Source organism: Triticum aestivum, chromosome 7A, assembly GCF_018294505.1.
Source record: "Triticum aestivum cultivar Chinese Spring chromosome 7A, IWGSC CS RefSeq v2.1, whole genome shotgun sequence".
Taxonomy (NCBI): Eukaryota; Viridiplantae; Streptophyta; class Magnoliopsida; order Poales; family Poaceae; genus Triticum; species Triticum aestivum.
Genome location: NC_057812.1, coordinates 623521534 through 623809891, shown reverse-complemented (window position 1 = coordinate 623809891; position 288358 = coordinate 623521534). Strand labels below are relative to the sequence as shown.

Here is a 288358-nt window from a genome sequence, read left to right as displayed (position 1 = left end):
CAGCGTGGCAAGCTGATGTGGCACAAGATTCAGCCTGGTCCAATTCGGTTTTCTACATGGGCCTAGCCCAACAATTCGGCATTTTTAATGTATTTTTTCTATCAATTTTTGATCGGCTTCATGGGCCAAGCCCAACATTGCAGCCTTTTTATTTTCTAGGCCTTCGGCCTTTTTGCTTCCATTTCTTGTTTGGGCCTTTTTACAATCCATTTTGGACCAGGTGTGTTTTCTTTTTCTCATCCAATTAGGTCCCACTTGTCAGTTTTCTTTTGTTTCTTTCCACTAGTAAAATGGGACCAGATGTGTTGTTTAGGTGCCACGCGTCAGTTCTCTATTTGTGCAACAACCAATAACTTGATTCAAACAGAGCCAATAACACATAAATTTTCAAACAACAACCAAATCATGGCAGGTAGTTTACAATCATGGCAGTACAATCAGGTATTGAAATATAGAATACAGCTAAATATTAACATGTCCAGATCCAGAGAGCTAAAACACATTGTTGGGTGCGAGTTTTCTTTAGGATTCTACTCCTGTAGTTCCTTGTACATCAACTTTTGACGAATTAAGGCCAAAATCTGCGAGTTATAAATCAAAAAAGTTAGGAATATAATCAAGTGAAGCCATGCATATAACATTCTCCTAACAATGAAAAATAGTTGCAGAATTTGAGATCTAATAACAAACCATGCATATAGCATTCTCGTAACAGCAAGACTGAGATATATTTGGGAAGGGAAAATGACAAGTATCAACCCAGTGCAAGATAACACAGCAACTATGTCAAAGTTATTCAGATTTCCTGATGTGTGTGTCACATTATACATGCATCAAGCATCAGGTGACCAAGCAAACTATTCTGGAATAGATACAAAACAAGCATGTATTGACCATCCTACTGGTAGCAAGTACATAAAGGTAATCACTTAACAAGCAGCGCAAACATGAACGAGTCACATAACTAAGTATAATCCAATATCCCAGCTGAGAGCGAACATGTATTTGACATTTCAGGATTTCAATACATGCACGACAGAGAGTGGCGCTCTGTTCTTACCATGGCACAAGCGAGAGATGTCCCCGACGATGCCCTGCTTCTCCAGTTCGCACTAAGGCTCAAGCAGCTCCGCGGTGTGGATGATGCCCCCTCCTTCCTCCATCCAGAAGGCAGGCCACGGACTAGGAAGCCCTGCATATTACAGTTTGCACAAGTTGGGAGAAATACAAGGAACTGGTATCAAGCAGAGCACACGTTGAGAGAAAGTTACGGTCCAGGAGCCGACCTTCCAAGGGAGTAGCATGATGTGTCGTCACGGTGCCTTCATCTGGAGTTGCAGGCCGGAGCTGTGAGCTACTGCTTTGCTTCCCCACATAGCACGCCTAGGTTCTCCTAACATACCAACCCAAAAGACAAAAACATGATTAGGGAGCTGGTACATCAGAAAAGAAATCGATGCACGAATGACATACACAACTAAAAAAATAAAATCAGTATTTCACATATTATTAGAATTGCATATTAGATGTCTGCAAGATAAGTGTTGCTTCATATAAGATGTTTAGTGATTTAACAATCAATATGCTGCAGGAAATTTTGTTTGCCATGTCACCCAATGTATACTATCAAAAATAGAAATTATTCACTGTTAATGCATTTGAGCTATAAGATAACCGACTAATGTTCTGTCCCATTGAGATGATTTTAGCCCTTCACATGATGGTTCATTGTTATCCATGTTAGCACATCAGGCTTGGAGCTTACGTATATAACAAGAAAAGTAGATTAAGCAATGCACCCAGATAACACAAGGAGGCAAGCACTAGTAAATCTTGACTCTCGTGCCACTACATGTACATAACAAGTATTTGACACATTCCTGGAAGCATGCAAATACAGGCAATATTATTTGTCTAATGAAATACATGACATATTCTCCTCGCGTATTCTCCAATTAAACACTTGACGGTGGCCAGAGCGAAACAAACAAAGGGAGAGACAAGTCTTCACCTTGCAACAAGGGGACTCATACCCAGCCAAATCGGAACAAATTGAACCCGCAGCAGCAACTTCTATATAAAACATTTGCTCAAAACGATGCTCAAGAGGAAGACACACTTTCTCAACATCGCATTCCAATCATATAGACCAAATTGCAAAAATAAGATCAGTGGATAAAATCGTAGACTAGATCACGCCGCAAAAAACATCAAAATCATAGAACATATAGGTTCCATCATGATTTTAAGAAACATTGTGCTAGAGAAGTAGGCTTGCAATGCAAACTTTCTGCAAATGGTTGCAAAACAAACCACCAACAATCAGAAGAATGAGCATGTTAGTTAGACTGTATGTGCCTACACACACAAAATTCAAAACTATAACTAAGGCGAGAGGGGAAAGATATGGGGGCAGTAAGTGTCGACGAAGGACTCGACCATCTCCCTCCGCTCCTCCTTAGTCTTCCTCACCCGTGGCTTATTCTCCTGCGCGTGCACGCAACACTGCCCCATTCCTTCAGACAACCAGACAAGATGTGCACAATTGCCGTATTGCTATTCAACGTACAAAAGATGCCTGCCAGGAAGACGAAATCAAATGAATAAGAACCCCACATAAACAAAGAGGCTGAACAATGATTCTACAAAGTATTACCTCCGGTCATAAATAAGTGAACTAAAACCAAATCACTTATTTATTAACAGAGGGAGTGATATTCAGCTTCTGCAGTCAAAGGAGACCCGTAAAGTCATTGCACACAGTTGCAAAAGCACATTATGCAATAGCAATACATCGTCAGTGTGGGTGTGTGTGTGCTGCGGTTACCTACAGATCCTACTAAGAGAAGCCGGCAGTCAGGTTGTTGGTTTGGTACTTGTCGAACTAACAATCTATGGATTTTGTAGTCTAAATGAGATGTTATTGTTGCTGAAGTGCGTGAAACAAGCAGAAAGCCTGACGAGGTAATACATCGGCTTCAATGGTTCATACTAGCTGCTTCAGAACAAGTGATGCCTCTTTACTTGTTTCTGTGTAGTTAGATGACTTGCAATAGCTTTGCCAGATTGTTGTTTCTACCTAGAGATCCGTACACAGGTTTGGATCCCATATAGTAAAACATGCATGTACTAACTTGACATCTAATAGAAAACCTGCATTTTTTAATTTCTTCTGATAGTTTTAGTTTCAAAAGCGTTGCTTCAAGCATGTTTTGCTGTACAGATGTACGCCATGCTAGAGCGGATAAGCCCAAGGACAAGGAAGCTCGAACTGTTTGCTAGAATGCATAAACGCATACAGTCAGACCAAGAAGGAAAACAAGCATATGAGATGGGAGGGGGTGGTTACCATCCTAGCGCGCTCGCCCTTCTCCTAGATGGCGTCATCCTTGAGCACCCTCTCCATCTGCTCAACCACAGAGACGGCAAGAACATATCAGGAAGACGTCGCGCTGATCCAGCTATGGAGAAGAGAACTGACTGGGGGCGGTCGGGCGGGGTACCTCGGGGACGGACGACGGGGCTGACGCAGGGGAGAGGGAGAGGGCGGGTGGATCTCGTCGGGGTCCACCGCGCACTCTGCGAGGATCCGGCAATGCAGCAGCACGTCGTCGGCCTTGTTCACGTCGAGGTCGGGGAGGTACACGTCGACGAGGACCACTGCCCTGGCCTCCTCCGGCCCCCTCGCGACGCCATCGCTCGCCCGCCACTTGGCCAAGCCCCGCGGGTAGAGGCCCGCGCGCCCGCCCACGTCGTCGGGGAGCAGCGCAAGGGGCGCGGCCCCGTAGGCGGAGAGGGAGCAGGGGCACGAGTGGGCAGAGGGATCCGGAGGCGGGTGGCGCATGGCCATGACGTCGTGGCTGCGGCGGGGGAGGGAACTCTGGCAACGGAGGACGGGGCGGCGGCGGAGGACGGGACGCTTGGATTAGATCTGGATCGGGGAGAAGTGCGGAGTGGATTTTGAGAGCGCCGATGGGTGGGTGAGAGCGCCAGCGGAGCCCGGGAGCGAGGTTTGCCGGTGGGTGAGAGAGACGTCGTCGTTGATCTGGATCGGGGAGAAGGGGAAAGAGAGGCGGCGGCGGGTGTGTTCTCAGGGAGAGGGGAAGAGAGAGGCGGCCGCGGGCTGCTAGGGTTTGGATTGGGCTGTTGAGAGGTGGACAGTTTAGATCGGCTACATTGGACGGTTCAGATCAGCTACAGTAGGGGTGATCCATGGGAAGAGTCCTGATTGGCTGAGAAAATCTATGATTTAAAATAGTTTCCTAGTAATAAAAATAGAGGGGTTTTGGAAAGCAGCTATCAAAATATTTTGCAAAAGGGAACTCGCAAATTTTCGCTCAAGTTAGACTAGATTTTATGGGTGATCACCAATTTGTATGCATTTCTGATATTTCTAGCTATTTTTAATCATTTTCCAGTGCCCGAAATGAGGTTTTTGTGAAGAACCTACGAAAGAATTGTTGCAAAATTGAACCAAATCATTTTTCTAATATACTAGGCCATATTTAATGCACAATTGATCAAATGGTTGGGTGTCAAAAGTTTTGAGCCACCTCTGGTTAAAAAGACCAATTTTCACCGATTTAGTAGAAAACGGGTCAAATTTGAACTGCAGCTACCTCATAGTTTGCTCTTTATTTTTTCCAAAAATCATTTATAGGTAAAAAAGTATCTATTTAATCAGATAAACACCAAAAAAACTCCAATATTCAACAACTAGCTAGGAACGGTCATGCCCGTCGTTTTGACCGCATTTTGGAACGGGCATAAAAAATTCAAAAAAATCAAAAAATTGGGAAACCTTCGCATTGTGTCACTATATATGACCAAGTTTCCAGGAAAAATAATAAATTTGTAATATGGCAATTATTTTAAAAAAGTGTTCTCAGAAATGAGCTATCACGCGTGAAGATTCAGGGCTTTCAAGCCAAATGATCAATCTTATGGCCACATTCATGGCATAGTTTGTTCAAAGGATCTCATATGGTGCACAAGGGTGCATGTTGGAATGGCAAACAATGTTACCTAAGGAAGTTTTCATTTTCTTTGGACGAAAAAACCATTTTCCATTTTTCGAGTGCCCAAAAGGAGGTTTTTTTGTGAAGGACCTCCCAAATAATTGTTGCAAAATTGTACCAAATCATTTTTATAAAATACTAGGCCATATTTAATGCACAATTGACCAAATGGTTGGGTGTAAAAAGTTTTGATCCACCTCTCGTGAAAAAGACAAATTTTCGTCGATTCAGTTGGAAGTGGGTCAAATTTGAACTGTAGCTGCCTTGTAGTTTGCTCTTTATTTAAAAAAATCATTTCTAGGTAAATAAGTATCTATTTAATCAGAGAAACACCAAAAAAAATTCCAAGATTCAATCACTAGCTAGGAACGGTCATTCCCGCCCGTTTTGACCCCATTTTGAAACAGGCATAAAAAATTCAAAAAAATTCAAAAAATTGGAAAACCTTCGCATTGTGTCATTATATATGACCAAGTTACCAGGAAAAATAATAAACTTGTAATGCGGTAATTTTTTTAAAAAAATGTTTTCAGATATGAGCTATCATGCGTGAAGATTCATGGCTTTCAAGCCAAATGATCAATCCTATGGCCACATTAATGGCATAGTTTGTTCAAATGATCTCATATTGTGCACAAAGGTGCATTTTGGAATGGCAAACAATATTTCCTAAGGAAGTTTTCATTTTCTTTGGACAAAAAAACATTTTCCATTTTTCGAGTGCCCAAAAGGAGGTTTTTTGTGAAGGACCTCCCAAATAATTGTTGCAAAATTGGACCAAATCAATTTTCTAAAATACTAGGACATATTTAATGCACAATTGACAAAATGGTTGGGTGTAAAAAGTTTTGATCCACCTCTCGTGAAAAAGACAAATTTCCGCCGATTCAGTTGGAAGCGGGTCAAATTTGAACTGCAGCTGCCTCATAGTTTGCTCTTTTTTTCCAAAAATCATTTCTAGTTACATAAGTACCTATTTAATCATAAATACATGGTTTGGTGGCGATACGTCGAGGTTTGGGCGGTGGCCGAGGGCCCCAACTCTAGAGCGCGTAAACTTGCATGCCCACCGCGTGGTCACCGCGTGACCGTGGCGTTGCCATGTGTTCTGGGTGTCCTAGGCATGTCTAGTGGGTTGGGCACTCCCCAGGTAGGTGCTAGGAAGAAAATTACAACATAAGATTCTCACGAGGAGACAGATTGATGCTCAAACATGAATTAGCAGCCAAGTGTTTGATTAGCGGTACGTGAAATGTACATGGCTAATGGGCGTGCGTTTTGGGTGAGGATGATCAGTTACTAAGAAGACCGTCTTCACAAATTTTCAGCTCAAAAGGAGGAGCCTAGGTGGTACTTGCTTTGCAAAGTACCACACTGGACATAAATACGAATGTTGAAGCTGGGCTCAAAATAATGAATGGATTGAGCTGGCATTTGGTGTAGGATGGTTATTTGGGCATAGGAAAGCATTGTAGAAAATGGATACTATTTAGACATGCCAAAGTGGTACTTCCTTCACAAAGTGCTGCTGTGAACAGAATAGGAAAATGAATATTGTTGAATTATTTTTGAACTAGGCAAGGACGGTTTTTGACATATTTGATGAAGATATGATCCAAACAATTTATGAGAATTTTTTGGGAATTTTTGGAATAACAAAAATATAGGCAAACCTATTGCAAGAGCAGATGCAGACGTTATGAATGATTGGCAAGCTCAATATGAGGACTACTTAATAGTTTAGTGTGCCATGCTTTATGGATTAGAACCAGGACTTAAAAAATGTTTTGAACGCCATAGAGCATATGAGATGTTCCAAGAGCTGAAATTGGTATTTCAGACTCATGCATGTGTCGAGAGGTATGAGACCTCTGACAAGTACTTTGCCTACAAGATGGAGGAGAATATCTCAACCAGTGAGCATGTGCTCAGAATGTCTGGTTACTACAATTGCTTGAATCAAGTGGATGTTAATCTTCCAAATAAGATAGTGATTGACAAACTTCTCTAGTCATTATCACCAAGCTACTAGAACTTCGTGATGAACTATAATATGAAAGGGATGACGAAAATGATTCCCGAGCTCTTCGTGATGTTGAAATCGGCGATGGTAGAAATCAAGAAAGAGATCAAGTGTTAATGATTAACAAGACCACTAGTTTCAAGAAAAAGGGCAAGGGAAAGAGAGGGAACTTCAAGAGGAATGGCAAGCAAGTTGCCACTCCCATGAAGAAGCCCAAAGCTGGACCCAAGCCTGAAACTGAGTGCCTCTACTGCAAAGGAAATGGTCACTGGAAACGGAACTGCCACAAATACTTGGCGGATAAGAAGGATGACAAAGTGAACAAAGGTATATTTGATATACATGTTATTGATGTGTACCTTACTAGTATTAATAGTAGCCCCAGGGTATTTGATACCGGTTCAGTTGCTAAGATTAGTAACTCGAAACAGGAGTTGCAGAATAAACATAGACTAGCTAAGGGCGAGGTGACGATGTTTATTGGAAGTGATTCCAAGGTTGATACGATCACCATCGCACACTCCCTCTACCTTCAGGATTAGTGTTGAACCTAAATAAATGTTATTTGTTTGCGTTGAGCATGAATGTTATTTGATCATGTTTATTGCAATAAGGTTACTTATTTAAGTCGAAGAATAATTATTATTCCATGTACATGAATAAAACTGATGTGGCTTGAACTACGTCGGTATTTCCCCAAAGTGGAAGGGATGATGCAGCACAACTACGGTAGGTATTTCCCTCGGTGATGAGACCAAACTTATCGAACCAGTAGGAGAACCACGCAACACTACGTGAATGGTACCTGAACACAAAGAACAAATACTTGCAACCCGACGTAAAAGAGGGGTTGTCAATCCCTCCCGGGTAAAAGATAGGTAAAAAATGTAGTAGATTGGATAAATAGATCTCGCGGGAACGCGAGACAAAATAAATGAATTAGAATTACAACAAGGTATTTTGGGGTTTTTGGATTAATAGATCTTAAAATAAAAGCAAATAAAAATAGATCTTGAAGGCAAATATAATAAAGAAGAGACCTGGGGGCCGTAGATTGCACTAGTGGCTTCTCTCGAGAAAAATAGCGTACGGTGGGTAAACAAATTATTATTGGGTAATTGATAGAAATTCAAATAATCATGACGATATCCAGGAAATGATCATTATATAGGCATCACATTCAAGATTAGTAGACTGACTCCTGCCTGCATCTACTAATATTACTCCACACATCGACCACTATCCAGCATGCATCTAGTGTATTAAGTTCATGGAGAAACGGAGTAATGCAATAAGAACGATGACATGATGTAGACAAGATCTATTCATATAGAAATAGACCCTATCTTGTTATCCTTAATAGCAACGATACATACATGTCGTTTCCCCTTCTATCACTGGGATCGAGCGCTGTAAGATCGAACCCATCACAAAGCACCTTTTCCCAAGGCAAAAAAATCGATCTAGTCGACCTAACTAAACCAAATATTCGAAGAAGAAATACGACGCTATAAGTAATCATGCATATAAGAGATCAAAAGACTCAACTAACTTTCATGGATAAAAACATAGATCTGATCATAAACTCAAAGTTCATCGGATCCCAACAAACACACCGCAAAAAGAGTTGCATCAAATAGATGTCCAAGAGACCATTGTACTGAGTATCAAGAGAGAGAGAGAGAGAGAGAGAGAGAGAGAGAGAGAGAGAGAGAGAGAGAGAGAGAGAGAGAGAGAGAGGAAGCCATCTAGCTACTAACTACGGACCCGCAGGTCTACAATGAACTACTCACGCATCATCGAAGAGGCACCAATGAGGATGATGAACCCCTCTGTGATGGTGTCTAGATTGGATCTGTGGTTTCTGGAACTTGTGGAGGCTCCAATTGATTTTCGTCGACTCATCTAAGGTTTCTAGAATATTGGGGTATTTATAGAACAAAGAGGCGGTGCAGGAGGCCACCGAGGTGGGCACAACCCACCAGGACGCGTGGGCCCCCATGTGGGTTGTGCCCCCCTCGGGGTACACCTCTAGTACTTCTTTGGCCCAACCTGTGTCTTCTGGCCTAGAAAAATTCTCCAAAAAGTTTCACTACGTTTGGACACCGTTTGGTTTTCTACAAATAAAAAAGAAGCCAAAAACAACAACTAACACTTGGCACTATGTCAATAGGTTAGTCCCAAAAATAATATAAAGTTTGTGACGCCCCCGATTTGACCGTACACTAATCATACAGGCAAATGTGTACGATCAAGATCAAGGAATCACGGGAAGATATCACAACATAACTCTAGAAACAAATTAAAATAATACAAGCTTTATATTACAAGCCAGGGGCCTCGAGGGCTCGAATACAAGAGCTCGATCATAGACGAGTCACCGGAAGCAACAATATCTGAGTACAGACATAAGTTAAACAAGTTTTCCTTAAGAAGGCTAGCACAAAAGTAGCAACGATCGAAAAGGCAAGGCCTCCTGCCTGGGACCTACTAACTACTCCTCGAAGTCGAACTCCATGTAGAATCATCCACGGGATCCTCTGGCTCCTGGACTCCATCATATGATCACAATAACCGGGAAAGGGGGGAAAAGAAGTAGCAAAGCAACCGTGAGTACTCATCCAAAGTACTCACAAGCAAGGATCTACACTACATATGCATTGGTATCAATGAAAAGGGTAGTATCTGTGGACTGAACTGCAGAATGCCAAAAAGAGGGGGATAGCTAGTCCTATCGAAGACTACGCTTCTGGCAGCCTCCATCTTGAAGCAGTAGAAGAGAGTAGATGGTAAGTTAACCAAGTATCATCGCATAGCATAATCGTACCCGGCGATCCTCTCCTCGTCGCCCCATGAGAGAGCGATCACCGGGTTGTATCTGGCACTTGGAAGGGTGTATTTTATTAAGTATCCGGTTCTAGTTGTCATAAGGTCAAGGTACAACTCCGGGTCATCCTTTTACTGAGGGAAATGGCTATTCGAATAGATAAACTTCCCTGTAGGCGTGCACCACATTTCCCAACATGCTCGACCCCCTTTGGCCAGACACACTTTCCTGGGTCATGCCCGACCTCAAAAGATCAACACGTCGCAGCCCTACCTAGGCACAACAGAGAGGTCAGCATGTCGGTCTAAATCCTATGCGCGCAGGGGTCTGGGCCCATCGCCCATTGCACACCTATACGTTGCGTACGCGACCGATGAGCAGACCTAGCAACCTCCATTACAAAGGAGTTGCATTACGCGGTCCAACCCGGTGCGCGCCGCTCAGTCACTGACGTCAAGAAGGCTTCGGCTGATACCACGACGCCGAGTGCCCATAACTGTTCCCGCATAGTTGGTTAGTGCGTATAGGCCAGTGCTACCTCTTGAGCACTGCGTTGGTTTTCCCTTGAAGAGGAAAGGGTGATGTAGCAAAGTAGCATAAGTATTTCCCTCAGTTTTTTAGAACCAATGTATCAATCCAGTAGGAGACTACACGCAAGTCACCTCGCACCTACACAAACAAATAAGAACCTCGCAACCAACGCGATAAAGGGGTTGTCAATCCCTTCACGGTCACTTACGAGAGTGAGATCTGATAGAGATAATAAGATAACTATTTTCGGTATTTTTATGATATAGATTGAAAGTAAAGATTGCAAAATAAAATAGATGGGAAACTTATATGATAGAAGACAGACCCAGGGGCCATAGGTTTCACTAGTGGCTTCTCTCAAGAAAGCATAAGTATTACGGTGGGTAAACAAATTACTATTGAGCAATTGATAGAAAAGTGCATAATTATGAGAATATCTAGGCATGATCATGTATATAGGCATCACATCCGCGACAAGTAGACCGAAACAATTCTGCATCTACTACTGTTACTCCACACATCGACCGCTATCCAGCATGCATATAGAGTATTAAGTTCATAAGAACAGAGTAACGCATTAGGCAAGATGACATGATGTAGAGGGATAAACTCAAGCAATATGATATAAACCCCATCTTTTTATCCTCGATGGCAACAATACGATACGTGCCTTGTTGCCCCTGCTGCCACTGGGAAAGGACATCGCAAGATTGAACCCAAAGCTAAGCACTTCTCCCATTGCAAGAAAGATCAATCTAGTAGGCCAAACCAAACTGATAATTCAAAGAGACTTGCAAAGATAACAAATCATACATAAAAGATTTCAGAGAAGAATCAAATATTGTTCATAGATAAACTTGATCATAAACCCACAATTCATCAGATCTCGACAAACACACCGCAAAAAGAATTACATCGAATAGATCTCCAAGAAGATCGAGGGGAACTTTGTATTGCGATCCAAAGAGAGAGACGAAGCCATCTAGCTAATAACTATGGACCTGAAGGTCTGTGGTAAACTACTCACACATCATCGGAGAGGCTATGGTGTTGATGTAGAAGCCCTTCGTGATCGATTCCCCCTCTGGCGGAGCTCTAGAAAAGGCCCCAAGATGGGATCTCTTGGGTATAGAAGGTTGCAGTGGTGGAAATAGGGTTTCGTGGTGCTCCTGGATGTTTTTGGGGTATATATATATATATATATAGGAGGAAGAAGTACGTCGGTGGAGCTGTGAGGGGCCCACGAGGGTGGGGGCACGCCCAGGGGGGCAGGCGCGCCTCCCTGCCTTGTGGCCTCCTTGCTCCTTTCTTGACGTCTACTCCAAGTCCCCTAGATCACATTTGTTCCAAAAATAACTATCCCGAAGGTTTCATTACATTTGGATTCCGTTTGATATTCCTTTTCCGCGAAACACTAAAATAGGCAAAAAACATCAATTTGCACTGGGCCTTGGGTTAGTAGGTTAGTCCCAAAAATAATATAAAAGTGTATTATAAAGCCCATTAAACAGCCAAAACAGATAATTTAATAGCATGGAACAATCAAAAATTATAGATATGTTGGAAACGTATCAAGCATCCCCAAGCTTAATTCCTGCTCGTCCTCGAGTAGGTAAATGATAAAAATAATTTTTTTGATGTGGAATGCTACCTAGCATAATTCTAAATGTAATTTTCTTTATTGTGGCATGTATATTCAGATTTGAGAGATTCAAGACAAAACTTTAATAGTGACATAAAAATAATAATACTTCAAGCATACTAACTAAGCAATCATGTCTTCTCAAAATAACATGGCCAAAGAAAGTTCATCCCTACAAAATCATAAAGTTTGGTCATGCTCCATTTTCGTCACACAAGAATGCTCTCATCATGCACAACCCCGATGACAAGCCAAGCAATTGTTTCATACTTTAGTAATCTCAAACTTTTTCAATTTTCACGCAATACATGAGCGTGAGCCATGGATATAGCAATATGGGTGGAATAGAATATGATGATGGGGATTATGTGGAGAATATAAAAAAGGAGAAAGTCTCACATCGACGCGGCTAATCAATGGCCTAGGGAGATGCCCATCAATTGATGTCAATGCAAGGAGTAGGGATTGCCATGCAACGGATGCACTAGAGCTATAAATGTATGAAGGCTCAACAAAAGAAACTAAGTGGGTGTGCATCCAACTTGCTTGTTCACGAAGACCTAGGGAATTTGAGGAAGCCCATTGTTGGAATATACAAGCCAAGTTCTATAATGAAAAATTCCCACTAGTATATGAAAATGACAAAACAAGAGACTCTCTATCATAAAGATCATGGTGCTACTTTTAAACACAAGTGTGAAAAAAGGATATTAGCATTTTCCCTTTTTATTTCTATTTTGGCCTTTTTTTATTTGGCATTTCCCCTTTTTTTTATTTGGGACAATGCTCTATTAATGATGATCATCACACTTCTATTTATTTACAACTCAATGATTACAACTCGATACTAGAACAAAATATGACTCTATATGAATGCCTCCGACGGTGTACCGGGAAGGGCAATGAATCAAGAGTGACATGTATGATAAATTATGCATGGTGTCTTTGCCACAAATACGATGTCAACTACATGATCATGCAAGGCAATATGACAATCATGAAGCGTGTCATAAATGAAACAGTGGAAAGTTGCATGGCAATATATCTCGGAATGGCTATGGAAATGCCATAATAGGTAGGTATGGTGGTTGTTTTGAGGAAGATATAAGGAGGTTTATATGTGATAGAGCATATTATATCACGGGGTTTGGATGCACCGACGAAGTTTGCACCAACTCTCATGGTGAGCAAGGGCAATGCACGGTACCGAAGAGGCTACAATGATGGAAAGGTGAGAGTGCGTATAATCCATGGACTCAACATTAGTCATAAAGAACTCACATACTTATTGAAAAAATCTACAAGTCATCAAAAACCAAGCATTACGCGCATGCTCCTAGGGGGATAGATTGGTAGGAAAAGACCAGCGCTCGTCCCTGACTGCCACTCATAAGGAAGACAATCAAAGAACACCTCATGTTTCAAATTTGTTACACAACAGTTACCATACGTGCATGCTATGGGACTTGCAATCTTCAACACAAGTATTTCTCAAATTCACAACTACTCAACTAGCACAACTCTAATATCACCATCCTTATATCTCAAAACAATTATCAAGTATCAAACTTCTCATAGTATTCAATGCACCTTTTTATGAAAGTTTTTATTATACCAATCTTGGATGCCTATCATATTAGGACCAATTTTATAGCCAAAGCAAATTACCATGTTGTTCTTAAAGGACTCCAAAAATAATATAAGTGAAGCATGAGAGATCAATAATTTCTATAAAATAAAACCACCACCGTGCTCTAAAAGATATAAGTGAAGTACTAGAGCAAAATTATCTAGCTCTAAAGATATAAGTGAAGCACATAGAGTGTTCTAATAAATTCCGACTCATGCGTGTCTCTCCCAAAAGGTGTGTACAGCAAGGATTATTGTGGTAAAATAAAAATCAAAGACTCAAATCATACAAGACGCTCCAAGCAAAACACATATCATGTGGTGAATAAAAATATAGCCTCAAGTAAAGTTACCGATGGACGAAGACGAAAGAGGGGATGCCTTCCGGGGCATCCCCAATCTTAGGCTTTTGGTTTCCCTTGAATTTTACCTTGGGGTGACTTGGGAATCCCCAAGCTTAGGCTCTTTCCACTCCTTATTCCATAATCCATCAAATCTTTACCCAAAACTTGAAAACTTCACAACACAAAACTCAACAGAAAATCTCATGAGCTCCGTTAGTATAAGAAAACAAACCACCACTTAAGGTACCGTAATGAAATCACTATTTATTTATATTGGTGTTAAACCTACTGTATTCCAACTTCTCTGGTTCATACCCTCCGATACTAGCCATAGATTCATCAAAATAAGCAAACAACACACAAAAACAGAATCTGTCAAAAACATAACAGTCTGTAATAATCTGTAGGTTTCGAATACTTTGGTAACCCAAAAAAATCTGAAATAAATTGGTGGACATGAATAATTTTTCTATTAACCATCTTCAAAAATAATCAACCTAATCGCACTCTCCAGTAAAAAATGCCAGCAAATCTCGTGAGCGCTAAAGTTTCTGTTTTTTACAGCAAGATCGCAAAAACTTCCCCCAAGTCTTCCCAAAGATTCTACTTGGAACAAACACTAATTAAAAGCATAAAACCACATCTAAACAGAGTCTAGATGAATTATTTATTACTAAACAGAACCAAAAATCAAGAAAAAAAATAAAATTGGGTTTCCTCCCAACAAGCGCTATCGTTCAACGCCCCTAGCTAGGCATAAAAGCAAGAATAGATCTAGGTATTATCATCTTTGGTAGGCAATTCTTCAATAGAACACTTATAACCCTTGGGAGTTTCCTTATTTCTATTAATGATCAAACTCCTAGGCAATAAATCAATAAATTCATTTGTAGCAAAATGTTCCTTAATGATATTGAAGAAGTTGGGGTGAACACCTATTGATTTGAGATCCGCATTTTCCTTACTAGAAGATTCACCCTTATTTTTAGGAACATACATTAATTTGGCAATCTTGGTAGTAGGAGGATTTGGAGTATTTTTAATAGATGAAAAGGCAGACCCTAAATTAGTAATAATATCCTCAAGTTTACCAATTCTTGTGGAATCTTGATCTATTCTTTCGTTAACTATAGGTTCCTTTTCTTTTAAAAAATTCAGAGTAACCCCTACCTTAGATCCATATTGGGTGATTTGGTTGTGGATCTTTTTATCCAGATTATCAATCAACTCCATAGAGGCAACTTTATTTTCAATAATTTCAAGCCTTTGCATCACATGTTCCAAAGTTAAAATAGTTCCATTAACCAAAAGAGGTGGTGGGCCAAACAAGTCTATCATAGAATTATAAGAATCAAAAGTATGGCTACCCAAGAAATTCCCTCCGGTAATGGTATCAAGAATATATCTGTTCCAAGGAGTGATGCCTACATAAAAATTGCGAAGAAGAACGGAAGTGGATTGCTTCCTAGTAGATCTATTCTGAGCATTGCAAATTCTATGCCAAGCATCTTTTAGGTTTTCTCCCTCCCTTTGTTTAAAATTAAGATCATGATCGGGAGTACTAACAATGATAGAAGAATTAGCCATGATGACACACGGCGACACAAGAAGCAGGCGAAAAACAGGCGAACGGAAAAAGAGGGCGAATAAAACGGCAAGGGTGGAGTGGGGGAGAGGAAAACGAGAGGCAAATGGCAAATAATGTAATGCGAGGGATAAGAGTTTGTGATAAGTACTTGGTATGTCTTGACTTGTGTGTAGATATCCCCGGCAACGGTGCCAGAAATCCTTCTTGCTACCTCTTGAGCACTACATTGGTTTTCCCTTGAAGAGGAAAGGGTGATGCAGCAAAGTAGCGTAAGTATTTCCCCCAGTTTTTGAGAACCAAGGTATCAATCCATTAGGAGACTACACGCAAGTCACCTCGCACCTACACAAACAAATAAGAACCTCGCAACCAACGCGATAAAGGGGTTGTCAATCCCTTCACAGTCACTTATGAGAGTGAGATCTGATAGAGATAATAAGATCAATATTTTTGGTATTTTTATGATATAGATTGAAAGTAAAGATTGCAAAATAAAATAGATGGGAAACTTATATGATAGAAGATAGACTCGGTGGCCATAGGTTTCACTAGTGGCTTCTCTCAAGATAGCATAAGTATTACGGTGGATAAACAAATTACTATCGAGCAATTGATAGAAAAGTGCATAATTATGAGAATATCTAGGCATGATCATGTATATAGGCATCACGTCCGCGACAAGTAGACCGAAACAATTCTGCATCTACTACTATTACTCCACACATCGACCACTATCCAACATGCATCTAGAGTATTAAGTTCATAAGAACAGAGTAACACATTAGGCAAGATGACATGATGTAGAGGGATAAACTCAAGCAATATGATATAAACCCCATCTTTTTATCCTCGATAGCAACAATACAATACGTGCCTTGCTGCCCCTGCTGTCACTGGGAAAGGACACCACAAGATTGAACCCAAAGCTAAGCACTTCTCCCATTGCAAGAAAGATCAATCTAGTAGGCCAAACCAAACTGATAATTCGAAGAGACTTGCAAAGATAACAAATCATACATAAAAGATTTCAGAGAAGAATCAAATATTGTTCATAGATAAACTTGATCATAAACCCACAATTCATCGGATCTCAACAAACACACCGCAAAAAGAATTACATCAAATAGATCTCCAAGAAGATCGAGGAGAACTTTGTATTGAGATCCAAAGAGAGAGAAGAGGCCATCTAGCTAATAACTATGGACCCAAAGGTCTGTGGTAAACTACTCACACATTATCGGAGAGGCTATGGTGTTGATGTAGAAGTCCTCCCTGAGTGATTCCCCCTCCGGCGGAGCTCCGGAAAAGGCCCCAAGATGGGATCTCTTGGGTAAAGAAGGTTGCTGCGGTGGAAATAGGGTTTCGTGGTGCTCCTGGATGTTTTTGGGGTATATGGATATATATAGGAGGAAGAAGTAGGTCGGTGGTGTTGGGGAACGTAGTAATTTCAAAAAATTTCCTATGCACACGCAAGATCATGGTGATGCATAGCAACGAGAGGGGAGAGTGTTGTCTATGTACCTTCGTAGACCGACAACTAAAGCGTTGACACAACATAGAGGAAGTAGTCGTACGTCTTCCCGATACGACCGATCCAAGTACCAAACATACGACACCTCCGAGTTCTGCACACGTTTAACTCGGTGACGTCCCTCGAACTCCGATCCAGCCGAGTGTTGAGGGAGAGTTTCATCAGCAGGACGGCATGATGACGGTGATGATGTTCTACCGACGCAGGGCTTCGCCTAAGCACCGCTACGATATGACCGAGGTGGAATATGGTGGAAGGGGGCACCGCACACGGCTAAGGAATGATCACGAAGATCAACTTGTGTGTCATGGGGTGCCCCCCTGCCCCCGTATATAAAGGAGGGAGGGGGGAGGTGCGGCCGGCCCCTAGGGGTGCGCTTGGAGGAGTCCTACTCCCGCCGGGAGTAGGACTCCCCCCTCTTGCCTTGTTGGAGAAGGAAAGGGGAAGGGGAAAAGAGGAAAGGGGGGCGCCGCCCCCCTTCCTTGTCCTGTTCGAACTAGGGGGGAGGGGGCGCGTGGCCTGCCCTGTCCGGCCCTTCTCTTCTCCCTTAGGGCCCATGTAGGCCCATTTACCCCCCCCCCCCCCCCCCCGAGGGGGGGGGGTTCCGGTAACCCCCCGATACTCCGGTAAAATCCTGAATTCACCTGGAACGATCCCGATATCCAAATATAGGCTTCCAATATATCAATCTTTATGTCTCAATCATTTGGAGACTCCTCGTCATGTCCGTGATCACATCCGGGACTCCAAACAACCTTCGCTACATCAAAACACAAAAACCCTAATTACGATCGTCACCGAACTTTAAGCGTGCGGACCCTACGGGTTCGAGAACTATGTAGACATGATTGAGACACGTCTCCGATCAATAACCAATAGCGGAACCTGGATGCTCATATTGGTTCCTACATATTCTACGAAGATCTTTATTGGTCAAACCGCCTAACAACATACGTTGTTCCCTTTGTCATCGGTATGTTACTTGCCCGAGATTCGATCATCGGTATTCCAATACCTAGTTCAATCTTGTTACTGGCAAGTCTCTTTACTCGTTCCGTAATACATCATTTTGCAACTAACTCATTAGTTGCAATGCTTGCAAGGCTTAAGTGATGTGCATTACCGAGTGGGCCCAGAGATACCTCTGCGACAATCGGAGTGACAAATCCTAATCTCTAAATACGCCAACCCAACAAGTACCTTCGGAGACACCTGTAGAGCACCTTTATAATCACCCAGTTACGTTGTGACGTTTGGTAGCACACAAACTTTTCCTCCGGTAAACGGGAGTTGCATAATCTCATAGTCATAGGAACATGTATAAGTTATGAAGAAAGCAATAGCAACAAACTAAACGATCAAGTGCTAAGCTAACGGAATGGGTCAAGTCAATCACATCATTCTCCTGATGTGATCCCGTTAATCAAATGACAACTCATGTCTATGGTTAGGAAACATAACCATCTTCGATGAATGAGCTAGTCAAGTAGAGGCATACTAGTGACACTCTGTTTGTCTATGTATTCACACATGTATTATGTTTCTGGTTAATACAATTCTAGCATGAATAATAAACATTTATCATGATATAAGGAAATAAATAATAACTTTATTATTGCCTCTAGGGCATATTTCCTTCAGTCTCCCACTTGCACTAGAGTCAATAATCTAGTTCACATCGCCATGTGATTTAATACCAATATTTCACATCACCATGTGATTAACACCCATAGTTCACGTCGACATGAGTCAATAATCTAGTTCACATTGCTATGTGATTAACACCCAAAGAGTCCTAAGGTGTGATCATGTTTTGCTTGTGAGAGAAGTTTAGTCAACGGGTCTGCCACATTCAGATCCGTAAGTATTTTGCAAATTTCTATGTGAACAATGCTCTGCACGGAGCTACTCTAGCTAATTGCTCCCACTTTCAATATGTATCCAGATTGAGATTTAAAGTCATCTGGATCAGTGTCAAAATTTGCATCGACGTAACCCTTTACGACGAACCTTTTTGTCACCTCCATAATCGAGAAACATATCCTTATTCCACTAAGGATAATTTTGACCGTTGTCCAGTGATCTACTCCTAGATCACTATTGTACCCCTTGCCAAAATCAGTGTAGGGTATACAATAGATCTGGTACACAGCATGGCATATTTTATAGAACATATGGCCAAGGCATAGGGAATGACTTTCAATCTCTTTCTACCTTCTGCCGTGGTCGGGCTTTGAGCCTTACTCAGTTTCACACCTTGTAACATAGGCAAGAACTCTTTCTTTGATTGTTCCATTTTGAACTACTTCAAAATCTTGTCAAGGTATGTACTCATTGAAAAACTTATCAAGCATCTTGATCTATCTCTATAGATCTTGATGCTCAATATGTAAGCAGCTTCACCGAGGTCTTTCTTTGAAAAACTCCTTTCAAACACTCCTTTATGCTATGCAGAATAATTCTACATTATGTCCGATCAACAATATGTCATTCACATATACTTATCAGAAATGATGTAGTGCTCCCACTCACTTTCTTGTAAATACAGGCTTCACCGCAAGTCTGTATAAAACTATATGCTTTGATCAACTTATCAAAGCGTATATTCCAACTCCGAGATGCTTGCACCAGTCCATAGATGGATCGCTGGAGCTTGCATATTTTGTTAGCACCTTTAGGATTGACAAAACCTTTTGGTTGCATCATATACAACTCTTCTTTAATAAATCCATTAAGGAATGCAGTTTTGTTTATCCATTTGCCAGATTTCATAAAATGTGGCAATTGCTACCATGATTTGGACAGACTTAAGCATAGATACGAGTGAGAAACTCTCATCGTAGTCAACACCTTGAACTTGTCGAAAACCTTTTGCGACAATTCTAGCTTTGTAGATAGTAACACTTCTATTTACGTCCATCTTCCTCTTGAAGATCCAGTTAATCTCAATGGCTCGCCGATCTTTGGGCAAGTCAATCAAAGTCCATACTTTGTTCTTATACATGGATCTCATCTCAGATTTCATGGCCTCAAGCCATTTCATGGAATCTGGGCTCATCATCGCTTCCTCATAGTTCATAGGTTCGTCATGGTCAAGTAACATGAGCTCCAGAACATGATTACCGTACCACTCTGGTGCGGATCTTACTCTGGTTTACCTACGAGGTTCGGTAGTAACTTGATCTGAAGTTACATGATCATTATCATTAGCTTCCTTACTAATTGGTGTAGGAGTCACAGAAACATATTTCTGTGATGAACTACTTTCCAATAGGGAGCAGGTACAGTTACCTCATCAAGTTCTACTTTCCTCCCACTCACTTCTTTTGAGAGAAACTCCTTCTCTAGAAAGGATCCATTCTCAGCAATGAATAACTTGCCTTTGGATCTGTGATAGAAGGTGTACCCAACATTTTCTTTTGGGTATCCTATTGATACGTCTCCAACGTATCTATAATTTTTGATTGCTCCATGCTATATTATCTACTGTTTTAGGCAATATTGGTCTTTATTTTCCACATTTATATTATTTTTGGGACTAACCTATTAACCGGAGGCCCAGCTCAGATTTGCTGTTTTATGCCTATTTCAGTGTTTCGAAGAAAAGGAATATCAAACAGAGTCGAAACGGAACGAAATCAAGTGGAGAAGTTATTTTTGGAACGAAAGCCACCAGATAGACTTGGACTCCACGTCAGGAGATACGGGAGGTGCTCACGAGGGTGGGGGCGCGCCCCCTGCCTCGTGGGGCCCCCGTGGCTCCTCCGACGTACCTCCTGCACCCATATATATCGTCGTACCTTAAAACTTCGAGAACACACAATAGATCGGGAATTCCGCCGCCAGTAGCCTCCGTAGCCACCAAAAACCAATTTAGACCCGTTCCGGCACCCTGCCGGAGGGGGAAATCCTTCTCCGGTGGCCATCTTCATCATCCCGGTGCTCTCCATGACGAGGAGGGAGTAGTTCTCCCTCGGGGCTGAGGGTATGTACCAGTAGCTATGTGTTTGATCTCTCTCTCTCTCTCGTGTTCTTGAGATGATACAATCTTGATGTATCGCGAGCTTTGCTATTATAGTTGGATCTTATGTTTCTCCTCCCCCTCTTCTCTCTTGTAATGAATTGAGTTTCCCCTTTGAAGTTATCTTATCGGATTGAGTCTTTAAAGATTTGAGAACACTTGATGTATGTCTTGCCGTGGATATCTGTGGTGACAATGGGATATCACGTGATTCACTTGATGTATGTTTTGGTGATCAACTTGCGGGTTCCGCCCATGAACCTATGCATAGGGGTTGGCACACGTTTTCGTTGTGATTCTCCGGCAGAACTTTGGGGCACTCTTTGAGGTCCTTTGTGTTGGTTGAATAGATGAATCTGAGATTGTGTGACGCACATCGTATAATCATACCCACGGATACTTGAGGTGACATTGGAGTATCTAGGTGACATTAGGGTTTTTGGTTGATTTGTGTCTTAAGGTGTTATTCTAGTACAAACTCTAGGGCTGTTTGTGACACTTATAGGAATAGCCCAACAGATTGATTGGAAAGAATAACTTTGAGGTGGTTTTGTACCCTACCATAATCTGTTCGTTCGTTCACCGCTATTAATGACTTTGGAGTGACTCTTTGTTGCATGTTGAGGGATAGTTATGTGATCCAATTATGTTAGTATTGTTGAGAGGACTTGCACTAGTGAAAGTATGAACCCTAGGCCTTGTTTACTAGCATTGCATACTGTTTACGCTCACTTTTATCATTCGTTACTTTGCTGTTTTTATTATTTCAGATTACAAATACCTTTATCTACTATCCATATACCACTTGTATCACCATCTCTTCGCCGAACTAGTGCACCTATACAATTTACCATTGTATTGGGTGTGTTGGGGACACAAGAGACTCTTTGTTATTTGGTTGCAGGGTTGCTTGAGAAAGACCATCTTCATCCTACGCCTCCCACGGATTGATAAACCTTAGGTCATCCACTTGAGGGAAATTTGCTACTGTCCTACAAACCCGTGCACTTGCAGGCCCAACAACGTCTACAAGGAGAAGGTTGCGTAGTAGACATCAAGCTCTTTTCTGGCGCCATTGCCAGGGAGGTGAGTGCTTGAAGGTATATCTTTAGATCTTGCAATCGAGTCTTTTAGTTTCTTGTTTTATCACTAGTTTAGTTTATAAAAGAAAACTATAAAAAATGGAATTGAGTTTGTCTCATACGCTTCACTTTTTTAATATCTTTCGTGAGTATGATGGAAAGGATAATTGTGCTCAAGTGCTAGAAGAAGAAATCTATAAAATATTTGGCACTAAATATTTGAATGATGAGCATGATTGCAATGTTGTTAGTATGAATTCCTTGAATATCCATGATGCTAATGATATGCAAAGCCACAAGCTTGGGGAGTCTATGTTTGATGAAGATGATATTTTTTGTCCCCCAAGCTTTGATGAGAAAATTTATTATGATGAAAGCATGCCTCCCATCTATGATGATTATTGTGATGACATGTATGCTTTAAAGAATAATAATAACAATGAACTTTGTCATCTTGATCTTAATTTTCAATCACATGATAGTTATTTTGTTGAGTTTGCTCCCACTACTATTGATGAGAATAGATTTGCTTATGTGGAGAGTAGTAAATTATCTATGCTTGTAGATCATGAAAAGAATGCTTTAGGTGCTGGTTATATTGTTTAATTCATTCATGATACTCCTGAAAATTATTATGAGGGAGGAACATATGCTTGTAGGAATTGCAATAATATCAAATTTCCTCTCTATGTGCTTAAAATTTTGAAGTTATGCTTGTTTTACCTTCCTATGCAAGTTGATTCTTGTTCCCATAAGTTGTTTGCTCACAAAATACCTACGCATAGGAAGTGGGTTAGACTTAAATGTGCTAGTCATATTCTTCATGATGCTCTCTTTATGTTTCAATTCTTATCTTTTATGTGAGCATCATTGAAATCATCATGCCTAGCTAGGGGCGTTAAACGATAGCGCTTGTTGGGAGGCAACCCAATTTTATTTTTGTTCCTTGATTTTTGTTCCTGTTTAGTATTAAATAATTAATCTAGCCTCTGTTTATATGTGTTTTTATGCTTTTAATTAGTGTTTGTGCCAAGTAGAACCTTTGGGAAGACTTTGGGAAAGTCTTTGCGATCATGCTGTAAAAAACAGAAACTTTAGCGCTCACGAGAATTGATGCAATTTTTATTTGGAGAGTGCTATTTAGTTAATTATTTTTGAATATGATTAATAGATAAATTCCTCAGGTCCATAAATTTATTTGAGAATTTTATGAGTTCCATAAGTATACGTTTGATCCAGATTACTACAGACTATTCTGTTTTTGACAGATTCTGTTTTTCATGTGTTGTTTACTTATTTTGATGAATCTATGGCTAGTAAAATAGTTTATAAACCATAGAGAAGTTGTAATACAGTAGGTTTAACACCAATATAAATAAATAATGAGTTCATTACAGTACCTTGAAGTGGTCTTTTGTTTTCTTATACTAACGGAGCTTACGAGTTTTCTGTTAAGTTTTGTGTTGTGAAGTTTTCAAGTTTTGGGTAAGGATTCGATGGACTATGGAATAAGGAGTGGAAAGATCCTAAGCTTGGGGATGCCCAAAGCACCCCAAGGAAATATTCAAGGACAACCAAGAGCCTAAGCTTGGGGATGCCCCGGAAGGCATCCCCTCTTTCGTCTTCATTCATCGGGAATTTTACTTGGAGCTATATTTTTATTCGCCACATGATATGTGTTTTGCTTGGAGCATCAATTTATTTTGTTAGGATTTGCTTGCTGTTATTTAGAACAATGTTTTGCATCTTTTATTTCAATAAAAGTGGCATTGATAGCCTCCACTATGCCTATGTTACAAGTATACATGTTGCTGTTTGAAAACAGAAAGTTTACCGCTGTTGCAATAATTCCCTAGAAAAGTCAGAATGTGATAAAATGTTGAAACCTTTTGCATATGGAGATCTGATAAATTTACTACAGTGGGAATTTTCTTTCATAATTTTTGGAGTTAGGGAAGTATGGATGTTGCAGCATTCTTTATAGACTATACTGTTTAGGCAGATTGCTGTTATGTTTGCATTGCTTGCATATGTTTGCTTCTTTAATGATTCTATTTGAGGATAGGACTATTAAATATGCATAGGCATTTAGTATGCAATGTTGAATAATAATTTTAGTGGTTTGCTACAGTAGAGTATGATAAGGTTTTGGCAATGGTTTATACTAACTTATCTCACGAGTCTTTGTTGAGTTTTGTGTGGATGAAGCTTTTGAGATTTAGGGAGACCGTGATATGAGAGGAATTAAGGTGACACAAAAGCTCAAGCTTGGGGATGCCCAAGGCACCCCAAGATAATATTTCAAGAAGTCTCAAGCTTCTAAGCTTGGGGATGCCCCGGTTGGCATCCCACCTTTCTTCTTCAACAATTATCGGTTAGTATCGGTTGATCCTAAGTTTTTGCTTCTTCACATGATGTTTGATATTCTTAGATGTCATTTTCTTTTGCTTTTCTTGCTGTTTGAATAAAATACCAAGATCTGAAATTATTAAATGTTAGAGAGTCTTCACACAGTTGCATAATTATTAAACTACTCACTGATCTTCACTTATATCTTTCGGAGTAGTTTGTTGTTGCTCTAGTGCTTCACTTATATCTTTTAGAGCATGGTGGTAGTTTTATTTTGAAGAAATAGATGAATTCTCATGCTTCACTTAGATTATTTTGAGAGTCTTAAATAGCATGGTAATTTGCTTAAAATCCTAATATGCTAGGTATACAAGATTAATAATAAAATTCTCTTATGAGTGTGTTGAATACTATGATAAGTTTGATACTTGATAATTGTTTTGAGATATGAAGATGGTGATATTAGAGTCATGCTAGTTGAGTAGTTGTGAATTTGAGAAATACTTGTGTTGAAGTTTGTGATCCCCTTAGCATGCATGTATGGTGAACCGTTATGTGATGAAGTCGGAGCATGATTTATTTATTGATTGCCTTCCTTATGAGTGGCAGTCGGGGACGAGCGATGGTCTTTTCCTACCAATCTATCCCCCTAGGAGCATGCCCGTAGTACTTTGTTTTGATAACTAATAGATTTTTGCAATAAGTATTTTTGTTCTTTATGACTAATGTTGAGTACATGGATTATACACACTCTCACCCTTCCACCATTGCTAGCCTCTCCAGTACCGCGCAACTTTCGCCGGTACCATAAACCCACCATACACCGTCCTCAAAACAGCCACCATACCTACCTATTATGGCATTTCCATAGCCATTCCGAGATATATTGCCATGCAACTTTCCACCGTTCCGTTTCTTATGACACGCTTCATCATTGTCATATTGCTTAGCATGATCATGTACTTGACATAGTATTTGTGGCAAAGCCACCGTTCATAATTCTTTCATACATGTCACTCATGCATCATTGCACATCCCGGTACACCGCCGGAGGCATTCATATAGAGTCATATCTTGTTCTAAGTATCGAGTTGTAATTCTTGAGTTGTAAGTAAATAAAAGTGTGATGATCATCATTCAATAGAGCATTGTCCCAAAAAAAGAGAAAGGCCAAAAAAAGAAAGGCCAAATAATAATAAAAAAATGAAAATAAAATAAAAGGGACAATGCTACTATCCTTTTACCACACTTGTGCTTCAAAGTAGCACCATGATCTTCATGATAGAGAGTCTCCTATGCTGTCACTTTCATATACTAGTGGGAATCTTTCATTATAGAACTTGGCATGTATATTCCAATGATGGGCTTCCTCAAAATGCCCTAGGTCTTCGTGAGCAAGCGAGTTGGATGCACACCCACTAGTTTCTTTTGTTGAGCTTTCATACACTTATAGCTCTAGTGCATCCGTTGCATGGAAATCCCTACTCACTCACATTGATATCTATTGATGGGCATCTCCATAGCCCATTGATACGCCTATTTGATGTGAGACTATCTTCTCCCTTTTTGTCTTCTCCACAACCACCACTCTATTCCACCTATAGTGCTATATCCATGGCTCACGCTCATGTATTGCGTGAAGATTGAAAAAGTTTGAGAACATCAAAAGTATGAAACAATTGCTTGGCTTGTCATCGGGGTTGTGCATGATTTAAATATTTTGTGTGGTGAAGATAGAGCATAGCCAGACTATATGATTTTGTAGGGATAGCTTTCTTTGGCCATGATATTTTGAGAAGACATAATTGCTTTATTAGTATGCTTGAAGTATTATTGTCAATATTAAACTTTTGTCTTGAATCTTTCGGATCTGAATATTCATATCACAAGTAAGAAGAATTACATTGAAATTATGCCAACTAGCATTCCACATCAAAAATTATCTTTTTATCATTTACCTACTCGAGGACGAGCAGGAATTAAGCTTGGGGATGCTTGATATGTCTCCAACGTATCTATAATTTTGATTGCTCCATGCTATATTATCTACTGTTTTAGGAAATATTGGGCTTTATTTTCCACTTTTATATTATTTTTGGGACTAACCTATTAACCGGAGGCCCAGCCCAGATTTGCTGTTTTATGCCTATTTCAGTGTTTCGAAGAAAAGGAATATCAAACGGAGTCGAAACGGAACGAAATAAACTGGAGAAGTTATTTTTGGACTCCACGTCAGGAGATACGGGAGGTGCTCACGAGGGTGGGGGGCGCGCCCCCCTGCCTCGTGGGGCCCCCGTGGCTCCTCCGACGTACCTCCTGCACCCATATATATCGTCGTACCCTAAAACTTCGAGAACACACAATAGATCGGGAGTTCCGCCGCCAGTAGCCTCCGTAGCCACCGAAAACCAATTTAGACCCGTTTTGGCACCCTGCCGGAGGGGGAAATCCTTCTCCGGTGGCCATCTTCATCATCCCGGTGCTCTCCATGACGAGGAGGGAGTAGTTCTCCCTCGGGGCTGAGGGTATGTACCAGTAGCTATGTGTTTGATCTCTCTCTCTCTCGTGTTCTTGAGATGATACGATCTTGATGTATCGCGAGCTTTGCTATTATAGTTGGATCTTATGTTTCTCCTCCCCCTCTTCTCTCTTGTAATGAATTGAGTTTCCCCTTTGAAGTTATCTTATCGGATTGAGTCTTTAAAGATTTGAGAACACTTGATGTATGTCTTGCCATGGATATCTGTGGTGACAATGGGATATCACGTGATTCACTTGATGTATGTTTTGGTGATCAACTTGCGGGTTCTGCCCATGAACCTATGCATAGGGGTTGGCACACATTTTCGTCGTGATTCTCCAGTAGAACTTTAGGGCACTCTTTGAGGTCCTTTGTGTTGGTTGAATAGATGAATCTGAGTTTGTGTGACGCATATCGTATAATCATACACACGGATACTTGAGGTGACATTGGAGTATCTAGGTGACATTAGGGTTTTTGGTTGATTTGTGTCTTAAGGTGTTATTCTAGTACGAACTCTAGGGCTGTTTGTGACACTTATAGGAATAGCCCAACGGATTGATTGGAAAGAACAACTTTGAGGTGGTTTCGTACCCTACCATAATCTCTTCGTTCGTTCTCTGCTATTAGTGACTTTGGAGTGACTCTTTGTTGCATGTTGAGGGATAGTTATGTGATCCAATTATGTTAGTATTGTTGAGAGGACTTGCATTAGTGAAAGTATGAACCCTAGGCCTTGTTTCCTAGCATTGCAATACCGTTTATGCTCACTTTTATCATTCGTTACCTTGCTGTTTTTATTATTTCAGATTACAAATACCTTTATCTACCATCCATATACCACTTGTATCACCATCTCTTCGCCGAACTAGTGCACCTATACAATTTACCATTGTATTGGGTGTGTTGGGGACACAAGAGACTCTTTGTTATTTGGTTGCAGGGTTGCTTGAGAGAGACCATCTTCATCCTACGCCTCCCACGGATTGATAAACCTTAGGTCATCCAGTTGAGGGAAATTTGCTATTGTCCTACAAACCTGTGCACTTGCAGGCCCAACAACGTCTACAAGGAGAAGGTTGCGTAGTAGACATCACCTATGAAGACGCACTTCTCCGATTTGGGTTTGAGCTTATCAGGTTGAAACTTTTCCGCATAAGCATTGCAACCTCAAACATTAAGAAACGACAACTTTGGTTTCTTGCCAAACCATAGTTCATACGGTGTCGCCTCAACGGATTTAGATGGTGCCCTTTTTAACGTGAATGCAGCTGTCTCTAATGCATAACCCCAAAACTATAGTGATTAATCGGTAAGAAACATCATAGATTGCACTATATCCAATAATAGTACGGTTATGATGTTCGGACGCATCATTATGCTGTGGTGTTCCAGGTGGCATGATTTTGTGAAACTATTCCACATTGTTTTAATTGAAGACCAAACTTGTAACTCAAATATTTTTCTCTGCGATCAGATCGTAGAAACTTTATTTTCTTGTCACGATGATTTTCCACTTCACTCTGAAGTTCTTTGAACTTTTCAAATGTTTCAGACTTATGTTTCATCAAGTAGATATACCCATATCTGCACAAATCATCCGTGGAGGTTAGAAAATAACGATACCCGCCGCGAGCCTCAACACTCATCGGACTGCATACATCAGTATGCATTATTTCCAATATGTCAGTTGCTCGCTCCATTGTTCCAGAGAACGGAGTCTTAGTCATCTTGCCCGTGAGACATGGTTCACAAGCATCAAAATGATTCATAATCAATTGATTCCAAAAACCCATCAACATGGAGTTTCTTCATGCGCTTTACACCAATATGACCTAAATGGCAGTGCCACAAATAAGTTGCACTATCATTATTAACTTTGCATCTTTTGGCTTCAATATTATGACTATGTGTATCACTACAATCAAGATCCAACGAACCATTTTCATTGGGTGTATGACCATAGAAGGTTTTATTCATGTAAACAGAACAACAATTATTCTCTAACTTAAATGAATAACCGTTTTGCAATAAACATGATCAAATCATATTCATGCTCAACGCAAACACCAAATAACATTTATTTAGGTTTAACACTAATCCCGAAAGTATAGGGAGTGTGCAATGATGATCATATCAATCTTGGAACCACTTCCATCACACATCATCACTTCACCCTTAACTAGTCTCTGTTCATTCTGCAACTCCCGTTTCGAGTTACTACTCTTAGCAACTGAACCAGTATCAAATACCGAGGGGTTGCTATAAACACTAGTAAAGTACACATCAATTACATGTATATCAAATATAGCATTGTTCGCTTTGCCATCCTTCTTATCCGCTAAATACTTGGGGCAGTTCCGCTTTTAGTGACCAGTCCCTTTGCAGTAGAAGCACTTAGTCTCAGGCTTAGGTCCAGACTTGGGCTTCTTCACTTGAGCAGCAACTTGCTTGCCGTTTTTCTTGAAGTTCCCCTTCTTTCCCTTTGCCCTTTTTTGAAACTAGTGGTCTTGTTAATCATCAACACTTGATGCTCTTTCTTGATTTATACCTTCATCGATTTCATCATCATGAAAAGCTCGGGAATCGTTTTCGTCATCCCTTGCATACTATAGTTCATCACGAGTTCTACTAACTTGGTGATGGTGACTAGAGAATTCTGTCAATCACTATTTTATCTGGAAGATTAACTCCCACTTGATTCAAGCGATTGTAGTACCCAGAAAATCTGAACACATGCTCACTGCTTGAGCTATTCTCCTCCATCTTTTAGCTATAGAACTTGTTGGAGAGTTCATATCTCTCAACTCGGGTATTTGCTTGATATATTAACTTCAACTCCTGGAACATCCATATGATCCATGACGTTCAAAACATCTTTGAAGTCCCAATTCTAAGCTGTTAAGAATGGTGCACTAAACTATCAAGTAGTCATCATATTGAGCTAGCCAAACGTTCATGACGTCTGCATCTGCTCCTGCAATAGGTCTGTCACCTAGCGGTGCATCAAGGACATAATTCTTCTGTGCATCAATGAGGATAAACCTCAGATCACGGATCCAATCCGCATCATTGCTACTAACATCTTTCAACTTAGTTTTCTCTAGGAACATATAAAAAATAAAACAGGGGAGCTAAACGCGAGCTATTGATCTACAACATAGATATGCTAATACTACCAGGACCAAGTTCATGATAAATTTAAATTCAATTAATCATATTACTTAAGAACTCCCACTTAGAAAGACATCCCTCTAATCCTCTAAGTGATCACGTGATCCAAATCAACTAAACCATAACCGATCATCACGTGAAATGGAGTAGCTTTGAATGGTGAACATCATTATGTTGATCATATCTACTATATGATTCACGCTCGACCTTTCGGTCTCAGTGTTCCGAGGCCATATCTGCATATGGTAGGCTCGTCAAGTTTAACCTGAGTATTCTGCGTGTGCAAAACTGGCTTGCACCCGTTGTAGATGGACGTAGAGCTTATCACACCCGATCATCACGTGGTGTCTGGGCACGACGAACTTTGGCAATGTTGCATACTCAGGGAGAACACTTTTATCTTGAAATTTAGTGAGAGATCATTGTCGGTGTCAAAATCGGCGGATCTCGGGTAGGGGGTCCCGAACTGTGCGTCTAGGCCGGATGGTAAGAGGAGGCAGGGACACAATGTTTTACCCAGGTTCGGGCCCTCTTGATGGAGGTAAAACCCTACGTCCTGCTTGATTAATATTGATGATATGGGTAGTACAAGAGTAGATCTACCATGAGATCAAAGAGGCTAAACCCTAGAAGCTAGCCTATGGTATGATTGTATATTCGTCCTATGGACTAAAACCCTCTGGTTTATATAGACACCAGAGAGGGCTAGGGTTACACAGAGTCGGTTATAATGGGAGGAGATCTACATATCCGTATTGCCGAGCTTGCCTTCCACGCCAAGGAAAGTCCCCCCCGGACACGGGACGAAGTCTTCAATCTTGTATCTTCATAGTCCAAGAGTCCGGCCAAAGGTTATAGTCCAGCTATCCGGACACCCCCTAATCCAGGACTCCCTTAGTAGCCCCTGAACCAGGCTTCAATGACGACGAGTCCGGCGCGCAGATTGTCTTCGGCATTGCAAGGCGGGTTCCTCCTCCGAATACTCATAGAAGATTTTGAACACAAGGATAGTGTCCGACTCTGCAATATAAGTTCCACATACTGCCATAGAGAGAATAATATTTACACAAGTCTAATCTGCTGACGTATTCCATAACGTGTCAGCATGCCACAGCCAAGCCTTTATTTGAACCGTTTTTACTGTCCCACCTCAGCGCATTTTGCGAGGCGGTTTCCTTGGCACGTCTTATCGAAGCAGAGATCATGTCCCCTTTATTTACGGGATTCTCATCAATACGGACGTGGGTAACCAAATCGTGCTCGTTGGTGTGTCTCCTCGATCAAAGGCGAGTCCCAAACGGTCATGGGGAGCGCTCTTGGTATTCAACCTCTTATAAAGAGACCAAGGTCTTACTCCTTTCTTTTGATCTCAATCGAATTCACCCTTCGCCTCGAGTTCCAACACCCAAGGCCCCAGATTTCAGGTGCTTCGGACCTTCGGCAATGTCCGGCTCCGACCTTCGAGGCCGATGGACGCATTCCTCCGTCATGGAGGAAGACATGCTAAAGCTGAGAGAGGCCAGGTTTTTGACTGGTGAAATCTCGCATAGGCTGCCTGCTCACGGCAGGTTATTCCTACTCCCAAGACTGGTGAGAGCATGGTGTTCGTGTCTCACTTCCTCCGAGGGCTAGGCTTCGCGATGGATCCCTTCGTGAGGGGGCTCATGTTTTATTATGGGCTGGAATTTCACGACTTAGCCCCGGAGTCCATCCTTCACATCTCATCGTTCATTACCGTGTGCGAAGCCTTCCTCCGTATTACTCCTTAGTTCGGACTGTCGCTTAAGACCTTTAAAGTAGAGCCGAAGATGATTGAGGGACAGCACGCGGAGTGCGGAGGCGCTGTTATAAGCAAGAGTGCTGACGCTCAATGGCCCGAGGGCTCTTTTCAAGAGGAGTTCATCTTATGGCAACAAGAGTGGTTTTATATCACAGCTCCCAGGAGCACCAAGTGGGTGGTGCTACCTGCTTTCTGCTCGGGTCCCCCGCCACGACTGGCGTCATGGGTCAATAAGGGGCTGGACTGGGGGTCGGCAAAGGACGTGCCCCTATTACAGGGCCGCATCCGAGATCTCCTAGAAAGAGACATCAGTCTGGTCGTGGTGATGCAGGTTATGTTAATTCGACGAGTTCTGCCCTGCAAATGTTGCCCCCTCTGCCTGTGGGAGTTCAACCCGGAGGGACCACGAGTTCTCAAACATTTTCTTGGCATGACGCTCGTGGAAATGTACAAATTGTTCTTTGGACCACAAGTAGTGTGTCCGGATTCTACGGAGGACGCAGGTCTGAGCTGCAATCATCTGGATACTCAAGTAAGTAGCCCTGTGCCCGGACACACCATCCGTTCATTTATCACAACATCACCCTTAAAAGAGTTTTCTTTGACACAGGAGTGGGTAGCGAAGGCGAAGTTAATCAGGTGTCCGGCCCCCCTTCCCGAGACCTCGCCGGATCCCGTGTTAACCAGTATTCTGGAGATCGTGCCTTCGGAAGAAAGCGAAGGGGGGGGGGGGGACAAAGAAGCTGCTGCATCCCCAAAGGAGGCTGTCTGGAAAGGAGGAATCGAAAATTCCTCTACTCAGGGGAGGAAGAGGACTGCCTCTGAAGACCCGGAGTCCATGGTCTCAACACGGGGGAAGAAATCTTCGCTAGAGGGTCCTATGCCGGGGGATGCTTCGGTTGTACTATGCCCTCAAGGGGATCAACCCTCCACCGAGCCGTAAGTAGAGAGGGGAGGTTTAAAATGAGAGAAATCCTTGTTTTATTTCTGAGGAAAATAACCGAAATTTTACCTTGTAGTTTGGATCTCAGCCCTTCTCAGCAGAGCTCATCTTCGGGGGATCTTCTTTCGGAGATGATGGAGAGCAGAACGCCTCCCCCTGCCGTACCGCCTTACGAGGCGGGCGATCCTGAGGTATCGTCGCAGAGGGTTTCTCTGAATCCGGCAGGGCCAGAAGGCAGTCATATGGCCCCCAAGGCCATCCATGTCCAGTCTTTGAAAAAGGCCATCAAACGAGTCCGGCACGGCCTGGTGCTCGGTCGGATGAACTGAAGGATCTGTTAGGGCGAGCGTCTATCTCAGAGGAACACCGTACGTTGATGGGTACGGTAATTGAAAGGATTTTGTCTGCTGAAAGCGGGTTGCACGAGGCCATCAGGAGTTTGCTGACAGGTTTTGAGGTACGCGAGGTGATGTACCTTTTGACAGTTCCGCATATAAGATGCGCCCTATGTAGATAGTAGCCCCTGAGACTCTGTGTGTTGTCGAAGACGACAGCACGCAGAGGATCATAGTCCCAGGTGTAATTTTGCCGCCTTCCTATGTAGGTGGCGAAGTGTCCGGAGGCTAGCCGGACTGATGAATTTGCCGAGCTAACGCGGCAACTTGACGCGGCAGATGCCGACATCGCGCTTGTCAACAAGTGGCTTGACGAGGCACAAGGTATGTAATTTCTCCGGAGACACCTGGTAAGAGGAGCTTGATCCCAGTATCTTACAGCGTGTGCGCTTGGTGCAGATGGGGCCGCTGCCATGGAGAACCTTCGGGCGGAACTTGCACGAGCCAAGGATCAAGCCAGGAGAAGTGATGCGGCTGCCGTAAAGGCAATTGAAGAGCTGAAAGCCGAACAGGCTGCTCACTGTCGAAGCAAGAAGGAAATGGTCGAAATGGCTGTGAAGTTAAAGAACGTTGCTGACCGTTGCAAGCTTCTTGAAAAATAAGATCGGGCGGAGCGGACAGACCTGGACAAGGCCACTACAACGGCCAAGGATGCTCCTTCTGCAATGAGAGCGATGAAGGAGGAGCTGCGTCAGGCCGGAGATATCGCGGCTGGAAAGCCCTTTATGCTGCAGATGAAGTTCGGAGATCCTAAATACGCTCCGTTGGATCAGATGTGGAGTTCGGCGGACGCATATCTGGATTTAGCTGCGAGTGCCGCTGATGCAGCCGAACATTTTCGAGATCAGAAAGATAGCGAAGTGGAAAAGCTCTTCTGGTCACAGTTCAACAATCCGGAGCGTCCGCTTCTGTTGACCGATCGTTTGGCCGAATGGGTCGAACTGAATAGGTTGTTCGGACTCGCCATGAAGGATGTCGTGGATCATCTGTGGCCGGAAAGGCCAAAGCCGAACAGTTATTTTAGCTTGGTGCAGTAGTTCCTTGGTGCAGTGCCGCATATCAATGCGATGAATAGGTCAGCATGCATAGAGGGTGCGCGGATGGCCCTTGCCCGTGTCAAGACATACTGGGCGGAGATGGAGGCCACCGCTGTTGTATCCCAAGATTCGGACAGAGGCCGAATACCTGCTAAGCACTATTTTCAAGAAGTTCTACAACGCGCTCATTTGATAGAGACGCAGTGCTCGAAGGATATTATGTTCGAATAACGTGTATTATTGTAAAACAATATTTTGATGAATTGTAGAAGCTTTTTATACTTGTACCTGCAAGTATTATAATGCCTCCTGTGCGGCCGTTGAGTTATATGTGTATATAATCTGAAAGATGGCAGTCGTCGGCTTCAGCCCCCACGCATATAATGCGGGGGTGTTCGCAGAAGGCGCATTCTCACACTTGATCCAACGTCTTGGTCCATGAAGGAGGTGATAGCGCAGCGAACTAGGCAATCGGACTATAATGCTTTATCACTTTCACTTAGCCATAGGAGTTTGACAGGGGGTCTACTATATAGCCCCTGGTGGCACTGCGCTCGCCCGAACTCGGGGCGCGTGTGTGCCTGGCCGGGAAACGACCCTTCGTTAATGCGGAGGAATCCCGAAGACTCCGATAGGTCATCGAGTGGTTGACCAGTCTCACGCTATATCATGACAGTCAGTTTTCGGCTTTCTCTACTGAGGTGCTCGCCTGGCTGAACCGGGGCACAATTGCAGTAGTTCTCCTGGCGCCGCCTTAGCCGATAGAGCGGAACGTAAGGCAGCAAAACACAGGAGCCGGGCAAACCCAACATTTGACCAAAGACATGATTCGGAGCTGATGCATATAAGGCCAAACTCGCGACGCCGAACACTCCCTAAGGTATTCGGTCTTTATAAAAACGGGCTGAGCAGTGCCCATGATAATAAGCCCCTGGTGTCCAGGTACGTGCGAAATTCTGACGTGGCCACATGCCAAGACGCCAGCCTCCTCCTCGGTTATACTGTGAATCCGGGGGATGTGCATCAACAAGAGACAGTGAAAAAGGTTTACGCAGGGTCTTAATCTAAAGAGAATCCTTGGGACGGGTCCCTGCTGCACGTCTGCGCCTGTGTCTCCGTTGCGCCGTGTCCTGGACGGGTGTAGCACGGTGTTCATCTGTAAAAGAGAGGAACTTAGTTGAAAGAAGAATAGCCATGCGAAATATATGTTGTACTAAGTAAACAAAGTATAATTCAAGATGGGGAAAATTGAGCCTTATTGTCGCTTATTTTACATATGCGGAGCCCCTTGTATAGGGGTGTACGGCTACAAAAACCTTTATCAATTATAAGTTTGCTCCGGACTCGCCTAGCCGTGTCCGTGGTCTTAATGACCTGTTAGATGCTTTTGTTGGTGAAGCTGTTTTAATGTGTGGCTGTCAAGGCAGCCGCATAGTCTTCTGCGCGCGAGGAACATTCAATGTTTCCCTTTAGTGAGATGATGCCTTGTGGACCGGGCATCTTAATCGTGAGAGATGCATAATGTGGTATCACGTTAAAGCGGGCGAAAGCTTCGCGTCCCAGTAATGCTTGATAGCCACTTGAAAATGGGGCGATGTGGAAGGTTAGCTTTTCGCGGCGGAAGTTATCGGGGGAACCGAACATTACTTCTAGCAGGAGAGAACCCGTGCAATGGGCATTGGGGCCTGGCGTTACTCCTTTAAAGGAAGTGTTGCTATGGCGAATTTTTGTTGGGTCCATCCCCATTTTGCGGACTGTGTCATGATATAGCAGGTTTAGACCACTGCCACCGTCCATCAGGACTTGTGTAAAGTGGAATCCATCGATTATCAGATCTAATACCAAGGCAGTCCAACCTGCATTCTGGATACTTCCGGAGTAATCCTGATGGTCGAAGGTGATCGGTTTTAACAACCAGTGGCGAGACTCCTTTGTGATAGGCCGCATGGCGCGTATCTCTATAGGCGCCACTTTGTTTTTCCCTTTTGTCACGTGAAGTAAGTTTACTGTTTTGACTTCTTGTGGGAAATTCTTTTGTTTCCCGGTGCTCTGCTTGTGGGGTTCGTCATCGTCCTCACTTGGTGTATCGAGCCCCTTGTGTTCGGCGTTGAGTTTGCCGGATTGCTTGAAGACCCAACATTCTCTGTGGGTATGGTTTGCAGGCTTCCCGGGAGTACTATGGATTTGACATATTTTGTCCAGGATTTTGTTTAGGCTAGATAGCTCGTCCCTGTTATCCTTGAGGGGCAGCTTTTTCTGACCCTGCCGAGAGCTTTTGAATTCGGTGTTGACTGCCGTGCTCTTCGGGCTGTTTCCCTTATTCCAGCGCTGGTCCTTGCTGCGACGCGGTTTCCTGTTTCCGTCCCTGACTTCGGATGTACTTGGGTCGCTGGTGCTGCATCTTGCCAACCAGCTGTCCTCTCCCGCGCAAAAGCGGGTCATGAGGCTTGTTAATGCGGCCATTGTTCTTGGCTTTTCTTGGCCGAGGTGTCTGGCGAGCCATTCGTCTCGAACGCTGTGTTTGAAAGCTGCTAAGGCTTCGGCGTCCGGACAGTCGACTATCTGGTTCTTTTTAGTAAGAAATCTATTCCAGAGTTTCCGGGATGACTCTCCGGGCTGTTGAGTTACATGACTTAAATCGTCTGCATCCGGAGGCCGGACATAGGTCCCTTGAAAATTTGCCCGAAAAGCATCCTCGAGCTCTTCCCAACTTCCAATGGTGTTTTCGGGAAGGCCTTTAAGCCAATGCCGGGCTGGCCCTTTGAGCTTGAGGGGTAAGTATTTTATGGCGTGGAGGTCGTCTCCTCTGGCCATATGGATATGGAGGATATAGTCCTCAATCCAGACTCCAGGGTCTGTCGTTCCGTCGTACGCCTCTATGTTTACGGGCTTGAATCCCGCTGGAAATTCATGGTCCAGCACCTCATCGGTGAAACATAGGGGGTGTGCGGCACCCCTGTATTTGGGTGTGCCGTAGTGTTCGGATGTTTGTTGTGTTGCATTGCTTACTAAAGCTTGCTTTCTTGGCCCGTAGATAGATCTGGCTGGGCCATCTTTTTGATGCGAATCCTTGAGTGGGTCGCGTGCTGGCTTGTGTGCGGCGCCTCTTGCCGCTCTATATTGGCCATGGGGTCGTTTATCCGACCGGGTGGCTTCCTTATTTGTTGATTGCGGAGGTTCTAAGGCCTCCTCATCAAATTCAGGCAGGAGCTTTCGCTTCGGGTAGCTTTTTGTGTGGCGACTGTCGCCGTATTTGTCTGCGGTGTTGAGTACTTTGCTCCACCTGATTCTGAGTGCATCTTCCGCAGTTTTGAGCTTCCGCTTCTGCTTTTTCAGGCTACGCGCAGTGGCGACGAGCCTTTTGTGGAGGTTCTTCTGCTCCAGGAACTTGTCCGGCGTGAGGTCGTCCGGACTGTTATCTTCGCCGGGGACGGGTTGTGCGGTTTGTTTATCCAAGTTGCCTTGTTCGGACGGTTGCTCGATGCCATGTTCATCGTTCGCCGGCTCACCCTGCTCTGTGGCTGGGTCTGTATGACCGCTGTCTCTGTCGAGGCGGGGCTTGGAGCGGCGCTTACGCCGCCGCTTTGACTGCTTTTCGGAGGAACGACCCTTCGTTGCGTCCTCCCGTTCGTCCTCGTCGTTTCCTTTGGGTGTGTCCACCATGTATACATCGTAGGATGGGGTGGCTGTCCAGTGCCCTGTGGGCGCTGGTTCCTGTTTGCCTCCTACATCGTCGTCCATGCCGTCGATGTCTTCGGAGTCAAAGTCAAGCATGTCGGTTAAATCGTCGACAGTGGCTACGAAGTGGGTGGTGGGTGGGCGTCGAATTTCTTCGTTGTCCGCATCCCAATCCTGTTGGCCATAATCCGGCCAGGGCTCTCCTGACAAAGAGAGAGACCTTAGTGAATTCAGAATGTCGCCGAAGGGCGAGTGCTGAAAGATATCTGCGGCGGTGAATTCCATAATGGGCGCCCAATCAGATTCGATTGGCAAGGGCGCAGAGGGTTCGGAGTCCGGAGCAGGGTCCGGCACCTTGGAGTCACGGGCTTCGCAGAGGATAAAGCTGGTGTTTGGCTCGATCGCCGTTGAGACTGCAGCTCCCGAGGCGGTGTCTAGCCACCCGCCCTCGATTGGCGCAGTTTGCTCCGAGCTAAGGGTCGGAGCTGTTGCGAGCGTGGCCTCCAGGGCACTGTTCGGCGGTAGAGCTAAGTCATGCCCATCGTGACAGTGCGGCGCGCTTGGTTGTGGCTCGGATCCGTCGAAGATCAAGTCTCCGCGGATGTCAGCCGTGTAGTTCAAACTTCCAAATCTGACCTGACGGCCAGGGGCGTAGCTTTCAATCTGCTCCAGATGGCCAAGCGAATTAGCCCGCAGTGTAAAGCCGCCGAACAAGAAGATCTGTCCGGGGAGAAAGGTCTCACCCCGGACCGCATCGTTGTTGATGATCGGAGGAGCCATCGGGCCTAAAGGTGACGACACAGAGGAACTCTCAATGAAAGCACCAATGTCGGTGTCAAAACCGGCGGATCTCGGGTAGGGGGTCCCGAACTGTGCGTCTAGGCGGATGGTAACAGGAGACAAGGGACACAATGTTTTACCCAGGTTCGGGCCCTCTCGATGGAGGTAAAACCCTACTCCTGCTTGATTAATATTGATGATATGGGTAGTACAAGAGTAGATCTACCACGAGATCAGAGAGGCTAAACCCTAGAAGCTAGCCTATGGTATGATTGTATATTCGTCCTATGGACTAAAACCCTCCGGCTTATATAGACATCGGAGAGGGCTAGGGTTACACAGAGTCGGTTACAATGGGAGGAGATCTACATATCCGTATTGCCAAGCTTGCCTTCCACGCCAAGGAAAGTCCACTCCGGACACGGGACAAAGTCTTCAATCTTGTATCTTCATAGTCCAAGAGTCCGGCCAAAGGTTATAGTCCGGCTATCTGGACACCCCCTAATCCAGGACTCCCTCAATCATCTTATAATGCTACCGTCAATCAAAGCAAGATAAGATGCATAAAAGATAAACATCACATGCAATCAAAATATGTGACATGATATGGCCATCATCATCTTGTGCCTTTGATCTCCATCTCCAAAACATCGTCATGATTTCCATTGTCACCGGCATGACACCAGGATCTCCATCATCTTGATCTATATCAATGTGTCATCACATGGTCGTCTCGCCAACTATTGCTCTTGCAACTATTGCTATCGCATAGCGATAAAGTAAAGCAATTATTTGGCGCTTGCATCTTATGCAATAAAGAGACAACCATAAGGCTCCTGCCAGTTGCCGATAACTTCAACAAAACTTGATCATCTTATACAACAACTTATATCTCATCACGTCTTGACCATATCACATCACAACATGCCCTACAAAAACAAGTTAGGCGTCCTCTACTTTGTTGTTGCAAGTTTTACGTGGCTGCTACGGGCTGAGCAAGAACTGTTCTTACCTACGCATCAAAACCACAACGATAGTTTGTCAAGTTAGTGATGTTTTAATCTTCTCAAGGACCGGGCGTAGCCACACTCGGTTCAACTAAAGTTGGAGAAACTGACACCCGCTAGTCACCTGTGTGCATAGCACGACAGTAAAACGAGTCCCGCGTAAGCGTACGCGTAATGTCGGTCTGGGCTGCTTCATCCAACAATACCGCTGAACCAAAGTGTGACATGCTGGTAAGCAGTATGACTTATATCGCCCACAACTCACTTGTGTTCTACTCGTGCATATAACATCAACGCATAAAACCAGGCTCTGATACCACTGTTGGGGAACGTAGTAATTTCAAAAAAATTCCTACGCACACGCAAGATCATGGTGATGGTTAGCAACAAGAGGGGAGAGTGTAGTCTACGTACCCTCGTAGACCGGCAACGGAAGCATTGACACAACATAGAGGAAGTAGTCATACGTCTCCCTGATCTGACCGATCCAAGTACCGAACGTACGGCACCTCTGAGTTCTGCACACGTTCAACTCGGTGACGTCCCTCGAGCTCCGATCCAGCCAAGTGTTGAGGGAGAGTTTTGTCAGCACGACGGCGTGATGACGGTGATGATGTTCTACCGACACAGGGCTTCGCCTAAGCACCTCTACGATATGACCGAGGTGGAATATGGTGGAAGGGGGCACCGCACACGGCTAAGGAACGATCACGAAGATCAACTTGTGTGTCATGGGGTGCCCCCTGCCCCCGTATATAAAGGAGGGAGGGGGAAGGTGCGGCCGGCCCCTAGGGGTGCGCCTGGAGGAGTCCTACTCCCACCGGGAGTAGGACTCCCCCCTCTTGCTTTGTTGGAGAAGGAAAGTGGAAGGGGAAAAGAGGAAAGGGGGGCGCCGCCCCCCTTCCTTGTCCTATTCGGACTAGGGGGGAGGGGGTGCGCGGCCTGCCATGGCTGGCCCTTCTCTTCTCCCTTAGGGCCCGTGTAGGCCCATTTATCCCGGGGGGGTTCTGGTAACCCCCCGGTACTCCGGTAAAATCCCGATTACACCCGGAACGATTTCGATATCCAAATATAGGCTTCCAATATGTCAATCTTTATGTCTCGACCATTTCGAGACTCCTCGTCATGTCCGTGATCACATCCAGGACTCTGAACAACCTTTGATACATCAAAACACAAAAACCCTAATTACGATCGTCACCGAACTTTAAGCGTGCGGACCCTACGGTTTCGAGAACTATGTAGACATGACCGAGACACGTCTCCGGTCAATAACCAATAGGGGAACCTGGATTCTCATATTGGTTCCTACATATTCTACGAAGATCTTTATCGGTCAAACTGCATAACAACATACGTTGTTCCCTTTGTCATCGGCATGTTACTTGCCCGAGATTCGATCGTCGGTATTCCAATACCTAGGTCAATCTCGTTACCGGCAAGTCTCTTTACTCGTTCCGTAATACATCATTCCACAACTAACTCATTAGTTGCAATGCTTGCAAGGCTTAAGTGATGTGCATTACCGAGTGGGCCCAGAGATACCTCTCCGACAATCGGAGTGACAAATCCTAATCTCGAAATACGCCAACCTAAGAAGTACCTTTGGAGACACCTGTAGAGCACCTTTATAATCACCCAGTTACGTTGTGATGTTTGGTAGCACACAAATTGTTCCTCCGGTAAACGGGAGTTGCATAATCTCATAGTCATAGGAACATGTATAAGTTATGAAGAAAGCAATTGCAACAAACTAAACGATCAAGTGCTAAGCTAACGGAATGGGTCAAGTCAATCACATCATTCTCCTGATGTGATCCCGTTAATCAAATGACAACTCATGTCTATGGTTAGGAAACATAACCATCTTCGTTCAACGAGCTAGTCAAGTAGAGGCATACTAGTGACACTTTTATTGTCTATGTATTCACACATGTATTATGTTTCCGGTTAATACAATTCTAGCATGAATAATAGACATTTATCATGATATAAGGAAATAAATAATAACTTTATTATTGCCTCTAGGGCATATTTCCTTCAGGTGGAGCTGCAAGGGGCCCACGAGGGTGGGGGCGCGCCTAGGGGGGCAGGTGCACCTCCCTGCCTCGTGGCCTCCTCGCTCCTTTCTTGATGTCTACTCCAAGTCCCGTGGATCACGTTTGTTCCAAAAATAACTCTCCCTAAGGTTTCATTCCGTTTGGATTCCGTTTGATATTCCTTTTCTGTGAAACAATGAAATAGGCAAAAAAAACATCAATTTGCACTGGGCCTTGGGTTAGTAGGTTAGTCCCAAAAAATAATATATAAGTGTATAATAAATCCCATTAAACATCCAAAATAGATAATATAATAGCATGGAACACTAAAAAATTATAGGTACGTTGGAGAGGTATCAGCCAGTGGCCAGACTCAGATGAAATACCAAGATCTCGTTAAGCGTGTTATTTTGAAGTAACCACGGACGCCGACCAGGGCCAGGACCACCTCTCACCTAGGTGGTCTCAACCTGCCCTATCGCTCCGCCACAAAGTAACAATCGAGGGCCGTCGAGAACCCAGACCCACCTCTACAGGGATGGAACCACCTGTCCTTTCAGCCCCCTCATCGGAATAACTTGCGGGTACTCTACGAGCCGACCCGACTTTAGTCATCACCTGTATCACATATTATGTATAAGTATATACCCGTGATCACCTCCCAAGTGATCACTTCCCGATAGTATAGCATGGAAGACGGACAAGAATGTAGGGCCACTGATGATAAACTAGCATCCTATACTAAGCATTTAGGATTGCAGGTAAGGTATCAACAACTGTAGCAACAATGACATGCTATGCAATAGAATAGGATTAACCAGAAACAGTAACATGCTACACTACTCTAATTCAAGCAATAGAGAGAAGAATAGGTGATATCGGGTTGATCAAGGGGGGGGGGGTGTTGCCTGGAAGCTCCACTGAAAGGGAAGAAGTGTCATCGTCAACGTAGTCGATCACAGGGGCATCAACATCGGTCTTGGGGTCTACCAAAGAAAAGAGGGGGAAGAAATAGTAAATACATAGCAAGCAAGTGCATAACACGACAATGGGTAGAGCTAGATGTGTTCTAACACGGTGCTACACATTACCGGTGAAGGGGATAACATCCGAGAATGCTTTCCCGAAGTTTGGCATTTTCGGACAAACGAAACAAAGGGGGGAAATTCCATGTTCGCTATGATAGGGGCACATGACAGATGAACGGAGAGCGTATTTGGATTTGTCTCGTCGTACTGAGCAACTTTCATGTATAAAACTTTTTCATCCGAGTTACGCATTATTTTCTATGATTTTTCAAAGATTTAAACAATTTCCAGAATTTATTATTAATTCGAAATAAATAGCTAAAATGCTATGTGCACCCAGATCTGTGTACACAGAGGTGTACCAGAGGGTGACAAGCGGGTTCAGGGGGTCCCAGTTGACCAGTCAATGTTTGACTGGTTAACAGTGGTTGGGGCCCCCCTGTCAAACACACATTTAGCTAATTACATATTAGTTTGGCTAACTAAGTAATTAGTGTAACTAAAACAATTTAATTAATCAATAAATTATTATTTTATATCTTTTCTTAAACATATCTTTTTAAGAAAAAGGGTTGGGGGCCCCGCTGGCAGTGGCTGATACGTCCATTTTGCATCATTCTTTTATATTGATATTTATTGCATTATGGGCTGTTATTACACATTATGTCAAAATACTTATGCCTATTCTCTCTTATTTTACAAGGTTTATATGAAGAGGGAGAATGCCGGCAGCTGGGATTCTAGGCTGGAAAAGGAGCAAATATTGGAGACCTATTGTGTATAGCTCCAAAAGTCCTGAAACTTCACGAAAGTTATTTCTAGAATATATAAAAAATATTGAGCGAAGAATGTTCCAGAGGGGGGCCACACCCTGGCGACAAGGGTGGGGGCGCGCCCTACCCCCTGGACGCGTCCCCTACCTCGTGGGCCCCCTTGTGGCCCTCCGATGCCCATCTTCTGCTATATGAGGTCTTTCATCGAGGAAAATATGGGAAGCAAGCTTTTGGGAAGAAACTCTGCCACCACAAGGCGAAACCTTGGCAGAACCAATCTAGGGCTCCGACAGAGCTATTTTGCCGGGGAAACTTCCCTCCGGGGGGGGGGGGGGGAATCATCGCCATCGTCATCACCAACGATCCTCTCATCGGGAGGGGGTCAATCTCCATCAACATATTCACCAGCACCATCTCATCTCAAACCCTAGTTCATCTCTTGTATCCAATGTTTGTCTCAAAGCCTCAGATTGGTACGTGTGGGTTGCTAGTAGTGTTGATTACTCCTTGTAGTTGATGCTAGTTGGTTTATTCAGTGGAAGATCATATGTTCAGATCCATTATGCATATTAATACCCCTCTGATTATGAACATGAATATGCTTTGTGAGTAGTTACGTTTGTTCCTGAGGACATGGGAGAAGTCTTGCTATTAGTAGTCATATGAATTTGGCATTCGTTCGATATTTTTATGAGATGTATGTTGTCGTCCCTCTAGTGGTGTCATGTGAACGTCGACTACATGACACTTCACCATTGTTTGGGCCTAGAGGGAGGCATTGGGAAGTAATAAGTATATGATGGGTTGCTAGAGTGACAGAAGCTTAAACCCTAGTTTATGCGTTGCTTCGTAAGGGGCTGATTTGGATCCATATGTTTCATGCTATGGTTAGGTTTACCTTAATACTTCTGTTGTAGTTGCAGATGCTTGCAATAGGGGTTAATCATAAGTGGGATGCTTGTCCAAGTAAGGATAGTACCCAAGCACCGGTCCACCCACATATCAAATTATCAAAGTACCGAACGTGAATCATATGAACGTGATGAAAACTAGCTTGATGATAATTCCCATGTGTCCTCGGGAGCGCTTTACTTCATATAAGAGTTTGTCCAGGCTTGTCCTTTGCTACAAAAAGGATTGGGCCATCTTGCTGCACATTATTTACTTCTATTACTTGCTACTCGTTAGAAATTACCTTACCAAAACTATCCGTTGCCGATAATTTCAGTGCTTGCAGAGAATACCTTACTGAAAACTTCTTATCATTTCCTTCTGCTCCTTGTTGGGTTCGACACTCTTACTTATCGAAAAGGCTACGATAGATCCCCTACACTTATGGGTCATCAAGATTCTTTTCTGGCACCGTTGCCGGGGAGTGAAGCGCCTTTGGTAGGTGGAATTTGATAAGAAAATTTTGGCTAACTAGTGTGCTAAAATTTACTCTCACTTGTTACTATGGAATAATCCTTTGAGAGGCTTGTTCGGGGTATCTTCACCCCGACCAGTAGAGCAAAGAGTTGCTCCTCAACCTACTGAACCTATTGAAAATGTTTACTTTGAAATTCCTTCGGGTATGATAGAGAAACTGCTAGCTAATCCTTTTGCAGGAGATGGAACATTGCATCCCGATTTACACTTAATCTATGTGGATGAAGTTTGTGGATTATTTAAGCTTGCAGGTATGCCCGATAATGTTATCAAAAAGAAGGTCTTCCCTTTATCTTTGAAGGGAGATGCATTGACATGGTATAGGCTATGTGATGATATGGGATCATGGGACTATAAGCGATTGAAATTGGTATTTCACTAGAAGTTTTAACCTATGCATCTTGTTCATCATGATCGTAATTATATGTATAATTTTTGGCCTCGCGAAAGAGAAAGCATCGCTCAAGCTTGGGGAGGCTTAAAGTCAATGTTATATTCATGCCCCAATCATGAGCTCTCAAGAGAAATGATTATTCAAAAAATTTATGCTCGACTTTCTCTCAGTAATCGCTCCATGCTCGATACTTCTTGTACTGGATATTTTATGATGAAGACTATTGAATTCAAATGGGATTTATTGGAAAGTATTAAAAGCAACTCTAAAGATTGGGACCTCGACGAAGGTAAGGAGTCAGGTATAACACCTAAGTTTGGTTGTGTTAAATATTTTATGGATACTGATGCTTTCCGTGAATTTAGCACTAAATATGGACTTAACTCTGAGATAGTAGCTTCTTTCTGTGAATCATTTGCTACTCATGTTGATCTCCCTAAGGAGAAGTGGTTTAAATATAATCCTTCCATTGAAGTACAAGTAGTTGCACCTATTAATGTTGAAGAAAAGACTATCACTTATAATGATCATGTTGTTCCTACTGCTTATGTTGAGAAACCACCTTTCCCTGTTAGAATAAAGGATCATGCTAAAGTTCCAACTCTAGTCAACAAAAGTAATATAAGGACTCACAAACCCCCTGAGCAAGTTAAAGTTGAACCTAATATTGCTATGGTTAAAGATCTCTTGTCCGATAATATTGATGGGCATGTTATTTACTTCTATGACGAGACTGCTAGAATTGCTAGACCTGATACTAAAAATAAACATAGACCTGTTGTAGGCATGCCTGTTATTTCTGTTAAAATAGGAGATCATTGCTATCATGGCTTATGTGATATGAGTGCTAGTGCAAGTGCAATACCTCATTCCTTATACAAAGAAATTATGCATGATATTGCACCTGCTGAGATAGAAGATATCGATGTTACCATTAAGCTTGCCAATAGAGATACTATTTCACCGATTGGGATTGTTAGAGATGTTGTAGTCTTGTGTGGGAAAGTTAAATACCCTGCTGATTTTTTGTTCTTGGTTCCCCACAAGATAGCTTTTGTCCCATTATATTTGGTAGACCCTTCTTGAATACTGTTAATGCTAAGATAGACTGCAATAGGGATATTGTTTCTGTTGGTTTAGGGGATATGTCTCATGAGTTTAATTTTGCTAAGTTTCATAGACAACCCCGTGATGTGGAATTGCCTAGTAAATATGAAATTATTGGTCTTGCTTCTATTGCCGTGCCTCCTACTGATCCTTTAGAACAATATTTGCTAGACCATGAAAATGATATATTCATGAATGAAAGAAGGGAAATAGATGAAGTATTCTTTAAACAGAGACCTATTCTGAAACACAACTTGCCTGTTGAAATCCTAGGGGATCCTCCTCCACCCAAGGGTGATCCTGTGTTTGAGCTTAAACATGTACCTGATACTCTTAAATATGCTTATCTTGATGAAAAGAAGATATATCCTGTTATTATTAGTGCCAACCTTTCAGAGAAGGAGGAAGAAAAAATATTGAAAACTCCAAGCACCGCGCTTCTACTGGATATACTCTTGATGATCTTAAGGGCATTAGTCCCACTCTATGTCAACACGAAATAAATTTGGAGAAAGATGCCAAATCAGTTATTGATCACCAACGACGGCTGAATCCTAAGATGAAAGAAGTGGTAAGAAAAGAAATATTAAAGCTCCTTGAGGCATGTATAATTTATCCCGTTGCTGATAGTCAGTGCACTACTAGGAAAAGGCCTACTAATGGCGCACCTAATTTAGCCATTAATGGCGCATTAGTGGTGCGCCATTAGTGCCACGCCATTAGTATATTTTACTATGGCGCACCATAGGTGCGCCATTAGTATCTGGTATACTAATGGCGCACCTCAGATGCGCCATTAGTATATACAATAGTGCGCCATTAGTATGCCTCCCAGGGGGCCATGTATACCCAGGTGCTTTGGCATACTAATGGCGCACAACAACAAGATGCGCCATTAGTAACTTCGGCATACTAATGGCGCACTGTTTAATGATGCGCCATTAGTATCCTTTGGCATACTAATGGCGCACTGTGATGTGATGCGCCATTAGTATGAATATTAGGTTTTTTTTAATTTTCTATTTTTTGCACAGGTTATAAAATGTATAATTGGACAAAATATAGACAACACACATCAACAACAGATTCATCGAATACAATAGAAGATTAGTCTCTGAATACAATTCATCATATTAGTCTCCGAATACAATTCATCATATTAGTCTCCGAATTGAAAAGACCAAAGAAAGATAGAACATTATATTACAAGTCTCGAGACCGCGAGTAGCGAGTTTGTCTTCACATTACAAGTCGATATCGATCATCTAAACTACCATCACATAGAAGAGAGCTGCGGTCATCACGATGAAACTCGTCTTCATCCGGTTCCTCCAGCGCTCCCTCCCCTCTCCCGCTAGATAGCGGGCGTATCTAGATTCGGCCTCGGCCCTAGTGGTGTACCCTTTGTAACTGTTATCGCTGAATCGGTGAACCTGTCTCCGACACTCCTCCCAGTCGTCGTAGACTCCGAGAACCTTACCCTTGTACACGACATATGACGGCATCGCTATGCAGTAGCCAAATGAAACGTTAGTACCAATTCACAGACAATACATAAGCAATATATAAGTATGCAACAGAACAATCGGAAGAGAAAAGCAAGACATTAATAGCATCGATTACATCTAAGTTGAACGACTCTCGAAACCAAAGAGACATACTACAAGTTCATTAAAGTTTAATTACAACAGGAGCCAATCGATGTTTCAGAACTAGACACAGCATCACTGCTTTCAACTCGACTCAAGGGACCAGAGCGTGGATGAAGCCGCCGTCTATCGTGGGAGTCATGAAATAACGGTCGTTGTTAGCCTGCATTTGTAGCATTGTGTCGATGTCACTGTTGGACGGTTGATTTCTGAGGTAGAACTGCCCCGAGGTACGAAGGACATCTTGATGGATGATTTCCGCAAACTCCGACTGGATGCGAAAGAATTCTTATCTGATGTCTGCGTCCTGGATTGCCGACACGCTCGCGGCCTAATCTTTGAGTTTACTCGGTAGCAGAAGTTGATGATGGTCCCGTACGATCGCCCGCATGTGATGGATGGCGTAGTAGGCACCCTTCTGACCGCCAGGCGGCTGCTTGACGCAGCAGAACGTCGTATTGTGGGAGAACACGTGCTTGCCGTACTTACGAATAGGCCTGGTGAAGGTGCCTCCAGATTTGACGTAGCCGGGGAGAACATCATCAAGAACCTTCTTGACATTTGTGTAGTCTACGTTTGACTGACGGTCCGAGTCGAAATACATGGCCATGGAATATTTGGGGCTTAGGAGGATGAGCGTGCAATGTGTGTCACTGCAGAAAACACGGAATGTTAAAAGAAAAACGATCGAAATCTAAGAATTCATATGTTACGGGGCGGTTGAGGGGAGGACTTACTCGGGAAAGTAAGGCACGAGGAAGTTATCCTTATCTTGGTTTGCCAGAATGACGCCTTCGAGGTAAGAAGTCGCGACTTGCCGGTCCCCAGCGCTGCCCAAGATCTTGGCACACATGTAGAAGGGGTCGACTATCACGATGTCCGGGGTCTTGTCGCGAATGATCCGCATCTCCATACTCAGCGAAAATAGCCGAACGAAGGTGTAGTGCAGCGGATGAAGGTTCAACATAGCGTGAATGTCATCAAACCGCAGGACGATCGTACCCCCGATGGAGTTATCCACAAAGCCCTTGCCCTCTGGCACCTTGGCCGCGAAAACCGGGTATGCCACATCCTTCTCTCCGAGACGCTACTTCTCCAAAGAAAGAACACTGTCATGCAGACTCCGCATAGCACCGGTTGCAGCATCGAGCATATTTCTCGGTAGCATCGGCCTACCCGCCACATGCACCCTCCTCGAGATATCCTCAGGTGAAGGTGGCCCATCCTGAGCATGGATCGTACTCGGTGCCGGCTGGCCCGCACCCTTGTTAGTCTTTCTTTTGCGTGCCTTCTTCTTCTCCTGTAATGGGACCGAGTTCTGCTCACAGACCGCCTTCTTGAGTGTGTTGGGGCTGTTAATATTTTGCACCTCGCCTATATGAGGCTCGATGAAGTCGGCAGCTGGAGGCGTCTCCTGAGAGCTGAACAGCAGACGACGCCTATTGCAACTTGGCTTCTCCGCGGTACCGGCTAGATCGCGCACGTCTTTTGTTGGGTTGGGTTCTTGAGAAGGAGGCCCCATGAAGTCGCCACCATACCCATGATCGGCAAAGTAGTGATAGACATTGGCAAATGTATCGTCGTCGTCGTTGTTCTGATCCTGTGCCATATGCATGTTTGGATCCAGTGGCATAGGGATGTCCGGCACCGTTGCGGCGGTCTTGCCATGGGGCCGACTTGGCGCCGGCACGACTGGCGGTGTTGTCCCCTGCCCCCAAACGAATCTGGCTCTTCGGCCAAAGCAGGGGCCAGCTCAGGCAGGCGCTGAGGGTCATCACGTCATCATCGTCGGCCCCGACGGGTTGAATCGGAGGTAACAACTCGTCGCAGCCTGGCAGCACCCAAACCAGTTGAACCCTAAACAAGTTGGGTGGCATCTGGGTACCGTGGAACAAGGGGTTGCCCGGTTGAACGATTTTGCCCTTGGCGACATCGACCAACTCGTTGTTCACGAAGTGCAGGAGAGTGCACGGAACGTCGGCGGCGCCCTGCGAAAACATGTAGGGCGTCAGGGATGCCCAGTCAAAGGCAAGGAGATGAAGTCCTCGGCCGAGAGAGGCTTAATTAGTTACCGTGATGATGGCGTCGAGCTCGGCTAATGTCGAGGCACCGCCAACGGCAGGCGTGCAGTTGACGGAGGGGCCGCTTGCTGCAGAGGTGCCGGCCGGCGTACACCCGGGTGCATTAAGCTCCCGTGCCGGCGTCGGAGACACCAATGCCGCCTCCGCCAGAGACACCAATGCCGCCTCCGCCAGAGACACCAATGGCCCCGCCATCGCGTTCTGCGAGTTGCTGGCCGTGAAGCTAGGAATCGGGGGCGGCCCCTGTTGGCCGCCCGCAATCCACGCACTAATCCCCTGGATCAAGGTAGGCACAATGGCGGTGATCGTCGCTCCGAGTTGTTGTTGCACTTGCTCTTGGACAATCTCCGGAATCCGCGCCACCTGTGCCCTGAGTTCTTGAACCTCGCGCGCCTGGCTTTTCGAGCTGGTCTTTTTCTCCTTTCGCCCACCAGTGTTATAGTATGACGACCATTTTGTCGACAAGCCTTTGCCGGCCACACGACCAGCTGACGTCGGCTTACTGAGCTTATCCTTGTTCTTCATTACATTCAACGCCCTATTTAGAGTGGTGTCCCAAGGGTTGCTCTTAGTCGACCCCGCGCTACTGCTTTCAGTCGCCTGCGGAAGGAATGTGAACCATTTAGAAATTTGGCTTCATTAATTAGAATGCAACCATATGGAGCTAATTACGCGGGGTGTATTCCTTACCAGAACAAGCTCAAGCGCCCTGGTCTTCGGATCCGTGGTAAGCTCCTTTGTTTTCGGGTCCTTCTTGTACCGGGCCCTGACAAAGTTCCTGGTCTGCTTGTCACCGTATTTATCGAAGAGGGGCGGTAGGCCTTGCTCGGCACGGTCCGCCTCCTCCTTGTCCCATATAGGCTCCGCCACTCTGTAACCGCCGGGACCGAGTGTGTGTTCCCCTAAGTTCAGCTCCCGCATTTCTTTCCCCCACTTACTTGATTCGGAGTTTGCGGTGCTCGAGCAATTGATCTTGAAGTCGTTGTAGTCATCTTCGGTGATCGAAGGATTTTTCTCCTTGATCTTCTCATAACTCTCACCTTTCTCGATCATTCTCTTCACATTGCTTTTCCAAGTAGACAGGGCCTTGCTCATCTTCGTGAGGGCAGCATTGTTCACTTTATTCCCTTTGAGGCTTGTGTTTTCAAATTCAGCGGGGAACTTGTATCGTTCGTGCAGCTTCGTGAAGAGGAGGTTGCGCAAATTCCCTCGGTCAGGATGCCTCAGGTTCTCGGTGTTGATCGAGACGGTGCTCCGGAGAATGCACCCGAGCTGAAGCGAGTACCCCTTGACTATTCGTTCGGGCGCCGTTGGATTCCCGTCGGAGTCCACTTCAGTAACTTCCTCCTTGAGGGTGCGGAGCACGGTCGGGCGCCGGTCCTTCCGTTGCCTCTTCGGTTGGCTGCCATCTGTGCGTGCGCCGCCATCATCAGTGGTGGCATCCTCGGCGGCACCATCAGTGGTGGCATCAGTGGGGTCATCCTCGGCGGTACCATCAGTGGTCTCAGGATCGGTGGGGAAGGCGGCGTCCTCATACAAGTGAGGTTGTTCCTCCATCTCCTGGGACAGCTCCCAGAATGCCTTGCCGCCCGAACCCCCGGCCTCATCGTTGTTGGCCATGTTTCTCTCTAAATAGGAACAAAGTTTGGTCAAAAAGTTGGTTATTGTCAAGGAACAAGATCATGGTCTCATCATTTAGGGTTTGTCGACACCGAGGCATCCTAAAAGCTAAGCTTTTATCATTGAGGGTTTTTCGACGCCGAGGCACCCTAAAAGCCTAAGCTTTCATCATTTCGGTTTTTATCGACACCGAGGCACCCTAAAAGCCATGCATTAGTCACAAGTACGCCGGGGCACTTGATCCTACTTAATTAACTACTAAGATACCCCGGCCCATGCATTAGTCACAAGTACCCCATATGTCCTATTTTTAGCAAAGTCATGCTAAAATTCACGGAAAATTTCAGCATGACCTTTGCTGAAAATAGGACATATGGAGTACCCGAATTTGCCGGAACGGAAGTTAATCAACATTCCGGCAAACTCAAGGGCCTCTCGGGGTACCTGCAAAATCATTATCCAATGAAGGAATTGTGCCGCACACTGCTGCCTCACACTGCTGCCAAAATCATTATCGACATGCTGAACTTGTATTTCGCTCTGCATAGCTGAACAGTCTAACAACCAGAAATATATAACAAGAACTGCACTACAACCAGAAAATTTCATCATGGAGATTACACTGAAAATATGGGCTAAATTACACTGTAATTCTAGGGTATATTACACTGACAAATGCACTCGGAATATGGGATAAATTGCACTATAATTCTGGGGTATATTACACTGAGAATTCATCAAAAGTTGCTGAGCTTACACTAAAATACATCTGCACTGCAGGGCTTGTACACACAAATTCAGTGAGATGATCTAACACTGACAAAATAAAGGAAACACCTACTGAACCAATATAGGGCTAAAAACACATGGGGATTACACTTAAAAACATCCAGTGAAAGGCACTAGAAAACCATATAGACACAGGAATAAAGCAGAGCTGACTCATTAAATCTGATACACTGAGAAAACCCTAAACTAGGGAAACTAATCACCTGCATCTAACCTACCAGGAGGTAACTGAACAAATTCAAGAACTACAACAGCAACACGAACCAATACAGAGATATGAAAGCACAAGTTACTAGCATTTGCCTAAAAACTACATAACTAGGATATGAAAGCACAAGTTACTAGCATTTTCCTAAAAACTACATAACTAGTGGACCAACTCTCTGTCTGTAACAAGAACTATAACTAGGAAGCTAGCACCAGATGCACTTGGGGATATACTAGTTATGCACTTCACATCCGGATGGCAATTACCTAGTATTTTAAGCTAAAATTACCTAGTAAGTGCTCAATCAATAAGGTACAAGGTAAACTGAATTGACTTTCCAAATTGACAAGCGCAGACAGAGCATAAGCAAAGAGGTCAACTGCTAATATCTATTCAATGCAAATAGTAGACATCTGAGTTCTGGTGCTCATATTGGAACATCCAGAACACCAAAGGCATCTTCAAAGTGAAAATTCTTACCCCTACACAACTATTCGGCATAATCAGAATTCAAAAGTAACATTCTTCGATATAGATCATGGGTGCTCGGGGGAAAGTAGCACAAACAGACAATGCAAACAACCAATCAACTAGTGAAGCCAATCAAGAACCTAGAGATATAGCTAGCAAACTGAGAAGCACATGCAGAGCAAAAGCGAAAAGGTTACATGTTCACTGCGAAATAATAGATGCGTGAGTTCCAGTGCCCATATATGAAAAATCTTGAGCAGCAAAGGGCATCATCATCAAAGTGAAACTCTTAAGCCCTACATAATTATGCAGCCTTGATCACACATGACATTACTGGATTTAGATCTATTGTAGTAAATATAAGTACTTGGATGCTCAGATTTAAAGTAAAGTGCACGAGCAGGCAATGCAAACACACAATCAATTGGTGAAAACCATCGACAACCTTGGGACAAATACGGTGCATCAAACCTAGATAATCAGTGGACCAATTCTAAGTATGTATCAAGAACTATAGCTAGGAAGTTAGCAACAGTTGAACTTGGGGATATACTAATCATGAACAATCTCTCCTGGTCGGTCCAACTCAGAAATCATACCATTGTCTAAAACTGCTTAATAGATTCAGATCATCTAATTGTGAATCATGTGATTTGGGGTTTCAATTTCAGATCATCTTTTACTTATCAACAAGATTGCAACAGTTGCAGACACCTCACACTAACAGTTTCAGACTTGAATAGATTCAGATAACTAAGAAGAACATATCCGGAGGAGGGAGGGAGGATGGGGGTGCATTACCCTAATGTGCTAAACGACGTAAGCGCGTGCGCGCGAGGGGGAGAGGGGGAGAGGAGGAGGGGGAGCTCACGGTGGCCGTAGGGATAGGGCAGTGGGGCGCGGGGAGGATGTCGGGGACGACGACGACGCAGGGGAGGAGGCGACGAGGTCCGGGTGGTGGTGGTGCTCCGGCGACGGTGGTGTGGACGGGGCGGCGTCCGGGCCGCCGGCGACGAGGGCGGCGGGGCGATGGCGTCCAACGAGGTGGGGCGACGGGGAGAGCGGCGCCGACGTCGGGGCCTCAGGCGGCGGTGGTTGGAGACGTCACGGCGGGGTCGAGGCGGCGTCGGGGCGGCGTCGAGGCGGCGGGGCAGCGTCGAGGTGGCGGGGCAGCGGCGTCGGGAGAGGAGAGGGGAAGGGGATCGAGGGCGAGGGCGAGGGAGAGAGAGGGGATAGGTTTGGGCCGGGGTGGAAATATGGATGGGGGCGGCACAATACTAATGGCGCACCACCCCTCGGTGCGCCATAAGTACATCCATACTAATGGCGCACCTCACCCTGGTGCGCCATTAGTACATCCATACTAATGGCGCACCTCACCCTGGTGCGCCATAAGTACATCCATACTAATGGCGCACCTCACCCCGGTGCGCCATTAGTATTTGTGTTTAAATATGTTCAAACTAGTTTTATAAGACAGTAATAATTTTTTATAAGACAGTAATAATTTTTTTATAAGATGGCTACTGCAACAGTAATATTTTTTTTATAAGACAGTAATAATTTTTTTTTAAAATATCATCAAACAGTAATGCCGGTGGAGCGGGGGAGGGTGCGCGGGGTGCGGGGGGTCGGCAGCGGCGGTTGAGTAGGGGAGGGGTGCGGGGGGTCGGCGGCGGCGGTTGAGTAGGGGAATCGAGGGTGCGGGGGGTCGGCGGCGGCGGCCGGTGGACCGGGGGGTGCTCGGCGGCGAGGGGGACCGGATCTGGCGAGGTGGGATAGCGATCGAGATGGAGGGGGATCGAGATCGAGTGTCCATGAAATTTAAAAATATTCATGATAGTTCAAAAAGTGCCCATGAAATACAATCGAGAAATGAAGGCTACGATTTAAATACAATCGATCTTAGCTAGCTATCTGTTCACAATCTTCTTGCCCTTCTTTTTCGCAAATGGAGTTCTTCTGTGGAACGGACGTCCTTTAGGTAGGGTGGTCCTGCTTCTTCTTGTGGTGTATGCTGCTACTTCATCATCGTCGTCATGTTCGATCCTCGGGTCGCCGTACTTGTCGAAGTCTTGCTCATTGGCTACTCCATCCATTCCGATGATCTTCCTTTTGCCTCTCCTCACGACAACACGACTGGGCTTTGACGGGTCGGTAATGAAGAAGCATTGGTCCACTTGGGAAGCCAGTACCCATGGCTCATTTTTCGCGGTGACGTTTGCGCCCGCGGTCTTGGATTTGGCTTCGGGTATAACCATGGTGGTGAAATACCGGTCTTCTTTTAGGACGCTCTTCGCCCATCTGACACGGAACATCGGGACCTTCTCTCCAGCGTAGCTCAGCTCCCAGATCTCCTCGATCCTTCCGTAGTATCTGTCCTTGTCGTTACCGGTGTAGGATTCCATCGTTACCCCGGAGTTCTGATAACCATCGCTCTTCATGTCCTTGGCCTCGGTGTAGAATGTGTAGCCGTTGATATCGTACGCCTCATAGGTCATCAGGTTGTGCTCGGCGCCCTGTGACAAGGCGAATATGAGTTGTTCTTCCGCGGAAGAATCCTCATGTAAAGGGTACGACAGAAGCTTCTGCTTGAACCAACGCGTGAAACATGAGTTGTGCTCTTTGAGTATATCTCCGTCCGTCCTCTGTTGGCCTCGGTCATTGTACGTCTTCTTAATAAAGGTTTTGTGCTCTACCACCCAAGGATCGACCACGTCTATGTGTTGTAGCGCGACTAGGTTTGCTCTTTCAAAGTCGGCGAGTCGACCCTCGAAGTCGACATGCATTTCGCGGCGACCCTCACGGTGACCCCATCCAGCGAGCCTGCCGAGGTGCCTGTTGACGGGCAGACCAACGGGGTTCTCGATGCCTAGATAATTCGTGCAGTAGGAGATGCACTCTTCGGTCAGAAAGCCCCTGGCTATGCTTCCCTCTGGACGTGACATGTTGCGAACGTATCCTTTGATGACACCATTCATCCTTTCGAACGGCATCATGCTGTGCAGGAACGTCGGCCCGAGTTGGATGATATCGTCCACGATATGGACCAGCAGATGCACCATAACGTCGAAGAATGCGGGCGGGAAGTACATCTCAAGCTCGCATAGTATCACCACGATCTCTTCCTGTAGCCTTCTGAGTTGCCTCACGCCAACAGACTTCCGAGAGATGACGTCGAAAAAGTTGCATAGGCCAAATAGCGTTTCACGGACGTGCGCGTCCATGATCCCACGGATTGCAACTGGAAGTATCTGCGTCATCAGCACGTGACAGTCGTGAGACTTCATCCCGCTGAACTTCTGCTTCGCTGGGTCTAGGTATCTGCTTATCTTCCCCGCGTAACCGTAAGGAAGTTTTACTCCTAGGAGGCAGGTGAAAAACTGCTCGATCTCCTCCTGACTTAGAGTGAAGCACGCGGGAGGGTAGTCATTTCCGGTCTTCTTGGCCTTTTTGCCTTTGCGACGACTTTCCGTGTCCTGCTTCGCCTCATCATCATCATCATCATCATCATCATATATAGCGTGAAGCTCCTGCCTGATGCCCATTGATTTCAAGTCTGCCCTTGCTTTCGGCCCATCTTTGGTCCTCTCTGGCATGTTGAGCAGGGTACCAAGCAGACTCTCGCACACGTTCTTCGTGATATGCATTACATCAAGGCTGTGAGGCACACGGTGGATCTTCCAGTACGGCAAGTCCCAGAAAACAGACCTCGTTTTCCATACCTTCACCAGCGGCTCTGGCGCCTTTCGCTTCTTTCCCGGCTCTGGCGCCTTTTGCTTCTTTCCCGGCAGTGGGCAATCTTTCCAATTTTTCAACAGCTCGTCTATTTCCTCGCCGCTCCTCGTACGCGGGCGTCCTCGGGGTTCGGTTTCACCATCGAACAGATCCTTGCGTTTTCTCCACGGGTCATCGTCGCGAAGCCACCTTCGATGTCCCATGAACACGGTTTTCGAAGACCCGGGATCTCTATCTAGCTGGCGATACGTTGTGTCATCCATGCACCTGACGCATCCAGAAAATCCGTGGACCACCTGCCCCGCGACATATCCGTAACCGAGATAGTCGTGCACCGTCGTGAGCAGCGCGGCTCTCATAGGGAAATATTCTTTCTCTGCGGCGTCCCACGTATTGGCTGGCGTTTTCCACAGCGTGTCAAGCTCCTCTTTCAGCAGCCCCAGATACAGATTGATGTCGTTCCCTGGTTGTTTCGGTCCTTCAATTAGCATACTCATGTGAATGTACTTCCTCTTCATGCACAACCAGGGGGGAAGGTTGTACATCCACACAAACACAGGCCAGGTGCTATGTGTGCTTCTCTGGCTGCCAAACGGATTGACTCCATCGGTGCTCGCGCCCAGCACGATGTTCCTTGGATCGTTCCCAAATTCTAGGTCTTCGAAGTTCAACGCTTGCCACTGGCTCGCATCCTTAGGGTGACTCAGCATCTTGTCTTTTTTATCTATCTCCGGATCATTTGCGTCATCTTCTCGCTTCTTCTCCTCCCTATCCGCGTGCCAACGCAGGAGCTTTGCTACCTTAGGGTCCGCGAAATACCGCTGCAGACGAGGAGTGATCGGAAAGTACCACACCACTTTTCGAGGAGCTTTCTTCCTCTTCTTGTATCGAGTGACGCCGCACACCGGACATATGGTAGACTCCGCGTGCTCGTCCCGATAAATGATGCAATTGTTCATGCACACATGGTATTTCACGTGCGGTAAATCCAGAGGACACACGATTTTCTTCGCCTCCTCCAAACTGGTCGGGCACTTGTTCCCCTTGGGAAGACGTTCGTGCCAGAATGACATGTTCTCGTCGAAGCATGCGTCGGTCATTTTGTGTTTTACCTTCATCTCCAGAGCCATGAGCGTTACTTTCAGGCGGGTATCCTCGGGCCTGCATCCTTCATACAATGGAGTAACCGCGTCTAACTCAAGTTGATCCATCTTGGCTTTCTCTCGGGCGGCAGCTCTTGCGTTATCCGTCTGCTTGAGAAGCAGCTCTTGAATATGAGGGTCCTGCACCCAGCCCATCGATGGTCCAGCGTCGTCTGCTCCGCCGGCATCATCATCTTCATGATCATGCCCGTCGTCTGCTCCGGCATCTTCCTCATCATCATGTCCTGCATCTTCTACATGATGACTGTGTACAGCATCACCGTCGTGATCATCTCCTGGGGATTCTTCGTCTTCTCGCCCGCCCGAGCCGCGGTGGTTGTCTTGCTGCCCTTCCTCATTTCTTGCCCGGCCCCCATGGACGACTTCGTAGTCATCTTCATCACCTTGCCACCGATAGCCATCCATGAAACCACGCAAGAGCAGGTGGTCCCGCACCTGCCCGGATTCCGGGTCCGCAATAAGGCTCTTCAGCTTGCATCTTCGACACGGACATCTTATCTCCGTCTCGTTCTTTTGAAGCATCTCGGCCTTCGCGGACCTCAAAAACCTATTCACGATGCCTTCGGTCATCGTGCGGACCATGGTCGCCTGCGGGGTAGAGCAAAACGATATTTTAGAACCAAGAAAAATTTGGCATGACTTTCCCTAAAAATAGGACCAAAAAGAATGCTTAATGCCAAAATTCTCGCCGAAACGGAAATGAATCAACATTCCGGCAAAATATTGGCAACTATCGCATTTCAAATACCGGTACACCTCCAAACACAAACACATATGCAACACCACAAACATATGCAACACCACGAACATACATAGATCTAGCTAGGCCATAAAAAGTGCATGTGCACATTGTTGTAGGGAGAACAACATAAATATAGCTTCCCCCCTTACTTACCTATCAAAACAAGGTAATTTAACCACTTAAATTGAATGAATCTATGGTGGAAATGAGGTGAAAAAGAGGAGGCACCCGAGACAAGGAGGAGGTGGAGAGAATGAAGTGGGGAGAAAGTGAGTGTGGGTAGGAGAGGCTGTCCAAAATATCTTGTTGCTGCCCACTTACTAATGGCGCACTAACTCTAAATGCGCCATTAGTAATCCAGGTTACTAATGGCGCACCTTCTGGTGGTGCGCCATTAGTAGTTTTGCAAAAAAAACATACTAATGGCGCACTGTTCCACAGTGCGCCATTACTAATTTAAATTAGTAATGACGCACGGTCGAACAGTGCGCCATTAGTAGTTTTGCAAAAAAAAGGAATAAAAAATATAATAAAAAACAACATTAGTGGCGCACTTTCCGACAGGTGCACCAGTACTAGTTACAACTAGTAATGGCGCACTGTGTCTGGATGCGCCATTAGTATGTTTGGACAGGCGCACTAGTTCAATTTTTTTTATACTAATGGCGCACCCTGGGCCAGGTGCGCCATTAGTAGTTTCAGCTCTAATGGCGTATCAGAAGGTGGTGTGCCATTAGTATATACTAATGGCGCACCGCTTGTCTGGTGCGCCATTAGTGTCAATCTCATCTATAGCCCTTTTTCTAGTAGTGGGTAAGTCCTGTCCATTGTGTCCCTAAGAAGGGAGGTATTACTGTCGTTCCTAATGATAAAGATGAATTGATTCCACAAAGAATTATTACAGGTTATAGGATGGTAATTTTTGCAAATTAAATAAAGCTACTAAAAAGATCATTACCCTTTGCCTTTCATTGATCAAATGCTAGAAAGATTATCCAAATATACACATTTTTGCTTTCTAGATGGTTACTCTGGATTCTCTCAAATACCTGTGTCAGCTGATGATCAAGCAAAGACCACTTTTACTTGCCCTTTCGGTACTTTTTCTTATAGATGTATGCCTTTTGGTTTATGTAATGCACCTGCTACCTTTCAAAGATGCATGATGGCTATATTCTCTTACTTTTGTGAAAAGATTTGTGAGGTTTTCATGGACGATTTCTCCGTTTATGGATCCTTTTTTGATGATTGCTTGAGCAACCTTGATCGAGTTTTGCAGAGATGTGAAGAAACTAATCTTGTCTTGAACTGGGAGAAGTGCCACTTTATGGTTAATGAAGGTATTGTCTTGGGGCATAAAATTTCTGAAAGAGGTATTGAAGTTGATAAAGCTAAGGTTGACGCTATTGAAAAGATGCCGTGTCCCAAGGACATCAAAGGTATAAGAAGTTTCCTTGGTCATGCCGATTTTTATAGGAGGTTCAGTAAGGTCTTCTCAAAAATTTCTCGGCCTCTGACTAACCTATTACAAAAATATATTCCTTTTGTCTTTGATGATGACTGTGTAGAAGCATTTGAAATACTTAAGAAAGCTTTGGTTTTTGCACCTATTGTTTAGCCACCTGATTGGAATTTACCATTTGAGATTATGTGTGATGCTAGTGATTATGCTGTAGGGCCTGTTCTAGGACAAAGAGTTGATAAGAAATTAAATGTTATCCAATATGCTAGTAAAACCCTAGACAGTGCCCAAAGAAATTATGCTACTACTGAAAAAGAATTTTTAGCAGTTGTATTTGCTTGTGATAAGTTCAGACCTTATATTGTTGATTCTAAAGTAACTATTCACACTGATCATGCTGCTGTTAAATATCTTATGGAAAAGAAAGATGCTAAACCTAGACTTATTAGATGGGTTCTCCTACTACAAGAATTTGATTTACATATTATTGATAGAAAGGGAGCTGAGAACCCCGTTGCGGACAACTTGTCTAGGTTAGAGAATGTTCTTGATGACCCACTACCTATTGATGATAGCTTTCTTGATGAACAATTAAATGTCATAAATGCTTCTCGTACTGCTCCATGGTATGCTGATTATGCTAATTATATTGTTGCTAAATTTATACCACCTAGTTTCACATACCAGCAAAAGAAAAAGTTCTTCTATGATTTGAGACATTACTTTTGGGATGACCCACATCTTTATAAAGAAGGAGTAGATGGTATTATTAGACGTTGTGTACCTGAGCATGAACAGGAACATATCTTACGCAAGTGTCACTCTGAGGCTTATGGAGGACACCACGCTGGAGATAGAACTGCACACAAGGTATTGCAATCCAGTTTTTATTGGCCTACTCTCTTCAAGGATGCCCGTAAGTTTGTCTTATCTTGCGATGAATGTCAAAGAATTGGTAACATTAGTAGACGTCAAGAAATGCCTATGAATTATTCGCTTGTTATTGAACCATTTGATGTTTGGGGCTTTGATTATATGGGACCGTTTCCTTCCTCTAATGGATACACACATATTTTAGTTGTTGTTGATTACGTTACTAAGTGGGTAGAAGCTATTCCAACTAGTAGTGTCGATCATAACACCTCTATTAAGATGCTCAAAGAAGTTATTTTTCCAAGGTTTGGAGTCCCTAGATACTTAATGACTGATGGTGGTTCACACTTTATTCATGGTGCCTTTCGTAAAATGCTTGCTAAGTATGATGTTAATCATAGAATTGCATCTCCTTATCATCCACAGTCTAGTGGCCAAGTAGAACTTAGAAATAGAGAGCTCAAATTAATTTTCCAAAGACCGTTAACAGATCTAGGAAGAATTGGTCCAAGAAACTTGATGATGCATTATGGGCTTATAGAACTGCATATAAAAATCCTATGGGTATTGAGGGAGTCCTGGATTAGGGGGTGTCCGGATAGCCGGACTATAACCTTTGGCCGGAGTCTTGGACTATGAAGATACAAGAATGAAGACTTCGTCCCGTGTCCGGATGGGACTTTCCTTAGCGTGGAAGGCAAGCTTGGCAATACGGATATGTAGATCTCCTCCCATTGTAACCGACTCTATGTAACCCTAGCCCTCTCCGGTGTCTATATAAACCGGAGGGTTTTAGTCCATAGGACGGACATACAATCATACCATAGGCTAGCTTCTAGGGTTTAGCCTCTCTGATCTCGTGGTAGATCTACTCTTGTACTACCCATATCATCAATATTAATCAAGCAGGACGTAGGGTTTTACCTCCATCAAGAGGGCCCGAACCTGGGTAAAACTTTGTGTCCCCTGCCTCCTGTTACCATCCGGCCTAGATGCACAGTTTGGGACCCCCTACCCGAGATCCGCCGGTTTTGACACCGACATTGGTGCTTTCATTGAGAGTTCCTCTGTGTTGTCACCTTTAGGCCCGATGGCTCCTCCGATCATCAACAACGATGCGGTCCAGGGTGAGACCTTTCTCCCCGGACAGATCTTCGTGTTCAGCGGCTTTACACTGCGGGCTAATTCGCTTGGCCATCTGGAGCAGATTGAAAGCTACGCCCCTGGCCATCAGGTCAGATTTGGAAGTTTGAACTACACGGCTGACATCCGCGGAGACTTGATCTTCGACGGATCCAAGCCACAACCAAGCGCGCCACACTATCACGATGGGCATGACTTAGCTCTACCACCGAATAGTGCCCTGGAGGCCGCGCCCACAACAGCTCCGACCCTTAGCTCGGAGCCAACTGCGCCGATCGAGGGCGGGTGGCTAGACACCACCTCGGGGGCTGTAGTCTCAACGGCGATCGAGCCAAACACCAGCTTTATCCTCTGCGAAGCCAGTGACTCCAAGGTGTCGGACCCTGCTCTGGACTCCGAACCCTCCGCGCCCTTGCCAATCGAATCCGATTGGGCGCCGATTATGGAATTCACCGCCACAGATATCTTTCTGCACTCGCCCTTCGGCGGCATTCTGAATTTACTAAGGCCTCTCTCTTTGTCAGGAGAGCCCTGGCCGGATTATGGCCAACAGGATTGGGATGCGGACAACGAAGAAATTCGACGCCCACCCACCACCCACTTCGTAGCCACTGTCGACGATTTAAATGACATGCTTGACTTCGACTCCGAAGACATCGACAGCATGGACGACGATGTAGGAGGCAAACAGGAACCAGCGCCCACAGGGCACTGGACAGCCACCCCATCCTATGGTGTATACATGGTGGACACACCCAAAGGAAACGACGAGGACGAATGGGAGGACACAACGAAGGGTCGTTCCTCCGAAAAGCAATCAAAGCGGCGGTGTAAGCGCCGCTCCAAGCCCCGCCTTGACAGAGACAACGTTCATACAGACCCAGCCACAGAGCAGGGTGAGCCGGCGAATGATGAACATGGCATCAAGCAACTGTCCGAACAAGGCAACTTGGATAAACAAACCACACAACCCGTCCCCGGCGAAGATAACAGTCCGGATGACCTCACGCCGGACAAGTTCCTGGAGCAGAAGAACCTCCACAAAAGGCTCGTCGCCACTGCGTGTAGCCTGAAAAAGCAGAAGCGGAAGCTCAAAACTGCGGAAGATGCACTCAGAATCAGGTGGAGCAAAGTACTCAACACCACAGACAAATACGACGATAGTCGCCACACAAAAAGCTACCCGAAGCGAAAGCTCCTGCCTGAATTTGATGAGGAGGCCTTAGAACCTCCGCAATCAACAAATAAGGAAGCCACCCGGTCGGATAAACGACCCCATGGCCATATAGAGCGGCAAGAGGCGCCGCACACAAGCCATCACGCGAGCCACTCAAGGATTCGCATCAAAAAGATGGCCCAGCCAGATCTATCTACGGGCCAAGAAAGCAAGCTTTAGTAAGCAATGCAACACAACAAACATCCGAACACTACGACACACCTAAATACAGGGGTGCCGCACACCCCCTATGTTTCACCGATGAGGTGCCGGACCATGAATTTCCAGCGGGATTCAAGCCCGTAAACATAGAGGCGTACGACGGAACGACAGACCCCGGAGTCTGGACTGAGGACTATATCCTCCATAGCCATATGGCCAGAGGAGACGACCTCCACGCCATAAAATACTTACCCCTCAAGCTCAAAGGGCCAGCCCGGCATTGGCTTAAAGGCCTTCCCGAAAACACTATTGGAAGTTGGGAAGAGCTCGAGGAAGAGCTCGAGGGACCTATGTCCGTCCTCCGGACACAGACGATTTAAGTCATATAAATCAACAGCCCGGAGAGTCAGCCCGGAAACTCTGGAACAAATTTCTTACTAAAAAGAACCAGATAGTCGACTATCCGGACGCCGAAGCCTTAGCAGCCTTCAAACACAGCGTTCGAGACGAATGGCTCGCCAGACACCTTGGCCAAGAAAAGCCAAGAACAATGGCCGCATTAACAAGCCTCATGACCCGCTTTTGCGCGGGAGAGGACAGCTGGTTGGCAATATGCAGCACCAGTGACCCAAGTACATCTGAAGTCAGGGACGGAAACAGGAAACCGCAACGCAGCAAGGACCAGCGCCGGAATACGGGAAATAGCCCGAAGAGCACGGCAGTCAACACCGGATTCAAAAGCCCTCCGCAGGGTCAGAAAAAGCTGCCCCTCAAGGATAACAGGGACGAGCTATCTAGCCTAAACAAAATCTTGGATAAAATATGTCAAATCCACAGCACTCCCGGGAAGCCCGCAAACCATAACCACAGAGAATGTTGGGTCTTCAAACAATCCGGCAAAGTCAACGCCGAACACAAGGGGCTCGATACACCAAGTGAGGACGATGACGAACCCCACAAGCAGAGCATTGGGAAACAAAAGAATTTCCCACAAGAAGTCAAAATAGTAAACTTACTTCATGTGACAAAAGGGAAAAACAGAGTGGCGCCTATAGAGATACGCGCCACGCGGCCTATCACAAAGGAGTCTCGCCACTGGTTGTTAAAACCGATCACCTTCGACCATCAGGATTACTCCGGAAGTATCCGGAACGCAGGTTGGACTGCCTTGGTATTAGATCTGATAATCGACGGATTCCACTTTACACAAGTCCTGCTGGACGGCGGCAGTGGTCTAAACCTGCTATATCAGGACACAGTCCGCAAAATGGGGATGGACCCAACAAAAATTCGCCATAGCAACACTTCCTTCAAAGGAGTAACATCAGGCCCGGATGCCCGTTGTACGGGTTCTCTCCTGCTAGAAGTAATGTTCGGTTCCCCCGATAACTTCCGCCGCGAAAAGCTAACCTTCCATATCGCCCCATTTTCAAGTGGCTATCAAGCATTACTGGGACGTGAAGCTTTCGCCCGCTTTAACGCGATACCGCATTATGCATCTCTCACACTTAAGATGCCCGGCCACGAGGCATCATCTCACTAAAGTTAAACACTAAATGTTCCTCGCGCGCAGAAGACTATGCGGCTGCCTTGACAGCCACACATTGAAACAGCTTCACCAAGAAAAGCATCTAACAGGTCATTAAGACCACGGATATGGCTAGGCGAGTCTGGAGCAAACTTATAATTGATAAAGGTTTTTGTAGCCGTACACCCCTATACAAGGGGCTCCGCATATGTAAAATAAGCGACAATAAGGCTCAATTTTCCCCATCTTGAATTATACTTTATTTACTTAGTACAACATATGTTTCGCATGGCTATTCTTCTTTCAACTAAGTTCCTCTCTTTTACAGATGAACACCGTGCTACACCCGTCCAGGACACGGCGCAACGGAGACACAGGCGCAGACGTGCAGCAGGGACCCGTCCCAAGGATTCTCTTTAGATTAAGACTCTGCGTAAACCTTTTTCAATGTCTCTTGTTGATGCACATCCCCCGGATTCACAGTATAACCGAGGAGGAGGCTGGCGTCTTGGCATGTGGCCACGTCAGAATTTCGCACGTACCTGGACACCAGGGGCTTATTATCATGGGCACTGCTCAGCCCGTTTTTATAAAGACCGAATACCTTAGGGAGTGTTCGGCGTCGCGAGTTTGGCCTTATATGCATCAACTCCGAATCATGTCTTTGGTAAAATGTTGGGTTTGCCCGGCTCTTGTGTTTTGCTGCCTTATGTTCCGCTCTATCGGCTAAGGCGACACCAGGAGAACTACTGCGATTGTGCCCCAGTTCAGCCAGGCGAGCACCTCAGTAGAGAAAGCCGAAAACTGACTGTCATGATATAGCGTGAGACTGGTCAACCACTCGATGACCTATCGGAGTCTTTGGGATTCCTCCGCATTAACGAAGGGCCGTTTCCCGGCCAGGCACACACGCGCCCCGAGATCGGGCGAGCGCGGCGCCACCAGGGGCTATATAGTAGCCCCCCTGTCAAACTACTATGGCTAAGTGAAAGTGATAAAGCATTATAGTCCGATTGCCTAGTTCACTGCGCTATCACCTCCTTCATGGACCAAGATGTTGGATCAAGTGTGAGAATGCGCCTTCTGCGAACACCCCCGCATTATATGCATGGGGGCTGAAGCCGACGACTGCCATCTTTCAGATTATATACACATATACCTCAACAGCCGCACATGAGGCATTATAATACATGCAGGAACAAGTATAAAAAGCTTCTACAATTCATCAAAATATTGTTTTACAATAATACACGTTATTCGAACATAATATCCTTCGAGCACTGCATCTCTATCAAACGAGCGCGTTGTAGAACTTCCTGAAAATAGTGCTCAGCAGGTATTCGGCCTCCGTCCGAATCTTGGGATGCAACAGGGACGGCCTCCATCTCCGCCCAATATGTCTTGACACGGGCAAGGGCCATCCGCGCACCCTCTATGCATGCTGACCTCTTCATCGCATTGATATGCGGCACTGCACCAAGGAACTGCTGCACCAAGCTAAAATAACTGTTCGGCTTTGGCCTTTCCGGCCACAGATGATCCATGACATCCTTCATGGCGAGTCTGAACAACCTATTCAGTTCGGCCCATTCGGCCAAATGATCGGTCTACGGAAGCGGACGCTCCGGATTGTTGAACTGTGACCAGAAGAGCTTTTCGACTTTGCTATCTTTCTGATCTCGAAAATGTTCGGCCGCATCAGCGGCACTCGTAGCTAAATCCAGATATGCGTCCACCGAACTCCACATCTGATCCAACGGAGCGTATTTAGGATCTCCGAACTTCATCCGCAGCATAAAGGGCTTTCCAGCCACGATATCTCCGGCCTGACACAACTCCTCCATCGCTCTCATCGCAGAACGAGCATCCTTGGCCGCTGTAGTGGCCTTGTCCAGGTCTGTCCGCTCCACCCGATCTTCTTTTTCAAGAAGCTTGCAGCGGTCAGCAGCGTTCTTTAACTTCACAGCCATTTCGGCCATTTCCTTCTTGCTTCGGCAGTGAGCAGCCTGTTCGGCTTTCAGCTCTTCAATTGCCTTTACGACAGCCGCATCACTTCTCCTGGCTTGCTCCTTGGCTCGGGCAAGTTCCGCCCGAAGGTTCTCCATGGCAGCAGCCCCATCTGCATCAAGCACACACACTGTAAGATACTGGCATCAAGCTCCTCTTACCAGGTGTCTCCGGAGAAATTACATACCTTGTGCCTCGTCAAGCCGCTTATTGACAAGCGCGATGTCGGCATCTGCCATGTCAAGTTCCCGCGTTAGCTCGGCAAATTCATCAGTCCGTCTGGCCTCCGGACACTTCGCCACCTACATAGGAAGGCGGCAAAATTACACTGGGACTATGATCCTCTGCGTGCTGTCGTCTTCGACAACACACAGAGTCTCAGGGGCTACTATCTACACAGGGCGCATCTTATATGCGGAACTGTCAAAAGGTACATCACCTCGCATACCTCAAAACCTGTCAGCAAACTCCTGACGGCCTCGTGCAACCCGCTTTCAGCGGACGAAATCCTTTCAATTACCATACCCATCAACGTATGGTGTTCCTCTGAGATAGACGCTCGCCCTAACAGATCCTTCAGTTCATCCGACCGAGCACCAGGCGGTGCCGGACTCGTTTGATGGCCTTTTTCAAAGACCGGACATGGATGGCCTTGGGGGGCCATATGACTGCCTTCCGGCCCTACCAGATTGGTAGAAACCCTTCGCGACGATACCTCAAGATCGCCCGCCTCATAAGGCGGTACGGCAGGGGGAGGCGTTCTGCTCTCCATCATCTCCGGAAGAAGATCCACCGAAGATGAGCTCTGCTGAATAGGACTGAGATCCGAACTACAAGGTAAAATTTTGGTTATTTTCCTCAGAAATAAAACAAGGATTTCTCTCATTTTAAACCTCCCCTCTCTACTTACGGCTCGGTGGAGGGCTGATCCCCTTGAGGGCATAGTACGGCCGAGGCACCCCCCAACACAGGACCCTCTGGCGAAGATTTCTTCCCCCGCTTTGAGACCATGGACTCCGGGTCTTCAAAGGCAGTCCTCTTCCTCCCCTGAGTAGAGGAATTTTCGATTCCTCCTTTCCAGACAGCCTCCTTCGGGGATGCAGCAACTTCATTATCCCCCCCTTCGCTTTCTTCCGAAGGCACGATCTCCAGCATCCTGGTTAACACGGGATCCGACGAGGTCTCGGGAAGGGGGGCCGGACACCTGATTAACTTGGCCTTCGCTACCCACTCCTGTTTCAAAGACAACTCTTTTAAGGGTGATGTTGTGATAAATGAACAGATGGTGTGTCCGGGCACAGGGCTACTTACTTGAGTATCCGGATGACTGCAGCTCAGACCTATGTCCTCCGTAGAATCCGGACACACTACGTGTGGTCCGAAGAACAATTTGTACATTTCCACGGGCGTCATGCCAAGAAAATGATGGAGAACTTGTGGTCCCTCCAGGTTGAACTCCCACAGGCGGAGGGGGCGACGTTTGTAGGGAAGAACTCGGCGAATTAACATAACCTGCGTCACCATGACCAGACTGATGTCTCTTTCTAGGAGATCTCGGATGCGGTCCTATAACAGGGGCACGTCCTTTGCCGACCACCAGTCCAGCCCCTTATTGACCCATGACGCCAGTCGTGGCGGGGGACCCGAGTGGAAAGCAGGCAGCGCCACCCACTTGGTGCTCATGGGAGCTGTGATATAAAACCACTCTTGTTGCCATAAGTTGAACTCCTCTTGAAAAGAGCCCTCGGGCCATGGAGCGTCAGCATTCTTGCTTATAACAGCGCCTCCGCACTCCGCGTGCTATCCCTCAATCATCTTCGGCTCTACATTAAAGGTCTTAAGCCACAGTACGAAGTGAGGAGTAATACGGAGGAAGGCTTCGCACACGACAATGAACGATGAGATGTGAAGGATGGACTCCGGGGCTAAGTCGTGAAATTCCAGCCCATAATAAAACATGAGTCCCCTCACGAAGGGATCCGTCGCGAAGCCTAGCCCTCGGAGGAAGTGAGACACGAACACCATGCTCTCATCAAGCTTGGGAGTAGGAATAACCTGCCTGTGAGCAGGCAGCCTATGCGAGATTTCGCCGGTAAAAAACCTGGCTTCTCTCAGCTTTAGCACGTCTTCCTCCGTGACGGAGGAAGCCGTCCATCAGCATCGAAGGTCGGAGCCGGACATCATCGAAGGTCCGAAGCGCCTGAAATCTGGGGCCTTGGGTGTTGGAACTCAAGGCGAAGGGCGAATTCGATTGAGATCAAAAGAAAGGAGTAAGGCCTTGGTCTCTTTATAAGAGGTTGAATACCAAGAGCCCTCCCCGTGACCGTTTGGGACTCGCCTTTGATCGAGGAGACACACCAACAGGCACGATTGGGTTACCCACGTCCGTATTGATGAGAATCCCGTAAATAAAGGGGACACGATCTCTGCTTCGACAAGATGTGCCAAGGAAACCGCCTCGCAAAACGCGCTGAGGTGGGACAGTAAAAACGGTTCAAATAAAGGCTTGGCTGTGGCGTGATGACACGCTACGGAATACATCAGCAGATTAGACTTGTGTAAATATTATTCTCTCTATGGCAGTATGTGGAACTTATTTTGCAGAGTCGGACACTATCCTTGTGTTCAAAATCTTCTATGAAGTATTCGGAGGAGGAACCCGCCTTGCAATGCCGAAGACAATCTGGGCACCGGACTCGTTGTCATTGAAGCCTGGTTCAGGGGCTACTGAGGGAGTCCTGGATTAGGGGGTGTCCGGATAGCTAGACTATAACCTTTGGCCGGACTCTTGGACTATGAAGATACAATATTGAAGACTTCGTCCCGTGTCCGGATGGGACTTTCCTTGGCGTGGAAGGCAAGCTTGGCAATACGGATATGTAGATCTCCTCCCATTGTAACTGACTCTGTGTAACCCTAGCCCTCTCCGGTGTCTATATAAACCGGAGGGTTTTAGTCCATAGGACGGACATATAATCATACCATAGGCTAGCTTCTAGGGTTTAGCCTCTCTGATCTCGTGGTAGATCTACTCTTGTACTACCCATATCATCAATATTAATCAAGCAGGATGTAGGGTTTTACCTCCATCAAGAGGGCCCGAACCTAGGTAAAACATTGTGTCCCCTGCCTCCTGTTACCATCCGGCCTAGACGCACAATTCAGGACCCCCTACCCAAGATCCGCCGGTTTTGACACCGACAGGTATGTCTCCATATAAAATGGTTTATGGTAAAGCATGTCACTTACCTCTCGAATTAGAACATAAGGCATATTGGGCTATTAAAGAGCTCAACTATGACTTTAAACTTGCCGGTGAAAAGAGGTTATTTGACATTAGCTCACTTGATGAATGAAGAACCCAAGCCTATGAAAATGCCAAGCTGTTTAAAGAAAAAGTTAAAAGATGGCATGACAAAAGGGTACAAAAGCGTGAGTTTAATGTAGCTGATTATGTATTTCTATACAACTCTCGTTTAAGATTTTTTTAGGAAAACTTATCTCTAAATGGGAAGGCCCTTACGTCATCGAGGAGGTCTGTCGTTCCGATGCCATAAAAATCAACAACTTCGAAGGCACAAATCCGAGGGTGGTGAACGGTCAAAGAATCAAACATTATATCTCAGATAACCCTATAAATGTTGAAACTAATGTTATTGAAACCGTAACCCCGGAGGAATACATAAGAGACACTTTACGGAACGTTTCAGACTCCGAAAAGGAATAGGTACGTGGTACGGTAAGTAAACCGACTCCAAAACAGTTCTAATGGCAAATTTTCTCTGTTTTGGATTATTGAAGAAAATAGGAAAATAAGAAGCAGACCGGAAAGGACACGAGGCTTCCACGAGGGTGGAGGGCGCGCCCTACCCCCCTGGGCGTGCCCCCTGCCTCGTGGGCAGTGAGGGAGTCCTGGATTAGGTGGTCCTCGGACAGCCGGACTATATACTTTGGCCAGATTGTTGGATTATGAAGATACAAGATTGAAGACTTCGTATCGTGTTAGGGTGGGACTCTCCTTTGCGTGGAAGGCAAGTTTGGTAATTCAGATATGTAGATCTCCTCCCTTGTAACTGACTCTGTGTAACCCTAGCCCCCCGGTGTCTATATAAACCGAAGGGTTTTAGTCCGTAGGACAACAACAATCAGACCATAGGCTAGCTTCTAGGGTTTAGCCTCTCTGATCTCGTGGTAGATCAACTCTTGTCATACTCATATCATCAAGATAAATCAAGCAGGAAGTAGGGTATTACCTCCATCGAGAGGGCCCGAACCTGGGTAAACATTGTGTCCCCCGCCTCCTGTTACCATCCGCCTTAGACGCACAGTTCGGGACCCCCTACCCGAGATCCGCCGGTTTTGACACCGACATTGGTGCTTTCATTGAGAGTTCCACTGTGTCGTCACCATAAGGCCTGATGGCTCCTTCGATCATCAGCAACAATGCGATCCAGGGTGAGATTTTCCTCCCCGGACAGATCTTCGTATTCGGCGGCTTCGTACTACAGGCCAGCTCGCTCGGGCATCTAGAGCAGATCGAGAGCTACGCCCCTGGCCATCAGGTCAGGTTTGGAAGCTTTAACTATACCGGTGACATCCGCGGAGACTTGATCTTTGACAGATTCGAACCCATGTCAGGTGCGCCACACAGTCACGATGAGCATGATTTAGCTCTACCATCGGACAGTGTTCGGGAGATCACACCTGTAACTACTCCGGCCCTCAATCCGGAACAGATCGCGCCATCCGAGGACGGGTTGATGGACCCCGCCACGAAGGCCGCACAATCAGCGGCGATAGAGCCAAATACTGACTTCACCTCCCATGAGACCCGTGTTGTCGTACACTCGGATTCATCCCCGGCCACAGACTCCGAACCGCTCGCGTCCGTGCCCATCCAATCTGATTGGGCACCAATCATGGAGTTCACCTCCGCAGATATCTTTCAGCAGTCGCCCCTAGGCGACGTGCTAAACTCATTACGATCTCTCTCCTTGTCAGGAGACCCTTGGCCGAACTATGTCCGGCTCGAGTGGGAAGCGGACGGCGAAGAAATTCGTTCCCCACCCACCACCCACTTAGTAGCCACCGTCGATGACCTAACCGACATGCTCGACTTCGACTCCCAAGAAATCGACGATATGGACGACGATGCGGGAGACAAACAGGAACCACCGCCCACAGGGCGCTGGACTGCCACCTCATCGTATGATATATACATGGTGGACACCCCCAAATAAAGCGAATGCAATAAGGCAACGGAGGATAATCTCTCCGAGAAGCAATCCAAGAACCAGCGTCATCGGCGCCGCTCAGCGCCGTCATAGCAAAAACAGCGATACCGGCACAGGAGAAAATAACGCGGCAAATAGTGCCGAAGACGAAGACAATCCCCTCCAGCCAGGCTTTGAGCAGGAGGATGGGCAAGCCAGCCCTAAGGAACAGGCAGCAGACGGAGAATCAGAGGATGAAATTACATGCCTCTCTTCGAAGACGAGGTGAGCCTCGACGACACATAATTTATCATGCCTGAGGATCCCGTTGAACAGGAGCGCTTGAAGCGCCGGCGTATTGCCACAGCAAAAATCCTGAAGAAAAAGCAACAACAACTTCAAGCTGAGCAAGATCTGCTAGGGGATAGATGGACTGAGGTCCTGGCAGCCGAGGAACACAAACTCGAACGCCCAATCAAAAGTTTCCCAAAGCGCAGGCTGCTACCCCAACTTGAAGAGGAAGCATTAAAGCCTGCGCTTCCACCGTATGATGCGGCAGACCGACCACCTCGTGGCCGGGACAAAATGGCATCCAAGCCCGAAGTCCAGCCCGCACCCCATCGCCAGCCAAATAAAAATAGCAAGGCCCGGGGTAACACACACGACCTGCGAGACGTATTGGAAAACAAAGCAGGACACAAAAGATCGATCTTCGGATCACGAGGGCGTGCCCCAACACATGACAACGACCATCATGCCGGATATACCAAAAGCAAATCCGGCCGGACCAAACATAGCAGACAAGACTTGTACGAAATGCCTCGTGACATAGCCCAACACAGAGGCGCCACACACCCCCTATGCTTCACTGATGAAGTAATGGAACATGAATTCCCAGATGGGTTAAACCTGTGAATATTGAATCATACGATGGTACTACTGACCCCGCGATATGGATAGAGGATTTCTTCCTCCACATTCACATGGCCCGCGGGGATGATCTACACGCCATCAAGTACCTCCCATTGAAACTCAAAGGACCAGCTCGATATTGGCTAAATAGCTTGCCAGCAAACTCCATCAGAAGTTGGGAGAACCTGGCAAACACATTCCTGGACAACTTCCAGGGCACTTATGTGCGAGCACCGGATGCTGATGATTTAAGTCACATAATCCAACAGCCCGGAGAGTCAGCCAGGAAATTTTGGACTCGGTTCCTAACCAAAAAGAACCAAACTATGGACTGTCCAGATGCCGAAGCCCTAGCGACCTTTAAGCCTAACATCCGTGATGAGTGGCTCGCCAGACATCTCGGCCAAGAGAAGCCAAAGTCCACGGCAGCCCTCACAACACTCATGACCCGCTTCGGCGTGGGTGAGGATAGCTGGTTGGCCCGTAGCAACAACACAGCAAGCAACCCTGGCACATCAGAGGCTAGAGACAGCAACGATAAGCCACGTCGCAACAGATACAAGCGCCACAACAACGACGATAACGCCGAAGACACATCAATCAATGCCGGATTCAGTGGCTCTAAATCCGGTCAGCGGAAAAAGCCGTTCAAAAGAAAAATTTCGGGCCCGTCCAGTTTGGACCACATACTCGACCGCTCGTGTCAAATTCACGGCACCCCCGATAAGCCAACCAACCACACCAACAGAGAATGCTTGGTGTTCAAACAGGCCAGCAAGTTGAATGCCAAAAGCAAGGAAAAGGGGTTGCATAGCGACAACGAGGAGGAGCCCCAGCTGCCGAACACAGGAAGACAGAAGAAATTTCCTCCCCAAGTGAAAACGGTGAACATGATATACGCAACCCATATCCCCAAGCGGGAACGGAAGCGTGCACTCAGGGACGTCTACGAGATGGAGCCAGTCGCCCCAAAGTTCAACCCATGGTCTTCTTGTCCGATCACTTTTGATCGCAAGGACTACCCCACTAGTATCCGTCATGGCGGTTCTGCCGCATTGGTCCTTGATCCTATCATTGATGGATTCCACCTCACTCGAGTCCTTATGGACGGTGGCAGCAGCCTGAACCTCCTTTATCAGGATACGGTGCGCAAAATGGTATAGACCCCTTGAGGATCAAATCCACAAGAACTACCTTCAAAGGTGTCATACCAGGTGTAGAGGCCTGTTGCACGGGCTCAATCACACTGGAAGTGGTCTTCAGCTCTCCGGATATCTTCTGAAGCGAAGAGTTGATCTTCGATATCGTCCCCTTCCACAGTGGCTATCACACACTACTTGGACGAACCACATTCGCTAGATTCAATGCGGTACCGCATTATGCATACCTCAAGCTCAAAATGCCAGGACCTTGCGGGGTTATAACAGTTAATGAAAACATAGAACGCTCGCTCCACATGGAGGATCACACTGCGGCCCTTGCAGCAGCAGAAGTGCAAAGCAGCCTTTTGAGGCAAACCGCCAATTCGGCGACAAGGTCCACAGACACATTCAAGCGAGTCCAGAATAACCTGCAACAGGATCACCAGGCGCGTTCAGAGCTCGCCTAGCAATTCGGCCTCCGTCCTAGTCCCAGTCAAGCGACGAAATTTGCGCCACGCGTACATAACTACGCACTAAAGATACCATGGGTACAGGCGGAGGCACGGCTATGGAACGTCCCACTATGCGGTTCAACTGCCTCAGGACCAGTATATCTTTATCACTTTCTTCCTTTCAGGACCCTATTCTCTGGAGGCCCTCTCCGATAGCTAGATCGTCGGACCCATCACGGGAGGGAAGCACCAAGGGAGCAAGAAGCTTTGGCGTACAAGGGAATCCCCAGGTGGTCTCTCATAACGATCGTTATACCTGTTTTACATACCCGCACGCAGCTCGCCCTTGGACAGGACATGTCAGATAGTCCCATTTTTGCTTATTGTACTACTTATGCACACATGCTTTGACGTATCCTCTAAATAACAATGCACATCGTCAGCTTATTATTGCGTTTCTTCATCCCCTTTTTTTCTTTTTTTCCTTGTTTGTTTATTCACGACAAGTTGCCGCCATACATTCTGGTACGTTCAGTACGCCAGGGGCTTCGGTGTACCCCATAACACGACAAGAAAAGTCCGAACACTTTCGACAGTGTGGCACCCCGAACTTATAGCATTATGTGCATCAGCTCCGAATCATGTCTTGGGTCAATAGTTGGGTTTGCCCGGCTCCCATGTTTTGGTGCCTTACGTTCCGCTATATCGGCTAAGGTAGCACTAGGAGAACTACTGCGATTGTGTCCCGGTTCTTCCGGATGAGCACCTCAGTAGAGAAAGCCGAAAACTGACTATCATGATAAGGGGAGAGATGGTCGTTGTTTGAGAGGTCCCAGATCCCTAATATTTTTTCCGCTTCAGGCGAGGAGTTGGCCTTGTCCGATTTAGGCGTTCATAGCGCCCCAAGTTCGGCCTTCCGAATACTAGGCGCTTCGCCAAATATCATGATAAAGCTTTATAGTCCGATTGCCTGGTTCGTTGTGCTGAACACCTCCTTCGAAGGACCCAAAATTGGGATAGAGAGTGATCATATTTATCCCGAACACCTCAGTACTAGCTACATGGGGGCAGAAGCAGACGACTAGCCAACTCTCAGATTTTATAAAACGGCCGCGCAGAAGGTAATATTTTAAATCAACAAGCGTTATATAGCGCACATGAACTCATTTTCATATCACATGATCACATGAGTACATTCATTCAAATATTATATCCTTAGAACATTCCTCCGCCACAAGGCGGGCACCCTTCAGGACACTGTCATAATACTTTTAGGGGCGGCGATGCTCCTTGCCCTCCAGCGGCCCCTCCTTCACCAGCTTCTCGGCGTCCATCTTTGCCCAGTGCACTTTCGCTCGGGCCAAAGCCCTGCGCGCACCCTCAATGCAGACGGACCGCTTTATGACTTCAAGCCGTGGGCAGGCATTCACAAGCCGCCTCACCAGGCCGAAGTAGCTGCCAGGCAGGGGCTCGCCAGGCCACATCCGGACTAAGAGGCCCTTCATGGCCTGTTCGGCCGCCTTGGGAAGCTCGACCAGTTGCTTCAACTGGTCGCTCAAGGGCACCGGATATTCGGTCCTAGTATACTGAGACTAGAACAACTTCTCCGTCGAGCTCCCTTCCTGGGCCCGGTAAAATCCCGCGGCATCGGACACACTGCGGGGAAGATCTACGAATGCCCCTGGAGAGCTCCAAACTCGGGTAAGTAAAAGGAAAGTTTCCTTCACATGCTTGCTTTGCATAATGAATTCCTTACCCGCCGCTATCTTCTGGACCGCCTGAAGCTCCTGGAGGGCCCTGTGGGCTTTGGCCTTGGCAGCTTTTGCGTTTTCAGGGGCCTTCGCAAGCTCAAACTCTTGTGTCTTGATAACCCACAAGTATAGGGGATCGCAACGGTTTTCGATAAGTAAGAGTGTCGAACCCAACGAGGAGCTAAAGGTAGAACAAATATTCCCTCAAGTTCTATCGACCACCGATACAACTCTACGAACGCTTGACGTTCGCTTTACCTAGAACAAGTATGAAACTAGAAGTACTTTGTAGGTGTTGTTGGACAGGTTTGCAAGATAATAAAGAGAAAGTAAATAAAAGGTAGGGGCTGTTGTAAGTAAAGAAGCAATAAAGTAAATATAGTGAGTGTGGTAAAGTGGTGGTAGGAGTTGTGAAATTGCCCCTAAGCAATTGACTACTTTACTAGACAAATAACAAGTATTATGTGGGAGAGGCCACTACTAGCATGTCATCCCTGATTTGGAATTCTATGCACTTATGATTGGAACTATTAGAAAGCATCTGCAACTACTAATATTCATTAAGGCAAAACCCAGCCATAGCATTAAGATATATTAGTCCCCCTTCAATCCCGTATGCATCAATTTCTATGCTAGGTTGAAGCTTCTGTCACTCTTGCCCTCCAATACATAGTCCTATCAACATACAGCTAACCCCTAGGGTGTGATCCACGCGTGCAATCATATGATGGGCACCAAAGGACAGCAACATAACCACAAGCAAATTAAATCAATCATAGCAATTCATCAACCACCGATAGGACAGCGAAAATCTACTCAGACATCATAGGATGGCAACACATCATTGGATAATAATCTGAAGCATAAAGCACCATGTTCAAGTAGAGGGTACAGCGGGTTGCGGGAGAGCGGACTGCTGTAGATAGAGGGGGGAAGGTGATGGAGATGTTGGTGAAGATGGCGGAGGTGTTGGTGTAGATCGTGGTGATGATGATGGCCCCGGTGGCACTCCGGTGCCACCGGAAGCGAGGGGGAGAGAGCCCCTTCCTTCTTCTTCTTCCTTGACCTCCTCCCTAGATGGGAGAAGGGTTTCCCCTCTGGTCCATGGCCTCCATGGCACGGGAGGGGCGAGAGCCCCTCTGAGATTGGATCTGTCTCTCTGTCTCTCTCTCTGTTTCTGCGTTCTCAAATTCTTCCCTTTCACCGTTTCTTATATTCCCGGAGATCCGTAACTCCGATTGGGCTGAAATTTTAACACGATCTCTATCTGGATATTATCTTTCTTGCGACGAAAGAAGGGCATCAACCGCCTTACGAGTGGAACACGAGGGTCAGGGGCGTGCCCGGGGGGTAGGCACTACCCCCAGCCTCGTGGCCACCTCGGGCACCGTCTCGCGTGGATTTTTCTTCCCAAAAATCATATATATTCCAAAAAAATCTTCGTCAGTTTTTATCCCGTTTGGACTCCGTTTGAAATGGATATTCTGCGAAACAAAAAACATGCAACAAACAGGAACTGGCAATGGGCACTGGATCAATATGTTAGTCCCAAAAATAGTATAAAAAGTTGCCAAAAGTATATGAAAGTTGAATAATATTGGCATGGAACAATCAAAAATTATAGATACGACGGAGACGTATCAGCATCCCCAAGCTTAATTCATGCTCGTCCTCGAGTAGGTAAATGATAAAAAAGTTAATTTTTGATGTGGAATTCTACCTAGCATAATATTGATCATATGTCTAATCATGGCATGAATATTAAGACACAAGTGATTCAAAGAAATAGTCTATCATTTGACATAAAAACAATAATACTTCAAGCCCACTAATAAAGCAATCATGTCTTTTCAAAATAACAAGGCCAAAGAAAGTTATCCCTACAAAATCATATAGTCTGGCTATGCTCCATCTTCACCACACAAAATACTCACATAATGCACAACCCCGATGACAAGCCGAGCAATTGGTTCATACTTTTGACGTTCTCAAACCTCTTCAACTTTCACGCAATACATGAGCGTGAGCCATGGACATAGCACTATAGGTGGAATAGAATGGTGGTTGTGGAGAAGACAAAAAGGAGAAGATAGTCTCACATCAACTAGGCGTATCAATGGGCTATGGAGATGCCCATCAATAGATATCAATGTGAGTGAGTAGGGATTGCCATGCAACAGATGCACTAGAGCTATAAGTGTATGAAAGCTCCAACTGAAACTAAGTGGGTGCGCATCCAACTTGCTTCCTCATGAAGACCTCGGGAATTTGAGGAAGCCCATTATCGGAATACACAAGCCAAGTTCTATAATGAAAATTCCCACTAGTATATGAAAGTGATAACTCAAGAGACTCTCTATATGAAGAACATGGTGCTACTTTGCAGCACAAGTGTGGTAAAAGGATAGTAACATTGCCCCTTCTCTCATTTTTTCTTTTTTTCTTTTTTTCTCTCTCTTTTTTTCTTTTTTTTGTAGGCTTCTTTGGCCTCTCTCTGTTTTTGTGGGGCTTCTTTGGACACTTTTATTTTGATAACCTCACATGGGACAATGTTCTAATAATGATGATCATCACACTTTTATTTACTTACAATACAACTCGATATCTAGAACAAGGACATGAATCTATATGAATGCCTCCGGCGGTGTACCGGGATGTGCAATGATCTAGCGTAGCAATGACATCAAATAACGGGAAAGCCATGAAAACATCATGCTAGCTATCTTACGATCATGCAAAGCAATACACAATGAATGCTCAAGTCATGTATATGATGATGATGAAAGTTGCATGGAAATATATCTCGGAATGGCTATGGGAATGCCATGATAGGTAGGTATGGTGGCTGTTTTGAGGAAGGTATATGGTGGGTTTATGGTAGCGGAAAGTTGCGCGATACTAGAGAGGTTAGCAATGATTGAAGGGTGAGAGTGCGTATAATCCATGGACTCAACATTATTCATAAAGAACTCACATACTTATTGCAAAAACCTATTAGTCATCAAAACTAAGTACCGCGTGCATGCTCCTAGGGGGATAGATTGGTAGGAAAAGACCATCGCTCGTCCCCGACCGCCACTCATAAGGAAGACAATCAATAAATACCTCATGCTCCAACTTCGTTACATAACGGTTCACCATATGTGCATGCTACGAGAATCACAAACCTCAACACAGGTATTTCTACAATCCACAACTACCAACTAGCATGACTCTAATATCACCATCTTTATATCGCAAAACTATTGCAAGGAATCAAACACATCATATTCAGTGATCTACAAGTTTTATGTAGGATTTTATGACTAACCATGTGAATGACCAATTCCTGTCATCTCTCTAAATAGATATAAGTGAAGGAAGAGAGTTTAATTCTTTCTAAAATAGATGCCCACGCTCTAACAAATATAAGTGAAGCAAAAGAGCATTCTACAAATGACGGTTTTCTATGTAAAGAGAAACAGGCAATCCAAACTTCAAATGATATAAGTGAAGCACATGAAGCATTCTATAAAGCCATACTCAAAAGATATAAGTGAAGTACAAAGAGCATTCTATAAATCAACCAAGGACTATCTCATACCAGCATGGTGCATAAAAGAAAAATGAAAACTAAATGAAAAAGACGCTCCAAGATTGCACATATCGCATGAACGAAACGAATCCAAAAACATACTGATACTTGTTGAAGAAAGAGGGGATGCCTTCCGGGGCATCCGCAAGCTTAGACGCTTGAGTCTCCTTGAATATTTACTTCGGGTGCCTCGGTCATCCCCAAGCCTGAGGTCTTGCCTCTCTTCCTTCTTCTCACATCGAGACCTTCTCGATCATCGAACACTTCATCCACACAAAACTTCAACAGAAAACTCAGTAAGACCCGTTAGTATAATAAAGCAAATCACTACTCTAAGTACTGTTGCAAACCAATTCATATTTTGTTTTTTCATTGTGTCTACTGTAATATAACTTTTCCATGGCTTAATCCACTGATATAAATCGTTAGTTTCATCAAGACAAGCAAACTACGCATCAAAAACAGAATCTGTCTAAAACAGAACAGTCTGTAATAATCTGAACATTCACCATACTTCTGGTACTTGAAAAATTCTACCAAAATTAGGAAAAATAAAAAAATTGTATAGGAAGACAGTGCAAAAATAATCAGAACCATTTGACATTCCAGCTAAAAATGTAAAATCGCGCACTACAGCCAAAGTTTCTGTCCTGCACCGTACAAACCATCAAGCAAATGTAAACATCCTAAAGGAAAACCTTGGAACATTATTTTTATTTCTAAACTTTATAAAAGCACACAACAGAAATAAATGACTCTCTAAAACTTCCGGTTGTCTCCCTGGCAGCGCTTTCTTTAAAGCCATTAAGCTAGGCATATAGTGCTCAAGTAATGGATCCACCCGGATCCCAAGGTATATCAAAGCCAATTTTAATTAACAATGATTTGTAATTTAGTGGTGAGCACAAGGTAACATATATCATGTAATGACGAAGTGTAACTCTCTTCCTATGCATCGGCATGTCATAAAAGAACAATTCATGCACACAAAGTAAAGGCCAATGCATAGTATAAACAGTTTCTTGCAATTTTATCATATTGGAAACATAGAGAGGTGGAGATATAGTTCCTCTCTCATAATAATTTCAAGTAGGAGCAGCAAGCAAATGCATATTATATTCATCAAAATCATCATGTGCAATGGTAAAAGGCAACCCATCAATATATTCCTTAATAAGAGCAAACTTCTCTGATATAGTGTAGCTTGTAGAATTCAAAAAGATAATAGGACTATAATGTGTGGGTGCAATAGCAACAATTTCATGCTTAACATAAGGAACTATAGCAAGTTCATCTCCATAAGCATAATTCATATTGGCATCTTGGCCACAAGCATAGCAAGCATCATCAAAAAGGGATATTTCAAAAGAATCAACGGGATCATAACAATCATCATAGCAATCATCCTCCGGTAAGCACGAAGGGAAATTAAACAATGTATGAGTTGAAGAGTTACTCTCATTAGAAGGTGGGCACGGGTAGCTAATCCGCTCTTCCTCCTTTTGTTCTTCGCTCTTCTCATCATCTTTTTCATCCAATGAGGTCACAGTTTCATCAATTTCTTCTTCCATAGACTCCTGCAAAATATTAGTCTCTTCTTGGACAGCGGAGTAGTCCTCAATATATGGTTCAACATAGGCATTAGAAGCATAATTATCATAGCAATATTTAAGTATGTCAAAATTTTCAGATTTGTAAAGAGTAGCATCATACTTTTCAATCAAAGAAGCAATTTCATAAGCACCCTTAAAAGCAACAAATTCTTCAATTTGTTGAACATCATAGTAACTATAAACACCCTTAGCATAGGAGGATACGATTCCATTTTCACTAAACAAAAATTGGTAGGGAAGGTGTTTCTTAGGGTCTTCAGAACAACAAGTATAATCATATATTTCACATAAATTCCAAGCATAGCATTGCAAATGATGAATTTGATCCAGTAAAGTTTTCCCTTTTTCAGATATTCGGTGTCGCACATAACAAGCATGCTCATCTAAAGATTTGCCCTCAACTAAGCTAGTTGGGGTTTCAGCACGAGCACATAGGGATCAAAGATGATCCAAGTAATAAGCTTCAGCAGTGTGATAGATTTTGAGTGGTTCTTCAACCATTGGTTTAGTAGGTACAACTAATTTTTTTGGTATTTTGCGTTTCCTACCCATAACTAAAGATAGAAAACAACTAAGAACAGTAAATGAAAATTACTTAGTGATAAAGCAAACAAGCACACACGAGAATATTCACCCCACGCTATTGCTCCCCGGCAACGGTGCCAGAAAAAGGTCTCGATAACCCACAAGTATAGGGGATCGCAACCGTTTTCGATAAGTAAGAGTGTCGAACCCAACGAGGAGCTAAAGGTATAACAAATATTCCCTCAAGTTCTATCGACCACCGATACAACTCTACACATGCTTGACGTTCGCTTTACCTAGAACAAGTATGAAACTAGAAGTACTTTGTAGGTGTTGTTGGATATGTTTGGAAGATAATAAAGAGCAAGTAAATAAAAGGTAGGGGCTGTTGTAAGTAAAGAAGCAATAAAGTAAATATAGCGAGTGTGGTAAACTGGTGGTAGGAGTTGTGAAATTGCCCCTAAGCAATTGACTACTTTACTAGACAAATAGCAAGTATTATGTGGGAGAGGCCACTGCTAGCATGTCATCCCTGACTTGGAATTCTATGCACTTATGATTGGAACTATTAGCAAGCATCCGCAACTACTAATGTTCATTAAGGTAAAACCAAACCATAGCATTAACATATATTAGTCCCCCTTCAATCTCGTATGCATCAATTTCTATGCTAGGTTGAAGCTTCTGTCACTCTTGCCCTCCAATACATAGTCCTATCAACATACAGCTAACCCTAGGGTGTGATCCACGCGCGCAATCATATGATGGGCACCAAAGGACAGCAACATAACCACAAGCAAATTAAATCAATCATAGAAATTCATCAACCACCGATAGGACAACGAAAATCTACTCAGACATCATAGGATGGAAACACATCATTGAATAACAATCTGAAGCATAAAGCACCATGTTCAAGTAGAGGGTACAGCGGGTTGCGGGAGAGTGGACCGCTATAGATAGAGGGGGAAAGGTGATGGAGATGTTGGTGAAGATGGCAGAGGTGTTGGTGTAGACCGCGGTGATGATGATGGCCCCCGGTGGCACTCCGGTGCCACCGGAAGCGAGGGGAAGAGAGCCCCCTCCTTCTTCTTCTTCCTTGACCTCCTCCCTAGATGGGAGAAGGGTTTCCCCTCTGGTCCATGGGCTCCATGGCACGGGAGGGCGAGAGCCCCTCCGAGATTGGATCTGTCTCTATGTCTCTCTCTGTTTCTGCGTTCTCAGATTCTTCCCTTTTACCGTTTCTTATATTACCAAAGATCCGTAACTCCGATCGGGCTGAAATTTTAACACGATCTCTATCCAGATATTAGCTTTCTTGCGGCGAAAGAAGGGCATCAACCGCCTTACGGGTGGCCCACGAGGGTCAGGGGCGCGCCCAAGGGTGGCAGGCGCGCCCCCTGCCTCGTGGCCACCTCGGGCACCGTCTCGCGTGGATTTTTCTTCCCAAAAATCATATATATTCCAAAAAAAATCTCCGTCAGTTTTTATCCTGTTTGGACTCCATTTGATAGGGATATTCTGCGAAACAAAAAACATGCAACAAATAGGAACTGGCACTACGCACTGGATCAATATGTTAGTCCCAAAAATAGTATTAAAAGTTGCCAAGAGTATATGAAAGTTGAATAATAATGGCATGGAACAATCAAAAATTATAGATACGACGGAGAACTATCATGTCTTAGAGTCACGCTCCAAGGACTCATATTTTTTGACTCAATCCTGGAGCTCTTGCCGCACGTCGCCGACTCAAGCCTCTTGCTTCTCGCGCTCGGCGCGCTCCTTGGCCGCTTTGTCTTCGGCCTCAGACAGCGCCTCCTTCAAGGCCGCCACTTCAGTCGTGGCCCCTGGCAGAATTCATGATGATCCTGTGACTTAACAACACATTGTTTTTTATTCCTTATCAATATATGGACGGGTATTACTTACCTTTGTTCTCTTCGAGCTTCCTCTTGGTAAGGCTGAGCTCTTTTTTGGACCGCTCAAGGTCCCGCTTCAGTGTGGAGACCTCCGCAGTGCGAGCGGTAGAGGCCAGCAGTGAAGCCTGCTTATTCACATAAGACATATTCTGATTAGACTCCTATGATTATTATTTGATCCTCTATTCGGCTTTTCTTTGCTAACGCCAAATAGAGCATCAAGGGCTACTGTCTACGCTATAACATTTTCCTATAAATTGATTACTTACCTCAAAGCCCGTTAGGAGGCTGGCACAGGCTTCAGTGAGTCCGCTTTTAGCGGACTGAACCTTCTCTACCACCGCACTCATGACAGTGCGGTGCTCTTCGTCAATGGAAGCGCCGCGAAGCGCTTCCAGCAAGTTATCTGGTGCCTCTGGATGGACAAAGGCCATCGGCACAGATGGCTCGCCCCCCTTAGTAAGGGGTCTCCCGACCGAGTCCGGAACCACTGGAGGTTCCGGCGCGGTATTCGGCCGGGGGCTGGACTTGCTGCCCCCGCCATTAGGGCCCATGGGAGCCTTGCCTCCCATGCGCCCGGCGTCTAGGAGGTCGCCTTGGGGCGCCCCAGAACTACCTTCCCTTGGCTTGGTGCCCTTCGGGACAACACCTCGGCATCGCCCGTAGGGCGGGGGGAGGAGACGGCCAGGAGCGAATCACTGTTCATCTCCAACAAGCCAAGAGACCCATCCGAAGAGGATACGTCGAGATGGTCCTTGGGTAGGATGCATGATCATGTTCGGCATGATAAGAAACAATAAAACGAAATATACCAAAACTATTATGGTATCCGGATACTTACGACTTCGCCAGGGGCTTGTCCCTGGGCAACCACTCCTCGTCGTTGAACGCGGTCATGGTGGAGCGGTCCGGAAGGAGGGTTCTTCCCTTCTTGTACCCTTCGGTATCCCCGCATGGGGCGCTCTTCCTTTTCTTATCTCCCCCGGCTGGATGAGGAGAATTTTCCTCTTCCTCCTCCTTGTCTTCGTGGGAGGAGGGCGTCTCAGTGTTATCGGACGACGATTCCGATACAACCTTGCGCCGGAGACCTTTCCTAGTCCCCGCGGCCTTCTTCTTGGCCTTCTTCTTCGGCGCCTCATAGGGTGCCGGAACTAGCATCTCCGTCAGGACAGTACTTGCTGGATCTTCGGGCAGTGGGGCCGGACAGCCGATCCGCTCCGCTGTCGCAACCCATTCCTGTCAAATAATGTGGTGGCTCAGATCCCTCACATAATTATACTAGGGACAGAAACGCCTTATGAGATATAAGGAGCTTACCAGATTAGCAGGGCGCTTTGCGCTGAGTCCGCGGTCCTCGGTAAGAGGAGGAGGTACCTCATCAGACTTGAACAACACCCTCCAGATGTCCTGGTGCGTCGTGTCGAAGAGCTCTCGCAGCGTGTGGTGCCTTGCCGGGTCGAACTCCCACATATTGAATGCCCGTCTTTGACACGGGAGGATCCGGCGGAAGAGCATGACCTGGACCACATTGACAAGCTTGATTTTCTTGCTTATCATGATTTTAACATAGTTCTGGAGTCCGGTCAGCTCCACCGATGGACCCCAAGATAAGCCCTTTTCTTTCCAGGAGGTGAGCCACATGGGGATGCCGGATCGGAATTCGGGGGCCGCTGCCCAGTTGGTGTCATGCGGCTCGGTGATGTAGAACCACCCCGATTGCCACCCCTTCACGGTCTCCACATAGGAGCCTTCGAACCAGGTGACATTGGGCATTTTGCCCACCATGGCGCCTCTGCACCCCGCTTGCTGGTCAACCACCACCTTCGGTTTAACATTGAAGGTCTTCAGCCACAGGCCGAAGTGGGGCTTGATGCGGAGGAAAGCCTTGCACACAACGATAAACGCCGAGATGTTGAGGATGAAATTGGGGGCCAGATCATGAAAGTGCAGCCCATAGTAGAACATGAGCCTGCGAACAAATGGGTGGAGGGGAAATCCTAACCCGCGGACGAAATGGGTAAGGAATACAACCCTTTCGTGGAGCTCGGGGGTAGGAACGATCTGCCCCGCACTTGGGAGCCGGTGCGCGATATCTGTGGCCAGGTATCCGGCTTCCCGGAGCTTCGTGATGTTCTCCTCCGTAAAGGAGGAGGCCATCCACTTGCCTCCCACTCCGGACATGTTCGGAGTGTTTTTGCGGAGAAGATGCGAACTTGGGCACTGGAGCTCGAGTGCACGAGAATGGATGGGCAGGGAAGAAGAAGGCGTGGGTAAAAAAGAGGAGTCCTTATCCCTTTATAAGGACGGTAGAAACCGCGTGCCTCCCCACTTGCCTGGTAAAACTCGCTTATTACCCAAGCGTCGTGATTGATGGTGCGGTTAGGTTACCCACGCCCGTATTGATGAGGATCCCGGGATAAGGGAACACGATCTCTGCTTTGACAAGACATGCCAAGAAAACCGCCTCGCAATATGTGCAGTAGCTGGTTGAGAAAAACAATTCGAATAATAACCGTGGCCATGGTGTGATGTCACGTTATGAAAAGTTGTCATCAGATTAGATTTGTGGAAATATTATACTCTCTACGGTGGTGTGTGGAATTTGTTTTGCGGAGCCGGACACTATCCTTGCGTTCAAAATCTTCTATGGAGTATTCGGAGGAGGAACTCGCCTTGCAATGTCGAAGACAATCTGCGCGCCAGAATCATTGTCATTGAAGCCTCGTTCAGGGGCTACTGAGGGAGTCTTGGATTAGGGGGTCCTTGGACAGTCGGACTATATACTTTGGCCGAACTGTTGGAATATGAAGATACAAGATTGAAGACTTCGTCTCGTGTCTGGATGGGACTCTCCTTTGCGTGGAAGGCAAGCTTGGCAATTCAGATATGTAGATCTCCTCCCTTGTAACCGTCTCTGTGTAACCCTAGCCCCCTGGTGTCTATATAAACCAGAGGGTTTTAGCCCGTAGGACAACAACAATCAGACCATAGGCTAGCTTCTAGGGTTTAGCCTCTCCGATCTCGTGGTAGATCAACTCTTGTAATACTGATATCATCAAGATCAATCAAGCAGGAAGTAGGGTATTACCTCCATCGAGAGGGCCCGCACCTGGGTAAACATTGTGTCCCCCGCCTCCTATTACCATCCGCCTTAGAGGAACAGTTCGGGACCCCCTACCCGAGATCCAGCGGTTTTGACACCAACAGGCACCTCGTGCACTCTCCGGACTCCATTTTCTTGCACGATACTTCTTTTGGTCGGTAAAAAATCATTATATAATCTCCCGAAGGTTTTGACCACTGTATCACGCAAATATCTCCTATCTTTGTTTCGAGCTGTTTTTCTGATAGATCTAGATCTCCATGGCGTCTTCAAGTGCCCCCAAGGACAAGTTCTTAGATAAGGTCATCAACCCCTACCTCGCGGAAGTGCTGCAACACCCTAAAACAATTGAGATGCGTGAGGGTTCTTGCACATCCATGATGTTGAGGGACCAAGGAGGACCGGAAGCATGGAGACAAGGCTCAAGGCAATGGAGCAAGAAGTTTTCAAGTGTCAGGAGATGGTGGAGCATGGACTCGACTCCAATCACATAATGATCGCGGAGTTCACCAACAACCACAAGATGGATGATAACCCACAAGTATAGGGGATCGCAACAGTTTTCGAGGGTAGAGTATTCAACCCAAATTTATTGATTCGACACAAGGGGAGCCAAAGAATATTCTCAAGTATTAGCAGCTGAGTTGTCAATTCAACCACACCTGGAAACTTAATATCTACAACAAAGTATTTAGTAGCAAAGTAATATGATAGTAGTGGTAATGATAGCAAAAGGTAACAGTAGCAACAGTAAATTTTCTGGGTGTTTTATAATGATGATAACAATAGCAACGGAAAAGTAAATAAGCGAAGAACAATATATGGAAAGCTCGTAGGCAATGGATCGGTGATGGAGAATTATGCCGGATGCGGTTCATCATGTAACAGTCATAACATAGGGTGACACAGAACTAGCTCCAGTTCATCAATGTAATGTAGGCATGTATTCCGAATATAGTCATACATGCTTATGGAAAAGAACTTGCATGACATCTTTTGTCCTCCCCTCCCGTGGCAGCGGGGTCCTATTGGAAACTAAGGGATATTAAGGCCTCCTTTTAATAGAGTACCGGAACAAATCATTAACACATAGTGAATACATGAACTCCTCAAACTACGGTCATCACCGGTAAGTATCCCGATTATTGTCACTTCGGGGTTAACGGCTCATAACACATAATAGGTGACTATATACTTGCAAGATAGGATCAAGAACTCTCATATATTGGTGAAAACATAATAGGTTCAGATCTGAAATCATGGCACTCGGGCCCTAGTGACAAGCATTAAGCATAGCAAAGTCATAGCAACATCAATCTCAGAACATAGTGGATACTAGGGATCAAACCCTAACAAAACTAACTCGATTACATGATAAATCTCATCCAACCCATCACCGTCCACCAAGCCTAGGATGGAATTACTCACGCACGGCGGTGAGCATCATGAAATTGGTGATGGAGGATGGTTGATGATGACGATGGCGACGGATTCCCTCTCCGGAGCCCCGAACGGACTCCAGATCAGCCCTCCCAAAAGAGTTTAGGGCTTAGCGGTGGCTCCATATCGTAAAATGCGATGAATCCTTCTCTCTGGGTATTTCTCCCCGAAAGTGAATATACGGAGTCAAGGTTGAGGTCGGTGGAGCATCAGGGGCCCATGAGGCAGGGGCACGCGCCCAGGGGGGTAAGCGCGCCCCCACCCTCGTGGACAGGTGGAGGCCCCCCTGACATGGATTCTTCTTCCAGTATTTATTATATATTCCAAAATAATTCTCCGTTGATTTTCAGGCCATTCCAAGAAGTTTTATTTCTGCACAAAAATAACACCATGGCAATTCTGCTGAAAATAGCGCCAGTCCGGGTTAGTTCCATTCAAATCATGCAAGTTAGAGTCCAAAACAAGGGCAAAAGTGTTTCGAAAAGTAGATACGACGGAGACGTATGAACTCCCCCAAGCTTAAACCTTTGCTTGTCCTCAAGCAATTTAGTTGATAAACTGAAAGTGATAAAGGAAAACTTTTACAATCTCTATTTGCTCTTGTTGTAAATATGTAAAGCCAACATTCAAGTTTTCAGCAAAGATTATGAACTAACCATATTCACAATAATATTTAGGTCTCATGTTTACTCATATCAATGACATAATCAACTAGCGAGCAATAATAATAAAGCTCGGATGACAACACTTTCTCAAAACAATCATGATATGGTATAACAAGATGGTATCTCGCTATCCCTTTCTGAGACCGCAAAACATAAATGCAGAGCACTTTTAAAGATCAAGGACTGAGTAGACATTGTAATTCATGGTAAAAGAGATCCAGTCAAGTCACACTCAATGTAAACTAACAGTAATGGATGCAAATGATAGCGGTGCTCTCTTACTGGTGCTTTTTAATAAGAGGATGATGACTCAACATAAAAGTAAATGGATAGGCCCTTCGCAGAGGGAAGCAAGAATTTGTAGAGGTGCCACAGCTTGGTTTCGAAATAGATATGAATAATATTTTGAGCGATATACTTTCATTTTCAACATAACAACCAAGAGATGGCGATATCTTCCATGCTACACACATTATAGGCGTTTCCCAAACAGAATGGTAAAGTTTATACTCCCCCTCCACCAACAAGCATCAATCCATGGCTTGCTTGAAACAATGAGTGCCTCCAACTAACAACAGTCCCGGGGGAGTTTTGTTTGCAATTATTTTGATTTGATTTGCATAAAGCATGGGACTGGGCATCCCAGTGACCAGCCATTTTCTCGTGAGTGAGGAGCGGAGTCCACTCCTCTTGAGAATAACCCGCCTAACATGGATGATACAGACAACCCTAGTTGATACATGAGCTATTCAAGCATACAAAACAGAATGTTTATTTGAAGGTTTAGAGTTTGGCACATACAAATTTACTTGGAACGCAGGTAGATACCGTATATAGGTAGGTATGGTGGACTCATATGGAATAACTTTGGGGTTTATGGAATTGGATGCACAAGCAGTATTCTCGCTTAGTACAGGTGAAGGCTAGCAAAAGACGGGGAAGCGACTAGCTAGAGAGCGACAACAGCCATGGACATGCATTAAAATTAATCAACATCGAATGCAAGCATGAGTAGGATATAATGCACCATGAACATAAATATCATAGAGGCTAGGTTGATTTTGTTTCAACTACATGCGTGAACATGTGCCAAGTCAAGCCACTCGAATCGTTCAAAAGAGGATACCACCCTATCATACCACATCACAACCATTTTAATAGCATGTTGGCACGCAAGGAAATCATTATAAGCTCCTAACTGATTAAGCATGGCATAAGCAACTATAATCTCTAATTGTCATTGCAAACATGTTTATTCATAATAGGCTGAATCAGGAACGATGAACTAATCATATTTACAAAAAAGAGAGATCAAGTTCATACCAGCTTTTCTCATCTCAATAAGTTCATCATATAATCATCATTATTGCATTTCACTTGCACGACCGAATAGTGTGGATAATAATAATAGTGCACGTGTGTTGGACTAAGCTGGAATCTGCAAGCATTCAATTCAAGAGAGAAGACAAGGTAATATGGGCTCTTTGTCATATCAATCAATAATGCATATAAGAGCCACTTTAACATTTTAATCATGGTATTCTCCTCTCGACCCCCAAAGGAAAGAAAAGAAATAAAACTATTTACACGGGAAAGCTCCTAACAAGCAATAGAAGAACGAGAAATCTTTTTGAGTTTTCTTTTTAATTACTACTACAAGCATGGAATGTAAATTAATTAAAGGCTATAACTAATTTTGTTTTGTTTTGTTAAGGTTTATCAAACACACAAGAAGAAAGCATAAAAAAGGAATATAAACTAGCATGGATAATACAATAAAAAAGTATGAGCACAGACAACTAGCAATGAGTGTGTGAGCATGAATGTAATGTCGGTGAGAAATATGTTGGGGAACGTAGTAATTTAAAAAATTTCCTACGCACATGCAAGATCATGGTGACGCATAGCAACGAGAGGAGAGAGTGTTGTCCGCGTACCCTCGTAGACCGTAAGCGGAAGCGTTAGCACAACGCGGTTGATGTAGTCGTACGTCTTCACGATCCAACCGATCAAGTACCGAACGCACGGCACCTTCGAGTTCTGCACATGTTCAACTCGATGACGTCCCTCGAACTCCGATCCAGCCGAGTGTTGAGGGAGAGTTTCGTCAGCACGACGGCGTGGTGACGATGATGATGTTCTACCGATGCAGGGCTTCGCCTAAGCACCGCTATGATATGATCGAGGTGGATAGGTGGAGGGGGGCACCACACACGGCTAAAAGATCAAACAGATCAATTGTTGTGTCTCTAGGGTGCCCCTGCCCCCGTATATAAAGGAGTGGAGGAGGGGGAGGGCCGGCCCTCTCTATGCGCGCCCTAGGGGAGTCCTACTCCCACCGGGAGTAGGATTCCCCCTTTCCTAGTAGAACTAGGAGCCCTTCGAAGTAGTAGGAGTAGGAGGGAAGGAAAGGGAAGGGAAAAGGAGAAGGAAGGAAGGGGGCGCCCCCCTCCCTAGTCCAATTCGGACCAGCCCATGGGGAGGGGTGCGGCCAACCTTTGAGGCCTTTCTCTCCTTTCCCGTATGGCCCATTAAGGCCCAATACGAATTCCCGTAACTCCCCGGTACTCCCGAAAATACCCGAATCACTCGGAACCTTTCCGATGTCCGAATATAGTCGTCCAATATATCGATCTTTATGTCTCGACCATTTTGAGACACCTCGTCATGTCCCCGATCTCATCCGGGCCTCCAAACTCCTTCGGTACATCAAAACACACAAACTCATAATATAACCGTCATCAAACTTTAAGCGTGCGGACCCTACGGGTTCGAGAACTATGTAGACATGACCGAGACACGTCTCCGGTCAATAACTAATAGCGGAACCTAGATGCTCATATTGGCTCCTACATATTCTACAAAGATCTTTATCGGTCAAACCACATAACAACATACGGTGTTCCCTTTGTCATCGGTATGTTACTTGCCCGAGATTCGATCATCGGTATCTCAATACCTAGTTCAATCTCATTACCGGCAAGTCTCTTTACTCGTTCCGTAATACATCATCCTGCAACTAACTCATTAGTTGCAATGCTTGCAAGGCTTGTAGTGATGTGCATTACCGAGTGGGCCCAGAGATACCTCTCCGACAATCGGAGTGACAAATCATAATCTCGAAATACGCCAACCCAACAAGTACCTTAGGAGACACCCGTAGAGCACCTTTATAATCACCCAGTTACGTTGTGACGTTTGGTGGCACACAAAGTGTTCCTCCGGTAAACGGGAGTTGCATAATCTCATAGTCATAGGAACATGTATAAGTCATGAAGAAAGCAATAGCAACAAACTAAACGATCAAGTGCTAAGCTAACGGAATGGGTCAAGTCAATCACATCATTCTCCTAATGATGTGATCCTGTTAATCAAATGGCAACTCATGTCTATGGTTAGGAAACATAACCATCTTTGATCAACGAGCTAGTCAAGTAGAGGCATACTAGTGACACTCTATTTGTCTATGTATTCACACATGTATTATGTTTCCGGTTAATACAATTCTAGCATGAATAATAGACATTTATCATGATATAAGGTAATAAATAATAACTTTATTATTGCCTCTAGGGCATATTTCCTTTAGTCTCCCACTTGCACTAGAGTCAATAATCTAGTTCACATCGCCATGCGATTTAATTCCAATAGTTCACACCACCATGTGATTAACACCCATAGTTCACATCGACATGTGACCAACACCCGAAGGGTTTACTAGAGTCAATAATCTAGTTCACATCGCTATGTGATTAACACCCAAAGAGTACTAAGGTGTGATCATGTTTTGCTTGTGAGAGAAGTTTAGTCAAGGGTCTGCCACATTCAGATCCGTAAGTATTTTGCAAATTTCTATGTCAACACTGCTCTGCACAGAGCTACTCTAGATAATTGCTCCCACTTTCAATATGTATCCAGATTGAGATTTAGAGTCATCAGGATCAGTGTCAAAATTTGCATCGACATAACCCTTTACATCGAACCTTTTTGTCACCTCCATAATCGAGAAACATATCCTTATTCCACTAAGGATAATTTTGACTGTGGTCTAGTGATCTACTCCTAGATCACTATTGTACTCCCTTGCCAAAAATAGTGTAGGGTATACAATAGATCTGGTACACAACATGGCATACTTTATAGAACCTATGGCCAAGGCATAGGGAATGACTTTCATTCTCTTTCTATCTTCTACCGTGGTCGGGCTTTGAGTCTTACTCAATTTCACACCTTGTAACACAGGCAAGAACTCTTTTTTTGACTGTTCCATTTTGAACTACTTGAAAAACTTGTCAAGGTATGTACTCACTGAAAAACTTATCAAGCGTCTTGATCTATCTCTATAGATCTTGATGCTCAATATGTAAGCAGCTTCACCGAGGTCTTTCTTTGAAAAACTCCTTTCAAACACTCCTTTATGCTTTGCAGAATAATTCTACATTGTTTCCGATCAACAATATGTCATTCACATATACTTATCAGAAATGCTATAGTGCTCCCACTCACTTTCTTGTAAATACAGGCTTCACCACAAGTCTGTATAAAACTATATGCTTTGATCAACTTATCAAAGCGTATATGCCAACTCCGAGATGCTTGCACCAATCCATAGATGGATCACTGGAGCTTGTATATTTTGTTAGTACCTTTAGGATTGACAAAACCTTCTAGTTGCATCATATATAACTCTTCTTTAATAAATCCATTAAGGAATGCAGTTTTGTTTATCCATTTGCCAGATTTCATAAAATGCGGTAATTGCTAACATGATTCGGACAGACTTAAGCATAGATATGAGTGAGAAACTCTCATCGTAGTCAACACCTTGAACTTGTCCAAAACCTTTTGCGACAATTCTAGCTTTGTAGATTGTAACACTACTATCAGCGTCCGTCTTCCTCTTGAAGATCCATTTATTTTCTATGGCTTGCTGATCATCTGGCAAGTCAACCAAAGTCCACACTTTGTTCTCATACATGGATCCCATCTCAAATTTTATGGCCTCAAGCCATTTCGTGAATCTGGGCTCACCATCGCTTCCTCATAGTTCATAGGTTCGTCATGGTCATGACCTGCAGAACAGGATTACCGTACCACTCTGGTACGGATCTCACTCTGGTTGACCTACAAGGTTTGATAGTAACTTGATCTGAAGTTACATGATCATCATTATTAGCTTCCTCACTAGTTGGTGTAGTAGTCACAGGAACAGATTTCTGTGATGAACTACTTTCCAATAAGGGAGCAGGCACAGTTACCTCATCAAGTTCTACTTTCCTCCCACTCACTTCTTTCGAGAGAAACTCCTTCTCTAGAAAGGATCTATTCTCAGCAACAAATTTGCCTTCGGATCTGTGATAGAAGGTGTACCCAACAATTTCATTTGGGTATCCTATGAAGATGCACTTCTCCGATTTGGGTTCAAGCTTATCAGTTTGAAACTTTTTCACATAAGCATCGCCGCCCCAAACTTTAAGAAACGACAACTTTGGTTTCTTGCCAAACCACAGTTCATAAGGCGTCATCTCATCAGATTTCGATGGTGCCCTACTTAACGTGAATGTAGTTGTCTCTAATGCATAACCCCAAAACAGTGGTAAATCGGTAAGAGACATCATAGATTGCACTATATCAAATAAAGTACGGTTATGACGTTCGGACACACCATTAGGCTGTGGTGTTCTAGGTGGCATGAGTTTGTGAAACTATTCCACATTGTTTTAATTGAAGACCAAACTCGTAACTCAAATATTCGCCTCTACGATCAGATCGTAGAAACTTTATTTTCTTGTTACGATGATTTTCCACTTCACTCTGAAATTCTTTGAACTTTTCAAATGTTTCAGACTTATGTTTCTTTAAGTAGATATACCCATATCTGCTCAAATCATCTGCGAAGGTCAGAAAATAACGATACCCGCCACGAGCCTCAACACTCATCGGACCTCATACATCAGTATGTATTATATACTATAAGTCAGTTGCTCGCTCCATTGTTCTAGAGAACGGAGTCTTAGTCATCTTTGCCCATGAGGCAAGGTTCGCAAGCATCAACTGATTCATAATCAAGTGATTCCAAAAGCCCATCAGCATGGATTTTCTTCATGCGCTTTACACCAATATGACCTAAACAGCAGTGCCACAAATAAGTTGCACTATCATTATTAACTTTGCATCTTTTGGCTTCAATATTATGAATATGTGTATCACTACGATCGAGATTCAACAAACCATTTTCATTGGGTGTATAACCATAGAAGGTTTTATTCATGTAAACATAATAACAATTATTCTTAACTTAAATGAATAACCGTATTGCAATAAACATGTTCAAATCATATTCATGCTCAACGCAAACACCAAATAACACTTATTTAGGTTTAACACTAATCCCGAAAGTATAGGGAATGTGCGATGATGATCATATCATTCTTGGAACTACTGCCAACACACATCGTCACTTCACCCTTAACTAGTCTCTGTTCATTTTACAACTCTTGTTTCAAGTCACTACTCTTAGCAACTGAAGTAGTATTAAATACGAAGGGGTTGATATAAACACTAGTAAAGTACACATCAATAACATGTATATCCAATATACCTTTGTTCACCTCGCCATTCTTCTTATCCGCCAAATACTTGGGGTAGTTCCGCTTCTAGTGACCAGTCCCTTTGCAGTAGAAGCACTCAGTCTCAGGCTTAGGTCCAGACTTGGGCTTCTTCACTTGAGAAGCAACTTGCTTGTCGTTATTCTTGAAGTTCCCTTTCTTCCCTTTGCCCTTTTTGAAACTAGTGGTCTTTGACAACCATCAACACTTGATGCTTTTCTTGATTTCTACCTTCGTTGATTTCAGCATCACGAAGAGCTTGGGAATTACTTTTGTCATCCCTTGCATATTATAGTACATCACTAAGTTCTAGTAACTTGGTGATAGTGACTAGAGAACTTTTTAAATTACTCTCTTATCTAGAAGATTAACTCCCACTTGATTCAAGCAATTGGAGTACTCAGACAATCTGAGCACATGCTCACTGGTTGAGCTATTCTCCTCCATCTTGTAGGCAAAGTACTGTCAGAGGTCTTATACCTCTCGACTCTTGGGACATCTTATATGCTCCATGGCGTTCAAAACTTCTTTGAGCCCCCATTCTAAGCCATTAAGCATAGTTCACTAAACTATCAAGTAGTCATCATATTGAGCTAGCCAAGCATTCATAACGTCTGCATCTGCTCCTGCAATAGGTCAGTCACCTAGCGGTGCATCAAGGACATAATTCTTCTATGCAGCAATGAGGATATACCTCAGATCATGGACCTAGTCCGCATCATTGCTACTATCATCTTTCAACTTAGTTTTCTCTAGGAACACATATAAAACATAGGGAAGCAATAACGCGAGCTATTGAACTACAACATTGATATGCAAATACTATCAGGACTAAGTCATGATAAATTAAAGTTCAATTAATCATATTACTTAAGAACTCCCACTTAGATAGACATCCCTCTAATCATCTAAGTGATCATGTGATCCATATCAACTAAACCATAACCGATCATCACGTGAAATGGAGTAGTTTTCAATGGTGAACATCATTATGTTGATCATATATACTATATGATTCACGCTCGACCTTTCGGTCTCCAGTGTTCCGAGGCCATATCTGCATATGCTAGGCTCGTCAAGTTTAACCCGAGTATTTCTGCGTGTGCAAAACTGGCCTGCACTCGTTGTAGATGGACGTAGAGCTTATCACACCCGATCATCACGTGGTGTCTGGGCACGACGAACTTAGGCAACAGTGCATACTCAGGTTGAACACTTTTATCTTGAAATTTAGTGAGAGATCATCTTATAATGCTACCGTCATAACTAAGCAAAGTAAGATGTATAAAAGATAAACATCACATGCAATCAAAATATGTGACATGATATGGCCATCATCATCTTGTGCCTTTATCGCTATCTCCAAAGCATCGTCATTATCTCCATCGTCACCAGGATGACACCATGATCTCCATCATCTTGATCTATATCAATGTGTCGTCACATGGTTGTCTCGCCAACTATTGCTCTTGCAACTATTGCTATCACATAGCGATAAAGTAAAGCAATTATTTGGCACTTGCATCTTATGCAATAAAGAGACAACCATAAGGCTTCTGCCAATTGCCGATAACTTCAACAAAACATGATCATCTCATAAAATAACTTATATCTCATCACGTCTTGACCATATCACATCACAACATGCCCTGCAAAAACAAGTTAGATGTCTTCTACTTTGTTGTTGCAAGTTTTATGTGGTTGCTATGGGCTGAGCAAGAACCGCTCTTACCTATGCATCAAAACCACAACGATAGTTCATCAAGTTAGTGTTGTTTTAACCTTCTCAAGGACCGGGCGTAGCCACACTCGGTTCAGCTAAAGTTGGAAAAACTGACACCCGCCAGCCACCTGTGTGCAAAGCACGTCGGTAGAACCAGTCTCGCGTAAGGGTACGTGTAATGTCGGTCTGGGCCGCTTCATTCAACAATACTGCCGAACCAAAGTATGACATGCTAGTAAGAAGTATGACTTATATCACCCACAACTCACTTGTGTTCTACTCGTGCATATGACATCTACGCATAAAACCTGGCTCTGATACCACTGTTGGGGAACGTAGTAATTTCAAAAATTTCCTACGTACATGCAAGATCAAGGTGATGCATAGAAACGAGAGGAGAGAGCGTTGTCCACGTACCCTCGTAGACCGAAAGTGGAAGCGTTAGCACAACGCGGTTGATGTAGTCGTACGTCTTCACGATCCGACCGATCAAGTACCGAATGCACGGCACCTCCGAGTTCTACACAAGTTCAACTCGATGACGTCCCTCGAACTCCAATCCAGCCAAGTGTTGATTGAGAGTTTTGTCAGCACGACGGCGTGGTGACGATGATGATGTTCTACCGACGCAGGGCTTCGCCTAAGCACCGCTACGATATGATCGAGGTGGATTATGGTGGAGGGGGCACCGTACACTTGCAATGCTTGCAATACATCATCCCGCAACTAACTCATTAGTTGCAATGCTTGCAAGGCTCATAGTGATGTGCATTACCGAGTGGGCCCAGAGATACCTCTCCGACAATCGGAGTGACAAATCCTAATCTCGAAATACGCCAACCCAACAAGTACCTTCGGAGACACCTGTAGAGCACATTTATAATCACCCAGTTACGTTGTGACGTTTGGTGGCACACAAAGTGTTGCTCCGGTAAACGGGAGTTGCATAATCTCATAGTCATAGGAACATGTATAAGTCATGAAGAAAGCAATAGCAACAAACTAAACGATCAAGTGCTAAGCTAACGGAATGGGTCAAGTCAATCACATCATTCTCCTAATGATGTGATCCCGTTAATCAAATGGCAACTCATGTCTATGGTTAGGAAACATAACCATCTTTGATCAACGAGCTAGTCAAGTAGAGGCATACTAGTGACACTCTATTTGTCTATGTATTCACACATGTATTATGTTTCCGGTTAATACAATTCTAGCATGAATAATAAAGATTTATCATGATATAATAATATAAATAATAACTTTATTATTGCCTCCAGGGCATATTTCCTTCAAAATACGTACTTCCTCAAGTTTAGGCTTTTGGCCTAAGTTGTTCTATGGCCACAGCTGGCCTGGCGGATATCCAAAGTTGTAGCTGGGGTCATACTGAGATGCAGCAACTATTGCCTCATGAGCTGCCGCTTGGAGACGGGCTATCTCCGTCCTCCTCTTATACTCGTCCGCCTCCTCCCTGGTTATAACATATCTCCCTTTTGCCTGAGAGTCAAAGAAAGGAGGAACATGGAGGGCGACGTGATAGGTGCGTCGGCCGTTAAAGATTAGTCGGTACTCGAGGAACTGATCATTCCTCTCAACAAACTGATGACGAACCATGGCCTCATAATCTATATAAACAGGAGGCAACTCAATATCATACCCACGTATGGGTATATCAAGAAAATTAGCTAGACGAGTTGCATAAATTCCACCAAAGATATCTCCATGAATACGATTATTATGCAACCTACGTGCAACGATATCCCCCAAGTTGCATTGTTTATCTCCTAAAACAGCGCTTCTGAGAACGCTAAGATCAGGCACACACATGTGACATGCTTCATCTTTACCATTAATGCATCTACCTATGAAGATAGCAAAATAATGTGTAGCAGGAAACTGAATGCTCCCTATGGTAGCTTGTGTTATGTCTCTAGATCCCCCCACAGTTATACTGGCAAGAAAATCTCTAAATTCAGATCTGCGAGCTTCATTAGGACTACCCCATTGTGGAAGTTTGCAAGCAGTGTTAAAATCCTCTAAGTCCATAGTATACGAATTTTCATAAAGATCAAATAGGATAGTTTGAGAATTACGTGATGATGAAAATTCAAACCTTCTCACAAAGGAATTAGTGAGATAGTGGTATTGGCGGCACTTATCCGCCTTGAAGCTCTCAAGATCAGCATTACGCACATATGCGTTAAATTCTTCCTTGATTCCTGCTCGATCCATATAGCCCTCTGAAGGCCATTCACAAGCCTGCACTTGAGCTTCCCTCGGTGGTTCTTCGTCGGCATCGCGTATTGCGAGCCTGGGTCCTTACTTCCTTGAAGGATCACCTTGGTACATTTTTCTAAACATATTTCTTCCTCTGAAAAATTTCTGAAAGTTTAGTAACTTCAAAATAAAAGTGAACCAAACTCAACAATATTGATAGCAACTACTCCTACAAGTGCCTAGAGGCAATATCATGCATTAAAACTACTTTTGGCCATATGAATTTGACATGCAAGCTCAAGAACAGGGTCACCTAAGCAGCAAAAATATGCAATGAATAAAGCACTAGAACAAAAACTAATTGGACCATTGAAGGAGTCACATACCAAGGAACAATCCCCCAAAGCAGTTGTTTGAGAGGTGCTTTGAGCAAGGAGATCGAAAATGGCAGCAAAATGAGCTTGGACTCGGGTTTGAGCTGGTTAGTGATGTTTGTGGGAGGAAGAAGGAGTGTGTGATAGCTGGAATAAGTGGAGAGGAGCCACCGTGGGCCCATGAGGCAGGGGCGCGCCCTCCACTCTCGTGGCCAGCTGCTTGCTCCCCCTGCTATGTTCTCAGTGCCAGATATTCTAGAAAAAATCATATTTAATTTTCAGGGCATTTGGAGAACTTTTATTTTTGGGGTATTTTTTATTGCATGGATAATTCAGAAAATAAAACTGAAATTATTATTTTTGCTTTATTTAATATAAATAACAGAAAGTAAAAAGAGGATACAAAGAGTTGTGTTTTCTAAATTCATCCATCTCATGCTCATTAAAAGGAATCCACTAACTAGGTTGACTAGGTCTTGTTAACAAACTCATTCCGAATAACATGGAACCAGAGAATTTTCGAATAACACTAGGTTACCTCAACGGGGATATGCACATCCCCAACAATAAGAATATCATATTTCTTCTTGACAGTAGGAAGAGGAAATTCAAAACCTCAAAAAATAATTGGTGGAATTTTTCCAATAGAGTTTATACTATGAACTTGAGGTTGTTTCCTCGGAAAGTGTACCATATGCTCATTACCATTAACATGAAAAGTGACATTGCCTTTGGTGCAATCAATAACAGCCCCCGCAGTATTCAAAAAGGGTCTTCCAAGAATAATAGACATACTATCGTCGTCGGGAATATCAAGAACAACAAAGTCCATTAAAATAGTAACATTTGCAACCACAATAGACATATCCTCACAAATACCGACATGTATAGCAGTTGATTTATCAGCCATTTGCAAAGATATTTCAGTAGGTGTCGACTTATTCAAATCAAGTCTACGATATAAAGAGAGTGGCATAACACTAACACCGGCTCCAAGATCACATAAAGCAGTTTTAACATAGTTTCTTTTAATGGAGCATGGTATAGTTTGTACTCTGGGATCTCCTAGTTTCTTAGGTATTCCACCTTTAAAAGTATAATTAGCAAGCATGGTGGAAATTTCAGCTTCTGGTATCTTTCTTCTATTTGTAACAATTCCTTTCATATACTTAGCATAAGGATTCATTTTAAGCATATCAGTCAAACGCATACGCAAGAAGATAGGTCTAATCATTTCAGCAAAGCGCTCAAAATCCTCATCATCCTTTTTCTTGGATGGTTTAGGAGGAAAGGGCATGGGTTTCTGAACCCATGGTTCTCTTTCCTTACCATGCTTCCTAGCAACAAAGTCTCTCTTATCATAACGTTGATTCTTTGATTGTGGGTTATCAAGATCAACAGCAGGTTCAATATCTACATCATTATTATTGCTAGGTTGAGCATCAACATGAACATCATCATTAACATTATCACTAGGTTCATGCTCATTACCGGATTGTGTTTCAGCATCAGAAATAGAAATATCATTGGGATTCTCAGGTGTGTCAACAACAGGTTCATTAGAAGCATGCAGAGTCCTATCATTTTTCTTTTTCTTCCTTTTAGAAGGACTAGGTGCATCAATATTATCTCTCTGGGAATCTTGCTCATTTCTCTTAGGATGGCCCTTAGGATACAAAGGTTACTGAGTCATTTTACCACCTCTAGTCATAAATCTAACAACATTATCATTCTTATTATTTAATTCATTGAGCAAATCATTCTGAGCTTTAATTACTTGTTCTAATTGAGTGGTAACCATAGAAGCATGTTTACTAATAAGTTTAAGTTCACCTTTAACATTAGCCATATAATCACCCAAGAGTTCAAGCATATCAGCATCGCGTTTTAATTCTCTACCAAAATAAGCATTCAAGTTTTCTTGTTTAACCATAAAGTTATCAAACTCATCCAAGCATGAGCTAGCAAACTTAGTAAATGGGATTTCAGCTTTATCATATCTATAGAGAGAATTTACCTTTACTAGCTGTGTCGGGTTATCAAGAACATGTATTTCTTCAATAGGTGATGGATTAAGACCATGTATTTCTTCAACAGGCGGTAAATTAAAACCATGTATTTCTTCAATAGGAGGTAAAAACTTAACATCTTCAGCTTTAATACCTTTTCCTTCATAGATTTCTTTGCCTCTTACATATCTTCAGGACTAAGAAATAGAATACCCTTTTCTTCGAAGTTGGCTTAGGTGTTGGTTCAGGAATTGGATCAGGGATTGGATCAGGACGTGTCCAATTATTTTCATTAGTCAACATATTATTCAATAGAATTTCAGCTTCATCTGATGTTCTTTCCCTGAAAACACAACCAGCACAACTATCCAGGTGGTCTATGGAAGCATCAGTTAGTCCATTATAAAAGATATCAAGTATTTCATTTTTCTTAAGAGGATGATCAGGAAAAGCATTAAGTAATTGGAGAAACCTCCCCCAAGCTTGTGGGAGACTCTCTTCTTCAATTTGCACAAAATTATATATTTCCCTTAAAGCAGCTTGTTTCTTGTGAGTAGGGAAATATTTAGCAGAGAAGTAATAAATCATATCCTGGGGACTACGCACACAACCAGGATCAAGAGAATTAAACCATATCTGAGCATCACCCTTTAATGTGAACGGAAATAATTTAAGGATATAATAATAGCGAGTTTTCTCATCATTAGTGAACAGGGTGGCTATATCATTTAATTTAGTAAGATGTGCCACAACAGTTTCAGATTCATAGTCATAGAAAGGATCAGATTCAACTAAAGTATTTATCTCAGGATAAACAGCGAAATCATAATCCTTATCAGTAACAAAGATAGGTGAAGTAGCATAAGCAGGATCATATTTCATTCTAGCATTCAAAGTTTTTTGTTTCAGCTTAGCTAATAATTTCTTAAGATCACTCCTATCATTGCAAGCAAGAAAATCTCTAGCGGTTTCTTCATCCATAACATAGCCCTCAGGCACAACAGGTAATTCATATCTAGGGGGAGAGTCTTCATCATCACTTTCATCAATATTATCAGTTTCAATAATTTCATTCTCTCTAGCCCTAGCAAGTTATTCATCAAGAAATTCACCAAGTGGCATAACAGTATCAAGCATAGAAGTAGTTTCATCATAAGTATCATGCATAGCAGAAGTGGCATCATCAATAACATGCGACATATCAGAATTAATAGCAGGTGTAGGTGTCGCAAGCTTACTCAAAATAGAAGGTGAATCAAGTGCAGAGCTAGATGGGAGTTCCTTACCTCCCCTCGTAGTTGAGGGATAAATCTTGGTTCTTGGATCTTTCAAGTTCTTCATAATGATAAGCAGATATAAATCCCAAGTAACTCAAAGAATAAAGCTATGCTCTCCAGCAACGGCGCCAGAAAATAGTCTTGATAACTCACAAGTATAGGGGATCTCAATAGTTTTCGAGGGTAGAGTATTCAACCCAAATTTATTGATTTGACACAAGGGGAGCCGAAGAATATTCTCAAGTATTAGCAGCTGAGTTGTCAATTCAACCACACCTGGAAACTTAATATCTGCAGCAAAGTATTTAGTAGCAAAGTAATATGATAGTAGTGGTAATGATAGAAAAAGGTAATAGTAGCAAAAGTAGTATTTTTTTGTTTTATAATGATGATAACAATAGCGACGGAAAAGTAAATAAGCGAAGAACAATATATGGAAAGCTCGTAGGCAATGGATCGGTGATGGAGAATTATGCCGGATGCGGTTCATCAAGTAACAGTCATAACATAGGGTGACACAGATCTAGCTCGAGTTCATCAATGTAATGTAGGCATGTATTCCGAATATAGTCATACGTGCTTATGGAAAAGAACTTGCATGGCATCTTTTGTCCTACCCTTCCGTGGCAGCGGGGTCCTATTGGAAACTAAGGGATATTAAGGCCTCCTTTTAATAGAGTACCTGAACAAAGCATTAACACATAGTGAATACATGAACTCCTCAAACTACGGTCATCGCCGGTAAGTATCCCGATTATTGTCACTTCGGGGTTAACAACTCATAACACATAATAGGTGACTATAGACTTGCAAGATAGGATCAAGAACTCTCATGTATTGGTGAAAACATAATAGGTTCAGATCTGAAATCATGGCACTCAGGCCATAGTGACAAGTATTAAGCATAGCAAAGTCATAGCAACATCAATCTTAGAACATAGTGGATACTAGGGATCAAACCCTAACAACACTAATTCGATTACATGATAAATCTCATCCAACCCATCACCGTCCAGCAAGCCTACGAAGGAATTACTCACGCACGGCGGTGACCATCATAAAATTGGTGATGGAGGATGGTTGATAATGACGATGGCGACGGATTCCCCTCTCCGGAGCCCCGAACGGACTCTAGATCAGTCCTCCCGAGAGAGTTTAGGGCTTGGCAGCGGCTCTGTATCGTAAAACATGATGAATCCTTCTCTCTGGTTTTTTCTCCCCGAAAGTGAATATATGGAGTCAAGGTTGAGGTTCGTGGAGCGTCAGGGGGCCCACGAGGCAGGGGGCGCGCCCCCACCCTCGTGGATAGGTGGAGGCCCGCCTGACGTGGATTCTTCTTCCAGTATTTATTCTATATTCCAAAATAATTCTCCATTGATTTTCAGGTCATTCCGAGAACTTTTATTTCTGCACAAAAATAACACCATGGCAATTCTGCTGAAAACATCATCAGTCCGGGTTAGTTCCATTCAAATCATGCAAGGTAGAGTCCAAAACAAGGGCAAAAGTGTTTGGAAAATTAGATACGACGGAGACGTATCACTGGATGTCAAGGACATCGGGGAGGCCATCTTCAAGCTTCATGAGAAAATCAAGCACCTCCAAGCCCAGATCTATGACCTGCAAAATTAAAACTGTGAGTATGAATATAGATTCAAGAGGATGAGTTTGGCTGCAGATTTAAGGATCCCGGAGACTCGATCGTCCTTCTACGATGGCGAGCCTATGCCTTGGAAGAGGGACGACAAGCCTACATCATCAACAACTCGATCACCACCTCCAAGGAAGGAAACATAAACACATGGGTATGGGCACTCCCCTTGGCAACTGCCAAGCTTGGGGGAGTGCCTCGGTATCATATCACTATCACTTTTACCTTTACCATTTTTCTTAGTTCGATCCTTTTGATAATATCTTGATCTAGCAGAATAAATTTCTAGTATGATCTAGTTGTGAGTTTTTCTTTATGATCTTCCTATGTAATCGAGTCCGTGAGCTATATATAATAAAGATTAGTGTTGAGTCAAGGGCTTGATTATTTTGCTATGATCTTGAGGGGATAAAATAAAAAAGAGAAGAAATAAAAAGAAATAAAGAGATCATATGGATCTTACGGAGAGTAATGAGCTCACATATAAAGAGTGCGACGAATAAAAGTTGTTGAGAGTTGACAAACATAGTTTTGGTCATAGTTGCAATTAATAGGAAGTAATAAAGAAAGAGAGATGCACATATAAATATACTATCTTGGACATCTTTTATGATTGTGAGCACTCTTTAAAATATGACATGCTAAAGAGTTGACGTTGGACAAGGAAGACAATGCAATGGGTTATGTTTTCTTACATCTGAGATAAATTATATTGTCATGGATCATCCAACATGTTGAGCTTGCCTTTCCCTCTCATGCTAGCCAGTTTCTTTGCACCAAGTAGAGACACTACTTGTGCTTCCAAACATCCCTAAACCCAGTTTTTCCATGAGAGTCCACCATATCTACCTATGGATTGAGTAAGATCCTTCAAGTAAGTTGTCATCGGTGAAAGCAATACAAATTGCTCTCTAAATATGTATGACTTATTAGTGCGGAGAAAATAAGCTTTATACGATCTTGTGATATGGAAGAAATAAAAGCGACAGACTGCATAATAAAGGTCCATATCACAAGTGGCAATATAAAGTGACGTTCTTTTGCTTTAAGATTCCGTGCATCCAACCATAAAAGCGCATGACAACCTCTGCTTCCCTCTGCGAAGGGCCTATCTTTTATTCTTGTCTTATACTTCATGCAACGAGTCATGGTGATATTCACCTTTCCTTTTTACATTTTATCCTTTCGCAAGCACAATGTGTTGGAAAGATCCAGATATATATAGCTAACTGGATGTGAGTTTTCATGAACTATTATTGTTGACATTAGCCTTGAGGTAAAATGTTGGGAGGCAAAACTATAAGCCCCTATCTTTCTCTGTGTCCGATTAAGACTTCATACCCATAAATATTGTGTGAGTGTTAGCAATTGTGAAAGACTAAAAGATGGTTGAGTATGTGGACTTGCTCAAATGCTCTTATATTGACTCTTTCCTATGTTATGACAAATTTCAATTGCCTCAATGACCGAGATTAGAGTTTGTTAGCTTTCAATGAAGTTTATGATTCATACTTGAAATTGTGATTGAATTGTTACTTTAGCATAAGAGATCATATGACAATATATATATGTATATATATATATTTGTTGCTGTTCTAAGAATGATCATGATGCCCTCATGTCCGTATTTTATTTTTATCGACACCTCTATCTCTAAACATGTGGACATATTTTTCGATTTTGGCTTTCGCTTGAGGACAAGCGAGGTTTAAGCTTGGGGGAGTTGATACATCCATTTTGCATCATGCTTTTATATCAATATTTATTGCATTATGGGTTGTTATTACACATTATGTCACAATACTTATGCCTATTCTCTCTTATTTTACAAGGTTTATATGAAGAGGGAGAATGCCGGCAACTGGGATTCTGGGCTGGAAAAGGAGCAAATATTAGAGACCTATTATGCACAACTCCAAAAGTCCTGAAACTTCACAAAAGTTATTTCCAGAATATATAAAAAATATTGAGCGGAGAAAGTTCCAGAGGGGGGCCACACCTTGGCCACGAGGGTGGGGGCGCGCCCTACCCCCCTGGGCGCGCCCCCCTACCTCGTGGGCCCCCAGATGGCCCTCCGATGCCCATCTTATTCTATATGAGGTCTTTTCTCGAGGAAAAAAAATGAGAAGCAACCTTTCGGGAAGAAACTCCGCCGCCACGAGGCAGAACCATGGCGGGACCAATCTAGGGCTTTGGCAGAGCTGTTCTGCCGGGGAAACTTCCCTCCAGGAGGGGGAAATCATCGCCATATTTATCACCAACGATCCTCTCATCGGGAGGGGGAAAATCTCCATCAACGTCTTCACCAGCACCATCTCATCTCAAACCCTAGTTCATCTCTTGTATTCAATGTTTGTCTCAAAGCCTCAGATTAGTACCTGTGGGTTGCTAGTAGTGTTGATTACTCCATGTAGTTGATGCTAGTTGGTTTATTCAGTGGAAGATCATATGTTCAGATCCATTATGCATATTAATACCCCTCTGATTATGAACAAGAATATGCTTTGTGAGTAGTTACGTTTGTTCCTGAGGACATGGGAGAAGTCTTGCTATTAGTAGTCATGTGAATTTGGTATTCGTTCGATATTTTTATGAGATTATGTTGTCATCCCTCTAGTGGTGTGATACGTCTATTTTGCATCATGCTTTTATATCAATATTTATTGCATTATGGGTTGTTATTACACATTATGACACAATACTTATGCCTATTCTCTCTTATTTTACAAGATTTACATAAAGAGGGAGAATGCCGGCAGCTGGAATTCTGGTCTGGAAAAGGAGCAAATATTATAGACCTATTCTGCTCCAAAAGTCCTGAAACTTCAGGGATGATGTTTTCCAAATATATAAAAAACATTGAGCGCAAGAACTTCACCAGGGGGGCCACACCCTGCCCACGAGGGTGGGGGGGGGGGGCGGCGCGCCCTACCCCCCTGGGCACGCCCCCTACCTCGTGGGCCCCTGGTGGCCCTCCGGTGACCATTTTCTACTATATGGACTCTTTCGATGGGAAAAAATCATAAGCCATCTTCTCGGACGAAACTCCGCCGCACCAAGGCGGAACCTTGGCGGAACCAATCTAGGGTTCTGGCGGGGCTGTTCTGCCGGGGAAACATCCCTCTCGGAGGGGGAAATCATCGCCATCGTCATCACCAACGCTCCTCTCATCGGGAGAGGGCAATCTCCATCAACATCTTCATCAGCACCATCTCATCTCAAAACCCTAGTTCATCTCTTGTATCCAATTCTTGTCTCCAAGTCAGGGATTGGTGCTAGTAGGTTGCTAGTAGTGTTAATTACTCCTTGTAGTTGATGCTAGTTGGTTTAATTGGTGGAAGATTATATGTTCAGATCCTATATGCATATTAATACCCCTCTGATTATGAACATGTTTATGCTTTGTGAGTAGTTACATTTGTTCCTGAGGACATGGGAGAAGTCTTGCTATTAGTAGTCATGTGAATTTGGTATTCGTTCGATATTCTGATGAGATGTATGTTGTCTCTCCTCTAGTGGTGTTGTGTGAACGTCGACTACATGACACTTCACCATTGTTTGGGCCTAGAGGAAGGCATTGGGAAGTAATAAGTAGATGATGGGTTGCTAGAGTGACAGAAGCTTAAACCATAGTTTATGCGTTGCTTCGTAAGGGGCTGATTTGGATCCATATGTTTCATGCTATGGTTAGGTTTACCTTAATAGTTTTGTTGTATTTGCGGATGCTTGCAATAGAGGTTAATCATAAGTGGGATGTTTGTCCAAGTAAGGGCAGCACCCAAGCACCAGTCCACCCGCATACCAAATTATCAAAGTACCGACCGCGAATCATATGAGCGTGATGAAAACTAACTTGACGATATTTCCATGTGTCCTCGGGAGCGCTTTACATCATATAAGAGTTTGTCCAGGCTTATCCTTTGCTACAAAAAGGATTGGGCCACCTTGCTGCACCTTATTTACTTTTGTCACTTGTTGCTCATTACAAATTATCTTATCACAAAACTATCTGTTACAACTTATTTCAGTACTTGCAGAGAATACCTTGCTGGAAACCGCTTATCATTTCCTTCTGCTCCTCGTTGGGTTCGACACTCTTACTTATCGAAAGGACTACGATAGATCCCCTATACTTGTGGGTCATCGAGACTCTTTTCTGGCGCCGTTGCCGGGGAGTGAAGCGCCTTTGGTAGGTGGAATTTTGTAAGGAAAAATTTATATAGTGTGCTAAAATTTACTGTCACTTGTTACTATGGAAAGTAACCCTCTGAGGGGCTTGTTCGGGGTATCTTCACCCCGACCAGTAGAGAAAAGAGTTGCTCCTCAACCTACTGAACCTACTGAAAATGAAAATGCTTGCTTCGAAATTCCTTTGGGTATGGTAGAAACACTGCTAGCTAATCCTTTTTTGGGAGATGGAACAAAACATCCTGATGAGCATCTAATATATGTGGATGAAGTTTGTGGATTATTTAAGCTTGTAGGTGTACCCGGAGATGTTGTTAAGAAGAAGGTCTTCCCTTTATCTTTGAGGGGAGATGCATCGACATGGTATAGGCTATGTAATGATATGGAGTCTTGGAACTACAAACGATTGAAACTGGAATTTCATCAAAAGTTTTATCCTATGCATCTTGTTCATCGTGATCGCAATTATATATATAATTTTTGGCCTCGCGAAGGAGAAAGCATCGCTCAAGCTTGGGGGAGGCTTAAATCAATGTTATATTCATGCCCCAATCATGAGCTCTCAAGAGAAATGATTATTCAAAAAATTTATGCTCGGCTTTCTGATAACAATCGCACCATGCTTGATACTTCTTGCGCTGGCTCTTTTATGATGAACACTATTGAATTCAAATGGGATTTATTGGAAAGAATTAAACGCAACTCCGAAGATTGGGACCTCGACAATGGTAAGGAGTCAGGTATGACACCTAGTTTTGATTGTGTTAAATCTTTTGTGGATACCGATATTTTTCGTAAATTTAGCACTAAATATGGACTTGACTCTGAGATAGTAGCTTCTTTCTGTGAACCTTTTGCTGCTTATGTTGATCTCCCCAAGGAGAAGTGGTTTAAATACCATCCTCCCATAGAAGTAAAAGTAGCTGCACCTATTAAAGTTGAAGAAAAGACTATCACTTATAATGATCCTATTGTTCCTGCTTCTTATGTTGAGAAACCTCCTTTCCCTGTTAGGATCAAGGATCATGCTAAAGCTTCAACTGTGGTTCGTAAAAGCAATATTAAAAAATATACACCTCCTGAGAAAGTTAAAGTTGAACCTAATATTGCTATTGTTAAAGATCTCTTGGCTGATAATATAGATGGGCATGTTATTTATTTCTATGATTAAATTGCTAGAATTGCTAAACCCCGTGATACAGATAAACCTAGACCTGTGGTAGGTATGCCTGTTATTTCTGTTAAAATAGGAGATCATTGTTATCATGGCTTATGTGATATGGGTGCTAGTGCTAATGCAATACCTATTGACTTATACAAAGAAATTATGCATGGCATTGCACCTGTTGAGTTAGAAGATATTGATGTCACGATTAAACTTGCTAATAGAGGTACTATTTCACCAATGGGAATTTTTAGAGATGTTGAAGTCTTGTGTGGGAAAACTAAATATCTTGCTGATTTTCTTGTTCTTGGTTCCCCACAAGATAGCTTCTGTCCCATAATATTTGGTAGACCCTTCTTAAATACTGTTAATGCTACCATAGATTGCAAAAGAGATGTTGTTATTATCGGTTTAGATGATATGACTCATGAATTTTTTTTTAATTTAGTAGAAAACACCGTGAAGAAGAATTACCTAGTAAAGAAGAAATTATTGGTCTTGCTTCTATTGTCGTACCTCCTAGTGATCCTTTAGAACAATATTTGCTAGACCATGAAAATGACATGTTTATGAATGAAAGAAGAGAATTAGATGAAGTATTCTTTAAACAGGAACCTATTCTGAAACACAATTTACCTGTTGAAATCCTAGGAGATCCTCCTCCACCCAAGGGTGATCCCGTGTTTGAGCTTAAACCGTTACCGGATACTCTTAAATATGCTTATCTTGATGAGAAAAAGATATATCATGTTATTATTAGTGCGAACCTTTCAGAACATGAAGAAGAGAGATTATTGAAAATTCTGAAGAAGCACCGTGCTGCTATTGGGTATACTCTTGATGATCTTAAGGGCATTAGTCCCACTCTATGTCAACATAAAATTAATTTGGAAGAAGATGCTAAACCAGTTCATGATCATCAACGCCGACTGAATGCTAAAATGAAAGAAGTGGTGTCGGTGTCAAAACCGACGGATCTCGGGTAGGGGGTCCCGAACTGTGCGTCTAGGACGGATGGTAACAGGAGGCAGGGGACACGAAGTTTTACCCAGGTTCGGGCCCTCTTGATGGAGGTAAAACCCTACGTCCTGCTTGATTAATATTGATGATATGGGTAGTACAAGAGTAGATCTACCACGAGATTAGAGAGGCTAAACCCTAGAAGCTAGCCTATGGTATGATTGTATGTTGTCATTGTTGTCCTACGGACTAAAACCCTTCGGATTATATAGACACTGGAGAGGGTTAGGGTTACAGAAGGTCGGTTACAAAGGAGGAGATATCCATATACGTATTGCCTAGCTTGCCTTCCACGCCAAGTAGAGTCACATCCGGACACGAGACGAAGTCTTCAATCTTGTATCTTCATAGTCTAACAGTTCGGCCAATGGAGATAGTCCGGCTGTCCAGAGACCCCCTAATCCAGGACTCCCTCAGTAGCCCTTGAACCAGGCTTCAATGACGATGAGTCCGGCGCACAGTGTTGTCTTCGGCATTGCAAGGCGGGTTCCTTATCCAATTATATCACAGAAGAAGTTGAATATGAGGATAGTGTCCGACCCTCCAAAATAAGTTCCACATTCCATCGTAGAGAGAATAATATTTCACAGATCTAATTTGCTGGCTTGTTCTGGCAACATGACGTTACGTGATGGCCCGGTAATTATTCAAACCGTTTCTTTTAACCAGCCCCACACATAACACGAGGCAGTTTTTCGACACGTCTTGTCAAAGCAGAGATTGTCTTTTCATCAATACGGGCGTGGGTAACCCAACCGTGTCTAGGACTCCTAGATTATAGGCAAGTCCTAAATGTCTACGGAGAGGACGCTTGATATTCAGCCTCTTTATAAGGGAGCAAGGTTTTCGCTTTTTCCCTCTCGTGCTCAATCGAAACCTTCCCCCGCCTCGAGTTCCAACACCCAAAGACCAGGTTAGGTGCTCTGGATCTTCAATCATGTCCGGATCCAGCCTTCAAGGCTGATGGATGCCCTCCTCCGTCACGGAAGAGGACATCAAGAAGTTGAGGGAGGCCAGATACTTGACCGCCGACGTTTCGCATCGGCTGCCTACTCGAGGGCAGATCGTCCCGACTCCCGAACCCAACGAGAACGTTGTGTTCATCTCGCACTTCCTCCGAGGTCTAGGCCTCACTCTGGATCGCTTCGTCAGGGGCTTGATGTTCTATTATGGGCTAGATTTCCACGATCTAGCTCCGGACTCCTTTCTCCACATCTCGAGATTTATTGTCGTGTGTGAGGCCTTCATCCGCGTTACCCCTCACTTCGGCCTGTGGCTCAAGACCTTTGAAGTAAAGCCGAAGATGATCGAGGGGCAACATGCAGTGTGCGGAGGTGCATCAATAGGCAAGATGGCAGGAGCTCCATGGCCGAAAGGTTCCTTTCCAGAAGTTTCTGAATTATGGCAACGGGAGTGGTTTTACGTCACCGCTCCTAGAAGTGCCAAGTGGGTGGCTGCCCCCGCTTTCCGCCCCCCCCCCCCCACAACTGATGTCATGGATTAGCAGATGTCTGAGCTGGGGTCCAGCCAAGGACGTACCTATATTGCAAGGACGCATCCGAGATCTCTTCGAGGGAGATTTTAATTTGGCTGTGGTAATACAAGTTATGTTGGTTCGTCAAATCCAGCCTTGCAAACGCCGGCCCCTTCGCTTGTGGGAGTTTAACCCAGAGGGACCGCATGCCGTTCAAAGTTTCCTCGGCCTGACGCACGAGGAGGTGTACAAGTCATTCTTCGGACCTCAAGTAGAGGGTCCGGATATTACCGAGGACGTGGGCCTGAGCAGTAACCGCGCCGCCGAACTAGTAAGAAACCCTCTGGCCGAACACACTGTCTTTTATTCGTTACAAAGTTATTTCTGAGAGTTCGCCTTTTGACCAGGACTAGCTAACAAAGGCGAAGATGATTCGGTGTTTGGCCCCCCTCCCTGAGGGTTTAGAAAATCCGGTATTGGAAAAGACGCTCGAGGTCACACCTTGCCCGGAGCCCTCGAAGGAAGATACCGGGGGGATAATACAGGCGGACAAGGGCCCCCAACGCTGCCCATTCCAACCAAGGGAACGAGCGTCTCCACAAAGGAGGACAACCGGGGAAGAAAAGGACTGCTTCTGAGGATCCGGAAGCCTGCAAACGGGAGAAGAAGTCTCCCACATAGGGTCCTGCCTCGGGGGGTGCTTTTGCCGCACAAGGTCCGCGGGGGGTGCTTTGAAGGCAGCCGAAGAATTAAAAGTCGAGAAGGCCACACATGGCGAGAGCAAAGAGAAGATGGCCAAGATGGCCGTAGAATTAAAAGACACTGCCGACCGTTGCCGGCTTCTTGAAAAATAAAACCGAGCGAAGGCAACGGACCTTGAGAAGGCCACGATGGCGGACAAAGACACCCACTCTACTATGAGAGCGAAGAAGGAGGAGCTGCGGGAATCCGGGGATATTGTGGGTGGGAAGCCCTTCATGCTTCGGGGGAAGTTCGGAGATCCACGGTATGCCCCTCTGGATAGGCTGTGGAGTTCGGCAGATGCATATATGGACTTGGCGGCGAGCGCTGCCGATGCGGCCAAATACTTCCAAGGTCAAGCAGATTGTGGGGTGGACAAGCTGTTCTAGTCGCAATTCAACGTTCCAGAGCATTCGCTTCCTTTGAATGATCAGCTAGCCGAATGGGCCGAACTAAATAGGTTGTCCGGACTCGCCATGAGGTCTGTCATGGATCAGCTATGGCCTGAAAGGCCAAAGCCTAATAGCTATTTTAGCTTAGTGCAGCAGGTCCTTGGTGCGGTGCCGCGCATTGATGCGATGAAGAGGTCGGCGTGTATAGAAGGCTCTCGGATGGCCCTTGCCTGTGTTAAAGCATACTGGGTGGAGATGGACGCTACCACTGTTGCGGCGCAGGGTTCGGCCATAGGCCGAGTGGCTGCCAAGCACTATTTCGAGGAGGTTCTCGAGGGTGCTAGTGTGATAGAGGCCCAGTGCTCGAAAAACATTATGTTTGAGTAACATGTATCCCCATTGTAAACACAATGTATTTATGAAATTTTATAAGGCTGTGTTTATACTTTTTCCCGGAAGTGATATGATGCCTCCTGTGCGGCCGTTTATGTATACATGTGTATAACCTGAAAGATTGCAGTCGTCGGCTTCAGCCCCCACGCATATAATGCGAAGGTGTTTGCAAAAAACGCGTGTTCACACTTAACCCAACGTCTTGTTCCTATTAAGGAGGTGATAGCGCAGCGAACAAGGCAACCGGACTATAATGCTTTAACACTTTCACTTGGCCATAGGAGTTTGAAAGTGGGGCTACTAGATAGCCCCTGGTGGCTCCGCATTCCCCCGATCTCAGGGTGCGTACATGCCTGGCCGGGAAATGGCCCTTCGTTAAGCCGTAGGAATTCTAACATCCCTATAGGTCATCGAGTGGTTGACCAGTCTCACGCTATATCATGACAGTTAGTTTTCGGCTTTCTCTACTGAGGTGCTCGTCTGGATGAACCAGGGCACAATCGCAGTAGTTCTCCTAGTGCTACCTTAGCCGGTAAAGTGGAACATAAGGCACCAAAACACAGGAGCCGGGCAAACCCAACATTTGACCAAAGACAATGATTCGGAGCTGATGCATATAGGGCCAAACTCGCGACGCTGAACACTCCCTAAGGTATTCAGTCTTTATGGTATAAACCGGGCCTAAATAGTGCCCTTCGTAAGAAGCCCCTTGTGTCCAGGTACGTGCATTATTCTGACGTGGCCACATGCCAAGACGTCAGCATCCTTCTCAACTGTGCTGAGAATTCGGTGGATATGTATCAACAAGAGACAGTAAAAAAGGTTTACGCAGGGTCTTAATCTAAAAAGAATCCTTGGGGCGGGTCCCTGCTGCACGTCTGCGCCTGTGTCTCTGTTGTGCCGTATCCTGGACGGGTGTAGCACGATGATCATCTGTAAAAGAGAGGAACTTAGGTGAAAAAGTTGTCATGCGTAAAGATAGTTTTTAAAGAAACCATATATAATTCAAGATGAGTAAAAATTGCCACTTGTCTGCGCGCATTGAGCCCCTTGTATTTGTAATAGGGGTGTGACTATTGATCCGGTATAAATTACACATAGTGGCACCGGACTCGACTAACCGTGTCCGAGGTGTTGACGGCATGTTAAATGCTTTAGTTGGTGAGGCCGTTTTTAGTGTGCGGCTGCCTGTTCGGCGTGCAAAGATCGCTTAATACTTCTGTTTACCGTAATGATGCCACATGGACCGGGCATCTTGAGCGTGAGGGAAGCATAGTGCGGTATTGCATTAAAGCGAGCGAAAGCTTCGCGTCCGTGTAGTGCTTGGTAGCCACTTTGGAACGGAGCGATGTGGAAGGTTAAATGTTCGCTACGGAAGTTATCAGGGAAGCCAAATATAACTTTTAGTAGCAGGGAGCCCGTGCAACGAGCCCCTGGGCCTGGCGTTACTACTTTAAAGGTAGTATTGCTATGGCAAATTTTTGTTGGGTCTATCCCCATTTCGCGGCTTGTATCCTGATATATCAGGTTTAGACTGCTGCCACAGTCCATCAGGACTCGTGTGAAGTGGTATCCGTCAATTATTGGGTCTAATACCAGGGCAGCCCATCCTGCACGCCGGATAGTTGCGGAGTAATCATGATGGTCGAAAATGATCGGTTGAGACTACCAGTAGCAGGACTCCACGGTGATAGGCCCCTGGCCATATTTTTCTGGGAGTGCCATTTTGTTTCTTCCCTTGATCACGTGTAAAACATTTACTGTTTTGACTTCTGGGGGGAATTTCTTTCGTTCCCCAGTGTCTTGCTTGAGAGGCTCATCCTCGTCTTCGCTTGGTCTCTCCTCCCCCTTGTGTATGGCATTGAGCTTGCCGGACTGCTTGAAGACCCAACATTCTTTGTGGGTATGATTAGCAGGTTTACCAGGGGTGATATGGATCTGACATATTTGATCCAGAATTTTGTTTAGGCTGGATAGTTCGTCTCTGGCGCCTTTAGAGGGTGGCTTTTGCTGACCTGGCCGAGAGCTTTTGAATCCGGCGTTTATTGTCGTGCTCTTCATGTTATCTTCTTTATTCTGGCGTTTGTTATTGCTATTGCGCCGTGATTTCCCGTTTCCATCTTTAACTTCAGACGTACTAGGGTCACTGGTGCTGCATCTGGCTAGCCAGCTGTCCTCACCCGCGCAAAAGCGGGTCATGAGGCTTGTTAGTGCTGCCATTGTTGTCGGCTTTTCTTGGCCGAGGTGTCTGGCAAGCCATTCGTCACGGACACTGTGCTTAAAAGCTGCCAAGGCTTCGGCGTCCGGACAATCGACAATTTGGTTCTTTTTAGTAAGAAACATGTTCCAAAGTTTTCGGGCTGACTCTCCGGGCTGTTGAGTTATATGACTCAAATCGTCTGCGTCTGGAGGTCGGACATAAGTCCCTTGAAAATTTGCCCGAAAAGCGTCTTCGAGCTCTTCCCAGCTTCCAATGGAGTTTTCAGGGAGGCCTTTGAGCGAGTGACGAGCCAGCCCTTTGAGCTTGAGGGGTAAGTACTTGATGGCGTGGAGATCATCTCCTCGAGCCATATGGATATGGAGGATATAGTCCTCAATCCAGACCCCAGGGTCAGTTGTTCCGTCGTATGCCTCTATGTTTATGGGGTTGAATCCCTCTGGAAATTCATGATCCAGCACCTCATCGGTGAAACATAGGGGGTGTGCGGCACCCCTGTATCTGGGTGTACCGCGTTGTTCAGATGTTTGTTGTGTTACATTGTATGCTGGGGCGCGCTTGCGTGGTCCATAGATGGATCTGGTTGCGCCGTCCTTTTGGTGCGAGCCCTCGCGTGGATCGCGTATTGTCTTGTGAGTGGCATTGTTTGCCGCTCTATGTTGGCCGTGAGGTCATCTGTCCGGCCAGGTGGCTGTTGTGATTTTTGGTTGTGGGGGGTCTAAGGCCTCCTCATCGAATTCAGGGAGCAACTTTCGCTTTGGGTAGCTCTTGGTGGGTCGATTGTCGTCATACTTCGCTGCTGTATTGAGTACTTTACTCCATCTGATTTGGAGTGTGTCCTGCGCAGCCTTGAGCTTTTGCTTCTACTTTTTCATACTCCTCACGGTGGCAACAAGCCTTTGACGGGCATTCTGCTACTCCGGGTGCCTGTCCAGTGTTATGTCGTCCGGACTCTTATCTTTGATAGAATTGGTTTGTTCGGTTTGATTTCCCGTATTGCCGTGGTTCGGCAATTGTTCGCCCTGCTCCAACGCTGGGTCTGTATGATCGTTATTTCTGCCGAGGCGGGATTTGGGGCGGCGCTTGCGCCGCCGCTTTGACTGCTCTTCGAGGGAACAAGCCTTCGGTGCGTCCTTCCGTTCCTCGTCGTTCTCTTCTTTTGGTGTGTCCACCATGAATACGTCATATGATGAAGTGGACGTCCAGTGCCCTATGGGCGATGGTTCCTCTTCGTTTCCCGCATCGTCGTCCATACCGTCGATGTCTTCGGAGTCAAAGTGGAGCATGTCGGTTGACTCATCGACAGTGGCTATTAAGTGGGTGGTGGGTGGGCGTCGGATTTCTTTGTCGTCCGTATCCCAATCCCGTTGGCCATGATCCGGGCAGGGCTCTCCTGACAAAGAGAGAGACCTTAGTGAATTCATAATGTCGTTGAACGGCGAGTGCTGAAAGATATCCGCGGCGGTGAATTCCATGATCGGCGCCCAATCGGATTCGATTGGCAGGGGCGCGGGCAGTTCGGAGTCAGAAAAAGAGTCCGGCACCTTGGAGTCACGGGCTGCGCAGAGGATTATGCTGGTGTTCGGCTCGATCACTGTTGAGACTGCAGCCCCTGAGGCGGTGTCTAACCACCCGTCCTCGATTGGCGCAGTTGGCTCCGAACTAAGGGTCGGAGATGATGCGGGCGTGGCATCTGAGGTACTGTTCGGCGGCAGAGCTAGGTCATACCCATCGCGACAGTGTGGCGCGCCCGGCTGTGGCTCGAATCCGTCGAAGATCAAGTCTCCGCGGATGTCGGCCGTGTAGTTCAAACTTCCAAATCTGACCTGATGGCCAGGGGCGTAGCTTTCAATCTGCTCCAGATGGCCAAGCGAATTAGCCCAAAGTGCAAAGCCGCCGAATACGAAGATCTGTCCGGGGAGAAAAGTCTCACCCTGGACCGCATTGCTATCGATGGTAGTAGGAGCCATCAAGCCTAATGGCGACGACACAGAGGAACTCTCAATGAAAGCACCAATGTCGGTGTCAAAACCGGCGGATCTCGGGTAGGGGGTCCCGAACTGTGCGTCTAGGCCGAATGGTAACATGAGGCAGGGGACACGAAGTTTTACCCATGTTCGGGCCCTCTTTATGGAGGTAAAACCCTACGTCCTGCTTGATTAATATTGATGATATGGGTAGTACAAGAGTAGATCTACCATGAGATCAGAGAGGCTAAACCCTAGAAGCTAGCCTATGGTATGATTGTATGTTGTCATTGTTGTCCTACGGACTAAAACCTTCAGTTTATATAGACACCGGAGAGGGTTAGGGTTACACAAGGTCGGTTACAAAGGAGGAGATATCCATATATGTATTGCCTAGCTTGCCTTCCACGCCAAGTAGAGTCCCATCCGGACACGAGACGAAGTCTTCAATCTTGTATGTTCATAGTCTAACAGTCCGGCCAATGGAGATAGTCCGGCTGTCCGGAGACCCACTAATCCAGGACTCCCTCAAGTGGTAAGAAAGGAGATACTAAAGCTCCTTGAGGCAGGTATAATTTACCCCGTTGCTGATAGTCAGTGGGTAAGCCCTGTCCATTGTGTCCCTAAGAAGGGAGGTATTACTGTTGTTCCTAATGAAAAAAATGAATTGATTCCTCAAAGAATTATTAATGGTTATAGGATGGTAATTGATTTCCGCAAATTAAATAAGGCTACTAAAAAGGATCATTACCCCTTACCTTTCATCGATCAAATGCTAGAAAGATTATCCAAACGTACACATTTTTGCTTTCTAGATGGTTATTCTGGTTTCTCTCAAATATCTGTGTTAGCCAAAGATCAATCAAAGACTACTTTTACATGCCCTTTTGGTACTTTTGCTTATAGACGTATGCCTTTTGGTTTATGTACTGCACCTGCTACCTTTCAAAGATGCATGATGGCTATATTCTCTGACTTTTGTGAAAAGATTTGTGAGGTTTTCATGGATGACTTTTCCGTCTATGGATCTTCTTTTGATGATTGCTTGAGCAACCTTGATCGAGTTTTGCAGAGATGTGAAGAAACTAATCTTGTCCTGAATTAGGAAAAGTGCCACTTTATGGTTAATGAAGGTATTGTCTTGGGGCATAAAGTTTCTGAAAGAGGTATTGAAGTTGATAAAGCCAAGGTTGATGCTATTGAAAAGATGCCATGTCCCAAGGACATCAAAGGTATAAGAAGTTTCCTTGGTCATGCCGGTTTTTATAGGAGGTTCATTAAGGACTTCTCAAAAATCTCTCGGCCTCTGACTAATTTATTACAAAAAGATATACCATTTGTCTTTGATGATGATTGTGTAGAAGCATTTGAAATACTTAAGAAAGCATTGATCTCTGCACCCACTATTCAGCCACCAGATTGGAATTTATCCTTTGAAATTATGTGTGATGCTAATGATTATGTTGTAGGTGTTGTTCTAGGACAAAGAGTTGATAAGAAACTAAATGTTATTCAATATGCTAGTAAAACTCTAGACAATGCTCATAGAAATTATGCTACTATTGAAAAAGAATTCTTAGCAGTTGTATTTGCCTGTGATAAGTTTAGACCTTATATTGTTGATTCTAAAGTAACTATTCACACTGATCATGCTGCTATTAAATATCTTATGGAAAAGAAAGATGTTAATCCTAGACTTAGTAGATGGGTTCTCTTGCTTCAAGAATTTGATTTACATATTGTTGATAGAAAAGGAGCCGAGAACCCTGTTGCAGACAACTTGTCTAGGTTAAAAATGTGCTTGATGACCCACTACCTATTGATGATATCTTTCCTAATGAGCAATTAAATGTCATAAATGCTTCTCATACTGCTCCATGGTATGCTGATTTTGCTAATTACATTGTTGCTAAGTTTATACCACCTAGTTTCACATACCAGCAAAAGAAAAAGTTCTTCTATGATTTGAGGCATTACTTTTGGTATGACCCACATCTTTATAAAGAAGGAGTAGATGGTGTTATTAGACGTTGTGTACCTGAGCATGAACAGGAATAGATCCTACGCAAGTGTCACTCCGAAGCTTATGGAGGGCACCATGCTGGAGATAGAACTGCACATAAGGTACTACAATCTGGTTTTTATTGGCCTACTCTCTTCAAGGATGCCTGTAAGTTTGTCTTATCTTGTGATGAATGTCAAAGAATTGGTAATATTAGTAGACATCTAGAAATGCCTATGAATTATTCACTTGGTATTGAACTATTTGATGTTTGGGGATTTGACTATATGGGACCTTTTCCTTCCTCTAATGGTTATACACATATTTTAGTTGTTGTTGATTACGTTACTAAGTGGGTGGAAGCTATTCCAACTAGTAGTGCTGATCATAACACTTCTATTAAAATGCTTAAAGAAGTTATCTTTCAAAGGTTTGGAGTCCCTAGATATTTAATGACTGATGGTGGTTCACAATTTATTCATGGTGCTTTCTGTAAAATGCTTGCTAAATATGATGTTAATCATAGAATTGCATCTCCTTATCACCCTTAGTCTAGTGGTCAAGTAGAATTGAGTAATACAGAACTCAAATTAATTTTGCAAAAGACTGTTAATAGGTACAGAAAGAATTGGTCCAAGAAACTTGATGATGCATTATGGGCCTATAGAACTGCATATAAAAATCCAATGGGTATGTCTCCGTATAAAATGGTCTATGGAAAAGCATGTCACTTACCTCTCGAACTAGAACACAAGGCTTATTGGGCTATTAAAGAACTAAATTATGATTTTAAACTTGCTAGTGTGAAGAGGTTATTTGATATTAGCTCACTTGATGAATGGAGAACCCAAGCCTACGAAAATGCCAAGTTGTTTAAAGAAAAAGTTAAAAAGTGGCATGATAAAAGAATACAAAAGCGTGAGTTTAATGTAGGTGATTATGTATTGCTATACAACTCTCGTTTAAGATTTTTTGTAGGAAAACTTCTCTCTAAATGGGAAGGTCCTTACGTTATCGAAGAGGTCTACCGTTCCGGTGCCATAAGAATCAACCTCCCGGGGGTTTTCTTACATCATGTGCTATGCGGGCTCCGTTTTCTTACATGACACGTATTTTGGTCGGTAAAAAATCATTATATAACCTCCCGGGGGTTTTGACTCCTGTATCACGCAAAAATTTCTTGTCTTTGTTTTGAGCCGTCCTGTTGCAGACAGAGCAACATGTCGTCCCAGGATTCGGAAGGAGAAAGCTATGTGGTTGATTACCTTGCAGACCCTAAGGTCTATGGAGAGGTGGAGCATTATGGTTGGACCACGGAAGAAGAAGAAGACTATGAACCCAAGGGAAAGGAGGAGACGAGCTCAGATGAAGATGAAGTCCCACTACCTCAACCTGGGGACATGCATGTGGAGTTCAAAAAGTCAAGCCTCCCGGATAGGGTAAAGAAACCTAAGGTCGAGTTTATCCCTTTTCGACTCTTGTAGGAAAACAAGAAGTGACTATGCAAAAAGATACTGAGCCTGGAATAGGAGATCGAGGACCTAAGGGACCAAAATTCTGTCCTCAAACGCAAATTCAGGAAGAAGCCTAAGCCATCAACAAAATCACCACCGTCTCCTCCAACAAAGAAGAATTGAGTATCTGGTATGGGCACTCCACTTGGCAACTGCCAAGCTTGGGGGAGTGCCCCGGTATCGTATCACCATCACTTTTATCTTTACCGTTTTTCTTAGTTCGATCCTTTTGGTAATATTTTGATCTAGTAGAATAAAAGTTCTTAGTATGATCTAATCATGAGTTTTGCTTTATTATCCTTCTATGTAATTGACTCCTTGAGCTATATAGTAAAGATTGGTGATTGAGTCAAGGGCTTGCTTATTTTTGCCATGATCCCAAATAAAAGTAAAGAAAAGAGAAAGAAATAAAAAGAAACAAAGAGGTCATGTGAGTCTTATGTAGATGTCACACCCTCGATGCGACTATAGCTCCCACGTGTCGAGGCACGACTTAGAGACATAATCGCATTGAAGGCATATGTCGCAAGTTAGGCAATCTTCACAACATCCCATGTAATATAAATAATAACAAATGGGAGATAACATAGTTGGCTTACACTCGCCACGTCAATCAAGTACATAAATAACATTACATCATCCAAACACTCATGGCCCGTCTACGGCGCCAAAACAAAAGAGAACCCAACATGCGACACGGTCCCAATCACCCCAACTGGGCACCACTACTGATCATCGGGAAAGGAAACATAGTAACGTTGAGAGTCTTCGTTGAACTCCCACTTGAGCTCACACGCGTCTCCTGGAGCGGAATCATCAGGCCCTGCATCTGGTGTAATAGTAATCTGTGAGCCACAGGGACTCAGCAATCTCGCACCCTCACGATCAAGACTATTTAAGCTTATAGGTAAGGCAAGGTAAAATATGAGTGGAGCTGCGGCAAGCGACTAGCAAGTATGGTGGCTAACTTATACGCAGAAGAGAGCGAGAAGAGGAGGCAAAGCACGAGCGGGAAACTAGAGAGCAACCTGCGCAACCATTACTCCAACACCGTGTCCACTTCCTGGACTCTGCCGAGAAGAGGCCATCACGGTAACACACTCAGTTGATTCATTTTAATTAAGTTAAGGTTCAAGTTATCTACAACCGGACATTAACAAATTCCCATCTGCCCATAACCGCGGGCACGACTTTCGAAAGTTCAATCCCTGCAGGGGAGTCCCAACTTAGCCCATGACAAGCTCTCACGGTCAACGAAGGAATAGACCTCCTCCCAAGACGTTCCGATCAGACTCGGTATCTCGGTAATTCAAGACACTTCGACAGGTTAAAACAAGACCAGCAACACCGCCCGAATGTGCCGACAAATCCCGATAGGAGCTGCACATATCTCTTTCTCAGGGCACACTCAGATGAGCCAGACGTCGGGTAGGCCAGCCCAGAGTTGCCCCTGGTAGACCCGGACATCGCTCGGTGGGACCAACACTCAGAGGAGCACTGGCCCGGGGGGGGGGGGTAAAATAAGATGACCCTTGAGTCTGCAGAACCCAAGGGAAAGAAAAGGCTAGGTGGCGAATGGTAAAACCAAGGTTGGGCATTGCTGGAAAAGCTTTAATCAAGGCGAAATATCAAGGGGTTCCCATTATAACCCAACCGCGTAAGGAACGCAAAAATCCGGGAACATAACACCGATATGACGGAAACTAGGGCGGCAAGAGTGGAACAAAACACTAGGCGAGAGGCCGATCCTTCCACCCTTTACCAAGTATATAGATGCATTAAGATAACAAGATAATATAATGATATCCCAACAAGTAAATAAATGATGTTCCAACATGGAACGGCCTCCAAAACTTCACCTGCAACTAGCAACGCTATAAGAGGGGCTGAGCAAAGCGATAACATAGCCAATCAATGGTTTGCTAGGACAATGGTGGGTTAGAGGTTTGACATGGAAATTTGGGAGGCTTTCAAGCAAGTGGTAGGCATCGTAGCAAAGGCATAGCAAAAGAGCGAGCAAACTAGCATAGCAAAGATAGTAGTGATTTCGAGGGTATGATCATCTTGCCTGCACAGTTGTCAGAGTTGACTGGATCCTCGAAAGCAAACTCAACGGGCTCCTCGTTAGCGAACTCGTCTCCCGGCTCTACCCAAACAAGACAAACAAGCAACAAGGATACAATCAACCACGTGCAAACTCAAACAACACGATGCAAGGATGATATGCTATGTGGGATGCGATGCGGGATGCAAAATGCAAGATATGAGAAGAAATGCATGAACCTGGCCTCAACTTGGAAAACCAAGTGTGACACTGGAAAGATGAGATGAAATCGCTTGAAAACGATATAAAGAACGCCGGAATCGGAGTTACGGTTTGGAAATGGCAAGCGATTCAAAAATGACACCGGTCTGCGATTAACAGCAAGTAGGCATCTAAATGCAATGAGATGAACATGCTACAGCATTCAAACATGGCATCAAAATACATGGCAGGGAAGCATTCATGACGCTCAACAAAAGTCTAGCACTGAGCTACGGCCAATTCATCCATTAACAGGTTCAAACAAGCATGGCAAAAACGCAAATGGTAAAACAGATCTCAGACTTAGTGAAATTAACACTTGTCTGGAATTTCAGATCATATAGCCCTCTTCGGAGCAACAAAACAACATGCTACAGGACCTGAACATGACAAAGAAAGACATGGCATGGAGCTACTCCACAAGCTTAACAAAAGTTCCTTAGTTCCATTGAGCCAAAAGTGATCACAAAAATATACTAACAAGCACACGAACATAGCAAAAACATAATCAGTTTTCAGACTTAGTGAAAACTGGGACATGCTGAAACATAACTCACGAAGGCATGTTTACGAGCTCGATGCACTCACCAGGGTGCAAGTCATGTCAAGACAAGCATACATCCCTTAAGAAGGCACAAAATGCAAGCTAGACATGGCAAGAACAATGGCATAGCATGCATGTATCAACTACAATAACATCGGCAAAATCGCAAACAAGTTGACGATCTGCCCAGATTCGCAACGAAGCAAAAGTAGAGCTTGATTGACTCAAGCTAGGGTGCTCCATAATTGCAAATAAAGACATGGATGGATAGAGCACTACAAGATTAACAAAACTCCTTTACTGATCATCCTCAAAAATGACAAAAGTGCTAAACGGAGTAACAGATCTGACATTTAACTCAAGTAGCCCTCTTCTAACAGCATTTCGGGCATCAAAAAGAACTCAAATGAAAATGATGCAATGGAATGAAATGATGTACTCTCTGAGATGAAAATTTTCATATGCTATACGCCCAAATCGGAGATACGGATGCAAAGTTATCACTGGTCAAAGTAGGCATAAAAGTTAGGGTTAGGAGGGAAAAAGTCAACCGCGCGTAACTCAGATCCAGATCCAGCCGCATGGAAAATGAGGCGGCGGCGGCACTGTTCACGTCGGAGCCGAGTTCGCCGGCAAGGAGAAGAGGGGAGGCGAGGCCGGCCTTTGCCGGCGGCGAGGAGGGGGCGGCGCGGCCGGGGACGGGCGGTGGCGGCCCGACGACGAGGCGGCGGGGCGCGGCGTCAGAGCGGCTCGGGGCGAGGCGGTGATGGCCGGCAATGGCACGGCGGCGGCGGCGCGCGCCGGCGCCGAGGACGACGGCGGTGGGGACTGAGGAGCGGGGTGCTCGGCTCGGCCCGGCTCGGGCCTCGGGAGGGCCGGCGATGGGCTTCGGCAGGCCGGCCGTGCGGCGAAGTGGGCGCGGCGGCTCGCCCTGTCAGTGGGCGACACGGGGCGCGGTGGGGGCGTCGGACATGTCCGGCCGGCAATATTTCATCCGGCCGCGAGAGGAGAGGGAGAGGGTTAGGGTTTGATTCGGAATTGTCGGGGAGGACCTATTTATAGGCATAGAGGGAGCTAGGAGAGTCCAAATGAGGTGCGGTTTTCGGCCACGCGATCGTGATCGAACGCTCTAGGACATGGAGCAGAGTTAGGTGGGTTTTGGGCCAAATTGGAGGGGTGTTGGGCTGCAACACACACGAGGCCTTTTCGGTCCCTCGGTTAACCGTTGGAGTATCAAACGAAGTCCAAATGATACGGAACTTGACATGCGGTCTACCGGTAGTAAACCAAGGCCGCTTGGCAAGTCTCGGTCCAATCCGGAAATGTTTAACCCCCACACACGAAAGACAGCTAGAAATGGCCACCGTAGGAGAACGAAGCGCCGGAATGCAAACGGACAACGGGGAAAATGCTCGAATGCATGAGATGAACACGTATGCAAATGCAATGCACATGATTACAAGATATGAGATGCATGACAACAACAACAACACACGGAGACAAAGACTCGAACCCGAGAAAATAAAATAACTTAACGCCGGAAACGGCAAGAGTTGGAGTACAAATAGGGAAAGTTACATCCGGGGTGTTACAACACTCCACCACTATGAAAGGATCTCGTCCCGAGATCTAGGACTAAAAGAACGTCGGGTACTCAGAACGGAGGTGATCCTCGCGTTCCCAGGTAGCTTCACGGTCGGAATGGTGTGACCACTTGACTTTGAGAAATTTTATTGACTTGTTGCCATTCTTGCGTTCAGTCTCTTCAAGAATAGCAACTGGGTGCTCACGATAAGAGAGATCTTATTGGAGCTCAATGTCCTCAAAGTTAACGGTGCGGTCAGGAGTCTTGAAGCACTTTCGAAGCTGATAGACATGGAACACGTCATGAACATTTGCAAAGTTTGAAGGAAGCTCGAGTTGATAGGCGAGGTCGCCTCTCTTGCTGACAATCTTGAAAGGTCCCACGTATCTGGGGGCAAGCTTCCCTTTGATACTGAAGCGACGAGTACCTTTCATAGGAGAGACACGGAGGTAAACATGATCTCCGATCTCGAAAACCAAATCACGGTGCTTACTATCATAGTAGCTCTTCTGGCGGGATTGGGCTGCTTTGAGGTTATCTCGAATGACTTTGCACATTTCTTCTGCCTCTGTGATTAAGTCATTACCCAAAAGCTGACGTTCACCAGTTTCAGACCAGTTGAGAGGGGTACGACACTTTCTGCCATACAGAATTTCAAATGGGGCCTTGCCCGAACTTGCTTGAAAACTGTTGTTGTAGGAGAATTCAGCATAAGGAAGACAATCCTCCCACTTCATGCCGAAGGAGATCACACAAGCCCTGAGCATATCTTCAAGAATCTGGTTGACACGCTCGACTTGACCGCTTGTTTGAGGATGGAAAGCTGTGCTGAAGCGGATGTTAGTGCCCATGGCCTTCTGGAAAGAATCCCAAAACTTCGAGGTAAAGATGCTGCCACGGTCTGAAGAGATCACTTGAGGAATACCGTGCAGAGAGACAATTCGAGAGGTATAGAGTTCCGCCAATTGAGCTGCAGTGATCGACTCTTTGATAGGCAGAAAGTGAGCCACTTTGGTGAGTTTGTCGATGACAACGAATATAGCATCATTGCCACGCTTGGACTTTGGAAACCCAGTCACGAAGTCCATCTCAATGTGGTCAAACTTCCATTCTAGAATGGCAAGAGGTTGGAGGAGACCTGCTGGCCTTTGGTGTTCTGCCTTCACTCTTCTGCAGACATCACATTCATTCACGAATTGAGCGATCTCGCGCTTCATTCGAGTCCACCAATAAGCTTGCTTAAGGTCCTGATACATATTCGTGCTCCCAGGGTGGATGGAGAGGAGAGAATTGTGAGCCTCATTCATGATCACTTTACGGAGGTCACCTTTGGGCACAACAATACGACCCTCGAAGAATAGAGTGTCCTTGTCATCAAGGCGGTAGCACTTGTACTTGTACTGACTCTTGGCAATCCCAATCTTCACCTTTTTCACCATAGCATCAAGAAGCTGGGCTTGGTGAATCTGGTCTTCCAAGGTAGGAGAAACTTGAAGGTTGGCGAGGAAACCTTGAGGAACAACTTGCAGATTGAGTTTGTGGAAAGCTTCACAAAGCTCGGGTTGATAAGGCTTGAGAATAAGACTGTTGCAGTAAGCCTTCCTGCTCAAAGCGTCAGCAATTACATTGGCCTTGCCTGGAGTATACTCGATACTCGGATTATACTCTTGAATCATTTTGACCCATCGAGTTTGCCTGAGGTTGAGATTAGGCTGAGTGAAGATGTACTTGAGACTTTTGTGATCAGTGAAAATGTCCACTTTTCTTCCCAATAGAAGATGTCTCCAAGTCAAAAGAGCATGCACAACTGCCGCCAACTCGAGATCATGAGTGGGGTAGTTCTTCTCATTAGGCTTCAACTGGCGAGATGTATAAGCAACAACTTTCTTCTCTTGCATCAATACTGCGCCAAGACCTTGGAGAGAGGCATCACAAAAGACCTCGTACGTCTTGGATTCATCAGGCGGAGTCAGAACTGGAGCGGTGATCAATTTCTCTTTCAAAGTGTTGAAAGCAATGTCACACTCCGGAGACCAAATGTACTTGATGTGCTTCTGAAGAAGATTGGAGAGAGGCTTCGCGATCTTAGAAAAGTTTTCAACGAATCTTCGGCAATAGCTTGCGAGACCGAGAAAACTGCGGAGTTGCTTCACGTTCTGAGGAGGTTCCCAATTCACAATTGCAGACACCTTCTCAGGATTCACGGCAATGCCCTTGGCAGAGATGATATGACCAAGATAAAGAACCTCATCGAGCCAAAATTCACACTTGGAGAACTTGGCGTAGAACTGATGTTCCCTGAGCTTATCAAGCACCAAAAGCAAGTGTTTGGCATGATCTTCCTTGTTCTTCGAGAAAACCAAAATGTCGTCGAGATAGACCAAAACGAAGTCATTGGTGTAGGCATTGAATATGAAGTTCATCATGCGAGAGAACGTCGGAGGAGCGTTGGCAAGGCCAAAAGACATGACAGTGTATTCATATGAACCAAAGCTTGTTCTGAATGCTGTGTTGGGAATATCTTCTTCACGAATGCGAATCTGGTGATAACCCATACGGAGATCAAGCTTGGAGAATACTTGGGCACCTTCGAGTTGTTCGAATAGCTCATTGATGTTAGGAAGTGGATATTTGTTCTTGATGGTCTTCTTGTTCACTAGACGGTAATTAACACAAAGTCGGTCCGTTCCATCCTTCTTCTTCACAAAAAGAACACCACAACCCCACGGAGAAGTACTAGGCCGGATGAGACCCATTTTCTCTTGCATATCGAGTTGCTTCTTCAGCTCCTTCAACTCTTCAGGTCCGAGCTTGTAAGGACGCTTGCACACAGGTTCCGTACCAGGCTCAAGATCAATAACGAATTCAACTGGTCGGTGCGGAGGCATTCCTGGAAGCTCTTCTGGAAAGACGTCTTGATATTCGCAAACGACTGGAATTTGCGAGATAGCATCCAATTCACCCTTCTCATTGAGAGAAAACAGATGGATGGTATCGTCACGAGCGGCAAATACAATTACATCCTCAGACGAATGAGTCAATTGAATCTGCCTGGCTGCACAATCGAGATGTGCCTTGTTCTTAGAAAGCCAATCCATTCCGAGAATAAGATCAATATCCGAGTTACCAAGAACCACCGGAGAAGAGAGAAACTTGTAATCGCCCAATGTGATAGAAACATCTGGGGCAATAGTGCTTGCATTCATGAATTTACCTGGAGAAACAACAGATAACTGTCTAGGCAAATCTTGCAAAGGCAACGCATGCTTAGAAACAAATGGCCTCGAAATGAAACAATGCGAAGCACCCATGTCAAAAAGAACTTTAGCTGGAATATCATTAACAGGAAGGTTACCCATGATCACATCTGACGAGTCCTCTGCCTGAGCTGCATTCATCAAGTTGACCTTGGCGGACTTGGGGTTATGCTTGACCACAGCTGTACTTGCCGATCTGACAGGAGGAGGAGGAGGAAGACGTCTCTGGTTGAGACACTTGTTGGCATAGTGAACCTTCTGTTGGCACTTGTTGCACGTGACCTCTGAAAGCGTACGGTGATACAGAGCACTCGATCTTGGAGCTTGAGACGAAGTCTTGTTCTGAAAGCCAGGGTTGGGTGGGTGGGAAGAACCACTATCACCTTTGCTCTTCTGTTGATACGGCTGACGAAACGGAGGAGGAGGAAGCCAAAACTTCTGCTGCTTGGCCACTTGAGTAGAGGAAGAAGGAGTAACATATCTGACTCGCTTCTTGGAAGCATCACACCTCAACTGAGCAGCCTCTTGCTTCAGTTCCATGTTGTAGAACTCATCGTACCTCAAGGGCTCAAAGAGAACAAGAGCGAGCTGAATATCTTCTCTGAGACCACCCCTAAACTGGTATATCATGCTCTTCTCATCCAGGACGTCCTTCTTGGCAAAGCAGGCGAGCTTCTGGAACAACTTGTTGTAGTCATAGACAGACAAAGAGCCTTGCTTCAGATTGCGGAATTCCTCACGCTTGCTTTCAACCACACTCTGGGGAATATGATGAGCTCGGAAATCTCGACAGAAATCATCCCAAGTGATAACACGTCCACCTCTGGAGTCCTTGTACTGCTGGAACCATTCTGCAGCTTGATCTTTGAGTTGGAAGGAAGCGAACTTGACAAAGTCCTCAGGCCTGACGTTACTGCACTCGAAATGCTTGCACAGATCCACAAGCCAATCGTCAGCATCGGTTGCCTCAACACAATTGCTCAAAGTCTTTGGCCCGTTAGCAAGGAACTCGTTGAGTGTAGCAAAGTGACTCTGATTGCTGCCTTGATTCCCATGACTGCCTTGATTGCGCTCTTGAATAATTTGCATGATCAGCTGTGTGTTTGCATTGGTTGCGGCCATCACAGCTTGCCATGCCTCTGGAGGAGGTGGGGGTGGTAGCGGATCAGGATTCGGAGTCGTGCATGTTGGAGGAGCCATCCTGAAGAGGTTGACCACCATTAGCACATTGACAGATAAATATTGAAGCTGAATCCAACAGAATGAAAATTGCAACATATAGTCTTCACATCCGAACAAAATGAATGAATGCATTCCTCTTAAAATGGTCACATATCCATAACTTGAGAAGCCACGTAGAATTAAGGTCGAGAAATAAATCAGCAAGGTACGGATCAAGAACAAATAATCGGTAAGAAATCCCAATCTCAAACCAATATCCGTAGAAGAAGAACTAGAGCTACTAGAATTCCCACCTATGAAACTCCCGAACCTTTCCGGTTATGCAATCAGGTGTTGGGGATACAGGGGAAGCATAATATCTCACCCAAACTAGCAATCCTACATCCAGCTGTATCCATCCTTCAACACATAACCAAAAAAACCTTCGGAAACCATCTACCTCAACCTTCGAAAAGCATCCGTTATACAAGTTATGGCAATACTCCCGAACTCCCGCCCCAGTACTGGGTGGCGTCGAGGTTATCTCACCAACGAACTGCATAAAAGAGATTTTCGATGTCGGCGTACTAGACTCAGGTATTCCAGAACTGCAACGATAAAATTATGATGACAACACCTCAGAGCTCAACTCCCCGGGACACTTCCACTAAACCCCTGACAGGAGGCACCAAGACAATGTTCTCATCATAAAACCATTGGAACGATTCCAAGATACCCGCGTGATCCTAAATTTTTTTTAGTGAAATTTGAGAAGAGAAGAGTCAAAATTCTACGTCAGGATGCCTTACCAGAGCGATGAGGAGACTGGGAAGTAAAAAGAATTCCTAAACTCTCCGATATATAATTCCTAAAGACTCAAAACATTTTTCTAGACACAACTCGGCCACTAAAAATGATCAAGCAATGGGGCTCCTAAGGTCGGGGAAGGCTCTGATTACCAACTTGTCACACCCTCGATGTGACTATAGCTCCCACGTGTCGAGGCACGACTTAGAGACATAATCGCATTGAAGGCATATGTCGCAAGTTAGGCAATCTTCACAACATCCCATGTAATATAAATAAAAACAAAGGGGAGATAACATAGTTGGCTTACACTCGCCACGTCAATCAAGTACATAAATAACATTACATCATCCAAACACTCATGGCCCGTCTACGGCGCCAAAACAAAAGAGAACCCAACATGCGACACGGTCCCAATCACCCCCAACTGGGCACCACTACTGATCATCGGGAAAGGAAACATAGTAACATTGAGAGTCTTCGTCGAACTCCCACTTGAGCTCACACGCGTCTCCTGGAGCGGAATCATCAGGCCCTGCATCTGGTGTAATAGTAATCTGTGAGCCATAGGGACTCATCAATCTCGCACCCTCGCGATCAAGACTATTTAAGCTTATAGGTAAGGCAAGGTAAAATATGAGTGGAGCTGCAGCAAGCGACTAGCAAGTATGGTGGCTAACTTATACGCAGAAGAGAGCGAGAAGAGGAGGCAAAGCGCGAGCGAGAAACTAGAGAGCAACCTGCGCAACCATTACTCCAACACCGTGTCCACTTCCCGGACTCCGCCGAGAAGAGGGCATCACGGTAACACACTCAGTTGATTCATTTTAATTAAGTTAAGTTTCAAGTTATCTACAACCGGACATTAACAAATTCCCATCTGCCCATAACCGCGGGCACGGCTTTCGAAAGTTCAATCCCTGCAGGGGAGTCCCAACTTAGCCCATGACAAGCTCTCACGGTCAACAAAGGAATAGACCTCCTCCCAAGACGTTCCGATCAGACTCGGTATCTCGGTAATTCAAGACACTTCGACAGGTTAAAACAAGACCAGCAACACCGCCCGAATGTGCCGACAAATCCCGATAGGAGCTGCACATATCTCTTTCTAAGGACACACTCATATGAGCCAGACGTCGGGTAGGCCAGCCCAGAGTTGCCCCTGGTAGCCCCGGACATCGCTCGGTGGGACCAACACTCAGAGGAGCACTGGCCCGGGGGGGGGGGGGGTAAATAAGATGACCCTTGAGTCTGCAGAACCCAAGGGAAAGAAAAGGCTAGGTGGCAAATGGTAAAACCAAGGTTGGGCATTGCTGGAAAAGCTTTAATCAAGGCGAAATATCAAGGGGTTCCCATTATAACCCAACCGCGTAAGGAACGCAAAAATCCGGGAACATAACACCGATATGACGGAAACTAGGGCGGCAAGAGTGGAACAAAACACTAGGCGAGAGGCCGAGCCTTCCACCCTTTACCAAGTATATAGATGCATTAAGATAACAAGATAATATAATGATATCCCAACAAGTAAATAAATGATGTTCCAACATGGAACGGCCTCCAAAACTTCACCTGCAACTAGCAACGCTATATGAGGGGCTGAGCAAAGCGGTAACATAGCCAATCAACGGTTTGTTAGGACAATGGTGGGTTAGAGGTTTGACATGGCAATTTGGGAGGCTTTCAAGCAAGTGGTAGGCATCATAGCAATGGCATAGCAAAAGAGCGAGCAAATTAGCATAGCAAAGATAGTAGTGATTTCGAGGGTATGATCATCTTGCCTGCACAGTTGTCAGAGTTGACTGGATCCTCGAAAGCAAACTCAACGGGCTCCTCATTAGCGAACTCGTCTCCCGGCTCTACCCAAACAAAACAAACAAGCAACAAGGATACAATCAACCACGTGCAAACTCAAACAACACGATGCAAGGTTGATATGCTATGCGGGATGCGATGCGGGATGCAAAATGCAAGATATGACAAGAAATGCATGAACCTGGCCTCAACTTGGAAAACCAAGTGTGACACTGGAAAGATGAGATGAAATCGCTTGAAAACGATATAAAGAACGCCGGAATCGGAGTTACGGTTTGGAAATGGCAAGCGATTCAAAAATGACACCGGTCTGCGATTAACAGCAAGTAGGCATCTAAATGCAATGAGATGAACATGCTACAGCATTCAAACATGGCATCAAAATACATGGCAGGGAAGCATTCATGACGCTTAACAAAAGTCTAGCACTGAGCTACGGCCAATTCATCCATTAACAGGTTCAAACAAGCATGGCAAAAACGCAAATGGTAAAACAGATCTCAGACTTAGTGAAATTAACACTTGTCTGGAATTTCAGATCATATAGCCCTCTTCGGAGCAACAAAACAACATGCTACAGGACCTGAACATGACAAAGAAAGACATGGCATGGAGCTACTCCACAAGCTTAACAAAAGTTCCTTAGTGACCTTGAGCCAAAAGTGATCACAAAAATATACTAACAAGCACACGAACATAGCAAAAACATAATCAGTTTTCAGACTTAGTGAAAACTGGGACATGCTGAAACATAACTCACGAAGGCATGTTTATGAGCTCGATGCACTCACCACGGTGCAAGTCATGTCAAGACAAGCATACATCCCTTAAGAAGGCACAAAATGCAAGCTAGACATGGCAAGAACAATGGCATAGCATGCATGTATCAACTACAATAACATCGGCAAAATCGCAAACAAGTTGACGATCTGCCCAGATTCGCAACAAAGCAAAAGTAGAGCTTGATTGACTCAAGCTAGGGTGCTCCATAATTGCAAACAAAGACATGGATGGATAGAGCACTACAAGATTATCAAAACTCCTTTACTGATCATCCTCAAAAGAGGCACGAATCACTAGGAAACAACATGAACATATGGCATCATGAACTAAACAATCCCAGGACTTGGTGAAATTACTAAGTCCCTGAAAACAGAATTAGCAAGTGCACCACTTTGCAAGCTTGCACAAGTCACCACACACATCCTAAAAATACATGGGTTGCACCTCTGGAAAGATGACAAAACCCTTAACAAAACATATGAAGAACTCACGGGCATATCATGCACACATTAATCATGGCAAAAATGACAAAAGTGCTAAACGGAGTAACAGATCTGACAATTAACTCAAGTAGCCCTCTTCTAACAGCATTTCGGGCATCAAAAAGAACTCAAATGAAAATGATACAATGGAATGAAATGATGTACTCTCTGAGGTGAACATTTTCATATGCTATACGCCCAAATCGGAGCTACGGATGCAAAGTTATCACTCGTCAAAGTAGGCATAAAAGTTAGGGTTAGGAGGGAAAAAGTCAACCGCGGGTAACTCAGATCCAGATCCAGCCGCACGGAAAATGAGGCAGCGGCGGCACTGTTCACGTCGGAGCCGATTTCGCCGGCGAGGAGAAGAGGGGAGGCGAGGCCGGCCTTCACCGGCGGCGAGGAGGGGGCGGCGCGGCCAGGGACGGGCGGTGGCGGCCCGGCGACGAGGCGGTGGGGCGCGGTGGAGGCGGCGCGGCGACGAGGCGGTGGGGCGAGGCGGCAATGGCCGGCAATGGCGCGGCGGCGGCGGCGCGCGCCGGCGCCGAGGACGACAGCGGCGGGGACTGAGGAGCGGGGCGCTCGGCTCGGCCCGGCTCGGGCCTCGGGAGGGCCAGCGATGGGCTTCGGCGGGCCGGCCGTGCGGCGAAGTGGGGGCGGCGGCTCGCCCTGTCAGTGGGCGACACGTGGCGCGGTGGGGGCATCGGACATGTCCGGCCGGCGAGATTTCGTCCGGCCGCGAGAGGAGAGGGAGAGTGTTAGGGTTTGATCCGGAATTTTCGGGGAGGACCTATTTATAGGCATAGAGGGAGCTAGGAGAGTCCAAATGAGGTGCGGTTTTCGGCCACGCGATCGTGATCGAACGCTCTAGGACATGGAGCAGAGTTAGGTGGGTTTTGGGCCAAATTGGAGGGGTGTTGGGCTGCAACACACACGAGGCCTTTTCGGTCCCTCGGTTAACCGTTGGAGTATCAAACGAAGTCCAAATGATACGAAACTTGACAGGCGGTCTATCGGTAGTAAACCAAGGCCGCTTGGCAAGTCTCGGTCCAATCCAGAAATGTTTAACCCCCACACACGAAAGAAAGCTAGAAATGGCCACCGGAGGAGAACGAAGCGCCGGAATGCAAATGGACAACGGGAAAAATGCTCGAATGCATGAGATGAACACGTATGCAAATGCAATGCACATGATTACAAGATATGAGATGCATGACAACGACAACAACACACGTAGACAAAGACCCGAACCCGAGAAAATAAAATAACTTAACGCCGGAAACGGCAAGAGTTGGAGTACAAATAGGGAAAGTTACATCCGGGGTGTTACAGTAGAGTAATGAGCTCACATAGAAAGAGTATGATGAATAAAAGTTATTGAGGGTTGACAAACATAGTTTTGGTCTTCGTTGCAATTAATAGGAAGTAATAACGAAAGAGAGGTCTTCACATATAAATATACTATCTTGGACATCTTTTATGATTGTGAGCACTCATTAAAATATGACATGCTAAAGAGTTGACATTGGACAAGGAAGAGAGCATAATGGGTTATGTTTGCTTACATCTGAGATAAATTATATTTTCTTGGATCCTCCAACATGTTGAGCTTGCCTTTCTCCCTCATGCTAGCCAAATTCATTGCACCAAGTAGAGATACTACTTGTGCTTCCAAATACTCTTAAACCAGTTTTGCCATGAGAGTCCACCATACCTACCTATGAATTGAGTAAGACCCATCAAGTAAGTTGTCATCGGTGCAAGCAATAAAAATTGCTCTCTAAATATGTATGATTGATCGGTGTGGTAGAAATAAGCTTTATACAACCGTGTGATATGGAAGTAATAAAAGTGACAGACTGCATAATAAAGGTCCATATCACAAGTGGCAATATAAAGTGACGTTCTTTCGCATTAGGATTTTGTGCATTTACCAACAAAAGCGCATGACAACCTCTGCTTCCCTCTGCGAAGGGCCTATCTTTTACTTTTATCTCCTGCATCGCATAAGAGTCATGGTGATCTTCACCCTTCCTTTTTACATTGTATCCTTTGGCAAGCACAATATTTTGGAAAGATCCTGGTATATATGGCTAATTGGATGTGGTTTTTCATGAACTATTACTATTGACATTACCTTTGAGGTAAAACGTTGGGAGGCAAAAACTATAAGCCCCTATCTTTCTCTGTGTCCGATTAAAACCCCACACCTATAAGTATTGTGTGAGTGTCAGTAATTGTGAAAGATTATATGATAGTTGAGTATGTGGACTTGCTGAAAAGCTCTTATACATTGACTCTTTCCTATGTTATGATAAATTGCAATTGCTTCAATGACTGAGATTATAGTTTGTTAGTTTTCAATGAAGTTTACGATTCATACTTGATATTGTGATTGAATTATTACTCTAGCATAAGAAATCATATGACGAGAATTATAGAAGTTGATGTTCTAAGAATGATCATGATGCCCTCATGTCCGTATTTTGTTTTTATTGACACCTTCATCTCTAAACATGTGGACATATTTTCCGATTTCAGCTTTTTGCTTGAGGACAAGCGAGGTCTAAGCTTGGGGCAGTTGATACGTCCACTTTGCATCATGCTTTTATATCAATATTTATTGCATTATGGGTTGTTATTACACATTATGTCACAATACTTATGCCTGTTTTCTCTTATTTTACAAGGTTTACATAAAGAGGGAGAATGCCGACAGCTGGGATTCTGGCTGGAAAAGGAGCAAATATTAGAGACCTATTCTGCACAGCTCCAAAAGTCCTGAAACTTCACAGATGATGTTTTCCAAATATATAAAAAACATTGAGCGCAAGAACTTCACCAGGGGGGCCACACCCTGCCCACGAGGGTGGGGGTGCGCCCTACCCCCCTGGGCGCGCCCCCCTACCTCGTGCCCCCCCTGGTGGCCCTCCGGTGACCATCTTCTGCTATATGGACTCTTTCAATGGGAAAAAAATCATAAGCCATCTTCTCGGACGAAACTCCGCCACACCGAGGTGGAACCTTGGCGGAACCAATCTATGGTTCTGGCGGGGCTGTTCTACCGGGGAAACTTCCCTCTCGGAGGGGGAAATCATTGCCATCGTCATCACCAACGCTCCTCTCATCGGGCGAGGGCAATCTCCATCAACATCTTCATCAGCACCATCTCATCTCAAAACCCTAGTTCATCTCTTGTATCCAATTCTTGTCTCCAAGTCCAGGATTGGTGGTAGTAGGTTGCTAGTAGTGTTAGTTACTCCTTGTAGTTGATGATAGTTGGTTTAATTGGTGGAAGATCATATGTTCAGATCCTATCACTACTAGGGAAAAGCCTATACACAGAATCTTACCAGTAGCGCTGTACAAAATCAAACGCTACTGCTACTTAGTAGCAGCACGCGTAAATAAACCGCGCTACTGCTATGACTTTTGGAGTAGCGCGTACTAGCGAAAAGCGCTGCTGCTATGTTTGAACTGGGCGCGCATGGCTAGCCCAACCTAGCAGTAGCGTGTATACTGGCCCAGCGCTACTGGTACTCTCCTTAGCTGTAGCGCGCTTACGTGTAAGGCGCTGTTGCTACCAGAAATAAAATAAAGTGAAAAACAAGTAGACAAGTAAATGAAAATGAAAGAAATAGAAAGTAAAAAAAATAAATGTAAATAAAAATAAAAGAAAAAAGGGAAAAGGAGAAAGGAATAGTAGTAGCGGGTTTCAGGAAACGCGCTATAGCTAACTTAGCTATAGCGCGCTTTCGGAAACGCGCTACCGTTACGACTTAAACAACGGTCCCCCCCCCCCGCCGCTGCCCCCGACCACCACTTCTTCCCCAAATCCCTCGCCCTCGCCGCCGTCTCCCCAATTCGTCGTCGCCCCACTTCGCCGCCATCTCCTGCCGGTGTGGACGCCCGCAACCTCACCGTCTCCCCCTGAGGCCGCCGTCATCCTCACCGCCGCCGCCCGAGGCCTCACCACCGCCGCCCGAGACCGCCCTCGACGTCACCGTCGGCGCCCTCCACCTCACCGCCACCCGAGCCCGCCCAGGACCGCCGTTGCCCATGCCCGAGCCCGCCCTCTCCGCCCCTACCTCCGTCACCGAGCACCTCCCCGCCACCATCGCTCCCCTCTCTGTAAGTCCCCCACCCCTCCCCCCACTCATCTCTCTCTGCATTTTAGAGAAAAAATTAGTAGAGCAAAAGTTTGTTTATAGCAAAAAATTTAGTTTAGAGCAAAGGATGTTAAGTAGTAGATGTTAGATCAAAAATTAGTTTAGAGCAAAAAATTTGGTTTACAACAAAAGTTAGTTAGGGCAGTAGGGTTTAATTAGGGTAGATGCTGCTTGTATAGTATATAGTGATACTAGTAGATGTTAATTAGGTTAGGGCAATAGTGGTACTAGTAGATGTTAATTAGATGTTTTTCAGTTAGGGCACTAGAGTTTTGCTAGCTTAATTAGGTTAGTAGTGCTGCTAGTAGTAGTGGTACAGTAGGTTAATTAGGTGATGTTAAATGAATAACCTAAATGAATGAAATTAGTAGTTAACTGAATTTTTTTTCCTTTCATCATTATAGAGCACTAAAGTTAACTGAATTTTGTTCTATTAGTAGTTAAATGAATTTTCTTCTACACTTTGTTTTTGAAGTAGCTTGTGAAATTTGGACATGTGGTTGCTCGTGTATATTTGGACATGTGTTGTGGTGTCGAAGAGGGATATTTGAACACTGTTTCCAGGGAATGTTGCTGAGTGGCCTATGTTTTGCCGGAATGTTGATTCATTTCTGTTCCGGCAAATTTCAGGTTCTCAATTTTTCCACTTTTTAGCAAAGGTCATGCCGAAATTTTCCGTGGATTTCGGCATGACTTGTGCTACAAACTAGGACATATCGAGTGCCCGTGATTTGCCGCACCAGGAAGGAGTCAACATTCCTGCAAAACAATAGGCCTTTTTTATGTCATTATTCATTTTATTAGGTCTAGAATAAATTGACTAGATTTAATCATAGGAAACATGGCTAGCAATGATGAAGGACAGGGTTCTGGTGATTGCGATGACGCCTACCGGGTGGCAGACGAATTTTTTAGCCTTACCGATGATCAACCGATGTTATTGCTGGGCCCACCAGTGGCATCGAGGACTGAGACCGACACGCAAACCGGTGCTGAGACTGAGACCGGTGCTCAGACTCAAACCAGCATCGAGACCGGTCCTGAGACTGAGACCGGCGCTGCCTCGGGGAGCGGAGCCGGTGTAGAACCGAAAGCAAAGAGGCAACGGGTTCCTAACAAACTCAGGACTACTAGAGTGGTGGTCACGGAGGTGGACGACGGCAATTTTGAGCCAACGGCGCCCGAGGAAGCGCGTTGATGCTACGGCAATCAAATAGGCTGCATCGTACAGACAACCGCCACCATCAACGATGAGAAACTACAGAAGATAGAAAATATGAGGAGCTCCCTCCTAAAGAAGTATCACCAGATATTCTTGTTCCCGGGCCAGAATGAGAAGGATAATAAAGATCCAGATGAGGACCCGCCAATGAGGAAGATAAACAAACATGCCATGACCAAGTTTAGCGACGCGTTGGCCGCCTGGAAAAATCGAGTGAAAGCAAGGATCATCGAGAAGAAGGAGCCCTACTCCGAGATTGTAAAGGATAATCCGACAATCACGGAAGAGCAGTTTCAAATATTCAAGGAGGCTTGCGAGGCCGAAGATGCCAAAAAAATCTAAGTACATGAAGGGGCTTCAAGAGAGGAACTTTGGGAGCCACCACCTCGGAAGCCGTGGTTACGGCGGAAAGAGGTCCAAATGGGCCAAGGAGGACGCAGAAGCCGCGAGTCTGGGCATCCCAGACCCCTTGGCGGAGTTCACCGTCCCGCAGGAGCGTGACGTCCTTAGGGCCCGGCACCGTTGGGACCCAGTGAAGAAGGTTTACGAGACAACGCCGGTCATTACAGAGTTCAAGAGACTGCTGGTAATTTTAGTTTCTGATCAATTCGACTGCACACGTTTGTCATATGTGTAAATGATCCTTGTGCCTTTTGCAGAGAGAGCAGCACAGGATTGCGGCAGAAAGCGACTCGCCGTCTGAGGCATTGGCGAGGCCCAAGTGGGACACTCCATTGAACCAGGCGTTGAACATATTGAAACAACAACCGATGGATACTCGACCGTTGTATGGACGCGTGCACGGTGTCTGAGACGGCGCCACATGGAAGAAGTACTACCGTGAGACCACGGAGGAGAGAAAGGAAAGACGGAGGTTAAATGAAGAAAACATCGACAAGAGGGTTGACATTGCGGTTGAGAAGAAATCAACGCAGACAGTCGCAACAGCGGTAGCTGCCGCAAAACAGGTGGATGTAGATATTTCTACTACCTTGGTTCCGGCCGTTTTCAATTGGACCAGGCAAAATGCAGAAAAATATGCAGCAGACTTTCCCCTTGCTGACTTCTTGGCGGGGAGCAGCTCCACTAGCGTTGCACCAGCACCTGCAGCTGCACCTGCTCCTGCACCGGCTCCCTCACCGGACGTGCTAGGCGGTGCTTCGTCTTTGGCTGAGCTCGACGCCCTCACGGTATCTGTCACACCGCCCCCCTTCAATATAAATGTATAATCTCCTGTTTTCGTTGCCTTTCGGATGTCTCACGTCGCAGACTTTTCTTTGCAGGCCGACGAAACCCCGTGCACCATATTGTACACCACCGGCAACCAGAAGGTGGACGTGGGGAAGGCGACGATAATGGAGCCGAAGGAACCATTGTTCCACAGCCGGCCGATCCCCCTGAACGTCTTCAAGGTTTCCGTGGCCAGTGTTAAACCGGGCCACGAGAATTTGCCTCCTCCAGTACTATTGGGGGATGATGACGAGACACCGCGGCGGCTTGGTGATTGTTGCAATCTTGGGTGGGTCCTGTTGTGGCCAAAGAGTCTGCTTTGTCTGGAGGCGGCCGGGAGCACACCCACGAGCACGCAGCCTCAGCAAGGTATGAACATCAACACCCCACCTACCCAATTAGCGTCGGGTGTCGGGTTGGGTGATAGCGGACGGGATAAGGAGGAGGCTCCATTAGTCGCTGATGACGTTGCCATGGATGAGGATGAGGACGAGATGGCGCTGCTGAACAGTATGTCTATACTGGCGCCTCCTCAGGGTTTGAGCATCATGAGTCGGTGCCTGAATTGCCGTGTCAACATATTATAGACGACCCTCCAGTAGTAAAGAAGTTTATAAAGAGAGCGAGGAAAGGCAAAAAAGTTGTTTCTATGATCTAGCCGCCTCAGCAGCCTCGGCTTCAGGACCGTATAGATATCCCCGATGCGGATAAATGGCATATCCCCGATCAACCAATCCTACCTGCAACAGCGCTACGGGCCAGATTCGGCGATCTAAAGAGACTTCATGATGATGTGCTGCGGGTAGAGAAAGACCTCATTGCCTCGAAAGATCCAGGATACCCACTCTCCGTGGTTAACGTTTCGCGGCAAATGTTGTACGTTGACAGCTTCCCCGCGGATAAGTTCTTCCTCCGATTTGATTACATATTCGACATGTTTCACGTGAAGAAGCTGGATTTTACGTTTGTCCGCCTTTATGCCTTGCACATGAACTACATCATCGGGGTTGAGCAGATATCTCATATCTGTGTCGCTGACCCGTACTACATGCACGAGGGCTTCTTGGGATTCAGCACAAAGCACCATGAATACGTGAGGGATTACATCGCCAGTTTCATGCTCACCAATAAGGACAAGGGGGCGATTCTCGTGCCTTATCATCCCGTGTAAGTCATCCGCGCTGCTATCCTTCCTTCGATTTCAATCATTCATTTGCACGGTGGAGGCTCATTAATTTGAGGACTTATTTTGCGCAGCGGCGGGCGCGTCGTCCTCATCATCCTCTACCCCCGATTCTCCCACGCTCTTTACTTCGACTCGTCGAAGAACATTCACAAAAAGGATTACACCCACATCAAGGATGTTCTCGACAGTGCTATGTATTACTACCAATCGATGGGTGGAGAGGTCAGGGACAAGAAGATAAGGGGCGACAGGGTCGCCTTCGGCCATAAGACCGACTTCTGCTGCATCCAGCAACCGAACAATTCTCTTAATGATGGATTCTATGTCCTACACCACATGCTGGAGTACAGACAGGATCACCAGAACCTTCGCATGGCACCTTCTTCCGGCGATGCCCATATTCTGCAATGGGCAAAGGACATAGGAGATATCGAGGATCATCGACTTCGAGCTGAGTTCTATAACATCCAGCGTGAACTTGCCCAAATCATCATGAAGGAGGTCGTCGGAAAAACAGGGATGTTCTACGGAGAAGGACAAATGTCGCGGGAAGATGTTCGAACATGGATAGCCTCTCAGCGTCTCGACCTGAAGCCTTTCACTAGGCTCGGGGACTATCTCCCTGACTTGGATGGATGGAACGACATGTTGGAGTGATTGTCGATATATGACAATGTGTCTGTTTATTCCATACTTTCTGTATGACAAAACTTTGAGTTATGCATGGTGAAACTTTATTTGTGATGTAATTAAACCGTCCTCCTCCTCGACTAGCAAAAATCAGTCTAGTTAGGGTATTGTGGGGTACGATGAACTTTGTTATTTATGCTTATGATATGTTGTTTCCATTTTTACCAAGTCTGTCTCTTTCTGTTGCTCAACTATATGTGTTGCATATCATTGACTCATCTGATGATGCAGGTGCATAGATCATAGATGGCGAAGAAGTGCTACGCCAGGAGTATATATACGACAAGTGGCCGGAGTGTCAGGCCGCCCAGGTGTACCGGTTTCCGGTTTCTGAGCGACAGGCAGTAGTTAGTTTAGGTTCACGCTAATGCGAGAGAGGGATACGAACTCATGTTCTCAAAGTGATAGCTCTTCTCGCATATATCATTGTTTAGATGGATGACGATGTATTTGCAAGTAATCGAGACTTGTATCGCTATTTTCAAGATGATGACGAGAGACCACTTTGTGTTGGATGATGATTATGATGATGACATGATTTGATGAGACTAATTGTATGTATATGCTATGATTACATTTGTATGTGTACGATATGCTAAAGATTATTGTATAAAGCCTATTCAAATACAAAACAAATATGCAGGAAAAAAACTAATAAATAAACTAGTAGTAGCGAGGGGGGAAATTTAGCAGTAGCGCCTCCTTACCAGTAGCGCGTCCCAGCAAACAACGCTGCAGATAATATCAGTAGAGCCCTTTCCCAAAGAGTGCTATAGCTATTCATGTATAGCAGTAGCGTGGAACAACAGGCGCTACTGCTATACGTTAGCTGTAGCGCCTTATTAGTAGCGCCGGCACCCGCGCTACTGAGAGGCCCAAAAACCTCGTTGCTGCTAGGCTTTTCCCTAGTAGTGTATATGCATATTAATACCCCTTTGATTATGAACATGTTTATGCTTTGTGAGTAGTTACTTTTGTTCCTGAGGACATGGGAGAAGTCTTACTATTAGTAGTCATGTGAATTTGGTATTCGTTCGATATTTTGATGAGATGTATGTTGTCTCTCCTCTAGTGGTGTTATGTGAACGTCGACTACATGACACTTCACCATTGTTTGGGCCAGAGGAAGGCATTGGGAAGTAATAAGTAGATGATGGGTTGCTAGAGTGACAGAAGCGTAAACCCTAGTTTATGTGTTGCTTCGTAAAGGGCTGATTTGGATCCATATGTTTCATGCTATGGTTAGGTTTACCTTAATACTTTTGTTGTATTTGCGGATGCTTGCAATAGAGGTTAATCATAAGTGGGATGTTTGTCCAAGTAAGGGCAGCACCCAAGCACCGGTCCACCCACATACCAAATTATCAAAGTACCGAACGTGAATCATATGAGCGTGATGAAAACTAGCTTGACGATATTCCCATGTGTTCTCGGGAGCGCTTTACATCATATAAGAGTTTGTCCAGGCTTGTCCTTTGCTACAAAAAGGATTGGGCCACCTTGCTGCACCTTATTTACTTTTGTCACTTGTTTCTCATTACATATTATCTTATCACAAAACTACCGGTTACCACTTATTTCAGTACTTGCAGAGAATACCTTGCTGGAAACCGCTTATCATTTCCTTCTGCTCCTCGTTGGTTTCGACACTCTTACTTATCGAAAGGAATACGATATATCCCCTATACTTGTGGGTCATCATGGTGTCATGTGAACGTCGACTACATGACACTTCACCATTGTTTGGGCCTAGAGGGAGGCATTGGGAAGTCATAAGTAGATGATGGGTTGCTAGAGTGACAGAAGCTTAAACCCTAGTTTATGCGTTGCCTCGTAAGGGGCTAATTTGGATCCATATGTTTCATGCTATGGTTAGGTGTACCTTAATACTTATGTTGTTAATCATAAGTGGGATGCTTGTCCAAGTAAGGACAGTACCCAAGAACCGGTCCACCCACATATCAAATTATCAAAGTACTGAACGCGAATCATATGAACGTGATGAAAACTAGCTTGACGATAATTCACATGTGTCCTCGGGAGTGCTTTACTTCATATAAGAGTTTGTCCAGACTCGTCCTTTGCTACAAAAAGGATTGGGCCATCTTGCTGCACCATATTTACTTCTATTACCTGCTACTCGTTACAAATTACCTTATCACAAAACTATCTGTTACCGACAATTTCAGTGCTTGCAAAGAATACCTTACTGAAAACTGCTTATCATTTCCTTCTGCTCCTCGTTGGGTTCGACACTCTTACTTATCGAAAAGGCTACGATATATCCAATACACTTGTGGGTCATCAGTGGCCCATCCGGCCACTTGAGCGGGTTAGCGGGCATCGGGCGCTGGGGCGTGGGAGTGGGCGATGGCGCCCATCGGGGTGGAGTGCAAGGCCAGCCCGGGCGTGGCGGACGAAGCCCCGGGGCGCCAGACCCGGGCACTAGCGGGCCGGGGCCGCGGTTGACGGCGGCGGCGAGTGGATGAAGGCGGGGCACGGAGCGCTGGTGCGCGCGGTGCGGGGCAGGGCTCGATGCGGCCGTGGCGGGTCTCCGGCCAAAGTGGGGTCGAGCAGGGAGGCGTGGATGACGAGGGGCTGGGTGGTAGCAGGGCTAGTAGCGGAGCAGTGTGCAGCAGCGGGGCGGGCCGGCGGTCAGCGAGCAGTGGCGTGCAGGCACGGACGGACTAGGAGCGCACGGGGTACGGGGCGGGGGTGTGCTCGACCGCAAGGCAGAGACGGGGCGGAGCTGAGCGGCGGCTCACCGCAGCGGTCGCAGCAAGCGGTGGTGGGAGTGCGCTGGAGAAGGCAAGCGCGTGTGCGGGGGAAATCAGCAGCAGGTAGCGGGGTGACCCGACGTCTAGTCGGAGGGGAAGACGAGAAGGAGGGGGGCTCATGTTCGTCGATGGGGAGAGGGTCATTGAGGCTTGGTGTAGGCGAGTTGAGGCGGTGGTCAGCGATGACGGCGAGGACGACGGCGACCGGGCGGCATTGTGGCGAGGTCGTGGTGGCCGTGACGGTGCGCACCGGCGATGTGGCCAGCGATGGTGACGCAGTGGTGTAGATCTGATCGAATAATGGATCGCCTTTGATGAAGCGAAGCGAGGCGGACCTGTTGGGGAACGTAGTAATTTCAAAAATTTCCTACGCACACGCAAGATCATGGTGATGCATAGCAACGAGAGGGGAGAGTGTGATCTACGTACCCTTGTAGACCGACAGCGGAAGCGTTAGCACAACGCGGTTGATGTAGTCGTACGTCTTCACGGCCCGACTGATCAAGCACCGAAACTACGGCACCTCCGAGTTCTAGCACAAGTTCAGCTCGATGACGATCCCCGGACTCCGATCCAGCAAAGTGTCGGAGAAGAGTTCCGTCAGCACGACGGCGTGGTGACGATCTTGATGTACTACCGTCGCAGGGCTTCGCCTAAGCACCGCTACAATATTATCGAGGAGAATGGTGGAAGGGGGCACCGCACACGGCTAAGAAAACGATCACGAGGATCAACTTGTGTGTCTATGGGGTGCCTCCTGCTCCCGTATATAAAGGAGTGGAGGAGGGGAGGGCCGGCCCTCTCTATGGCGCGCCCTAGGAGGAGTCCTGAAGTGGGGAGGGAGAAGGAAAGGGGGGCGCCGCCCCCCTCTCCTAGTCCAATTCGGACCAGGGAGGAGGAGGCGCGCGGCCCGCCTTTGGCTGCCCCTCTCTCTCTCTCCACTAAGGCCCATATGGCCTATTGCTTCTCCCGGGGGGGTTCTGTTAACCCTCCGGCTCTCCGGTTTTCTCCGAAATCACCCGGAACACTTCCGGTGTCCGAATATAGCCGTCCAATATATCAATCTTTATGTCTCGACCATTTCGAGACTCCTGTCATGTCCGCGATCTCATCCGGGACTCCGAACTCCTTCGGTACATCAAAACTCATAAACTCATAATATAACTGTCATCGAAACCTTAAGCGTGCCTACGGGTTCGAGAACAATGTAGACATGACCGAGACACGTCTCCGGTCAATAACCAATAGCGGAACCTGGATGCTCATATTGGCTCCTACATATTCTACGAAGATCTTTATCGGTCAGACCGCATAACAACATACGTTGTTCCCTTTGTCATCGGTATTTTACTTGCCCGAGATTCGATCGTCAGTATCTCAATACCTAGTTCAATCTCGTTACCGGCAAGTCTCTTTACTCGTTTCGTAATACATCATCTCGCAACTAACTCATTAGTTGAAATGCTTGCAAGGCTTATGTGATGTGCATTACCGAGAGGGCCCAGAGATACCTCTCCGACAATCGGAGTGACAAATCCTAATCTCGAAATACGCCAACCCAACATGTACCTTTGAAGACACCTGTAGAGCTCCTTTATAATCACCCGGTTACGTTGTGACGTTTGGTAGCACACAAAGTGTTCCTCCAGCAAACGGGAGTTGCATAATCTCATAGTCATAGGAACATGTATAAGTCATGAAGAAAGCAATAGCAACATACTAAATGATCGGGTGCTAAGCTAATGGAATGGGTCATGTCAATCACATAATTCTCCTAATGATGTGATCTCGTTAATCAAATAACAACTCTTTGTCTATGGTTAGGAAACATAACCATCTTTGATTAACGAGCTAGCCAAGTAGAGGCATACAAGTGACACTCTGTTTGTCTATGTATTCACACATGTATTATGTATCCGGTTAATACAATTCTAGCATGAATAATAAACATTTATCATGAAATAAGGAAATAAATAATAACTTTATTATTGCCTCTAGGGCATATTTCCTTCAGTCTCCCACTTGCACTAGAGTCAATAATCTAGTTCACATTGCCATGTGATTTAACACCAATAGTTCACATCATTATGTGACCAACACTCAAAGGGTTTACTAGAGTCAATAATCTAGTTCACATCGCTATGTGATTAACACCCAAAGAGTACTAAGGTGTGATCATGTTTTGCCTGTGAGAGAAGTTTAGTCAACGGGTCTGCCATATTCAGATCCGTATGTATTTTGCAAATTTCTATGTCAACAATGCTCTGCACGAAGCTACTCTAGCTAATTGCTCCCACTTTCAATATGCATCCAGATTGAGACTAAGAGTCATCCGGATCAGTGCCAAAACTTGTATCGACGTAACCCTTTTACGACGAACCTTTTGTCACCTCCATAATCGAGAAACATATCCTTATTCCACTAAGGATAATTTTGACCGATGTCCAGTGATCTACTCCTAGATCACTATTGTACTCCCTTGCTTAACACGGTGTAGGGTATACAATAGATCTGGTACACAGCATGGCATACTTTATAGAACCTATGGCCGAGGCATAGGGAATGACTTTCATTCTCTTTCTATTTTTTGCCGTGGTCGGGCTTTGAGTCTTACTCAATTTCACACCGTGTCACACAGCCAAGAACTCTTTTCTTTGACTATTCCATTTTGAACTACTTCAAAATATTGTCAAGGTATGTACTCATTGAAAAAACTTATCAAGCGTCTTGATCTATCTCTATAGATCTTGATGCTTAATATGTAAGCAGCTTCACCGAGGTCTTTCTTTGAAAAACTTCTTTCAAACACTCCTTTATGCTTTGCAGAATAATTCTACATTATTTCCGATCAATAATATGTCATTCACATATACTTGTCAAAAATGCTGTAGTGCTCCCACTCACTTTCTTGTAAATACAGGCTTCACCACAAGTCTGTATAAAACTATATACTTTGATCATCTCATCAAAGCGCATATTCCAACTCCGAGATGCTTGCACCAGTCCACAGATGGATCGCTGGAGATTGCATATTTTGTTAACATTTTTAGGATTGACAAAACCTTCTAGTTGCATCATATACAACTCTTCTTTAAGAAATCCATTAAGGAACGCAGCTTTGTTTATCCATTTGCCAGATTTCATAAAATGCGGCAATTGCTAACATGATACAGACAGACTTAAGCATGGATACGAGTGAGAAACTCTCATCGTAGTCAACATCTTGAACTTGTCGAAAACCTTTTTGCGACAATTCTAGCTTTGTAGATAGTAACACTACTACCAGCGTCCGTCTTCCTCTTGAAGATCCATTTATTTTCAATTGCTTGCCGATCATCAGGCAAGTCAACCAAAGTCCATACTTTGTTTTCATACATGGATCCCATCTCAGATTTCATGGCTTCAAGCCATTTAGTGGAATCTGGGCTCACCATCGCTTCTTCATAGTTCGTAGGTTCATCATGATCTAGTAGCATGATTTCCAGAACAGGATTACCGTACCACTCTGGTGCGGATCTTACTCTGGTTGATCTACGAGGTTCAGTAATAACTTGATCTGAAGTTTCATGATCATCATCATTAACTTCCTCACTAATTGGTGTAGGTGTCACAGAAACCATTTTCTGTGATGAACTACTTTCCAATAAGGGAGCAGGTACAGTTACCTCATCAAGTTCTACTTTCCTCCCACAAACTTCTTTCGAGAGAAACTCCTTCTCTAGAAAGGATCCATTCTTAGCAACGAATTTCTTGCCTTTAGATCTGTGATAGAAGGTGTACCCAAATGTCTTCTTTGGGTATCCTATGAAGACACATTTCTCCGATTTGGGTTTGAGCTTATCAGGATGAAACCTTTTCTTATAAGCATTGCAACCCCAAACTTTAAGAAACGACAACTTTGGTTTCTTGCTAAACCACAGTTCATACAATGTTGTCTCAAAGGATTTAGATGGTGCCCCTTTTTTTCGTGAATGCAGCTGTCTCTAATGCATGATCCCAAAACGATATTAGTAAATCGGTAAGAAACATCATAGATTGTACTATATCCAATAAACTACGGTTATGATGTTCGGACACACCATTATGTTGTGGTGTTCCAGGTGGCATGAGTTTGTGAAACTATTCCACATTGTTTTAATTGTAGACCAAACTCGTAACTCAAATATTCGTCTCTGCGATCAGATCATAGAAACTTTATTTTCTTGTCACGATGATTTTCCACTTCACTCTGAAATACTTTGAACTTTTCAGACTTATGTTTCATCAAGTAGATATACTCATATCTGCTTAAATCATCTGTGAAGGTCAGAAAATAATGATACCTGTCGCGAGCCTCAATATTCATCGGACCACATACATCAGTATGTATGATTTCCAACAAATCTATTGCTTGCTCCATTGTTCCAAAAAATGGAGTCTTAGTCATCTTGCCCATGAGGCATGGTTCGCAAGCATCAACTGATTCATAATCAAGTGATTCCAAAAGCCCATTAGTATGGAGTTTCTTCATGCGCTTTACACCGATATGACCTAAACGGCAGTGCCACAAATAAGTTGCACTATCATTATTAACTTTGCAATTTTTGGCTTCAATATTATGAATATGTGTAACACTACGATTGAGATCCAACGAACTATTTTCATTGGGTGTATGACCATTGAAGGTTTTATTCATGTAAACAGAACAACAATTATTCTCTGACTTTAATGAATAATCGTATTGCAATAAACATGATCAAATCATATTCATGCTCAACGCAAACACCAAATAACACTTATTTAGTTTCAACACTAATCCCGAAAGTATAGGGAGTGTGCGATGATGATCATATCAATCTTGGAACTACTTCCAACACACATCGTCACCTCACCTTTTACTAGTTTCAGTTTATTCTGTAACTCCCGTTTTGAGTTACTACTCTTAGCAATTGAACCAGTATCAAATGCCGAGGGGTTGCTATAAACACTAGTAAAGTACACATCAATAACACGTATATCCAAAATACCTTTGTTTACCTTGCCATCCTTCTTATCCGCCAAATACTTGGGGCAGTTCCACTTCCAGTGACCAGTCCCTTTGCAGTAGAAGCACTTACTCTCAGGCTTAGAATCAGACTTGGGCTTCTTTACTTGAGCAACAACTTGCTTGTTGTTCTTCTTGAAGTTCCCCTTCTTCCCTTTGCCCTTTTTCTTGAAACTAGTGGTCTTGTTGACCATCAACACTTAATGCTCCTTCTTGATTTCTACCTCCGCAGCTTTCAGCATTGCGAAGAGCTCGGGAATAGTCTTATTCATCCCTTGCATATTATAGTTCATCACGAAGTTCTACTAACTTGGTGATGGTGACTAGAGAATTTTGTCAATCACTATCTTATCTGGAAGATTAACTCCCACTTGATTCAAGCGATTGTAGTACCCAGACAATCTGAGCACATGCTCACTAGTTGAGCGATTCTCCTCCATCTTTTAGCTATAGAACTTGTTGGATACTTCATATATCTCAACTCGGGTATTTGCTTGAAATATTAACTTCAACTCCTGGAACATCTGATATGGTCCATGACGTTCAAAACATCTTTGAAGTCCCGATTCTAAGCCATTAAGCATGGTGCACTAAACTATCAAGTAGTCATCATATTGAGCTAGCCAAACGTTCATAACGTCTGCATCTGCTCCTGCAATAGGTCTGTCACCTAGCGACGCATCAAGGACATAATTCTTCTGTGCAGCAATGAGGATAAACCTCAGATAATGGATCCAATCTACATCATTGCTACTAATATCTTTCAAGACAATTTTCTCTAGGAACATATCAAAATAAACATTTGAAAGCAACAATGCGAGCTATTGATCTACAACATAATTTGCAAAATACTACCAGGACTAAGTTCATAATAAATTTAAGTTCCATTAATCATATTACTTAAGAACTCCCACTTAGATAGACATCCCTCTAATCCTCTAAGTGATCACGTGATCCAAATCAACTAAACCATGTCCGATCATCACGCGAGATGGAGCAGTTTCATTGGTGAACATCACTATGTTGATCATATCTACTATATGATTCACGCTCGACCTTTCGCTCTCCGTGTTCCAAGGCCATATCTGTATATGCTTGGCTCGTCAAGTATAACCTGAGTATTCCGCGTGTGCAACTGTTTTGCACCCATTGTATTTGAACGTAGAGCCTATCACACCCGATCATCACGTGGTGTCTCAGCACGAAGAACTTTCGCAACGGTGCATACTCAGGGAGAACACTTCTTGATAATTAGTGAGAGATCATCTTAAAATGCTACCGTCAAACAAAGCAAGATAAGATGCACAAAAGATAAACATCACATGCAATCAATATAAGTGATATGATATGGCCATCATCATCTTGTGCTTGTGATCTCCATCTTCGAAGCATCGTCATGATCACCATCGTCACCGGCGCGACACCTTGATCACCATTGTAGCATCGTTGTCGTCTCGCCAATCTTATGCTTCCACGACTATCGCTACTGCTTAGTGATAAAGTAAAGCATTACAGCGCAATTGCATTGCATACAATAAAGAGACAACCATATGGCTCCTGCCAGTTGCCAATAACTTGGTTACAGAACATGATCATCTCATACAATGAAATTTAGCATCATGTCTTGACCATATCACATCACAACATGCCCTGCAAAAACAAGTTAGACGTCCTCTACTTTGTTGTTGCAAGTTTTACGTGGCTGCTACGGGCTTAAGGAAGAACCAATCTTACCTACGCATCAAAACCACAACGATAGTTTGTCAAGTTGGTGTTGTTTTAACCTTCGCAAGGACCGGGCGTAGCCACACTCGGTTCAACTAAAGTTGGAGAAACTGTCACCCGCTAGCCACCTTTATGCAAAGCACGTCGGGAGAACCGGTCTCATGTAAGCGTACGCATAATGTCGGTCTGGGCCGCTTCGTCCAACAATACCGCCGAACCAAAGTATGACATGCTGGTAAGCAGTATGACTTATATCGCCCACAACTCACTTGTGTTCTACTCGTGCATATAACATCAACACATAAAACCTAGGCTCGGATGCCACTGTTGGGGAACGTAGTAATTTCAAAAATTTCCTATGCACACGCAAGATCATGGTGATGCATAGCAACGAGAGGGGAGAGTGTGATCTACGTACCCTTGTAGACCGACAGCGGAAGCGTTAGCACAACGCGGTTGATGTAGTCGTACGTCTTCATGGCCCGACCGATCAAGCACCAAAACTACGGCACCTCCGAGTTCTAGCACACGTTCAGCTCGATGACGATCCCCGGACTCCGATCCAACAAAGTGTCGGGGAAGAGTTCCGTCAGCACGATGGCGTGGTGACGATCTTGATGTACCACCGTCGCAGGGCTTCGCCTAAGCACCGCTACAATATTATCGAGCAGATGGTGGAAAGGGGCACCGCACACGGCTAAGAAATCGATCACGAGGATCAACTTGTGTGTCTATGGGGTGCCCCCTGCCCCCGTATATAAAGGAGTGGAGGAAGGGAGGGCCGGCCCTCTCTATGGCGCGCCCTAGGAGGAGTCCTCCTCCTAGTAGGAGTAGGACTCCTACTAGGAGGGGGAAATAAGTGGGGAGGGAGATGGAAAGGGGGGCGCCGCCCCCCCTCTCCTAGTCCAATTCAGACCAGGGGGGAGGAGGCGCGCGGCCCACCTTTGGCTGCCCCTCTCTCTCTCCACTAAGGCCCATATGGCCCATTGCTTCTCCCGGGGGGGTTCCGGTAACCCTCCGGCTCTCTGGTTTTCTCCAAAATCACCCGGAACACTTCCGGTGTCCGAATATAGCCGTCCAATATATCAATCTTTATGTCTCGACCATTTCGAGACTCCTCGTAATGTTCGTGATCTCATCCGGGACTCCGAACTCCTTCGGTACATCAAAACTCATAAACTCATAATATAACTGTCATCGAAACCTTAAGCGTGCGGACCCTACGGGTTCGAGAACAATGTAGACCTGACCGAGACACGTCTCTGGTCAATAACCAATAGCGGAACCTGGATGCTCATATTGGCTCCTACATATTCTACGAAGATCTTTATCGGTCAGACCGCATAACAACATACGTTGTTCCCTTTGTCATCGGTATTTTACTTGCCCGAGATTCGATCGTCGGTATCTCAATACCTAGTTCAAATTTCGTTAACGACAAGTCTCTTTACTCGTTTCGTAATACATCATCTCGCAACTAACTCATTAGTTGAAATGCTTGCAAGGCTTATGTGATGTGCATTACCAAGAGGGCACAGAGATACCTCTCCGACAATCGGAGTGACAAATCCTAATCTCGAAATACGCCAACCCAACATGTACCTTTGGAGACACCTGTAGAGCTCCTTTATAATCACCCGGTTACGTTGTGACGTTTGGTAGCACACAAAGTGTTCCTCCGGCAAACGGGAGTTGCATAATCTCATAGTCCTAGGAACATGTATAAGTCATGAAGAAAGCAATAGCAACATACTAAACGATCGGGTGCTAAGCTACTGGAATGGGTCATGTCAATCACATCATTCTCCTAACGATGTGATCCCGTTAATCAAATAACAACTCTTTGTCTATGGTTAGGAAACATAACCATCTTTTATTAACGAGCTAGTCAAGTAGAGGGATACTAGTGACACTCTGTTTGTCTATGTATTCACACATGTATTATGTTTCTGGTTAATACAATTCTAGCATGAATAATAAACATTTATCATGAAATAAGGAAATAAATAATAACTTTATTATTGCCTCTAGGGCATATTTCCTTTAGGACCTCCCTGACATATCCGAGTGGCGTGGGGTGGCTGGTGGCCACGACATCGGCGGTGACGTGTAGACGGGTGCACACGGGCGTAGCAGAATAGCGAGGGAGAGCGAGGGGGAAGGGGAGTGTGGAGCTAGGGTTCATCGTGGGGGTCAAAGGGGACATTATCCAGTGCGAGGAGCCAGCGGATGGACGGCGCATGGCCATCCGCGGCCACCGATGCAGTGCACGCGGCCAGCGCGCCCTCTGTGAACAGATGTGGAAGGAGGCATTGGGGTGGGTTGGGCTGGCTCCTATAGCGAGCATGCCTAAGTGCACAGTGCACTTAGGCCTTTTCTCCTTTTCTTTTATATTCTTTTATGTTTTTTTCTTTTATGATGTTGTTTTGCATTTACTTAGGCAACCAAATGACTTTTGTATAATATGGAAATTGTCTACATATTTACACTATAATTATTGGCACTGCCACAAAAAGTTTGAGAGATATTTGAACTCCTTTGAATTTTGCATAAATGAAATTGGATTAATGGGGCTGTTTTGGTCACTGTTGTAATTGTTTTAGGGCCATTAAACATTTTGTTAAATGTTGGATGATTTTTGTTAATTAGTTAGTGAATATTTGTAACCCTCTGAACATTTTTAATTCATTGTTTCAAGAAACTATAATTTGACTCGTTATTTAAATTTGTATTTGAGCTAAGTTTGAAACAAGTGAGGTTTAGCAAAATTTTAATTATGATGACTTGGCATCATTAATAGGGGTTTACTGTAGCTTAAATATTCGGGCGTCACAATTCTCCTCCAATACAAGAAATCTTGTCCCGAGATTTAAGAGGTAGAGTAAGGGGGAAAAGTATGGTTACGAAATCCTAACAGATCTTCTCGGTCTTGGCTTCTCTTCTCGAAGAAGTTAATCCATTTCGTTGATGTCTTCAATTCTCTGCTTCAGGTCATCATGAGGAAGTCGTCATCATTTTTTTCCTATTTTTTTTATAATCCTGTTGTACTTACGAATGGCTAAGGGCAGCTCAGCAACGATAGAATGCTATAAAGGGTAATTATTTGGGGCTATCCCAGGAATGAGCACATGAGTATCTGTCGAGTTTAATGAATGAAACATATCGAGAGCCAAGTAAGATGGTACCATAAGAAGTTTCAAGCGGATAGACTATTCGTTCGATGTCTGAACATAGTATGTGAAAGGGTTCATAGCAATGGAAATAAGTATTCTGTCTGATACTCCCTCTCTCTCAGTTTACAGGGCGTGCGCGTACCCCTAGGTCGTCAATTTGACCAACCTAATTTAAGTCATATATTATAAAAAAATATACGAACATAAACTTCAGATGTTCTATTTTCAAACTGTATAATTTTTGTGTTATATAGTTTATATTAGGGTCATAAAATCGACAACCTAGGTATACACGTAGGACTTGTAAACTGAAATGGAGGGAGTACCAGAATTGATGATCTCTTAGAAGGTGGCTCGTGAATTACGTACGAGGTCACGCGCGAGGAATAACTTTGGAAATAGGGGGTGTACAGGAGAATCAGGTGTTGATCCTGTGGAACTGTGGGTTATGGACACACCATGTGGGATAAAAGTAGAAGGAGCAATGACATCTTGCACGGTCATGATAGCAAGGCATGTCAGAGGGTAAAGTGTCAATTATGGCGGTGCTACCTCTTGACCACTGTGTTGGTTTTCCCCGAAGAGGAAGGGATGATGCAGCGAAGTAGTGCAAGTATTTTCCCTCTGTTTTTGAGAACCAAGGTATCAATCCAGTAGGAGGCTACGCGTGAGTCCCTCGTACCTGCACAAAACAAATAAATCCTCACAACCAACGCGATAAGGGGTTCTCAATCCCTACACAGCCACTTACGAGAGTGAGATCTGATAGATATGATAAGATAATATTTTGCTATTTTTATGATAATGATGCAAAGTAAAATAAAAGCAAAGGAAAAAAGCAAAGGAAATAACTAAGTATTGGTAGATTAATATGATGAATATAGACCCGGGGGGCATAGGTTTCACTAGTGGCTTCTCTCAAGAGCATAAGTATTCTACGATGGGTGAACGAATTACTCTTGAGCAATTGACAGAATTGAGCATAGTTATGAGAATATCTAGGTATGATCATGTATATAGGCATCACGTCCGAGACAAGTAGACTGACTCCTGCCTGCATCTACTACTATTACTCCACTCATCGACCGCTATCTAGCATGCATCTAGAGTATTAAGTTCATGAAAACAGAGTAATGCCTTAAGCAAGATGACATGATGTAGAGCGATAAACTCATGCAATATGATGAAAACCCCATCTTGTTATCCTCGATGGCAACAATACAATACGTGCCTTGCTACCCCTACTGTCACTGGGAAAGGACACCGCAAGATTGAATCCAAAGCTAAGCACTTCTCCCATTGCAAGAAAGATCAATCTAGTAGGCCAAACCAAACTGATAATTCGAAGAGACTTGCAAAGATAACCAATCATACATAAAAGAATTCAGAGAAGATTCAAATATTGTTCATAGATAGACTGATCATAAACCCACAATTCATCGTTCTCAACAAACACACCGCAAAAAGAAGATTACATCGAATAGATCTCCACAAGAGAGGGGGAGAACATTGTATTGAGATCCAAAAAGAGAGAAGAATCCATCTAGCTAATAACTATGGACCCGTAGGTCTGAGGTGAACTACTCACACTTCATCGAAGGGGCTATGGTGTTGATGTAGAAGCCCTCCGTGATCGATGCCCCCTCCGGCGGAGCTCCGGAACAGGCCCCAAGATGGGATCTCGTGGATACAGAAAGTTGCGGTGGTAGAATTAGGGTTTTGGCTCCGTATCTGATCTTTTGGGGGTACGTAGGTATATATCGGAGGAAGGAGTACATCGCTGGAGCAACAGGGGGCCCACGAGGGTGGAGGGCGCGCCTGGGGGTGTAGGCGCGTCCCCCTACCTCGTGGCCTCCTCATTTATTTCTTGACGTAGGGTCCAAGTCCCCTGGATCATGTTCGGTGAGAAAATCACGTTCCCGAAGGTTTTATTCCGTTTGGACTCCGTTTGATATTCCTTTTCTTCGAAACCCTGAAATAGGCAAAAAACATCAATTCTGGGTTGGGCCTCCGGTTAGTAGGTTAGTCCCAAAAATAATATAAAAGTGGATAATAAAGCCCAATAATGTTCAAAACAGTAGATAATATAGCATGGAGCAATCAAAAATTATATATACGTTGGAGACGTATCAAGCATCCGCAAGCTTAATTCTTGCTCGTCCTCGAGTAGATAAATGATAAAAATAGAATTATTGATGCGGAGTGCTACTTGGCATAATTTTAATGTAATTCTTCTTAATCGTGGTATGAATATTCAGATCCGAAAGATTCAAGACAAAAGTTCATATTGACATAAAAACAATAATACTTCAAGCATACTAACTAAGCAATTATGTCTTCTCAAAATAACATGGCCAAAGAAAGTTCGTCCCTACAAAATCATATAGTTTAGTCATGCTCCATTTTCGTCACACAAGAATGCTCTCATCATGCACAACCCCGATGACAACCCAAGCAATTGTTTCATACTTTGGTAATCTCAAACCTATAAACTTTCACGCAATATATGAGCGCGAGCCATGGACATAGCACTATGAGTGAAATAGAATATAATGAGGGGGTTATGTGGAGAAGACAAAAAAGGAGAAAGTCTCACATCAACGAGGCTAATCAATGGGCTATGGAGATGCCCACCGATTGATGTTAATGCAAGGAGTAGGGATTGCCATGCAACGGATGCACTAGAGCTATAAATGTATGAAAGCTCAACAAAAGAAACTAAGTGAGTGTGCATCCAACTTGCTTTCTCACGAAGACCTAGGGCACTTGAGGAGGCCCATTGTTGGAATATACAAGCTAAGTTCTATAATGAAAAATTCCCACTAGTATATGAAAGTGACAAAACAAGAGACTCTCTATCATGAAGATTACGGTGCTACTTTGAAGCACAAGTGTGGCAAAGGATAGTAACATTGTCCCTTCTCTCTTTTTCTCTCATTTCTTTATTATTTTTTTGGCCTTTCTCTTTTTTTATATGGCCTTTCTCTTTTTTTATAATTCCTCACTTGGGACAATTCTCTAGAAAATGATGATCATCACACTTCTATTTATTTACAACTCAATGATTACAACTCGATGCTAGAAAAAAAGATGACTCTATATGAATGCCTCCGGCGGTGTACTGGGATATGCAATGGACCAAGAGTGACATGTATGAAATAATTATGAACGGTGGCTTTGCCACAAATACTGTGTCAACTACATGACCATGCTAAGCAATATGACAATGATGAATGTGTCATGATAAACGGAATGGTGGAAAGTTGCATGGCAATATATCTCGAAATGGCTATGGAAATGCCATAATAGGTAGGTATGGTGGCTGTTTTGAGGAAGATATAAGGAGGTTTATGTGTGAAAGAGCGTATCATATCACGGGGTTTGGATGCACCGGCGAAGTTTGCACCAACTCTCAATATGAGAAAGGGCAATGCACGGTATCGAAGAGGCTAGCAAGGATGGAAGGGTGAGAGTGCGTATAATCCATGGACTCAACATTAGTCATAAAGAACTCACATACTTATTGAAAAATCTACAATTTATCAAAAACCTCGGCACTACACGCATGCTCCTAGGGGGATCACTACTAGGGAAAACCCTAGCAGTAGCGCTGGTTTTGTGCTCACTAGTAGTGCGGGTAGGCGCTCTACTAATAAGGTGCTACAGCTATTGCTTAGCAGTCACGCGTGCCCGCACGCGCTACTGCTAGGACAAATAGCTGCAGTGTCTGTTCACTCCCACGATACTGCTATTGTAACTACTGGTAGCGTGTTTTCTCTCCATCGCTACTAGTATTCTTTTTTTATTTTTTATTTTTAGTGTATTTATGCGCCATCGTACAAATATTGGTACAATACCAGTTATGAGGTTTACATCATTATGTCCACAACAGTGTGTCAAATGAAGGTGGATTAGGTTCAAGTGAAGGCAATATGTGGTGCATGTCAAAAGTATACTACTAATCCAAACTTGATCAGTTTGGACTAGTAGTACTTTCGATGTGCACCACATGTTGCCTCCACTTGAATCTAATCCGCCAGCACAAGCTATTTAATCATCATCATAGTCATTACCACCAACAGTATTTATTTAATCACCACTAACACTAGCTAATAATAATCATCATAGTCATTACCACCAACACTAGCTATTTTATCATCATAGTAATAGTGTAGCACATCATCATCCTCAAACTCATTTCTAGCTAGCTAATCACTCCTGCTGCTCTCTCTTAGGTAAAATAACATAAAACATGTGTAGCTCTCCTCCTTGATCAAGTTGGAGCATGCAGATGAACCTGTCTCCTAATCGTGGGTAGCGCATCTGTTTGCTGCCCCCTAGTACTTCTCTGCGCTTCTCCATCACACATTTGGTCCAGTCTTGCACTATTAAGCATCTGTCGCTAATCTTGAATGCACTAAAGTAATCTGTAGGATATCTTGGTCGTAAGCTAATAATACTCATGGTACCTTTAGTCTCGATCCCATAAGGCACAACATTCATCGGGAGTCCCTGTTGAAGAACATCGTATGGTAACATACTTAGCAATGAAGTTTAGCTTCAAAAATAATGTATGGAAAAGATGCACTAGGACAAATAGTAAAAATCTTACCATCCTTTCTAAATAGATGTGATCGTAGTTCATTACGAACACTATTGGTCGCACATTTTCAGTACTAACATTTCTAAATGCAGGAAGAAAATTTGTCTTGACAGTATCAAGATCCTCAAGCCATGAAACATAATGACTTAGCTCCTCGCAGTTTAGTTCAGCCTCGGGACAGTAGTAGGTCCTGTCTACCAAGCGCTGGACATGTTTTCTTGCACCAAAATAAGCTGACAATACAAATTAGTTGTCAACTATTTTTGAATAAACAATATCAAAGACATAAATATGGTTGAGAAACTTACATAATGGTATAACTGGAGGCGTCTGCACATCGACCCTGATGTCGGTATTACCTTCAATATCATCTTCCGGACGAATATCAAAGGTGATAACCATATCAGGCTCAAATGGATAAGTCTTGCATAGTGCTCGCCATGTTTTGCATCCAAAATAGGTGTAGTCGTCTGAATTGTATAATTTTGCATGCAAAATATAACCATGCTCGGTCTTCAAGTAAACTTTCTTTTCCTCCATAGTACGACTGAAACCTATCTTATCCAATACAAAAACTCTTGCATGGCAGGGGATACACTAGTAGAATAGTAAAAAAAGACTTGTCATGCTTAAATATAAGTTGAAGCAAATGAAGCAAATGTCATGCTTAATTACGAAAAAAGACTTGTCATTGTGACTTACTGTATCCACTTCGAAGTTCTCGTCCAGCTTGATGCTAAAGTGCCTATCATCATCTAGGAAGATTCTGTCACACAGGCCACACTCGTCTTCGCAGTATTTGCAAATACCGAAATCCTTTTCATCGTCATACATTTCCTATGTTCAGAGTTAAAACATTAAATGAAAATCGATCGAAGACAACTACCAGGATACTCAACACACAAATCCGGGGCACTCGATATTTCCTACATCTTCTGGCACAAGTCATGCCAAAATTCACGGAAAAATCCGGCATGACCTTTGCTAAAATAGGACATATCGAGCGCCTGAAATTTGCCGGGACGAAAATGAATGAACACTCCGGCAAAACATAGGCCACTCGGAGGTGTAACCTGCAAACATGACCGACCACTTGGGCAAGCACATATCCTATTTGAGCAACACAAGATATACATTTCAAAATATCTTATAGGACTCAAATTAGCATGCATTCAATAAGCAAAAGTAAATCATCTCATGCATCCATACATCGTCAAATAATATCACTAATACATCCTGAATAGTGTCATACATATAACATCACTAATACAACTAAAACCCACAGAGAAGGAACCATCACGGGATCATAGCTCCAGTGAGATCCCTGGAGAACCTGCCAGGTATTGGAGAACATGTGCTCCAACGCAAACAAGTAGCAACGGACGTGCGCGTCCTCCTCACTGACACGGTGACGCACCACCTCCGCGGGGTTCTCGAGCCTCTGGACTGTCACTGGCCCACGTGACCGCCACCAAAGAAGGTTCGGGTCAACGACAGGCTGGCTCCTCACCAACCTGCGCCCCCCGGTAGGTAGCACCTCCCAGTACCACCCCGGCGGAGCCCAGTCCCGGACATGGCCCATCTGGTCAAGAAGGTGTCGTCCTCCGCCGACTCAACGACGAGGATGCGGGATAGGCATCGTCCACGTCGATGTGGGAAAAATTGCTTTAACTAAAAAAATAGCAACAAGTTCTTATTAACTAGTTCTATTAATTCAACTAGTTCTTATTAAAAATAAACTAGTACCTAATTAGTACCTAGTTCTTACTAACTAATCAGTACCTAGGAACTACTGCCCTAATTAGCATCTAATTGATGAAGCTAGGGGTGGAAAGTGGTAGCCGATATTCCAATTATCCAACTATAAAGTGAAATAAGTGGTCCAATTTTACTTGTTTTATGATTCATCTTAGAAATTTGATTCGTTTCCACCCTTAGATGAACCCTAACTCATTTGAGCTGCATCCGCATCCGATTCGTTTCCACCCTTACATGAACCCTAACTAATTTGATGCAACTAAAATATAAGAAACCCTAGGCAGAGGTAGGGGAGTGGGAGGAGCAGGCGTGCTCACCTCGGGTGCCTGCGACAAGGGAGGGGCAGGCGGCGTAGAGGTCGGGGTCGGGGCTCGGGCGCGCGGCGGATGGCGCGTCGAGGTCGGGCTCGGGGGGCGGCGTTGAGGTCGGGGGCGGGGGCGGCGTTGAATCTGGGGTCGGGGCGGCGTAGAGGGTGTGCTGAGAGCATGCGGCAGCCGACGGGCGACAACGACGGCGAGAGTGGAGAGCTGGACTTGGGGGAAGTGGTCGTGGGAAAGGACGAACCCCGTGGTTAAGTCAGAAGTAGCAGTAGCGCGTTCCAGAAAGCGCGCTACTGCTACGTTAGCTACATCTCATTTTGGGATACACGCTACTGCTACTCCTTTCTCTTTTCCCCCTTTTCATTTAGTTCTCTTCACATTTTATTTTTTCCTTTCACCTTATTCTATTTCGTTCATTTTCAATTACCTTTCTATGTGCTTTCCATTTAATTTTATATCCTTTAGCAGTAGTGAGTTTAGATTAAAACGCGCTGCTACAAAGAAATAGTGGTAGCGCAGTTCAATATAGGTCGCTACTACTATGTGTAGCCTATCGGCTAAGCCGTGGGAATTTTAGTAGTAACGTGTTTAGAACAAGACGCGCTACTGCTAAAACTTTATCTATAGCGCGGTTTGCACAGGCGCGCTACTACTACTTAGCACCAGCGTGCTTCTTTGACCCGCGCTACTGCTAAAGTTCTGGTATAAGGTTTTCCCTAGTAGTGGATAGATTGGTAGGAAAATACCATCGCTCGTCCCCGACCGCCACTCATAAGAAAGACAATCAAATAACACCTCATGTTTCAAATTTGTTACATAACGTTTACCATACGTGCATGCTACGGGACTTGCAAACTTCAACACAAGCATTTCTCAATTTCACAACTACTCAACTAGCACGACTTTGATATTATTACCTCCATATCTCAAAACAATCATCAAGCATCAAACTTCTCTTAGTATTCAAAACACTCATAAGATTTTTTTACTAATCTTGAATACCTAGCATATTAGGATTTTAAGCAAATTACCATGCTATTTAAGACTCTCAAAATAATCTAAGTGAAGCATGAGAGATCAATAATTTCTATAAAACAAATCCACCACCATGCTCTAAAAGATATAAGTGAAGTACTAGAGCAAAACTATATAGCTCAAAAGATATAAGCGAAGCACATAGAGTATTCTAACAAATTCCAAATCATGTATGGCTCTCTCAAAAGGTGTGTACAGCAAGGATGATTGTGGTAAACTAAAAATCAAAGACTTAAATCATACAAGATGCTCCAAGCAAAACACATATCATGTGGTGAATAAAAATATAGCTCCAAGTAAAGTTACCGATGGAAGTAGACGAAAGAGGGGATGCCTTCCGGGGCATCCCCAAGCTTTGGCTTTTAGGTGTCCTTAGATTATCTTGGGGGTGCCATGGTCATCCCCAAGCTTAGGCTCTTGCCACTCCTTGTTGAATAATCCATCAAATCTTTACCCAAAACTTGAAAACTTCACAACACAAAACTCAAAGTAGAAAATCTCGTGAGCCCCGTTAGCGAAAGAAAACAAAAGACCAATTCAAGGTACTGTAATGAACTCATTATTTATTTATATTGGTGTTAAACCTACTGTATTCCAACTTCTCTATGGTTTATAAACTATTTTACTAGCCATAGATTCATCAAAATAAGCAAACAACACACGAAAAACAGAATCTGTTAAAAACAGAACAGTCTGTAGTAATCTGTAGCTAGCGCAAGATCTAGAACCCCAAAAATACTAAAATAAATTGATAGACGTGAGGAATTTATCTATTAATCATCTTCAAAAATAATTAACTAAATATCACTTTCCAAATAAAAATGGAATCAGTTCTCGTGAGTGCAAAAGTTTCTGTTTTTTACAGCAAGTTTAACAACACTTTCCCCAAGTCTTCCCAACGGTTCTACTTGGCACAAACACTAATTAAACACAAAAAACACAACCAAAAACAGAGGCTAGATAAATTATTTATTACTAAACAGGAGCAAAAAGCAAGGAATAAAAATTAAAACTGGGTTGCCTCCCAACAAGCGCTATCGTTTAACGCCCCTAGCTAGGCATAACAAGCAAGGATAGATCTAGGTATTGCCATCTTTGGTAGGCAATCCATAAGTGGCTCTCATAATAGATTCATAAGGTAATTTAATTTTATTTTTAAGAAAGTGTTCTATGTCTTTCCTTAACGGCAATTGGAATCTATTATTTCCTTCCTTCATATCAATAATTGCACCAATCGTTCTAAGGAAAGGTCTACCAAGAATAATAGGACATCAAGGATTGCAATATATGTCAAGAACAATAAAATATATGGTACATAATTCCTATTTGCAACAATAAGAACAGCATTAATTCTTCCCATAGGTTTCTTAATAGTGGAATCCGCAAGGTGCAAGTTTAGGGAGCAATCATCAAAATCACGGAAACCTATCAAATCACACAAAGTCCTTGGAATCGTGGAAACACTAGCACCCAAATCACATAAAGCGTAGCATTCGGGATCTTTAATTCTAATTTTAATAGTTGGTTCCCACTCATCATAAAGTTTTCTAGGGATAGAAACTTCCAATTCAAGTTTTTCTTCATAAGATTGCATCAAGGCATCAACGATATGTTTAGTGAACGCTTTATTTTGACTATAAGCGTGAGGAGAATTTAACACAGATTGCAACAAGGAAATACAATGAATCAAAGAGCAATTTTCATAATTAAATTCCTTGAAATCCAAAATAGTGGGTTTAGCAACATCTAGCGTTTTAATTTCTTCAATCCCACTTTTATCAATTTTAGCATCAAGATCTAAAAACTCTGAATTCTTTGAACGCCTTCTAGGTAAAGGTGGATCATATTCAGTCCCATCATTATCAAGATTCATATTGCAAAACAAAGATTTAATAGGGGACACATCAGTGACTTTTAGATCTTCATCTTTATTTTCATAGGAACTAGAAGAACACGCTCTTATAAAGGCATCTTTCTTAGCACACATCCTAGTGGTTCTTTCTTTGCACTCATCAATGGAAATTCTCATGGCTTTGAGAGACTCATTGAAATCATGCTTAGGTGGAATAGATCTAAGTTTCAAAGAATCAACATCAAGAGCAATTCTATCAACGTTCCTAGCCAACTCATCAATCTTAAGCAATTTTTCTTCAATCATGGCATTGAAATTCTTTTGCAAAGTAATAAATTCTTTAATATTAGATTAAAAATCAGAGGGCATCTTATTATAATTTACATAAGAATTGTTGTAGGAATTACCATAATTATTAGAGGGATTACTAGGATAAGGCCTAGGATTAAAATTTCCTCTATACGCGTTTTTACCAAAATTGTTCCTACCAACAAAATTCACATCCATAGATTCATTATTATTTTCAATCAAAGTAGACAAGGGCATATCATTAGGATCAGAAGAAACACTCTTACTAGCAAATAATTTCATAAGTTCATCCATCTTTCCACTCAAAACATTAATTTCTTCTATCGCATGCACCTTTTTATTAGTAGATCTTTCAGTATGCCATTGAGAATAATTAACCATAATATTATCTAGGAGTTTAGTAGCTTCTCCTAAAGTGATTTCCATAAAAGTGCTCCCGCGGCCGAATCTAAAAGATTTCTAGAAGCAAAATTCAATCCGGCATAAAATTTTTGTATAATCATCCACCAATTCAAACCATGAGTAGGGCAATTACGTATCATTAATTTCATTCTCTCCCAAGCTTGTGCAACATGTTCATGATCAAGTTGCTTAAAATTCATAATATCGTTTCTAAGAGAGATGATCTTAGCGGGATGAAAATACTTAGAGATAAAAGCATCTTTGCACTTATTCCATGAATCAATACTATTTTTAGGCAAAGACGAAAACCAAGCTTTAGCACGATCTCTAAGCGAAAAAGGAAATAGCTTCAATTTAACAATATCGTTATCCACATCTTCGTTCTTTTACATATCACACAAATCAACGAAGCTATTTAGATGGGTAGCGGCATCTTCACAAGGAAGGCCGGAAAACAGATCTTTCATAACAAGATTCAGCTAAGCAGCATTAATTTCACAAGATTCAGCATCGGTAAGAGGAGCAATCGGAGTACTAATAAAATCATTGTTGTTGGTATTGGTGAAGTCACACAATTTAGTGTTATCTTGATCCATCGTGACAAGCAAGCAAACTAACACACAAGCAAACAAAAAGCAAGCGGACAAAAAGAGGCAAATGGGAAAGAGAGGGAGGATAGAGAGAGAAGGCAAATAAAACGGCAAGTGTGAAGTGGGGGAGAGGAAAACGAGAGGCAAATGGCAAATAATGTAATGCGAGAGATAAGGGTATGTGGTGGGTACTTGGTATATTGACTTTTGCGTAGACCTCCCCGGCAACGGCGCCAGAAATCCTTCTTGCTACCTCTTGAGCACTTCGTTGGTTTTCCCCGAAGGTGAAGGGATGATGCAGCAAAGTAGCGTAAGTATTTCCCTCAGTTTTTGAGAACCAAGGTATCAATCCAGTAGGAGGCTACGCGCGAGTCCCTCATACCTGCACAAAACAAATAAATCCTCGCAACCAACACGATAAGGGGTTGTCAATCCCTACATGGCCACTTACGAGAGTGAGATCTGATAGATATGATAAGATAATATTTTTGGTATTTTTATGATAAAGATGCAAAGTAAAATAAAAGCAAAGGAAATAACTAAGTATTGGTAGATTAATATGATGAAGATAGACCCGGGGGCCATAGGTTTCACTAGTGGCTTCTCTCAAGAGCATAAGTATTCTACGGTGGGTGAACGAATTACTGTTGAGCAATTGATAGAATTGAGCATAGTTATGAGCTAGGTATGATCATGTATAAAGGCATCACGTCCGAGACAAGTAGACCGACTCCTGCATGCATCTACTACTATTACTCCACTCATCGACCGCTATCCAGCATGCATCTAGAGTATTAAGTTCATGAAAACAGAGTAACGCCTTAAGCAAGATGACATGATGTAGAGGGATAAACTCATGCAATATGATGAAAACCCCATCTTGTTATCCTCGATGGCAACAATACAATACGTGCCTTGTTGCCCCTACTGTCACTAGGAAAGGACACCGCAAGATTGAACCCAAAGCTAAGAACTTCTCCCATTGCAAGAAAGATCAATCTAGTAGGCCAAACCAAACTGATAATTCGAAGATACTTGCAAAGATAACCAATCATACATAAAAGAATTCAGAGAAGATTCAAATATTGTTCATAGATAGACTTGATCATAAACCCACAATTCATCGGTCTCAACAAACACACCGCAAAAATAAGATTCGAATAGATCTCCACAAGAAAGCGAGAGAACATTGTATTGAGCCCCCTCCGTGATCGATGCCCCCTCCGGCGGAGCTCCGGAACAGGCCCCAAGATGGGATCTCATGGATACAGAAAGTTGCGGTGGTGGAATTAGCGTTTGGCTCCGTATCTAATCGTTTGGGGTACGTAGGTATATATAGGAGGAAGGAGTACGTCGGTGGAGCAACAGGGGGCCCACGAGGGTGGAGGGCGCGCTTGGGGGGTAGGCGCGCCCCCTACCTCGTGGCCTCCTCCTTTATTTCTTGACATGGGGTCCAAGTCTTCTGGATCATGTTCGGTGAGAAAATAACGTTCCCGAAGGTTTTATTCCGTTTGGACTCCGTTTGATATTCCTTTTCTTCGAAATCCTGGAATAGGCAAAAAAACAGCAATTCTGGGCTGGGCCTCTGGTTAATAGGTTAGTCCCAGAAATAATATAAAAGTGGATAATAAAGCCCAATAATGTCCAAAACAGTAGATAATATAGCATGGAGCAATCAAAAATTATAGATACGTTGGAGACGTATCAGGCGGCAACAAAGTCGGTACCAAGGGCGAGGGACGAAGAGAACCATTTTCTTGCTCGCTGAACGAGGCGGACCAATAGGCAAAGTTCTTGTCAATCGGTGGCTGCCGGGATGTTATCAACATTAATAACAGGGTCTTGCTGACAGAATTGTACACCGAGGTGTTTACATAAGGAGGAGAATATTACTGCTTAGATCATATAGATCTCAAGAAACGTTACACCAACCAATGGAAAGGAAAATATGATTATCAGATTAAACAGGACAATGGAAAGGAAAATGTATTTAAACACATATTTCAATGGTATATCCTTCCCAAGGACAAGTAGAGCATGATATCTGTGACAGGATATAATGTAGAAAACCCTTTAGGTAAGGGGAGAAAAATTTCATGACATTACCCATACAACAGTGTTTGGATAATTGAGTAAGAAACATTTAGCATTGGGCTTCAAATGTTCTTGTTGAAAATCGGAGTACCACAGACATGCTTCGAGATAGCATTGACATGGTCTTCAAGCAAAGATTGGACTTGGATATACAAAGGATTCATCAGGAACAACTTATAGAATAAGTCTTACAATTTCCTCATGGAAGAATGGTTAACCTTGCAAAAAAGAGAACTATAACAATAGGGCCTCCAGCCAGGTGTGCTAGGCATGACATCACCTTACCGAGTCATATAAAGACCAATGTTATAACTCTTGGAAATATGTTCCAACTATCATATTTGACCGAGATTCAGTTCTGCTTGGTGTCAGGATACCTCAGACTCAAGATGTCTGAGAAAAAAGATGCAACACAAATTAACGAGATGACATTCTAAGATTCTCGGGAAATGAACTATGGAAGCGAGTTCCGAAACATGAGTTCATCATTAATCCAAGGAGAGGATGAGGAGGTGGCTGATGAACTTAGCGACAATTCATCGAGATTTCCAAAAAGATGTATTTCCACAATTATGTGAACAAAGAGATAACATTGGTCAGATCAAATGATATAATGATGTATGCTCGATTAAATCATACACCATTAAACATTGGTTGAAAGGTGCACCCAGAATATGGGCTTAGGTAGCATGATCAATGTTAGAATGGTGATTCAATAATCAATAGTTTAAGAATGAACGGTTGACCATTAACTTCAAAGCAATAAGGTTGCTAGAAGGGCCGAATCCAAACAACACCGTTCACCTGTTGGTATCCCGGTTAAAACCAACATGGGGACCAAGAAATAATGGTGATGGTGAGAAGTATCACTATATCAAGAATTAATAGTTGAGGTAATTACCTCAACATTCTTGACATAACAGATGGTAGTAGTCCAAGGTAGAATCATAATATAAGTTGGATAGAAAGGAAACTACACAAAACATGAGCAAGTTTTGTGTCAGAGGGAATGCGAGAATGTTGTCGATGTTAAAACAAATCATCGAGGGGGCAAGGATGGTATTACTCATATTGAATTCGACACACAACTTGGAAGAATTCAAATTGTTGACGACGATCATGAAAAATTTGTCGAGAGGTTTCAAGAAGATGTAATCGATCGGCGATGACATCAAGTCAAATGAATGATGAAGCGAAAGGTTATCGGAACCAAGGGCACGACACAAACTCAAACTCAAGATTGCTATTCAAGTTGAATGATATGACGAGGAAGATCGACGTAAGCTTACCTCATTGTCGAAAGTTGTGCTCTGGGAATAAGGACCAGGAAGTACAGTTAAAATCATCATGATAATGATATAGTCAAACAGGCAAGGAATGGCGTGATTGGGTACAAACTCGTAAGTAAAGAAGATTACCAAGAGTTTTGATTTATAGTGTAGAAACAATTCAGTTATCGGTGTCCTTGAGTGTTTAACCACTCAGAACCCGTGGAAAATCTAGAATTGGTGAGAAGTAATACTAGAGGAAAACTCATAGGAAGCAACATAGTTCTTTGATATTCTCGAGATACCATAGGGTAATACTCAAAGGAGGAATGAAATAGGGGTTGCGGAGATGTATTGATCTGCAAAAGGCAAGTGCTTTGACTTGTCTGAGAAATGGAATTGAAGGAGAACAAAATGGTCGAAACCACATATGTAAATTATAAAACCACAGATACAAGATGAACTTATAACAAGGGGGTAATTAATTTTTTTACGAGAAGCTTCCATGATAAGATCTGCATTGTGTCCATGGGCATGAACACAAAGTTCAAGGTCGACTCCCACTTCTCCAATGCATGACCTTTCATTCACTTCTCGTCCTCGAAGAAGTTGTATGGTAGAAAATTATCTGGTAAAAACACCAAAAGGGAATCACTTGTGAAAACCTTCGGGTTAATAAGGTTTTTAGGGAAGGTATAGGTTCAACCCATCGGGGCATCTTAGAAACATATACCTCAAGCTTCAAGAGTAAATATCACCAGCTCGAAAGCATAGCATGGTTGGCCTGATCAGAGAATAGGATTTACCAATGGCATTATGTATCAAGGAAAGAGCTCCAGGTTTTGAGAATATGAAAGAGCAATCGGTTAATAATCCACCAAAGGATCTAGCGGACCGCAAAGGATCTAATGTGAGTAACAGTACTCATCTAAAAGAAGAACGAATGCAAGGGATCAGATTATAGAAACAACTAACTAATTCAAAGCTCAAATGTAAAAGAATTATGATTTCCAAATCCAGGGGATCAGAAGCAAACGCCCTGATTAAGGATGGATAAGTTGAGTAAGCTTAGGGGTACAATCGACAATAATTTGATTGGCCGAGATCAAGGTCACGTTTAATGTGATGTGTGACCCAGAAGGATGAATTATAGGATCTGATTGAGGATTGCGAGCATTCACAAAATATTGAATCAATGGACTCAAAGTGCGTGACAAAGGATGCCAAAAGATTTACTAGACTTACGGGATTTAACCATAATGCAAGAAAGCAAGAATTTCAAGAGCAAAATCTGCTGAGGATTTTCGAAAGATCGAATAGTATTTTGAAGACCCTTCCGAAACACATGAACAACTGGAGATGGGCGATACTCGGTAAGTGAGAGGAATTATCCGTAGGGGTATTCATGTGGCAAGAACTGCAAGGCGGTAGGCACAAATTATTCACAGAACAATAGTGAAAATTTTGGGGTATCTTGTAATAACTAGATCAATGGGGAATGATTGTATGAATGGCAAGTGCACGTGGTTATCCATAGGGGTTTATCGATGGAAGGGAATTGCAATAGCGATGGCACAAAGTATCGAGAGAACATCGGAGGGTATCTTTGGAATCCTTCAATGCACCAAACAATCATCTAGAGTGAGGGTCTCTCCGGGAGGAAGTAACTACAAGAACCTAAAGTCGGAGTTAGTAAATTCATTTTAACCCGAATAGAAGAGAGATCAGAGTCCCAGAGTATAGACGAGGAATAAAATATCCTAATACCACCCAAATGGTGACGTGGCCTCGTAAGACACACAACCATGTTAGTAAAAAGTTATGCAATGTTTAGACTCAACTTCGGCCAAGGAGTGTGGAAGGAGGATTCCTACAGGCAGTCGGCTCTGATACCAACTTGTGATGCCCCCGATTTGACCGTACACTAATCATACACGCAAATGTGTACGATCAAGATTAAGTACTCACGGGAAGATATCAAAACACAACTCTAGACACAAATTAAAATAATACAAGCTTTATATTACAAGCCAGGGGCCTCGAGGGCTCGAATATAAGAGCTCGATCATAGACGAGTCAGCGGAAGCAACAATATCCGAGTACAGAAATAACTTAAACAAGTTTGCCTTAAGAAGGCTAGCACAAAAACTAGCAAAGATCGAAAAGGCAAGGCCTCCTGCCTGGGACCTCCTAACTACTCCTCGAAGCCGAACTCCATGTAGAATCATCCTCGGGATCCTCTTGCTCCTGGACTTCATCATATGATCGCAATAACCGGGAAAGGGGGGAAAAGAAGCAGCAAAGCAACCGTGAGTACTTATCCAAAGTACTCGCAAGCAAGGATCTACACTACATATGCATTGGTATCAATGAAAAGGGTAGTATCTGTGGATTGAATCGCAGAATGCCAGAAAGAGGGGGATAGCTCATCCTATCAAATAATATGCTTCTAGCAAGATCCATCTTGAAGCGGTAGAAGAGAGTAGATGGTAAGTTAACCAAGTATCGTCGCATAGCATAATCCTACCCGGCGATCCTCTCCTCGTCGCCCTGTGAGAGAGCGATCACCGGGTTGTATCTGACACTTGGAAGGGTGTATTTGATTAAGTATCTGGTTCTAGTTGTCACAAGGTCAATGTACAACTCCGGGTCGTCCTTTTATCGAGGGACACGGCTATTCGAATAGATAAGCTTCCCTGCAGGGGTGCACCACATTTCCCAACACGCTCGATCCCCTTTGGCTGGACACACTTTCCTGGGTCATGCCCGGCCTCACAAGATCAACACGTCGTAGCCCTACCTAGGCACAACAGAGAGGTCAGCACGCTGGTCTAAATCCTATGCGTGCAGGGGTCTGGGCCCATCGCCCATTGCACACCTGCACGTTGCGTACGCGGCCAGTGAGCAGACCTAGCAACCTCCATTATAAAGGAAGTTGCGTTACGCGGTCTAACCCGGCGCGCGCCGCTCAGTCGCTAACGTTAAGAAGGCTTCGGCTGATACCACGACGTCGAGTCCCATAACTGTTCCCGTGTAGTTGGTTAGTTCGTATAGGCCAGTGGCCAGACTCAGATCAAATACCAAGATCTCGTTAAGCGTGTTATTTTGAAGTAACAACGGACACCAACCAGGGCCAGGCCCACCTCTCACCTAGGTGATCTCAACCTGCCATGTCGCTCCGCCACAAAGTAACAGTCGGGGGTCGTCGGGAACCCAGGCCCACCTCTTCCGGGATGGAACCACCTGTCCTTTCAGCCCCCTCATCGGAATCACTTGCGGGTACTCTACGAGCGGACCCGACTTTATTCACCACCTGTATCACATATTATGTATAAGTATATATACCCGTGATCACCTCCCAAGTGATCACGGCCCAATAGTATAGTATGGCAGACGGACAAGAATGTAGGACCACTGATGACAAACTAGCGTCCAATACTAAGCATTTAGAATTGCAGGTAAGGTATCAATAATTGTAGCAACAATGACAGGCTATGCAACATAATAGGATTAACCGGAAACAGTAACATGCTACACTACTCTAATGCAAGCAGTAGAGAGAAGAATAGGCGATATCGGGTTGATCAAGGGGGGGCTTACCTGGAAGCTCCGCTGAAAGGGAAGAAGTGTCGTCGTCGACGTAGTCGATCACAGGGGCATCAGCAGCGGTCTCGGGGTCTACCGAAGAGAAGAGGGGGAGAAACAGTAAATACATAGCAAGCAAGTACATAACAGGACAACGGGCAGAGCTAGACGTGTTTTAACGCGGTGCTACACGTTACCGGTGAAGGGGATGACATCCGATAATGCTTTCCCAAAGTTTGGCATTTTCGGACAAACGAAACGGAGGGGGAAAGTTCCATGTTAGCTATGATAGGGGCACATGACAGATGAACGGAGAGCGTATTCGGATTCGTCTCATCGTTCTGAGCAACTTTCATGTATAAAACCTTTTCATCCGAGTTATAGATTATTTTCTATAATTTTTCAAAGATTTAAACAATTTCCTGAATTTATTATTAATTCGAAATAAATAGATAAAATGCTATGCGCACCCAGATCTGTCTACATAGAGGTGTAGCAGAGGGTGACAAGCGGGTCCAAGGGTCCCAATTGACCAGTCAACGTTCGACTGGTCAATAGTGGATGAGGCCCCTGTCAAACACGCATTTAGCTAATTACATATTAGTTTGGCTAACTAAGTAATTAGTGTAACTAAAACAATTTAATTGAGTTCATTAATCAATTAATTATTTTTTATATATTTTCTTAAACACATTTTTTAAGAAAAAGGGCTGGGGGCCTCGCTGGCAGTGGCCCATCTGGCCACTGGAGCGGGTTAGCGGGCATCGGGCGCTGGGGCGTGGGAGTGGGCGATGGCGCCCATCAGGGTGGAGGGCGTTTCTCAAAAAAAAATCAGGGTGGAGGGCGAGGCCAGCCCGGGCACGGCGGACAAAGCCCCGGGGCGCCGGACCCGGGCACCAGCCGGTCGGGAACGCGGTTGATGGCGGCGACGAGTGGATGAAGGCGGGGCGCGGAGCGTCGGTGCGCGTGGTGCGGGGCGGGGCTCCGGCCACAGTAGGGTCGAGCAAGGAGGCGCGGATGACGAGGGGCTGGGCGGCAGCGGGGGAAGGGCGCAACGAGGCAGCAGGGCCAGCGGCGGAGCAGCATGCTGCAGCAGCGGGGCTGGCCGGCGCGGTCAGCGAGCAGGGGCGTGCAGGCACGGACGGACCGGGAGCGCACGGGGTACGGGGCGGGGGCGTGCTCAACCGCAAGGCAGAGACGGGGCGGAGGCGAGCGGCGGCTGGCCGCAGCGGTCGCAACAAGCGGTTGTGGGAGTGCGCTGGGCGAGGCAAGCGCGTGTGCGGGGGAAAGCAGCAGCAGCTAGCGGGGCGACCCGACGTCTAGTCGGACGGGAAGAGGAGAAGGAGGGGGCTCACGTTCGTCGATGGGGAGAGGGTCATCGAGGCTTGGTGTAGCCGAGTCGAGGCGGTGGTCGGCGAGGACGGCGAGGACGACGGCGACGGGGCGGCATCATGGCGAGGTCGTGGTGGCCGTGACGGCGCGCACCGGCGATGTGGCCAGCGATGGTGATGAAGCGGTGTGGATCCGATCGAACAATGGATCGCCGTTGATTAAGCGAAGCGAGGCGGACCTCCTTGACATATCCGAGTGGCGTGGGGTGGCTGGTGGCCACGGCATCGGGGGTGACGCTCAGACGGTTGCACTCGGGCACAGCAGAATAGCGAGGGAGAGCGAGGGGGAAGGGGAGTGTGGAGCTAGGGTTCGTCGTGGGGGTCGAAGGGGATCTTATCCGGTGCGGGGAGCCAGCGGATGGACGGTGTGTGGCCATCCGCGGCCATGGACGTAGCGCATGCGGCCAACGCGCCCTCTGTGAACAGAGGTGGAAGGAGGCGTTGGGGTGGGCTGGGGTCGGTCCTGTAGCAAGCAGGGCTAAGTGCACAGTGCACTTAGGCCTTTTCTCCTTTTCTTTTATATTCTTTTCTATTTTCTTCTTTTATGTTGTTGTTTTGCATTTAGTTTGGCAACCAAATGACTTTTGTAGAATATGGAAATTGTCTACATATTTACACTGTAATTATTGGCACTGCCACAAAAGGTCTGAGAGATATTTGAAGTCCTTTGAATTTTGCATAAATGAAATTGGATTAATGGGGCTATTTTGGTCACTTTTGTAATTGTTTTAGGGCCATTAAACATTTTATTAAATGTTGGATGATGTTTGTTAATTAGTTAGTGAATATTTTTAACCCTCTAAACATTTTTAACATTGTTTCAAGAAACTATAGTTTGACTCGTTATTTGAATTTGTATCTGAGCTAAGTTTGAAACAAGTGAGGTTTAGCAAATTTTTAATTATGATGACTTGGCATCATTAATATGGGTTTAGTGTAGCTTAAATATCCGGGCGTCACAAAGTTGCTGTAAAATTATTGTAAAACATCCAAAAATGATAATATAACAGCATGGAACAATAAAAAATTGTAGATACGTTGGAGACGTATCAAAAACCTTCTATGTTCATACACCTAACGTGAATGGTTTATTAATTCTCGATCATAGTGATATAGATATTCATTATATTGATGCCAAAAGATGCAAAGTTAATAATGATAGTGCAACATACTTGTGGCACTGCCGTTTAGGTCATATTGCTGTAAAGCGCATAAAGAAACTCCATGCAGATGGGATTTTGGAATCACTTGATTATGAATCATTTGATACTTGCGAACCATATCTCATGAGCAAGATGACTAAATCTCCGTTCTTCGGAACAATGGAGCAAGCTAATGATTTATTGGAAATAATACATACCGACGTATGTGGTCTGATGAGTGTTGAAGCACGCGGCAGGTATCATTATTTTCTAACCTTCACAGATGATTTGAGTAGGTATGGGTATATCTACTTGATGAAACACAAGTCTGAAAGATTTGAAAAGTTCAAAGAATTTCTGAGTGAAGTGGAGAATCATCGTAACAAGAAAATAAAGTTTATACGATCTGATCGCGGAGGCAAATATTTGAGTTACGAGTTTGGCCTTCATTTAATATAATATGGAATAGTTTCACAACTCACGCCACTTGGAACACAACAACTTAATGGTGTGTCCGAACGTCATAACCGTACTTTATTAGATATGGTGCAATCTATGATGCCTCTTACCGATTTACCACTATCATTTTGGGGTTATGCATTAGACATCCGCATTCACGTTAAATAGGGCACCGTCTTAATCTATTGAGACGACACCGTATGAACTATGGTTTTGCAAGAAACCTAACCTATCGTTTCTTAAAGTTTGGGGTTGCAACACTTATGTCAAAAGGCTTCAGCTTGATAAGCTCGAACCCAAATCGGAGAAGTGCGTCTTCATAGGATACCCTAAGAAAACTATGGGGTACACCTTCTACCACGGATCCGAAGGCAAGATTTTTGTTGGCAAGAATGGAACCTTTCTAGAGAAGGAGTTTCTCTCGAAGGAAGTGAGTGGGAGGAAAGTAGAACTTCATGAGGTAATTGTACCTTCCCTCAAATTGGAAAGTAGCTCATCAGAGAAAACCGTTCCCATGATGCCTACACCAACTAGAGAAGAATCTAATGATGATGATCATGAAACTTCAGATCAAGTTACTATTGAACCTCGAAGGTCGACCAGAACATGTACCACGCTAGAATGGTATAGTAATCCTGTCCTGGAAGTCATGTTGTTAGACAACGGCGAACCTACGAAACTATGAAGAAGCTACGATGATCCCATATTCCGATCAATGGATTGAGGCCACAAAATCTGAGATAGGGTCCATGTATGAGAAAATAGTGTGGACTTTGGTGGACTTGCCCGATGACCGGCAAGCCATTGAGAATAATCGATCTTCAAGAAGAATACAAATGCTGATGGTAGTGTCAACATCTACAAAGCTCGGCATGTCGCGAAAGGTTTTTGAAAAAATCAAGGGGTTGACTACAATCAGGCCTTCTCACCCGTAGCGATGCTTAAGTTAGTCCGAATCATGTTAGCAATTGCCGCATTTTATAATTATGAAATTTGGCAAATCAATGTCAAAACTGCATTCCTTAATGGATTTCTTAAAGAAGAGTTTTATATGATGCAACCAGAAGGTTTTGTCGATCATAAAGGTGCTAACAAAGTGTGCATGCTCCAGCGATCCATCTATGGACTGGTGCAAGCATCTCGGAGTTGGAATATACGCTTTGATGTGATCATAGCATATGGTTTTATACAGACTTATGGTGAAGCCTGTATTTACAAGAAAGTGAGGGACCTTTGTAGCATTTCTGATATTATATGTGGAAGACATATTGTTGATCGGAAATGATATATAAATTCTGGATAGCATAAAACGGTAATTGAATAAGAATTTTTCAATGAAAGACCTCGGTGAAGCTGCTTACTGATGTCGCTTGAAGCTACGTCGGTATTTCCCCAAAGAGGAAGGGATGATACAGCACAGCGGCGGTAGGTTTTTCCCTCAAATGTGAAACCAAGGTTATCGAACCAGTAGGAGAACCAAGCAACACAACGTAAATAGCACCTGCAAACAAATAACAACTTCTCGCAACCCAGCGTGTTAAAGGGGTTGTCAATCCCTTCCGGGGTACGGCGCCTCAAGATAGGCAAACAGACGTGAGGTAAATTTGTAGTAGATTGATAGATTGAACGCCAAATAAATAAATAAGAATAAATTGCAGCAAGGTATTTTTGGGTTTTTGGATTAATAGATCTGAAAATAAATGCAAAGGAAAATAGATCGCAAAGGAAAATAATATGAGAAAGACACCCAGGAGTCGTAGTTCTCACTAGTGGCTTCTCTCGAGAAAAATAGCAAATGGTGGGTGAACAAATTATTGTTGGGCAATTGATAGAACTTCAAATACTCATGACATATCCAGGCAATGATCATTACATAGGCATCACGTCCAAGAATAGTAGACCGACTCCTGCCTGCATCTACTACTATTACTCCACACATCGACCGCTATCCAGCATGCATCTAGTGTATTAAGTTCATGGAGAAACGGAGTAATACAATAAGAACGATGACATGATGTAGGAAATATCTATCTATGTAGAGATAGACCCCATTGTTTTATCCTTAGTAGCAACGATACATACGTATCGGTTCCCCTTCTGTCACTGGGATCAAGCACCGTAAGATTGAACCCATTACAAAGAACCTCTTCCCATTGCAAAATAAGTAGATCAAGTTGGCCAAACAAAACCCAAATATCAGAGAAGAAATACGAGGCTATAAGCAAGCATGCATAAAAGAGATCAAAGAAACTCAAATACTTACATGGATATAAAAAGATAGATCTGATCATAAACTCAAAGTTCATCGATCCCAACAAACACACCGCAAAAGAGTTACATCATATAAATCTCCAAGAGACCATTGTATTGAGAATCAAGAGAGAGAGAGAGGAAGCCATCTAGCTACTAACTACGGACCCGAAGGTCTAAGAACAACCCACGCATCATCGGAGAGGCACCAATGGAGGTGGTGAACCCCATCCGAGATGGTGTCTAGATTAGATCTACTAGTTCCAGACTGTGCGGCGGCTGGATCAATATTTCATCGACTCCCCTAGGGTTTGGGTAATATTGGGGTATTTATAGAGTAAAGAGGCGGTTCGGGGGGCACCCGAGGTGGTCACAACCCACCAGGGCGTGCCTGGGCCTCCTGGCGCGCGCTGGTGGGTTGTGCCCCCCTCGGGGCACCCCACAGGCGCATCCAGGGCCCGTTGTGTTCCTTCTGGCCCATAAAAATTCTCCGTAAAGTTTCGTGGCATTTGAACTCCGTTTGATATTGATTTTCTGCGATGTAAAAAACATGGAAAAAACAGCAAGTGGCACTTGGCACTATGTCAATAGGTTAGTACCAAAAAAATGACTATAAAATGGTTATAAAGCATCCAAGATTGATAATATAACAGCATGGAACAATCAAAAATTATAGATACGTTGGAGACGTATCAGCATCCCCAAGCTTAACTCCTACTCGACGTCGAGTAGGGAAGTGATAAAAACAGAATTTTTGATGTGGAATGTTGCCTAACATGTCATATCATATTTGTTTATTTATAGCATGGACATTTGGACTTTTATATTATTCAAAGCAATAGTCTAGTTTTGACATGACAGTTTAAATGCTCAAGCATATCAACAAGCAACCATATCTTTCAAAATATCAACGCTAAAATAAGTTATCCCTAGCCTATCATGCTCAACCATTGATCCATTCGTGAACCACACACACATATTAGCTACACCACATACTCCATTATGATCATATTGCCTCCTAGTTGGTGCTTTTATAAGAGAAGATGGAGACTCAAATTCGAAATAAAAATTGCATAAAGTAAAAGAAAGGCCCTTCGCAGAGGGAAGTAGGGATTTGTAGAGGTGCCAGAGCTCAAAGCAAAAAACTTAGAGATAAAAACATTTTGCGAGGTGTATCCATCCCACGAACGAAAACGACTTAGAGTTCTCAATACTTTCCATGCTTAGATATATCATAGGCGGTTCCCAAACAAAAAATAAAGTTTATTCTTTTTCCACCACACTTTCACTTTCCATGGCTAACCGTATCCACGGGTGCCCTCCATACCAACACTTTCCAAGGAATTTATTATTTGACAACATAAAGTAAATTCATTTTTTCATTTCGGGACTGGGCATCCCTAATAACTTTGCATTACTCTCTTGTAATTACAAGTGAATAAACAGTCATCGTGAGAATAACACATCTAGCATGGAAAATATTAGCCACCCCTCACCACTCCGCGAGCGAAACGAACACGCAAAAGAGAAGTTTATTTTTGAAAATTAGTGATGGCACATGCAAATTTGCTTAGAACGGCAAAAGAATATCGCATATAGGTAGATATAGTGGACTCATCTGGCAAAACTGGTTTAAAGGTTTTTGGATGCACAAGTAGTGATCATACTTAGTGCAAAATGAAGGCTAGCAAAAGATTGAGAAGCAACCAACCAAGAAACGAATAATCTCATAAGCGAGCATTAAGCATAACTAACACCGAATAATGCACGGCAAGTAGGATATAATTTCATTGCATAATTATTGACTTTCGTGCTTGCATAGGGAATCACAAACCTTAACACCAATATTTTTACTAAAGCATAATTACTCATCAAGATGACTCACATATCACATCATCATATCTCAAAACTATTACTAAGAATCAATTTTATTTTGTCCAATGATCTTTATGAAATTTTTATTATATCCTTCTTGGATATCTATCACTTTGGGACTAATTTTCATGTGTTGCTTTTGACAAGCTCAAACAAATATAAGTGAAGATCATGAGCATAATATTTTCTTTCTCACAAATTAATTTATGTGAAGCAAGAGAGAATTTCTTGAAAATTTTACTAACTCTCAAATAAATCTAAGTGAAGCAAGAGAGCATTTCTACAAAAATACTAAGCACACCGTGCTCAAAAAGATATAAGTGAAGCACTAGAGAAAGTCCATAGCTCATAAAAAATTTAAGTAAAGCATAGAGAGCAATTCTAACAAGTCATGACATAATTTTGTCTCTCTCAAATAGGTGTGTCCATCAAGGGATCAAGACTTAAAACACAAAAGAAAACAGGCAAAGACTCATATCATACAAGACGCTCCAAGCAAAACACATAGTATGTGACGAATAAAAATATAGCTTTGAGTAAAATACCGATGGTCGTTAGAAGAAAGAGGGGATGCCACTCAGGGGCATCCCCAAGGTTAGTTGGTTGCCCATTTTTGGATAATTGCTTGGGATGCCGGGGCATCCCCAAGCTTAGGCTCTTCTACCCCTTATTCCTTCATCCATCGTAAGATAACCCAAAACTTGAAAACTTCAATCACACAAAACTCAACAAAACCTTCGTGAGATCCCTTAGTATAAGAAAATAATAAATCACTACTATAAGCGATGTATCAAACCAATTCATATTTTGTTCTTGCATTATATCTACTATATTACAACTTTTATATGGCAGAAACTCATCAAAGAAAACCATAGAGCCATGAAAATAAGCACACAACACAAAGAAAACAGAGTCTATCAAAACAGAACAATTTGTAGCAATCTTCCTATTTAGAACACTTTTGAGCAATTTGTATATTGATCTACTTCAACTGGAATGGGTATTTTATCGCTCTCTGGTAAGGAATGAGAAATTTTTTCGTCAGCGCAAAAGTTTTTGTTTTTTCAGCAAGATCAAACAACTATCACCAAAGAAGATCATTAAGGGTTTACTTGGAACAAAGACTAATTAAAACCTAAAAAACACAATGATAATAGTAGCATAATATTTTGCTCACACTCAAAAACAGGAAGAAAAAAGCAAAAATAAATTTTATTCATTAGGTTGCCTCCCAACAAGCGCTATAGTTTTAGGCCCTTAGCTAGGCATAAAGCAAGGATCTAATTTTGTCATATTTGGTTCGAGATCCATAAGATGCCCTCATGATTGATTCATATGGTGGCCTAATTCTTGTTCTAGGAAAGTGTTCCATACCCTTCCTCAAAGGAAATTGGAACTTAATATTGCCTTATTTCATATCAATCACGGCACCGATAGTGCGTAAAAACGGTCTACCAAGAATAATTGGACGAGATGGATTGCAATCAATATCAAGAACAATAAAATCTATGGGCACATAATTCCTATTTGCAAGAATAAGAACATCATTAATTCTTCCCATAGGCTTTTTAATTGTAGAATCCGCCAAGTGCAAATTCAAAGAACACGATTCAAGATCGGTAAGACCAAGCACATCACATAAAGATTTTGAAATAGTAGAAACACTAGCATCCAAGTCACACAAGGAAAAACTCCCATAATTTTTAATTTTGACTTTGATAGTAGGCTCCCATTCATCATGCAATTTCCTAGGAACTGAAACTTCTAATTCCAATTTTTCTTCAAAAGCTTTCATCATAGCATCAACAATATGTTTAGTAAAAGCTTTATTTTGTTCATAAGCATGGGGTGAATTTATCATGGATTGCAAAAAATAAATACAATCAATCAAAGAGAAACTATCATAATTAAAGTCTTTGTAATCCAAAAGATTGGGTACATCACTAGCTAAAGTTTTGACCTCTTCAAACCCACTTTTATCAATTTTCTCAACAAGATTTTCACCCTCCAAATCATTGGGACGCCTTCTACCTAAAGTTGACTCTTCTCCAGTCCCTTTTTCATCAACTTTACTAAACAAGGAATCAATATAAGAAACGCCAATCATTTTAAGATCTTCATCACTTTTACGAAAGAAATCACTAGAAAACGCTTTTTCTAAAAATTCTCTTTTAGCTCTAAGCATAGCGGTTCTTTTCTTACTTTCATCCACAGAAACATAAAGAGCTTTAGTTGATTCATCAACCTTAGGCACAAAAAATTTCATCTTGAGATTTTCCACATCATGAGCAATTCTATCAACACTTCTAGACAAATCATCAATCTTACTCAACTTTTCTTCCATGGAAGTGTTGAAAACTTTTTGCGTGTTGATAAATTATTTAATATTGTTCTCAAGTTCAGAGGTGTTCCTACTATTATTATATTGATTTCCATAGGAATTACCATAATTATTAGAGGAATTACTAGGAAAACGCCTAGGATTAAAATTAGCTCTATAAGCATTGTTATTGAAATTATTTTGAGAAATAAAATTCACATCTATGGCAACACTATTTTTCTCAATCTAAGTAGACAAAGGCATATCATTAAAATAAATAAGAGCACTTCTACTAGCAACCAATTTCACAAGAGCATTAACTTTTTCACTCAAAGAAGAAATTTCTTCAACATAATTAACTTTTTCACTAGTAGGAGCTCTTTCGGTATGCCATTGTGAATAATATACCATAATATTATCAAGCAATTTGGTGGCTTCACCCAAAGTAATTTCCATAAAACTGCCACCCGCGGCGGAATCTAAAAGATTACGAGAAACAAAATTCAACCCCGCATAAAAAATTTGTGTCATAATCCAAAGATTTAACCCATGAGTCGGGCAATTCCTTAGCATCATTTTCATCCCTTCCCAAGATTGTGAAACATGCTCATGTTCAAGTTGCTTGAAATTCATGATCTGGGTTCTAAGGAAAATAATTTTTGTGGGCGGAAAATACTTAGTGATAAAAGCATCTTTGCACTTATTCCAAGAATCGATACTATTGCACGGCAAAGAAGAGAACTAATTTTTTGCAGAATCACACAAAGAAAACGGAAATAATTTCATCTTGACCACATCATTGTACACATATTCTTTCTTTTGCATATCACATAATTCCATGAAGGTATTAAGATGGGATGCGGCATCCTCATTAGGAGTACCGAAAAATTGGTTTTTCATAACAAGATTCGGCAAAGCAGTATTGATATCACAAGTCTCCGCACTAGTGGCGGGAGGAGCAAGAGGAGTGCCGATAAAATCATTGTTGTTGGTATTTGAGAAATCACATAACTTGGTGTTCTCTTGAGTCACGATGACCACACAACAAGATTGCACTCAAAAACAGATCCGACAAGAAAACGATGAACGGAAAAAGAGAGGCGAATAAAACGGCAATTTTTTGTGAAGTAAGGGAGAGGAAAATGAGGGGAAAAATGGCCAATAATGTAAATTGTGAGGAGATGATATTTTTATTAGGAACCTGGTATATGTTGAAGATCCTCCCCAGCAACAGCGCCGGAAATTCCTTTTGATGTTGCTTGAAACTATGTCGGTATTTCCCCAAAGGAAGGGATGATGCAACACAGCGACGGTAGGTATTTCCCTCATATGTGAAACCAAGGTCATCGATCCAGGAGGAGAACCAAGCAACAAAACGTGAACAGCAACTGCACACAAACAACAACTTCTTGCAACCCGACGTGTTAAAGGGGTTGTCAATCCCTTCCGGGGTACGGTGCCTCAAGATAGGCAAACTGACATGAGGAAAATTTTTAGTAGATTGATAGATCGAACACCAAATAAATAAATAAGAATAAATTGCAGCAAGGTATTTTTGGGTTTTTGGATTAATAGATCTAAAAAAGGCAAAGGAAAATAAATCGCAAAGGCAAATAATATGAGAAAGAGATCCGGGGGCTGATGGTTTCACTAGTGGCTTCTCTCAAGAAAAATAGCAAACAGTGGGTGAACAAATTACTATTGGGCAATTGATAGAACTTCAAATACTCATGACGATATCCAAGCAATGATCATTACACATGCATCACGTCCAAGATTAGTAGACCGACTCCTGCCTGCATCTACTACTATTACTCCACACATCGACCACTATCCAGCATGCATCTAGTGTATTAAGTTCATGGAGAAACGAAGTAATGCAATAGAACGATGACATGATGTAGACAAGATCTATCTATGTAGAGATAAACCCCATCGTTTTATCCTTATTAGCAATGATACGTACGTGTCGGTTCCCCTTCTGTCCCTAGGATCAAGTACCATAAGATCGAACCCACCACAAAGCACCTCTTCCCATTGCAAGATAAATATATCAAGTTGTCCAAACAAAACCCAAATATCAAAGAAGAAATACGAGGCTATAAGCAATCATGCATAAAAGAGATCAAAGAAAGTGAAATACTTTCATGGATATAAAAAGATAGATCTGATCATAAACTCAAAGTTCATCGAGCCCAACAAACACACTGCAAAAGAGTTACATCATATGGTTCTCCAAGAGACCATTGTATTGAGAATCAAGAGAGAGAGAGTGGAAGCCATCTAGCTACTAACTATGGACCCGAAGGTCTAGAAAGAACTACTCACGCATCATCAGAGATGCACCAATGGAGGTGGTGAGCCCCATCCGAGATGGTGTCTAGATTGGATATGGTTGTTCTGGACTCTACGGCGGCTGGATCAATATTTTGTTGACTCCCCTAGGGTTTTGGGAATATTGGGGTATTTATAGAGCAAAGAGGCGGTCCGGGGGCACCCGAGGTGGGCACAACCCACCAGGGCGCGCCTGGGCCTCCTGACACTCCCTGGTGGGTTGTGCTCCCCTCGGTGCACCCCCTATGCGTAACCAGGGCCCGTTGTGTTCCTTCTAGCCCATAAAAATTCTCTGTAAAGTTTCGTGGCATTTGGACTCCGTTTGCTATTGATTTTCTGTGATGTAAAAAACATGGAAAAACAACAACTGGCACTTGGCACTACGTCAATAGGTTAGTACCAAAAAATGATATAACATGACTATAAAACATCCAAGATTGATAATATAACAGCATGGAACAATCAAAACTTATAGATATGTTGGAGATGTATCACTTACATATTAGGTATCAAGATCTATAGAGATAGATCAAGACGCTTGATAAGATTTTCAATGAGTACATACATTGACAAGATTTTGAAGGAGTTCAAAATGGATCAGTTAAAGAAGGAGTTCTAGCCTGTATTGCAAGGTGTGAAGTTGAGTAAGACTCAAAGCCCGACCACAACAGAAGATAGAGAGAGAATGAAAGTCATTCCCTATGCCTCAGCCATAGGTTCTATAAAGTATGCCATGTTGTGTACCAGACCTACTGTGTGCCTTGCCATGAGTTTGGCAAGGGGGTACAATGGTGATCCAGGAGTGTATCACCGGACAATGGTCAAAATTTGAAGGAAATATGCCCTAAATGCAATAATAAAGTTGTTATTTATATTTCCTTATGTCATGATAAATGTTTATTATTCATGCTAGAATTGTATTAACCGGAAACTTGATACATGTGTGAATACATAGACAAACAGAGTGTCCCTAGTATGCCTCTACTTGACTAGCTCGTTTATCAAAGATGGTTAAGTTTCCTAGCCATAGACATGTGTTGTCATTTGATGAACGAGATCACATCATTAGAGAATGATGTGATGGACAAGACACATTCATTAGCTTAGCACTATGATTGTTTAGTTTGTTGCTATTGCTTTCTTCATGACTTATACATGTTCCTATGACTATGAGACTATGCAACTCCCGAATACCGGAGGAACACTTAGTGTGCTATTAAACATCACAACATAACTGGGTGATTATAAAGATGCTCTACAGGTGTCTCTGATGGTGTTTGTTGAGCTGGCATGGATCGAGATTAGGATTTGTCACTCCGATTGTCGGAGAGGTATCTCCGGGCCCTCTCAGTAATGCTCATCACTATAAGCCTTGTCGGCAATGTGACTAAAGAGTTAGTTCCGGGATGATGCATTACAAAACGAGTAAAGAGACTTGACGGCAACGAGATTGAACTAGGTATGATGATACCGACGATCGAATCTCGGGCAAGTAACATACCGATGACAAAGGGAACAACGCATGTTATGAGGTTTGACCGATAAAGATCTTCATAGAATATGTAGGAACCAATATGAGCATCTAGGTTCCGCTATTGGTTATTGACCAGAGATGTGTCTCGGTCATGTCTACATAATTCTCGAACTCGTAGGGTCCGCACACTTAATGTTCGATGACGACTTGTATTATGAGTTATGTGATTTGATGACCGAAGTTTGTTCAGAGTCTCGGATGATATCACAGACATGATGAGGAGTCTCGGAATGGTCGAGACATAAAGATCAATATATTGGAAGGCTATATTCGGATATTAGAAAGGTTCTGAGTGGTTCGGGTATTTTTCGGAGTACCGGAGAGTTAAGGGAATTCTCCGAGGGAAGTATTGGGCCTTGTTCGGATTTAGTGCAAAGGAGAGAAGGGCCACAAGGGGAGGCAGCACGCCCCCCATGGGCTGGTCCGACTTGGACTAGAAAGGGGGCGGCGCCCCCTCTTTCCTTCTCCCTCTCCCTCTCCTTCCTTCTTCACCTACTTGGACTAGGAAAGGGGGAAACCTACTCCTACTAGGAGTAGGAATCCCCCCTTTGGGCGCGCCCCTTGAGGACGGCCCTCCTCCTCCTCCCCTCCTTTATATATGGGGGAGGGGGCACCCCATAGACACACAAGTTGATCTCTTAGCTATGTGCGGTGCCCCCTCCACAGATTTCCACCTCGGTCATATTGTCATAGTTCTTAGGCGAAGCCTTACACCGATTACTTCATCATCACCGTCAACACACCGTCATGCTGACGAAAATCTCCCTCGGCCTCAGATGGATCTAGAGTTCGAGGGACGTCACCGAGCTGAACGTGTGCAGATCGAGGAGGTGTCATGCGTTCGGTACTTGATCGGTTGGATCACGAAGACGTTCGACTACATCAACCGCGTTACTCAACGCTTCCGCTTTCAGTCTACGAGGGTACGTAGACACACTCTCCCCTCTAGTTGCTATGCATCTCCTAGATAGATCTTGCGTGATCGTAGGAAATTTTTGAAATACTGCATTCCCCAACAAAATTATCCTTAGGTACCTTAAAGAGGACTAAGGAAATGTTTCTCAGTTATGGAGGTAACAAAGAGTTCATCATAAAGGGTTACATTGATGCAAGCTTTTACACCGATCTAGATGACTCTAAGTCTCAATCTTGATACATATTGAAAGTGGGAGCAATTAGCTAGAGTAGCTCCATGCAGAGCATTGTAGACATAGAAATTTGCAAAATACATACGGATCTGAATATGACAAACCCGTTGACTAAACCTCTCTCACAAGCAAAACATGATCACACCTTAGTACTCTTTGGGTGTTAATCACATGGCGATGTGAACTAGATTATTGACTCTAGTGAACTCTTTGGGTGTTGGTCACATGGCGATGTGAACTATGGGTGTTAATCACATGGCGATGCGAACTAGATTATTAGCTCTAGTGCAAGTGGGAGACTGAAGGAAATATGCCCTAGAGGCAATAATAAACTTGTTATTCTATATTTCCTTATTCATGATAAAGGTTTATTATTCATGATAGAATTGTATTGATCGGAAACCTAAATACATGTGTGAATACATAAACAAATACCGTGTCCCTAGTAAGCCTCTACTAGACTAGCTCATTAATCAAAGATGGTTAAGGTTTCCTAACCATAGACATGTGTTGTCATTTGATGACGGGATAACATCATTAGGAGCATGATGTGATGAACAAGAGCCATCCGTTAGCTTAGCATATTGATTGTTTAGTTTATTGCTATTGCTTTCTTAATGTCAAATACATATTCCTTTGACTATGAGATTATGCAACTCCCGGATACCAGAGGAATACCTTTTGTGCTACCAAACGTCACAATGTAACTAGGTGATCATAAAGATGCTCTACAGGTATCTCCGAAGGTGTTTGTTGTGTTGGCATAGATCAAGATTAAGATTTGTCACTCCGAGTATCAGAGAGGTATCTCTGGGCCCTCTCGGTAATAAACATCATAAGCTTGCAAGCAAACGACTAAGGGGTTAGTCACGAGGTGATGTATTAAAACGAGTAAAGAGACTTGTCGGTAACGAGATTGAACTAGGTATGAAGATACCAATGATCGAATCCGGGGCAAGTAGCATACCGATGGACTAAGGGAATTACGTATGTTGTCATAACGGTTCGACCAATAAAGATAGTTGTAGAATATGTAGGCGCCAATATGGGCATCCCGGTTCCGCTATTGCTTATTGACCGGAGAGGTGTCTCGGTCATGTCTACATAGTTCTCGAACCCGTAGTGAAAGGATCGATATAGTTGACTAGAGAGGGGTGAATAGGCAACTAACAATTTTTTGCTTTTCTTTACCAAATTAAACTTTGCATCAAAGTAGGTTGTCTAGATATGCAACTAGGTGAGCAACCTATATGATGCAACACATACAAGCACACAAGCAAGCAAGGAAAGTAACACAAGTAAGCTTGCAAAAGTAAGGGGAGGAGAAGACCAAAAGTGGAGCCGGTGAAGACGAGGATGTGTTACCGAAGTTCCTTCCTTTTGAAGGGAAGTACGTCTCCGTTGGAGCGGTGTGGAGGCACAATGCTCCCCAAGAAGCCACTAGGGCCACTGTATTCTCCTCACGCCCTCACACAATGCGAGATGCCGTGATTCCACTATTGGTGCCCTTGAAGGCGGTGACTGAACCTTTACAAACAAGGTTGGGGCTCTCTCCACAACTTAATTGGAGGCTCCCAAAAAAACCACGAAGCTTCACCACAATGGAATATGGCTCCAAGGTGACCTCAACCGTATAGGGTGCTCAAACACCCAAGAGTAACAAAATCCACACAAGAAAGTATGGGGAAGTAAATATCCTTTGGTGGAAGTGTAGATCTAGGTCTCCTCCTTCAATCCCTAGCAAATCAAAAAGTTTGAGTGGCTAGAGAGAGAGATCGGGCAAGAGAGCTTGAGTTGCATTAATGGTGGAGTGAGAGAGGTCAAAGGTGGGAGTGGTAGGTGGGAGAAGCACCCTTATATAGCAACCCTAAAATTTCAGCCATTATTGCGTTTTTTGCACTATAGCGGTACAATCGGTCCTTGTCCCAATACAACCGGGACTCACAGTGTATCTGCAGAACCCTACCAGGTGGTACAACCGGGCCAGCTGGCGGTAGTACCGGTTAAGAAAATAACCGGACTAACCGCCTAGCCACCGCACAACTACCGCATCAAAACAGAAGCTTGACCGATACTAGAGCGGTGCATGGCCGGAACAACCGCATGACCTTGAGCTCTTGGGCGGCTATTCAGAGCTGAAGAACCGCTTGGACGACCGGTGGTACCGGTCATCGAGGAATGGCTGGACCAACCGGGCCACTGCCGCCTGAGAACCGCATCAAAACAGAAGCTCGAGCGGTACTTGAGCAGTGCATGTCCGGAACCACCACCCTAGCTTTTTGTAGATCAAGGTGGCGGTACCACCGCCCGGAGGCAGCGGTACAACCGCTCGATCAAAGCTGGTGAGCGTCAAGACCCAGCAGTACAACTGCTCCAAAGAGCGGTACAACCGCTGGGCAGAAACAGTGAGCAAAAGTATATAAGGGAAGAGATAAGGGAAACTCTCTCTCTCACACCTGAGAAAGACAAAGGAGGGGTGATGAAGGTGTACGTGAATAGATTCCCCCAGTTCTTTCTAATGAGGATTCCCTCTTGCTAGTATGGGTTCCCTACGACCAAAGAGATAAAAAGCATAGGGGACTCCGTCTTCGATCTTTTCCTACGAGAGAGAATAGCTTTCCGATGTAGGCCTAAGCGTCAAGACCCTGAAACATTTAGCACAAGATTAGACCAACAACGGGTTGTCATCATCATCCAAAACATAAAGTAGGGAAATGCCCTTTCAATCTCCCCCTTTTTGGTGGATGATGACAACAACACGATTTGCAAGATTGAAGTCTATGAAATCTAGTCAGAACTCCCCCTAGATGTGTGCCCCAATATGAACAAGCTGTTAGAAAGCATGGGCACACTTTCAGGGCTAGACTCCCCCTAGATTTTATAGACTCACCACTCTAAGCACATAATATGATAGATAGCAATAATACTAATAATAACCGATGAACTGAAAGCAATAATAAGTAGCATAAGTCTAACGCACAGCAAGAACCATGAACAAAGTTCAACACTAAAGAGAAACATGAGGAAACGAGAAACCCATGCAAATCCCAAGACCTATAGGACCCTCTCCCCCTTTGGCATCAAGACACCAAAAAGGAAAAGAGCGAAGCTAGCGTCCCAAAGCTCAGTAGCCCTCCTCTGACTCCTCGGTCACATCTGGTTCCTCATTAGTAGAGTCGTCATCGTCGTCGTGATCGGATTCCTCCATGGCATTGTCAACAGCAGCAAAAGAGGTGGATGGCTGGGGAGGGGCCTCATCATCAGTCCAGGTGCTGTGGGTTGAAATCCAATGCTCCTCTGGGGTGATGCTCTTCTCAGAGCCACTCTGAACCCGCATATTGAGGTGCTTCATCATTGCAATTTGGCGACTCCGTGCAAGCTTCTCATTGACATGTGCCTCATACATCTTCTTCTGGATGTCAGTCTGGAGACAAAAGGTCTTCTTCACCTTGGCAGTGAGCTTGGCCACCCAAGAGGGCTTGGCCCCTGGCTCCATCTCAAAGTCCTCATCATCATAAGTGGCATAGACATCCTCAGGAGCATTGGCAGGGAAGCGAGGCTCGACGTGCTTCTTCTTCTTCTTAAGAAGCTTGACCTCATGAACAGTGAGATTGTCTGGAGAAGTGAGGAGCTCTCCGGGACGACGAACAGCCCACACAGAGTTCAAAAAGCACATGACAAACGGAGCGTAGATTGGGACCTTACGGTAGATGACCATGTTGTACATCTCATGCCACAGCCAATTGGACACATCAAACGTTGCACCAGTCCCCACCATGGTATTCATAGCAACCATCAAGTCAACCAGATAGCCATGAATCTCATCTTGATTGCCCACCTTGGGCAAGAGCACATTATGGAACACTCGGTGCATAATGTCATAGACCTTCTCCAAATCCTTGGATTCTCCAATAACCCACGACCCCAAAGATCAATGAGTAGTCAAATAATTATGCAACTATGTGAAGACTCTCTAACATTTAATAATTTTAGTTCTTGGTATTTTATTCAAACAGCAAGCAAAACTAAATAAAATAACATGACGCTCCAAGCAAAACACATATCATGTGGCGAATAAAAATATAGCTCCAAGTAAAGTTACCGATGAACGAAGACGAAAGAGGGGATGCCTTCCTGGGCATCCCCAAGCTTAAGTTTTTGGCTATCCTTGAATATTACCTTGGGGTGCCTTGGGCATCCCCAAGCTTAGGCTCTTGCCACTCCTTATTTCTAACATCCCAAATTTTCAATTTAGAATGTTATACATAGATCATCCATGCATATCATGTTTTATTGCTTTTCCATTCCGTAATCCTCGAAATCCTAAGCAACTCAAGGACCCTCGGAGAGAGTTAGGGATTTCCCGGTCTTCATACTTGATTCTTTTATCAAATAATGAAAAGAGGATTTGATTTTAATTATTTTTCTCCGAAAAATATTTCACATTAAAAATTAAAGAGAGGAGATAATATGACTTCTCCAAGATAAATGAAATACTGGAGGAAAAATATTAAAATCATTAAATTGATTTTTATTGGATTTTATTCAGATTTTATTTGCATTAGAAAAATTGCATGTTTTTCAAAATTGCATTTTAGGGCCAAGAAAATGTTCATCTTGTTCTAAATATTTTATTTAGATGGTGAAAAATTGTTTTGGCATTTTTACGTTTTTTTTCTAGGATTTTATTTTGGTCGGCGAAGTTTTTCTTTTTTTAAAAAAAAGGTTCCGCGCCGACTGGGCCTAAGGCCCAGCCGCCAGGCCGCCGACGGCGCCTCCTGCGCGCGCGCACGCGCCGCCACCGCCACTCGGACCGGAGTCTGAGTTGGACTCCGCCTCCGCCGCGCCTTGCCCCCTCCTCCAAGTCGCCGCCCCCGCCCCTTTTATATACGCCGCCGCCCCGCCCCTTTTATATACATTGCCACCCCCGCCCCAACACCACCACCACCATCGCCGCCAACCCTGCCGCCCGCAGCCGCCGCCGCCCGCGCTCGCCGCCGCCGCCAAGCCCCGCCGCCTCGCGAGCCGCTGCCCCGCCTCGCCAGAGCTCTCTCGCCAGAGGTAGCCACCGCGCTCCACCGCTGTTTTTTTATAAAAACCATTCGGTTTTTTTTAGAAACCCTAGATCCGCTTTTTTCGGATTCGCCGGTTTTTCTCGGTTCTTCTAGTTAGCGGACGTTCGTCCGTACGTTCGTTTTAACGAACGGTTCCTTGCCCATTAGAAACAACCAACGAACGCTCGTTTGTTAGTCTGTTCGTGAGTTTTCTTTTATCGGATTTATTCCACGATTTTTCTGATCGTGATTTCTGATCCGATCTTAGTTTCTGTTTATCTTTTCGCTCGTTTAACGGAATCGGGCGATTCAAGCGCCTGGAGTTTTGTCTCGAAACCCTCTTTTCGTTTAACCAACTCAAACAAGTTTTGCTACTGTAAAATTTGACCTAGTTTCAGATTAGTAAATGAAGCTTCTTTCTTTCGCCGTTTGAGTTTCGTTGCTTCGTTTGTTTTGATTCTTTTTGCGAATCGGAGTTCTTAATTTGAACTTTCTGGTCAACCTCTCTTATTTGAGTTTTGCTTGTGCATCGTTGCTTGTTACTTATGTATGTTATTGTTTGCTTGCGATAGAATTCCTGGAGTGCGAAGCGTGTTACTACGAGTCTCTAGGATTCGCGGATCGTCAGCAAGGCAAGTAACACTTTGATCATATTCCATTATTACCCAGTTTTTATGCATTAGTTCCAATCCTCAAACATTGCATGATTAGGATGTCATTAACTTGTGGGTTGGGAAGTAGTTGCTGAGGTAGAACCTATTGCCCTGTTACATTCAAACCCTTGGGAGTTACTTCTACGTATTGCTTATATTGCTATGCTATGCTCGTAGACGTGGTTTGGGTTTGAGTGAAATTCATGTCAGATGTGAGATTGTTAATTAATGGTTCAACTTAAGGTGACAACTTAATCAAACAACTGGGTGGATTGAGGCACCTAGGGAACCTAGTGTTGTCTATTTTTTTTGGAAATCCCGGGGTACCCGTGTGATCTTCCTATGGACCGCCACCCAGGCTCAAAGGGAACTGAGATGATTCATGCTAGAAACTTCCGTGTGCAGCCACAAGCTATTATGGGCTCTAGCATAGTTGAGTAAGTTACGTGAAGCTCTTGAAGAGGTAGATCAGCAGGTAGTGGGTTTTGTAGGTTTGGTATGGTCTACCCGGAGTAGAGAGTTAACGTTTCTGAAAGACTGTGTCTCGGTCATCCGTTTCTCAAACACCATGCAGTGCGAGAAATCCAACGGAGGCGATCGGGTCTTGTGGGGAAAAGTGCGCAAACCTCTGCAGAGTGTACAATCTAATCATGGTTAGCCGTGTCCCCGGTTATGGACAATTCTTGAGTATCTAGTACTTGGGTTATCACATGTATCTCACCATGCTCAATTAATATTGTTGGGATGTTAATCACTTTAATTGGGATTGAGTTGGGGATACCTTCTCAATGATGTTTCAACCACCATGATAGTAAAATTAAAATCTATTCCGTTGTTGTAGGGAAAAATTGGCTTTTCGCAAAACTACAACCATACAGCTTTCCACCAGCCATATATGCATGTAGTGATAGCATTATTCTGTTTCTGTTCTACTGTGTTATATTGCCAGCATATTCCATGTGCTGACCCGTTTTCGGGCTGCAACGTGTTATGTTGGAGACTTTTTAGACGAGGAGTAAGGTTCGTTAGGTCGTTGTCGTGTAGCTCAGCTATGCCGTTGGAGTTGATGGATTCACCCTATCTTCCAAGCCTTCCGCTGTTATCGCATTAGATGGCCTTAAGACATATTATTGTAATAAGTTCTCTTTGGAGACATTCGATGTAATAGTGTGTGATTGCTACTCTGTTATAAATCCTTCGAGTACTGTGTGTGTCAGCATTACCGATCCAGGGATGACACTGAAGCACAGAGACTTAACCATCTGAGGTCGGGTCGCTACAAGATGGTATCAGAGCACACGCTGAGTGTAGGACACGACCCCTAATTTAAACCCTAGGTCACACTTCTCTTCTCATTTCTGACTCTTCTCCATTTTCTACTCTTTAGGATGACGGAGATGAAGAACAAGTTTGCACAACCGGATGAAGACACACCTTTTGGACGCCACTTGAAGGAAGTCACTAAGCACTTGAACATTGGAATACCAAGCTTCACCGGGACGTACAACGCCACTTTACCTGAAGAGGAGCGCTGGATGATTCAAGTACAAGTTCCAGGAAGGACGTTCTCGCCAACTTCTAAACCCATAGAATTTTCCTTCGACGCACCAACCTGGAGTTTAGGAAAGAGTATGGCAGCTCACATCACCATGGGACGCATTGGAGAAGTTTACAACAGGGAGCTTAAGGACACTATTTACCAAATATGTGGGTGCCGAGATGAGCAATGGGAAGTAATCAGCACTAAGAAGGATAGATCCATTGCAGCTTTCATCCAGGAGTTAAACCAGCACATTCGACATCAGGAGAACCAAATGTGTGCGGACATGATGGACTTGAAGAAGGCAAAGACTAGGATCATCGAGCTGGAGGAAGAACTCAAGTTTACCCGCGATGGATATGATGAGGAAATCAAGACCCTACTGGAGAAGAATGACGACTCAGTCAAGAAGATCGGAGTATTCATGGGAGGAGCAACACCAATAGAAGAAGAAGAAGAACCCAAGGAAATACGCCCCGAGGACTACATCATCATCGACGACACCGACTCCGACCCTAGTGATGATGACTTTGAAGACGAAGCTGGAGCAGACATCATGGAGTCTTCCACCGATCAAAATTTCTAGATGACTACCATATATTAGTAGTATTTCCCCCATGTATATAGTAGTAGTGAGCACTTTTGCGATAGTTCTAGACCGTTTTTATGCCCTTGCTTGATTGATTGAGTGAAATGATTGTGTTTGTCTCATGTGCATATGGGTAGTGTTTTCTCATTAGACCTCTTCTATTCTAAATCTCTCCCATCTAAACCCCTCAGATGCCTCCGAGACGTGACACCGGTTTTACCTTCCCACCGGAGCTCACCCAGTTGATCCAGCAGCAGAATGCCTTGATGAAATTGCTAGTTCTGAACCAGGGCAACAACAACAACAGCAACCCATCGCCAGTGGACAACCTAGCCCGTTTTCTAAGGTTACAGCCGCCGGTGTTTTCCAGTAGCACCGAGCCTATAGCAACGATTGGCTACTCCGAATTGGAAAGGAGTTGAACACCGCAGGTTGCACAGATGCTGAGAAGGTGCACTTTGCCGCACATCAATTGGATGGACCAGCAGCCTCATGGTGGGAGAATTACACGACCACTTTTCCTATAGCCAATGTCACTTGGGACCAGTTTTAGCAAGCTTTCCGCACAGCCCATGTCTCCACTGGAGCTATGCAAATGAAGAAGCGGGAGTTCTGTAACCTATGCCAGGGGAACCGTACTGTGGCTCAGTACGTGGATGAGTTTAGCAAGTTATCTCGCTACGCCCCTGATGATGTGGCCACAGATGCCGCAAAGCAGGAGAAGTTTATGGAAGGGCTGAATGATGAGATGAGCATGCAGTTGATGGTAGCAACCTTCAACAACTACCAGGAGTTGGTAGATAAGGCTCTTATGAGTGAAGGGAAACAGCAACAGATTGAGAGCCGCAAGAGAAAGTATGGACAAGGGAAGTATAACTCAGGAGCTCAGCAGAAGCCTCGCCTAACCCCGAACATGGGAGGACTTGTTCACAACCATGGAGGTCACAACCACACTGGAGGAGGATCACATAACAACAGTGGTGCTAAGAATGGGAATGGGAACAGAGCTAACAACAATCAGAACCGCTCCAACCCATCCACTCCCGCCAAAAGAGACTTAAGTCAGGTTACCTGTTTTAAGTGCGGGAAGACAGGGCACTATGCCAATGATTGCCCCGAAGGAAGGAATGGAAACGGAAATGGAAGCACTGGGAAGAAGCCCAATCCATTCAACAAAGGACAAGTGAACCACGTTAACGTGGAGGAGGTTGAAGAGCAGCCGGACGCGGTAATAGGTAAGTTTTTGGTTAAGTCATTTACCGCTCTTGTTCTTTTCGATACTGGTGCATCGCATTCATACATATCAAGGGGATTCGTGGATAAGTTTAAACTACCAACCCAAACCCTTAGGACCCCTCTTTTAGTGAGTTCACCCGGAGCAGAGTATATGGCTAGCCGATGGTGTGACCAGATACCCTTAACCATTGGTACACATGTTTTTCGTCCGACCTAATTATCTTGGAGTCACAAGGATTGGATGTGATATTGGGTATGGACTGGATGTCAAAGTTTGGAGGAAGCATTGACTGTGCTAGTAAGTCGATTTATCTCACCACCCCGGAAGGAAGAAAGGATTAAGTATGTATCTAGGCATGTGCCTAGGAGGAGTCAAGTGAATGCCCTTACGGGAGTTGTTCAGGAGGAAATGCCTGTAGTGAAGGATTACCCGGATGTTTTCCCAGAGGAGTTACCAGGCATGCCACCGGACAGAGATATTGAGTTTTTGATAGAGCTGTTACCAGGAACAGGACCAATATCCAAGAGACCCTATCGGATGCCCGCAAATGATCTGGAAGAAATTAAGAAACAGATCAAGGAGTTATTGGAGAAAGGATATATCCGAAGAAGTTCATCACCTTGGGGAGCCCCAGTACTTTTGGTTGAGAAGAAGGATAAATCCCTGAGGATGGTTGTTGATTATCGAGCATTGAATGAAGTGACGATTAAGAACAAGTACCCACTGCCGATGATCAACGATCTGTTTGATCAGTTGCAAGGAGCTAAAGTGTTTTCGAAGATCGATTTGCGATCGGGGTATCATCAGTTGAAGATACGAGAGAAGGACATACCAAAGACGGCGTTCACAACGCGATATGGATTATACGAGTACACGGTCATGTCGTTTGGACTGACTAACGCCCCTGCCTATTTCATGAGCATGATGAACAAGGTGTTCATGGAGTATTTGGACAAGTTTGTTGTGGTGTTTATTGATGATATCATGGTATACTCGAAGAACGAGGAGGAGCACAAAGAGCATTTGCGTTTAGTTCTCGAGAAGCTCAGGGAACACCAGTTGTATGCTAAGTTTAGCAAATGCGAGTTTTGGCTGAAGGAAGTCGGATTCCTTGGACATGTTATATTAGGAGAAGGTATAGCAGTAGACCCCAGCAAGGTTCAGTCAGTCACTGAATGGTTGGCACCCACCTCAGTTAGCGAGATCCGCAATTTTCTTGGACTCGCAGGATACTACCGGAGTTTCATTGAGAATTTTTCTAAGATTGCAAAACCAATGACTGAACTATTGAAGAAGGATACGAAGTTTAAATGGACAGAAGATTGTGAAGCAAGTTTCCAGGAGTTGAAGAAACGTTTGACTACAGCCCCAGTGCTAGTACTGCCAGATATACATAAGGAGTTCCAAGTGTATTGCGACGCCTCTCGCTTAGGACTTGGATGTGTGCTTATGCAGGACGGAAGAGTTGTTTCGTATGCCTCACGACAACTAAAACCTCATGAGTTGAATTATGCCACGCATGATTTGGAGCTAGCAGTCGTAGTGCATGCGTTGAAGACTTGGAGAGATTACCTTATTGGAAACCGCTGTGATGTGTACACGAATCACAAGAGTTTGAAGTACATCTTCACCCAGAAGGAGCTGAACCTTAGGCAGAGTAGATGGTTGGAGCTTATAAAGGATTATGACATGAAGCTACACTATCATCCAGGAAAGGCCAATGTCGTAGCAGACGCATTGAGTCGGAAGAGTTATGCTAATATCCTTGAGAGTAAAGGACTGCCGAAGGAATTAGCAAAGGACATCATGGAACTTCGATTAGAGATTGTACCTAGAAGGTTCATTGCCACAATGGAGGTTCAGTCGACATTGCTGGACAAGATTCAAGAAGCTCAGAAAGATGATAAAGAGATTGACGAGATAAAGGAGAAGATGGGCAAAGGAAAGGCCAAAGGTTTTCATGAGGATGAGCACGATACCCTATGGTTTGAGGACCGAGTTTATGTGCCCAACAACTAGGATATTAGGAAGTTAATACTTCAAGAGGCCCATGACTCACCATACTTGATACACCCCGGAAAAACCAAGCTGTATTTGGATTTGAAGGAACATTTCTGGTGGACTGGTATGAAGAAGGATATTGCTGAGTATGTAGCCATCTGTGATGTATGTCAGAGAGTTAAGGCAGAACATCAGAAGCCAGCAGGACTGTTACAGCCTATGCCGATACCCGAATGGAAGTGGGATAAACTTGGCATGGACTTTATCACCGGATTAACCAAGACTAAAGCAGGATATGATTCCATATGGGTAGTAGTTGATCGTTTGACCAAAGTAGCTCACTTCATCCCAGTGAAAACCACCTATACAAGTGCAAAGTTGGCCAAGATCTATATGTCCAAAATCGTATGTCTGCATGGAGTTCCGAGGACCATCGTATCGGATCGAGGAACACAGTTTACTTCAATGTTTTGGCATCAGTTACACCAGACTTTGGGAACGAGATTAGAGTTCAGTACAGCGTTTCACCCGCAGACAGATGGACAGACTGAGAGAGTCAATCAAATTTTGGAGGACATGTTGAGAGCCTGTGCGCTAGATTATGGATCTAGTTGGGATGACAATTTGCCGTATGCAGAGTTCTCATACAATAATAGCTACCAAGCCAGCTTGAAGATGGCACCGTTTGAAGCCATGTATGGACACAGGTGCAGAACACCGTTGATGTGGGATGAGGTAGGAGACCGACAGTTGTTTGGACCAGACTTGATTAAAGAATCTGAGGAGAAGGTAAAACTGATCAGTTGCCCAACTGACGATTAAGAATAAGTACCCACTGCTGATGATCAACGAGTTGTTTGATCAGTTGCAAGAATCTAAAGTGTTTTCGAAGATTGATTTGCGATCGGGGTATCATCAGTTGAAGATATGAGAGAAGGACATACCAAAGACGGCGTTCACAACGCGATATGGATTATACGAGTACACGGTCATGTCATTTGGACTAACTAATGCCCCTGCCTATTTCATGAGCATGATGAACAAGGTGTTCATGGAGTATTTGGACAAGTTTGTTGTGGTGTTTATTGATGATATCATGGTATACTCAAAGAACAAGGATGAGCACAAAGAGCATTTGTGTTTAGTTCTCGAGAAGCTCAGGGAACACCAGCTGTATGCTAAGTTATATTAGGAGAAGGTATAGCAGTAGAACCAGTGCGTTTAGTTTTGGCTGAAGGAAGTCAGATTCCTTGGACATGTTATATTAGGAGAAGGTATAGCAGTAGAACCCAGCAAGGTTCAGTCAGTCACTGAATGGTTGGCACCCACCTCAGTTAGCGAGATCCGCAATTTTCTTTGACTCGCAGGATACTATCGGAGATTCATTGAGAATTTTTCTAAGATTGCAAAACCAATGACTGAACTATTGAAGAAGGATACCAAGTTTAAATGGACAGAAGATTGTGAAGCAAGTTTCCAGGAGTTGAAGAAACATTTGACTACAGCCCCAGTGCTAGTACTGCCAGATATACATAAGGAGTTCCAAGTGTATTGCGACGCCTCTCGCTTAGGACTTGGATGTGTGCTTATGCAGGACGGAACAGTTGTTTCGTATGCCTCACGACAACTAAAACCTCATGAGTTGAATTATGCCACGCATGATTTGGAGCTAGCAGCCGTAGTGCATGTGTTGAAGACTTGGAGAGATTACCTTATTGGAAACCGTTGTGATGTGTACACGGATCACAAGAGTTTGAAGTACATCTTCACCCAGAAGGAGCTGAACCTTAGGCAGAGTAGATGGTTGGAGCTTATAAAGGATTATGACATGAAGCTACACTATCATCCAGGAAAGGCCAATGTCGTAGCATACGCATTGAGTCGGAAGAGTTATGCTAATATCCTTGAGAGTAAAGGACTGCCGAAGGAATTAGCAAAGGACATCATGGAACTTCGATTAGAGATTGTACCTAGAAGGTTCATTGCCACAATGGAGGTTCAGTCGACATTGCTGGACAAGATTCGAGAAGCTCAGAAAGATGATAAAGAGATTGACGGGATAAAGGAGAAGATGGGCAAAGGAAAGGCCAAAGGTTTTTGTGAGGATGAGCACGATACTCTATGGTTTGAGGACCGAGTTTATGTGCCCAACAACTAGGATATCAGGAAGTTAATACTTCAAGAGGCCCATGACTCACCATACTTGATACACCCCAGAAAAACCAAGCTGTATTTGGATTGGAAGGAACGTTTCTGGTGGACTGGTATGAAGAAGGATATTGCTGAGTATGTAGCCATCTGTGATGTATGTCAGAGATTTAAGGCAGAACATCAGAAGCCAGCAGGACTGTTATAGCCTATGCCGATACCCGAATGGAAGTGGGATAAACTTGGCATGGACTTTATCACCGGATTACCCAAGACTAAAGCAGGATATGATTCCATATGGGTAGTAGTTGATCGTTTGACCAAAGTAGCTCACTTCATCCCAGTGAAAACCACCTATACAAGTGCAAAGTTGGCCAAGATCTATATGTCCAAAATCGTATGTCTGCATGGAGTTCCGAGGACCATCGTATCGGATCGAGGAACACAGTTTACTTCAATGTTTTGGCATCAGTTGCACCAGACTTTGGGAACGAGATTAGAGTTCAGTACAGCGTTTCACCCACAGACAGATGGACAAACTGAGAGAGTCAATCAAATTTTGGAGGACATGTTGAGAGCCTGTGCGCTAGATTATGGATCTAGTTGGGATGACAATTTGCCGTATGCAGAGTTCTCATACAATAATAGCTACCAAGCCAGCTTGAAGATGGCACCGTTTGAAGCCATGCATGGACGCATGTGCAGAACACCGTTGATGTGGGATGAGGTAGGAGACCGATAGTTGTTTGGACCAGACTTGATTAAAGAATCTGAGGAGAAGGTAAAACTGATCCGAGACCGACTGAAGATTGATCAGTCCAGGCAGAAGAGTTATGCAGACTCAAAATGCAAGGAGGTAACCTACGAAATTGGAGATAGAGCATATCTGCGAGTATCGCCCTTGCGAGGAGTGAAACGTTTTAGAGTTAAAGGAAAGTTAACCCCGAGATTTGTAGGACCGTATCGCATTTTGGAACGGATGGGAGAAGTCGCCTACAAGTTGGAGTTACCTGAGGGATTGTCAGGAGTCCACGATGTGTTCCACGTTTCACAGCTGAAGAAGTGTCATGCTGAGATGGCAGAAATACCATTAAGAGATACAGTACCCTTGGAGGCGATTCAGTTGGACAGAGATTTGACTTATGAGGAGAAGCCAGTTAAGATTCTTGAGTTTGCCAGCAGAGTCACCCGCAGTAAGGTTATCAAGTTTTGTAAAGTTCAGTGGAGCCACCATACTGAGGATGAAGCTACCTGGGAACGAGAGGATGATCTTCGCAAGGACCACCCATACCTATTTTCTAGCCAACCCGAATCTCGAGGGCGAGATTCATCTTAAGAGGGGTAGGTTTGTAACATCCCAAATTTTCAATTTGGAATGTCATACATAGATCATCCATCCATATCATGTTTTATTGCTTTTCTGTTCCGTAATCCTCGAAATCCTAAGCAGCTCAAGGACCCTCGGAGAGAGTTGGGGATTTCCCGGTCTTCATATTTGATTCTTTTATCAAATAATGAAAAGAGGATTTGATTTTAATTATTTTTCTCTAAAAAATATTTCAGATTAAAAATTAAAGAGAGGAGATAATATGACTTCTCCAAAATAAATGAAATATTGGAGGAAAAATATTAAAATCATTAAATTGATTTTTATTGGATTTTATTCGGATTTTATTTGCATTAGAAAAATTGCATGTTTTTTAAAATTGCATTTTAGGGCCAAGAAAATGTTCATCTTGTTCTAAATATTTTATTTAGACGCTGAAAAATTGTTTCGGCATTTTTAGGTTTTTATTTATTTTTTTCTAGGATTTTATTTCGGTCGGCGAAGTTAAAAAAAAAGGTTCCGCGCCGACTGGGCCTAAGGCCCAGCCGCGCCAGGCCGCCGCCGCCCCTCGGACCAGAGTCCGAGTTGGACTCCGCCTCCGCTGCGCCTTGCCCCCTCCTCCAAGTCGCCGCCCCCGCCCCTTTATATACGCCGCCACCCCCGCCCCAACACCACCACCACCGCCGCCGCCAACCCTGCCTCGCGCAGCCGCCGCCGCCCGCGCTCGCCGCCGCCGCCAAGCCCAATCGCCTCGCGAGCCGATGCCCCGCCTCGCCGGAGCTCTCTCGCTGGAGGTAGCCACCGCGCCCCGCCGCCGGTTTTTTATAAAAACCGTTCGTTTTTTTTAGAAACCCTAGATCGGTTTTTTCGGATTCACCGGTTTTTCTCGGTTCTTCTAGGTAGCGAACGTTCGTCTGTACGTTCGTTTTAACGAACGGTTCCTCGCCCGTTAGAAACAACCAACGAATGCTCTTTCGTTCGTTAGTCTGTTCGTGAGTTTTCTTTTATCGGATTTATTCCACGATTTTTCTGATCGTTATTTCTGATCCGATCTTAGTTTCTGTTTATCTTTTCGCTCGTTTAACGCAATCAGGCGATTCAAGCGCCTGGAGTTTCGTCTCGAAACCCTCTTTCCGTTTATCCAACTCAAACAAGTTTTTGCTACTGTAAAATTTGACCTAGTTTCAGATTAGTAAATGAAGCTTCTTTCTTTTGCCGTTTGAGTTTCGTTGCTCCGTTTGTTTTGATTCTGTTTGCGAACCAGAGTTCTTAATTTGAACTTTCTGGTCAACCTCTCTTATTTGAGTTTTGCTTGTGCATCGTTGCCTGTTACTTATGTATGTTATTGTTTGCTTGCGATAGAATTCCCGGAGTGCGAAGCGTGTTTGTACGAGTCTCTAGGATTCGCGGATCGTCAGCAAGGCAAGTAACACTTTGATCATATTCCATTATTACCCAGTTTTTATGCATTAGTTCCAATCCTCAAACATTGCATGATTAGGATGTCATTAACTTGTGGGTTGGGAAGTAGTTGCTGAGGTAGAACCTATTGCCCTGTTACATTCAAACCCTTGGGAGTTACTTCTACGTATTGCTTATATTGCTATGCTATGCTCGTAGACGTGGTTTGGGTTTGAGTGAAATTCATGTCAGATGTGAGATTGTTAATTAATGGTTCAACTTAAGGTGGCAACTTAATCAAACAACTGGGTGGATTGAGGCACCTGGGGAACCCAGTGTTGTCTGTTTTTTTTGGAAATCCCGGGGTACCCGTGTGATCTTCCTATGGACCGCCACCCAGGCTCAAAGGGAACTGAGATGATTCATGCTAGAAACTTCCGTGTGCAGCCACAAGCTATTATGGGCTCTAGCATAGTTGAGTAAGTTACGTGAAGCTCTTGAAGAGGTAGATCAGCAGGTAGTGGGTTTTGTAGGTTTGGTATGGTCTACCCGGAGTAGAGAGTTAACGTTTCTGAAAGACTGTGTCTCGGTCATCCGTTTCTCAAACACCATGTAGTGCGAGAAATCCAACGGAGGCGATCGAGTCTTGTGGGGAAAAGTGCGCAAACCTCTGCAGAGTGTACAATCTAATCATGGTTAGCCGTGTCCCCGGTTATGGACAATTCTTGAGTATCTAGTACTTGGGTTATCACATGTATCTCACCATGCTTAATTAATACTGTTGGGATGTTAATCACTTTAATTGGGATTGAGTTGGGGATACCTTCTCAATGATGTTTCAACCACCATGATAGTAAAATTAAAATCTATTCCGTTGTTGTAGGGAAAAATTGGCTTTTCGCAAAACTACAACCATACAGCTTTCCACCAGCCATATATGCATGTAGTGATAGCATTATTCTGTTTCTGCTCTACTGTGTTATATTGCCAGCATATTCCATGTGCTGACCCGTTTTCGGGCTGCAACGTATTATGTTGCAGACTTTTCAGACGAGGAGTAAGGTTCGTTAGGTCGTTGCCGTGCAGCTCAGCTATGCCGTTGGAGTTGATGGATTCACCTTATCTTCCAAGCCTTCCGCTGTTATCGCATTAGATGGCCTTAAGCCATATTATTGTAATAAGTTCTCTTTGGAGACATTCGATGTAATAGTGTGTGATTGCTACTCTGTTATAAATCCTTCGAGTACTGTGTGTGTCAGCATTACCGATCCAGGGATGACACTGAAGCACAGAGACTTGACCATCTGAGGTCGGGTCGCTACAAGATGGTATCAGAGCACACGCTGAGTGTAGGACACGACCACTAAGATAAACCCTAGGTCACACTTCTCTTCTCATTTCTGACTCCTCTCCATTTTCTACTCTTTAGGATGACGGAGATGAAGAACAAGTTTGCACAACCGGATGAAGACACACCTTTTGGACGCCACTTGAAGGAAGTCACTAGGTACTTGAACATTGGAATACCAAGCTTCACCGGGACGTACAACGCCACTTTACCTGAAGAGGAGCGCTGGATGATTCAAGTACAAGTTCCAGGAAGGACGTTCTCGCCAACTTCTAAACCCATAGAATTTTCCTTCGACGCACCAACCTGGAGTTTAGGAAAGAGTATGGCAGCTCACATCACCATGGGACGCATTGGAGAAGTTTACAACAGGGAGCTTAAGGACACTATTTACCAAATATGTGGGCGCCGAGACGAGCAATGGGAAGTAATCAGCACTAAGAAGGATAGATCCATTGCAGCTTTCATCCAGGAGTTAAACCAGCACATTCGACGTCAGGAGAACCAGATGTGTGCGGACACGATGGACTTGAAGAAGGCAAAGACTAGGATCATCGAGCTGGAGGAAGAACTCAAGTTTACCCGCGATGGATATGAGGAGGAAATCAAGACCCTACTGGAGAAGAATGACGACTCAGTCAAGAAGATCGGAGTATTCATGGGAGGACCAGCACCAATAGAAGATGAAGAAGAACCCAAGGAAATACGCCCCGAGGACTACATCATCATCAACGACACCGACTCCGACCCTAGTGATGATGACTTTGAAGACGAATCTGGAGCAGACATCATGGAGTCTTCCACCGATCAAAATTTCTAGATGACTACCATATATTAGTAGTATTTCCCCCATGTATATAGTAGTAGTGAGCACTTTTGCGATAGTTCTAGACCGTTTGTATGCCCTTTCTTGATTGATTGAGTGAAATGATTGTGTTTGTCTCATGTGCATATGGGTAGTGTTTTCTCATTAGACCTCTTCTATTCTAAATCTCTCCCATCTAAACCCCTCAGATGCCTCCGAGACGTGACACCGGTTTTACCTTCCCGCCGGAGCTCACCCAGTTGATCCAGCAGCAGAATGCCTTGATGCAATTGCTAGTTCAGAACCAGGGCAGCAACAACAACATCAACCCATCGCCAGTGGACAACCTAGCCCATTTTCTAAGGTTACAGCCGCCGGTGTTTTCCAGTAGCACCGGGCCTATAGCAACGATTGGCTACTCCGAATTGGAAGAGAGTTGAACACCGCAGGTTGCACAGATGCTGAGAAGGTGCGCTTTGCCGCACATCAATTGGATGGACCAGCAGCCTCATGGTGGGAGAATTACACGACCACTTTTCCTATAGCCAATGTCACTTGGGACCAGTTTTAGCAAGCTTTCCGCACAGCCATGTCTCCACTGGAGCTATGCAAATGAAGAAGCGGGAGTTCCGCAACCTATGCCAGGGGAACCGTACTGTGGCTCAGTACGTGGATGAGTTTAACAAGTTATCTCGCTACGCCCCTGATGATGTGGCCACAGATGCCGCGAAGCAGGAGAAGTTTATGGAAGGGCTGAATGATGAGATGAGCATGCAGTTGATGGTAGCAACCTTCAACAACTACCAGGAGTTGGTAGATAAGGCTCTTATGATTGAAGGGAAACAACAGCAGATTGAGAGCCGCAAGAGAAAGTATGGACAAGGGAAGTATAACTCAGGAGCTCAGCAGAAGCCTCGCCTAACCCCGAACACGGGAGGACTTGTTCACAACCATGGAGGTCACAACCACACTGGAGGAGGATCACATAACCACAGTGGTGCTAAGAATGGGAATGGGAACGGAGCTAACAACAATCAGAACCGCTCCAACCCGTCCACTCCCGCCAAAAGAGACTTAAGTCAGGTTACCTGTTTTAAGTGCGGGAAGACAGGGCACTATGCCAATGATTGCCCCGAAGGAAGGAATGGAAACGGAAATGGAAGCACTGGGAAGAAGCCCAATCCATTCAACAAAGGACAAGTGAACCACGTTAACGTGGAGGAGGTTGAAGAGCAGCCGGACGCGGTAATAGGTAAGTTTTTGGTTAAGTCATTTACCGCTCTTGTTCTTTTCGATACTGGTGCATCGCATTCATACATATCAAGGGGATTCGTGGATAAGTTTAAACTACCAACCCAAACCCTTAGGACCCCTCTTTTAGTGAGTTCACCCGGAGCAGAGTATATGGCTAGCCGATGGTGTGACCAGATACCCTTAACCATTGGTACACATGTTTTTCCGTCCGACCTAATTATCTTGGAGTCACAAGGATTGGATGTGATATTGGGTATGGACTGGATGTCAAAGTTTGGAGGAAGCATTGACTGTGCTAGTAAGTCGATTTATCTCACCACCCCGGAAGGAAAAAGGATTAAGTATGTATCTAGGCATGTGCCTAGGAGGAGTCAAGTGAATGCCCTTACGGGAGTTGTTCAGGAGGAAATGCCTGTAGTGAAGGATTACCCGGATGTTTTCCCAGAGGAGTTACCAGGCATGCCACCGGACAGAGATATTGAGTTTTTGATAGAGCTGTTACCAGGAACAGGACCAATATCCAAGAGACCCTATCGGATGCCCGCAAATGATCTGGAAGAAATTAAGAAACAGATCAAGGAGTTATTGGAGAAAGGATATATCCGAAGAAGTTCATCACCTTGGGGAGCCCCAGTACTTTTGGTTGAGAAGAAGGATAAATCCCTGAGGATGGTTGTTGATTATCGAGCATTGAATGAAGTGACGATTAAGAACAAGTACCCACTGCCGATGATCAACGATCTGTTTGATCAGTTGCAAGGAGCTAAAGTGTTTTCGAAGATCGATTTGCGATCGGGGTATCATCAGTTGAAGATACGAGAGAAGGACATACCAAAGACGGCGTTCACAACGCGATATGGATTATACGAGTACACGGTCATGTCGTTTGGACTGACTAACGCCCCTGCCTATTTCATGAGCATGATGAACAAGGTGTTCATGGAGTATTTGGACAAGTTTGTTGTGGTGTTTATTGATGATATCATGGTATACTCGAAGAACGAGGAGGAGCACAAAGAGCATTTGCGTTTAGTTCTCGAGAAGCTCAGGGAACACCAGTTGTATGCTAAGTTTAGCAAATGCGAGTTTTGGCTGAAGGAAGTCGGATTCCTTGGACATGTTATATCAGGAGAAGGTATAGCAGTAGACCCCAGCAAGGTTCAGTCAGTCACTGAATGGTTGGCACCCACCTCAGTTAGCGAGATCCGCAGTTTTCTTGGACTCGCAGGATACTACCGGAGATTCATTGAGAATTTTTCCAAGATTGCAAAACCAATGACTGAACTGTTGAAGAAGGATACCAAGTTTAAATGGACAGAAGATTGTGAAGCAAGTTTCCAGGAGTTGAAGAAACGTTTGACTACAGCCCCAGTGCTAGTACTGCCAGATATACATAAGGAGTTCCAAGTGTATTGCGACGCCTCTCGCTTAGGACTTGGATGTGTGCTTATGCAGGACGGAAGAGTTGTTTCGTATGCCTCACGACAACTAAAACCTCATGAGTTGAATTATGCCACGCATGATTTGGAGCTAGCAGCCGTAGTGCATGCGTTGAAGACTTGGAGACATTACCTTATTGGAAACCGTTGTGATGTGTACACGGATCACAAGAGTTTGAAGTACATCTTCACCCAGAAGGAGCTGAACCTTAGGCAGAGGAGATGGTTGGAGCTTATAAAGGATTATGACATGAAGCTACACTATCATCCAGGAAAGGCCAATGTCGTAGCAGACGCATTGAGTCGGAAGAGTTATGCTAATATCCTTGAAAGTAAAGGACTGCCGAAGGAATTAGCAAAGGACATCATGGAACTTCGGTTAGAGATTGTACCTAGAAGGTTCATTGCCACAATGGAGGTTCAGTCGACATTGCTGGACAAGATTCGGGAAGCTCAGAAAGATGATAAAGAGATTGCCGAGATAAAGGAGAAGATGGGCAAAGGAAAGGCCAAAGGTTTTCGTGAGGATGAGCACGATACCCTATGGTTTGAGGACCGAGTTTATGTGCCCAACAACCAGGAGATCAGGAAGTTAATACTTCAAGAGGCCCATGACTCACCATACTCGATACACCCCAGAAACACCAAGATGTATTTGGATTTGAAGGAACGTTTCTGGTGGACTGGTATGAAGAAGGATATTGCCGAGTATGTAGCCATATGTGATGTATGTCAGAGAGTTAAGGCAGAACATCAGAAGCCAGCAGGACTGTTACAGCCTATGCCGATACCCGAATGGAAGTGGGATAAACTTGGCATGGACTTTATCACCGGATTACCCAGGACTAAAGCAGGATATGATTCCATATGGGTAGTAGTTGATCGTTTGACCAAAGTAGCTCACTTCATCCCAGTGAAAACCACCTATACAAGTGCAAAGTTGGCCAAGATCTATATGTCCAGGATCGTATGTCTGCATGGAGTTCCGAGGACCATCGTATCGGATCGAGGAACACAGTTTACTTCAAAGTTTTGGCATCAGTTACACCAGACTTTGGGAACGAGATTGGAGTTCAGTACAGCGTTTCACCCGCAGACAGATGGACAGACTGAGAGAGTCAATCAAATTTTGGAGGACATGTTGAGAGCCTGTGCGCTAGATTATGGATCTAGTTGGGATGACAATTTGCCGTATGCAGAGTTCTCATACAACAATAGCTACCAAGCCAGTTTGAAGATGGCACCGTTTGAAGCCCTGTATGGACGCAGGTGCAGAACACCGTTGATGTGGGATGAGGTAGGAGACCGACAGTTGTTTGGACCAGACTTGATTAAAGAATCTGAGGAGAAGGTAAAACTGATCCGAGACCGACTGAAGATTGCTCAGTCCAGGCAGAAGAGTTATGCAGACTCAAAACGCAAGGAGGTAACCTACGAAATTGGAGATAGAGCATATCTGCGAGTATCGCCCTTGCGAGGAGTGAAACGTTTTAGAGTTAAAGGAAAGTTAGCCCCGAGATTTGTAGGACCGTATCGCATTTTGGAACGGATGGGAGAAGTCGCCTACAAGTTGGAGTTACCTGAGGGATTGTCAGGAGTCCACGATGTGTTCCACGTTTCACAGCTGAAGAAGTGTCATGCTGAGATGGCGGAAATACCATTAAGAGATACAGTACCCTTGGAGGCGATTCAGTTGGACAGTGATTTGACTTACGAGGAGAAGCCAGTTAAGATTCTTGAGTTTGCCAGCAGAGTCACCCGCAGTAAGGTTATCAAGTTTTGTAAAGTTCAGTGGAGCCACCATACCGAGGATGAAGCTACCTGGGAACGAGAGGATGATCTCCGCAAGGACCACCCATACCTATTTTCTAGCCAACCCGAATCTCGAGGGCGAGATTCATCTTAAGGGGGGTAGGTTTGTAACATCCCAAATTTTCAATTTGGAATGTTATACATAGATCATCCATGCATATCATGTTTTATTGCTTTTCCGTTCCGTAATCCTCGAAATCCTAAGCAGCTCAAGGACCCTCGGAGAGAGTTGGGGATTTCCCGGTCTTCATATTTGATTCTTTTATCAAATGATGAAAAGAGGATTTGATTTTAATTATTTCTCTCCGAAAAATATTTCACATTAAAAATTAAAGAGAGGAGATAATATGACTTCTCCAAAATAAATGAAATATTGGAGGAAAAATATTAAAATCATTAAATTGATTTTTATTGGATTTTATTCGGATTTTATTTGCATTAGAAAAATTGCATGTTTTTCAAAATTGCATTTTAGGGCCAAGAAAATGTTCATCTTGTTCTAAATATTTTATTTAGACGGTGAAAAATTGTTTTGGCATTTTCTAGGTTTTATTTATTTTTCTAGGATTTTATTTCGGTCGGCGAAGTTTTAAAAAAAAAGTTCCGCGCCGACTGGGCCTAAGGCCCAGCCGCGCCAGGCCGCCGCCGCCACTCGGACCGGAGTCCGAGTTGGACTCCGCCTCCGCCGCGCCTTGCCCCCTCCTCCAAGTCGCCGCCCCGCCCCTTTATATACGCGCCCCCCCGCCCCAACACACCACCCGCCGCCGCGCCCCGCCCGCGCAGCCGCCGCCGCCGCGCCGCCGCCGCCGCCAAGCCCCGCCCGCGAGCCGTGCCCCGCCTCGCCGGAGCCTCTCGCCGGAGGTAGCCACCGCGCCCGCCGCCGTTTTTTATAAAACCGTTCGGTTTTTTTAGAAACCCTAGATCCGTTTTTTTCGGATTCGCCGGTTTTTCTCGGTTCTTCTAGTTAGCGGACGTTCGTGACGTTCGTTTTAACGAACGGTTCTCGCCCGTTAGAACAACTAACGAACGCTCGTTCGTTAGTCTGTTCGTGAGTTTTCTTTTATCGGATTTATTCCGCGATTTTTCTGATCGTGATTTCTGATCCGATCTTAGTTTCTGTTTATCTTTTCGCTCGTTTAACGGAATCAGGCGATTCAAGCGCCTGGAGTTTCGTCTCGAAACCCTCTTTCCGTTTAACCAACTCAAACAAGTTTTTGCTACTGTAAAATTTGACCTAGTTTCAGATTAGTAAACGAAGCTTCTTTCTTTCGCCGTTTGAGTTTCGTTGCTCCGTTTGTTTTGATTCTTTTTGCGAACCGGAGTTCTTAATTTGAACTTTCTGGTCAACCTCTCTTATTTGAGTTTTGCTTGTGCATCGTTGCTTGTTACTTATGTATGTTATTGTTTGCTTGCGATAGAATTCCCGGAGTGCGAAGCGTGTTACTACGAGTCTCTAGGATTCGCGGATCGTCAGCAAGGCAAGTAACACTTTGATCATATCCCATTATTACCCAGTTTTTATGCATTAGTTCCAATCCTCAAACATTGCATGATTAGGATGTCATTAACTTGTGGGTTGGGAAGTAGTTGCTGAGGTAGAACCTATTGCCCTGTTACATTCAAACCCTTGGGAGTTACTTCTACGTATTGCTTATATTGCTATGCTATGCTCGTAGACGTGGTTTGGGTTTGAGTGAAATTCATGTCAGATGTGAGATTGTTAATTAATGGTTCAACTTAAGGTGGCAACTTAATCAAACAACTGGGTGGATTGAGGCACCTGGGGAACCCAGTGTTGTCTGTTTTTTTTGGAAATCCCGGGGTACCCGTGTGATCTTCCTATGGACCGCCACCCAGGCTCAAAGGGAACTGAGATGATTCATGCTAGAAACTTCCGTGTGCAGCCACAAGCTATTATGGGCTCTAGCATAGTTGAGTAAGTTACGTGAAGCTCTTGAAGAGGTAGATCAGCAGGTAGTGGGTTTTGTAGGTTTGGTATGGTCTACCCGGAGTAGAGAGTTAACGTTTCTGAAAGACTGTGTCTCGGTCATCCGTTTCTCAAACACCATGTAGTGCGAGAAATCCAACGGAGGCGATCGAGTCTTGTGGGGAAAAGTGCGCAAACCTCTGCAGAGTGTACAATCTAATCATGGTTAGCCGTGTCCCCGGTTATGGACAATTTTTGAGTATCTAGTACTTGGGTTATCACATGTATCTCACCATGCTTAATTAATAATGTTGGGATGTTAATCACTTTAATTGGGATTGAGTTGGGGATACCTTCTCAATGATGTTTCAACCACCATGATAGTAAAATTAAAATATATTCCGTTGTTGTAGGGAAAAATTGGCTTTTCGCAAAACTACAACCATACAGCTTTCCACCAGCCATATATGCATGTAGTGATAGCATTATTCTGTTTCTTCTCTACTGTGTTATATTGCCAGCATATTCCATGTGCTGACCCGTTTTCGGGCTGCAACGTATTATGTTGCAGACTTTTCAGACGAGGAGTAAGGTTCGTTAGGTCGTTGCCGTGCAGCTCAGCTATGCCATTGGAGTTGATTGATTCACCCTATCTTCCAAGCCTTCCGCTGTTATCACATTAGATGGCCTTAAGCCATATTATTGTAATAAGTTCTCTTTGGAGGCATTCGATGTAATAGTGTGTGATTGCTACTCTGTTATAAATCCTTCGAGTACTGTGTGTGTCAGCATTACCGATCCAGGGATGACACTGAAGCACAGAGACTTGACCATCTGAGGTCGGGTCGCTACATTATTCCATAGTCCATCGAATCCTTACCCAAAACTTGAAAACTTCACAACACAAAACTTAACAGAAAACTCGTAAGCTCCGTTAGTACAAGAAAATAAAGCACCACTTCAAGGTACTGTAATGAACTCATTCTTTATTTATATTGGTGTTAAACCTACTGTATTCCAACTTCTCTATGGTTTATAAACTAATTTACTAGCCATAGATTCATCAAAATAAGCAAACAACACACGAAAAACAGAATCTGTCAAAAAAAGAACAGTCTGTAGTAATCTGGATCAAAAGTATACTTCTGGAACTCATAAAATTCTCAAATAAATTGCTGGACCTGAATAATTTATCTACTAATCATCTTCAAAAATAATTAACTAAATAGCACTCTCCAAATAAAAATGGCGGCAATTCTCGTGAGCGCTAAAGTTTGTGTTTTTTACAGCATGATCAACAAGACTTTCCCAAAGTCTTCCCAAAGGTTCTACTTGGCACAAACACTAATTAAAAGCATAAAACCACATCTAAACATAGGCTAGATGAATTATTTATTACTAAATAGGATCAAAAATCAAGGAACTAAAATAAAATTGGGTTGCCTCCCAACAAGCGCTGTCGTTTAATGCCCCTAGCTAGGCATGATGATTTCAATGATGCTCACATAAAGGATAAGAATTGTAACATAAAGAGAGCATCATGAAGAATATGACTAGCACATTTAAGTCTAACATACTTCCTATGCATAGGGATTTTGTGAGCAAACAACTTGTGGGAACAAGAATCAACTAGCATACGAGGGCAAAACAAGCATAACTTCGAAACTTTAAGCACATAGAGAGGAAACTTGATATTATTGCAATTCCTACAAGCATATATTCCTCCCTCATAATAATTTTCAGTATCATCATGAATGAATTCAACAATATAACCAGTACCTAAAGCATTCTTTTCATGATCTACAAGCATAGAAATTTTATTACTCTCCACATAAGCAAATTTCTTCTCATTCGGAATAGTGGGAGTATTATAGGAAACTCGAATACTATAAATTGTTTCCACATTAAAAGAGTAATGTTCAGAGAACGGGTAATCATAATCATGACAAGTTTTATAAATATAATCACTACTTTTTATAGCATAAGTATCATCACAATAATCATCATAAGTAGGAGGCATGCTATCATCATTATAAACTTGCATATCAAAACTTGGGAGACTAAAAATATCATCTTCATTAAACATAGCATCCCCAAGCTTGGGACAAACATTAATTGCAGCAAATATATTCTCAAAAACATCATCTTCATCAAACATAGCTTCCCCAAGCTTGGGACTTTTCATATCATAAGCATAATCACTCTCATCATTAATAGTATAGATAGCACCAATAGTATAGCAATTATCATATTCTTCCAAGCAAGTGCCAAAAAGAATTTCAAGATCATAAGAAGTATCATTATCTTCCAAAATTATATTTTCATGAGGCACAATAGTAATAGGGGCAGCATTATTTGGGAGAGATATCTTTTTACCTCTCTTCCTTTTTCTTTTCTTCTTCTTCACCACATCATGTGTGGGTTCAATCCTCTTTTTGGAGCTCCTTATTAATGAGATTGGTTGAATAGGAGGTTCTTCCTCGTTACCTGATTCATCATAAGAGATAATAGCCGGATATTGGGAAGTCTCTTCCCTTTCATTAGTATTCTCTTCATCCTCTATTTGTTTTCTTTTCTTTATGTAGTTGGCAATATAAGGATTTTCAATACAATTCACCGCACAATACATATAAATTTCCTCTAGATCAAAATCAAGAACTCTATCAAGATTAGACTTTGGAATACCCTCAGTTATACGTTTCATTTCTTCATAACCCAAAAGAAGGATAAGCTCTTTATGATGCTCAAGGGTACTAAAATTATCACAATGTTTGGACACGACTTGATCATGAAACAAATAGCATTGGAGTTTTAAATGACCATGTTCATTGCAAAGTTCACAAGGGGCACGAAAAATATTGAATCTTTCAGCACATTCATCTAGCTCTTCTTGCAACAATTTAGTTTCTAAGTACTTATGCTTCTTGCAATATCTATCTTCTCTATTTGGTGTGTACTTACAAACCCAACGCACTCCACAAAAATTGACATGTTTATAGGAGACATTTTCATCATAACTAGTGCAATCATCATTAGTGTCATGGATATTCAAAGAATTCGTACTAAAAACATTGCAATCATGCTCATCATTCAAATATTTAGTGCCAAACATTTTATAGATTTCTTTTTCTAGCACTTGAGCACAATTATCCTTTCCATCATACTCACGAAAGATATTAAAAAGGTGAAGCGTATGAGACAAACTCAATTACATTTTTTTGTAATTTTCTTTTATAAACTAAACTAGTGATAAAACAAGAAACTAAAAGACTCGATTGCAAGATCTAAAGATATACCTTCAAGCACTCACCTCCCCAGCAACGGCGCCAGAAAAGAGCTTGATGTCTACTACACAACCTTCTTCTTGTAGACATTGTTGGGCCTCCAAGTGTAGAGGTTTGTAGGACAGTAGAAAATTTCCCTCAAGTGGATGACCTAAGGTTTATCAATCCGTAGGAGGCATAGGATGAAGATGGTCTCTCTCAAGCAACCCTGCAACCAAATAACAAAGAGTCTCTTGTGTCCCCAACACACCCAATACAATGGTAAATTGTATAGGTGCACTAGTTCGGCGAAGAGATGGTGATACAAGTGGTATATGGATAGTAGATAAAGGTATTTGTAATCTGAAATTATAAAAACAGCAAGGTAACTAATGATAAAAGTGAGCGTAAACGGTATTGCAATGCGTTGAAACAAGGCCTAGGGTTCATACTTTCAGTAGTGCAAGTCCTCTCAACAATACTAACATAATTGGATCATAAAACTATCCCTCAACATGAAACAAAGAGTCACTCCAAAGTCACTAATAGCGGAGAACGAACGAAGAGATTATGGTAGGGTATGAAACCACCTCAAAGTTATTCTTTCCAATCAATCCGTTGGGCTATTCCTATAAGTGTCACAAACAGCCCTAGAGTTCGTACTAGAATAACACCTTAAGATACAAATCAACCAAAACCCTAATGTCACCTAGATACTCCAATGTCACCTCAAGTATCCGTGGGCATGATTATACGATATGCATCACACAATCTCAGATTCATCTATTCAACCAACACAAAGGACCTCAAAGAGTGCCCCAAAGTTCTACCGGAGAATCACGACAAAAACGTGTGCCAACCCCTATGCATAGGTTCATGGGCGGAACCCGCAAGTTGGTCACCAAAACATACATCAAGTGAATCACGTGATATCCCATTGTCACCACAGATATCCACGGCAAGACATACATCAAGTGTTCTCAAATCTTTAAAGACTCAATCCGATAAGATAACTTCAAAGGGGAAACTCAATTCATTACAAGAGAGTAGAGGGGGGAGAAAACATCGTAGGATCCAACTATAATAGCAAAGCTCGCGATACATCAAGATCGTATCATCTAAAGAACACGAGAGAGAGAGAGAGACCAAACACATAGCTACTGGTACATACCCTCAGCCCCGAGGGAGAACTACTCCCTCCTCGTCATGGAGAGCACCGGGATGATGAAGATGGCCACCGGGGAAGGATTGCCCCCTCCGGCAGGGTGCCGGAACAGGTCTAGATTGGTTTTTGGTGGCTACGGAGGCTTCTGGCGGCGGAACTCCCGATCTATTGTGTTCTCTGGAAGTTTTACGGTACGTAGGTATATATGGGTACAAGGGGTACGTCGGTGGACCGAAGGGGGGGCACGAGGCAGGGGGCGCGCCCCCTACCCTCGTGAGAACCTCCTTCATCTTCTGACGTAGGGTCCAAGTCTATCCGGTAGGTTTCCTTCCAAAAATAACTTCTCCAGTTGATTTCATTCCGTTTTGACTCCGTTTGATATTCCTTTTCCTCGAAACACTGAAATAGGCATAAAACAGCAAATCTGGGCTGGGCCTCCGGTTAATAGGTTAGTCCCAAAAATAATATAAAGTGGAAAATAAAGCCCAATATTGCCCAAAACAGTAGATAATATAGCATCGAGCAATCAAAAATTATAGATACGTTGGAGATGTATCATTCTTCTTCTTAAGAAGCTTGACCTCATGAACAGTGAGATTGTCTGGAGAAGTGAGGAGCTCTCCGGGACGACGAACAGCCCACACAGAGTTCAGAAAGCACATGACAAACGGAGCATAGATTGGAACCTTACGGTAGATGACCATGTTGTACATCTCATGCCACAGCCAATTGGACACATCAAACGTTGCACCAGTCCCCACCATGGTCTTCATAGCAATCAAGGGGTTAGTCACGAGGTGATGTATTAAAACGAGTAAAGAGACTTGCCGATAACGAGATTGAACTAGGTATGGAGATACCAAAGATCGAATCCGGGGCAAGTAGCATACCGATGCACTAAGGGAATTACGTATGTTGTCATAACGGTTCGACCGATAAAGATAGTTGTAGAATGTGTAGGCGCCAATATGGGCATCCTGGTTCCGCTATTGGTTATTGACCGGAGAGGTGTCTCGGTCATGTCTACATAGTTCTCGAACCCGTAGTGAAAGGATCGATATAGTTGACTAGAGGGGGGTGAATAGGCAACTAACAATTTTTAGTTTTTCTTTACCAAATTAAACTTTGCATCAAAGTAGGTTGTCTATATATGCAACTAGGTGAGCAACCTATATGATGCAACACATACAAGCACACAAGCAAGCAAGGAAAGTAACACAAGTAAGCTTGCAAAAGTAAAGGGACGAGAAGACCAAGAGTGGAGCCGGTGAAGACGAGGATGTGTTACCGAAGTTCCTTCCTTTTGAAGGGAAGTACGTCTCCGTTAGAGCGGTGTGGAGGCACAATGCTCCCCAAGAAGCCACTAGGGCCACCGTATTCTCCTCACGCCCTCACACAATGCGAGATGCCGTGATTCCACTATTGGTGCCCTTGAAGGCGGCGACCGAACCTTTACAAACAAGGTTAGGGCTCTCTCCACAACTTAATTGGAGGCTCCCAATGAAACCATGAAGCTTCACCACAATGGAATATGGCTCCGAGGTGACCTCAACCGTCTAGGGTGCTCAAACACCCAAGAGTAACAAAATCCACACAAGAAAGTATGGGGGAAGCAAATATCCTTTGGTGGAAGTGTAGATCTAGGTCTCCTCCTTTAATCCCTAGCAAATCAACAAGTTTGAGTGGCTAGAGAGAGAGATCGGGCAAGAGAGCTTGAGTTGCATTAATGGTGGAGTGAGAGAGGTCAAAGGTGGGAGTGGTAGGTGGGAGAAGCACCCTTATATAGCAACCCTAAAATTTCAGCCGTTACTGCGTTTTTTGCACTTCAGCGGTACAACCGGTCCTTGTCCCGGTACAACCGGGACTCACGGTGTATCTGCAGAACCCTACCAGGCGGTACAACCGGGCCAGCTGGCGGTAGTACCGGTTAAGAAAATAAGCGGACTAACCGCCTAGCCACCGCACAACTACCGCATCAAAACAGAAGCTTAACCAGTACTAGAGCGGTGCATGGCCGGAACAACCGCATGTCCTTAAGCTCTTGGGCGGCTATTCAGAGCGGAATAACCGCTCGGACCACTGGTGGTACCGGTCATCGAGGAACGACCGGACCAACTGGGCCACTGCCGCCCAAGAACCGCATCAAAACAGAAGCTCGAGCGGTACTTGAGCGGTGCATGGCCGGAACCACCGCCCTAGCTTTTGCAGAGCAAGGTGGCGGTACCACCGCTCAGAGGCAGCAGTACAACCGCTCGATCAAAGCTGGTGAGCGTCAAGACCCAGCGGTACAACCGCTCCAAAGAGCGGTACAACCGCTAGGCAGAAACAGTGAGCAGAAGTATATAAGGGAAGAGATAAGGGAAACTCTCTCTCTCTCTCACCTGAGAAAGACAAAGGAGGGGTGATGAAGGTGTGCGTGAATAGATTCCCCCAGTTCTTTCTAATGAGGATTCCCTCTTGATAGTACGGGTTCCCTACAACCAAAGAGATAAAAAGCATAGGGGACTCTGTCTTCGATCTTTTCCTATGAGAGAGAATAGCTTTCCGATGTAGGCCTAAGCGTCAAGAACCTGAAACATTTAGCACAAGATTAGACCAACAACGGGTTGTCATCATCATCCAAAACATAAAGTAGGGAAATGCCCTTTCAATCTCCCCCTTTTTGGTGGATGATGACAACAACACGATTTTCAAGAGAGAAGTCTATGAAATCTAGTCAGAACTCCCCCTAGATGTGTGCCCCAATATGAACAAGCTGTTAGAAAGTATGGGCACACTTTCAGGGCTAGACTCCCCCTAGATTTTATAGACTCACCACTCTAAGCACATAATATGATAGATAGCAATAATACTAATAAGAACCGACGAACTGAAAGCAATAATAAGTAGCATAAGTCTCACACACAGCAAGAACCACAAACAAAGTTCAACACTAAAGAGAAACACGAGGAAACGAGAAACCCATGCAAATCCCGAGACCTATATGACCCTCTCCCCCTTTGGCATCAAGACATCAAAAAGGAAAAGAGCGAAGCTAGCATCCCAAAGCTCAGTAGCCCTCCTCTGACTCCTCGGTCGCATCTAGATCCTCATCAGCAGAGTCATCATTGTCGTCGTGATCGGATTCCTCCATGGCATTGTCAGCAGCAGCAAAAGAGGTGGATGGCTGGGGAGGGGCCTCATCATCAGTCCAGGTGCTGTGGGTTGAAACCCAACGCTCCTCTTGGGTGATGCTCTTCTCAGAGCCACTCTGAACTGGCATATTGAGGTGCTTCATCATTGCAATTTGGCGACGCTGTGCAAGCTTCTCATTGACATGTGCCTCATACATCTTCTTCTGGATGTCAGTCTAGAGACAAAAGGTCTTCTTCACCTTGGCAGTGAGCTTGGCCACCCAAGAGGGCTTGGCCCCTGGCTCCATCTCAAAGTCCTCATTGTCAGAAGTGGCATAGACATCCTCAGGAGCATTGGCAGGGAAGCGAGGGCTCGGCGTGCTTCTTCTTCTTAAGAAGCTTGACCTCATGAACAGTGAGATTGTCTGGAGAAGTGAGGAGCTCTCCAGGACGACGAACAGCCCACACAGAGTTCAGAAAGCACATGACAAACGGAGCGTAGATTGGGACCTTACGGTAGATGACCATGTTGTACATTTCATGCCATAGCCAATTGGACACATCAAACATTGCACCAGTCCCCACCATGGTCTTCATAGCAACCATCAAGTCAACCAGATAGCCATGAATCTCATCTTGGTTGCCCACCTTGGGCAAGAGCACATTACGGAACACTCGGTGCATAATGTCATAGACCTTCTCCAAATCCTTGGATTCTCCAACAATCCCACGGCCCCGAATGTACAGAGGGGCAAGCTTCTCCTTAGGCATGGACTCAGGATGGTCATGAGGACGGATGCCACCCCTTCCTTCCAGAATGGTATCATCATACCCAATAGCATTGCAAAAAGCCCTCCAGGGAACTTGAAAGAGCTCATCATGACACATGAAAGTGAGAGTGCATGTGTCATCTTCTCCAAAGTGAACTGTGGCATAGAACTGATGGATGAGTTGAACATCAAGGTCACAGTTGACTGAAATGAGCTTGACAAGATCAAATTCCTCGCAGAGAGCCAATGCCTCACCAAAATACTCCAAGTTGCTCCTCCAATGGTCAAGATCGATGGTCCACTGCTTGGCATACATGTTCTTGTTGTGCTCAAAGAGTTCATGTACAATACGTACTTGCATCTCATTCCGGAACTGAACGGTGGTCCAACGAGGAGCAATGGAAACCTCATAAGGATTCTTCGAGCGGAAGGCTTCCCAATCCTTGGCTTTCCAACGGTGCAACGACATTACCACATGTTGCTTTGCAGCGGCGGACTTTTCACGGTGAGTGGGCTTGGTAGGAATCACAACCTCTTCTTCGTCATCTGACACAACCGGACGCAAGGTCCGTCATGCCCTCTTCTTGGTCTTGCGAGGAGCAGAGCGAGAACTAGAGCCACCTGAACACACGCACAATGAGAACACAAGAGATCCAGCAAGGATGAGAGGATTGCACACACAAATGGAAGAAAAAGAAATATTGCACGAGCTTAGAAAATGAAACAGGACTAGATGGTATAGATATCCAGGTTGAACCGGTTCTCCTACTGGTAGTACCGCTCCAGCAGTTGTACCGCCCGCAGAGGCGGTAGAACCGCTTGAATAGTGGTACTACGGGTAGAGACTAGATTTAACCGCAAAATATGAATCATACTAGCCATATTCTACTCTCAAAGACTTGCAATCTAAGCATGAGGCAAAAAGTGATCTCTTCCACCCAATAGTTTAATCAATAAATGCGGAATGTCAAGTAATGCCCTAGAACAAAGGGAACAAACCCTAGAACAAAGGACGAAAGACAATGGGGCATTACCGTCATCCATGGGAGGAGATCGGGAAGGAGGAGGCCTCCTTGGAGAGGATCCACGGAGACCCCACGGATCCGAAGTGCGAGAAGCACTCCGGGGCAGAGGTAATGGCGGCCGGCGGCTAGGGCACAATATGGGAAGGGCTGGGGAAGGAAGAAAAGAAACCCCCCACCAGCCCGAGGGGAATATATAGGCCCAAAGTCGCGCGGCGGTTGTACCGCTCAAGGGAGCAGTTGTACCGCTGCCTGGTACGAGCCAGTGGGTACGGGCGGTACTTCCGTCGCCAAGAGGCAGCGGTAGTACCGCCGAAACCAACCGGTAGAACCGGCCAGACGCGTCCCCCCCAGTGGTTGAGCGGTGGAACCGCTAAGCCACCACTGGGAGACCGCCTGGAGAGCACCAACGGTTGAACCGCCTGTGACCCCGGTTGTACCGCCCGGACACCATCACCAACGCCATGAACAAGAGTGTGCAATTTATACTAGATGGCTTGAGGAAGGAAAGGCTTGGGATAGAGAAGGCACCAGAAAAAGGTGGGACTCCAAGAAATACAAAAAGAAAAAGAACCACACTAGGAGACCCCTACACCTAGTGCCTAAGAAAACAAACTAAGGCATGAACAAGAAGGACTAACACAAGGCACAACATGAACAAGGTGGTCGGAGGCCGTAGCCCCCTATGTATGAGTCAATTGGTATGGAACAACGAAGAATTATCCTTGGGCCCATGACCAAAACTCGTCTTTGAGGCACAAGTACCATCACAAATGGCTAATGTGGAAGAGTTGTTCAGTTTATGCATAATGGGGGGAGGGAGAGGTCATTGAGAGAACAACACTCCCCCTATGTCTATGCCTGCATCTAAACAAGATAACAAATTGAGTATGGTGGGGTGTGCAAGGGTTCAAGCAACATTGCTCGAATCAATGATATTTAGCTCATGCCTTAACTCGCGAAATCTTGCTTCATCCAACGGCTTCGTAAAAATATCTGCAAGGTTATCATGAGTGTTGACATAGTTGAGCTCGATCTCCACTTGCCTAATGTGATCCTGGATGAAGTGATACCGAATCTCAATATGCTTCGTCTTGAAGTGTTGCACCGGGTTGAGAGAAATCTTGATTGCACTTTAATTGTCACACCAAAGAGGCACTTTGTCACAAAGGACACTATAATCCTTTAAAGTTTGCCTCATCCATAAGAGTTGTGCACAACAACTACCAGCCGCTACATACTCCGCTCCGGTGGACGAGAGAGACACACAACTTTGCTTTTTGGAAGACCAACTTACCAAAGAGCAACCAAGGAATTGGCACCCTCCGGAAGTGGACTTCCTCTCCACTTTGTCTCCCGCCCAATCGGAATCCGAATACCCCACAAGCTTGAAGTTTGCTCCTCTTGGGTACCATAAGCCAAAGTTTGGGGTATGAGCCAAATATCGAAAGATTCATTTGACCGCCACATAGTGACTTTCCTTAGGTGCGGCTTGAAACCGTGCACAAATTCCCACACTCAACATGATATCCGGTCTAGATGCACAAAGGTAAAGCAAGGAGCCAATCATGGAGTGATATACCTTTTGATCCACCGCTTTACCATTGGGATCTATGTCAAGTTGGCACTTGGTGGGCATTGGAGTGGAAGCCGGCTTGACATCACTTAGCTTGAATCTCTTGAGCATGTCTTGAGTGTATTTGGCTTGGTTGATGAAGGTTCCTTCTCTTCTTTGCTTCACTTCGAACCCTAGAAAGAACTTCAACTCTCCCATGGAAGACATCTCGAACTTTGAGGTCATGAGAGCGGCAAATTCCTCATTGAAAGCTTTGTTAGGGGAACCAAAGATAATATCATCAACATATAATTGGCACACAAACAACTCCCCTTTGACCTTCTTAGTAAAAAGAGTGGGGTCGATTAGCCCAACTTCAAAACCACGGTCTTGTAACAACTCGGTAAGGTGGTCATACCACGCACGTGGGGCTTGTTTAAGGCCATAGAGTGCCTTATCGAGTTGATACACATGATCGGGAAAGTAGGGATCCTCGAACCCGGGGGGTTGCTTGACATAAACCAATTCATTAATAGGACCATTAAGAAAAGCACTCTTCACATCCATTTGTTGTAACTTAAAGTTATGATGAGAAGCATATGCAATCAACATGCGAATGGATTCAAGACGAGCAACGGGAGCAAAGGTTTCACCGTAGTCGATACCCTCGACTTGGGAGTAGCCTTGTGCTACCAAACGAGCCTTGTTGCGAATGATAATCCCATGGGCATCTTGCTTGTTCTTAAATATCCACTTGGTTCCAATGACATTGTGGTTCCCGTCGGTCTTGGCACCAATCTCCACGCTTTGTTGCGCTCGAAGTTGTTGAGTTCTTCATGCATGGCATTGAGCCAATCCGGATCTTCGAGCGCCTCATAGACCTTGTGGGGTTCGACACAAGAGACAAACGCGTGATGCTCACAATAGTTTGCTAATTGTCTACGAGTGCTTACCCCCTTTCTTAAGCTTCCAAGCACATTCGTCATGAGATGATCCTTGGTGGAGAGCTTGGAAGCAACCTTGGCGGCACGACGCTCCAATTCCTCCTCGGGGGTGAGACGAGGAGTGGTCACTTGATCATCTTGAGCGTCGTCTTGAGCTTGTTCTTGTTCTTGAACTTGCTCGGAGGAGAGAACTTGACCTTGGGCATCACTTGGTGTGTCAACACCGTCTTGAGCATGATCTTGCCCTTGGTCTTGTTCTTGAGGATGAGGGCCTTCATGTTGTTCTTCGGAAGCGTGTGGGCCTTGGGTTGGTGATGGCTCCACTTGAGTGGAGCATTGTCCTTCTCCTTCGGCCACAAGGGGTTCCTCAATGGGTAGGATAAAGCCAACACCCATTCTTCTTATGGCTTGAGGAGGAATTTCATCACCTACATCACAAGTGCCACTTTGCTCCACTTGGGAGCCGTTATTCTCATCAAACTCCACGTTACACGTCTCCTCAATAAGTCCCGTGGATTTATTGAGGACACGGTAAGCATGAGAGTTTGTAGCATAACCAACAAATATGCCCTCATAAGCTCTAGCCTCAAATTTAGACAACCGAACACCTTTCTTGAGAATGAAACACTTACACCCGAACACCCGAAAGTACTTGAGGTTGGGCTTGTTACCGGTGAGTATCTCATATGGAGTCTTGTTCAAGCCCTTGCGGAGGTAGAGCCGATTGGATGCATGACACGCGGTGTTGATGGCTTCGGCCCAAAAGTTGTATGGAGACTTGAACTCCGCCATCATGGTCCTTGCCGCATCCATCAACGTCCGGTTCTTCCTCTCCGCAACACCGTTTTGTTGAGGGGTGTAAGGTGCGGAATATTGATGCTTGATCCCCTCATCACTAAGAAACTCATCCAAGGTGTAGTTCTTGAACTCGGTGCCGTTGTCACTTCTTATTGTCAAGATCTTTGCATTGTGTTGACGTTGTGCTTCATTTGCAAAGTCAATGACGGTTTGTTGGGTCTCGCTCTTCCTCTTGAAGAAATACACCCAAGTGTATCTTGAGTAGTCATCCACAATCACCAAGCAATACTTCCTACCCCCAAGACTATCGAAGGATGGAGGCCCAAAGAGATCCAAGTGAAGGAGCTCCAAAGGCCTCTTTGAGTAAATGATAGTCGTGGGAGGGTGAGCCTTCTCATGTAGCTTTCCTTCGATACAAGCACTGCAAGCACGATCTTTAGCAAAACTAACATTCGTTAGTCCACGGACATGGTCCCCCTTGAGAAGACTTTGCAAAGATCTCATATTGACATGGGCTAGACGGCGATGCCAAAGCCATCCCACATCAACTTTAGCCATTAGGCATGTCGCGGTCTTAGTGGGTCGCTCCGAAAAGTTAATCACATATAGACCGTTCTCGACATGCCCAACAAAGGCTACTTTAAGAGTCTTGCTCCACAAGAGGGCCACGGTATCGATATCAAAGAAAGTGGCAAAGCCCATGATTGCAAGTTGACGAACGGAAAGTAAATTGTATGCAAGGGACTCAACAAGCATGACCTTCTCGATCGTGAGATCATGAGAGATGACTACCTTGCCAAGTCCCAATACCTTAGAAGATGAGGCGTCACCCCACTCGACATTGGTGGGCATAGATGGAATCTTGTGCACGTCCACCACCAAGTCCTTGCTTCCGGTCATATGATTTGTAGCTCCGCTATCGAGCAACCATGATCCCCCACCGGAAGCAAACACCTACAAGAGATCAATGCTTGGTTTTAGGTACCCATTTTGTAATGGGTCCTTTGATGTTAGTAACAAGGGTCTTTGGAACCCAAATAGACCATTCAATGTACTCATGAGGAGAACCAACGAATTTGGCATAGACATGCCCATCACTAGCACGACATAACATATAAGAAGGATTAAAGTCGCCGGCTTTGATGGGAGGAGTGGCATTGCCCTTTTTGACACCGCCACCCTTCGCATTGTTCTTCTTCTCCTTGGAAGCACTCTCTCCCTCCTTCACAAAGGTTTGCATGAGAGGAGGAGGTCGTTTGGTCTTGTCATTCTTCTTCTTGTTCTTGGACTCGGGCACGTACCCAACCCCTTCCTTGGCCACAACTCCCTTTTGGTTGATCAAGAGGTCGTTGAGGTTCTTCTTGCCTTGTATGCAAGTCGCAAGACCTCTCTCAAGTTGCACCTTTAGCTTAGCGTTCTCCTCAATAAGATGCACATGCTCACAACACGAGTTAGTAGCATTTGCATTATCAATTAATATCATACGAGGAAAAGTGGCTTTTTCCTTGGTTATCTTTACTTGAAGTTGATCATGAGACTCTTTGAGGCTAGCATGAGCACCCTTCAAGACCTTGTGAGCCTTGTCAAGTAGATCAAACTCCTCTTTGAGTCTAGCAAGATCAACCTCAAGTTTGGCCTTCTCGGAGTTTAGCACATGAGAAACAATGAGAACATGATCATAATCTTTCTTTAACTTAGCATGATCAACGTTGTGTGACTCCTCAAGAGCCAAACGAAGACCGCGCTCTTCCTCAAGAGCATTGGAAAGATCCGAGATCTCATCGGCATAGTCACGACTATGTCCTTCCATCTTAGTGATGGCATCTTCATGAGCCTCGATCATGTCATTGGCTTCACCAAGTTGTTCCAAGAGAGCAACAAAGTGCTTCTTGGATTTACCCTTAAGTTTTCCCATAAAGGCCTCAAACTCATTCGCCTCCACATTAGCTCCCCCATGTTCATCAATGCTATCCGTCGAAGAAGGATGATTAATGATGGTAGTTTTGATGTTGGGGGTTACCTTGTTGGTAGCTTTAGCCATGAGGCACTTGGCGGTGATGCTCTCATTGGGTGAGTCGAATAGAGACACCCATGAAGTCGTCGCAATGGCAACTGAGGCCATGGACGCCGACGCACCATCTTCATCATCGTCATCATCCTCATTGTACTCTTCTTGTACCACCAATGCCTTGGGAGGAGTCTTCTTGGTGAAGTTGCTCTTGTTGGGGACGACTTGGCCTTGTCCTTTCGGATGAGCTTGCCACCATTGTCTTCCCTCTTCTCATACGGGCACTCCGCAACAAAATGACTCACATTGCCACAATTGTAGCAAGTCCTTACACGTTGCTTGCTCTTCGTGCCACTTGAGTTGTTTTTGTTAAAGTTTGGCCTTGAGTTTTTCTTGCTCCAAAATTGCCTTGAAGCGAGTGCCATGTGTTCATGATATGCATACTTTGTATCTTCGGGGTTGCTCTCCTCTTCTTCCTCTTCTTCTTCTTCAATGCAGAGCTTGGCCTTCAATGCAAGGTTGGGCTTCTTTGCCCTTTGAGAACGAAGCACCGCATTGTCGGCGGTCTTGTCCAAAATGTTCATGGCCACAAACTCATCCAACACTTCGCTTGAGGTCAAAGTGTGGAAGTCCGGCCTTTGACGAATGACGGAGGACATGGCCTTGTGGTAGGGCATCATTGCCTTGAGGAATTTGCGCTTGATCCAATTGTCATCTGTGTCCTTGCTCCCGTGATCTCGGAGTGAGACCGCGAGTTTGGTTACTCTCCGATAAAGCTCACGAGGTTCTTCATCTTCTTTCATTGCAAACTCATCGGCCTCATCTTGCACCACTTCATAGTTGGAGCGTTGAATGCTTGCGCTTCCCCGGTAGAGGAGACAACACAAAGCCATGCGTCTTTGGCCAAGGCGAAGGGCCGAAGATGAGGTAGATCTTCGGGTGGAATTGCATCTTGAATGATGAAGAGAGCATTCTCATTGAATTGATTATCCGCGGCTTCTCGAGGAGTGAAGTTGCTTGGATCATGCGGATAGAAACCTTCTTCAATGATTCTCCAAAGATTAGTGTTCACATGATTTAAATGACGTTTAAAGCGGTAAACCCAAGAATCAAAGTCCTCATTTTTCACAATCTTAGGGGGAGGACCGGCATGATTCAAATGAGTGGAAGGAACCGGTCCACCATAAACAAGTGGTGGTTCCACATGAGCAAAGATGCCGGTGCCATTCTTACCACTAGAAGAAGGAGCCTTTTCACTACTAGCTTCCCCCTTATCGGAGGTAGCATCCGTCACCTTGTCGGTGGGATTACCCACTTTCAATGGTGCGGTGGATAGTTTAAGCCCTTCAAGGAATTTAGTAAACATGCTTTCAACCTCGGTCGTCATGGAGGTTTTCAATGTCTCCAAGGCCACATTGAACTCCTCACGAGAGACCGAGGTTCCCCCATCGCCCGTAGACGAGATCGGATTCACACCGGAGTGTTCCTCCACACCGTCTACGGTATCAACCATACTCTTCGGACGGTAAAGTCCTTAATAAAGAGACGAGGCTCTGATACCAATTGAAAGGATCGATATAGTTGACTAGAGGGGGGGTGAATAGGCAACTAACAATTTTTAGCTTACCAAATTAAACTTTGCATCAAAGTAGGTTGTCTAGATATGCAACTAGGTGAGCAACCTATATGATGCAACACATACAAGCACACAAGCAAGCAAGGAAAGTAACACAAGTAAGCTTGCAAAAGTAAAGGGACGAGAAGACCAAGAGTGGAGCCGGTGAAGACGAGGATGTGTTACCGAAGTTCCTTCCTTTTGAAGGGAAGTACGTCTCCGTTGGAGCGGTGTGGAGGCATAATGCTCCCCAAGAAGCCACTAGGGCCACCGTATTCTCCTCACGCCCTCACACAATGCGAGATGTTGTGATTCCACTATTGTTGCCCTTGAAGGCGGCGACCGAACCTTTACAAACAAGGTTGGGGCTCTCTCCACAACTTAATTGGAGGCTCCCAACGAAACCACGAAGCTTCACCACAATGGAATATGGCTCCGAGGTGACCTCAACCGTCTAGGGTGCTCAAACACCCAAGAGTAACAAAATCCACACAAGAAAGTATGGGGGAAGCAAATATCCTTTGGTGGAAGTGTAGATCTAGGTCCCCTCCTTCAATCCCTAGCAAATCAACAAGTTTGAGTGGCTAGAGAGAGAGATCGGGCAAGAGAGCTTGACTTGCATTAATGGTGGAGTAAGAGAGGTCAAAGGTGGGAGTGGTAGGTGGGAGAAGCACCCTTATATAGCAACCCTAAAATTTCAGCCGTTACTGCGTTTTTTGCACTGCAGTGGTACAACCGGTCCTTGTCCTGGTACAACCGGGACTCACAGTGTATCTGCAGAACCCTACTAGGCGGTACAACTGGGCCAGCTGGCGGTAGTACCAGTTAAGAAAATAACCGGACTAACCGCCTAGCCACCGCATAACTACCGCATCAAAATAGAGGCTTGACTGGTACTAGAGCGGTGCATGGCCGAAACAACCGCATGGCCTTGAGCTCTTGGGTGGCTAAGTTCAAAGCGGAAGAACCACTTAGACCACCGATGGTACCGGTCATCGAGGAACAACCGGACCAACCGGGCCACTGCCGCCCGAAAACCGCATCAAAACAGAAGCTCGAGCGGTACTTGAGCGGTGCATGGCCGGAACCACCACCCTAGCTTTTGCAGAGCAAGGTGGCGGTACCACCGCCCGTAGGCAGCGGTACAACCGCTCGATCAAAGCTGGTGAGCGTCAAGACCCAGCGGTACAGCCGCTCCAAAGAGCGGTACAACCGCTGGGCAAAAATAGTGAGCAGAAGTATATAAGGGAAGAGATAAGGGAAACTCTCTCTCACACACACACACCTGAGAAAGACAAAGGAGGCGTAATGAAGGTGTACGTGAATAGATTCCCCCGGTTCTTTCTAATGAGGATTCCCTCTTGATAGTACGGGTTCCCTATGACCAAAGAGATAAAAAGCATAGGGGACTCCGTCTTCGATCTTTTCCTATGAGAGAGAATTGCTTTCCGATGTAGGCCTAAGCGTCAAGAACCTGAAACATTTAGCACAAGATTAGACCAACAACTGGTTGTCATCATCATCCCAAACATAATGTAGGGAAATGCCCTTTCACGTAGGGTCCGCACGCTTAACGTTCGATGACGGTATAGTATTATATGAGTTATGTGATTTGGTGACCAAATGTTGTTCGGAGTCCGGATGAGATCACGGACATGACGAGCAGTCTCGAAATGGTCGGGAGGTAAAGATTTATATATAGAGAGATGGTATTCATTCACTGGAAGTGTTTCGGGGGGTACATGGTACTTATCGGGCCACCAGAAGGGGTTCCGGGCACCTCCGACAAAAAATATGGGCCTTATGGGCCAAGAGGGGAAATGCAGCAGCCACAAGGGGCTGGTGCGCCCCCATATGGGCCGGCCTAAGGAGGGGAGGGAAAGGAAAGTGTGGATTATGATTCCCACTTCCTTCCCTCTCCCCCCCTCTTTCCTTCTCCCTCGGTTAAATATGGCAGGGGGCGCCACTTGGGAGGACCCCAAGTAGGATTTGGCCTACTCGGGGCACCACCTGGCAGCCTCCCCTCTCCCTCCCACCTATATATATATGGGAGGGGCTAGCACACACCAGATCAATTGTTAGTCGTGTGCGGTGCCCCCCTCCACTGTTTACACCCCTGGTCATATTTTCGTAGTGCTTAGGCGAAGTCCTGCGGAGATCACTTCACCATCACCGTCACCACACTGTCATGCCGACGGAACTCATCTACTACCTCAACGTCTTGCTGGATCAAGAAGGGGAGGGACATCACCGAGCTGAACGTGTGCTGAACGCGGATGTGCCGTACGTTCGGTACTAGATCGGTTGGATCGCGAAGAAAGTTTGACTACATCAACCGCGTTGTGAAACGCTTCCGCTGATGGTCTACGAGGGTACGTGGACACACTCTTCCCCTCGTTGCTATGCATCTCCATGGATAGATCATTGAGTGTGCGTATAATTTTTTTGTTTTCCATGCATCAATTCCCAGCACGTCCTCATCACCATCATCATGGATGGCAAACTGAGTGTCATCATAGGTACCACGGCCGTCCTGGCTTTGGGTCGCACCAGTATCAAAAACTTGCTCTTGGCCATCTGCATGAACGAGGCGTAGTAAGTGTCGTTAACCATCGTCGTCTGCATCGGCGGTGGCATTTCGTCGAACAGCTTGCACGCGTCGGCCAAGTGTGCCGACGCGAACGACCGGGGTTGCTTCCTTCATGTGCCGTCTTCACAATGGCCAGCACCACTGTACCCCGGCATGATGTTGAGGTCGATGCGCCCGCGGGTGTGGTCGGATCGACCACCACACAGTCCAGCGTCGTAGAGAACCGCATCTGCCCATGACTGTGTGGCGGTGGAGCACGAACATCCGGCGTCTCGTGTATGACGGACGAGCTCGGTGAATGATGCTGCGGCGGACGATGGGCCGAGGAGCCTGTGCTGGCGGCGGACATGGCTTCGGCCGAGAGATTGGCCGGCGTGGAGCGGCCCATACCCAACATGAGGAGAGTGTGCGCCTTGGATACGATTGACTCCTTGTCGTCAAGGTCGGCCTAGTGCTACAATGCATGCCACAGGGCACACTCGGCAGCGTACCTGGCGGCGGCCTTCTTCTCTGCCATGACAGTTCATTGGTTCCTCCTCTTGGCCGATTCTGGCATCGAGCTTGGCGGCCTCTGCCGGCGTGAGCTCTGAACGAGGCTTCTTCACTGGCTTCTTTTTCTTCACCACGGGGTGGGCGGGCGGTGGTGCGTCGCCGGGATTCGCCTCATCGGCCACGGTGGATGGAGGAAGGGGGAAGGCCTGGGCGCAAGAGCGTTGTGGAGGAAAGGGAGGAAAAGTGTCCACCTGTGCCACCGACAAGTGGGCCAAGGGAGGACAAGGGCGCGCGTCCCGCCCGTCTGCGCTGTTCGTTCGGCCGCAAACTCGGCTCAAACTTGGGCCAGAAATGGGTCAAAAACGGACAGAAAATGAACGATGGTCCGTTTGTGGCCACGCGTTTGAGGGCCTGCTTTGTCCGTTTACCCCCAAACGGACCCGGGCGAACCATTTGGGGTCATGCGTTAGAGTTGGCCTGAGTGTCATCGTCGTCTAGGCGGCTGTGGCATGCAAGACAGGAATTTGTAGGCCACCCCCAATTTTACTTCTAATTATGATCATTTGCAATCACAGGGTAGTTAAGAGAATATGGTGAACAGTTGTGTAAGATCAGCATGAGTTAGTGACAACAATCATGATGTTTATTCCTTCACGGTTTGAGCAAAGCAACATGTGCCGCACAAAATACAGTACCACTGATTATGGATCTGTTTTAGCCGCGAGGGGAACAACTATACCTGGCCAAATGTTGGGATGGGCCGGGCCAAACAAAGCCCGCTGCAAAAAACATGGGCCCGGGCCCCGCTCGGCCCGGGCATCGGGCCTAAATATCATGCCCAAGCCCGCCCCATCAGAGCAAAAGCCCGCCGGGCCTCGCGCCGTCGGGTCAGGCCCTTCCTTAAATTGCAAATTTGTCAGGCCTGAGCCCGGCCCGGCCCGTGGGCAAGGCCGGGCCGGCCGGTCCGGGTATCCCATGGCCAGGTCTAGGTGAAGGAAATATGCCCTAGAGGCAATAATAAAGTTATTATTTATTTCCTTATTTCATGATAAATGTTTATTATTCATGCTAGAACTGTATTAACCGGAAACATAATATATGTGTGAATACATAGACAAACAAAGTGTCACTAGTATGCCTCTACTTGACTAGCTCATTAATCGAAGATGATTATGTTTCCTAACCATAGACATGTGTTGTCATTTGATTAATGGGATCACATCATTAGGAGAATGATGTGATTGACATGACCCATTCCATTAGCTTAGCACCCGATCGTTTAGTCTGTTGCTATTGCTTTCTTCATGACTTATACATGTTCCTATGACTATGAGATTATGCAACTCCCGTTTACCGGAGGAACACTTTGTGTGCTACAAAACGTCACAACGTAACTGGGTGATTATAAAGGAGCTCTACAGGTGTCTCCAAAGATGAATGTTGGGTTGGCGTATTTCGAGATTAGGATTTGTCACTCCGATTGTCGGAGAGGTATCTCTGGGCCCTCTCGGTAATACACATCAGATAAGCCTTGCAAGCATTACAACTAATGAGTTAGTTGCGAGATGATGTATTACGAAACGAGTAAAGAGACTTGCCGGTAACGAGATTGAACTAGGTATTGAGATACCGACGATCGAATCTTGGGCAAGTAACATACTGGTGACAAAGGGAACAATGTATGTTGTTATGCGGTCTGACCGATAAAGATCTTTGTAGAATATGTAGGAGCCAATATGAGCATCAAGGTTCCACTATTGGTTATTGACCGGAGACGTGTCTCGGTCATGTCTACATTGTTCTCGAACCCGTAGGGTCCGCACGCTTAAGGTTTCGATGATAGTTATATTATGAGTTTATGAGTTTTGATGTACCGAAGTTAGTTCAGAGTCCCGGATGTGATCACGGACATGACGAGGAGTCTCGAAATGGTCGAGACATAAAGATTGATATATTGGACGGCTATATTCGGACACCGGAAGTGTTCCGGGTGATTTGGAGAAAACCGGAGAGCCGGAGGGTTACCGGAACCCCCCCCCCCCGGGAGAAGCAATGGGCCATATGGGCCTTAGTGGAGAGAGAGAGGGGCAGCCAAAGGTGGGTCGCGCACCTCCTCCCCCCTGTTCCGAATTGGACTAGGAGAGGTGGGCGGCGCCCCCCTTTCCTTCTCCCTCCCCACTTCTTTCCCCCTCCTAGTAGGAGTCCTACTCCTACTAGGAGGAGGACTCCTCCTTAGCGCGCCATAGGGGCCGGCCGGCCTCCTCCCCTTGATCCTTTATATACGGGGGCAGGGGGCACCCCTAGATACACAAGTTGATCTACGTGATCATATTCTTAGCCGTGTGCGGTGCCCCCTTCCACCATAATCCTCGATGATATTGTAGAGGTGCTTAGGCGAAGCCCTGCGACGGTAGTACATCAAGATCGTCACCACGCTGTCGTGCTGACGGAACTCTTTCCTGACACTTTGCTGGATCGGAGTCCAGGGATCGTCATCGAGCTGAACGTGTGCTAGAACTCGAAGGTGCCGTAGTTTCGGTGCTTGATCGGTCGGGCCGTGAAGACGTACGACTACATCAACCGCGTTGTGCTAATGCTTCCGCTGTCGGTCTACAAGGGTACGTAGATCACACTCTCCCCTCTCGTTGCTATGCATCATCATGATCTTGCGTGTGCGTAGGAAATTTTTGAAATTACTACGTTCCCCAACAGTGGCATCCGAGCCTAGGTTTTATGTGTTGATGTTATATGCACGAGTAGCGAGTTGTGGGCGATATAAGTCATACTGCTTACCAGCATGTCATACTTTGGTTCGGCGGTATTGTTGGACGAAGCGGCCCGGACCAACATTACGCGTACGCTTACGCGAGACCGGTTCTCCCGACGTGCTTTGCACAAAGGTGGCTAGCGGGTGGCAGTTTCTCCAACTTTAGTTGAACTGAGTGTGGCTACGCCCGGTCCTTGCGAAGGTTAAAACAGCACCAACTTGACAAACTATCATTGTGGTTTTGATGCGTAGGTAAGATTGGTTCTTGCTTAAGCCCGTAGCAGCCACGTAAAACTTGCAACAACAAAGTAGAGGACGTCTAACTTGTTTTTGCAGGGCATGTTGTGATGTGATATGGTCAAGACATGATGCTAAATTTTATTGTATGAGATGATCATGTTTTGTAACCAAGTTATCGGCAACTGGCAGGAGCCATATGGTTGTCGCTTTATTGTATGCAATGCAATTGCGCTGTAATGCTTTACTTTATCACTAAGCGGTAGCGATAGTCGTGGAAGCATAAGATTGGCGAGAAGACAACGATGCTACGATGGTGATCAAGGTGTCGCGCCGGTGACGATGGTGATCACGACGGTGCTTCGAAGATGGAGATCACAAGCACAAGATGATGATGGCCATATCATATCACTTATATTGATTGCATGTGATGTTTATCTTTTATGCATCTTATCTTGCTTTGATTGATGGTAGCATTTTAAGATGATCTCTCACTAATTATCAAGAAGTGTTCTCCCCGAGTATGCACCGTTGCGAAAGTTCTTCATGCTGAGACACCACGTGATGATCGGGTGTGATAGGCTCTACGTTTAAATACAACGAGTGCAAAATAGTTGCACACGCAGAATACTCAGGTTATACTTGACGAGCCAAGCATATACAGATATGGCCTCGGAACACAGAGACCAAAAGGTCGAGCGTGAATCATATAGTAGATATGATCAACATAGCGATGTTCACCAATGAAACTACTCCATCTCACGTGATGATCGGACATGGTTTAGTTGATTTGGATCACGTAATCACTTAGAGGATTAGAGGGATGTCTATCTAAGTGGGAGTTCTTTAGTAATATGATTAATTGAACCTAAATTTATCATGAACTTAGTACCTGATAGTATCTTGCTTGTTTATGTTTGATTGTAGATAGATGGCCCGTGCTATTGTTCCGTTGAATTTTAATGCGTTCCTTGAGAAAGCAAAGTTGAAAGATGATGGTAGCAATTACACGGACTGGGTCCGTAACTTGAGGATTATCCTCATTGCTGCACAGAAGAATTACGTCCTGGAAGCACCGCTGGGTGCCAGGCCTGCTGCTGGAGCAACACCAGATGTTATGAACGTCTGGCAGAGCAAAGCTGATGACTACTCGATAGTTCAGTGTGCCATGCTTTACGGCTTAGAATCGGGACTTCAACGACGTTTTGAACGTCATGGAGCATATGAGATGTTCCAGGAGTTGAAGTTAATATTTCAAGCAAATGCCCGGATTGAGAGATATGAAGTCTCCAATAAGTTCTATAGCTGCAAGATGGAGGAGAACAGTTCTGTCAGTGAGCATATACTCAAAATGTCTGGGTATAATAATCACTTGATTCAATTGGGAGTTAATCTTCCAGATGATTGCGTCATTGACAGAATTCTCCAATCACTGCCACCAAGCTACAAGAGCTTCGTGATGAACTATAATATGCAAGGGATGAATAAGACTATTCCCGAGCTCTTCGCAATGCTGAAAGCTGCGGAGGTAGAAATCAAGAAGGAGCATCAAGTGTTGATGGTCAACAAGACCACTAGTTTCAAGAAAAAGGGCAAAGGGAAGAAGAAGGGGAACTTCAAAAAGAACAGCAAGCAAGTTGCTACTCAAGAGAAGAAACCCAAACCTGGACCTAAGCCTGAAACTGAGTGCTTCTACTGCAAGCAGACTGGTCACTGGAAGCGGAACTGCCCCAAGTATTTGGCGGATAAGAAGGATGGCAAGGTGAACAAAGGTATATGTGATATACATGTTATTGATGTGTACCTTACTAATGCTCGCAGTAGCACCTGGGTATTTGATACTGGTTCAGTTGCTAACATTTGCAACTCGAAACAGGGACTACGGATTAAGCGAAGATTGGCTAAGGACGAGGTGACGATGCGCGTGGGAAATGGTTCCAAAGTCGATGTGATCGCAGTCGGCACGCTACCTCTACATCTACCTTCGGGATTAGTATTAGACCTAAATAATTGTTATTTGGTGCCAGCGTTAAGCATGAACATTATATCTGGATCTTGTTTGATGCGAGACGGTTATTCATTTAAATCAGAGAATAATGGTTGTTCTATTTATATGAGTAATATCTTTTATGGTCATGCACCCTTAAAGAGTGGTCTATTCTTATTAAATCTCGATAGTAGTGACACACATATTCATAATGTTGAAACCAAAAAATGCAGAGTTGATAATGATAGTGCAACTTATTTGTGGCACTGCCGTTTGGGTCATATCGGTGTAAAGCGCATGAAGAAACTCCATATTGATGGGCTTTTGGAACCACTTGATTATGAATCACTTGGTACTTGCGAACCGTGCCTTATGGGTAAGATGACAAAAACACCATTCTCCGGTACTATGGAGAGAGCAACGGATTTGTTGGAAATCATACATACAGATGTATGTGGTCCGATGAATATTGAGGCTCGTGGCGGATATCGTTGTTTTCTCACCTTAACAGATGACTTGAGCAGATATGGGTATATCTACTTAATGAAACATAAGTCTGAAACGTTTGAAAAGTTCAAAGAATTTCAGAGTGAAGTTGAAAATCATCGTAACAAGAAAATAAAATTCCTACGGTCTGATCGTGGAGGAGAATATTTGAGTTATGAGTTTGGTGTACATTTGAAACAATGTGGAATAGTTTCGCAACTCACGCCACCCGGAACACCATAGCGTAATGGTGTGTCCGAACGTCGTAATCGTACCTATGGTGCGATCTATGATGTCTCTTACTGATTTACCGCTAGCATTTTGGGGATATGCTCTAGAGACGGCCGCATTCACGTTAAATAGGGCACCATCAAAATCCGTTGAGACGACGCCTTATGAACTGTGGTTTGGCAAGAAACCAAAGTTGTCATTTCTGAAAGTTTGGGGTTGCGATGCTTATGTGAAAAAGCTTCAACCTGATAAGCTCGAACCCAAATCAAACAAATGTGTCTTCATAGGATATCCAAAGGAAACTATTGGATACACCTTCTATCACAGATCCGAAGGCAAAACTTTTGTTGCTAAATTCGGAAACTTTCTAGAGAAGGAGTTTCTCTCGAAAGAAGTGAGTGGGAGGAAAGTAGAACTTGACGAGGTAATTGTACCTGCTCCCTTATTGGAAAGTAGTACATCACAAAAACCAGTTTCTGTGACACCTACACCAATTAGTGAGGAAGCTAATGATAATGATCATGAAACTTCAGAACAAGATACTACTGAACCTCATAGATCAACCAGAGTAAGATCCGCGCCAGAGTGGTATGGTAATCCTGTTCTGGAAGTCATGCTACTAGATCATGATGAACCTACGAACTATGAAGAAGCGATGGTGAGCCCAGATTCCGCAAAATGGCTTGAAGCCATGAAATCTGAGATGGGATCCATGTATGAGAACAAAGTATGGACTTTGGTTGACTTGCCCAATGATCGGCAAGCAATTGAGAATAAATGGATCTTCAAGAAGAAGACTGACGCTGACGGTAATGTTACTGTCTACAAAGCTCGACTTGTCGCAAAAGGTTTTCGGCAAGTTCAAGGGATTGACTATGATGAGACCTTCTCACCCGTAGCGATGCTTAAGTCTGTCCAAATCATGTTAGCAATTGCCGCATTTTATGATTATGAAATTTGGCAAATGGATGTCAAAACTGCATTCCTGAATGGATTTCTGCAAGAAGAGTTGTATATGATGCAGCCGGAAGGTTTTGTCGATCCAAAGGGAGCTAACAAAGTGTGCAAGCTCCAGCGATCCATTTATGGACTGGTGCAAGCCTCTCGGAGTTGGAATAAACGCTTTGATAGTGTGATCAAAGCATTTGGTTTTATACAGACTTTTGGAGAAGCCTGTATTTACAAGAAAGTGAGTGGGAGCTCTGTAGCATTTCTGATATTATATGTAGATGACATATTACTAATCGGAAATGATATAGAATTTCTGAATAGCATAAAGGGATACTTGAATAAAAGTTTTTCGATGAAAGACCTCGGTGAAGCTGCCTACATATTGGGCATCAAGATCTATAGAGACAGATCGAGACGCTTAATTGGACTTTCACAAAGCACATACCTTGACAAAGTTTTGAAAAAGTTCAAAATGGATCAAGCAAAGAAAGGATTCTTGCCTGTGTTACAAGGTGTGAAATTGAGTAAGACTCAAAGTCCGACCAATGCAGAAGATAGAGAGAAAATGAAAGATGTTCCCTATGCTTCAGCCATAGGCTCTATCATGTATGCAATGTTGTGTACCAGACCTGATGTGTGTCTTGCTATAAGTCTAGCAGGGAGGTACCAAAGTAATACAGGAGTGGATCACTGGACAGCGGTCAAGAACATCCTGAAATACCTGAAAAGGACTAAGGATATGTTTCTCATATATGGAGGTGACAAAGAGCTCATCGTAAATGGTTACGTTGATGCAAGCTTTGACACTGATCCGGACGATTCTAAATCGCAAACCGGATACGTGTTTACATTAAACGGTGGAGCTGTCAGTTGGTGCAGTTCTAAACAAAGCGTTGTGGCGGGATCTACATGTGAAGCGGAGTACATAGCTGCTTCGGAAGCAGCAAACGAAGGAGTCTGGATGAAGGAGTTCATATCCGATCTAGGTGTCATACCTAGTGCATCGGGTCCAATGAAAATCTTTTGTGATAATACTGGTGCAATTGCCTTGGCAAAGGAATCCAGATTTCACAAGAGAACCAAGCACATCAAGAGACGCTTCAACTCCATCCGGGATCTAGTCCAGGTGGGAGACATAGAGATTTGCAAGATACATACGGATCTGAATGTTGCAGACCCGTTGACTAAGCCTCTTCCACGAGCAAAACATGATCAGCACCAAAGCTCCATGGGTGTTAGAATCATTACTGTGTAATCTAGATTATTGACTCTAGTGCAAGTGGGAGACTAAAGGAAATATGCCCTAGAGGCAATAATAAAGTTATTATTTATTTCCTTATTTCATGATAAATGTTTATTATTCATGCTAGAACTGTATTAACCGGAAACATAATACATGTGTGAATACATAGACAAACAAAGTGTCACTAGTATGCCTCTACTTGACTAGCTCGTTAATCGAAGATGGTTATGTTTCCTAACCATAGACATGTGTTGTCATTTGATTAATGGGATCACATCATTAGGAGAATGATGTGATTGACATGACCCATTCCATTAGCTTAGCACCCGATCGTTTAGTATGTTGCTATTGCTTTCTTCATGACTTATACATGTTCCTATGACTATGAGATTATGCAACTCCCGTTTACCGGAGGAACACTTTGTGTGCTACCAAACGTCACAACTTAAGTGGGTGATTATAAAGGAGCTCTACAGGTGTCTCCAAAGATGAATGTTGGGTTGGCGTATTTCGAGATTAGGATTTGTCACTCCGATTGTCGGAGAGGTATCTCTGGGCCCTCTCGGTAATACACATCACATAAGCCTTGCAAGCATTACAACTAATGAGTTAGTTGCGAGATGATGTATTACGAAACGAGTAAAGAGACTTGCCGGTAACGAGATTGAACTAGGTATTGAGATACCGACGATCGAATCTCGGGCAAGTAACATACCGATGACAAAGGGAACAACGTATGTTGTTATGCGGTCTGACCGATAAAGATCTTCGTAGAATATGTAGGAGCCAATATGAGCATCCAGGTTCCGCTATTGGTTATTAACCGGAGACGTGTCTCGGTCATGTCTACATTGTTCTCGAACCCGTAGGGTCCGCACGCTTAAGGTTTCGATGACAGTTATATTATGAGTTTATGAGTTTTGATGTACCGAATTTAGTTCGGAGTCCCGGATGTGATCACAGACATGACGAGGAGTCTCGAAATGGTCGAGACATAAAGATTGATATATTGGACGGCTATATTCGGACACCGGAAGTGTTCCGGGTGATTTCGGAGAAAACCGGAGAGCCGGAGGGTTACCGGAACCCCCCCGGGAGAAGCAATGGGCCATATGGGCCTTAGTTGAGAGAGAGAGGGGCATCCAAAGGTGGGCCGCGCGCCTCCTCCCCCTGGTCCGAATTGGACTAGGAGAGGGGGGGCGGCGCCCCCCTTTCCTTCTCCCTCCCCACTTCTTTCCCCCTCCTAGTAGGAGTCCTACTCCTACTAGGAGGAGGACTCCTCCTTGGCGCGCCATAGCGGCCAGTCGGCCTCCTCCCCTTGATCCTTTATATACGGGGGCAGGGGGCACCCCTAGATACACAAGTTGATCCACGTGATCATATTCTTAGCCGTGTGCGGTGCCCCCTTCCACCATAATCCTCGATAATATTATAGCGGTGCTTAGGCGAAGCCCTATGACGGTAGTACATCAAGATTGTCACCACGCCGTCGTGCTGATGGAACTCTTCCCCGACACTTTGCTGGATCGGAGTCCGGGGACCATCATCGAGCTGAACGTGTGCTAGAACTCGGAGGTGCTGTAGTTTCGGTGCTTGATCGGTCGGGCCGTAAAGACGTACGACTACATCAACCGCGTTGTGCTAACGCTTCCGCTGTCGGTCTACAAGGGTACGTAGATCACACTCTCCCCTCTCGTTGCTATGCATCACCATGATCTTGCGTGTGCGTAGGAAATTTTTGAAATTACTACGTTCCCCAACACTAGGAACAACCATGCCATGCAAGTGTGCAAGTGTACTAGGGAACAATAATGAAGTTTCCTAGGAAAAAAGAGGAACAATAGTGGAGCAGTGTAGTTTAATTGTGATTCGTTCTTGCAAAATTGGTGCTCTGCTTCTTCAATACAAATTGCCCGCTTTTGTGTAAGTTGGTCAATTGATGCGTGAAATTCTTTATGGTATCAAAACTACTATCTCCGTCTAGGTTTATTAAGGCATCTCCAAGGGAGACCCTTAAAACTCCGGTATATGTTCGGGTTGTGGTCTTCGGACCATTTGTGGCAACTTTTGACATCCAATGGAGAGCCCCATCGGTCTGTGATGTAATCCGTACGTTCCGTTTTCCTGCAAAACCAACACAAACATGAGGGAGCTATACCGGTGACCGGACATCCACTTGATCAACAAAAGGCCACCACGTGGCCTCCTTCCTTTTCTCTCCCCGCACATGCATGGTCGCCTCTTCTCTCTCCCCCCTACCAACCGAACAAATAAGGATTAATTTGTGAAAATGGTTGGATGGCTCTCTCCTGCATCATGTCCGTGCACCACGTCCGAACATAAAACGGACATATACCGAAGCTATTTGCCGGTCTCCCTTGGAGATGCCCTTAGGCCCCATAATATTTTGAGCCAGACTTTGACCGTCCATATGACTATTAAAATATAAAATATATATTAACAAAAGGTTCACATATATATTTGTATTTGAAAGAGCTTTTTGACAATATAATTTTGATGATATATTGTTTACATTTTATTAGTCAAATTTGTTGGTCAAACTTTAGCGCAAAATGAGAGAGGGGTCCTATAAACCCGGACAAAGGAAGTAATGACTTGTTGACATAATTAGTATTTTCTAATTAATTTTATCTTGACAAACTTCATGGAAGTAGTGTTATAAATATCATGTAAAGTAAACTAGTCATGCGAGTGCGAGTTCATACGAAAGCTAGAACCACCATATCTATTAACTTCACATGTACTCTTTGCAGCATCATTATCCAAACATGGTTCAAACGGAGAAGTATTGAACGAAGATGAGCAATCATACTAAGACAGTTACAAAAAATCTTATCTTCCTTCAAACGGTGCATGTTTACAAAGTGTGTGGTTCTGGAGGCATGCGCTTCCATAAAATCATGCAGGTAGTGGCTGAAAGGACGCCTATTGGTTTAGGGGTCTTTTGAAACAAAGGAATTAATTTAGACCAAAGTGAAAGATTGTACCGTATATTAATTTGGATCTGAAATTTTTAGGGGTAGTAGATATATGTGTTGTGAGCATTCTTAATTTTTTGGGGATTTTCTGAAACATTGAAGCTTGATTTTTTTGGAGCATCTAAGTGATGGTCACCATATATTTCCCAACTGTAGAGCTGCAAGACTGCAACCTCCGGCTGGACAAGGCACAGGCCCTTGAGATCATCCTCTGGCTGGACATGGCATAAGAGGAGAGGCCCCTTAGCTCCGGTGAGCGTGACCTTAGGAGAGAGCTTAAAAGGAAGGCCATGGCCTTGGCTATTCTGGAAAGAGCCCAAAAGAGATAGTCCTCGCGAATCACCTTGCTCAAAGAGGGAGATGCTAACACTCGTTTCTTTCACCTCTGAATCAACTATCGAAGAAGAAAGAATTTTATCCACCGCCTCAAACATAACAATGGATGGGTCAAAAATCATGATGACAAGAAAGATATTGTGCAATCTCACTTTGCTAAAGCTATCGGTAAAGCCCCCCCCCCCCCCCCCCCCCCGCGCGCTGCAAGGACTTCAATTGGTCTTGCATCCCCGTTCAACTTGCGACCTCTCAGATTTAGATGCCCTGTTCATAGAGGAGGAGGTTCGCGGTGCAATCTATGACCTCCCTAACGATAAGGCCCCGGGTCTGGATGGCTTCACTGGGGCTTTCTTCAAGGAATGCTGGGACATTGTCAAACCTTAAATTATGCAAGTGATCAACAATTTCTCTGCCCTTCGCGTCTCCAACCTTCATTGGTTCAACTCCGCTAACATTGCTCGCATTCCCAAAAAAGATGGGGCAGAGGACATATCAGACTTTAGGCCCATAAGTCTTATTCATACTGTTGCAAAGATCATTGCTAAGATGATGGCCACCCGCCTTGCTCTTCACATGCCCAACCTCGTTTCCAATACTCAAAATTGCTTTTATCAAGAAACGAAGTATCCATGATAACTTTATGTATGTCCACAACTTGGCTCGACGGTTGCACCGTAGCAAAACATCGTCCTTGCTCTTCAAGCTTGACATCAAGAAAGCCTTCGACTCTGTGAGATGGGATTATTTGATGGACTTGCTTCGTCACCACCAGTTTCCGAGCCGGTTTCGAGATTGGGTCTCCTCCATCCTATCCACGGCCTCATCTAGAGTTTTGCTAAATGGTGTTGCTGGCGATCCAATTAAGCATGGTTGCGGTCTTCAACAAGGGGATCCTCTCTCCCCTCTTCTCTTTGTCCTCACTATTGATCCGCTCCACCACATCCTCGCCAAGGCTACCAAGCAAAGCTTGTTGCATCCTCTTCGTGGTCGGCCCATCCGTGCATCCTTGTATGCGGATGATGCTGCTATCTTTGTGGCGCCTATCAAGGATGATATTCACTACTTGGCTTCAACTTTGAGCTCCTTTGGGGAGGTTACTGGCCTGGTCACCAACTGCGCCAAAAGCCTTGTGGTGCCCATTCGTTGTGGCAACATCGACCTTGACAACATTCTACAGGCCTTCCCCGCAGTTCGTACTACTTTCCCCATGTGATATCTTGGTCTTCCGTTGTCGGTCACAAGACTAAAGCGCATCCACTTTCAGTATTTGGAGGACAAGGTGGCAGGCAAGCTTCCGCCTTGGTCGGCGATGCATGTGGCTACGCCAGGGCGCATTATTTTGGTCAAGGCCGTGCTTACTGCCATTGCCATTTACCACCTCACGCCTCTAGATCTTCCAGTTGAAGTGATGAAGAAGATCGATAGCCTGCGACGTGCCTACCTTTGGGCGGGCTGGGGATAAGGTGACCGACGGAAAATGTAAGGTTAATTGGGATCTCGTCTGCAAGCCCAAGATTTATGGTGGATTGGGAGTGCTCAACCTCCAAAAATTTGCAACCGCCCTGCGCTTGCGTTGGCTCTGGCACGAATGGGATGAACCACCTAAGACTTGGTCTGGCTCTGGAACACCTTGCACTAGCAATGATAAAGATCTCTTCGCGGCTGCTACACGGGTGTGCATTGGAGATGGAAACAAAGCTAAGTTTTGGGAATCTCCATGGTTAGACGGCCTCCGGCCTAAAGATATTGCGCCAAAGATTTTTGAGCTATCAAAAAAGAAAATGTGCTTGGTCAGGAAAGCTCTTGACAACAACCTTTGGGTCCGCCAAATTGACACTCGGCATTGGCTAACTTTGGACCATATTCAACAATTTGCAACACTTTGGGAGATGCTTGCGGATGTAAACCTCAACCAGGGTAGCCAAGACGCAATATCTTGGAAGTTCACCAACAGTGGCGAGTACTCCGCCTCCTCGGCTTACATGGTGCAGTTTGTTGGTCTTTCATTTTGCCCAATGAATTCTACAATCTGGAAGATGTGGGCTCCTTCAAAGTGCAATTTTTTTGCTTGGTTGATCTTCCAAAATCGTGTTTGGACAGCCGATCGTTTGGTGCGCCGAGGTTGGCCAAACTGTAATTTGTGCCCTCTCTGCAAGCAAGTGCAATAATCTGCTGCTCACCTCCTATTCCAATGTAGGTTCACTGTCCGGATTTGGACTAAAATTTGCACTTGCCTTGGCATTCTTGACTCCTCACCAATGATTTGGCGTCATGAAGACTCAGTTAAAGATTGGTGGCTTAAGGCGGTTAGTGGGGGAGGGGACCACAGGAAGGCCACCGCCTCCTTGATGATGCTTGTCTCATGAGAAATTTAGAAGGAGCGCAACGCAAGAATTTTTCAGAATGTCTCCGCTCCGACCGCTATTGTTATCGCGAAAATCAAAGAGGAGGCTTACCTTTGGACTTTGACAGGAGCGAAGCAGCTTAGTATTGTTATGTCGCGAGAGTAGACCTTTTCGTTTTTGCCGCCCCGCGGCTTATGTCTAAACCTTCTTCTTAATCAATGAAAATGCAAGTCTTTTGCCTTGTTTAAGAAAAAACAAGACTGCAACCTGATCAATTTCGAACGTACACGCATTTCACCATCGGCGAGTGTGGCAGTGCAGACGACGTACGTAGGGTTTGCAGCTGCAGCTGGCTGGGACCTGACGGATCATTACGAAGGGAGGCCATTGTCCTTTCCTCTGTCGCGCTTCGTGTCGCCTTGCGGTCAGCGGCCGTGCGCCCATGCCCTGCACTGGACGAAGCAGAATAAATGATTCTGCTTGTGCCAATCCATTCGTGGATAAGGTCTTTTCATCGGACAATCACCCCGATCGTGAACGAAAATATAGCAGAGAGCAGCATACAGGTGATGAACGTACGAGGAGGCAATATATTACACACGAAATGATCGTGATCACGATTACAACAACTGGGAGTAAATGACAGAGACGAATTACACTTATTGACATCGGTTTATACAGGCCTCATCTTCCCTATCTCCGACCGTCTTCCTCCGGCGATCGACAGGCATGGATTACATGGAGCACTCGGCAGGGACGCCCTGGGCGAAGCGCTTGGGGTCGGTGCAGTAGTTGTAGATCATGTAGTTGCTCTGCACCCACCGCATCCGCTGCTGCCGCGTCAGGTCCAGCTCCTGGTTGTACCACTCGCCAGCCGCGCCGGTGCCAGGGGCGACCTCCGTGCCGACGCTGGCGCCGCAGTGCGGCTTGCCGCCCGCGGTCACCACGCACGCGTCGGCCTTGAAGCCGCGGTACGAGGCGGAGAACGGGGCATGGGACCAGTCCGTCTTGACGCGGCCGCCCTGCGTGGCCCAGTCGTCGGCGTTCCAGAGGCTGGAGTAGAGGCGCATCGGCTGGTTCTTGGGGAATGCGATGCCCTTTCCCTCCAGGTTCCTGAAGTCTCTGATCGGCATGTCGTCCACCATGAAGCTGCATTTACAACTAAATCAGTCACTGAACTTCTTGTTGGTGGTAATGGCGATTAATAAACTTACATGATGTGCTTGGGGTTCCAGAGGATGGAGTAGGTGTGGAAGTCGTTGGTGGGATCGAACCAAAGGCGGAACTGCTGCTCCCGTTGGCCCTGCCCCTGCGTGAACACGTTGGTGTGCAGCGTGTACGGCTCGCCGGTGACGTTGCCCAGGAACTCGAAGTCGATCTCGTCGTGCGTCGGCCCCTGCGACGACAGCTGCACATTCATACACGCCAAACCGAACGAAGTTAGGCAACCGTGTCATCCGATCAAGACCGAAAAGCAGAGGAAAGAATGAATGCCGGCGTACGTAGTAGGCCGTGACGGTGCCGGCGGAGTTGCCGGGGACGAGCTTGAGCTGCATGTCGATCTTGCCGTAGAGGTACTCGTGCTTGGACTGGAACCCGGAGCCGGAGACCTTATCGAGCCCCAGCGTGAGGAGCTGGCCGTTGTCGAGGATCTTGCCGCGCCCGTCACCCCAGGTGACGTCGAACTCCTTGTCGAAGCTCGCCGCCGCCAGGGCACAAGAGGCGAGCAGGATGGCCAGCACCGACACCGCCATGCGTTGCGGGCTCGATGCTCCCAAAAGTAAGCTCACCCAACTAGAGCTAGCTAGGAAGAACAAGTGCTAGAAGATGAAGATGAGGAGAAAGCTTGATGGAAGCTTGTGTTGTGTGAGTGGAATGAGCAGGACGTGAGGGCGTTTATATAGTGGTTTGGAGATAAGCGTGGCGTGCCGGATGGATGGATGGTTCGGCGAATCGGAGAGGAGTTCGCCAGCTCGGGTGTATTTGCGTGTGAGTTGGCGCCAGAGGAGAGGAGACAGGGCAGGACGGTACTGTGGCGAGTGAGTAGCGAACAATTTTCTGATGGAAAATGAGACGCCTGACTGCCCCGACATGGCCACGCCAGAGGCTCTCACCTACAGCAAGACGACGTTAAGCATCGATCGAGACGTATAGCAGATTTCAGGAGGCAAGGCAACAGCTTTTGATTTTATTATATGATTATTTGAGATGATTTTGTGCTTTGTACCCAAATGGCAGTACAAAACATACATGATGCATGAACAAGAATTAGTCAGGGATGGATGGACGACCTATTATTTGCGACAATCTTTTTCATCTCGAAGCGTGTGATGATTCCTGGTATGTTAGATAGGTTGAGACAACACAAAATGGATAGAACTCTCTCATGTCTCAGAGCTATCGTTGCTATTATTTGGGATTGGCAATCGATGCCCTTTGCAAAGATGTGAAGCATGAACTAAAACTAATGCAGCAACAATGGTCCAAAATTATGTGTACAAAGAGAAAAAAAATTAAATTGAACTTAATATGACGCAATCATTAACAAAGATGTGAAGGATGAACTATATTCTTTTTCCTCGTAGCATCCAACACATATACAACCCATAAGATGCTAAATTATTTTTTATGAATTCTTAAAGTTTGCCATCTTTTCAAACAAAAAAACTCTCTAACTTCGCCATATGCCAATTACAAAATTCCAAAGTTGCGTTGATTGTTTTAGAGAATTCTTTTCCTAAATTTGCCATATTTTTTAAATAACAAACTTATTTAATTTGCCATGTGTAAATTTTATTTCTCGTTAGCATGGAAATTTTATAATGTTGATCATGGTTATTTTATTCTTTTCTATCATGGCAATTTTATGTTATGACAAAGAAAATGTAAAATATGACCATTTTATTATTAAGAGCGCATCAATTTTATTTTTAATGTCATTGAAATTTAATTATTTCCATAATGGGCACTTTTTTCTTTGTCTTTTATAAAAAAATCAATTTTTGCATCATTATAATTGAATAAACTAAAAACGTGGTTGCCATGGCAACAGAGTTTTTTTGTCCTGGCAAATTAATTATACAACCACGACAAAGTTAAAATACATTTGTGTAATGTCATGGTAAGTCATGGTAAAAAAATTACATAGTGGTAAATTACTTGAACATACCGTGGCAATTTTGTGGAACATACCATGAAAAGTTCTTTTCATAATTTTATTATTTGAATATTTTTGCAATGGTGAATTATTTTTAACTTTTTTTGGCATGCTAAAATTGCCATGTGTTCATTAGATACAAAATTTGCCATGGCAAACTTCATTTATAAGTTTTTCCACGGTATGTTCAAATAAATTTGGTAAAACAAACATGTGACCTTGCGATGGATTATTCATATTTGCCATGTTTCTACAGGATATTTTTCATTAAATTTTGCCATGCAACTACTGTTTTTAGGACATGAAAATTATCTTATTTTTTGACATGTAGTGCGAACCTTTTTTAAATGTTGCCGTGTTTCCTAGAGGTGGAAATTTGTTGTCTATAAGATTGATATTTTTTAATCCTGTCTATTTTACCTACATCATGGCAAAACCTTTCTTTTTTATATCGCTCATTTTTGTTCGCGGGAGGGGCTTTCTCGTAGCGAACCATTCGTTTGCTCTAGTCCCCTCTATTGGTATTGCCTTCTCTTTTTTAGGTCAGGTCATGCCCATTGTTGAATCTTTATGGTGCGGGGGAGACTAGTATAGAATCTCACATTAGGTGAGATCAATTTTTTTTCATATTGTGACATTTTGAAAAATTCTGAAATTATTTAACAACATACTTGAGGGTATATCTACAACTCAGAAAAAAAAATCATCTCAAGACTTGATGTACATTTAGAAATTCAAAAAGGAAAAATTCGAATGTGAATAGTGCTTGACTTAGGAATGTGAATAGCGGTTGCTTTGGGTGAATGTTAATTTGACACTATTCACTAATTTGATACTATTCACATCTAATTTTGTCTTTTTTGTTTCTATTACTATAGGTCGAATTAGAAGTTGTAACTTTTTAAGGTTGTATGAAACATTGATGTGTGTCTGTAATTTTTTGCTATGAAACATTGATCTCACCTAATGTGAGATCCTATACTATTCTTCCCCGTGTGGTGCTTAAAACATAACATAACTGGACGATCATATCAGCTTTCAGATAAAATGAGACAGAGATTTCGCAATATAAGGACATCTCCAACGCTGACCCCATCCACATACATCCGACCCTAATTTTTTTATAGGTCTGCATGTTCAAATCGCCGCATATATAGACTAAAGTAGTTTTTAAATGTTTAAATGCAGCAGTAATTCAAATCTAAAAAAATCAAATATTATACTTCAACATTGTTATCCCCTTAACTGCCCACAAATGCTCAATCAGATCCTCCTACAATTCCTCGTGAGTTGTTCGATGCTGAATTTGTTGATGCATCTGAACAAATCTAACCATGGCATTTCCGCATGTGCTCTCGGACATCCGTAGGTACTCATCCCACGAATTAGCGGTCGTGCCATATGCAAGCATCCGTAGTGCGGCCGTGCACTTCTGATAACCAAGAAACACAATCCTTCCAAGTCATCAATGGACCGTGTGCCAGGTAGAGACGATAGAAGATATTTTGGCGCACCCGAATGCGGCAACAAAAATTGTCAGTGAAGACGGCATCAAGGGCAAAGTAGTCATCCACTAGCGTCCAATGTCGCGCGTCTAGTTGTAATTGAGCACTCGATGACCACCGATCGATTCCTTGAAATTCAGAACATGCTCCTCCGCATGCCCCGCTTCTGCAAGCACCGCATGCATCATCGTTGTCTCATTTGTGTAGTCCTCCTCGTCGGACGACTCAACATAGTACTCGTATATGTACTTCGTATTTGAATTCATTGCTTCAAAGAAGAAGGGACAAAAATATTTAGCTCGACCAATTCACGGAACAGTTGTCGAACATGGTGAGCATCGTAGGAGCAGGTACCTGTGTGGCAGTCGAAGTAGAGGTGTGGAATGCCGAGAAAGGAGAAGTTGCATGGAGCCCAGGTGTACCATTGGAGGTGAGACAGACCCGTCAAGTTCCGACATGGGTGCGGCGTGATGGCCGGGGTGGTGGAGCGGCAACGAACACAAGAAAGAAAGACTAAAGGACAAAAAATGGGAGGATGGACGTGCAGGGCCAAGGAGCGATTTTGGTTGGGCCGGGTTTGTTAGAGTCCTACACGGCTGCTTCCCGGACTCCCGCAAAGCCCCCTCCCTATTTGTCTCGTGTTTGCCAAAAAAATATGTCCGGACCGTTCAACGGACATATATAGGCCAATGTTGAATGGCTCAACAAGTCTGGACCATGCAGTCCGAATGATTGTGGGTGGTTTAAGAATCCGCTTTAAAAATGCCCTAAACACACAACGAAATGCAATGATTAGACTGGACTACGATCTGAAGCAAAGGGAAAAGCCCTCTATCTAGAAATACTTGTCGGATAAAAGAAATTATCAAGACATATTTTAGATCGACACACCACTTTTCAAAAATCGAAATAGGTTTGTCTTCCACACTTCTGCCACTCCGCAGCAGTTATAATCTTGCAGTAGTTGCACACTCCTGATAACGACGGTGGATGCGGTAAATACTAATATTGTCCGAGAGGAGTGAAAAACGTGCGATAAGAGCAACTTCAACAGGCCGACCTAAACAGACAACATTTGTGTCTGCTTTTTGTCCGTTTGAGTCGATCGCCCGCCCGCCGTCTGCTCTCTTTTATATTTGGATCAGCAGTGCGTCCAACGGACCGACCCATTTCATGACTGCGCGCGGTTTAGATCATGCCAGCGGCCATGCCGTCGTCCTGGTTTTGGCGCTCCAGCGCGCGGAAAAGGTTCGCGCGGGGGAAAAGCGGCCTAGCGCGCACTGGTTTTGGCGCTCCAGCGTGCACGAATGGTTTGCGCGTGCGTCGCGGCCGCGCTCGTTATAAGAAGGCGCTCCCTCCACACTCTGTCTGCCGCCCACTCGTCTCGCCCCCTCTCACTAGTCTCGCCGCCTCTGCGCCACCATGTCGATGCGTCGCCTGGGCGCTTCAGATTTATGCGGAGTACGCGAGCGCCGCTCCGACGCCTTCTCCTTCGAGATCTGGTTTGGCGAGAAACGCCTCATCATCGGCACCTTCGACACCGCAGAGGAGGCGGCCCGCGCGGACGACGCAGCGGCTTGGCGCCTCTTGAGGCCTCGTCGGGATATGAATTTTCCCTACATGTCGAGTCAGCGGGCGCAGGATCTCGCGCCTCTCCCGCGGCTTTTCGCCGACGAGGATCCACCGGAGGCGGCAGCGTCGCCTCGCCATCGCCGAGATGGACGCGGAAGCCATGGTGGTGTAGCGTAAACGTTTTCCGCAGGACATCATCGACGAGCGCCAATTCTATAAGCAAAGGAGGACGAAGAGGGACGTGAGGAGGACGGAGCGAGCCGTCTATCGGAAGGACAAGCGTTCGCGGAAGCAGGCCGCTCAATTGAAACTAAAGCTACGAGAAGCGTCGAGTTGGCACTTCGAAGACGAGCATCATGTTGACGCCTACATTTAGACGTCGGAGGAAGACATTACCGAGTCTGAGTCGGAAAGCGACGAGTAGTTGGTTTTTTTTATCTGTGTACGCTAGACCTATCTATGTATCCATTCTTATCGGAAAAAATGGCCGCCGTCGTTGACGACGAAGTAGGTGGGCGAGGGTGTGTTGTTTGATGTGAAGAGGCCAATGTGCCACCGACCAGCGGGCCCGATGAAAAAACAGGGCGAGCGCGCGTTCGTATTGTGTCCGCGCCGACGCAAATCCGGCTTAAAAATGGGTCCGGAATGAGTCGGCAGACAGACGAAAGCGGACGCGCGTCCGTTCAGGCCGGCGCGTTGGCCCGACTTTTCTGTCCGTACCGATCCAAACGGACGACGGCGGACGGGATGAGTCGCCTCGTTGGAGTTGCTCTAATTGACAGTTTTTCGAACCAAACGATTAGACGAGTCGAAAATGCAAAGATGCAGGAGTAGGATCGAAGGAGCAAGCCGACATGAGCGTCGCAGAGTCAAGAACCGAGCAGTGCACAGGAAACAGACGTTGACACGTGTTTTTTTGCACTCGCCATGATTACGTACAGCTGGTTGCCATTCGCCAACCGGGTGCACGCACATCGCCGTATGCCGACGCGCGTCGCCTTCCGCCTGCTCCTCGGCCCACGGCCGTGCGCAGACGGCAGACGAAGGGCCAATCACACGATTCCCGTGCGTGCTCCGCGCCACCGAGCAGGTAACCTAGCCATGGTCACCGGCTCACCGCTGCTCCGCTGAAAATACAGTACGTACACGCGCGGTTACGGGCTCCACAGCACTGGACCGTGTTGCATTATGCATGGCCTGTGCCTGTGCGTAGTGTGTGTAGGTCCGTCTGGTCGACGATAGGGCCATGAACGCCACGCATGAATGTCGCACCTGCCAAATAACAATCATATCGATGCCACGCATGACTGAGTACAGCTGGTGCGAGGGACATGATATGAATTTCTTAGGGCAGATGACGGGGGACGATATTTTTATGACCCTTGCCCCCGGATCCATGGAATTTGGCCTTGGATCGAAAGCTCCTTCTCATTGTCCTATAGGCTATAGTGCGTGTGCATGCAGACGAGACGGTCGCCCGGTCCAGCTGGAGGCTCCCGCAGGCCGTCACCGGAGACGAGACGGATCTGGCGTCGACGGGGACACCACTGGACCAGACGAGATAGCCGGCCTAGCCCGGGCACTGCGACGGTCTGCACTGTGCTCAGGGCCGGCCCTGAGGGGGGGGGGGGGGGGGGGGGGGGGGGGGCAGGGGGGGGGGGCGGCCGCCCCGGCCCCCCCAACTTCAGGGGCCCCCCACCCAGGTACGTACGTGGCAGCCTACCGACCTAAAGATCGGCAGATATGCAGCAGTTTCGCAGCTACGCGTTGGCCCTGGGCTGGGCAAGCAGTCACGACATGCAGCTCGGTAGCCCACACGCATGCACATATCCTACTCATTCAGTCAGGGCCCATGTATAGGTCGAACTCCTTGTAGTTGTTGTAGGGTCGTACGAGTTGATCGCGTGATGCCTGTTCAAGCTTCCTATAATTCCCTTCCTTAAAAGAAGTATCCTAATTCACATCTATTTTTAAAAGAGTTTCCCTAATTTCATTCTCAGATCAGATCGAGGCTTAAAGTCTTCGAGTATCCCAGCCGCGATTGCGAGCTCTAAACGGAGTTGCCGTTTCATGGCTGAACTCCGCTCTTCCATCTCTAGTGCTCTACTCCACCAACACCATCACGGGAATCACCCAGCAGGCCAACACACACGTGATCATCACATAGCCAAGCGCTTGCTCCAGACGCATATACATGCCGCGTCAATGCCGAGCACCCGATCAGACAATTATTGACAACGATTCAACCGATCTAAGGTAATATCATATTCATGATTTTTTATGGCGGGCGACATGGCCAAGATTGCAGCGCAATCCTGCATGAAAATTTCTCCGCGATTGACATTTAGGCCAAGATCACGGGAGATCGTGCTGATTTAGGGTAAAATTTTGTTGTAAATTTGGTCGTGCTGATTTAGGCTAAAATTTTGTTGTAAATTTGGTTGCTGCGTTTTCCTTTCTCTGACGATTTTAATCATTGGTCAAACTATCATTCATTATTCCTTATACGTTAATAGATAATTAAGTAATTATCTTTATCAACATGATGCATTGTTTGTTTGTCATACTCCTACGTTTCTAAATATAAATCTTTTGCGATTTTAATCCGGACTACATACTTATGTATATAGAAATATTTTAGAGTGTAGATTCACTCATTTTGCTTCATATGTAGTCTCTATTTGAATCTCTAAAAGGACTTTTATTTAGGAAAGGAGGGAGTACTTTTGATGCAAAATTTCTTTATTTCAACATTGTGTGTATAAACAATTTCATATCAATACTGATTTCGGAATTATTATTAATTTTTTTGGAAAACTTACTGTAATGTTTGTTGGTAATATATATATATATATACGCTTGTATCTACTATAATTGCTACGATGATCATATCAATAGGCCTATAGACCCGTCGAAACAATATATATTAAGGGCCCCTTAGTTTTAGTTTCGCCTCGGGCCCCCAAAATCTCAGGACCGGCCCTGACTGTGCTGTGCGTGGCTGGCAAGCGCCGGCCAGCCTCCGGGAGGTGCAGGCGCGCCCCCGGTCACGGGGACACATGGCGGGGGCGATAAGCATTGCAGGGAGCCGTACCCCGCGTGTGGCGACGCAGCGGCACAGCTGGAGAGCAGCGCGCGCACGGCTGGTCCCAGGAGCGAAGGGAGATTGAGGTGTGACGCCCGGGTAATTAAGCTACACTAACCACACCCTAATATACCATGTCATCATGTTTTATTAAGCCAAATTGCCACTTGAGGAAATCGGAGTCAAATTCAAATTTCAAACAACAAGTCAAATTCTTATTTCTTCAAACTATAAAATAAAAATGTTCGATGGGTTGCAAATATTCACTAAGTAATTACCATGTACGAACTAAAATTAAATGGATTTTTAAATTTCCCCTAGAAATAATTAAAGTGAACAAGCATCCCTTATTATGCCCATTAAAATATGAACTTAATTTCAAACATTTCCAAATAACTACAAACTTTTTGGACAACACCCAAAATATTAGGAGGTAATTATGTGAGGAGTTTCAACTTTAACTAAAATCATTTAGTACCTAAACTAAATACAAAACAGCAGATAAAAAAAGAAAAACAATAAACAAAAAGAAGTGAAAACATAATACCTAATCTACTGGGCACTTGGCCCATCTAGCAAAATGAGCAGGCCCAGCCCGACTCACATCCCTCCTTCAACCTCCTGTTCACGGGAGGCTTGGTGGACGCCTGTGCGACGTCCGTGCCTCGGATCAGCCACACGCCGGCCATCCGCCGACTCCTCTCGCTGGTTAAGACCGTCCTCGACGCCCCCGGCAACCCTAGACGCCCCACTCTCCCCCTCTCGCCCCAGATCCACCTTCCTGCACACTCCCAAACGCCCCCGTCGACATGGATCCGTTGTACGCATAGCCACCGTCGTCCTCACACCTAGCCGTCGTGTCCAGCCGCTCCGCAGTGCTCTACTACGCCCTCTACGCCAACGAATTCAACCCGGGAGCCATCACCACGTCGGGATCGAGTCGTTTTCCTCCTCTGCATCGCCGTCACCGTCGCTGGAAGCCGCCGTCATCGAGCCCTCCCCGAGCCCGCTGTGCACCTCTACAGGGCCCCTGTGAGCTCCTCATTCCTTCCTGTCCCCCCATTTTCCCCATCGGGTCCACCGTCGTAGCATCGTCGTGTCGCCCTATGCATCGGCCGCCATGGACGGGAGCTCGGCTCCCTCACCGCGCGCCCCTGGTCGCGTCCCTACGCTGCCTGCTCGTGCACGCGCCGCGCCCTGGCCTCACTGTCGCGCACCCGCGCCGGCCATGCCCGCGCCTACGGCCGCGCTCGCCGGATCCACGTCCTGCTGCTGCTCTGGCCGCCCCCGTTCGCCTAGCCTCGGGTCACCGCTTGCTGACGCTGCTCGTCCTGCCGCTGTCACCGCCGCCCTCTGATGCACTACACGGCTGCCGCTCCTGCATACTGGTTGCTGCCCCTCACGCTGCCCGCATGCGCCGCGCGCACCCGCTGCTACCTGCTTGCTGTTGCTGCGGCTGCTTACCGCTGCTCCTGCCAAACTGCTGCTCTTGCTGCATCGCCGCTCCGAGCGTCGCTGCTTGCCGTAATGCTGCTGCTACTAGTGCAACGCTGCTATAGTAACATTCAGTTACTGTAGCGGCTAGCTAGCTTTTATAAATCTACAACGACTAACCCTCTAGATAGCCCCTAAACAGTGGTTAAACAACTGTTAAAAAAGCTAAAGAAAATATGACTAGAAAGTATGCTTGACAAGCTCCAAGTTACTCCATTGAACCAAATTCAAACACGGCATGGATTAATTCCTATAAAAATGACAAAAGTCTATGTTCTGTTAAGAGAGAGAACTGAAAAACCGATTTACTGTCTTAACTACTTCATAGCTGTAAATGGACCTGTTAGAGGAGCTGTTCAGGCCGTCTAATGGCATGGCCTTGTAGTACTGTTGATGTAGAGTAAAACACTTATATGTAGTGTCTTCATTAGAACTACATAACAGTAGTTATAGCCTTCGAAAAACAGCCAAGTGGAGTTTGAAAGAAAACCTGAACAATCCTCAGACTTAACCAATTTTCAGGAATTTCATAATATTGTTTAAACTTCGAAAAATCATAGAAAATAAACCATAGCTCGGATGAAAGAACTTTATACATGGAAGTTGCTCAGAACGACGAGACGGATCCGGTTACGTAGCCCGTTCATCCGCCACACATCCCTAATATATCGAACTCGCAACTTTCCCCCTCCGGTTCATCTGTCCGAAAACGCAAAACACCGGGGATACTTTCCCGGATGTTTTCCCTCTTCGCTGGTATCACCCACCTACTGCGTTAGGGCACACCTGGCACCGCTACTTGTTTTGTTATGCATCGTTATGCATCTGTTTGCATTGTATTCATTGTTTCTTCCCCCTCTTCTCTCCGGTAGACTACGAGACTGACACTGCTGCTGGTACCCCGATTGACTACAGTGTTGACGATCCCTCCTTGTCTGAGCAACCAGGCAAGGCCCCCCCCCTTGATCACCAGATATCACCTACTCTTCTCTATATTGCTTGCATTATAGTAGTGTAACATGTTACTGCTTTCCGTTAATCCTATCCTGATGCATAGCCTGTCCTTGCTACTATTGTTGTTACCTTTACCTGCAATCCTAATGCTTGGTATAGGATGCTAGATTATCATCAGTGGCCCTACACTCTTGTCCGTCTGCCATGCTATACTACTGGGCCGTGATCACTTCGGGAGGTGATCACGGGCATATACTATATACTTTGCACTGTTACATTACCTGTGGTACTGTTCAGAGTTGGGGGCTGAAGGGGCAGGTGGCTCCATCCCGGTAGAGGCGGGCCAGGGTTCCCGACGGCCCTCGACTGTTACTTTGTGGCGGAGTGACAGGGCAGGTTGAGACCACCTAGGAGAGAGGTGGGCCTGGCCCTGGTCGGCGTTCACGGATACTTAACATGTTTAACGAGATCTTGGTATTTGATCTGAGTCTGGCCACTGGCCTATACGCACTAACCATCTACGCGGGGACAGTTATGGGCACTCGACGTCGTGGTATCAGCCGAAGCCTTCGTGACGTCAGCGACTGAGCGGCGCGCGCCGGATTGGACTGGAACGCCTGCTAGGCTAGGTCTGCTTCCGGTCGACCTCGCAACATGCAGGTGTGCAATGGGCGATGGGCCCAGACCCCTGCGCCATAGGATTTAGACCGGCGTGCTGACCTCTCTATTGTGCCTAGATAGGGCTGCGACGTGTTGATCTTCCGAGGCCGGGCATGACCCAGGAAAGTGTGTTCGGCCAAATGGGATCGAGCGTGTTGGGTTATGTGGTGCACCCTTGGAGGGAAGTTGATCTATTCGAATAGCCGTGTCCCTCGATAAAAGGACGACCCAGAGTTGTACCTTGACCTTATGAAAACTAGAACCGGATACTTAATAAAACACACCCTTCCAAGTACCAGATACAACCGGTGATCGCTCTCTCACAGGGCGGCGAAGGGAGGATCATCGGTTAGGATTATGCTATGCGATGATACTTGGTGAACTTACCATCTACTCTCTTCTCCTGCTGCAAGATGGAGGTTACCAGAAGCGTAGTCTTCGAAAGGACTAGCTATCCCCTTCTTATTCTGGCATTCTGTAGTTCAGTCCACATATGATACCCTTATTCCATTTGATACCAATCCATATATATGTAGTGTAGCTCCTTGCTTGCGAGTACTTTGGATGAGTACTCACGGTTGCTTTTCTTCCCCTTTTCCCCTTTCCTATATCCGATTGCTGCAATCAGACGATGGAGCCCAGGAGCCAGATGCCACTGTCGATGACGACTACTACTACTACTCGGGAGGTGCCTATTACTACGTGCAGCCCGCTGACGGCGACCAGGAGTAGTTTAGGAGGATCCCAGGCAGGAGGCATGCGCCTCTTTCGATCTGTATCCCAGTTTGTGCTAGCCTTCTTAAGACAAACTTGTTTAACTTATGTCTGTACTCAGATATTGTTGCTTCCGCTGACTCGTCTATGATCGAGCTCTTGTATTCGAGCCCTCGAGGCCCCTGACTTGTAATATGATGCTTGCATGACTTATTTTATTTGTAGAGTTGTGTTGTGATATCTTCCCGTGAGTCCCTGATCTTGATCGTACATGTTTGCGTGTATGATTAGTGTACGATTAAATCGGGGGCGTCACAAGTTGGTATCAGAGCCGGCTGCCTGTAGGAAACCCCCTTCCACACTCCTTGGCCGAAGTTGAGTCTAGACATTTCAAAAACTTTTACTAACATGGCTGTGTGCCTTACGGGCCCACGTCGCCATTAGGTGGCATTAGGATATTTTATTCCTCGTCTATACTCTGGGATTCTAATCTCTCTTTTATTCGGGTTAAATGATTTTCTAAAAATCTAACTTTAGGTTCTCGAAAACACTTTCTCCCGGAGAGCCCCTTCAGTCCAGATGATCGCCGGCTGCACCAGAAGATTTCGAAGTTACTCTCCGATACTCTTTTGAAACTTGGTGCCCGTTGCTTTTGCAATTCCCTACCAATGAAATATCCCTATGGATAAATACATACACTTGCCGTTCTTACTTTTATTCCCAGTTGATCTTGTTATTGCAAGATACGCTGAAATCCTCTCTATTGTTCCGAGAATATTTTATGCCTACTGCCTTACAGTTCTTTGCCACATGAATAACCCTACAAATAATTTCTAGCCCTTATCGAGTATCCGCTCATCCCCCAATTGTTCATGTGTTTCACAATGGTCTTCGAAATACTATTCGATCAAAAAAATCCTTAGTAGCTTATTGCTCAGCAATACTTGCCTGCTTACATTATGGATGCTTTCCATATGTCTGGCAATATTTGTTAGTATCCTTAGGCACCGTCATTTTGATCATATTGATTCAACATGAGTGCGAATGCACGCAATCATCAATCGACCCTTCTAAATTATCTTTCCGGCTCAGACGTCATTTTGAACATGAGCTGGTTCTCGACTAAACTATTTGTCGTCAATTGTGCCTCTGGTCTATCCAGCTTATTTATCCTTGATCAGAGCGTCTGCTTCTGATCCTTTGTTTTGGAAATCATAATTCCTTTGTTATCTAAGCATCGGATCATTCAGATGTTTTATAATATGATGCCCGTGCATTCTTTCTTCCTTTGATTGAGTACCGATACTCACATGAGCTCCGTTGTGGATCACCCGATCCATTGTTGGATTTCATCCGGCATCGTCCTTCATATTCTATAACTTTGTGAGTCTTTTCTCGGATACATAATGCCTTTGGTAAATTGTATCCTCTGCTTTGTCAACCATGCTCTGCTTTCGAGCTTGTGTTATTTACCCCTGAAGCTTGTGGTATATGTTCCTAAGAGGCCCCGATGGGTTGGGCATATGCCTTTTTCTAATCTGTGTGAACCCGGAAACTACTACGGGTCATACTCTACCGGTGTTATGTTAGATAAAATTTCAACACCACAACTTCGTTGAAGGCGAGAAGTGAATGAAAAGTTATGCATTAAAGAAGTGGGAGTCGACCTTGAACTTTGTGTTCATGCCCATGGACACGATGTAGATCCTATCATGGAAGCTTCTTGTAATAATAACTATTTCCTTGATATAATATCTTCCGGTATCGGTGAATTGATCCTTTGCAACCGTGGTTCCGACCATGATTGTTCTCCTGTGATTCCATTTCTCAAACAAGATGAAGTACTTTTCTTCTGCAGATCATTTCACGTGTCCACCGTCTACTCTTCTCTACCGTCGAGTATTACACTCTGGTATCTCGAGAATATCACCGAACTACATAACTTCTTGTGAGTTCTTCATCAACTATTATTTCTCGATGATTCCAATTTTCTCCGGGTTTTGAGTTGTTTGTCACTCGAAACACCGATAACTGAATCGAGTCCGTTGTACAGTTCAACTACTCTTTGTAATCCTTATTACCTGCGAGTTGTACTCGCTGATGTCATTCCCAACCGATTGGCTACATCATTATCGTCATGTTAAAGCTTAAACTGTGCTACCTGGTCCTTATTCCCAGGGCACCACTTTCTATGATGAGCTAAGCTTACGTCGATCTTCCCCATAATACCATTTCACCTTGAGCAGCAAGCTTGGTTTTGAATTTGTGTCATACCCGTGGTTCCAATATCCTTTCGCTTCATCATTCCTTTGAGTTGATGTCATCGCCAATTGATTACATCTTCATGAAATCTCTCGACAAATGTGTCGTGATCATCATTGGCATTCAGAGCTCTTCCAGGATATCAATTGAGTTCATGATGAGAAATACCATCCTTGCTCTCGATGATTTGTTTTACCATCGATCATTTTTTTGCCTTCCATTCAACACAAAATTGTTCGTGTTCTGTGTTATACCTTGAGTTCCTTGCTATATATCCAGCATTTGTTCTTTACCTTGGAGTATTATCATCTTTTATGTCAAGAATGTCATGATATTTTCACCACCTCTTAAAAATTCTTGGTATAGTGATACTTCTCACCATCATCATTCTTCTCGGTCCCCGTATTGACCAACCGGAAATATCAACAAGTGAACGATGCTGCTTGGATTCTGTAATTCAAGCAACCCTAATGCTTTGAAGTTAATGATCGATAGTTCATTCTTAGACTATCGGTTATTGGATCACCATTCTAACAATTGCTCAGGCTACCTATGCCCATATTTCGGGCGCACCTATCAACCAATGTTTAATCGATATGTTTTCCTCAAGCATACCTCATTATATCATTGATCTGACAAATGTTATCTCCTTGTTCACATAATTGTGGAAATCCATCTTTTGGAGATCTCGATGAATTGTCGCTGAGTTCATCAACTACCTCCTTATCCCTTCCTTGGTTTAATGATGAGCTTTTGTTTCGGAACTTGCTTCCATAATAAGTTTCCCGAGAATCTTACAATGTTGTCTCGTCAAATTTGTTTTGCACCTTTTCTTCTCAGGCATCCTGAGTCTGAGTTATCCTGACACCAATCAGATCTGAATCTCGGTCAGATATGATGGTTGGAACATTTTTCCAAGAGTTATAACACTGGTCTTTTATGACCCGGTAAGGTGATGGCATGCCCAGCACACCTGGCTGGATGACCTGCTATTATAGTTTCCTTATTAGCAAGGTTATCCATTCTTCCATGAGGAAATTGTAAGACTTATTCTACAAGTTGTTCCTGGTGGATCCTTCCTGTATCCAAAGTCTGAACTTTGCTTGAAGACCATGTCAATGCTATCTCGAAGCATGTATGTGGTAATCCGATTTTCAATAAGAGCATTTGAAGCACAATGCTAATTTTTCTTTATCATTTATCCTAACACCGTTGTATGGGTAATATCATGAGATTCCTCCCCCCGTGCCTAAATGGTTTTCTACTTTCTATCCTGTCATGGATATCATGCTCCGCTTGTCCTTGGGAAGGATATACCCCCGAAATATGTGTGTATACACATTTTCCCTTCCATTGTTCTGTTTAAACCTGATAATCACTTTTCCTTTCCATTGGTTTGTTTAAACCTTCTTGTGATTTATATTATATAAGCAGTAATATTTCCCTGCTTATGTAAACACCTCGTGTACAATTCTGTCAGCAAGACCCTGTTACTATTGTTGATGACATTCCGGTAACCACCGATGGATGAGAACTTTGCCTATTGGTCCGCCTCGTTCAACGAGTAGAAAGATGGTTCTCTTCGTCCCTCGCCCTTGGTATCGACGTTGTTGCCAACATAACGGACATGCTATGCTCTGACATGCCTTGCTTACACGATTGTGCAAGACGTCGCTGCCCTTCCTACCTTAAACCACCTGGGGGGCCCATAACCCACAGGTCCCAGGATCGAAACCTGACTTTCCTTTACACCCATGTTGCCAAAGTTATGTCTCGCGTTTGATTTCGTTTGTAATTCATGGGTCATCTTCCTAGCAATCTATTTTGGTATCAGACGCAATACTTATTCTCGATGCTCTGGACCCCTTTCACACTTTGTTCAGGCATCGAACGTTTGCCAACCTGCTTGAAACTTCTCATGGTACTTTCTTACTCTGCTCTGGGCATTTTCTTAAGTTTTAGTTCGAGAGTTACTTTCCGCCACCTTCCCCGATGTTGGCTACCAGATAGTCGACCTTGCCGGTCCGTTTTCCCGGGATAACCCCCTTTTATTCTTTCATAAGTACGATGGAGTTCCCGAAGAAAGGATGCCGACTTCATCATGATGACACGAAGCAGAGAAATGGAGACATCAACGTAATGGATCGACCTCTTCGAGAAGAGCAACCAAGACCGAGAGGATTCATTAGAAATTCGAAACCAGATCTTTCCCCCTTACTCCCCCTCTTATCGGGACGAGATTTCTTGTAGTGGAGGAGAATTGTGACGCCCGGGTAATTAAGCTACACTAACCACACCCTAATATACCATGTCATCATGTTTTATTAAGCCAAATTGCCACTTGAGGAAATTGGAGTCAAATTCAAATTTCAAACAACAAGCCAAATTCTTATTTCTTCAAACTATAAAATAAAAATGTTCGATGGGTTGCAAATATTCACTAAGTAATTACCATGTAGGAACTAACATTAAATGGATTTTTAAATTTCCCCTAGAAATAATTAAAGTGGACAAGCATCCCTTATTATGCCCATTAAAATATGAACTTAATTTCAAACATTTCCAAATAACTACAAACTTTTTGGACAACACCCAAAATATTAGGAGGTAATTATGTGAGGAGTTTCAACTTTAACTAAAATCATTTAGTACCTAAACTAAATACAAAACAGTAGATAAAAAAAGAAAAACAATAAACAAAAAGAAGTGAAAACATAATACCTAATCTACTGGGCACTTGGCCCATCTAGCAAAATGAGCAGGCCCAGCCCAACTCACCTCCCTCCTTCAACCTCCTGTTCACGGGAGGCTTGGTGGACGCCTGTGCGACGTCCGTGCCTCGGATCAGCCACACGCCGGCCATCCGCCGACTCCTCTCGCTGGTTAAGACCGTCCTCGACGCCCCCGGCAACCCTAGACGCCCCACTCTCCCCCTCTCGCCCCAGATCCACCTTCTTGCACACTCCCGAACGCCCCCGTCGACATGGATCCGTTGTACGCATAGCCATCATCGTCCTCACACCTAGCCGTCGTGTCCAGCCGCTCCGCAGTGCTCTACTACGCCCTCTACGCCAACAAATTCAACCCGGGAGCCATCACCACGTTGGGATCGAGTCGTTTTCCTCCTCTGCATCGCCGTCACCGTCGCCGGAAGCCGCCGTCATCGAGCCCTCCCCGAGCCCGCTGTGCACCTCTATAGGGCCCTTGTGAGCTCCTCATTCCTGCCCGTCCCCCCCATTTTCCCCATCGGGTCCATCGTCGTAGCATCGTCGTGTCGCCCTATGCATCGGCCGCCATGGACGGGAGCTCGGCTCCCTCACCGCGCGCCCCTGGCCGCGTCCCTACGCTGCCTGCTCGCGCACGCGCCGCGCCCTAGCCTCACTGTCGCGCACCCGCGCCGGCCACGCCCGCACCTACGGCCGCGCTTGCCGGATCCACGTCCTGCTGCTGCTCTGGCCGCCCCCATTCGCCTAGCCTCGGGTCACCGCTTGCTGACGCTGCTCGTCCTGCCGCTGTCACCGCCGCCCTCTGATGCACTACACGGCTGCCGCTCCTGCATACTGGTTGCTGCCCCTCACGCTGCCCGCATGCGCCGCGCGCACCCGCTGCTACCTGCTTGTTGTTGCTGCGGCTGCTTACCGCTGCTCCTGCCAAACTGCTGCTCTTGCTACATCGCCTCTCCGAGCGTCGCTGCTTGCCGTAACGCTGCTGCTACTAGTGCAACGCTGCTACAGTAACATTCAGTTACTGTAGCGGCTAGCTAGCTTTTATAAATCTACAACGACTAACCCTCTAGATAGCCCCTAAACAGCGGTTAAACAATTGTTTAAAAAGCTAAAGAAAATATGACTATAAAGTATGCTTGACAAGCTCCAAGTTACTCCATTGGACCAAATTCAAACACGACATGGATTAATTCCTATAAAAATGACAAAAGTCTATGTTCTGTTAAGAGAGAGAACTGAAAAACAGATTTACTGTCTTAACTACTTCAGAGCTGTAAATGGACCTGTTAGAGGAGCTGTTCAGGCCGTCTAATGGCATGGCCTTGTAGTACTGTTGATGTAGAGTAAAACACTTATATGTAGTGTCTTCATTAGAACTACATAACAGTAGTTATAGCCTTCGGAAAACAGCCAAGTGGAGTTTGAAAAAGAAATTGAACAATCCTCAGACTTATCCAATTTTCAGGAATTCCATAATATTGTTTAAACTTCAAAAAATCATAGAAAATAAACCGTAGCTCGGATGAAAGAACTTTATACATGGAAGTTGCTCAGAACGACGAGACGGATCCGGTTACGTAGCCCGTTCATCCGCCACACATCCCTAACATATTGAACTCGCAACTTTCCCCCTCCGGTTCATCTGTCCGAAAACGCAAAACACCGGGGATACTTTCCCGGATGTTTCCCCTCTTCGCCGGTATCACCCCCCTACTGCGTTAGGGCACACCTGGCACCGCTACTTGTTTTGTCATGCATCATTATGCATCTGTTTGCATTGTATTCATTGTTTTTCCCCCTCTTCTCTCCGATAGACTACGAGACTGACGCTGTTGCTGGTACCCCGATTGACTACGGTGTTGACGATCCCTCCTTGTCTGAGCAACCAGGCAAGCCCCCCCCCTTGATCACCAGATATCGCCTACTCTTCTCTATACTGTTTGCATTAGAGTAGTGTAGCATGTTACTGCTTTCCGTTAATCCTATCCTGATGCATAGCCTGTCCTTGCTACTACTGTTGTTACTTTTACCTGCAATCCTAATGCTTAGTATAGGATGCTAGATTATCATCAGTGGCCCTACACTCTTGTCCGTCTGCCATGCTATACTACTGGGCCGTGATCACTTCGGGAGGTGATCACGGGCATATACTATATACTTTGCACTGTTACATTACCTGTGGTACTGTTTGGAGTTGGGGGCTGAAGGGGCAGGTGGCTCCATCCCGGTAGAGGCGAGCCTGGGTTCCCGACGGCCCTCGACTGTTACTTTGTGGTGGAGCGACAGGGCAGGTTGAGACCACCTAGGAGAGAGGTGGGCCTGGCCCTGGTCGGCGTTTGCGGATACATAACACGTTTAACGAGATCTTGGTATTTATCTGAGTCTGGCCACTGGCCTATACGCACTAACCATCTACGCGGGGACAGTTATGGGCACTCGACGTCGTGGTATCAGCCGAAGCCTTCGTGACGTCAGCGACTGAGCGGCGCGCGCCGGATTGGACTGGAACGCCTGCTAGGCTAGGTCTGCTTCCGACCGCCCTCGCAACGTGCAGGTGTGCAATGGGCGATGGGCCCAGACCCCTGCGCCATAGGATTTAGACATGCGTGCTGACCTCTCTGTTGTGCCTAGGTAGGGCTACGACGTGTTGATCTTCCGAGGCCGGGCATGACCCAGGAAAGTGTGTCCGGCCAAATGGGATCGAGCGTGTTGGGTTATGTGATGCATCCCTGCAGGGAAGTTGATCTATTCGAATAGCCGTGTCCCTCGGTAAAAGGACGACCCGGAGTTGTACCTTGACCTTATGACAACTAGAATCGGATACTTAATAAAACACAACCTTCCAAGTACCAGATACAACCGGTGATTGCTCTCTCACAGGGCGACGAAGGGAGGATCATCGGTTAGGATTATGCTATGCGATGATACTTGGTGAACTTACCATCTACTCTCTTCTCCTGCTGCAAGATGGAGAAGCGTAGTCTTCGAAAGGACTAGTTATCCCCCTCTTATTTCGGCATTCTGCAGTTCAGTCCACATATGATACCCTTATTCCATTTGATACCAATCCATACATATGTAGTGTAGCTCCTTGCTTGTGAGTACTTTGGATGAGTACTCACGGTTGCTTTTCTTCCCCTTTTCCCCTTTCCTATATCCGATTGCTGCAACCAGACGATGGAGCCCAGGAGCCAGATGCCACTGTCGATGACGACTACTACTACTCAGGAGGTGCCTATTACTACGTGCAGCCCGCTGACGGCGACCAGGAGTAGTTTAGGAGGATCCCAGGCAGGAGGCCTGCGCCTCTTTCGATCTGTATCCCAGTTTGTGCTAGCCTTCTTAAGGCAAACTTGTTTAACTTATGTTTGTACTCAGATATTGTTGCTTCCGCTGACTTGTCTATGATCGAGCTCTTGTATCCGAGCCCTCGAGGCCCCTGGCTTGTAATATGATGCTTGTATGACTTATTTTATTTGTAGAATTGTGTTGTGATATCTTCCCGTGAGTCCCTGATCTTGATCGTACACGTTTGCGTGTATGATTAGTGTATGATTAAATCGGGGCGTCACATGAGGCCATGTTTAGTTCCAAATAAGTCACCAACTTATAAGTCGAAAAGTGAAAAATATGACTTATTTTGTCAAACAGACCCAACTTATAAGTCACCCCAACTTATAAATCATAAGTTGCTTCACCTCAACTTAAAACTTATAAGTCACCCCCTTTTACGTGGGTCCCATCATCTTTATACATTAAAAAACAAGGTGGGAAGGCGACTTATAAGTCAGGTGACAACCAAACAGGCGTGACTTATAAGTCATTGGTTTTAAGTCACCTGACTTATAAGTCATTGGTTTTAAGTCACCTGACTTATAAGTCAGGTGACTTATTGGAACCAAACAGGCCTTGATTTTCGTGAGAGGACGGAGCGCCAGCGCACCTCCCCTCGTCTAGCCGTTTCAGCTCGAACCTGAGTAAATAGTAACATAGCACACTTTATTTTTTTTCCTTCTCTGTGGCATGTAGTTAATGAATAGAGATGTGTTTAAAGTAACATAAGACTAGTCACAATATGGAGTAACTTAGACTAGTAACATTACATTTTACTAGGCTATGTTACTATCTCCACAGTGGGTAGTAACATATATGTGTTGTCATGTTATGGTTCATTTATTAGCCTATAGACTCATATTGTCTTGGTATGTGTGATGTTACAGTAACTAGCTAAGTTACCATCATCATCTCTCTCATCATTAAATATGTGCCACATAAGAAAAATTATCTTGAAAAGTGTGATGTTACTACTGATGTTACTCCCACTGTGACCAGCCTAATATGTTAATGTAACATAGCACTTCACGAGAAATGATGAGTCTACAAACTAATAAATAAAGTCATCTATGAAACTACTACTATGTTACTTTGCAATATAGAGCTAGTAATTTAGACTAATATCATATGCATGACACTAGTATAAGTTACTCCCCACTATGACCAGGCTAAATCTATGTATAGAGGGTTCAGAGGGTTGTAATACTACACTACCACTGTATCCATATAATTCTGGAGTCACACTTACGCATACTGGTGATTGGCGCAGCGCGCAGACTCAGAGCGAATTTATCGTCGCCATTGCATCACGCGCGCAGGTACACTGCATTGCACAGCATGGCCCTGGCCTGAGTCGGCCGGACGAGTTGAATATCAATCAAGGCGCATCCCATGCGCCGACAGGGGTCTAAATCCCAACGCCAGGCTTGCTTAATGGCGATCCAAGGAGCAGTCCTACGCGTCACCTTTCAAGTCCGCCGATGTATGATGTAGGAATTAGCTACACCGGCTCCATCCGATCCGTTGCATGATGTACCTTGTTACACCGTGTTTCTTTATTTCATTCCGTAATTTTTCAACATGCCTAAATGATCATCTTTACACTTTATTACACATACGTACTTGTCTCCATTCTCAATATGCAGGATTTTTTATGTAGGTGTATAATATATTTAAGCTATAATAGTGCGTGTTTTCACCAAATTCCCTATCGGGATCAAAAGTACCCGGATTCGGAAACTCCGTACTGACAGTTTTTAGTCGCACACAAGGACGACACATAAAATCATGAATCCAACGGACGATCCATTTCATCCGCAGCTTTGGGTCGACACAGACAAAAGTGAATTGCAGTGTGTACGTGCTCCGCGCCACCAGGCCATGGTCACCGCTGCTCCGGCGAAATACGTACATTGTGCGTAGTTCCGGCCGGTCGACGGTAGGCTGCAGCCGGCGCGCCCGTGAATGCCACACATGAATGTCGCACCTGCCAAATAATAATGGAATAAACAATCATTTCAGTGCCATCACTGTGCATCGCGAGAATTGTCGAATGGGTAGAGCTGGTGGAGAGACATTATTTGAATTTCCTACGGTGGATATCAGATGTGGGGCGATATTTTAAAGACCCTGTCCAGGATCCATCGAATTTGGCTTTGGGCCGAGAGGGCCACGTTGCCCTGTAAGTGCGTGTGCATGCAGGAGGCCACAGACGCCACCGGTGCGGTGCGGGAGGCTAGCTACATGCAGCAAGGTGCCAACGGAGACGCGACGAACCTCGCGTCGGTGTGGGGACTGACCTCGGCGGCTCGGCCCCGTCTCCGGCATCCGTACCACGAATGAGATAAGGTGTGGACCCAAAATGAGATAAGCGAAAGCCGGCCTAGGCCGCACTGCGAAGGTCTGCACGCGCCGGCCGGGCTGCCGGAGGTACGCGGCGGGCCATGCGCATACACGGAGGCGTACCGGCACAGCTGTCTGGGCAGGGCCGGCTGCCGTCAAGAGATCGGCCGTGCGAAGATTGATATTTGTGCGCGGACGGAGCGCCCCTCCAGCCAGCCAGCCAGCTCGATCGAAAACGCGAACGTATCCGGTAGACCAGTACCGCGCGCGCGCGTGGCCAAAGCGGAACCAGCGTGCATGCATATGGCCGATGCATGTCGGTTTCGTCGTCCATATGTGCTGGTCCACGTGCATGGTCACCGCAGAGAGCACGCGTGAGTACGTACGTGACCCATCTCGACTTGTATCACGGCCTGCCCGCTAAGACCTGCCGCTAGCCGGTTCGACTTGTTCATAAATCACAATTCACAATGCAGGTCTGCTAAGGAGGGTTGTACTACTGTACTGTGTACATATAATTCTGGTCTTCTGGAGTCACACTTACGCATACTGATGTGATGATTAACGCAGCCGCGCAGGGGCCACGAACGAATTGACGCCGGCCGGCCTGAACCGGCCGGACGCGTTGAAGATCAATCAAGGCGTGCGGCGGAGCGCATCCCATGCGCCGACACGGGTCTAAATCCCCAACGCCAGCCTTGCTTAATGGCGCCACCTTTTTTTTTTGAAAGGAAGGGGTTGCCCTCCTTGCCCCAATATTATATATCGAAGCAGAACAAACAACATCCAGTTTGGACCGAAACTAAAGGTTACTACCAAATGGGAAACTATGCCACCCAACTCAACTGAGAGCAGAAGCTCTCTCACACCTCACGGAAGATAGTACCATAAGAAACGAAAGTGCTATTGTGAGCTCGAGCTCACAGGCTCCCTTTGCTACAGTACACGCGAAAAAAATATTTAAATAGTTCAAAAAAATCTGAATTTTTTTGGCAACAAACATTGATATCTTTTTCACATGCGTGCAAAATTTCATGAAAAAAATGACATTCATGCAGGTCTTGAAAAAAAAGACAAAATCGATGCTCCAAAATGTATCCAAAAACAGTTTTTTTGGAGCATGATTTTGTTTTTTTTGCCGGGACCTCCACAAATGTCATTTCATTACGAAAATTGGTAGGCATGTAGAAAAAACATCAAAGTTTCTTGACAAATAATTTCAGATTTTTTTGAATTGTTTTACTATTTTTTTCTGATTTTACTGTTCATCCGAGATCACTGGTGCCCGGGATCAATTCCTCCGTGTCCCATAAGAAACTCTTTTTAACCACTACTTATTACATGACCCATGAAAACAACAGAAAGGGTGAAATCGAAGCCAGGCATCAGCTTCAGCTCCTCTCTCTCCTTCCTCCCCTGTTATCATGCGTCCCTCCCCTGCTTCAGCTCTAGGCAATTCGCATCAGCTCCCCACGCCGCTTGTCCATCAACATGATACATCTTTGGAGTAGAGTAGCTTGGGCATCGTCGCAGAGAACTTTCCACTGGTGCAAATAACAGCTTAGCCTTGCAAGAATGCAGTTCACATTTTTTCACTTTTGCCTCTGAAAACAAAAATTGTTTCTCAGTCTCCATAGGCGCCACCTTTCAACTCCACTTGAATTCGCTACACCGGCTCCATCCATCCATGCTCGAATCTGCCATTGTTTCTGCCTCTGGCTGTGCCCATCGAGTGAGCTGGCGAAGGACGATCCATCAAGTGGCCTCCGATCTCATTATATTGACCCCACCCTTCCAAGTTCCAACCATTCCATGGAATCATCATGGGTATTGGGGTCGTAGTACCACCGTATCAGCTGGGCCACAAAATACCAAGAAATATCTTGGGCTCATACGTCAGAGATGTTAATCTGTACGCTGTAGCTACTCATTTTCCTAATCGTTGTTTATATACAGTCATGCATTGGTACGTGAATATGATTTGCATCATCACACTACAATTTTTTTAAATGAAATCATCATACTATATCATTTTAGCTCAGTAAAAGATCATACTACTCCCTCCGATCCTTTTTGTCACTCTCACTACTGGAAAAGCTGTGTTTTGCCAAGTGTTGGGTCATTTGCCAACTGCATTTTATCGAGCACTCCGCAAATAAGGTCTTTGCCAAGTACTAGGAGCAAAACACTTGGTAAAAACAAGGAACTCGGCAGAAAAAGAGCTTCGCCGAGTGTTACACTAGGCAAAGCAAGGTGTTCGCGAGTGTTTCTTGTAAAATACTTTGTAAAATAAATCCTTTTATTTTTCTTCTTTCTTTCTTTTGTTTCATTTCTTTTGTACAATATTTCCTTTGTTTTATCCTTTGTGCTTGTTGTTATTACCTATAGTTTTTTTTTCTCTTTTTTCTCTTCTCTTCTCTTTCCCACTCTCTATTTTCTTTTGTAAGATTAAGTGTATTTTCTAGGCATTTAGTGCATATAAGTCAACGTTCAATTGCAATTGCTTGAAAAAGTCTTCAAAATTGGATTGTGATCTTGGTCTATGTTTAAGCCTTATCCAACAGAAGGAAATGAATTCCAAACATGAGGCTGCCAAGACTAGACCCTAACATAGAGGTTATTGGTATTTTAATTTCAGAAGATGCAAATGAAGTCAGAACAAGATGAAAATAGGCATGGTACCATCATATGACACCTGTTGTGGTATAACTTTGAAAGGGTTCCGCAAAAGTTGTGGCATAGACTGCTTAATGTTCTCCTTCCCTCCAAAAAAAATTGTGAATAAATAACATTTGACGTGCTCATGACAAAAATACATGCTGGGATGTCTGTCATGGTTCTTTACCCAAAGCAGCAACAATGTGATCTCCTCATGAAAATTTATACATGGGGAGAAAAATCAAGAATGTTTGTCTACTTGAAAATTCAATTTTTTTTTGGAATTTGTTTTGCTGGGGAGAAAGCTGGATGGAAGGAAGCTTGTGTTTGTGTGAGTGGGACGAGTAGGGCATGAGGGGTTTATATGGTGGTCAGGAGATAACCGTGGCGTGCCGGATGGATGGGTGGGTGTTGCTGCGAAATGTAGAGGAGTTTGCCAGTGAGTTGGCGCCAGAGGAGAGGAGAGAGGGCAGGCAGGCCGGCCGGCACTGTATGTAGCTTGTGATGGACAATGAGAGTGTTAGCACGGCGATGCCACAGGCAGACAGGCCCGCGTACGTACGTACAGTAGCACATTAAAACCGATCGAGACGTGCAGCATATTTCTGGATGCAACGGCTCCTAATCTGTAGCTATGGCCCTACGTTTTTTCTTCTTCCTCCGGTATGGCGGTATGTGTAGAACTGTGGACGTTTCCCGACTTTTCAGAGGATATCCATGACCAGTTGGCGATATATATGTGGCCTACGCACGCACGCGGTAGCTGGTGTGGTACACCCTAACACCCATACGCACCCCATGAAAAGGCTGGGGTTGGAACTTGGGAATCATTTGATCGGTCGTACGCGTGCCAGCTAGCTCCATCGGCGCGGCACGGCACGATCAAGGACTACGAGCTCATTCATTGTACGCGTCCGGCTCCAGCCGGGGCCATGCAATGTACGTGCACCGGCGACGTTCATTCATTCGTGGACCGTGTTGATCATCATCGGCCGTAATTGCTGTCAATCATCAGCAGCCGTATGATTGTCCCGGCTCACAAGTTATGTGGACACAACAACTTTCGTCCTTCCGGGTGCATGTTAGTAAAAGTATAGCAATATCACAGATCTGCACAAGATTTTCTTTTTTAAATGGTCACGGGGAAAGACTCTTCATCTGAATATATTTCAAAGTGGCCATAATGACATGAGATTGATCTGGCTTATAAGGAAAACTAGATCAAAAGAAGTCTAAAATAAACCCTGAGAGAGTAGAGACCGACACAAATGAACCATGAGAGTGTGACCCTCAAGGTTGTATATATAGTAGAGATAACAAGATTAAATAACAGGAGGAATGATATACCCACTTCTTGACACGTCAAAAAGCTAAACAAAAAGCTACAGTGCACACAATCCTTGTTGAGTTAATTACACGTGCAGTATACAAATTTATGTGGTTACTGTGGTGGGTTCATTTTGGTGCAACTAGTTGAAAAATATGATCATCCGTCCAAAGACTTTCGTGCAGGATTAAATTGGTCCAAAAACACCATACATGGCGCTGTTTTTCTTTAAAAAAGTTAAAACTAGAAGAAATAGTACAAATTCAGTACTCTTTAGCATCACCACATTGCCCATGCCTTTAGACGATGAGAAATTAGATGATCTGTATAGTCGAATGATTGGTTCTCATTCGACTAAGAGTTAGACCAGTAAAAATGTTTATTTTTATAGATGAGAGGCCCAACCCGGCTTTCCATTGACAAAGCTATCAACTGGGCAAGAGTACAAGAGCGAAAGATTACAAAGAAGAAAAAGGATGCAGTTGATACATGGTGCACAGGAAGAACAACTCAAAGGCAGCGGCAAGAACAAGCGTCAAGGGAGGACGCCACTATCGAGCATGCATCCTTTCGCTTAGAGCATCTACAGTGGCATACGCCTAATTTTGCCCCTCAAACGTCCGAGGACACGTCTGGCGCGTCCGCGGAAAGTGACTGCTCACCTCCTAATTTTTTTTGTTTCTACAATCATGTCCTTCAGTTTTTTCTTATATGCCCGGCCACATGTGTGTGATTGATGAAGATGAAGAGAGAGAAAGAATAAAAAAATGCTATATGATGGTTTCAGATCCTACGTGATGGACGAAGGACCACTGGTCGGACACGCCTGAACACTCCAAGTATTGCCCCACACATCGGGGCAATATGAGGAATGCCGGATAGCCCAGTCGATTAAGGTGCCTTCGAGGGGTCCGGTTGGGTCAATTCAGGGAGTCCGGTTGTAGATGCTCTTACTGCACCCAAAGGACCATACATGGGCCAAATCATGATCTATCTCTGCCACTGCAAAGGGCTCCAACCCTCTCACTTTGGCGCAAAGGATGCCGTACCGGCGATCGGCAGAGCATTTCACAAAAACCCAGATCAACGGAGCCCAAGTTTCCAAAGGAGAAGCAGTACGAGCAAACCCACAAGAATGAGTAGTCGTCCACACAGACACTATCGCCCGCTGTGGCTAAGACATATTGCCACACTAGAGTTGTTAGATGAAGGCGCTGAAGCATGAATAACGATGAAAATGGACAACACCAAGCACCTGCAAAGGATAGGATTTGCCAGAGCACAAGGCTCGGCAAGATACCATACCGCTGCCAATGTAGACGGAATCTTATCCCCTTTTGGCTAGAAGATGTGGAAGGCGTGCGGGTTAGAACAGACACGGCAGAAGCTATTACCATGCCAATCACCGCGCCAACTCCTGAACCTTATTGTTTCCTTGCCGGAGGACGAGAAACTACATACTATCTGCCTGCTGTGGATGTGGTGGACGGAGCGAAACAAGGCAAACCACAACGAACAGAGGGCTACGATCCAGGAGTTCACCTTCACGTTGTCAAAGCACATTGCAGAATGGCGCCTATATTGTGGAGAGCAGGGTCAGAGCAATCCTAAACCAAAACCCAGCTGGATCCGCCCGACCACCGACGTAGTCAAGATCAATTTGGATGGATCTTTTGATCCGGGGACTGGACTCGCGGGTTGGGGATGCATCGCTCGGGATCACAATGGTGAGGTGATCCTTGCCGCCGCAGGAAGCCTTTCACATATGGGCGAGGCCCTACATGCGGATGCATGTGCCCTGCTTCATGCAATTAAGCTAGCTGAAAGTCAGGGTATGGGACGAGTCGTTTTTGAGACGGACTGCATCGGGATCCAGCAAGCTGCAACGACGACTGCTCTCGACCGATCTAACCTGGGCACCCTGTTCCGTGAGATCAAATACCTTCTTTAGATTGGTTTTATTGATTGGAATGTTTCCTACTGTTCTCGTGTGTGTAATGTTCCTGCCCATGAGCTTGCGGCTATTGGTAGGCGGAATGTCAATGCCGACTACCAAGTATGGTCGGTAGACCTCCCTAGAGTTGTATTCGATGCGGTGATCGCCGATTTGGCTGGTCCACGGTGATTTATGAAATGCAAGGTGTTACATTTAAAAAAAGGAACAAGAGCAACGATCTGATGACGGCGGTGGCAGATCGAGGCGGAGAAGGAGCTTCATCGAAGGAACGACGGCAGACTTGCGAGGCACGAAGCCACCGAATCGGCATCACCACCTTCATCAGTGTTGCACACGCGAGCCGAAGGGCACCTCGGGCGGCAGCAAAGGCGAGGAAAGGGGAAGGAGGAGGGTGGCGGTGTTAGGGTTGGCTCCCTCGATGCGGAGGGCGGTCTCCGCCATAAAATGTTACTAATAATTTATGAACGTATTTTACACGTGCTAGGTTAACAGAGTTGGCTCTTGCAGGTGGGGTATACACATACATGTGTGTTTTTGCTTCATTTAAAAGCGGAAGCGTTGGAGAATCTAACCGCTACGGCCACCTGGAGCGGCAACTGCGGCGGTCTGCGGGGAGGACGGTGCCGTTACCGGGGAAGAAGAAGCGTAGACGGCACGAGAAGCGCGTCCAGAACTGGGTGTTCTGGAAGATGCCCGTGTTCCCGCGCGTGCGCACCTTGCCGTGGAGGTCGAACGGCACGACGCCGGCGTTGAGCGACTTGTCCATGGAGCGCATCCCAGCCTTGTCCAGCCTGCGCCCCGTGGACACCACGTCGTTGTACTGCAGCGGCATGGAGCTATCCGGTGGCACCACGAACGGCGGCGCACGGAAGAGAAGCATGTCGACTCCTTGGAGCTTGAGGGCGAGGTTGACGCGGGAGAAAGAGGCGTCCGCCCTGGAGTCCTTGTTGATGGCCAGGAAGGCGATGGAGAGCTGAAGGTTCTGGACGGTGCCGTCCTGGCCCGCGTACTGGAGCGCCCCCAGCTGCGCGTCGGCGACCGCCAGGTACGGCATCTTGTGGTTGTAGACGGCGAACAGCAGGACGCCGAGGACGATGGCGCCGATGACGAGCAGCACGCACAGGATGCACAGCACCCACGCACACGCGGACGTGGACCTGGCGGAGCTCCTGTGCCGCTTGTCGTCGTCCCCCCACCAGGTCTTCCAGGGCCTATTGTTCCTCGCCTCCACCGCAACCGGCCTCTCCATGCGCGTGCGGCCCTCTTCTCTTTGTCTGAGTCTATTCGTGTCGTCCTCCTCGTTGAAGTTGGAGCCGTGGTGGGCCGGCGGCCGCTGCCCCATGGTGGCCTGCTTCTCAAACCGCTTGGCCTGCCCCCGGAAAGCACTCGTGTGCCGCGTCTCGAAGAGCCTGACGCCCTTGACGTCGCCCGTGGCCGCCACGCGCTCGCGGTCATGCGACGTCCTGAGCGACCGCAGGTAGGCGCGGAAGCCGGCGTGTTGATCCGGCGACGTGATGAGCGCCATGAGCTTGTCCAGCGTGGCCCTGAGGAAGTCGATCATGGGGTTGGACTGCTCATGTGCAATATCGTTCCTGGCCTCCACCAGCTTCCCTTGGGCGCCGTGGAGGTCACCGCCGTCCGCCATCGTACGCACCTCGTCTAGGAAGGTTACGTGCTGCCGGCGGGCCCGCTCGGTCCTCAGCCCCCCCGGCATCGTGCGGCTCGGGTCAGCCGATCCGGTTGGGGTGCGGCGCATAGGGACCGGCAGTCTACGGGAGTAGAAAGGTTGTCCCCGAACACTGCACGTGTGCAAATCTTAGTTAATAATGGAGATGTATGGACGTACATTGGGAATATATATATATATATACACACACACACATGTACTATGTACCTATAGGAGCACTGGGCGACGATGGCAGTGGCGTTCTTCTTCTGGCCGACGGCAGGGAGGCGGATGTGGGCGATAACCCTGCGTATTTCTCCGGCGAAGAGATCGCCGAAATGGACGATTACCGCGCCGGAGTTGTCGTCCCGTGTTTGCTGGTAGAGACGGGAGTCCACGTCCTCTAGTATGGAGTCGCCTGGCTGTGGGGACACGATGAGCTTGAGGTCCTGGACAACGATGCTGAGGAGGCCACCCAGGATCTGCGAGAAGGGCTCGGTCATGTTCTCCCCGTCATCTACGAAGTTGAATGTTCCTCCTTTGCTCCGCCTTGCAATCTCGTCCAGCACCTTCGTTCAGAAATATATGCACAGTGAATACTTAATTATCAAAATACTACTATCTCTCCGTTTCTAAATATAAGTCTTTCTAAAGATGTATATAGACATAGTCTGGTATACAGATTCACTCATTTTACTTCGTATGTAATCTCTAAAAAGACTTATACGTATTTAGGAACAGAAGGAGTAGTATGCATGCATGCATGTAAAAAATCAGGATGCACCTTATCTTTTTATCAAGGTTTTGAACAAACATCGGTTGTGGATTGAGTATGTACATGTAAAGTTTCGATTGGAAACTATGACAATTTGCCACCTATGCAAAAAGAAAGTAAAGAATGTGTACAATAGGAAGTTTGCAAAGTTCTACTAGTCTGAGGTCAGGTGAGTCGATCAAGTGCGGGAAGGTTATGTGGGACAATTGCAGATGTATGTATTTTTTTTTAAACTCCAGCAGTAGATGTAGTTATTTTGTACCATGCGCGTTAGGGCATCTCCAACACTATCCCTTAAAACGGAAACACTGTCTATTTGCGGACTGCGCCTAGACACGTTCACGGACACGATATGGAAGCTGATCATCCAATTGTGTCTCCTAAATACGCATCAAATCCGAATAATAGAGGTGCGTCCGGCGGACCTAAAGGACAAAGCATATGGGCTGTAAGGACACTACAACATAGTGTTCGAACTGCCGCAAAGTTTCTCCAAGTTTGCTTCCAGTTTGCGGAAAATCAGACATGCCAATACTGCGTTGGATAACAAAAAGTGTTCGGACCGCGTGGTTCAAACATTTACAGGTACGTTGAGGTACCCCAGAGTGTCTATTTACATGTGCATGCGGATTTTGTGATATAACTTTAATCATCATTTTGACCAACAAACCTTAAGCTATTTGTCACAAAAATAATATCATTTTAGTGTACATTCTAACAAATTAAATTTGTGCGAACCAACATGTGGTTGGATGGTTAAAGGGATTGTGGTATCCCCTGCCCACCAGGGTTCAAATCCTGCTGCTCGCATTTATTACTGAATTTATTTCAGGATTATCGGCGATGCACATTCCGTGGGAGGAGACGTTCTCGTCGGCGACAAGGTGCCTATGGTGACTTCATAAGTTTCAAGATGATATGCCGGCTCGGTCTTTCGGAGGTACTCATAGGAGTAGTGTGTGTGTGCGCGCGTTCATAGGGGTAAGTGTATGCGCGTGTATATGAACGCTTGTGTCTGTACTGATATTCAAAAAACAAATTAAATTTATATAACATATAATTAATATAGTATCATGATTGTCAAAGTTTAATCAAGAAAAATTAATGCTTCCACAAAGCGAGCTTCGGGTACCCGATCAAGGGACTAATGAAACACGAGTACCCTATGTAAGTATGGGCGCATGGAGTAGGATCCACCATCTTTTGCCACCATAGAGATATGTGCCATGATTTCTACTACTTTTATGGAGGGTTTTCAGTGTATAACATGATGTTTTCTTGAGTTTTTTTCTTCTTATTTCGGAGCATGTCATAACATTTTCTTCGTGACTAGCATGCACCGTTACCTAGTTTCGTCGAATTTTTGTAAAGTGTGTCATAATGTTTTGTCATTCGTGGGTATGAGTAAAGATTCATAGGATGAATTTTCAACACAAGGAATGATAAATTCTTTACCCAGGCGGAAAAAAAGGAAACGATATGATGGAAAAACATTTCTGAGAACAATTCAGCATGTACCTTGGGATCGAAGTCAGTACCAAAACCAAACGTGTAGACCGGCACATCACTGACATCAACGTTGGTCGCATGCCCTATGTTCTCGTCCCCGTCGGACAAGAGAAAGATGCTGGCGACGCGGCCGCCGGTGATGCGTCGGCGGGCGAGGACGCCGAGGGCGGTCTCGAGGCCGTCTCTTATGTTGGTGGGGTCGATGACTTGCAGGCTGTCGACGATGTTCATGAGGTGTGGCTTGTTAACGGGGGTGACGGAGAGGAGCGAGCACAGCCTCTCAGCCTCCTCGGAGAACTTGACAATGGAGAGGCGGTCCTTGGGCCCGAGCTTGTTGATGACGAAGTGCATGGCGGTCTTCATCTTGCCCAGCCGGTCCTTCTTCCTCATGCTCTTGCTGACGTCCAGGACGGCCACGAGATCCAGCCCGAGGCGGTCGCCGGCGGCGGCGGCGGACGCGTCGTGGACCTCCAGCAGCACCTGCTGCCGGTTGTCGTGCAGCGGCGCCCGGTCGCTGGCGTGCCACCTGAGCCGCACGATGTCCGCTCTGTCCAGCAGAGGCGGGCCTGCATCACCATTCATCATTTTGTTCAGTGATCAATAGAGTATGATTTATGAATGAATGAGATGCAATGATGCTTTGATTAATGAATGAAATAAAATTACGGAACCACCTGGTGGATGTGCATAAGGGACGTTCTGGTCTTCTTCGTCGAAATCGGACGACATTGCGAGCGAGCGGATGGACTGCTCTGCTCTCTACTCACAATCTACCTATCCAAACAATGGCGGCGCGGTCACTTGCGTACTGGGTAATTTAATGAGATGCCCATGTACATATCCGACCGTTATAGGAGACGATGGAGTGGCATCAAGGAAATGAATGGAGTGGCAGGAGTATCTAGGTTCCGGCAGAGGTTTTGGTATCTTCTTTTCTCTCTGCCGCAGCTTTCATTTTGGAGTTTTAGGTATCATATGCTGGTTGTGTCGAAGAAGTCTCATCGGATTCATTCAGTGCCCATAGTGGCGCTTGTTTTTTATTTCGTCCAAGGATTAATTATCCACATGAAGTAGGTCACGACACAACGCGAATTGAGCACAATACCAAAGGCACCTCGTGTGTGCCTTTTGTTTTACGTATTTCTGACTCTAAACTCATGGGTCATGGCACAAGAGGTATGGGTCATTTCTGCTTCCCCAACACACTCATTCTACAACTATATTCTATTTCTATGTATTAAGTTCTTAAAAGTTTAACTCCCTCCGTTCTAAAATATTTGATGTTATAGGTTTGTCCTAATTAAGTCAAATTTTTGTAGGTTTGATCAAATCTATAGAAAAATATACCAACATCTACAATATCAAATTAGTTTTATTAGATTTATATAAAGTATACTTTTATGGACACAGATTTGGCGAACATGGTTTCACGCGCACCCCTTATGAATAGTAAATTAAAAAATACTAAAAATTAAAAAATCTGAATATTTCTTGTGATATGCATAATCAACCGCTACACTCGCGTATGAAGTTTCATGAAGAAATGGCATCCTTGGTATTTGGGCAAAAATGACAAAATGGAAGCTATATTAAAAAAAACATTGTTTGATGAATAGTAAGGTCCCAATTCTATTTTCTTCACTAAGAATACCACAGATGTCAATAATTCACGAAACTTCACACGTGACTGGAATGGTCGGCCAAGTTTGATACCCAAAATTTTAGAATTTTTCAAAATTTCCTAGCATTTTTTTAATTTACTATTCACATGGGTGCGTGTCGAACCATGTTCATCTTGTTTTTTTATATTTTTCATAATATATGTTTGATGTTGTGGATATTGATATTCTATAAACATGGTTAGTTTGACATATGACTAATAGTGATCTTCAAATATTTTGGAAGGGGCGAACTATAGAATAGGGATTAGTTGTTAATTACAAGTCAAATTAGGAAAACAATAAAAAGGTAAAACTTTTGCCTTTCTAATATAATCAAATCATACTCACCAGCTGCATGATGGTGCTTGTAGGTAGACCTGGGCATGGACAGCCTGACCCGAAAGCCCGGCATTCAGGCCAGGCTGGGCTCAGGAAAGCCTGAAGAAAAGCCCAAACAAAGCATAAATCATTATTTTATTACAAATATAGGTATAATATTTCAGTTAAATACCCCCAAAATGATTATTTTTATAAAAAGAGCAACGTTCATGGGTTTCGGGCTGGTCCGAACTGAGCTCGGGCTCAGGCTTGAGATTTTGAGCTGGGGCTTTGCAAAGCCCGGCCCGAAGGACACCAAGGTTTACTTCTAGAGTACAGTCGTACGTTCGCCTCATTGTCATCTATTCATATCTAGTCATCGTCTACTCCATGCAAAACTAGAGGATATTCAATTTATTTGCAGTTTTTAGGTTTATCCTAAGTCAGACAAGTTTGTAGAAAAATATATAAACATCTACACGACCAAATTGGCTTCATTACATCCATTATAATAGATATGTTCATACTATATATTTGATGCTGAAGATATTAACAATTTTGTTATAAAATTAGTCAAACTTTACTTTGATTGACTTAAGACAAATCTAGAACTTGAAATACTCGGCCAGCCCCACCGGTCATGGGATAGCAGCGACTATCCTTGAACGGCAATCCTTTCTGTGGTGCACCCCACAAGCCTTTTGTCAAGTGTAAAAATCTGGTATTTGACACAGATTTGTAGTTCCTTCATAAAAAAATATAAAAGCGTTTAGATTATTATTTTACGAGTGAATTGCAAAAAACCACCACACTACAATGTAGGGTTGCAGAAAAGACACTTCTACGAATTTGGGCTGAAAACCACTAATTCTTGGCCTAATATTTTGCAGAAAACACTGACAGGTCTCTGACATTTTAACCATGATTATGACATGTGGGTCCTGCAAAAGCTGATGTGGCATAATTGTTGGTCATTGGTATTTTTGCATAGGGACCCTTGGGGGGTGGGGGGGGGGGGGGGATCCAAAACGCAATCAGCTCCTGGGTCATGCGCGCGGCTGCTGCTTTGCTCCGCTGCTACTGCTTGCGGCTCCGTTGTTGCTGCTTGTACGCCGCCGCGCCGCTGCCGCCGCTTTCGCGGCGCCGTGTCCCTGCTGCTTCCTCTGCTGCTGCTGCTGTTTGCGCGCCGCCTCATCGCTGCTGCTTCCGGGGCGCCGCGTCCCTGCTGCTTGCTCTGCTGCTTGTAAGACAATAAGTTTTGGGAACCAGCATAACCCTCTAGGGGTGGCTTATCTCATTATATATAATGGTTCTGTTACAATACGTACAATATACATACATAGGTACAGAAGCTATACATAGTCTAACACCCTCCCTCAATCTTAGCCACTTTCTAAAGAACTGAGGAAGGTAAGATTGCGCCTACCAGCCTCAAACTGTGGTAGTGGTAAAGGCTTAGTGAAGATGTCTGCAAGTTGATCCTTAGATGAGATAAACTTGATCTGGAGTTGCTTCTGTGATACACGTTCCCGTACAAAGTGATAGTCAACTTCAATGTGTTTCGTTCGGGCATGAAATACTGGATTTGCAGAAAGGTATGTAGCACCGATGTTATCACACCAAAGAATAGGAGGCTGTGGTTGAGACAAACCCAACTCCTGAAGCAAAGACTGCACCCAAATAATCTCTGCAGTAGCATTAGCCACAGCCTTGTACTCAGCTTCAGTACTGCTACGTGACACAGTAGCCTGTTTCCGAGCACTCCAGGCGATCAAATTAGGGCCAAAGAATACTGCATAACCCCCCGTGGATCGCCTGTCATCTGGGCTACCAGCCTCAATCGATCACAACTACACGCATCCGTGGAGGTCTCTCCCCTCTCATCTCCCTCCATAGATCCATCCCCATCGCCACCACCACGAAGGTCATGCAAGAGAAGGAGAAGGAGGCACCGCCACCACCCCTGGTGCCAGCCACCATGTACATCTCCCTCCTTGCTCCTGTAATTTGTAAGATTGAACATGTTGATGATATCAATGATTCATTCATCTTTGTGTCTATATTCATCTATGTTTGAGTGGTTGGTTCATTCTAGGTTGAGGTATGATCTGGTATGCAATATTAGTGCTTGTGACACCATCTAGTATTTACTCTCTTTGTATTATACATAATGCTATGTTGGGAGACGTACTTTCATATGATCTTGTGAGCACTTGCATGTATATGATCTTGTGAGCACTTGCATGTATATGGAGTAGCCGAGTAGATAGATGGAATTATGTCATCCTTGGGTCTATTGTGTATTATTGACACCTGCGTGTTGATGTCGCTTGAAGCTATGTCGGTATTTCCTCAAAGAGGAAGGGATGATGCGGCACAACGGCGGTATGTATTTCCCTTAGATATGAAATCAAGGTTATCGAACCAGTAGGAGAACCAAGCAACACGACATAAATAGCCCTGCACACAGATAACAAATTCTCGCAACCCAGCGTGTTAAAGGGGTTGTCAATCCCTTTCGGGTACTATGCCAGAAATTGGTGTGTGATGATAAAAAGGTTGTAATAGATTGGATAAATAGATCGCAAATAAAATAAAGTGCAGCAAAGTATTTTTGGATTAATAGATATGAAAATAAAAGCAAATAAAAGTATATCGCAAAGGCAAATAATATGATAAAGAGACCCAGGGGCCGTAGGTTTCACTAGTGCCTTCTCTCGAGAAAAATAGCAAAGCGGTGGGTGAACAAATTACTGTTGGGAAATTGATAGAACTTCAAATACTCATGACGATATCCAGGCAATGATCATTATATAGGCATCACATCCAAGATTAGTAGACCGACTCCTGCCTGCATCTACTACTATTACTCCACACATCGACCGCTATCCAGCATGCATCTAGTGTATTAAGTTCATGGAGAAATTGAGTACTGCAATAAGAACGATGACATGATGTAGACAAGATCTATATATGTAGAGATAGACCCCATCATTTTATCCTTACTAGCAACGATACATACGTGCCAGTTCCCTTTCTGTCACTAGGATCAAGCACCGTAAGATCGAACCCACTATAAAGCACATCTTCCCATTACAAGATAAATAGATCAAGTTGCCAAACAAAACTCAAATATCGAATAAGAAATACGATGCTATAAGAGATCATGCATAAAATAGATCAAAGAAACTCAAATACTTTCATGGATATAAAAAAATAGATCTGATCATAAACTCAAAGTTCATTGGTCCCAACAAACACACCGCAAAAAGAGTTACATCATATGGATATCCAAGAGACCATTGCATTGAGAATCAAGAGAGAGAGAGAGAGATGAAGCCATCTAGCTACTAAGTACGAACCCGAAGGTCAACAAAGAACTACTCACGCATCATCGAAGAGGCACCAATGGAGGTGGTGAACCCCATCCGAGATGGTGTCTAGATTGGATCTGGTGGTTCTAGACTCTGCAGCGGCTGGATGAATATTTCGTCGACTCCCCTAGGGTTTTGGGAATATTTGGATATTTATTGAGCAAAGAGGCGGTCCGGGGGGCACCCGAGGTGGGCACAACCCACCAGGGTGCGCCTGGGCCTCCTGGCGCGCCCTGGTGGGTTGTGCCTGCCTCGGGGCACCCCCCAGGCGCAGCCAGGGCCCGTTGTGTTCCTTCTGGCCCATAAAAGTTCTCCGAAAGTTTCATGGCATTTGGACTCCGTTTAATATTGATTTTCTATGATGTAAAAAACATGGAAAGACAACAACTGGCACTTGCCACTCTGTCAATAGGTTAGTACCCAAAAATGATATAAAATGACTATAAAATGATTATAAAACATCCAAGATTGATAATATAACAGCATGGAACAATAAAAAATTATAGATACGTTGGAGACTGAAGGAAATATGCCCTAGAGGCAATAATAAAGTTGTTATTTATATTTCCTTATATCATGATAAATGTCTATTATTCATGCTAGAATTGTATTAACCAGAAACTTAGTACATGTGTGAATACATAGACAAACAGAGTGTCACTAGTTTGCCTCTACTTGACTAGCTCGTTGAATCAATGATGGTTATGTTTCCTAACCATAGACATGAGTTGTCATTTGATTAACGGGATCACATCATTAGAGAATGATGTGATTGACTTGACCCATCCGTTAGCTTAGCACGATGATCGTTTAGTTTGTTGCTATTGCTTTCTCCATAACTATACATGTTCCTATGGCTATGAGATCATGCAACTCCCGAATACCGAAGGAACACTTTGTGTGCTACCAAACGTCACAACGCAATTGGGTGATTATAAAGGTGCTCTACATGTGTCTTCAATGGTGTTTTTGGAGTTGGCATGGATCAAGATTAGGATTTTCCACTCCGATTGTCGGAGAGGTATCTCTGGGCCCTCTTGGTAATGTACTTCACAATAAGCCTTGCAAGCAATGTAGCTAATGAGTTAGTTACGGGATGTAGCATTACAGAACGAGTAAAGAGACTTGCCGGTAACGATATTGAACTAGGTATTAAGATACCGACGATCGAATCTCAGGCAAGTAACATACCGATGACAAAGGGAACAACGTATACCATTATGCGGTTTGACCGATAAAGATCTTCGTAGAATATGTAGGAGCCAATATGATCATACAGGTTCCGCTATTGGTTATTGACCGGAGATGAGTCTCGGTCATGTCTACATAGTTCTCGAACCCGTAGGGTCCGCACGCTTAACGTTCGGTGATGATCGGTATTATGAGTTTATGTGTTTTGATGTATCGAAGGTTGTTTGGAGTCCCGGATGAGATCAGGGACATGACGAGGAGTCTTGAAATGTTCGAGACGTCAAGATCGATATATTGGAAGGCTATATTCAGACATCGGAAAGGTTCTGAGTGGTTCGGGTATTTATCGGAGTACCGGAGAGTTACGGGAATTCGCCGGGGAGTATATGAGCCTTATTGGGCTTTAGGGGAAAGAGAGAGCGGAGGATGCACGCCCCCAAGGCCTAGTCCGAATTTGACTAGGGGGAGGGGTGGCGCCCCCTCCTTCCTTCTCTTCTCTTTTCCCTTTCCTTCTCTCCTACTCCTACTACATGGAAGGGGGGAATCCTACTCCTGGTGGGAGTAGGACTGCCCACGGCGCGCCATAGTAGAGGGCCGACCCTCCCCTCCTCCAATCCTTTATATACGGGGGAGGGGGGCACCCCATGGACACACAAGTTGATCAGTTGATCTTTTAGCCGTGTGCGGTGCCCCCCTCCACCATAATCCACCTCGGTCATGTCGTAGCGGTGCTTAGGCGAAGCCCTGCGTCGGTAGCATCATCATTACCGTCATCACGCCATCGTGATGACGGAACTCTCCCTCGAAGCTCTGCTGGATCGGAATTCGTGGGACGTCACCGAGCTGAACGTGTGCTGAACTCGGAGGTGTCGTACGTTCGGTACTTGGATCAGTCGGATCGTGAAGACGTACGACTACATCAACCGCATTCTCATAACGCTTCCGCTTACGGTCTACAAGGGTACGTAGACAATACTCTCCCCTGTCGTTGCTATGCATCACCATGATCTTGCATGTGCGTAGGAAAATTTTGAAAGTACTGTGTTCCCCAACAGTGGCACCCGAGCCAGGTTTATGCGTAGATGTTATATGCACGAGTAGAACACAAAGGAGTTGTGGGCGTGGGTATATACTGTTGGGGAACGTAGCAATAATTCAAAAAAAAATCCTACGTGTCACCAAGATCAATCTAGGAGATACTAGCAACAAGAGAGAGGGAGTGCATCTTCATACCTTGAAGATCGCGATGCAGAAGCGTTACAAGAACGCGGTTGGAGGAGTCATACACGCATCGATTCAGATCGCAGTCGATTTCGATCTAAGCGCCGAACAACGGCACCTCCGCGTTCAACACACGTGCAGCCCGGTGATGTCTCCCGTGCCTTGATCCAGCAAGGAGAAGGGAGAGGTTGGGGAAGACAACTCTAGCAGCAGCACGACGGCGTGGTGGTGTTGGAGCAGCGTGGTTTCCAGCAGGGCTTCGCCAAGCACTACGAAGGATGAGGATGTGGAGAGGTAGGGCTGTGCTGAGGGAGAGAAAGACTCGTGTCCTTGGCAGCCCCAAAACCCCCACTATATATAGGAGGAGGGGAGGTGGTTGTGCCCCCTCTAGGGTTCCCACCCTAGGGGGTGCGGCAGCCCTAGATGGGACTGGAGGGGCGGCCTAGAGGGGGAGAGAGGGGGGCGCCCTAGG

At 44.8% G+C, this 288358-nt stretch overlaps 2 protein-coding genes across 2 annotated transcripts; both read right to left on the bottom strand.

The window, feature by feature from the left end:
- Positions 1-246989: 246989 nt before the first annotated feature.
- On the bottom strand, positions 246990-248313 carry LOC123148737 (probable xyloglucan endotransglucosylase/hydrolase protein 23). The gene is made up of 3 exons (XM_044568227.1): positions 247927-248313; positions 247639-247832; positions 246990-247573 (listed from the first exon to the last, which is right to left on the bottom strand). The coding sequence occupies exons 1-3, from the start codon at positions 248176-248178 to the stop codon at positions 247159-247161; spliced, it is 861 nt and encodes a 286-aa protein (XP_044424162.1). The 5' UTR covers positions 248179-248313; the 3' UTR covers positions 246990-247158.
- Positions 248314-276529: 28216 nt separating this feature from the next.
- LOC123153355 (uncharacterized) lies at positions 276530-280930 on the bottom strand. The gene is made up of 4 exons (XM_044572513.1): positions 280796-280930; positions 280131-280687; positions 278066-278406; positions 276530-277970 (listed from the first exon to the last, which is right to left on the bottom strand). The coding sequence occupies exons 1-4, from the start codon at positions 280848-280850 to the stop codon at positions 276746-276748; spliced, it is 2178 nt and encodes a 725-aa protein (XP_044428448.1). The 5' UTR covers positions 280851-280930; the 3' UTR covers positions 276530-276745.
- Between the last annotated feature and the right edge of the window lie 7428 nt (positions 280931-288358).

Excerpts from the sequence above, each read along its gene's own strand:
- LOC123148737 (XM_044568227.1), bottom strand. The coding sequence starts at position 248,178 with ATGGCGGTGTCGGTGCTGGCCATCCTGCTCGCCTCTTGTGCCCTGGCG. Across the intron at positions 247,833-247,926 it reads GCACCGTCACGGCCTACTAC|CTGTCGTCGCAGGGGCCGAC; the intron begins GTACGCCGGCAT and ends ATGAATGTGCAG. Across the intron at positions 247,574-247,638 it reads TGGAACCCCAAGCACATCAT|CTTCATGGTGGACGACATGC; the intron begins GTAAGTTTATTA and ends TTGTAAATGCAG.
- LOC123153355 (XM_044572513.1), bottom strand. The coding sequence starts at position 280,850 with ATGTCGTCCGATTTCGACGAAGAAGACCAGAACGTCCCTTATGCACAT. Across the intron at positions 278,407-280,130 it reads GTACTGACTTCGATCCCAAG|GTGCTGGACGAGATTGCAAG; the intron begins GTACATGCTGAA and ends TTCTGAACGAAG. Across the intron at positions 277,971-278,065 it reads GTCGCCCAGTGCTCCTATAG|TGTTCGGGGACAACCTTTCT; the intron begins GTACATAGTACA and ends GCACACGTGCAG.